Source organism: Sphaerodactylus townsendi, linkage group LG01, assembly GCF_021028975.2.
Source record: "Sphaerodactylus townsendi isolate TG3544 linkage group LG01, MPM_Stown_v2.3, whole genome shotgun sequence".
Taxonomy (NCBI): Eukaryota; Metazoa; Chordata; class Lepidosauria; order Squamata; family Sphaerodactylidae; genus Sphaerodactylus; species Sphaerodactylus townsendi.
Window position 1 is genome coordinate 153,416,306 of NC_059425.1, and position 288,358 is coordinate 153,704,663.

General features: G+C 42.0%; 1 protein-coding gene across 2 annotated transcripts; it reads right to left on the minus strand.

The window, feature by feature from the left end:
• Positions 1-23,416: 23,416 nt before the first annotated feature.
• On the minus strand, positions 23,417-188,345 carry DLGAP2 (DLG associated protein 2). 2 transcript variants are annotated; one of them, XM_048497706.1, is made up of 13 exons: positions 188,292-188,345; positions 175,968-176,033; positions 120,143-121,212; positions 102,177-102,388; positions 91,789-91,902; positions 88,518-88,665; positions 81,569-81,788; positions 62,246-62,595; positions 50,866-50,951; positions 49,852-50,267; positions 38,817-38,908; positions 30,685-30,837; positions 23,417-26,152 (listed from the first exon to the last, which is right to left on the minus strand). In XM_048497706.1, the coding sequence occupies exons 1-13, from the start codon at positions 188,302-188,304 to the stop codon at positions 25,934-25,936; spliced, it is 3,159 nt and encodes a 1,052-aa protein (XP_048353663.1). In that variant the 5' UTR covers positions 188,305-188,345; the 3' UTR covers positions 23,417-25,933. The 2 variants fall into 2 exon arrangements, with proteins under 2 accessions (XP_048353663.1, XP_048353672.1); XM_048497715.1 differs by lacking the exon at positions 91,789-91,902.
• Between the last annotated feature and the right edge of the window lie 100,013 nt (positions 188,346-288,358).

Genomic DNA, 288,358 nt, shown 5'->3' on the forward strand with positions numbered 1-288,358 from the left:
AAGTGTCTTAGAACCCACATCTAAAGTGGAACAAATGTTTGAAAAAATCATGGCTATCCAAGAAGCCACCCAAGAAAGACTAGGAAAGATAGAGGAAGAACTTACTTCAGTCAAAAAACTGGAAGAAGTCATTATGCAAATGAGATCAGACATAAAAGACACTAAAGAACAATTAGCTGGAGTGGAAGACAAGATAGCCAGGCAAGGGAGAAGACTGAGTGACCTGGAATATAAAATGTTACTTATAGAAATGAGACAAAAGGAGCGCATTATTAGACTAAAAGTTCTGAAAGAAACTGAAAAAGAAAATTTAAAAGGGATAATTATCCCAGCTTTGGCTGAGCTCATCTCAATGGAAGAAAAAGACCTGAACTTAGAAATAGATCAACTGTTTAGGATCAACACACGTGTGGCTAAGCAAAGAAAATATCCTAAGGATATTATAATAATCTTTACAAAAAAATCCATAAAAGATGAAATTCTTTATAGACAAGCCAAGCAAAAAATACAGATCGATGGTCAGCAAATATTGCTCCTGAAAGAACTGCCACAGACTATCCTAAAAATACGTCAAGACTATCGCCCACTGACAGACACCTTAAAGAGAAAGGGGATTCGCTACAAATGGAATATGATCGAGTGCATTACCTTTACCTGGAAGGGAGAAGACCTGGACATCGACACAGTATTAAAAATGGATGACTTCATGAAGAGGGCACTATTTCAGAACTTTATAAGCTGTTTAAATTGTATTGTTAGATCCATATGTTAAACCTAAACCTTCTTCACTTCATAATCAGGTTGTATTACCCATATATCCCATACCCTTTTTCTATTCCAAATCTATTTCCCAACCTACCTATATCTTAGGAACTCTATGTGTGCATGTTGCTGTATTGAACCAAGTGATTGTAAACCCCTTACCCCTACAATAAAGATTGTCAAATTTGCATTATATCCACTGTGGATTTTCTTCTGAGAGCTGATCTTTGTATACACTGGTATTAAAGATTCCTTGCCCAGCCTTTTGCAACATTAATAAGTAGTCTGCTCTAAGCTAATTTTCCCCACATTATTGAGAGACTGTGTCTCCACCTTGGGTAACAGCGCAGCGGCAGCATTCACGCCTGGGTGCTGCAGAGCTGCGTGGCATGCCAGCATTAATGCTGCTCTCACTGGTGTAGGTGCCGCTTGTACCATCTGGACTGGCAACAATGCCAGCAGTGAGGTCACTCTGGTTCTGTGGCTCTTTCAGCCTCCACCATGGGTTGAACTATAAACCAGCCTGGTGTAGTGGCTAAGAGCAGTGGACTCTAATCTGGAGAACCACATTTGATTCCCTACTCCTCCACATGAGTGGGGGAATCTAATCTGGTGAACTGGGTTTATATCTCTACTCTTCCACACGAAGCCTGCTGGGTGAGCTTGAGCTAGTCACAGTTGTCTCAGAACTCTCTCAGTGTCAGAAGGTGTCTGTTGTGGGGAGGGGAAGACAATTGTAAGCCACTTTGAGACTCCATAAAGGTAGAGAAAAGGTGGGCTATAAAAACCAGCTCTTCCTCCTCCTTAGCATTTACTAATGAAATTGTGTTTTCACAATCTGAATACTACTAATTTCTTTTGTCATGCAGAAGTTGGGCTGGGTGCACTGTATGAGTCAGCCATGAACATTTGTAGAAAATGCAAAGTATGTCTAAAGAGGTATTATAGTACACAAAGGCCTGTATGGCCTTGGACCCTCATATCTGCAGGGCAGCTTCTCCTCCTGAGTGCCATCATGTCAGCTCTGCTCACCTATTCTGGGCCTCCTGCAGATGCTGCCCTGCCAACAGGCAAGATCAACAACTGCACATACATGCTCTTTCTCAGATGTAGCCCCCACTTTGTGGAATGGCCTGGCTGAATGTAGAGTGGCCAGCCTCCACACAGCCCCCAGACTGGTCTCCCAGACTTACTACTGATCTCCTAATTACAGAGATCAGTTCTCCAGGACAAAATGGCTGCTTTGGAGAGTGGACTCTATAGCTGCTTATATATCCCACTGAGATCCAGCTGCTCCCCAATCTCTACCTTTCCCAGGCTCTGTCCCCCAAATGTCCAGGAATTTTCCAACTTGAACCTTAGCCTGAAGAGATCAGAAACGCCTGTCATTCTGAAAACTATGTAAAACAGAGTTGTTCAAGGATAATTCTTACATAATGGTAATGTGGGTTCTGTGGGGCAGAACTTGGAAGGAGTTGCAACAACTAAATTTAAAACAAAATGGTTTACTTTTCTTAACAAATAACACTTATTCAAATCCAAAACCTTTATTAGGCATAAAACCGGTGTCAAGAATTTCAAATACAATAAGAAGATCATTATTGCGCAACTTGCAGTACACAGAGTAAAAATATAGCAACAGCTTCAGAGATTTCAACATTAGAGTTATTTAGAAGCTTAGCCATTTTTATTTTATCAGAAAGGAGCATAAATCCTGTTGGTAATACAGTTCTCAAATCAGTTCTGATGTTGTTGTATTTTGAACAATGAAGCAGAATATGAGAAAGAATAACACTTATTAAACATTAACATTTAACATTAACACTTCACCGTCCTGTTGAGTTGCATTTCAAGTCCTTCTATTTACAGTCTTGTAATGCCAAGTCCAATTCTTCCTGCTGGTGGTTGGCTTATGAAGACTTTGGAGGCCCGGTGAACTGGATTCAAGATGATGAAGGTCCCCAAAAGAACTCCCATCAACTATATACGCAGAGACCCTTAAACAAGGTGTTAAGGGCTTATAAAAATCAATCAAGGTTCCAGCCTGGTAGCCTTGCTTCCTCCACCTCATGAATTCTGCAGCCTTCAGCTTCTTTTCAGACTCCACCCCTTTCTGAATCATCCCATTTTGAGAATAGGGGTTACAGTAACAGGGCTATTCTATAACAGAATGGTTCATGAAGGTACTTTATAAAGGAAAAGGGACTGTGAATATAAGGGATCGTATATAAGACATGCCCTGACCTGGATAACCCAGACTTGCCAGATGTCTTCGGATCTGGGAAGCTAAGCAGGATCACCACAGTCAGTATTTGTATGGAAAACTGCCAAGAAAGTCCAGGATCAATATGCAGAGGTAGGCAATGGCAAACTATCTCTGAACATAGCTTGTCTTTGCCTTATAGGGTAAAATTGACTGAAACTTGATAGCAAAAAAGGGTCATATCAGTTTTGTTGCACATATTACCCTGCTGTCATTTAACTGTTTTCTACTGAGGTAATATCAACATTCTGTACACCTACTATGCCATGTTCATTCAGATTAAGGACTTACTGGAGGTTATTAATTCTGAAGGTTGCGGTAAGACTGAAGTCACTTGGCAGGACATAACACACAAACGCTTCCCCCATCTTTCTTAGATGGGTCCTTTTCCCTTCTCTTTTTCTTCCATTTTTTCTTCCTCTCTTCTCTTTTTCTTCCATTTCCAAATTTCTCTCTTCCCATTCCCCATGAACGTTTGGGGCCTGCAGGCTCTCATACTTTGGTTGACCCCAGAGGTGGGATCCAGCAGGTTCTCACCAGTTCCCGAGAGTGGGTTACTAATTATTTGTGTGTGCCGAGAGGGGTCTGCTTTTCCATTAGAAATTCCATTTTTCCATAATTGGGTCTGCTTTTCCATTAGAAATTCCATTAGGTCCAAAAATCATAAAGTCCTGTTGTTTCCTATGTGGCTGGTTAGCAAAGGTAGAAAACGGGATAATTCTCCCTGTTGGGCTGTTTTAAAAAACATGTTTTAGAAATATGGTAAAGTTCCTTGTTTAAGGAAAGTATCCTTCTTTTGATTTCTAGAAACAAAATTAAGTATTTGAAAGTATTAAGTATTTGACAGGCAGTCAATTAGAGGAGAAGTAGTTGTTTCTGTTGGCAGTAGACGATAGGACTTGCTATAATGAGTTTAAATTATGGACAGAAAGATACCAGCTGGAAATTAGGAACTTTTTTTTTACAGTAAGAGTTTTTTACAGTAAATACAGAGAAATTATTAAATGCCCTCAGCCTGAGATGCCCCATTACCCCATCGCGGTTCTGCCCTGCCCCGCCTCCATTGGCTTGGTAACCACTGTTTGAATCCCACCACCACGGGAACCTGTTACTAAAATTTTTGGATCCCACCACTGGTTGACCCCCACTTATTGGTTGTTGTCCCTCCCGTATTTTGTCCCCACTTAATTTTCAGACCATTCTCACCTACAAAAGATAGTCGACCTGTTATAAAGTGGCTACATAACATCAATCAGGATGTTAGAATATCAATTTGGGATTATGTTTTTAAATGTATGTGGTGTTATTATATGTATTGATGTTGGAAACCACTTCAAGCTCAGCTTTGCCAGGAAAGATGCAGAGTTGAAATCAAATAAATGATAAATACACAAATAATCCTGGTTTTAGTACATTGATTATTAGATGTCACCTCATATTGAAAGTCTCTTTATATGGACTATAAAGAGATGTCTCTTTATATGGACTAATACTGACTTATTGACTATGTAATCCACTATGAGTCTGAGAAGTACAGACTATAGAGTAATTTAAAAAATTTATATGCCAGACTTGTGAACTAATTAGGATATGGTTCAGTCTGTTCCAGTATATATAACACATTCCAACCTGTGCAGATGAAGGCCTTTTAATCTGTATTCCCATCCTCCCAAGTTTCTATGATTTTCAAATTCTTGAACTGCCTAATGTAAATAGATGCTGTTTGTGTAAATATGATTGTAATGGGTATCAATACTTTATCATTTTTTTTTACTTTTCAGTGGGCGATTCCTGACTTGCAAAACAAAACAGCATCATTGTTACTTAGTGAGAAATTTTGAAACATGTTAATCCTGATTCAGGCAATCTTTTTAGGATTGCTCATTTATTGAAAGGGTTACTCATCATTTTTCTGTCATACTTGTCTGGCAGCTGCAGCGCTTCCACCCATCCTTATTTCAGACTTCAGTTACAACATGATGTGTTGTAGCATGATGAGAAAATTTGCTCATTGCCTCATCTGTGTGTGTCCTCGAGCACTGAGAAGAACCGGATCTAAATCAGAAACAGCTTAGTCTGTTGGGAATTCTTTCTGTGAGAATCCCAATGAAATAAGTGTTCATTATGCAACTACCTGAAATGCAGTTTTGCCAGGGGTAGCAACCGTCGAGATATTTCAAGAGTCACTCCTTTGAAAAATGTGCACTCGTAGTAAGGTTGCTATTCTCTGGGTGGTAGCTGGAGAACTTCCAGAATTACAGTTGGGCTGATTCCCCACTGCAGAGTCAACCTAGGTTTGACACAGTTCCTTGAACTGGTACTGCCCTAGTCTCCAGGTTACAGAGGTCAATTTCTATGGAGAAAATGGCTGTTTTGAAAGGTGGACTCTATGGCATTATATTCCAGTGAGGTCCCTCCTTTCCTCAAACCCACCCTCTCCAGGCTCCACTCCTAAAATCTCCTGGATTTTCCCAACCCAGGGCTGGCAACCCTAAGTCATGATATGTAGGCTGGATGTCAGCAACATTTTCATTAATGAGAACTCCTTCTGCATAATGAAAACTATCTAGAATATCTAGAATATCTCCCAGCACATTACCAAGTTATGTTCTTTCATAGAAAAAGAATATGGGCTAAGAAGAATGAAGCTATTGTCGAATAAAGAAAAATTCCCATATATTACTATTTTTTTAGAAAGCCTAGAGCAGATAATTTCACAATCTTTTCATGGGACTTCGAAGGGAAGAACAAGCTAGTGTGAGCCCCTAATCCGGGAGTCTTTTACAGAGGGACAGGCATGTGTAGCTTATCCATTGCTGCTTGAATTGCCAACACAGTACAGTGGCAATTGGATTCCATATGGCAGATTTCCCGAAAGGTTTACTGCCCAATCCCCTGGCAGTGGCCATTCCTCCCCAAAACACAAGAGCTTTTTCAGATTTTTTTAAAATTGGAAATTAAAAATCGTTATATCAATGATATCATTATAACAATATCATTATTAATCAATAACATCATTACAATAGGTATAACAAATTCTCTGAATCCCCAGCTTTCTTTTTTTTAAAGTAAGCCTCTATCCTCGTCTGTAGTAGAGAGATGTCTTCCCCTTACATCTCTGTAATGAAAGGGCTAGAGACGTAGTTCAAAAAAAAGAAAGAAAGATGGGAACTCAGATAATCTGATAAAACATAATATTATATCAATGTAAAGATATGTGGTTGCTGATTTTTTTAAAGTGCCTCCTGTTGACAGGGGGAGAAAATGGCCACGGTGGGGAAAATGGCTGCCAAGTGAGTGGGACCAGGAAAAACCCAAACTTTCCTGCCCATGCACAGCAGCCATCCAGGCTTTAATGGAGCAGCAGTGGCGTAGGAAGTTAAAAGCTCGTGTATCTAATCTGGAGGAACCGGGTTTGATTACCAGCTCTGCCGCCTGAGCTGTGGAGGCTTATCTGGGAAATTCAGATTAGGCTGAGCATTCCCACACACGCCAGCTGGGTGACCTTGGGCTAGTCACAGCTTCTCGGAGCTCTCTCAACCCCACCCACCTCACAGGGTGTTTGTTGTGAGGGGGGAAGGGTAAGGAGATTGTCAGCCCCTTTCAGTCTCCTGCAGGAGAGAAAGGGGGGGATATAAATCCAAACTCCTCCTCCTCCTCCTCCTCCTCCTCCTCCTCCTCCTCCTCTTCTTCTTCTTCTTCTTCTTCTTCTTCTTCTTCTTCTTCTTCTTCTTCTTCTTCTTCTTCTTCTTCTTCTTCTTCTTCTTCTTCTGTGATATTTCCCAAAACGTTAGAGCAAGGCAGGTTTGGAAAATAGTGCGCCAAAGCCAGGGAAACCCTGGTAGGTTCAAAAATATACCACAATGTTGTTTGGTAGCCCTCCCGCCCACCCCCCGCAACAGGCTTCCTAACAACAAATAACCTGTGTGGAAATGGCTGAAGAATCTATTGTGTTTAAAGCACACACACAAACTAGATATTTTATTTTATTAAAATATTAATATCCCTCATTTTCTCTTAGTTCAAGGTACGTGTCATGCACATTTGTTCACACTCCTTTGAAGACACTAGTGTAGGAGCTCTGATTGGGCCGTAGGTCCAAGACATATATAGGCAGGTGTCTAAAGATGCATGTGCATGACACCAGTACATTACAAGAAATAGCAGGGAACCGTTTTTCCTGCTGCAGCTGATATGTGTGGACTCCCCCTAATTTTCCTGACTATGGAACAGAGACTCAGTCCATGTGACCTACCAAAATATCAATACTGTATAACATCCCTCTACAGTTAATTACAAATACTGATAAATAAACAAGCAGAAGTCTTCTTGCAGTGAGTCACTGGAGATGCTGCATCTTAATGGGAATCCTGCTCGTCAACATTTCCTTCGGATGACCATGCATTAGGAACCATATTTGCAGCTGTACTATGTAGTGACCTGAATGTGAAGACACACTAAGGCTCATGTGATCTCAGACTGAGCACCCACAGCCACACAGTCGCTAGTTTGAACCTACAGGAGGCCATCATAAACAACATATCATACAAGCGTTTATTTCATTTCTTTCAAGAAGTAATTTATGCATGCCATTAGAGTGAATCTTTATGAGTACACATTGATGAAGGCTTTAATTTATTGGAAGGTCTGTGTACAACCGATCCAATATCTAAAAAATAAAATGAGGTTGGTGCATGAACACTGTGATTAACATGGGAGAGGGGGAAACCAGTATTGCTTCCCGGCAGACTGGATGGGCACCAACTAGAATTTCTGTTGGAGAAAAACAAAGAAAGGAAAGGATACTCTTCAATTACATGTCCGAAGCTCCGCCCCCCCCCCCCCCCCCGTTTGTGGTTTTTTGATATTTTAAAGTGTTGGTTTTTGGCTTGCAGGGTGCACAATGTTTACGCTAGCAGCACCAAACTTTCAGAGTATCTTTAGGATACTCTCCTAATGATACCACCCAGGTTTGGTGAGGTTTGGCTCAGGGGTACAAAGTTATGGACTCCCAAAGGGGGTGCCCCATCCCACATTGTTTCAAAAGGGAGCTAATAGTAGATGGGGGCTATACAATTGAGGGGCCATAACTTTGGACCCCCTGACCCAAACTTCACCACACCTGTGTGTTATCATCAGGAGAGTCTCTTACTGATACCACCCAGGATTTGTGAAGTTTGGTGCAGGAGGTCCAAAGTTATGGACTCCCCAAAGGGGTGCCCCATCCCACATTGTTTCCAATGGGAGCAAATAGATGGGGGCTAAACATTTGAGGGGCCATAACTTTGGACCCCCTGAACCAAACTTCACCAAACCTGGGTGGTAACATTAGGAGAGTCTCCTAAAGATACCCTGAAAGTTTGGTGCTGCTAGCTCAACAATTGCACCCTTGACAGCAGGCACCCCCCAAGTTTCCCCAGATTCTCCTTTTAAATCCACCCCCTTTGGCAGAAGGGACTGCCGACTGCCAGCTGGGAGCCCAGCTGGTGGGGGGGAGGGCAGGGCAGGGGAGTCTGCTGTCCCTGGCCTCAGAGAGTTGCTTTTATAAGTACTGAGGCTGGGGCGGGGCAGGTGGGGGCATGGCCCCACCCCTGAACCCACCACATTAAAAATCGATACCTACGTCTTTGCCTCAGAGTTCCCCAGCTCTTTAGGAAACTTACTAACTTGTCTCCTCCCCACCCATTCCGGATCCTGCCCTTATAAACGTGTTTCTCCATCCCTCCTTTCACCACAGCCTGTTACGGCTCTGTGCAGGCCTGCCCGTTTTGCCTGTGCCCCCTCCCCCACTTTGCCAGGGGTGGTGGGAATTGGGCGCTGTGGTACTGGCTCCCAGGCAGCCCTGGCCTGCTCCTGGCTCCCAATCATGGCCCTTCTCCAGATTGGCTTCTGCTTGGGTGAGGCTGATATCCTCGCCTTCCTGAGCGGCTCTCCCTCAGGTGTTGGCCGTAGCTGATGGGGGCCTTGCTTTGATGCTTCCCTGGTCTTCAAAGTGTCTGCTGCTCCTCCCCACAGCCTGACACTGGCCTGTTTGCCTCTGCCTCCCTGCATCATGCCTGCTCACCACTGCTGCTGCTCTAGCCCCATCAAAATATAAACAGTCACACAGAGAATGAGTGGCACAGTCATGAGTAATATGAGAAATACAGGTTGTAGGAATGCATTTAAAAATCACTGCAAGTATAAACCTAGTTCACTTTCTCCACTACGTGGTAGGTTTTTAGTTGCAGGCAGGATTACAAAAAAAAACCCACAGAAAACTATTTACTCAAAAATACACAGGAAACTATTGCTCAAAATAAGGCTTTTCAGATGCTCAAAGTACAGACCTCACCTTCACTATTCCTGAACGTTAGGGAAGGAAGAAGGCATATCAACTGGGCCAAGAACTTCTTGTTATCAGGAAGGCTGTCTTAGGTTTCCTCACATTCACTGTTAAAACTTCCTCTGCTTTTCTCCCTTGAAGCTGCAAGGGAAAATTAGGTACTAGAAAGAAGAATGAAAAGAGCAAGAAATCCTGCTGGTTGACTAACTCATCCATTCAAACAAGTCAATTGTTTGGATCCTACTAGCTTTTCCACTTAATTCTCCTCCTTACTCCAGTCCCTGCCAAGGAGATCCTCTCCTCCCATTTTCATCTGTGGAAAAACTTGGGCATAAAATTTACTATTGCTCAACCAAGGCAGTTGAAATGTTTGTCCCATTTTAATCAGACCTGAAAAAAAGATTGACTGAAACTTCAGTTATAGCAATGGTCTGCAGAATAACTCCGTCACTGGTGGTACTGCTAACAACATCATTATTTCAAAAGTGTCTTGCAATAGCTGTTCAAGGTATGTGTGCAAGGTTGGCTCAAGACTGTTAGTTTGCAGTATCAGAGTGTACATGATCTGCCCTTCAGGGGAAAACACATTCCTAACTTCTTCCATCTTTTCAGCAGCCCCTAAACCAAGTAAAACAGTAGTTTTCTTTTGGAGAGGATTCGTATGTGATTAGATATTGTACTATCATAATTTTTCAACTGGGGTTTCCAGGGTGGACCGGAAATACGAGATTATGCGCAATGCCCAGTGACATGTGAATTCAGTGTAGGGTGTGGACCTCTCCAGCTGACTGCCTGTTGAAAGAATGTCACAGCAGTCCAAAAAGGGCCTGCCGTGGCCAACATAGTATTTCCTGTCTGAAAAATGATGTAACTTGGCTATTTTGCAGTAGAGTTTCATGATTTTTGTCAGTATTATATTCCTGATCTGTGCTAAATAAGACTTACGTGAATTGTGCAACAGTTGAGTTTCAGCATCTTTCTTGCCAGTGACCATCTTTTTTTAAATTGTGGCCTCACGTTTCTCCTGAGCATGCCCACAATGCCATCTTGGTTCTGATGACCAGTGCCAACTGAGCAGAGGCGTAGCTCCGAGGGACGGGGGCAGGCGTGATGCACTGGGCATGCCCCAGTGGGGGTGTGGCGGGGGCGTTCCGAGGTGTGGCAGGGTCAGAGGACACACCAATGCACCAGGCGCTTTCCCCCTTGCTACGCCTCTGCAACTGAGTATATTTTTTACAAGTTACTCTCCCTGTGTGGAATATCATTTACAGCTAGAAATTATGGATCACATGGCCGCCATAATATTCCTCTGATTTTTTTTACTAATCTCAGCTAAGTCACCCCTTTAACATCCTCCCTTTTTTTTTGGTAGGAACGTCAAAAATGAATTCTCTTTTTTAGAAGTTGTGAAGCAGCATGACCTCTGAAAAAGGCATCTGGGACACACCAACCACAAAAAAAGAAACACTAAAAGGGCAATTTCCTTCTGCAAAAACGGCTTGCAGAATTACATACCTGCAATCTACCCGTACAGTTTTTTAAACAGGTGTAACTTTATAATCAGATTTTCTGATTCGTGAAATATTGTACCCCTCTTGATGTGGACTATCTATGTCGAATTTCAAATTGATGGTACAAGTTATCTTGCTTTTATGAGAAATAAAATGTTTAAGCATAATCATAGAAAAAAGCTAATCTAATTTAGCCTAGTTTTTATGTAAGTGCTCTCTCAGCCTTGTAAATGTACTACTGGGAATTATTTTATTTCCCCCCTTTTTGATAGATCAGCATTCAGCCCCCACCCTGAGCACATTTTCTTCAAGCCACTTTTTGAAATTTCTAAAAGAACAGAAGAAGAGGAGAGGTTGCTTTAGAAATAAAGAAAGAAGGCAGGCTAAGAGCATTTATCTGGCCCAACCCTTTATGTTCTTTTTTATGGGGTACACCTCGATCCTAGATACATTATGAAGTTGACAAGCTTTAGATGCAGCTTTTAGATACAGTATGAAGTCAAAAGCACACCACCTGATATTCCCACAGAAGTATTCTCCAAATACATATTCAAGTTCTGTCATGTAGAACAATGAGGCAATTTCCATATATTTGTAACACATTAATAATACTGTGTACTGCCGTGGAAGAGAGTCACTTAAACTAAAGTCATAAAGGGAAAAACCTGACAAACGTGTTCAGGATCCTGTTTTTATGTGCAATAGGTTTGCTTCAAGGATAGTTGCCTCTTTTCTGCCTCTTCTAACGTAACAACCTCTACGCCATGCAGAAATATGGTAAGGTTGTCTCAATGTGGTATAGTGGTTAAGATGGTGGACTCTACTCTGGAGAACCGGGTTTGATTCCCCACTCCTACACATGAAGCCTGCTGGGTGACCTTGGGGTAGTCACAGTTCTCTGAGAACTCTCTCAACCCCGCTTACCTCACAAGGTGTCTGTTGTGGGGGGAGAGAGAGGAAATGAGTTTGTAAGCTGCCTTGGGACTCCTTACAGTTGAGAAAAGGGGTATAAATCTAAACCTCTTTTTCTCTTCTTCATCCAAGTTACATCTGAGTTGGTGTTTTGTACACAATCACAATACTTATCAGAGTACTCCTAAGCTTCAAGAATAACTTTGATTATGTATGTTTGATAAATATTTAACTTTCTAAAATGTTTCATAAAAATTATGACTGATCATGTTTTTCTCCCCCTTCTTCATGCATATAAATCAGGGGTCTCTACTGTGATTGAGTCTACAAGCACTTTTTGAATTCTGAATATAGTGAGAGAGAACCACCACTTGTTTTCACATGCTAAGTTAACCTTATGGGCCAATCCAGATCTAAAAATTGGGAAGGCATCACAGCAACTCTTTCACAAGGATTGAGTAAAGTGTCTAATTGTTGTTGTAACTCACTGGATGCGTCCCTTAAACATATACTTTGGGCATATTCAGTAATTCAGTTTTTTCTGGAAAGAAGTTACTACTCATATAATTTGCATAAGAATGTTCATTCTAATTTTCTGAGGGTGCCCATGTACTTTTAAATTATTTGCCTGGAAGCTAACAGATGATCAATAAAAATGGACCCTCCAAGCCCTTACTACAGCTGAAAGAGTTATCTGACAGTGCTAGAAAGATAAAAACCCACCACTGGAAAATCAATGGATTGGGGACCTTAGAACTCTGGCATACAGATGGCAATTGTTCGTGGGCCTTTTTAGTTATTTGGAAACCATTTATAGAAACTTACTTTTATTATGTTTTTGTCTTCATGTATATTCTTAAATTTCTTTCTTTGTTTTTCCTGTTTTTTTAAGGAATTAAAAAGAGGGGGTGTTATTTTTTAACTGTTTTTATTTTTAAGGGGAGGCCAGATGCAAGCAGATGCTGTACCACAGAACCATTCCTTGACATTTCTGTGTGAAGCTGACTACCCCTGCCTCTCCCAAGAGCAAGAAATATAATCAAACAAGTGGGGACCCACAAGAAACTTGCAGGAGGAGCTATCCCATCCCCCCCCCCCCGCTTTGCTTCCTTCCCTCTCCCCATTCTCTCAGTCTCTCATGCTTTCTTCCTCCTGCTACCTGCCTGTCACTTTCTGCCCCCACCCCATCACTCTCTCTTTCTGCTCCCCATCACCCCACCACCTGCTTCCTCCCCACCCCCTCCACAGCAGCAGTGGCCATCCTAGAATCACAATAGATCTTCCAATGACAGAGATTAGGTCCCCTTAAAGTTGCTAGCTCCAGGTTGGAAAATACCTGGAGAGTTGGGAGTGGAAGAAGAGTTTGAATTTATACCCTGCCTTTCTCTCCTGTAAGGAGTCTCAAAGCAACTTACAAACTTACAAACTCTTCCTCTTCTCACCCCAAAACAGACATCTTGTGAGGTAGGTGGGGCCGAGAGAGTTCCGAAGAACTGTGACTAGCCCAAGGTAATCCAGCAAGCTTCATGTGTAGGAGCAGGGAAACAAATCTAGTTCACCAGATAAGAGTTTGCCACATATGTAGGAGTAAGGAATCAAACCCTGTCCTCCACATCAGACCACTGCCCTTAACTACTACACCATGTTGACTCTCAGGAAATTGTTTCTTAAAGCTGCAGTCTCTCCTTTTATCATTTTTTGGGGTTTAATACTCCCCCCCCCCCCTGGGGTATTTAAAAAAAAGATAAGAACATAAGAACATAAGAACAAGCCAGCTGGATCAGACCAGAGTCCATCTAGTCCAGCTCTCTGCTACTCGCAGTGGCCCACCAGTAGCCCACCTTCTGCTACTCGCAGTGGCCTTTGGGAGTTCACATGTAGGATGTGAAAGCAATGGCCTTCTGCGGCTGTTGCTCCCGAGCACCTGGACTGTTAAGGCATGTGCAATCTCAGATCAAAGAGGATCAAGATTGTTAGCCATAAATCGACTTCTCCTCCATAAATCTGTCCAAGCCCCTTTTAAAGCTATCCAGATATCACATTTTTCTGCAAACCTGGAGCCTGTCTTGCCCATTCACAGCTCTAGTCACTGGATTTAAGTATCCAAAATTTGACTGCCTTAGCTACTACAATATAAGATAGACATAGGCATAAACTTTTGAGAAATAATTGTAAACTGCCTTGAGCAAATTGTCTGGAAATAAATTTGTAAGTGTGAATATAAATATAAAATTTCAAATTAAATACTTAGAGCTGATGGCTGTTATTGTTTGATGTACGTCTCTATTCGTCATGATCCAACTATGGTTTCTAAGTTACAAATCTTGTGATACATTCCACTAATTCCACTAATTGAGCAGCTGCCAGTGGTAGGCCATTAGTTATTGTGCTGTTGTGCTATGGCATGGGGTGATTAGTAAACTGAGAGATCTGTGCATTGTAATGATCTGACCCAACCCAATTGAGACCCAGTGTGAAACTGATTGTCATACTGAACATATGCAAAGTGGCCAACAAACCAAAAAGACGTTATCACTGCTTTCCTCAGCAGAATTGATATTACACATCTAAGCAGAGTATAAATCTACTTTAGGATGACACTGTGAATCTCAGAGCTCCAAAGGTGCCCAAAACAGTGTGTGAGTTGGCAGGGCACAGCAAGACAAGCTGATCTGAGACCAAGCTTGCAAGACAAGCAAGGCTGCCAAAGAAGTTATGTTCACCTGGCAAATGTTTTCAGTGCAAAGTTCTCAGCATACCTGTTTAGTACTGCACTGCAGTTCTCACCTGCCTATCAAAAGTATTAATTTCTGCAGCAAACGATTCACCTCTGTACTGAAAAATACTCTGGTTTCTCTTCAGAACATATACATTTTTCGTACTGAAAAATCTACTGACTACCTATTTCCAGGAATAATTAAAAATGAAGGTTCTTACCTTTAAGACCCTAAATTGCACTGGGATACCTGAAGGACTGTCTTCTTCTGTACTGCCCACCTCATCAGTTAAGATCTGCCTCTCAGCTCTCCTATTTGTGCCCCACCTTCATGGATGAGGTATGTGGCAACTAAAAACAGGGCATTTTCTGTGGTGGAGCCTTATCTTTGGAATGTCCTCCACCTCAAGACTCGCCAGAAATCCCTCTAGGTGCCAAGACCCGGGATTTAAACTACAGTGTTTTATCTTTTGGGGCTTTTATATGGTCTGTTCCAAGCCTGGGGACTGATTTATAAATATTGTTTTAGACTGCCCTGGCATATTTTTATGGATTGGTTTTGTTTGTTTTTACTCTTTTGGTGAGCTGCTTTAAGCAGGTTCTAGAGACATGGTCGTGATGGTGGTGGAAATTCCTGACCGTGACCCCATATCTGTGGCTTGGTAATTTTGCATGCGTAATGGACGAGGGCTCGGTTCGACTCAGCCACCGGGTGTGTACACAATTGCTTGTGTAAATTTTTTGTGTGTGATGTATAAGTCAGGGCACTAACATATTGAAAGAAGACCAAATTCAAGTCCACACTGCAGCATACATAGGGATGTGATCCGAAGTACTTTGTGTATTGCTTTTGAGTCTTTCCAGCCATCTTGTGTAGTCGAAAAATTCAAACTATTAGTAAAAACACGAATATAAGCACTCGTTTTGGCACACTGGCATCTGTTTGTGGTACTTTTGTTTATTCTGAAGCTGTGTGCCTCTTTGCTGCTGAGAGATTAGGCAACTGTCGATATTCTTATGGTTTGCCCTGTGTTTCACCAATTTGAAGTATAAAAGAGATCACTTTCTGTTACTGATTATCAATTGCTGAAGTCATCTAATTTTTTAAAAATGAGAAATGGGGATTTCATTTGAATAATTCTTTGCTATTTTGGGTTCTTTCATCAGCAGGTTGAAAACAATCTTAACTGCTGCTGTTTCAGGGGCTCCCTCTGCTGGCCATCACAAGCCACAGCTGCTCGAGCAGTTGTATGAATGTGATTGATTCTGACGAGGGCTTGATAAGTTCTCCGCCTTTTAAAACTCTCCTCACAAACCTAGCAAGGTTATCCATGCAGCAAAGGTATAACTGGCAAATGAAATGGGCAGGATATTCATGCATATTAATTAAGCCTATTAGCTCAATACGGTATTATGCATTAAATGATCGTTTTGCTTGGAGCTTACACATCCTGAAAAGAAAACCTACTTTTGGATTCCACAACCTTATCCACTCCTCTGGCTTTGTGGGAAGAAAAACAGCACATATGTCAATGGTGTAGGGGGAAGTGCTGCATACTGGCACCTCATACTCAAGACCACACTACATGTTACATTTTGCAGTGAGTTGGGTCCCGGTTCCCCAGACCTAATTCACTTCCTGTGAAGTGATTTAGCACGCAGTTGCAGAAACCAGCATGATAAAGGTCCCCAGCGGCTCAACTTGGTTTGGGTCTGCAAAGGATTCATATTTCTTTACTGAAAAATAGGCTCTGTAAGCACAATTTCCTCAGCAGGTACCTAAAGCAAATTTGCTGTGCCACCTTACACTCTGCTCAACGTATTACTGCAATGGTACCACACTTAGAGGAACTAAGCTGATTCTACTAAATGTCAGATTTTTGGATACACCCTTTTGCTAGGGAAGCAACCTAGACTCAGTCCCAATAATCTTTAATACGTGAGATTTCACATCTGGTTTATAAATTGTGTGAGAAACTACTGACTGTATATTTTCAATGGGTCATGGCTATATGAATAAACAGTAAGGCCGCTTTTCTCAAAAAATTTAATTGCAGAATTATTTACAGAAGATGATCATAAACAATACAGGAACCAATGGAGAGAGGCAACTTCATGAAAGAGCCAATGGGGGGGGGGGGAGGATGGTGATGCACATTTGTTGTTCTTACAATTAGCTGAAGGCAAATAGAAGATCATGAAAAAGTAACTCAGGAATAAAACAATTGGCAAGTATGTTCCAAACAAACAACTTTTTTTTGGTAAATAAGATATTACTGAAAAGCAGAAATTATTGTAGCAATGAAACGTTATATTATACATTCAAATTCAGGAATCCTGCATGCTACTAAACAGAACTTATCAAAAGAACCGTAAAAGCATGAGAAAGAGAATTACATAAAATAGCTTTAACTCCAGTGAAGTGTAGATTTATACAGATGGCAAATATTTGGCACTCAGTTCATCCTCATTGTTGATATGATTTCTTATGTATATATATATAATATATATATAATATTTATATATATAATCTTTAACAATAAACTAAAGAGCTAGTTTCCTGTTTCTAACATTCCTTGAAATTCTGTAGGAGGCATTTAATTTAGTCTGTAGGCCACACTTGAAGATTTTGGCACATTATGCACTAAATGAACCTATGAATTTCCTTCTGCACAGAAGAAGCTGTACATAGTGGCTTTTTCTGTTTTTTTTTTTTTTGTGTTTACAGGAAATAACATTTCTAAAGCAGCATTAATTTGCACTGTTTTAAAGGGACTTAAAAAATTCCAACCCCACCCCCCACCCCCCCCCCCCCCCCAATCAATGCATGGAGGAAATAATACATACATGCTGAGCCCTTTAAAATTGAAATGGAGACCAATATTAAAACCGAGGTAAATCAATGTGTAAGTATGAATGCAGATTTCACAGGAAGTGATGATGGAGAGTCAAGGTGAAAGTGGACAGAGTACCAACAAAAGTATTATGGAAGGTTAGTAAAACATTCATCACCGAGCACAGAGTACCTGATGGGACTTCAAACATAACAGGGTGCTGCATTTTCATGACTGGGAATAGATGCTTATGAAAATAGAATCTGCGCATATAGAGTGACCTCTGCTTTAAATAAAAAAAACCCTTCTCTGTTATGACTATTGCCTGCTTGAAAGGAGAGAGAGACTTAGCTGCTTCAGGCGATGTGCGCTGGCAGGCTTTCATTCTCTGTTGCATATCTAATGTGAGAGCCTTGAATGCAATGAAACCTACTTAGATTGAAGGTGGGGTAACTGGAATTCGAATTAAGGCAGAACATGTGTTGATACCTGAACCAAAAGTGGCAATCAGGGATTTGCTATAGCTGCCATTTAAAAAGGAATAAGTCTCCTTATTTTGCTAAGAATTGGTCATTATTAAATTGTTCAGTAGGGATGGAAGGCGGCATGGTGTAGCCCAGGGGTCTGCAACCTGCGTCTCTCCAGATGTTCATGGACTACAATTCCCATTAGCCCATAAACATCTGGAGAGCCGCAGGTTGCAGACCCCTGGTGTAGCCCGACCTCATCAGATCCTGGAAGCTAAGCAGGGTCAGTACTTGGAAAGGAGGCCTCCAAGGAAGATTCCGCAGAGGAAGGCATGACCAACTACCGCCTCTGCTTCTCACTTCCCTTCAAAGCCCCTTGCTGGTAGGTTGCGACTTTATGGCACATTACACGGACAAACTGTTCACTTGTTAAGTTTGAGTGGGTAGAAACAATCAGCAAGACACTTATCTTTCCCGTTTGTATGATCCTGCAAACTTAATTTGTCAGACCTCTGTGTTCTACATAGAGCCCAATGTCAATCAGTTTTTCTATAAAAGAGTTGATCTGCATCCCTTCAAAGCTGGGGGAATGTCAGCAACATGATCAGCTTTGATGTGATGGGCATACAGCTTGCTGAGAGTCTTTTAACGCAAGTCTCCAGCAGAGGTCTACAAATGGAAACATTGCTGATCCTTCAGGTAAAATCAACCCATCTTTTTCATCACATAGACCTTTCCAAGAACAAGTAGCAGATTTCTAGTGATGAGCTGCAGAGGTCATAAAGAAATGGCTGCCAAAATGGGGAAAAAAGGTCTTCGGGGATGGGGCGGTATAAAAATCCAATAAAATAAATAAATAAATAAATAGATAGATAGATAGATAGATAGATAGATAGATAGATAGATAGATAGATAGATAGATAGATAGATAGATAGATAGATAGATAGATAGATAGATAGATAGATAGATAGATAGATAGATAGATAGATAGATAGATAGATAGATAGATAGATAGATAGATAGATAGATATGTACAAAAGGGACAAAGAATATAGATAGAAAGAGGGGATGAGGAGAGAATGAAAGAAACTCACAGGAGTCTCCCTTTAGCTTTTTTCCAGTTGGTCTATCCCAGTGGTTCTCAACCTTCCTAATGCCGCGACCCTTTAATATAGTTCCTCATGTTGTGGTGACCCCCAACCCTAACATTTATCCATTTTACAGATGGAGAACACTGATGCAGAGAGTCTTAGGCGACCCCTGTGAAAGGGTCGTTCGACCCCCAAAGGGGTCCCGACCCCCAGGTTGAGAACCACTGGTCTATCCACATGCACGTGAATGGTGCAACCACTATTTCTGAGGTAAATAGTCCCCACTGGTTGCAAATGATGGTGCCATAAGACGTATGGGGCAGAAGAAGTATGGATAGGCACTGAGCTAGCTGTCTATTTCCTCCTACCCTTCAGACCAGCACAATATTCAAGCATTGGGTTGGGACTGCTGAATGCTGGTATGTATGGTCCATTCTCATTCCTTTCATAGTTAGGTACAAGTGCAGAAACCAAATGTTATGTGTAATTGGGATGAGCGAGAAAAGGGGGACGAGAACATAAAAGGCACAGGCACTTTGAACACAGTCCAGCAGAAGTTATGAACACTTGCACCCCACCCCACTGAACGCAATACAATTAAAGTGCACAGTTCAATGTGTAATTGCTTCCAATTCTTTGAACGCACAAGGCTGCTATATCCTAGATGAGACTGTCAGTCTCCATAGCCCAACTCTGTCTATTCTGCCTGGCACTGATTCTCTTTTTCAGACTGGAATGGACAAGATTGGGTCCACCTGCATAAAAGCCTGTGATCAATTTTGTAAAATGGCCGCATGTCATTGTTAATAGTATTTGCCGTTTTATGGAATCACACCCAATGAGATTTAAAGGTTAAAATAGGGACAGACATCTCAAGTTAAAAGCTCTTGTTTTTAAAGTTTAATTTTGCACTGTTTAATAAAATATAGGGTTGAATCCAGTGACTTGCTTCTTAGATGAAGTGCCTTGCTAATAAAAGGAAACACTTCTTCATGCAACGTGTGATTGGTGTTTGGAATATGCTGTCACAGGAGGTGGTGATGGCCACTAACCTGGATAGCTTTAAAAAGGGCTTGGACAGATTTATGGAGAAGTTGATCTATGGCTACCAATCTTGATCCTCCTTGATCTCAGATTGAAAATGCCTTAGCAGACCAGGTGCTCAGGAGCAACAGCAGCAGCAGAAGGCCATTACTTTCACATCCTGCATGTGAGCTCCCAAAGGCACCTGGTAGGCCACTGCGAGTAGCAGAGTGCTGGACTAGATGGACTCTGGTCTGATCCAGAAGGCTAGTTCTTATGTTCTTATGTTCTTGCGCTGGAGGAAGGAACCTTGCTCTGCTAGACTCCTTCCACCATCCATCAGAGCAAGATGACTTGCATAGCAGAAGCCAGTCATTAGATCAGATCCTACATTGTTTAATATACTAAAGTTACAATTAATAATTCAGTGCATTTTTCCCTTGTTTTTCATTTTTTTAAAGTCCCGTAATGCACATATCTGACTCTGAGATTCAGGGACTTTAGAAAAAGCAAACTTCTGGGATGCAAAAGCCAAGGAAACAAGTTATAAATCCACTTCAAAAGTTGTGTGCTAAAATGATACTTTTTTTTTTTGGTCATCAAGTCCCAGTTGACTTAGGGTGACCTTGAATAGTTTTCTAGGATGTGATTTACCATTGCCTGCCTTTGTGTTACAACCCTGGTATTCCTTGGAGGTCTCCCATCCAAATACTAACGAGGGTCAGGAATGAGGGTGGCCCAAGGTCACCCAGCAAGCTTCCGTGGCACAAGTGGGGATTGGAACCTGGGTTTCCCAGATCCTGGTCCAACACTTTAACCACTACACCACACTGCCTTTCAATACAAAACATATGCATAGGTATTTTTAAAAGTTTTCAGCAGACAAAGAATGAGCTAATTTTGAAGGGACTTCTGTTATTTTGTGGCTTCTGTTTTTATGTTGCTACTTTTCCCTCCCCGGATCTGGGAAATGGGCTCTGTTCTGAATCTTTGGGTTGTTTCAAATTCCTTGAAAAGGATTGGAAGATTGTCCAAGCGAAACCCATGGAATAAAGATGGAATACCTGCTTAACACTACTTCCTGTTCTCTTCTGCTAAAGACAGGTTATTTTGGAATAGGGTTGGTTTCTTTTTCTTTGTAGGTATAGAATGATGTCTAGAACAGGGAAGTTCTTAAATATACATAAGCCTCTGGATTACAGGCTATCGTGAGCACCTTTAAAAGTACACATTTAGCAGCATGACTTTTTGAATAACAACAATAGCTGTTACTGTCTAAAACTCTTTTGCATGAATACTACAACTTGCCTCCATATTCTTGAGAGCTTGTGGATTTAAATTCAACACACAATAAGAAATTACTGGGTTTTTTTTTAATGAACACGTTTTCTCTCTCTCAGTATCTTTTGTCAGCAGGTGAAGACATTTTTGTTTAATCTAGCATACTCCCAATAATGGTTACTGGGCCCTCCTTCTGGTGTTGTTTATGTTTTTAATTATTTTACAGTTTTAAACGTATTTTTAACTGCTCAGCTGTTTTAATGGTTTTTATGTTTGCTGCCTTGTGAATTCTGACTAGCTGGAAAGGCAGCATAAAAGTGTTTTAAATAAATAAAATTAAACCAAAATGCTGTTTTTGGTCTTACTCTCAGTGATATTTCTCATTGTTAAATGACAGGCCATTCAGATCAATCCAATAGCAACACACAAAACATATCCAAACAGTGGAATGGAAATGGAAGCAAACAATCACAGAGATCACTGGAAAACACATCTAGGTTCCTTTCTGTCTTTAACCGGAGACAGACAATACAGTCCAGCCTTGGGCATTTTGACTTACAACAGTCCTATAGTTTTCAATGAGATTTATAGTGCTACCTTAAGCCAGGTTAAATCTTTCAAAGCCCATTGACATCAATGGAGTTAGAAGGGTGCAATTCTGACAAGGATTAAATTGTTACTCACAGGTAAGCAAACACAGAATTAGGGCCCTCATTCAGTGTAACATCTTTAAGAATTTTGCTTTTACAAACAACAAAAGTTTTTGCTAGATGGCAGATGACATCTGCCACTTTATGGATTCTAATCTCCAACCTGGTAACTACATCAAGATGTAAGGTTACCTGAACACAGTAGCCCTTGCCACTATGGTGGTATAAAATTGAATTTTATACCTTTTATTTATATTTTAAATTATTTTGTTTGGACCACATCTGTTAATAACTCTGTAGAGTTTATTCACGACTGGGGCTGACTCACTTGCAACATGAGTATTAAAAACATTACTTTCATTTCCCCCCAACAAATTAATGTACAATACATGAGAAGCATGGCTTATTAACTGCCATTATTGTTTAAATCTTCCCTGTACAAAAAAAATATATGAACATATTGCACTTAAAAACTTGATTTGTGAACAGGAAACATTTTATCAGAGTTTGCAGAAGGCATCTGGTTTACATTTTAAATAGTTTTCTTTGGAACAGAGGTGGAACAAACAGGGGGATGTACTGAGGCAAAGGCTCATATTCAGTGTCTTCCCATCACGACAGGGACAATACATGCAAATTAGCGTTCGGCTTGATCCCATTGGCCTAGTCTATTCTTCATACTTTGTGCCTTACTCATTAGTAAGAGTTGATATTGATTTTAAAAATGGAAAGTGAAGTAAAAATGACAAAAGCAAAGGTTTTGTATGAACAGGAAAATAGCTTTTCTTTAAGGAAATTCCCTTTGGAATGGCAGTCAGGGTTGCCAGCTCTGAGTTAGGAAATGGGGGGGGGGGGTTTCCGATCCTGAGGATGTTGGGGCTTGGGCAGGACTTTAGTGGGTTGTAATGCCACAGAATCCACCTTATAAAATGGCCATTTTCTCCAAGTGAACTGATCTCTGTCAATGTGTTGTTGGAGGCCTTCACAGCCGAACTCAACTGGTTGTGGTGGGCTTTCCGGGCTGTGTGGCTCTGATCTGGTAGATCTTGTTCCTAGTGTTTCTCCTGCATCTGTGGCTGGTGTCTTCAGAGAAGTCTCTGTGATGCACCTCTGAAGATGGCAGGCACAGATGCAGGTGAAACGTTAGGAGCAAGATCTACCAGATCACAGCCACCCAGCCCAGAAAGCCCACAACAACCAGTTGATCTCCGTCACCTGGAGATCAGTTGTAATCCCAGGAGAAATCTAGCCCCTACCTGGAGGTTGGCAACCCTACGCCTGGTGCAGAACAAGTCCTCACTGACATGTTGCAACAGCAGTTTTACAGCCTGCTGTTCAGACTTCATTCATGTGGTGCAGAAGAACCATTTGCATTGAGCAAAAGAATTTCACATTCCAAAGGGGTCTGCAACCTGTGGCTCTCCAGATGTTCATGGACTACAATTCCAATTAGCACCTGCTAGCATAGCCAATTGGGGCTGGTGGGATTTGTAGTCCATGAACATCTGGAGAGCCACAGGTAGCAGACCCCTGTTCCAAAGTATCCAATCTTTATACAGTTTTATACACTAGACCAGAGGTTACATTTGGAGTCTTGATAAAAGTTTGCTTTCTTCTTCTTTTTTTGCATGGAATATGATGAATGAATCAAATGCAGCACATTGCCTTATGACCATCAGTTCCTGCTCTGCACAAATGAGCAAAGCAAATGTGATTTGGCCTTACCTATTGATTAAATGAGATAAAAACAGATCAGCTGCATTAGGTATGGTGGGAAAGGGAAGAGAGGGAAAGGGAGATCTGTTTCAAATCTGCTGTCTCTAGGAAATGCATATTCTATTCTTTTACTTTCATGTAGTTACTTCTATGTAGCAGCTCCGCTTGAAAAAAAAATCTAATCTTTAAAGATACCTGCAAAAATACTTGCATTTAAAACAGAACAGTAAGCAGCATTAATCTTATACACTACCCGGTAGTCGGCTCTTTCCGAGAACTTCTATTAACACACTGGAGAAGGGGAATATCCTAATCATTACAGAAGAACATTTTAGGATTATTATTATTATTTTGCATTTTTAATGTTATACATTCCTCTTGGTTTTTTGCTTCCAAATGCAGTTTAAGGCTATTTGGTAAAATTTACACAAGATATTAGGCTCAATTTACAGGGTCCCCTCCTTTCGCAAACATTCAACTCTAAAGATTCATATCTTGAAGCTAAACATGCTTATATCAGCTTTGCCCTAAAACAGAATGCATGCTTAACAAAATACATTGGAGGAAAGGGGGGGTGGGGGGTGGGAGGGGAAGCAGAGAACCCCCATGTTGAATCTGCCTAACTTCCTATAACGTCTAGCATTTTGCAGTTGCGTGGTGGAAGGAAGGGCTTGCAAAGTACATATTTAAAGTGCTCATTAAAGTGAGGAACCAAAGTGCTGTAGTATCACTTAAGAAGCTGTTCAGCCTATGGCTAAATACAGATTGTTCAACTAAAACTGATAACAGAAACTTGTCTCAAGAATGCAGTTCAGTTTTTATATTGTGGTTCAATCTGAACCCTTGTGTGTGTGTGTGTGTGTGTGTGTGTGTGTGTGTGTGTGTGTGTGTGTGTGTGTGCTTGTCTTCTGAAGATTTCAGAGAATTATGATCAGAACCTTGGAAAGATAAATAAGCTGAATAACACTATTAAGAGTGTGGTTCATGCCCAAGCATAATATTCCTAACTTTTCCTTGGTATTAAACTAAGACGGGGGGAGGGGGGGGGCACTTTCCCACAGTTAGAAATCACACATCTCTTGAAATCATGTCCCTATAAATCTGGTACAACTGTCAAAAGACTTTCTCTTATCTTTAACTAATACTGCATAGGAAAGGAAATGTGAACAAAATTACAAATGTAAACCACAGTTCACCTTTTGTTACCTTAAGATTACCATTTAAACTGAGATATACTTACCACTCACATTCATATTTCTTAAACTGGTTACAACATCACAACTGGTATTTTAAACAAGCAAAGGTTTTTTGTTAGTGTTTTTTTGTTTTGTTTACTTTTAAAGGATACCCTGGAAACTCAATTGATTCTAGCATTTTGAGACTTTCAAATATTACATGTAGCACAGCTTTTGAAATTAAAAAAAAAATTCCATGTTTGTAAACAAAATAACTACAGCATAAAAGAATTGTTGAAAATGTAACAAGTGTTCCAAAGGAGTAATAGAACTTTTCATATCTTGCTACAGAAGATCTAAATTCTTAAGGCTTTCCTTTTCTTTTCTTTTTTATTAATCAAGTCCTCTTGCATTATTTTCCCCATCAGATTTCTGGATGCTTGAAATGATGCATATTTCTCACTCGGCTAGATGTTCCCATCACAACCAGATATTTCTATGCTTTTGTTGTTGTTAGTTCCTGATGAACTTTGGAGTTTCATGGCTGGATATCCCTGTTCATCTCCAAAAACTCAACTTGATGTGAGATGATAGGCCTCGTGTTATTTTGCAGTAACGAAGATGAGCAAAACAGCAGAGCACATGGGCAAAAACTTTAGCTGGGTACAAAGCAAGGAAACTGGAGGTCGGGTGGGGTGGGGGAGAGATGGGTTCTTTCTTTCTTGCACGACATTTGTAGCACCTTCTACTTGGATTAGCTAATGCCTCTGGTGAATGGTGAGATGCACCCATTTGAAAGTTTTTTTAAATATTCTTAACCCTAGTTATCACATCATTTATAAAAATATAAATAACAAAAAAGTAAGCTGGGTTCCATCTCAAGAGGTGTTTCTCGTTGTCCTCTGAGAACATATTGGATAAGTAAGGTCTCAAGAAGCCTTATCCACTGGAGCTGATTGTTTAGTCTGGTAATAAATACAAAAAATGGGAAAAGAACTGTAGTTCTTGCAACAGGCTCAGCAAATTCTGAGGAACTCAAAAGCATTCCACTGTGCAGGTAGCACAAGGGTCACAACACCAAGGGCCCATTCGGTGGGAAGGGAAGAGAATGTGACCAAGTCTTACCAGGAGGAGACAAACTGTACAAGCATTTTGCTTTGCTTTGTCCTTTGAAAAAAAAGAAGAAACTATGCAGCATTCTGGTCTTTAAAGCCTCGTTTGAGCCTCTGGGATATAAATCTCAATGCTGTCTGCGCGCTCGGTAGCTGAATTCTGCCGAAACGAGGCTGCTCTTTTGGCGGCCATTAGCCGTCTTCGGGCTTCTTGACGTTGTCTGTCAGGCAGATCTAGAGACCTCTCTCTTGCAATAGGGAATTTTCCTTTTGGGGGCTTCTTTGGTACAGGAGGAGGAACTTTTCTTTCTTCCTACAAAGAACGTTTTTTTAAAAGAAAGAAGAATTAAAATACAGGCCTCCCACCATTTGCCAGAGTTCTTCCAAATGAAGCATCACCAAGCCAAATCAGAAAAGGCAGAGCAGCAAAAGAATAGATTAAAAACCAAGTCTTCAAATACAATATACCTGTGAAAATTAAATACCCTTTACTAAATGATATTTGTTATCAAACTTATCAAACTTCCTAAGTTAATAATTATTCAGCTGAACAACCTTACAATCAGGCTCGGCAGGTACAGCAGCAGGAATAAATTTCACAAGCTCCACTTGAACCCCATAAGAAATTACTATGGTCGATTATGCACAAGGATCTGCTGCATGATGGGGGCAAACGTCGGTCACAACAAGATTTCTTATATGAAGGAGAGTTGGATTTATATCTCCTCTTTCTCTCCTATAGGAGACTCAAAGGGGCTTACAAACTCCTTACCCTTCCCCCCTCACTACAAACACCTTGTGAGTTTGGTGGGGCTGAGAGAGCTCAGAAGATCTGTGACTAGCCCAAGGTCACCCAGCTGGCATGTGTTGGAGTGTACAGGCTAATCTGCATTTCCCAGATAAGCCTCCACAGCTCAGACGGCAGAGCGGGGAATCAAACCCGGTTCCTCCAGATTAGAGTACACCTGCTCCAAGGACGTAGGTAAGGGGGGGTTTCTCGGGTTCAACCCCCCCATTCATGTCTGAAGCTCCGCCCGCCTCGTTTGTGGGTTTTTTTGATATTTTAAAGTGTTTTTTGTTTTTGGTCTGCAGGGGGTGCAATTTTTAGGCTAGCAGCACTAAAATTTCAGGGATGTTTTGAGAGGCTCTCCTGATGATGCCACCCAGGTTTTGTGAAATTTGGTTTAGGGGGTCCAAAGTGATGGACTCCCAAAGGGGGTGCCACATCCCCATTGTTTCCAATGGGAGCTAGTAGAAGATGGGGGCTACACATTTGAGGGCTCATAACTTTGGACCCCCTGAATCACACTTCACCAACCATGGCTGGTACTATCAGGAGAGTCTCTTACTAATACCACCCAGGTTTTGTGAAATTTGGTCCAGGGGGTCCAAAGTTATGGACTCCCAAGGAGGTGCCCCATTTCCCATTGTTTCCAATGGGAGCTATAAAAGATGGGGGCTACACATTTGAGGGGCCATAACTTTGGACCCCCTGAACCAAACTTCACTAAACCTGGGTGGTATCATTAGGAGAGTCTCCTAAAGATACCCTGAAAGTTTGGTGCTGCTAGCTTAACAATTCTACCCCTGACAGCAGGCACCCCCCAAGTTTCCCCAGATTCTCCTTTTAAATCCACCCCCTTCAGCATGGATTTAAAGGGAGAATGTGAGGTTCCCAATTAAAACAACATTGAAGGTGATGCTGTTCCAGGGTGGGGGATAATCCACCTCAAAACAGCATCAATGTTGTTTTAACTGGGGACTCCAGATTCTCCCTTTAAGGTGGATTTAAAAGGAGAATTTGGGCTCTCTAGTTTAAACACCATTGAAAGTGATGCTGTTTGGGGGTGCATTCCAACATCACAGCGGCCGCCCATGGTGGGGGGGCGCAAAACTCAGATTTTGCACTGGGCTCCATTTTCCCTTGCCTCTGTCCAGAAGGGAAGGCAGAAGGGGCTGCTGGCTGGAAACCCAGCTGGAGGGGGTTGGGGGAGGGTGGGGCAGGGGAGTCTGCTGTCCCTGGCCTCGGAAAGCTGCTTTTATAAGCACTGAGACTGGGGCGGGGCTTGGGGAGGTGTGGCCACGCCCCCAGGGGCAGGTGGGAGCATGGCCCTGCCTCCAAACCCCCCCATAACAAATCTATACCTATGTCCCTGACCTGCTCTTAACCACTACGCCACTGCTACTCTTATGGACGTTATTTCCTCAAGCCCTGCTATCTAGAAAGATTTTCTAGTCTCCCTGCAGCAAGCGTGACCACTTGTAGCATGAATTTAATTTTACTTTGCTGCCAGAACAGGGAGATTTTCCAGTGAGCACAGCTTTGCCCTGGATTTCTTCCTTCCACCCAAGGTCAGCCTGCCTAGTTCCACCCTTCCCACTCCTCACACTACTGTCCATGCCTTCCCCCTTGCCCCATTACATGTTGCTGGCTTCTTCCTGCTTCTCTAATGCTCATTTTGATATATCAATGTATTGACACAACAGAGTTGGCTTTTGAAAGGAGCATCACAAGCAGGGACTGTTTCTGGCTCCAGCCCACCTCCCCCCACTCTGTTTCTGCCCTCCTGATGATCGGGAGGGCTTTTAAAAACTTTTTTTCAGACAAGCCTCTTTTTAAAAACAAGCCCCTCTATTGCGGTAGTAGCGAGAGACAGGCTGAGAGAGAGGGAGGGGGGGAGGGAAAGGGGGGATATCAGCTTTATAGTATTGGGACTACTGAGTGTTATGAGATCTGTGCCTTTAAGAGGGGCAGAGTTTAGAGACCCATGAAACAGTTGCCTGTTGAGACTTGCTGCAGGGTGGGCTGGCCTGTCTCCTGATGTATGAACAGGGAAATGCAAGGTGATCACACTTCAGCCCCACTGCATAGCTAACAGGTCTGAGGTAAGTGCTCCATGAGTAAAGGGCCTATATTTAGAAAGAAAGGGCATGATCCAGCCCAAATTAAGCGTATTTTATGTTCCATTAATTTGAATGAGGGAGATATATGTTTAACTCTCCCACTGAAATCAACAGGACATAACAGTGCCTGGAGGGGACCCTCGCTCTCTTCTCTCACCGAACTCTCCGTGTATAAGTGGCCAGAAATTGCCTGAAAGAGAGGTTTTTAATTAGAACAGTTCTGCAGTGCTTGGTCTCCGCTGAATATGAGATTGCAGCTGGCCACACATCTTTGTTCTATGTACTCAAGCCATCCATTATGTACTACAATTTTTTTTCTTTTGGTATGCAGAAGTAAGGCCCAGCAAATCAATTGACTATATCACAAGGGGAGATGTTTGTGGTACACGTCACTGTATTTAACGTTGTGTCTGTTATTTTTACATTGCCTCTCCAAAGAAAGTTGTGGTATTAGTGAGTTTCAAATCAGACCCCTGTCTCCTCCATCCAGGGCTCAAAAGCAAGGTTTGATTTGAATCTGGCTTTTAGTTTATATTGGGAAGTTATGTAAATTTATTAAAAAAAACCAATCTCACCTGTTGTCATTATAGTGGTTAATACGGGGCTCCCCCAACTTTTCTGAGCTTGTGGGCACCATTGGAATTCTGAGGCAAGGTGGGAGGCACCAGTACAACATGGCTGCCGTGGGAGGCAGAACCAAACACATAAACACGCATACACATACAAAAGGAAGAGAGGGTGGGGAATATAAACACTCACATGAACACAGAAGAAGCTCAAGGGGGAATAACATGCATACAGGAAAAGATGTCCGATGTGGAAAAGGAAGTATGAAATGCACATAGAGGGAAAAAGCCCTGTCTGCCTGTTACATTGAACACGTGTACATTCTACATGTATATGGACATAGATGTTTGGAAGAAAGGGTCAACGTGTGTTCACTTTGTGAATGAAGCTGGAGACCAGTACCCGGATCAATGCGGGGTCTGTATCGCATATTCGTCTGTGCTTGCAGAGAATGCCACATGAGAATTATTCAATGTATGTGCAAAGAACAGTCAATTGTACATTCCTTCGCTGTAATTTCTAAGCAGGGATACAGACCAAGGGAGAAATGGGTGTTCTACTGCTCTGGTGCCCCCTTATCCCCCCCACTGCCTCACAGCTGAAGTGGGTTCTGGATCTTATTCCAGTGAGTGATGAGGAGGATCTGAGTAAAACACGCTTTCACTTGTATGAAGGCAGCCAATCATGGGTTCTTCCTTTAAAATGGCCCCTGCTTACTTTCTTGAATCAGATGGTGAATACTCGGGGAAGGGCCAGGGGACAGGATGGCATCTACACATTCCTGTCCTAAAGCAAGGAGTACAACCTTGTCCATTAATAGTCCATTAATAGGAACACCACTGGATTTCTGTGGAAATTGGAAGTGCAAACTGATATTCAACACAGAAGTGCAAGAGATGCCATTCAAGCGCGTGAACGCTAATTCTGGAGGAAAAATATGGTTCTGCTCACCATAAATTTTTAGTCACAGTGTGAATATGTATGTGTGTTTCTATTTTTTGTTTTTGATGTGTGCACACTCTGGCTTTTGCGCCTCCCCCCACGGCGCCCCCCCCCACTTGCTTTTAGGAAAGGAGCAGGCTGGAGAAGAAGGTTGGAAGCCTGCCTGCGTTGCCTGGGCCTGGTGGGAACTACATTTCCCAGGAGCCCCAGGAAAATGTAGTTCCCACCAGGTCCAGGCAACGCAGGCAGGTTTCCGACCTGCTCCATTCCTAAAAGTAAGTGGGGTAGTTCTCAAGTCTCTGCCTACCCACAAGTTTCTTGCAGGTCTCTACTTGTGTGAACCTAATCCCTCCCTGTGCAGACATTCGCGTGCAACTTTTATTTTCAGGATTTTGGTTTGGTTCGGTGATGTCAAGATTGCAATATTCTTACCTTTCTTTCAGGTGACTCTATTATTTTCCATTCATTCAGTTTCAGCTGGTGCAGTTCATCAAACTTCATACTGACATCTTCAATAGACAGCTGTAACAAGTCCCAGAATCCTGCTAGATCCTGCGAAGTTGGCCGTGGCATGGCACTGGGATCCTGGTAAACATTAAACAAAGTAGGTATAAATAATAAGAACATCAATTATTAACATTAAGTATATCATAAAACTGTTAACGTACATGTCACTTAGAGTTCATAGTTACAAGTAGGTCAGGCTACCATACTTGCCTCTTTAAAAAATATAGAGAGGGTAAGGGTGTGCACCATTTTCTTTGTATTTTTCAGGTTTTGGATTTAAAGACCTGGAAATTTTCAAAAAAGCTGAAAAATGCCAAACCTCCATACTTTTTCAAAATATGTTTCAAGTTTTTTGAGGCCAAACCCCCCCAAAAATTCTGACCTGCAGAGCTGAATGCAGGGATTGGCGGAGTCGACCCCTGCATTCAGGTCTGCTGTCAACCCTGCCTGTGAAGGAAAGCTGAGTGCAGAGATTGGTTGAACACACCCTGGCATCCATCTCTGCATCCCCCTACCGCCCCAAATTTGTTAATGTCCGGTGGGGCTGAAGCAGCCTGAAAAGTACCAGAAAAAGTAGGCATTTTTAAAGGATCTGCTTCTCAGCTCTCTTAAATGGTTGCCATTTTGGGGCCAAAACTAACGTGAAAAACTGCTTTTGGGGGTTTATTTTTGTTTTGGCTTTCACAAAAAACACAGCCCTAATAGAGAGCAATGACCATTTCACATCACAAAGTCCACTCTTATATACAGAGACATCAGCAGACAAAGTCCCCTTCAAAGAGCCTAATCACCCCTCAGTCAGAGTTACTGGTGTTGGAGGCTCCAACACTATTTCACACACTGTCACCATTTATTCATATATAGAGAGCGAGCGAGAGCGAGACAGAGATCTTATCTGTGTGTGTATGAGTGAAATTGACAAGGCAAGTTGCTTTTATATTGGAAATTGACAAAACACTGCTGCAGTAACAATCATGTGTTCTACAGCTCTAATTTGTCTGAAAAATGTGGTTCTTTGTGTATGGGGGGTACAATGTTTCTGTTCCTTCAGGTAATGGCACCTGCTCCAGTAATTTTTTCATCTTCCATTTTTGTTGACACCTAACCTTTATCCATGCTCTGTGTAGTTGCCCAGCCTCCCCTTTGGCCGTTTTCTCCTTCCCCTCCTCTTTCATTTTTAAAAGGACTTTTAATGTTTTTTTCCCTCTGTCATATTGAACTAGTGATGTAATATTGAAGTAGAGATACAAACTTGCGTAGTTGATTGGATCATATCTGTCAATTTCTATAGAACTACCAATACAACATGAGGGCAGAGAGTGACTTTTAAGCTGCGGGAATTTGAAAAGAGTACTAGGCGCATTTAATTGCGGTCTGCTGCAGTAACATTACTGCAGATCAAACATGGTCAGGCCGGGAGGAAGAACTCCAGCGAATTATGCAAGAGCCCCCGGTTTATTTTCATTTTCCACATGAGTGTTTACGTTTACATCATTTAGTTTGCGTATGTTTTTGCGTATGTTTTTGTAGGTCCTCTTTTTTCTGACATCCTGATTGGCTGCAGCTGGGGGGGGGGGGGGGGAGTAGGTGGCGAAGCCAGAAAAATAAACTTGCGTTATTTGCATGGGAGTGGATTGGCATGGACTCTTTCAACATAACCACCAATATTTTCGTTTTTTGAAGGCCGTGGGATGAGGCAAATCTCGTGGACCAAGCCTGAGTGGGACCCAGAAGCCATGCGGAAGTCATGGCCAAACCGGGATGGTTCACTTCCTTATCCCATGATATATTGGTTGTGGGGAAAACACCTTTGTAAAACACTTCTAATGGCCACAAATCAACAAATCTTTATTGCTCTCAATAGAACCCAGCCACAACAATCTTATCCACTCCGGGCCAAAACAACAACAACAAAAAAACAAACCTCTGATCATCCACAGATAATTCCTTAACCACCGTTTGGGAATTGATATCTTAAGTGTTTCTAGTAAAAAAGCAAGTAGGGTTTGCAGAAAACGTTCAAACACTGCTCAAGAAATCATGGAAGAATCGAGAACGTAGGAGTGCTAATGTGTTACAGTGGTTAAGAGTATTAATTTAAGATCAGGGAGTCTCGCCAATCGTGAGTCACCGTTGAGTGAGATCACCCCACTCACCATTCAGTTTACCAGGCAACCGTGAGCCAGTCACTCTCTCTTCAGGAATTAAAAAAAAAACTGGAACAAATAGACTTGCTCCCAATTAAATTCACTTAATTAGTTTTGTACCATAGATAAATTTTGTACCATATGCTCGTCATGCCCAACCTCCAACTGATGTAAATTAGTGCAGCCCTATGTACTGCAGTGGAGACGTACCGTAATTACTGCAAAACTTATTGGAAGCCTAGCTACTAAAGGAGCAATCCAGTGGGTAGGATTGAAGAAAACACATATGCACTCTTGTATTTTTGAAGTCCTCCAGACAACCTAGATTTTTCCCCAAGTTTATGCATTAAAATAATCTGTGTGTTAACTGCTGCTGGTGGTAGTCACTGAGGCTTTCCATTCTATCATTATTCAAAGAGGTTATGTCTTGCCTACATGCTCCACTCAGAAATAATACTACGTAATTTCCAGTGTTGCTCTTTTGTTGCTTTATATGCTCTGAGCCACAAGAGGGCTACCTTGTACCGTTGAAATGTGCATATATCAGTGATATGTACTATAATCATTCAACTGTACTTATAGTACTTTCAACAGCCACCCCACACATAGAAATGCTTCATACATACAAATTTGATTTTGCTCAGAAGTATGTGACCAAGTTTAGCCATGAGGAGACAAACTCAGTACAACTGCAGACCAACTTCACAATTGTACTGACAAACACCAGTACAATTTCAGACCAACTTCACAACAGCCTTAGTATTGAAATGAATTCATCTTTTATAAATCTTATCACATAAGAATATGGCTAAAAACTGTTGTAAAGTGGATTGAGATAATGAATGTTCCCACTGAGATCACAGCAAGGTGATTAAAAGAATGAGTTTGACTTCAAAGTCTCTCCCTGTGTGTGTGTCTCTCTCTTGGAATATTGAACAGTTTGACTTTCTGAAATGTGGTGGTCTAGGGGCAACCATTTCAAACATTCTGGTCCCAGTGCACCAGAAACACAGTGATTTTTTTAAAAAAATCCATCTATGATGGATACTTAAAATGTGATAATTGTAACTGTGTAGATCCATAAGTTTTGTAACCTCCACGCTTCTTGATTTTCATTCTTGCTTTCTGAATTATTGCCAAGGTGGCAATACGGTTATGACTTCATGTGTTGCTACAAATGATCACCCCTTGAGTGCTCCTATAGCTGGCAGCATTCTGGGCCACTACCTCAGAGCTTTACTATTGATTTGTTTCTACTCCTAGAAGAGTTATAAGCCAATAACATAATTATGTTGGCTATATACAATAATTTATAAGATTATTAGGTTGGCTATAAAAGGTATAGGGTTCATTTTTCTGAACTCTCTAACATGCGAACTAGCATTCTGACTATTAGCAACTTTCTTTTTGATCACTTTTTCTTACACTATTTCTGTTTTAATACAAAATGAATTCCACTCAGCTGCATTCTCTTGTATCCACTATAGCACGCTTGTTCTCATACTGAATGGTCAGATGGGAGGAATCCATCCTGTAGGCATAAATACGGTGTCCAACTTTTAATTGTAACATTATTTACAAATTAAATACCTGGATATACTTTAATTACTGTAAGTTCTTTGGCAGTTATCAAGTGCTTAAAGTACATTCTGGTCACTGAGAATATTATGACAACATTTAGTAGGTAGCTATCAAAAGGGTACGTCTTCTGTTGATGGGAGCAGTGGTGTTGTCATAGGGCAGGGGTCTGCAACCTGCAGCTTTCCAGATGTTCATAGACTACAAATCCCATCAGCCCCAATTGGCCATGCTGGCAGGGGCTGTTGGGATTTGTAGTCTATGACAGTGGTGGCGAACCTTTGGCACTCCAGATGTTATGGACTACAATTCCCATCAGCCCTTGCCAGCATGGCCAATTGACCATGCTGGCAGGGGCTGATGGGACATGTAGTCCATAAGATCTGGAGTGCCAAAGGTTTGCCACCATGGGTCTATGAACATCTTGAGAACCATAGGTTGCAGACCGCTGTCATAGGGCAACTGTTACCAAGTTGCCCAATATTTATTTAGAAGAAGCAGTGTGGGCTCCCACCACAATTTGGACCAGTTCCTCGATGATGGAATAGCAGTGGGTTAATCTTCCCTTTATCCATGCTCTATTTGGTGTGTAGAAATTGGGAAAAGCTATGGCTCAGTAGTAGAGTATTTGCTTGGCATGAAGGAGATCTCAGATTCAGTCCCCAGCATTTCCAGTTAAAAGAACCAGCTATCCACTGATGTCGGACCCAAGGCCCTAGACAGCCAATGCCAATCAGAACAGGCAATATTGACTTTGATGGACCAAGAGTCATACTCAGCATCAGGCAGCTTCATATGTTACATGCATGTGACAAACGTCCACAATCAGTCACCATTTGGGCTAACTGCAGTATGGGAGGGAGATTTCTTTCTGGAAAAAGGTATGACGTTAAAACTTTCCCTGTCCCAGTGCAGCATTTCATGCAGATGTGCGGAAGTTCGCTCTATGGACCACTGACACAATTCTTAGTTGGAGTAGAATTTGGCCGCAGCCCGTTTATTAACAACAACTTAAGGAAGCTGGGGGAGCATAAGGGGCACATCCTGGCCACCAGGCAGCAAACGCTAAACCTGGCCTGCAGGCAGCAACTGCTGAACCCGGGCCCTTCGGGTAGCCATCACTGAACCCAGTACCGTCCCCCAAAGGGGGACAGAAAGTTACTAGGTGCCACTTGAGCATGTTCCCATTTAGTGACACCCCTTCCTGCCGGAGGTAGCGAGCTCAAAACAGAGCTTCCGCGGTCTGTGCCATCAAGCCCTCCACTACCTCCAGACCTCTTACTGAGGCTGCCAACCGTGGGAAGGTCCGGCATGCAAGCACTGCCTTCCCAATACGGATGTGCCCCTATGCCCCAAACCGCCACTGAGTATGGGAGGGAGATTTCTTTCTGGAAAAAGGTTTGACACTAAACTTCCCCTGTCCCAGTGCTGCATCCTCAATCCAAACCCACTTTTCCGGCAGTAGCTTCAAAAAAATAGAGATGACGGGAGATCTCTCTGCTGCTCTCTTGAATCTTATCTGCTTCAGTTGTAATAAGGTAGTTAAACTCTACTGTTTGTACTTTGACATTAAAAATGAGGTTCCTGTACTTCCTAACTGCTGCCTGAGCATGTGTGCATGCACCCACACATAAATGGATTTTTAAAAATACATTGCGGAGCATCTGGTGAATTTTTCCAGTACGTGGCCTGACTCGTTTGTCCTGATGTCATCACTCTGCTGGTGGCCTGAAGGAATCAGTCAGAAGAAATCAGCTCATTGGAGCCCCCCACTCCAAGTCCATCTCAGTGTGGACATACCCTTAGCACTCTCACCAGCACTGACATAAACAATTGTAGCAGGCAAGTGAGAACAGAGTAACTTGACTGCCTGCAGCATTAACTGAACCAGTTACCCCCGATGTAAATGGCAGAGTAAATGCAGCCCCGGGCACTCTGACTTGCATTTCAAGCATGTTTTTAAAAGCCATAGTTTGCTTTAACCTTATTGGATAATAAGACTCAAATAGGGATGCAGAGAATAAATGCCTTGTCATGCCAGTAAAGGTTAAACTGTAAATATTACCAAATGATTGCTTTTAAATAAGACAGATCTGTAGGCCATATCTTCTGATACCAACTCAAAATTTTATTTTGTTCTCTCATTCCAGCAGGAAATGTTGTCTTTCACTGGTGCTGCAATCTGACAGAAGGTTATCCCATGGCCGATTTAATGCTGCAGCAGTTAAAGAGAAGGTGGAAGGAGGTACCTCAAAGAAAGAGATATCCGCCACTGTAGGGATTTTGTGCCACAATCATTTTTTTAATCGTATGAACCACACTGACCCCAACTCCTGCCAAGAGGGAATGTCAGCATTCAGTGCAGCAGTCATGCAGTTTTACTAGAATTTGCAGAACAATCAACATGCTGGGGCAGGGGAGAGGAACAGGGGAGAGGGGAACAGAAATCACTGAGTAGGATCCAGAGAGCCAAACAACTAGTTCCATGTCAAGCAATACTTTGACTTGTTTCAGACAATGTGCTGCTGCCAAACCAAACAAGAAGGGAAATGCTGAGGGGACTTTTAATCGCTGATTGTGATAGGGTCTACTGTACAAATACATTTCAGTGGACATGTCCAACACTTTAACAGTTGTAATAAGAAGGCATCCTTGTCTAACCCTGTCTAACCCTGTTGAAGGTCTTTATGGGGTCAATAAGATATCATACTCTAAGAACTCTCTGCATATGAAGGGCTTATACAAGAAACAAGTGTCTTCTATTGACAGTGGAGAATTCTAACATTCCATAGTTTTATTCTGGAAATAGAGTCAAATGCCGCCTTCAAGTCAATGAAGGCAGCAAAGAGTGAGAAAGGGGCCCTTTGAAAGATATTTTTCTATCTAATGTGATCTAATGCTGATTTGCTTTCCCTAAAGCCAGCCTGCTCCATTGCAATTATGTCCCCCAGGGATCAGCCAATTCCAGGTTTTCCAGTAAGTGCCTAGCATACCATTTGCTGATAATACTTAGCAAGTTGATAGGCCTATACAGTCTATAATGCATGGATTTATATTCAATATGTACAACTTTCAAATCCCTCAGAAACAACTACTTAGTTATTTGAATTGTACCTAAAATGCCCACCTGAGCCTTTCTAGACTATAAACTGTACGAAACAGCATATAGAAGGGGCTGTTGGAAGGAGTGTGGTATAAGAGAAGAAAATTTTGAGAGCCCTGACTTAAGGACCTATGGAGATAGGAAAGTCATACGATTTGATGTCTGGACTGTGAGGGAAACAGCATCTTTACCTGGAGGTTTATGGTAGCTCTTACGGAAGTCATGAAAAGACTTCCTGTAGTCCTACATAACCGTATTGCCACATACTGCGTGTCTATGTCCCATGACATATGATTTCTTAACTGTATTAAATAAACATATCTTGAGCTATATCTTGAATCATCCTAATATATTTCAAGTTTTCATGTGCTATTTAAAAACAAAATTCTGTAGATTTTTCTCTTACATTAGATAGAATAATACGTAAATGTATCATGTGTTTCACTCTACGCATTGCAACTCATGTTTCCTGTACTCTACCATGTATCAGTGGTGTCTCATAGCAAGCCTGAGGCCAGCCATAAACCCAGTAAGTCAGCACACTCTAGCCACTATACCACACTGCCTTCTCTGACAACCCAAATTGTGGAAGGGTAGATGGTATAGGAGATTATACAGTTATTACTTATTTATTATATAGTTAATAATGTTGTTGTAGTCACCAAGTACAGTGGAATCTCGGTTTTCATTGGTAATCCGTCCGAAAAGAATCGATGAGAATCGAAACCGATGAAAACCGAGGCAAACTTTTCCATAGGAATCAATGTAAATCCAATTAATCCGTTCTAGGCACTCCAAAGAACATACCAAAAACACATTTTTGATGAATAAACATAGCTTTTAATGCTGGAAATAGTAAAAAACAGTAACATTAGGACCAGCTTCAGAGCCAATTGACCAATGTTGCACCAGAAAGCTGTCCAAAGAGGTCTGTTTCTGATGCCTCTTTAAGATTTGTCTGAAATGGGGCAAGACATTGTCGTTAAACAAGTTGCAGACACGGCCTGCAACAGCTTTGTCCGGTTGATTTTTCTCCACAAACCCCTGCACCTTACTGCAAATTGATGAAAACCGAGGCAAATCAATGAAAACCGAGGCAAATTTTTCACTGAAAAAATCGATGAAAACCGAAACCGATGAAAACCGAGGTGCCACTGAATTATATTGCTTTCACCAGATAACTAACTTTTGAGAAAGAGCAGAAAATAATTCAAATCCTATGGACTTACCAGATTCTGCTGACATAGCCAATAGAACTGCTGGAACTTCTGAGACATAAGCAGCTGAGCGCTTCCTACAGCACTCCGGATCTTACCTAGAACTAAACAGGCAAAGTGATTGCCATCAGTTTGTGTTTGAAGAAAAACAATGTACAGATACATTCATGAAATAAACATTTTCCCACGTGCAAGGAGAGCACTTACCATTGCGCGATTTAACGTTATGCCCTCTGCCCTACTAAAGAGTAGGTTCAGTAACCTAGAAAAATCTGCAAGGCTATGCAGCTGCAAATCCAATGTGGTTGAAACCCTGGCCCACCAACTCTTACATTGCACCAGATTTGATAAAATCAGATCTAAATATACCAACTTATATTCTCTCTTCCAATCTGGGCTGCCTGATCTGATTAGGTTATCTCTATTGCTGAATAACTTGGACCCTGGTCTTTGTGAAGAGGTCGCCAAATTCATTATGGAGATAGTTGAGAGTTCCCAGTAGCACGTATCTGTTATGGTCCTTGTGGGGCCTTTTGCTTTTATTATCTCTGTATTTGCTTCTGATTATGCCAATAAAGGCTTATGTATGTATGTATGTATGTATGTATGTATGTATGTATGTATGTATGTATGTATGTATGTATGTATGTATGTATGTATGTAAATAAAAAATTTAAGCTGGAAAATCTTTTTATTCTGTGTACTGGTAGCTATTCAGTAGGTTCTGAAAGTTTGGTCAAGAAACTCAGGAATTAGGTCAGCCTTTCAAACCCTACTGCACATGTCCAAAGTAAAATAGACAAAACTTAATTTTAAAAAGAGAAAAAAGAAATCTGAATTTCTTACAGAAGCAAAGACTGACCAGCACATTAGAGACTTTTGAAGTGTAGTTTTATATTTCAGAAGAAAAAAAAAAACCTCAGACTTCAGAGCAATTTAAGCAAGTCTGCTTGGAAGCATGTCCCATTGGGGATGTCTCCAGGAAATTTTAGGACTGCAGCTTTGGTCACTGTACAGAATTGTACTTGATCACTGTACTGCAGTCTTGGTCACTACAGCCTCCCCACAGTACGGCTTTTGAACATGCAGATCCTATGATACACAACGTAGCCTTTTATGGATGGTTAAAGTGGACCCTCTCCTTCTTAAATAGAAACTTTTGGTAAGACCTAGCCCAAATACCTAACATTTCTGTATCTTCCAACACTGGTCTACAACAAAGAGCTGTTGAAGAAACTAGACTGCAGTAATTTGTGGAGCTGCAATTTCAGATATATTTTATTTATATTGTTCATAAGTAGCCCCACTCTTCTTATGTTCCACCACATATTTATCGGAGGAACTCCAATGCCTATTTTTGACTATCTGAAAAACTCAACCGAAACCTTAGAATAAAAATAGCATTTACAAAATGTGCACATCCCGATTCTCTGCCCAGTTCTTCCTCCATTATAGGAAGACTTCATTTGGAGCAGGCTAGTCAGTGAGAATTCATCTTTCCGCCCAAATACCACTTCATGGCGTGAAGCCATTGCAAAATGATTGCAAAGGATATATTTATGTGGGAATATTTGCATGCCTCCGTTCTGTTCTGCTTTTTCCTCTGAAACTGACCTCACAAAAGAAAATAACTACCGTAAGGCTCTTTACTGCAACAGGATTATGTACTGCATACTACAATTTTCAGAACATTTTAAAGAGTTCAGTTGCTTGAAAAAATTATGTCACAGGTGGCCAGAATCTGGTACTTAGATTGATTGATAGTCATATTTCACAATGCTGTGAATTCAAGCTTACATGTATAACCCAAATGTGTATACCCAATTTTTTCTGGCTACCTGCGGTGAGTAAGAATCACTTCTGGACAAAGAAGCTTTTGTAGACAGGCACAGTTAGGGTCTTTTTTTTTAGCATGTCTGTTTGCCTTGTTGACTAAAACAGATATACACTGCAAATGGTTATAAAAACTTCGAGGAACTAGAAATTTTGCAGCACAATATCACCAGTCACTTTAGCTTCAGTTATATTTTGCTAAGTAAAACACAGTGCAACCTTAAGCAGAGTTTCAGTTACTTTAATGGACTTAGAATGGTGTAACTCTGCTTAGGACTTCTCTCTCAATTGAGTCTTCAATTGAATTTCTTGTGTTAATTTGGATTACAAGGGCCCCCTTTTCCCCAGGTCTACACTAATAATCTTGAGGTAATGTTCCGCATACACTAATATTCCCCATTCTTTAGCAAGGTGATTGAACAGGTAGTGGCTGGACAGTTCCAAGCCTGCCTGCATTGGGCAAATTGTTTAGATCCCTTCCAAACTGGTTTCTGGCCTGCTTATGGAACTGAAACAGCCTTGGATGCCCTGGTGGATGACTTGTGGTGGGAGATGGACAAGGGGAGTATGTCTCTGTTGTTTCTCCTGGACCTTTCAGATGTTTTTGATACCATCCATCATGGTGTTCTTCTGGACCACCTATCTGAACTGGGATTGGGAAGCACCATTCTACAGTGGTTATGGTCTTGCCTGGAGGGTAGGTTTCAGAAGATGGTGCTGGGGGACTGCTGTTCAGGCCCTTGGCCTTCTGGAAACCACAGGGATTCTCTGATCTGTTGCAGGGTGGGGGAGTGCCAATGAGATGGAAACGTGTGTAATGGAGCAGCAGTGGCGTAGGAGGTTAAGAGCTCGTGTATCTAATCTGGAGGAACCGGGTTTGATTCCCAGCTCTGCCGCCTGAGGGAATTCTGGGGAATTCAGATTAGCCTGTACACTCCCACACACGCCAGCTGGGTGACCTTGGGCTAGTCACAGCTTCTTGGAGCTCTCTCAGCCCCACCCACCTCACAGAGTGTTTGTTGTGAGGGGGGAAGGGCAAGGAGATTGTAAGCCCCTTTGAGTCTCCTACAGGAGAGAAAGGGGGGATATAAATCCAAACTCTTCTTCTTCTTCAAATCCAAAGTGAACATTTGCTCAAAGCAAAGAAGCCCACATATGCATAAATGCCAGTGCAAACTATCACTAGGATTGCCTGCATGCTCTTTACATTAGGGACTAAGGAAAGATAATGGCTACTGGTTCCCCTCGATTGTTAAATGTAGTGCTGATAACTCCTAAACTGTTCTGAAGACTTCAGCATTGATGCTGAGGATACCTCAACAGGACTGCCCCAAAATTATGTACCTCTTTGACTATCTTGGATCTCTCTCAAACTGTGACTAACCCAAAATATGACAAGAGGTTAGATCCTGGACAATCTTTTGCACCAAGCCTTCTCCCCCATCCAGCTGAACTTTTGCTGTTTCCAAAACCAACCCCCAAACTGCTCTGTTTGATGAATGGGGAGATGCTCTGAATGGGGGGCATGTAGTCTTGCTTGGAGGGTGTGGAGTCAAAGGGGAAGTGCGTGGACTAGCGGGGAAGAGGCAGCATCATGACTCTCTTCACCCTGGAGGCTTAAAGATGGGCAAAGGAGGGGGCTGCCATGGGATATACAGCTCAATCTGCCCCCTCGACTCTCATTGTATGGCTTTTTCATTTGCACTGCTGCTGGAGTCCTGAGGTTTCATCATGCCAGGGAACTTCAAAGGGCTGGAGAAGGGCTTGATGTAGAAGTGCTCAAAGATATCATAACTGATCTTGAAGGTGACAGATCATGCTATTGAGCTCATAGTATGAGCTATGAAGCAGTGGTGATGGTAGCAAAAAAACCTTACTGCTCTGCTATTATAGAGTCAGGTAGTTCATGACCATCCAAATTGTTCAAGACAGATCACTACCTGCTGAGGTCTAAATCTGAACCTTTATTGTCCAAGGCACAGACCATTAACTGTGATGGTTTTGCTGACTTTTTTGCTGACAAAATATAGAGAACAGGCACTGATTCGGATGTCAGCTATAACACCTAGACCTCCATCTGAGTGTAGACTATGCTTCCTCATTGCTTTTGATGAACTTATTTGCAGCCTTTCACTCAGTAGATCATATCATCTTATTGAAGGGCTTGGAGGGAGCAGTGGGTATCCGAGATGCTTTTCAAACTGCTTGGTTGTTGTGGTTAACTGGCTAAGAGTAAACAAAACGAAACTACACCCTGACAAGTCAGAAGGTAATGTTGGAAGGTGGAAATCTTGAAGGACATTGTGCTCCTCACTTTTAATGAAGTTCAGCTGAGCCTTGCTGATTCAGTTAAGAGTCTTGGAGATCAAAAAGCAGGTGATCAAACTTTCCTACTAAGCATTAAAGTGACAATCTTGGACGTTTACTAGTAGCATAATTTTCTTTTATCATCATTCTGTACTATTATTGATATTTGTACTGTGATTTTATTGTATGGCTCAAAACCTCCAGCTGAAAGAGTTTATTGTTAATAAAAGAAAGGAAAGGGATGGGCCTTAAACTGGTTCAAATTATTCTTTGTATTTTGGACAGGGGGTTGCTATTGGAAACCAGTTGTCATCAATGTGAGACCTATCTTTTGGGGTTCCATGGGGCACAATATGATCCCCTATGCTTTTCAAACTCTACTGTCAAATCATTATCAGCTTTGGGGTTGTTGTCATCAGTATACTGATAATACCCAGGTAGGGTTGCCAAGTGCCAGACATTGGCTGGAGATCACCTGCTATGACAACTGATCTCCACAAGACAGAGATTAATGTCCACTTTGAAAAAATGGCTGCTTTGGAAGGAGGAGTCCATGTCTATGGCATTATACCCTATTGAAGTCCCTCCCTCTTCAAACTCCACTCTCTTCAGTCTCCACCCCCAAAGTCTACACAAAACAGAATTACTTAAGAGGATCTTTCTGCACAAGCAATTTCTTCACTCTTTTTATATGCTTCAGTTCCTTCTGGTGGTTCCATGGTTTACTGAATTTTGTTTACTGACTTACTACATGTAATCCACCTTCAGTCCCTGTGAGAAAGGCAGACTATAAATAATATAAACAAATATTTAAATTACATTAAAATATTAAAAGATTTCAGTTCATGACATTTAGCTGGATGATGCATTTATATTAACAGTATGGACAAGGTATTTATGAGATGAAATGGAAATGGGAAAAAATGCAGGGATCACACTTTAATTATTTTATTCTTCTGCAATATACATTTCTGTATGATCTATTTCCAAGACAGTACAGGCTGTTAATCTAAAGGAGCTACTTGGGGGAAAGAATCTGGTAAGAACTCCTTAACTTCATAGGATTTCTGGATTATGTGAAAAAGAAATCAGACCTTTACTTTTGCCAGTGACCCACGACACATTTAATTGACTTTGACATTAGCTAAGAAGTGCAATACAGTCCATTCACAAGCACTTAGAGTTTATTCTCAAACCAAGTGAGCTGCCAAATTGGGGTCTTTACATCTGTTACACTCTATTGCCCTCAACAAGACCAAACCCTCCTGTGAGTTTTGAAAAATAAATTCTAATGATTTTGTAAATGTTAATCTAAGCAAAAGTTAATTATAAAGAAGAGCCACTGCAATCAATGGGACTTAAGTTAGTAACAACCAGGTCCCACGACACTGTTTTCAAAGGGGTGTTTTCACAACCACCATTGGATTGTGCCCACATCATGCTTATGTGTTTCTCATGAAACTGCAGCCTACAGGATAAAAAGTGTGGTTGATAGATTAGCTCACTAGATCATAAATGCCTTCTGAATTTAGAGTGCTTCATTTGATAACTGGCACAAGAAAAAGGCTGCTTTATATCTGGGGGATTGCACAAGCACACCCAATTAGCTTTGCTTAATTTCAGTGGTTTTCAAGGTGTAGAATTGCAACATAAACACTATTTTTTAAAAACTGAAAATATTGCTGCCAGAAGATATTAACAGTTGATGCAGTCTAAGGAAATGTTGGGGAATTAAGAGGGAAGAAGTAGAATTGGGAGCTGACAATGAAGATAGCAAAGATTTCTTAAGAATTAACAGGTAAAGTTACATAGTTAAATGAATTATTTGTATCCTGTTACTGCCCCCAGCCTGAGGCAATGTGATCCTTGAGTAGAAGATGCCTCCTGTTGGCATCCAATGGGTGCTGTCCATTTTCAAATACCCTAAGGATATGGTTGCCAGAGATTCCCATGCCATGTCTAGTGAATTATCTGGCCCATCACTGTCTGTCACACTGAGATGCTCACAAATCTTAGGAACAGCCTCACAGAATGAGGAAAATCTACAACATGGCCTACTGTGAATTGTACCATGAATATAGAGGAGCCTTGTAGACAAAGGCCATCAGGATGACTCACAGGAGAGAACTGGCCATGCTTCCTTCTCACTTTCTCAGAATGGCATGGCTGACCACCATGGTTGGCTGGAACAACAACAGTAGCTCTTTCACATTTCAGCCTAAAAAAGTCAGGAGCTGAAACTGGTTGTGATGTAGCTTGAACTCTGACACTTGGCTTCCCTTGTAACTGATGGCCTTTAGTGTCTTTTTCTGTTCTCACTTGGAGAGACTTGTAACCTGTGTTAGTGACAAGGTTTTGACTGAATTCAGTAAAATGGAATGGGACTCCAAACAATGGGCTTGACTGTATAAGGATTTCAGATCTGTATATATTAGATCTGGATGCACAGATAGAACACCTAGTGGTACAACTGGAAACAATGAGGTATGTTTGATTTAAAACGATGGGGAGATTTCACAGTACTGCATTTTTCATATTTTAGAAATAAATTAAAGAGAGCGGGAGGAATGAAAATCCACTTGAAACCATGCCCATTAAGAACCAGCGATCTGTCACACACCTTGCGGGACCAATTGTGATAGGGATGCCAGCCTTCAGGTGGGACCTGGAGATCCCCTGGAATTACAGGTCATCTCCAGACTACAGAGATCATATTTTATTTAACTAAGTGTAACATTTATGGTAATCCGAACACCAGCCCAGGCCAGAAGCAACTCACCAGCCACGCATTGCAGTCTTCAAGGAGATCAGCAAGCTCCTTATTTTTGTAATCTCAAGCATGCAGCAACAACACCAGAGCCTTGACTAAGTCTCTACTGGGCCAATTCTGGATCAGTCAGTGCACGCTCATTTTTATCCAAGAGAAGAAACACATCGTGATTCTGACAAAATGGTAAGCATATATGCTGCAAGGAAAGGGCAACCAGCCATATAAGGAGTATCTGATTTAACATTATTTAAATAATATAGTGATGCAATTGATTTGCTTAAAAATTCAGACACAGGTAGAAGTGAGGGGAGAAAGAATTAGGCCCTATGTTCATCTCTTGCAGTTAGTCACAAAAGTCTGTGGAAATTTTAATTTGAGTGAGTTCTTTGATGGTTCCAGTAACTAAGCCTTTACATGAATGACAACTGTTTCATAAAATTCATCTCACACTTTATCTACTAGCACAAAGATTGCCCAATAAAGTAGAATGAGGCACTGCAAATGCATCATTTTTTCTCATAGAATAACATATTCAGGTTACATTAATATACGAAGAAAGGCAAGCATATATGGAGATTTCCATAACATTTACTCAAAACAATATTTCATTGCTGAAAGTAGTGGCGCATGAATAGTTACCTTGTGCCACGATAACTTGTTCTCTTCAGGTAATTTCCATATACATATAAGCCTTTCTGTAGTTTTCAATAAAATGAAGACATGGTATAAATGTCTTAATAAATATATATTATGTCAGTAGATAAAGATATATTTCAGGCTGTGACAAATTCCAGAGGAGTAGTGGTATATGTTTGTGCACCTTAAACACAAACAGATTTATTATGGCTCAAGGCATAATCTTTCTTTGGCTATGTCTCTCCACCACCCTGAATGTGTGCTTATCAAACTGTAAGTGCACAAAAATCCACAGACGATATGTTCTCAAAATCTAGGGGTTTTATCTGAAAGATTTAACAAGCTTAAAAAGAACCGTACATTGCGCCAGTATCATTTCTACCCAGATTAATGGGCTTTTTTGAGCTGATTTATATTGAGGGGAATAATTTCCTATACTAAAAGAGAAATGGGACTCATGTTATTATGTTATGGACGGTTGTTTCTATAATGGTGTTTGTACTAAAATTGTGAACTTGGTAGACACATAAATTAAATGATGGGAAGAAGAAGAAGAAGAAGAAGAAGAAGAAGAAGAAGAAGAAGAAGAAGAGAAGAAGAAGAAGAAGAAGAAGAAGAAGAAGAAGAGAAGAAGAAGAAGAAGAAGAAGAAGAATTAGAGGAGGAGGAGGAGGAGGAGGAGGAGGAGGAGTTTGGATTTATATCCCCCCTTTCTCTCCTGTAGGAGACTCAAAGGGGCTTACAATCTCCTTTCCCTTCCCCGCTCACAACAAACACCCTGTGAGGTAGGTGGCGCTGAGAAAGCTCAGAAGAACTGTGACTAGTCCAAAGTCACCCAGCTGGTGTGTGTGGGAGTGCACAGGCTAATCTGAATTCTCCAGATAAGCCTCCACAGCTCAAGCGGCAGAGCTGGGAATCAAACCCGGTTCCTCCAGATTAGAATGCACCTGCTCTTAACCACTACGCCACTGCTGCTCCTGAGCAGATGGAAGGAAGGGCAGTATAGTATAGCCCAGTCTCATCCGTTCTCGGAAGTTAGGCAGGGTCAGTACTTGGGAAGGCGACCTTCAAGGAAGACTCTGCAGAGGAAGTCAATGGCAACCACCTCTGCTTCTCCCTTGCACTGAAAGCCCCCTGCTGAGGTCACCATGGTCTTTTCCACATGCCCAGTTTATCATAAATTTGCCCAATGGTCAAACCTTGGAAACTTTTTTGTGAAATCATTCCACACATCTCCATTCCCTTATCATTTTTGCCCTTGACTCTTCAGTTGCATTTATTACACACACTGCTGAAAACGTATTATTGCAAATGGTGGTGGGATGTCATCCACGATGCAGAAGAACAGCCCCCCCCTTCCGCCATTTACTCCTCCCCCTTGTCCTCTGTTTTCAAAAGCATTTTTTAAATTTCTCTGTTGCATTAGTGATGCAATGTAAGAGCCAAACACAAGCCAGGTTGATTGTATGAGCTTTGTCAATTTCATCTAAAATGAGTGATGTCACATTAAGGCAAAGATACAATGTGCAAGGGGAGGGAAGGGAGGGGAGGGGTAGCATGCAAGGGAAGGAGAGGGATTGAGGGGTGGCATGCAGGGGAGGGGAGGGAAGGGGAGGGTACCCGGCATCTGGACATGGCCCACCCACCCTAGCAGAGGGAGGGGGAGGGGAGTAAGGGGAGGGCTGGCATGCATGGGAAGAGAAGGGAGTAAGGGGTGGTATGCAAGGCAGGGGAGGGAAGGGGAGGGAGTGAGGGGAGGGAGTGAGGGGTGGCATACAAGAGAGGGGAGGGGAGGGGAGGGTACCCAGCATCTGGACATTGCCCACCCACCCTAGCAGAGGGAGGGGGAGGGGAGGAAGGGGAGGGCTGGCATGCATGGGAAGAGAAGGGAGTGAGGGGTGGTATGCAAGGCAGGGGAGGGAAGGGGAGGGGAGGGAGTGAGGGGAGGAAGGGATGGAGGGAGGGGTGGCATGCAAGGGAGGGGAGGGAGGAGGCCTGGCATCTGAACATGGCCCACCCACCCTAGCGGAGGAAGGGGGAGGGAGTGGCATGCAATGGAAGGTGTGTGAGGGAGGGGAGGGATTGAGGGGTGGCATGCAAGGGAGGGAGGGAGTGGCATGTAAGGGAGTGGAGGGAGTGGCATTGAAGGGCCAGTGAAATTGACAAGAGAAGTTGCTTTTTGCAGAAGGAAATTGACAAGGGACTGCTGCAGAAGTGTCATTGTTACTGCGCAGTCTGTTATTGATTTCCTTCAGCAAAAGCAACTTCCATTGTAAATTTCACTTGCTCCTAACTACAGACAAATTGCATCTTCCCCTTAACATGACATCACTCAATCATAATGAAATTGACAAAGCTGATACAGTTGACCTGCTTTTGTCTGTGCCCTTATGTTACATCACTAATGCAATACAGAAAAAAATGTATTTTGAAAATTGATGACAAAGGGGAGGAAAACACGGCTAAAGGAGAGGTTGGGTGACTACATGAGAACATCAATAAGGGTCAGGTGTTTAGTGGAGCAGATAAATGAAGACCATTTCAATATGAGTCCATGCTCAAGAGAAACTGGCTTCAGAATAGATAAAAAACCACTGGGGTAAAGGTGCTTGGGAGAACAGAGGAAAAATGAAGGGAAAACATTTCTGGAACCAAATGGAGGAAAAATGTGCATAATTAAAAGACAAAATGTAGCATTTAGTGGCAATATATGTTGTAAATAACTCATGTGGAAAAGGCCCGTAAGTCAGCTGTGACTTATCATACACACACACACACACACACACACACACACACACACACACACACACACACACACACACACACACACACACAGAGAGAGAGAGAGAGAGAGAGAGAGAGAGAGAGAGAGAGAGAGAGAGAGAGAGTTGCATGTATATTTATGTATGTATATTGCTGTCAAGTCACAGCTAACTTATGGCAACCCCTTGAGTTTTCCATGCAAGAGCTATTCAGGGATTGTCTGCCATTGCCTGCCTCTGCATTATTATTTGGAGGTATTCCTTGGAGATCACCCATCCAAATACTTGTCAGGGTCAAGACTGAGTGTGTGGCTGTTGCAAAGTCACCCAGCAAGTTTCCATGGCAGAGTAGGCATTTAAACCTGAGTTTCTCGTATCCTAGTCTGAAACCTTAATCCAGAAGTGTCCAACTCTGGCCCTCCAGATGTTCATGGACTATGATTCCTATCAGCCTCTGCCAGCATAGCATGATCCACTGTCTCAAACAAGAATTTAAACTTTATCGGCAAGAAAATGTGCTTCATGAATTGTCAATTAGAATTCAAAGTCATTGAAGTCAATCAGATTAGAAAGGTATGTTTAGGATTGCACTATTAGTTCTCTGAATCTAATCTTGATGGATATTTTACCAGGCTATCATGGTAACTTAAATATTTCATGTAAAAACCAATGGAAATCACATAAATATGATAAAATAAAATTAAAAATGGAAGGTATGAGATGCATAGATGGGCTCTTACTTTCTTCAGAAAGATCATTTTCTTCCGCTTCTCTCTCCATCTCTTTACACCATCCTTCCATTCTCTTTGTCTCAGTATGTAATAACTTCATAAACCAAGACCCATCCCTCCGACAAGGAGACATCCGTCCTGTTTCAACTGTTTCAATGGCTGGTTCCAACCAGGGTTCTGGTGGTGGAAGATTAGAAGTATCTACTTGGGTCCTATAATCTTCTCTGTAACTAAATAACCCCTGTGTCCGTACAGTTCTTACTGCACCATATTGAGTAGGGGTGCTAGGTTCTGAATGCCGCTGGAAAGAGCCACCAAACTGAAGTCCCTTGTCCTCCATTGTTATGTGTCCTGGGAAGCCTTCAAGTTCTAGGTCAGCCTGAACAGCTGCTGTTACACTATTTGAACGCTTAAACCGTCCGTGTCTGGAACAGAATGAAAACAAACTCATACATTGTCCAAATACAATAAATGTGGTCCCAATCAGGATCCCCCCCTTATTATTCAGCAATATTATCCAAAATGACTGATCTTATTTGATTAAGAAGGTAATTGAAACAGTTTGCACAGAATACATTGTTACTAGCATTCATGATAAAGATTAGAATGAATTAAAATAATATAAAACACAGTTGGAAGCAAATATTGATTTGTTCCACTTTAGAAAACAAAACATGTAGAAATAATTTCAGATCCTTTTGCAGCACATCTTTCTATTAAACCGAATAAAATCAAATAAATGAAATGTAGACCCAAAGGTCTAAAATCTTTCTATTAAACCGAATATTTCTATTAAGCCGAATAAAATCAAATAAATGAAATGAAGACCCAAAGGTCTAAAGTAAGGGGGCGGGATGTATTCACCATTATTATCAATATTTTTGTTGTTAAATTAAAATACTATCATGCATAAAACACATGGTAAAGCATTCAAATGCATTTGCCATTGTGTATATGTATACACACAACATACTTCTTCTCTTTTACACATTTCCTTTTACACTTTGTGTCTGTTGGGCATACCGTTTTTCATCTTCAACTTGCACTCCAACAGAATGATATTCCCGAAGACCTCTGCTCTCAGTATCTGAATCCGTTGCTGTTTCCACCTAGTTCAACACAAAAGATAAATCTGCAGAAGTGAATATCGAAAATCTGAGATTATTACTATCTCAATGACTTTCTTATGTTCTTATGACTTAAACTAATGTCAGTATAACTAATTCTCAATATGGCTAAATCTATGGATGTTTAAATCTGGAAACTGGTGCCATGGGACACATAAGACAGATTTTTCTATAATTTCCTCCCCAAAGCCCCAGGTTTGTAGAAAAATCTGAAATACTAAAAACCAAACAAAAACCACAGAGGAGAGGTTAAAACCCCCAAATAATAGAAGGAGCACATGTACATTTAAGAAATGAACGTACTCTGAAGTGGCCACTGTAGAGGTTACTAGCCAACCACGACAGTATTGCCAAGTTTTGGTTGCTGTCAGTAAAAGGCAGGGCCCTTTGAAGGACTGTTTTCGCCTTTGAGGGAAAACTTGTTCTAGCAAGGCCTGACAGCAATCACTCAGAGACTTGAAACCATGCAGTGTGCATAACTCACCCAGGACTGGTTGCCTGTTAAAAATTCAATAGCAGCTACCCCATGAAATCCAATGTGGTGTAGTGGACAGAAGTTCAGACTAGGATGGAGAGACTCAGTGGGTAACTTTAGACTTGGTTCTGCATTCTCAGCCTAATTTACCTCACAGGGTATGTTGTGAAGATACAGTGGAGGAGAAGAGAATGATATAAGGTGAGTGATTTGAATTGTTTGACAAAATGTTTCTTAGGCTATGATGGCCACTGTGGAGTAAGGTGGGGTATAAATAATATTAATAAATAATGACATAATAATAATAAATGTATGCGAAAATGGGAGCAGATAAAAGGGCAGAAGAGAACAGGGAACAGTTTAAAAAGCTAGAGGAAATAGTCTGGGTAAAGAGATACAAGGAAGTGAGATGCCCAATACAAGTTCTTGCAGGTTCCCCATTGTACAACAGGGCCTTGACCAATGGCTGGCACTTTGGAACTCAACCTGAACCAACAATCAGAAACACACAACTGGGCCATAATTTTCCAACGAGAGGTTGGCAGGGGGTGGGGAGGGTGGGGGAAGACAGGAGATAGATAAAGGTTGATTGGCTGTTGGGTGGGAAGGAAAGAAAGGAACAGGAAAAGGGAAGAGGCGTTCAGGGGAGGAAAAGAGAAAGGGAGAGGGAAAAGGAGAAGTCCTCGGTAAGTCCTTGCAGGTCCTCTACTTTTTATATTTCAAACATCCTGAATATAAAAACACATCACACAGTTCTGCTGTTTTTCAGTGCACGTAACTTCCAAATAGATGGCATCACAGCCCAAGAAACATTTTGCCAAACAATTCAAATCACTCAACATCTGATGAAAGCAGTGAGGTGATTCATTTTACAAAACAGAAAATAAACCCCTTTGTTAAACTTTATAGTGTTCAATGCAAAAAAATCAAGGTTTGTATCATTGTTATGTTATATAACTTGACAAACCATATAAGGCAAAATAACATTATTCATTAAATGCACTAACGAAAAATGCTAATAATATCATTAAATATTACAATTGAACTTTATGGACAATTTAGACATGAACCTGTTTATATAATAGTGTGATTGCAGTAGTGTGGTGCAGTGGTTAAGAGTGGTGGACTCTAATCTGGAGAACCAGGTTTGATTCTCCACTCTTCCACACGAGATGTGAACTCTTATCTGGTAAACTAGATTTGTTTCCTCACTTCTACACATGAAGCCTGCTGGGTGACCTTGGGCTAGTCACAGTTTGTTCAGAACTTTCTCAGCCCGCACCTACATCACACGGGGTCTGTTGTGGGGAGAGGAAGGGAAAGTGTTTGTAAGCCTTATGGCCAAGAAAAACAGGGTATACATCCTAACTCTTCTTCCTTTTTTTGGAACGTGGCAGAGAATAATGTTAGGATCAGGGGATCTAAGCTGCCATGGCATCCTAAGTCATGAAGTGGGATGTGAGATGTGCCAGAATCCAGAGATTCCTGAGTGGAGTCATGAGTTCTCTGAGGGTTGCAGCAATTCTATCCCCTGCAAGGATGGGGAAGATTGCTTGTGGCGTGGTGGTTAAGAGCAGGTGCATTCTAATCTGGAGGAACCAGGTTTGATTCCCTGCTCTGCCGCCTGAGCTGTGGAGGCTTATCTGGGGAATTCAGATTAGGCTGTGCACTCCCACACACGCCAGCTGGGTGACCTTGGGCAAGTCACAGTTCTTCTGAGCTCTCTCAGCCCCACCTACCTCACATGGTGTTTGTTATGAGGGGGGAAGGGTAAGGAGTTTATAAGCCCCTTTGAGTATCCTACAGGAGAGAAAGAGGGGATATAAATCCAAACTCTTCTTCTTGTTGTTAGATTTGTGATAAGGGCAGATCAGAACCAGGAGGCACACCAACAGAAAAACCTGGAAGTTGCCTAAAGGTGAAGTTGGGATTTGTGCATATCAATTTTGCATAATCAACATTTTCCAAAAATATCATTATTTTATAATTTTATTCAGCCATTTCGGAGATGTTGAAACGGAAAAGTAGTATGCATTAAAATTTTTACTAATTGTGCACGCTAATGAAGATGGATGTAGTTGGCATGTGAGGATACAGAAAAGCCTCCATTGGCTTTTGACCAAAAGAAAAAGGTCTGGATGGTGGTTAGCTCAAGACATCGTTGCCACTGGTAATCTCTAAGAAGAAGATGATCAAAACTGAACTTTTAATTTGTATTTTAATAGTTTTGAATATCATTACATCCTTTGTGCCAGAAAACCAACCCAAGGATTTCTACCATTCCAACTTATCATTCTGTGCAGCTTGCCAGTGCTGACACTGACTAAATACCCCAATGATTGCTTCCACATTTTAATACCTTTCATTTGCTTGCCATGCCTAGAAGTAGAAACTGGTGCCAAATGAGGATTTTCTATGCAGTTTGGCAAAGTAAATATTTTAGTGCAAAGTGCACAAAAATAAATCTGGAAAATGAAGAGGGAAAACAAATCTCCAGGGTGTTAAAAACGGGGGGGGGGGGGATAAGAATTTTTAATTTCCAAGTAAGCGAAGGGTACCCCATAAGATCACATGTCTGCAAAAAGAGGAAATAAATGCGAATAGCTATTTTGCATGGTTACATTCTCTATATCATACAGCCAGGTACAACTAGAAACTCGGGCTTAAATCTCCACTTCACCACAGAAGCTCACTGAATGATCTTGGGACAACCACTATTCTCCTTGCTAACTTTTTGCTGATACCACCCAGCAGCTTTCTCTGTCACTTCCTTCAGCTGGGGCCTTTTATCTCCCTGACCTGGTTTCTCCCAGTTCCTTCTCCAATTTAAGAACTTTCTCCCAAGGAGTATTTTACCCTGTGAGAGCTAGTACTGGTTATCCCTCCTGTTTGCTCCTTTGTTGCTCCTATACAAGGCCACTGAGTGAGGGCAACTAGGATTACCACTCCTGCCAGGGGCAGAAATCCCATTCAGTGGGGTCTTATTAGGTGTAAAATGAGGCCTAAGCCTCGCTGGTGTGATGTCACCACTGATAAGAGAGGTGCTCAGGTATTTGGGACAAACATTATAGTAAAAACAGTTTCTACCATAACGTTTGGCTCAAATATCACAGTATCTCCCTTGTCATCAAAAACATGATGACATGACTTCTGGAAATAACATCATTTTAAGAACATAAGAACATAAGAAGGAGCCTGCTGGATCAGACCAGAGTCGATCTAGTGCAGCACTCTGCTGCTCGTAGTGGCCCACCAGGTGCCTTTGGGAGCTCACATGCAGGATGTGAAAGCAATGGCCTTCTGCTGCTGCTGCTGCTGCTGCTCTGGAGTACCGGGTCTGCTAAGGCATTTGCAATCTCAGATCAAGGAGGATCAAGATTGGTGGCCATAGATCGACTTCTCCTCCATAAATCTGTCCAAGCCCCTTTTAAAGCTATCCAGGTTAGTGGACATCACCTCCTCCTGTGGCAGCACATTCCAAACACCAATCACGCGTTGCGTGAAAAAATGTTTCCTTTTATTAGTCCTAATTCTTTCCCCCAGCATTTTCAATGTATGCCCCCTGGTTCTAGTATTGTGAGAAAGAGAGAAAAAAAATCTCTTTGTAAACGTTTTCTACCCCATGCATAATTGTATAGACTTCAATCATATCCCAATGATTTTGCCAATGATGTTGATGCCTAGGCCTCATTTTACACCTGGTAAGACCTGGCAACCCTAAGGGGAACTGGGAGAAAAACATTCCCAGGATCCAAAGTCAGCTTGAAGGCCCTGAGCTGGGGCTGTTTGGTAGTCAAAGCAGTGCAGTTTAGCTTCCCTGGAATGCCTCTGCTGTACCCTTTGAGCATCTCTCTCTCTCTCTCTCTCTCTCTCTCTCTCACACACACACACACACACACACACACACACACACACACACACTGGAGGTTGACTCATCCAGAGGCCTGTGCATGGCCAGAGAGCCTCAGCCTTGCAAAAAGCCCACTTCTCGCTGCCACCTGTTCCCTGCCACATTTCTCAGCTGCTTAGAAATACAGATAGGATACATGCCAGAAAATGTCCGAAGTATTTTGTAAGATTTGAAAACAGTTTTTTTTTCAGTTTCCCCTTCTTTGCAACATTATTATGGGCTAGAGCATAGGTGTCAAACTCGTGGCCCTCCAGATGATGCATGATGCTGGCAGGGGGTGATGGGACTTGTAGTCCATAACATCTGGAGGGCCACGAGTTTGACACCTGTGGGCTAGAGCATAGGGCATTACTATTTCTCTGAATATGTGATCTCTGTAACTGGCTGATGTGGAGTTGGCAGCTGATTTCCACCTGCAGAGTCACACACGTTAAATGAACACCGTAAGAGTTACAGAAGCTTAAGCTGCTTCTTTCATATCACTACTGTTCATTTACACACCACGTTAAATTGGAGCATGAATTTAAGAAATTCAGTAATTAACTATCCTGCTATGCATGGAAGTGCATACCGGTGCGGTTCAGCGTCACCCCACCGTTATTTAATGCGAAAGCCAGGAATGTACTTAATCTTATAAATATGTAAATAAAACTGTTAAATTCAGATGTGCTAAGTGCAGCTGTAATTGGCAAAATCATCCTTGAAGGTTTAGAAAACAGTTGAGTTAACACACAAAAAGCCAGGCTACTTCAATTCATGGCCGTTATGGCAAGAAATGTGGTAAAATGGGTCTCTTCTACAAATGGTACAAACACACATTGTTGAAACTGACCATAGAAAACCCCTGGATGCACAACTAAGAAGCTTCCTCTCCCCTTAGCCTTTCAGAGCCTCAGACCAAATTTGCCAAGGGACCTGCAGCACAGTTGTATATGCCATATTGACCTCAAAGGGGGTGGGGTGGGGGTTGGATATGATTTTCTACCCCTCTTTATAGAATAATCCTACCTAATTTGTTTACTTTAGGGATTCCCAAAGGGGGCAGAAGGGGGGTTGGAAGCATCAAGGGTGGGCAGTAGGGGGGTGACAGAGAATTTTGGGGCAGGAGGGGTGACACAGGGATTTCTGGGCCAGCTAGTAGTTGAAAGGTTCTAGGGGTACAATACTGGTGCTTTCCCAGGAGAGAAAGGAGTTTCTCCTCCCTTGGTGCCGACATCGCTGATTGCCTCTTTAGAGGCAGTGCCGCATCGTCTTCCCCAACTACCTCTCTACCCCTCCCCCCACTTTGGATTGGGCTGCCTAACAAATAGTTGATTTTCTCAGAGATTACCATGGTGTCTCCATCTCCAAAGACAAGAATGTTGTACCCTTCTGAATACAAAAGGAATGTTTACAGAGGCAGAATTCTAGATGCATTTTGATTCTGCAGGTTCTTTTGATATTGGAGTTTACTTTCAAGGGGAAAGGCGTGCCAAGGAATGGTCCATGGTGTGGGTTGTGCCAACAGACAGCTAGCATTCCTGTGATTTTTGCTATCACGCCAGTGGTGCATCTTTGGGATCACAAGCTGAACAATGCTACAATGAGATTTTGGAGTGATAACATCTCAGTCATGCATGTAATTTCGTCTCAGGCTTAAAGCATTACTTCAGTTTATGGGTATCGTTTTAGTTTCTGTTCTGCAGTGCCTTAAGCACAATATTTTGTTTCTCACATTATATAAATAATGTAATTGCTGATTCAATATTTTGTTTCTAGAAAGAGTGCTTCAGACTGCTAGCATGTTTAGCAAGTGGAAGGCCAGAGAACGCCTCAGGCACTGTGGAGACTTGGCATTACTGGTTCTAGAGCCAGCTGCATACATTTTAGAGAGTTCCAGAAATGGAGGTCTAACAGATGATTGGCAGATGATGGCACCATACAGATGAAACATCATTTGTAATTTATATGAGGCTTAGGGGAACAGGTTTAGCACCCAGAACTTTGGGAGATTATCTAGCAATAATTGAATATAAACCAAGGACTGAGACTTTCATGGCCGGATTCAACTGGTTCTGGTGGGTTTTCCGGGCTGTGTGGCCATGGTCTGGTGGATCTTGTTCCTAACATTTTGTCTGCATCTGTGGCTAAAATTCTGGACAAGTCAGAGGGTTACTTTGTCAGACTGCACAGGGAGGCCAATGAAATTCACAAACACCAAGACAATTTCAACAGGAAAGAAGAGACTTTGAAAATTAGCAAAGCTTGGCTGCCAGTACTTAAAAACACCAAACGCAAACCCCAAGGGCATGCTAAATTCATGAACAATGGACTCCACCCAAACACAGGATTTGTATTCACCAATACTACTGCTGCTGCAGGGCATGAAAATGTGAATCGCTCCCTGGACTGATAAACCCCACCCACAATACAATACTATCAACCACATCTTTGCATAACAAGTTCCACTCAAACACTTAATGATTGGTTCCCCACCCTGGGACATGGACAATATATACCCCAAACATTTCCTTCTCTCTGGACACAGCGTGTAACAGACTTCCCTCTGTGATACACCTCTGAAGATGCCAGCCACATATGCAGGCGAAACGTTAGGAATAAGATCCACCAGACCATGGCTACACAGCCTGGAAAACCCACCAGAACCAAGGACTGAGAGTTTAATTGCAGTAACTAGGGCCTTTGAGATTAGCTAGAAGTTAGACAACTCCCTGGATTAGACAACAAACCACTTGATAGTTTTCAAGGATTTTATTGACAGACTTCAAGGAACAAAGGAAAGACAATTCTGGCAAAAAGGTGCCAATCAGTTGATAATATAGTTGGTACATCCCAACCCCCTCATGAGAACAGAAACACATAGAAAGGTTTGGACAAGAGGCCATCCCAAGGCCAAACCAGAGATAGCCAAGTACCTGCCAAAGCGAAAGCAACTTTCCACAAAGTGCCCTCTTTGGAAAAGCAGGCTTGACATTCCTGCCTCCCTTAAGGTCCTCCCCCCGGGTGGCCTGGGTATGCTTTATGGACCGCTTTGATTAAGCAGGGCCCCCGAATATGGCTGGCATCTACCCACTCATCTTGAGCTGAAGGAAAGTTTGTCCAGGACACCAAATATTGCAAGCATTTGCAATAGATGAGAAAGTCCAGTACGTCACAGCTGTGGTCTGGCAGAGGAAGGGAAGACATTCATATCCTGAGCCACACACAGAATGAAACCTGTCGCTAGCCAGTCCAAAGGAAATGGATAAGGAAATTGATATTCATTTGGGCTGGGTAGCACAAGTGAATATTAAGGCTGACTCAATTGGAAGGGCATGTTGCTGGTCCCCCTTGCCAATTTGGCTGATGTACAGGCAATGAAGGAGCCTCGTGGCATAGTGGTTAAGTGCTTGCACTGCCACTCACACGGTCAGGAGTTCGAGTCCCCTGGGGGTCAGATATCCTGGCAGCTGGCTCATGGTTAACTCAGCCATCCATCCATTCCTTGGTCGGTAAATGAGTACCTAGCACATAGCTAGGGGGTAAAGAATAGCTGGGGAAAGCAATGGCAAACTACCGCACAAAAATGGCTTGCCTATGAAATCACTGCTTGCAGTGGTACCCCAAGGTCGGACACAACTGAAGGGGAAACTTTACCTTTACTTTACAGGCAATGAGAAGAAAAGCAGAAAACCACCTGAGCTGAGATCTGAACTTAGATAGGACTGATGTGCATTCATTGAGCAGCAACTTGAAGTCTAACTGCACTGCAATTTGAGAAGTGGTTTATAAAATAAATTTTCTTATTGCAGGCCAGTTTATTATTCCCCTAATGTTTATTCCCATGGTGTTTAATTCAAGGATGCTTCTAGCCTTTTGGGACTAGTTTTTTCAACTGAATTCTTTGCTAAATAAAAGGCAAGGAAGTCATTATGCTATTGGAAATGTACAATTCAGACTTTTTAGAGTGCATATCTTTGCCAAACAATGCTTGTCATTTTCTGTACTTAAAAGCATGCAATAAAGACTGAACATCCAATACCTTGTTGCTATAGAGATTCAACTGTATTGGTGTAAACTGCTGAACAAACGTTACGAGATTTCGCAAGCACACGAACCAGAACAGTGAATATAAAGACAAGATACAGCCCTTAGATGATAGAAGTCTGTATAAACTGGGCTGGAACAGAGATGGGGAGGGTATGCTGGTCTAGTATCAGCTTTCAACCAGGTCTCTATAGGAAACACTTGTGAGTAGCCACCACTATCTTTCTGGTTTGAGCAGGAAATTAATCTAGCATCTCAATCAGCCACTTCTCTGAGTTTTTCGTTATCATCTGTCAACCCCCCCCCTTCTTGTCTTGTAACCCCACCCCATACTTCATTGCAGTATAGTACTGCAGTGTGAATCATTAAAGGTCCAATTTTTTAATTACTGCCTCAGCATCCAGGAGTGGGAAAAAGCTGACCTGAACATTTTGTGCTGATGCTAAGCTACATTCTAGACACTTCTATACACTGGCTGTAGTGGAGTCATTTGACAGAGGTGGATAGGCAGATTTCTGTTCAAACCTAGTTGCATTTTATGGGCTCTGGACATGATGAGAAATTTTATGTTGTCAACTCCTGGAAAGTGCTTTTAGAAGATCTCTTTTAAAATTAGACAAATGTTCTTGGGAAGCTTTTCATGGTAGCTCCTGAAACATGCAATTATTATTGTCAGTGGAATGGCTTTTAAGTTTACAAGGGACAGTAATTCCACTTAAGGAGGGCAGTTTTTAACAGACCATCTTTCATTCAGTCTAAGATGGGGTTGAAAGAGTTGTACTACTCTGTTTCCCCAAAAATAAGACAGTGTCTTATATTAATTTTTGCTCCCAAAGATGTGCTATGTCTTATTTTCAGGGGATGTCTTATTTTTCCGCTCCACAGCTGCATGCTCTGGTTGACGGGCATGCTTCCAAACAAAAAGTTTGCTATGTCTTACTTTTGGGGGATGCTTTATATTTAGCACTTCAGCAAAACCTCTATTACGTCTTATTTTCAGGGGATGTCTTATTTTCGGGGAAACGGTATTTGGTGAACTTCTGCTGCAGAGCTACTGCAGAATAAGGTCAAAAATGCAAATGTGTCTTCCTGACAAATGAACTGAACCTAATGACATTAATCAAATATTTAGGAATCATTTTTACATTCTTCTTCCTTCTGAGAACTTTGACTCTTTATATCAGTCACCCAGATAACCTTTAATTAATTGTCCGTTATTTCCTTGCACTTTTTTGTGATCATTGATGCAGTATCCTGACAGCTACTTGAAATGAATGGTTTTTAATGGTAAAACTTGATTCAAGTGAACATGCATAGTGGTGGTAGTTCACATATTTGGATATCAGTATAGCAGTAGTAACTAAGTAAGGGAAAGTAAATCTCCCACAATTTTATAAAAAAAAGTTTAATTACTTTATTTTTATATTTATTGTATGGCTTTTTCTGCTTTTTGTAGTTTGTTTTAATTTTCTATATCTTATTCTAGGTGTATACTCTCCTTTGTGCTTTATATTCTTGATGTTCTATAAATGAAAAAATTAACAAAACATTTATTACAAAAAGAAAAAAAAACTTTGTATAGTGAATTAGCTTTGTGAATTAATCACTTGAATAAGCCAGGGTAAACCAGAAATGTTGTTCTATATAGTATAATACACCATAAGAACAAATTGCATATTGCATATTGGCAATAAGAACTGCTGAGCCAGGGTGTGTAGTAGTAAAAATGTACAGTAGTTTACAGTGCTGAAAGAGAACTGAAGAGACCTAGTTCTTGAGACCTTTCTCCAAAACATTTTCTTCAGGGGATGAGGCTGAGCTCAAATTTCCACCCAACCATGAAGTTCAGAGGATAGTCTTGGGCCAGTAACTCTCAACTTGCAGGGCTGTTAGGAGGATAAAATGCAGGAAGAGAGAACCGTGCACACCACTATACATTTGTTAGAAGAAGGGCAGGATAAAATAAATAATAAAATAAGATCAAAGGCCCTTAAGCCCCAGCCCATAAGGCTAAATACTCAAGTCCTATCATAAAGAATATGTTTGCAATACTTTGGGGTGAATGAAGGAAAAAGAATCAGAATAAGCTATGACCTTTCTTTCAAGGTCAAAATCAGGAATATTTACTATAGCAGTTGGATTGCTTGCAAAGGATCTCTATGCTACATTCCCCCTCTCCCCAAAATGATCAGTGTTAACAGATGTGAGATTTCTGCAAGTTTATGTTGAATTTTTCATGTTCATTATTTATAAAGATTACTTAGTAACAACCTGCATTTTAGTAACAACCTGCATCTTACACCTTATGCAAGGTAAACCAAATTTGCCCTTTATATTGCAGTCCAAATCTAAACTGAGCCACTTTGATGTCCACTGATCTCAGTGGGCTTAGAAGGATATCTCACACTCTTTCCTAAAACTTCCTGGCCTTGCTACCCATCTAATGAGACAGTAGCAATGCACTGTGAGACCTCAACCCACAATCTCAGAACCACCGAACTATAACGAATAATCTTACTGTCAAAGACTCTGATGTGAAGTACTGTGAATTCACAGCAAAATAAAGAGGGGAACACACTGTCTGCTGCGGGCCACGCAGTACAATTTTCATATCGACCTTTAAAAGAAACCTGCCCAAAGATATTTTAAAGATATATTCATTCATTTTATCTCCTAGCACTGCACATTGGCTGAACAGCCTTCTGTCTGGCTATGGTGCCATGATGTGAATTCAAATTAATGCTAAGCAGCCAGGGGTTGTTTGTCAGGTTATAAAGAGCCACTGAAGCCGAATGACTCATTTAGGGCTATTTACAGAACTGAAGGAAATAACTCATCACAGAACAGATGTTAATAACAGACTACCTGAATCCCTATTGAGGAACGCCGACTCTTCAGGAACTCTTCAGCTTTTGACACTAGGATGGCCTTGTCGCTGGTTCGTATTGAGGTACTGTGACTCTCAGACACATGGCGCTGGGCAGCTGCAGTTTCCATGGCGAGGTTCATGGCCTTGTTACTATCCAAACTGTCTGTAGAGTTGTACATCCCTCGTCCATCTTGAGGCCATGGGGAAATCCTCTGAGTCCGGCTATCGTGATAGGCATCCTGCGTTGATTCTGTGCTGCTCTGTGCTGTAACTGAGATTAGTGGCTTAGAGGAAGTACGAGGGGGTACAGGTGGTGGTGTTTTTTTGTAACTCGTATACGTTACAGCTATGAAGGGAATTAAGAAAGAAAAGAGAAAACATGATTAATAAAAAGTCTCATTGTGATTCATGGAAGGTGAATAGTAAAAGCCAGATTATGCTACCAGAAGCTGGAAGGAGTTACAAAATAAACTCATCTATAAGCCTCACAATCAGCATAAATTCTTTGTCATGTGGAGAATGGTAGTCATAGCAACAGGGTGCTTTTATTTCAAACAGAAAACAGTGGTTGTGAATGTTTTTTGTGCTCCAGTGAGAAGTCCTAGCCACACTGAAGAAAAAATCCCACAGGAGTTGACAAAGAATTTACATAAATAAGTTTAAGCATAGAGAGGGAGGGCCAGAAATCTGGACTTTATACCCAGATAATTATTGGGCCTTTCCCACTTTTCCCTCAGCTGCCGTCGCTGCGCGCAATTCCCAGCGTGCGGCATCCCTGGCACGCGCCCAGGTGTCCCCTTTGCAAGAGCGCCAGGGATGCCTCGCGCTGAGGGGGCGCGACAGCAGCAGCGTCGGGGCGGCTGCGCTGTCGCCGCCCCTCTCGTGGGGAGTGCCGGGGGACCCCGCGCTACTCTCCTCAAGTAGCGCGGGGCTTAAGGTAAGTGAGGAAAGGCCCATTGACTAGTGCTCCCTGGTGGAAACAGAAGCACAGTCCTCTTCTCTTCAGGTCAAAGCTGATATGGATTCTGTAATTGTAGGAAACATGACCAAACCAATTTCAGATAGTTGTAAAAGTACTCTAGTATAAAACTAGCCTTCTAAGGCCTGGGCCAAAAGGCAACAGGACTCTTCTAAACTACAGCTAAACAAGAAAGTAAAGTGTGTCTGGGAATGAAAACATTGTTAAGGAAATCCTGTCAATGTTATCTGTGCAACTGATGAAAGATGCACTGATGAAAGATGCACTGTGCTACTTTAAAATTTGCTGTTTTAAATTAGTTTGCCTCCTAATGACAAGGGAACAAATCGCTCTGGCCTCTTCCGCACATGCAGAATAATGCACTTTTAAACCACTGTCACAATTGTTTGCAAGTGGATTTTGCTATTTGGCACAGTAAAAACTGGCTGCAAAGTGGACTGAAAGTGGATTGAAAGTGCATTATCCTGCATGTGTGGAAGGGGCCTCTCTCTCACGTGCTTTGTGTAAAACAAACCTAGAGGCAACACACTGGAAAGGCTTACTGAGGTTCAAACTGCAACTTTAGCATCTTAAAGGCTGCTTTGACTCAAGGACTATAGGCATTTATTTACAAGTTTTTCCCCCCCAAACTGCCTCTCAGGGGCACACTTTATGCTGCAGCTGCATGTAGTGAAGTTCCCCTGCCTTTTCTCTTTTGCAAACTAGGCCAGGGCGGGGATATTTTGGAGTGAAGGATGAAGGAGGAAAGGGATTCTCAGCCTTTCTTTTCCCTCCCCATTTCTCTCTCAATATCTCCCCACTCCTGTTTTTTTAGGCCAGGGTGGGAGATCTATGTTATGGAGTAAAACACAAATGAGGGGGAAATGAGCTGCTGGAGAAATGTTCAAAATTCCTTTCCTCTGTTGTACAACAAACCGCTAGGTACAAACTTTGCACAAGAGAAGGGGCTGTGGGGATGCCATTAAACAGAGCTGCAGCACAGCGTATAGTTTGCTTAGTGAAGTTTAGTAAATAAATATCAATGGTCATTCATGAACGGCAGCCACTTTGCTCCTCAGTGATCCCCATTCATGTAACAATAGTCTCTTGCAGGACGTTAAAGCAATCAACAAAGCAAAAAAAACCTCAACCTTCTTGCACCAAAGTGTATATGAAAAAAAACAGAAAAAACAAGAGGTGCCAATTTTGCGGAAGGCTTTCCGGCTGGAATCAACTGGCTGTTGTGGGTTTTCCGGGCTGTGTGGCTGTGGTCCGGTCATTTTTGCTCCTAACATTTTACCCACAATTATGGCTGGCATATTCAGAGGCATGTCACAAGGAGATGGAGAGAAACAAATTTCACCATGACATGCCTCTGAAGATGCCAGTCATGGATGCAGGCAAAATGTTTGGAGCAAAAACCATGGCCACACAGCCAGATCATGGCCACTCAACCCAGAAAACTCACAACAGTGAGGTGCCAATTTTATTTTATGGCTGGCATCCTGTGTTTTTATAGCAGCATAAATAGAAGCAGAACTCCAACACTAGCACTTTCTTTAGCCTCCTCACTTCTACATCCAGATACCATGATAGAAAACTGGCAGCCTCAGAAATAAAGAGTTTCAAGCTTTGGCTGATGAATTGCTAGCTCAGAACAACAACCCATCTATTATGTTGGAATGCCAACAGTGTGATAAATTCAAAAAGGGCATTCCAGAATACAGGAGCCACTGTAGAACACAATGACTGAAATGGCCTTTATCTTGACATATTAAACAAGCCTTGATCTGAGGGACAAAGAGGCACTGCACTGGGAGATGCCATCTGGCAGGACTGGAAATATACAGGCAGCCAGTGCAAGACCTTTACAACCAGTGTAACAGGCACATTCCAGCTTCCGGTAACAATTCAACTGCACCATTCCTCACCCGCTGAAATTTCTGGGACATCTTAAAGGATGGTCCTCAAGTAGAGGAATGTTACAATACACATGCCCCTAGTTTATTTTGGGACAGATCAGTGCAAATTAGCTGAGTCCATTTAGGGGCCTGTTGCTATGCCAGATGATCCAATGTGCTTTTGGTCACTACTTTAATTTGTTTTTTTCATCAGGAGGGCAGAATCCAACATCACTTGGAGTCAAAGACAATTTCTCCCAATCAAAAATATGAAGCACTGTACCCAGTGGTGGGATTCAGCAGGTTCACACCACTTCGGCAGAACCGGTTGTTAAAATGCTGCCTGTAAACAACCAGTTAAATTTTTGGAATCCCACCACCGGAACCGGTTGTTAAATTATTGGAATCCCACCACTGACTGTACCCACTGGGACATCAGCCTAACCAACCAGTACCATTTCCTTCTTGCCTGGACTGAGGGCCATTTTATTACTTGGTAGATTCCTCAGACTTTTTATAAAGATGTAAATTTCTCCCCACTATGTAAGCAGGACATTAATCAGTCAGTTGACTGAACTCCAAACAGAATTCTGCCCTTGTGTATTTCAGTTTTCAATAAATTACAAAGAGTCCCTTTAATTCCCAGGGGATTCTACCTACTACATGCTCTGTAGTCTATTGTTCCCAACTGTTCCAGATCAAGGTAGGCCAACCCTATCCTGGTGCATACAGAACAGCTGGCTATTACTGCTTTCATAGCTGCTGGTGCTGCAGCTGCAACTGTCTGCCATATCATTATTTGGGGTTTATTGCATGTTATATGATCTGAATTTAGATCTGTAAGTCACCTAGAGCCATCAGTAAAGGCAGGGTATAAATATTTAAACATATAAATATAAACAAAAATTTCTTGGACTTCCATGGCAACAAGCTCTATGGAAACAAGCCTCCCCCAAAACACATTTTCCAAACAAATTAGAGTGGCAGTAATGCACAATTGTTCCTGTGGCAGTCCCTTGTCAATTTCACCAGCCCCTAACTGTGGACACAGTGTATCTTCCCCTTAACGTTACATTGCTTATTTTGGGTAAAATTGACAAAGTCAATAAAATTGCGTTCTTTATGCTCGTGACTAAACATTAATATCACAAGTTCTACGTGAAATTAATCTGATCAATCACCCCCGCTTCTTATCTCTGTCTCAATGTTACATCGCTAGTTTTATATGACAAAGAATTTTTTTAAAAAAATTCCTGTTGAAAACAGAGAATGAGTGCGAGAAGAAAATGGCTGAAGGGAAGATTGGACAACTACATAAGGGCAGGGATAAGGGCCAGGTGTTTGCAGGGAGCAGAGGCCATTTCATCATGACTGCATGCTCAGCAGAAGCTGGCTCAGAAACGGATGGAAAAGAAGACCACAGGAAAAGTGCTCAGGAAAAAAAATGGTGGAAAATTGAAGGGAAAATGCTTCCAGAACCAAACAGAAGAAAAAATGTGCAGAATTCCAAGAAAAAAAGCATAGCATTTGGTGACAAGATTTGTTGTAAACAACTCGTGCAGACAAGGCCTAATTCTTTTACAGTGCAATCTAAAGCTACACATGTCTAAGTTCACTTAAGATTGTGAGTTTAGAACGGTATAACTCTACCTGGATTAGTAAAGCTTAGATAGTAAGGATTAGCAATGATAATTCTCCCTGTTAGAAAGAACTGAAGTAATTCTCTGAGTTCTAACTGGTAGCAAAACAATACAATGTGGATCAGTTTTTGGTGTGTCAGTCCCATAAGTCATTTTTTTCTTAGATAAGAGTGGCAATTTGTGGAGTTTACTGTGCTTATATTTAGACACTTAGGGAAGGCTCTGGCCTCTGTGGCCTGCTGTTGGGCTAAGGTTGCCGGGTCTCCCCTGGCTATTGGGACCACAGGGAGTAGGGTTGCCAGATCCAGGTTGGGAAACTCCTGTAGATCTGGGGATGGAGTCAGGGGAGGACAGCCAGAGGTGGGATCCAACCAGTTCTCACCACTTCTCTAGAAGTGGTTACTAATTTTTTCTGTGTGCTGGGAAGGGGTTACTAAAGCAACCTCCCTGCCCAATAGGGACTGGAGGTGCGTGTGTGCGGAGGCGCCACTGTTTGAATCCCACCACCATCAGAACCTGTTATTAAAATGTTTGGATCCCACCACTGAGGATAGGTATGATGCCACAGAGTCCACCCTCCAAAGCATCCATTTTCTTTCAGGGAACTGATCTCTGTAGTCTGGAGTTGAGCTGTAACTCCAGGAGTCCCCAGTTCCCACCTGGAATCCCTTTGTTGGATCTCCAGAGGACCTGGATGGCCTGGATGATATAGGATGCTGGACTAGATGAGCAACTGGTCTGATTCAACAAAAGATTGTTATTGTGCTGGAGTACACAAGATCACTCTTGAGCTTGAATTCATATAACGTTCACCAAAATTTGTCCCCTGTGTTCAGTTGGAGGGCTGGATCAAGCCAGCTTTCCCATTCAATCTCAACCAGTTCCCCTCTTTATCACACGGACTCAGCCCAAACAGACCCTACAATCACTGGCATAATCTTGTTGATGGGTAAAAGAAACCCTCTCTTCCCTTTTCTGCCATTTGAAAAGCTGCATGCTTCCAACCCAATAAGCTGATTGAACTGGGTCTAAAAGAACTCTGTACAACCCATTGCTATGCATGGGTTGCTCTTCAAACTGGAAATTATAATTGTAGCAAAAGCTCTGTGGTGACAGTTTAGATTTGGCATCATGTTTTGCCCAAGAGGAGGTCACATTAGAGCAATACAGCATGCTAATTCCTCCACAAATTCCCTGTTATTTGAAGGCAGTAATTACCCTTCTTTTCATGAATCAGTGCAAACACTAACCTTAGTGGAAAGCATAGCTGTCAGAGATAAAAATCCACTTGGATGTCACTGACTACCTATTGCTGGAAAAGCACAGGAGCACATTACACTTCTGGTTGATATCGAAGGCTCTGTCTTGCCTTGTTTTCAAAACAGAGTTGCCTTCAACACTGCACAGGACATGTGTCCTTTACGAAAGCATCAGGAGGATTTGTGTTTTAGCTGGAGAAAATCCTCCCTCCACTTGAGATTACATTTCAACACTCCGTTTTCAACAGAATGTCTCTTTTCTTGGTGAGTGTGAATAAGAGGTGAGACGAGGCCCTTAGAGAGGTTAATACGTTGCTGGATGAGTGGCTTTTTTGAGGACAGAGATGCAACATTTCCTGGATTGCACACATGCACACCAGAGACATGGGAAAGAGAGAAAATGGTTCATGTCTGAGCCTTATTTGAATGTTTGATGCTATTATTTGATTATCAAATTCATAATTTATTGTGTTCATAGAAAGGAACGGAAACAAATATTCCAGTGTTTTTCCAAAAGAATTGAGGCAAAAAGGATGTACTTCACTGAGTTATAAATGTTTCATGTTCAACAAGAATATGGACTCTCTCTGCTTTGATTTATGGCTGTGCTGCAGAAAGCAAATTCATTTTTTGAGTTACAACTTCCAGCTGTATTTCATTTTCTAATTAAATAATGGCCCTTTTCAAGAATCTTCTATGACATCTTGCCTCATTTTAGTAGCTTGCCCTCATGCTCTACTGAGACAGCATAGTAGTGATCTTCCTTTAAAGCATGAAAGAAAGCATCAGAAACACCCAATTTAAAAAAAAAAGGTCAGGAAGGTATATAAAGAGGTGTCTTTGGCAAGCATTTTATATCATAACCAAACAACCTGAGTAGGGCAGATGACATCAGTCCATTGAGTGGTGTCTTAATGACCAATTCTGCCCTGGCTGTGAGGTAAATTAGGCCGAAAATGTATAATTGGCTCAATATCACCCACTGAGTTTGCAGGGCAGAATGGGGATTTGAGGTCCTCCTATGTCTGAAATTTTGACTGCTACATAATACTGCCTTTTGTGGATGGTTGCTGTTGAACATGCAAATTGTATGCAATTGAATTGCCTGGTGGTGGTTGCTGGGCCTGGCTCCAATGAATCCACCCTCAAAGGCCAAAACAGTCTTGAAAAATCCTCTGCCCCATTTTTATGGAGAGAAACCAACACTATCATGTTTGCCTACCAAGAGCCAATCAGGACATCCATTTTTTTAAAGCTACCGATGCTCTTTTTATAATTTGGGTTTTTTAAACCCTCCAATATATTTCTTTGAAGATTTTTCTGCCAACCTTGGGTGTTTTTCACATTTGTAGAAAGAACTGTCTCATTCTTTCTTGGGTCTGAATTTAAGTATCCTGAGTTCTGGCTGATCTGGTTATTAGAACGTACATGTAGGGACCCATGAGACATGTAGGAGGGATCCCCTCCCCTCCCCAGTCACCAAGCCTGGAGCAGCTCCCAGGCACTGCTACAGTCAGGCTCGGAGAGACTGCTGAACTCAGCTGCAAACTGCAGGCCCACATACGCTCCCGGACTCCGCTGCTGCAGCCAGGCCTGAAACAGCCTCGTGGACAACCCTGTTGCTGGCTCTGTAGAACAAAGATAAGTTCATTTTCTCTATTTCATTTGTACAGGGGGGGTGTGGGGGTGTGTTAAAGCCCCAAAGGTTTTTTTTAAAGTTTTCAGTTCTTTCTGCAAACCTGGGGACTCCTCCAAATTTACAGAGCTATTGTTTTCTGTCAGTGTGGCCCCAGTCCACGGATTTAGATATCCACGGACTGGTTCACGTTTGACTATTAAAATATAAGATGTTGTTCTATAATGCTGATCAGATTTGATTGCTGACATGTTATTGGTGCAATCTGGGGGTGGGCACAGAGAGACAACTAGATGCCACTGTGATATATCAGTGTAACACAGCAATGCTGCTGCACCATTCTGGATGCCAGGGCAGCCATGCTGTGGTCCCTTGCTAGTGCAACCCCTAGCAAGGGACCACAGCATGTGTGAGGGGTGGGCTGTGAGGGGTGAGGTGGTAGGTCCGGGGACATTGCAGAAATTAGTTGGCTCCTTAACCTTCCTTAGCCTGGGAATTCCCCTGGAACCAGTGAGAAGTTACACCAGCAAAAATCATGCTTTAGCTCTAAGGTATCCATGGAGGCCACTGAAGGTAACCCACCAACAGCTATGCCTTCAGGGTTCACCAACAGCCATGCCCCCAGGGTGCAGATGAGCATAACACCCAGAACACACTGACCCTGGGTAAACTCCCCCCACCCCATGGCCAGTGATAACACCCAACAGGCAATATAACTCCAGCTGGTATACAGGCAAGCCAGATACCAAGTTGCATGGTACCCAGATGCTACCACTGGGGTAGGGCTGCACATTCAGAGCTGCTGCCAGTGAACTTCCCCAACTCTCCATGTCAGAGATCTGGCACCATTGGAGGAATCCCATGTCTCTGGGTCAGCAAGGCCTGGAAGAGCTCATAGCAGCTCTGGGGCACTTGGAGGGACTGGCGACTGTTACTGGGCACACAGATATGCTGCAGGCACTTCAAGGGGTGGCTTGTAGATGTCTTGGCGACAGTCTGCAGCCTAACAGCAGCACTGCTCCAGTGATTCCCCTCCTGCTCCACCACTGTCAGTGGAGGGGGTCACCCGGGGCAACCTCGAGGGCCAACCTTAGAACTGTGACCATGGTCCTGGGAGACATCCCTAGCGGTGACCACCTTGCAGCTTTGGCTGATCCCATGTTCTCTTTGTTCTCTGTGTGCCACTCCCCTGGGTGTCAGTCCCATTGCTTGGGATGGGATGTACCTGTGAGTGGGCCCAGTTGGGGTTCCTTTGGGAGCACAGGGTGGTGGAGCCCCTTTCCTTCTTTTTTGTGCTGGTTCCCTCCCCTGATGCCCACATTGATGGAAAAAAACCCCTCAAGATTTCTCTGTATCTTAATTATTTTCTTCCCCCTGATGGTGATTGAGACTGTGAGTCCTTTGAGGACAGGACTATATCTTATTTGACTGAAGTCTCTTAAAGAACCAGTAAAATTCTACTTAAGTAACAAAACTTATTCTAGAATAAATTATTCATACCATACAAATTTATATATTTTATAATTTATTTTTTATTATAGATGTACTGGCATCAGTCCTGTAACATACACAGAGATTGTATTTTCCTAATTTTCCCCTGAGGTTAGGATTATACAAATTGAATGCTAAAGTCATCATAATCCGATCTCTTTCGCTCTTACCCTTGAAATGGTTCGTTGAATATCACAGGATTATTATTGCTGTTTCTGGAGCTGTTGTCCACTGCCCATTCCCTTACCGTTGATTTTGTTGTTGTCAGCATGGCAAAGTGGTTAAGAGCAGTGGACTCTAATCTGGAGAACCGGGTTTGATCCCCCACTCCTACACATGAAGCCTGCTGGGTGATATTGGGTTAATTACAGTTCTTTCCGAGCTCTTTCAGCCATATCTACCTCACAAGGTGTCTGTTGTGGGGAGATGAAGGGAAGGCGTTTGTAAGCTACTTTGAAACTCCTTATAGCAGATAAAAGTGGGCTATAAATCCAAATTCCTGCTCTACATCTTCCTCTATCACCACCAATAACAACACCACCTCTTTCTCCTCCTTCTTAGGTTACTAAAATCAAGTATGTCTGCTGAAGTGAGAGGATTATTCCAAATTACAAAGATCCTTAGAGGCACCGTATGTGATCAGTCTAGTTTAGGATTTTCACTCATAAAATCTTGTGGTCAAGTTGCACAAGATGCTGGAGTGCCATTTGGTTGCAGTGCTGTAACTAGGGACAAACTGTACCAAGAAGGATCTGATACTGGATGACCTTTGGTATCCTTTTCACCTCTACAATTGCATGTGTTATTCGGCTCAAAAAATAATATAGAGGGCCTTCAAATGAATAAGGGGGAAGGGGGTGTCCAACCCATTTTTATCAACGGAGAGCCAGTGAACATGGCAGAGTGGGGAGTTGAATCTGGTTGCCCACATCCTGGTCTGACACTTTAACCACCATATCACACCAGCTTTCTTTTTTTCCTAAATGTCTCCCATCCCCTCCAGGCTGCTCTAAGTCATATAGGAAAAAAGACAGAATGGAATCTGGGTTTTACCTTTTGGAGTTTATTTATTTTATTGGATTTAATTCCCCACTTTTCCCCAGCCTAATGACCAGAGAATTTATAGTTCCGTGGTGGCGAACCTTTGGCACTCCAGATGTTATGGACTACAATTCCCATCAGCCCCTGCCACCAGGTATAGTTTACAGGGAATTTCTGATCAGGCCAATGGTATGCAGGGAAAATTATGGCCCTGCTTCCTACACTGTGACTCCAGTACAATCACTGAATTCCTATATCATGTCGTCTGGCCCTGAGTCATCCATATTATCCTGCCAATTGGAAAAAAGAATTGAATCACTAGCCAGAAGCAGCTGAATTGAAGACTGAATGGCAGAATGGTTGATTATATCTACCCACAGATAAACTGGTTTGATTTTATAAACTCTTCGCAAGACAGACAATCCAACAGCTGAAGGCTGTGAGATAAGCCAGCATTTATGTGACCCAGGACCAACAGTACATTAGAAAGGGCATGTCCTCATAATATATACATCTTTGATGGTTCCTGCAAATGAAAATTCCTTAATCAGAAAAAGCAACTGAAGACCAAACTAAACGTGCAAAATCACGACCAGGGCATAGGGAGCTGTTTAGACTCCATGTGCTACAGCAATAAGGTTACAACACCACAGAAGTCAATGCAACAGACTCCATGTGGAGCAGCAAAATTGGGGAAATAATTCTCTACAGCATGGCTTTCGTATAGGAAAACAAGAGGCAGAAGTTGTACCTCCACCACAGTACTACTCAGAAGCAGTTTGAGCTCTCCTTGTTTTAGAAGCCATTCTGGTAGCTGCTGTTGGGAAACCTGAACCAACATTTTTTTTTTAAAAAAAGAATATTTAGTTTGGCCCTGAGATAATCTCTGCATGAGACAGGTAAATAGGCTATACTGAGGGATGGACCCAAAGAAAACAAAAGTCTCTCAGAATTACATAAAAGTTTTAGATTGGGCAGCCCATATTTTTTTCTTTTTCCCCCCTAGTATCTGTTTAATGGCCCAGGGTAACTTGATCTTGGCTACTAAGTTAGCCCTGGTTAGTATTGGAATGGAAAACCACCAAGGAAGCTGAGCAGGGTCAGCTCTGATTAGTATTATATATACATAAGCCTTTATTGGCATAGTCAGAAAAAAGTTACATGAATTGGGAACAATTGCATGGATACATGATAGATAAAAAGCCCCACGGGGAGCACAACAAATACGTTCTACTGGGAACTCTCAACTATCTCCGCAATGAAATTGGCGATCTCTTCACAAAGACAGGGATCCGAATTGTTTAACTGGGCAGCCCATATAAAGCCCTTGGTGGTGGGATGAGGTGCTGCTATGGCACTCCCCCACTGCCTCCAAGAGGGCTTTCTGATGGTGTAGGCAGCAGGAAAAAACAAGACAAAAAATCCACCCACAGCCAGAAAACCTTCTATAGGGCTTACACCACCCAAAGAGTGGCATAAATCCAAGGATCAGGGCAGCAAACTCCTGGCTTTAAATGCTAGATGGGAGTCAACTAATGTCGGCTCCACCCAAGGAATGCTCTGATCTGTTCCCACAATGCTGATGTCCAATTGGGACACCAGTGCAGCCCTGCAGTGGCGCAGACTTCCACGTTTGGTAGCGGTAGGGCTGAGGGGCAGGCGACCACCAGCGAGTCTGCCTCCTCCACCAGGGTAAGTGCCCTGGGGAGGGCAAACAGGCCAGTGCAAGGCTGTGCAGCTCTCTCAAGCCCCTTTGCCCCCTCCCCCTCCCGGATGGGGCTTTTAGTCATATTTACTGTGGGCACATGGTGAAGTTATCAAAATTATTGTAAATGAGGATCCTTTTAGAGTGCAGAACCACATTTTAGAAAGAAAATCTGAAACAAGCAAATACATAAACCATTGTGTCCTAGCTGGAGAAACTCAGGCTAGTGAAACTATGAAGACTATAGTATAGTTAATTAATCTTGCTTTACAATTTTTTTAAAATAAACAAAACAAAGCACCAAGGTCACGCACTTGAATGCTTTTACAGCAGTCATAGAGATGTAGGCAAAGCCAAAGAACAGCTGAGGAGATGCATACAAAAGGTTCTATTTTAGATCTGTTAATTAACAACAAATTATAGTGTAGGAAACAGCATTCTGAAGACAGCTAAGTATTGATAGCAGATTCATTGTGTTTTTTCCTCACTCTCTAGATAATCCCTATTTCTGTGTGATAGGAAACAGAATATACTGATCTGTGTACTAAATGCTGGCTTACTTTCAGAATCTATAAAGATTGCTCCACATATGCTCTTTATACTTTCTGCAAAGGATGAAGGGTCAAATCATTCCTTGGAGCTTTGGCAATAGTAATTAAGCAGAGTCGCAGTGGGAATCGCAGTGGTGAACAGCCTTATATATATATTCATTTGATTAGTTTTAGTAGATATGCTTAAAAGCAGGCATACAGTGACCACATTTAACATCAACAATTTTAACAGCAGTCACTAAATTATTGTAGAGGGAGGAGTATTTAAGTGGGAATTTATTAAAGAGTTTGTAGAAGAAAAATAATGGAATGAATTTGATCCTCTCCTGATTTACAAAATTATCCTCCACAAACTGTGATGTGTAATACTCCTCAGGTATTGTCAGAACACTTGCCCATTAATGGATGTCTGTATTCAACATGTGTGGACATTTAATTTCAATATGTTGCAGTTCATATTTGACAGCATTTGACTGTTGACATATAATGTTATTTTTTGATGACAGAGTTTGAGAAATAATATATAACAGCAAAGATTGTTTGGCAGTTGTTAGCTCAGTTAATATCCTATTTGAACACTTCCAAACAATAAAAAAATGTCTGGAAGACTTTGACAGCATATATACTAAAAACTGGAATGATATAAAGAAGATTAGCATGAATGACTACAATATTCAAACACTTAGGTATTCAAATATGTAAAGACAGCAGAGAAATTTTAAAAAACCATAACTAGGGGCCTTATAGTCCTTTCTGCACAAACCTTTTTAAGTTTTGAGGTAGGAAAGAAAGCATTTTTTCCATGGAGTTCCACATTGTTTTTACCCCCATTTATTTGCAACCTCAAAACATTTTCAAAGAATCCCTTTTTAGAATGATTCCTCTGGCTGAAACGTTTTGAAAACCTCTTCATCTGCTTATGCGATCTATTTACTGCGTTTCCTATGCTTCTCTGCTTCCCTGAATTTCCTCCTTAGTGCCATTTTCTGAGCTCACTTGATTCCCCCTTGCCTGTTTATTTCAATCATTTCTGTGTTTTTTAAATTTTGGGGGGCCAATCTTCAATGCTTTAAGCATATGAGGAATTGAGAATTGCAGCAAGAAGCTTTGAGACATTGAAGCATCAATTCAACACAGAACTAAAAAGGGGGGGGGGATCATGTGATGGCATCCTGGAATAATTTCAAGGCGGTGAGTACAAAAATACACTGTAGTGCAGGGTGGGGGATTGAAAACAGTTTCCAAATGTTTTCAGTGATTTGGTGCAGAAAGGGCCTATGAAGATATGTGAAAGGTATGCAACTTCCCCCCACTCCCAATCCTTTTTGTATTTTAATTTAGACTACAGCAAATATTTACCAACAGCGCTTTTGCCAAAAAGGCAACTGTAAAATGATGATATTTTGTACTCCCATCATAAACTCTCGTTGAGACCTTGATCTTTTTCACACTTACATATCTAGGCACATTAGATTCAATTCAGATGGATCTGAGTTGCAAAAAAACAAAAAAATGTTAAAAAAAACTAAAGCAATTTCAGCTTCTTCCACCAGTTAGGAAAAATTGAGACTGTTAAAATTATTTCTTGACCACAGAAGTACAGACTCCTATGAAATCTAGAAACCCTACTCAGTTTGCCCGAAAGAGAAGGTATACTCTGTTCCACTATAGCATACCGAAGTTATTCTACAATTTAAGCTGGATGAATATTTTACATTTTCATGGTGACTGAGAATAGTTATTTTTACTATGGTATGGATGCAGGGAATTTTTCATATCTCAGCCTAGATCCCCTGCTAATCTACATTATGACCTGAGGGCAAGCAATGCCAGGATCAGTACATAAATTTGCAAATGATAAAGATTGTTAATTTGTTGAACCAATGTTAAACATGCTTTTAAAATCATAATAGCCCTTAAAGCACCTTAAAAATCTAGCTTGCCCAATATAAAGTGTCAATGATAAATAAGAGCTAGAGGCCCCTTCTGAATATGCAGAATGATGCACTTTCAATCCACTTCTGTTTGCCAGTGGATTTTGCTATTCCACACAGTGAAATCCAGCTGCAAAGTGCATTGAAAGTGGATTGAAAGTGCATTATTCTGCCTGTGTGGAAGGGGCCGACATTAACCAAAAAGCTGAAATGTAGAACAGCACAATTGCAAATAAAAAGCAATTGTAGTCAGTGAATATGACTGCTGGGAAAAATCATCTGAAAGATAATGATGGCACCAAATGAATTGGTCTACTGCATTCCAGTACCAGGAATTTCACAGAAATGGATTAAAAGTTCTTCATACGGTAGCATTATCAGGCACACTTTTAGATGCTGTTTTTCTGCATCCTAATGCAGTATTTTTGTGAAAAATGGTGAGCAAGTTCTCAGGCAAATTCAAAGCACTAGTTGGTTTAGTTGGGAATCAGTACTATAGCAAATTAATAATTAATCTGGCTCCTCATAAAAGAACACCTCAAACCTAATTAGAATGGGTACTAATTACTTAGCAACCATCACTGCTCCATGCATCCAGTGACCTTGGAGGAATGTTTGAGGGCATTATGCTTCCTGCAGCATCAGATTTTTTCCCAGTATGTGACCATGTTGAGCCAACTGGATTATAGTGTCATGTGTATTAGCCTTTGATGGCTAGAAGTGTCCACCAGCTAAGGCTGCTTGGCTTTTAAACTGGCTTCCTGCAGTTCATCTGTATAGTTATACGATTCTGACTCCCAAATGTCCTGACCTCCTAACAGCTGGCTTTATGGGGTCAGTGAAATGACTGATGGAAACAAATTTGAATAAATCCGTGGAGTGTGACCCTCTGCCATTTCCAGAAAGCTGTCTCACTCTTGCTCACTTCATCAAGCTCAACAGCAAAAGTTCCCAGCTCCAACCCTGCTCCCCCCTGGCATAACCTTTAGCTCCAGATAGAACAGTGGAAGATGTTTGTTTTCAAGACAGCTTTTCAGGTCCTACCCCACTAATACAGCTGAAATCGAGTGCAAAGCTCTTGTTATCAGCTTCCCAGGATCAACATTTAAGAGGCCAGAAGCTGAGCTTTTTCATTTTGGGCCTTTCCCTGGGGAGTCATTCCCTCTTTGGCAATTTTCAGGATGTGCTACAAAACTCTTTTATTTCCATTTAGTTCTGAAAAGTGTGCTCGAGATTTAATACTGGCTTCAGTTTGTTTTCATTCTGAGCTGGCGTGTACATTTTATTTTTGATTTAGCTGCAATCCTGATGACAGTTGACTAGTAATTACGAACCATTTAGATTATTAATGTTTATTACAGGAAAAATTATTAGAAAGGAGGAGGGATCTAAAACTAATTCCAAAAGAGGCTGTATCAGTTCCAATGAAATTTGCATATAAATTCAGAAATTATTAATTGGAGACATTTTCTAGTACATTTATTACTGGCAACGTGTAGAACAGATTCACACATATGGGCAAAAGTTATTTCAAAGCATAAGCATCCAACTGCTTGCCTGGCAGCCCATTCCAGATGGCCTGTGGGAGGGAATGGGGCCCGCACCAACGCATTAGCCCACCCTGCTGACATAAGGGGCACCTATCCTAGTGGACAGGCACCACAGAGAGGTGTCGCCTTGATACACTACTTAGATATTAACTACATATTAAGGTATAATATGGTACATCCTTCCTTGATGAACACTATCTACAAATGGAGGTTACATCCTTGAGTGCTGTTCTACATCCAAGGTTGATTCCACGTGGCAAATATTTCTTTTCACTGCCACTTTAAATCCAAGGGCACGTAGACTGGCAACAGAGCGTCCTCATAGGAATTTTCTGCACACATTTTTCTGTCAGCCTCTCTCATCTGTCATTTGCTGGTTTTTTTTGTTTTGTTTTTTTGCTGTTGCATCGCTGGAAGACTTTTTGTGGACTTTTTTTAGTATCAGTAATTGCTGCAGCATTAAAGCAACTTTTTTTGTTACAAGTCCTCAAAAGCCTACCACTGATAAGCCAGGGAAAATGGCAGCCCCAAAAGGGTGACAGTAGGAAAATGGCTGGGTACTTTTGAAAATGCACCTTCCCATCCAGATGGCATGATAACGTGCTTGGGTTGCATTCTTTTCCAAAAGACTGCAAGAAACTGTGAGAAACATCATACTGAGCATTAGGAAAGGATAATTAAAACACAATTAGAATATGATATGTGGGTGCTCTTAAAATAAACTGCTTGAGTTTGGAAGCAATGAAACAGAAAAACCTCTCTGTGGAAGCAGTCAACATTTCTTTTGTATAGAAAATTAGCATGCCAGGGGGGAGACTATCATAGACCAGGATACGGAACGGTTTTATGGAGAAGCAACGAAGTGTATGACCTCCTCCTGACTGCTATCAAGGGAGGGTGGCACCATGGGATATTTTGAAGATACAGCTCTGAACAGTCACCAACCAATGGGGAATTTTCAGCAAATGGAGGAAATTAACTCAAATACTCCTGCCCCACATTATTTTAGTCCAAATGGGGTGGATGCTTAACAAAGACGCTTGTAAACCTCTTTACAATCTTACAGTCTCCTATTTAACCCCAGGTAAAATTATCTGGAAATGATAATGCCTGTCCCATAAGCTTTTTGAGGCTAAAACACTGATCTTAGTTTGCTTGGCAAAATAGAACTCAACACTGCTGTAAGAAATAGATCAGGATATGGCAGGAGCATACAATGAAATTAGGTGAACATCCAAAAGGTCATGAGAGTAGGTGAAAATAATTCTGAACCAATAACTCTCTTGTACATCATAGCTAGCTGGGAGATCCGGCTGTATCCTACACTTGCTTTAGGCATACCCAACCACAAAAGATCTACATTTTTGGGTCTTGTATGTACAATATTTTGTTGGGAAGCACAGGGAAATTCCTGTTAGGAATTTGTACACCAAATATGATCATGGTTCATTATTTGTGCAGGCATAGCCTATGAGTTGCAACGAAAAGTCACTTTGCAACTTTTTTGGGGGCGGATGAAGGTCTCCGCTGCCTGCTTTCTGTGTATACAAACATGGGATTGGATAGTGTTTGTACATTAGGCTGGATGAACATATGTTGGGAGTGCTTTGATTGTGTGTTCCTCATTGCAGGAGGTTGGACTTGATGGCCTTTGTGGTCTCTTCCAACTCTATGATTCTATGATTATGTTTCGATTAAGAGCTAAAAACAAGGTACATTTGTTTATGGGTTGCCTCTGGGTTCACTGTTTGCTCAGATTTACGCATCACCTTCAAGAATGTATTTGGAACTGCAAGTGTTTAGACTATTACAGAAGCAGCTCCATAGTTATGCAAATAACTGCCCCCATGGTTCTTTAGGCTCAGGGGAAAAGCTGCAATGGGGGAGCAGGGGACCCCCTCCTCAACCCACAGCTTATCACCAGTAAAATCAGCTTCTAATAGCCTTATTCTTGTGTCTTCCTTAAGTGTTTTAGAAAAATTATAGGACAATCCTAAACAGAACTCTATCTTTCTAAATCCATTGAAGTTAATGGGTTTAGGATTGCTCTGCTAGGATAGTTGTAATTAATATGTGTAAATTGTATGATTGAGATATGAGTGTGCATATGGACTACAACCTCAATATCAATTTCAGACAGAAAAAAATTACTTTTCTAAGAAATCTCTTTATGTCTTGGTATATTAGCAAAAAATCATTAATCTGAACCATTATTAATCTCTCTGAATAGTCAAAGCAATCCATTTTAACAGAAGTATGACCTTTCTGCCTTTTACGTAAAAGAGCCTATACATATCAAATTATTTCTAACATGTTGCACTACATTTAATTTGGGTTGCTTTAAATTAATAAGTAAATGATCATTTGAAGTGTGAAAATAATGTGAAACGAAACTGCTGTCTGCTGAATTCAAATGCAGAAATATTAGTTACTGTATCACAGCTAATAACTTGTTTTGAAAATTGAAAGTTTCACTTAATACACTGTTATCATATAATCATTACCATCTTTGCAGATCTGATATCTATATTCCTATTTGAATATTTTACACATTCTACATTCTCATGGCAGCAAGAGCTGATTTGTGCAGTGGTATGGATAATTTAACTAGTTACAATGCCCGCAGGCATATCCAGATTTTCAGCGTTTTGAATTTCGCAGTGTCTGGCATGCATCAATATACTTAGCTTAACAAATGAAAGAGGTGTACTAGAGTGAGAAATTATCTGATAAACCTCAGAGATAAGGAAGACACCTTTCTTTAGTATAAGTTATTCATTTTTTAAAAAATGAAGGCACTACACAGATCGAAAGGAATGCCAGTCAAGGTATACTATATGTCTCATGCTTCATAAAAGCATCAGCATAAAGAAATAAAAGGAAATTGTTGGTAATTATTGGAGGGTGACCAAAGTGAGTTTTCACTTTATTGCCTGTCCTGCAACCAGTTAAGAATTCTAGAGGACAGTATGCTACGTCATTCTTTTACATTTCAAATATTGGTGGAAAGATTACTGTATTTTCTGCTTCCATGACACAATGTGAGTTTGAAGTGCAATAATGCACACCATAATGAATGGAACAGATACTGCACATAGGGGCCCTGTACTGAAGGAGCAACAGCCAACTACAGATCAGGTGTCCCATGTTTTAGATCAGAAACTATATTGCTTGTACACACAGTATACACAACAATTTTCCATGCGATGGGTTCCAAACAACTTTTTCACTGGTGAAAAGCATTGAAAAAGCTATGGTGGAGATTATGTGACCTTCATGGACAATAGTCATGTCTAACAGGGGTTGTAGTAAAGAGAGGAATTGGAAAAGGCTGAGTGAAAAAGCTGGTAGGATCCAACCTATAGCGGCTGCTGCATAACTCAGCCTGAGACAGCACCAATTCTGAGGGGGCAGTAGTCTGATTCAGTGTCAGTCAGAAAGTAAGAAAGCAATTTAGAGCTAAAACATGACTAAAGATATAATTGAAACGATAGAAAACATAAAAATTAAAAGCAAAAAAGAGTTATTCAGGACAGCACCTTTCTGTATAAGAAATCATAATGGCTACGCAGGTGTATACATTCTTCAGTTCTCATGCTGTCTTATCAGCAACTTTTCATATGTAAAACTGCTAACTGTATATATGATCTTACCTGTTGTTGACCTGATTGTTGAGGTGATATTGGAAGATGCCATTGCAGGGACACATTCGTCATCTTGGGAGTAACCTGCCTGAATGGCACGCAAGTAACTGTGGCTTCTGGTTCGGAAACATCCTGGAAGGTCGAGGGCATCCATTGCCTGAGCTTCAACTTCGCTAAATACTGATTCACAAACAGATTCAAATTGCCCATTGACCTCTGCTTCACTCATCTAGATAAACAACAACATGGCACTGGGTATTTTTATCTTTATTTTGCTGGCTTTGTCTGAAATGCACTTTGGTTCAATACTTCAAAAATAGGTACCAAGAATACACCCGACACAGTATTCCTCTCTCCCCCACCCCACCCCCACCAAAAAAAAAAGCAAAACTTTTGGGCATTTCTGCATTTAGCGAAACACGTCAACATACTTTATCTATGTACATTTGCTTTGCTATTAGATGAATGCTAAGTACACCTGACCCCAGCTAATCTTGATTTTAGTTTGATATTCAGTTTGAGTTCGGTTTTAGCTTGATTATACTTAATAAGTCACAAACATGGCACCCCTTAAACATTAATTTACAAAATTAAACTAACTGATGAGCTGAAGCTACTTCTAATTCTGATCTATTTCATTGGTTCCCCCCCTTATATTTTTCTTTTTTTAATGAATTCCAGGAAGCATCTCCAAGTCCAAACAAGGATATGATTAAAATATTACAGTTCAGCTTGAGCGCTAATAGATTAAAAACAACAACCACAACCAGTTTTTGGAAATGCGGCAAAGCAAATTAAGTCAATGTCTTTTCCAGCTATGCTTCCTTTTGCATTAATTCATCAATTGCTGCTTGCTGAATGATCCAGGATTAATGGAGGACAAGAACTCAAGGGACTGCATCTAAGTGCAGGACTGGCTTTCTGCCTTCTTTCACCAAAGTCAAAGGCAGTCACTCTATTGTTTTTTTTCCTCTGTACTATGTATTCAAAAGCGCTCACCCTTGAGAATTTTGCTTGTGTTGCACTGTAGCAGAAGGAGAGTGTCACAACACTAGAAGTCAGGTTCAAAGAGGGGGCTGTAAGAAGAAAGAGACTGAGTGTTGTAGCCCCACAGCAGTGCACTAGAAGATATGGACTGGCCTTCAAAAAAAGTTTGGGCTTTTTTCCACCCATGCATGTTTTACAATTAAATTTGAAGGCTTCTCATCTGCCTGTGATAGTATTTTATGGATGCTCAAGGCCTGCTGGGGGCGAGAGCGGATTCACCACCAAATCAGAAGGGGCAACACAACAGAGGAGTTGCTTCTGCCAGTTATTGTCTCTCACCCTGTCCAGCTCCTACAGGCTGCTGAGACTTTTGACAGTCTCTTGGAGACAGTGTGCGTGCTGCTGTTGCTCAGAACTGCAGGGAGCACATGTATTCCCCCCCCCCCCATGGTGTGGCACAGACACCGTTTCTGCATGGCCAGCTGAGCAGGGGTACATCAGCATAGTTCATGCCAATGCACCCCCAAGGGCCGTTTATATGAATGGCCTGCTGGCTGTGGGCTGCGCCACTCCCGAACACCTCCTACCTCCTGCCGCCTTCGATCGCTTTGTGGAGGCCAGAAGACACACCCCCATTGCCAGAGCGACACCTCTGGGGTTGGAGGCCAGAAGGCATGTCCCCTGGTCTCCACAAAGTGACAGCAGGAAGTAGGAGGTGTCCGGGAGCGGTGTGGGAAACATGCCGGCTTCCTCTCGGTGCCGTTCGCTCAGCAATGGATGGAAGCTGGTATTTTCCAAAAACCTCACTCAGAGCAAGGTTCAAAAACACCATTTCTGGGGTGAGGGGAGAGCGCTGCTGCATCGATTTGGCAGCAGAGCCTGTACGAAGGCTCCCCCGCAAATCGGTGATTTTAGCCCTTGCAGAAACGGCAGTAGTGTTGGAGTTGGTAAGCAGCACTGAGAGTGGGGTGTTTGAGAGTTGGGGTTGGTAAGCAGCACTGTTTGGGGTGGCAAAATGTGTTGAGCCAGCCCTGCTGGGAACTGATTGTGTGGAAAACTGGATGAAGTTAACCAGCAGTATGCTGATAATAGTTTGGACATGGATTTCTTTCTCCACAGGAAACATTTTTGATTTGGAAAGTGTTTTGGGCTCAAAAGAAAGACCATCAGCTGAGGCAGATTTATAAAAACAAATTAAACAACCATTAAACTGTCCTCTGCATTATATGCTGATTAGCCTCACTGGACATTGTAGAAAGAATTTAAACCAGACAATTGTTTTTGTAGAATCATAGTGTTGGGAGGGGCCATTCAGACTATATAGTCAACCCCCTGCTCAATGCACGATCAGCCTAAAGTATTCCTGACAAGTGTTTGTCCAGTTGCTGCTTAAAGACTGGCGGTGAGGCGGAGCTCACCACCTCCCAAGGCAGCAAATTCCACTGAATTACTTCTACTTTAAATATTTTTCCTTATGTCTAGTTGGTATCTTTCTGTCTGTAATTTGCACCCATTATTGTGAGTCCTACCCTCTCCTCCCAACAGGAGGCTCCTTGCCTTCCTCCAAGTGACAACCTGCGAAAAATTTAAAGAGAACAATTATGTTCCCCATCAACCTCACCTTTCCTAAACTGAACTTTTGCAAGTCTCTCAGGCTTTCCTCGTAGGGCTTAGGTCTTTCCTAAGCAACCTATTTGTCATGTCACATCTCAAAAATTATTCTTAGTCAAGAAATTAAATAAGATGCACGATACTTTCAAGACCCTAACGTAAGAATTTGACGACTTCGGACATTTTAGTTCTGTGTTTACTTTGAATTACCAATCAAAAGAAGATTAATCAAACTAATAATTAACTGGAAAAGGGGGAAAAAACCCTCAAAAGCTAATGAAGTACCTGTATAAGTGACTGATAATAACACATGCTGTCATTTATTTTAGGAGACTGAAAGAACTGCAAGTAGTATAAGTAACAAATACTGACACCTTGGTGTGCCAACTCATCGCTCAGGGGGAAGTGCTTATGCCTTTTATAGCTAAGTCACATAGCAAGCTTCCTTGGTTCACCTTATGGTGTCAATTTGAGGGCAAGATATATCAGAAATCACACAGCCGTTAAAAGCACAGGACTTGCATGCGTCTGAGGGCTCTCGGCCTTATAAATTACATATAATAATAATTTAGAACTAGTTTCTTTTGTACTTGCAAAGATTACCCCTAACACTCACCCATGCAGATAAAGGTAATGTGTGAACTGGGTGATCTCAGATACAATCCACAACAATTCTTATGATTCTTGATTACATTTTATTAGAACTGTGTATATATAAGGGTCTCTGACCGGCAGTGGCGTAGCGCCAAGGGAACGGGGGTGCACAACGCACTGGGTGTGCGCCCCTGTGGGGGCATGGTGAGGGCATTCTGTGGGCATGGTGGGGGTGTTCCAGGGAATGGCGTGGCAGAGGCGCAGGGTGCACACGTGCCCCGGGTGCACTTTCTCCTCGCTCCGCCCCTGCTGACCAGTAGCTCATGAGCTCCTGGTACCTGTTGCATCTGGCAGAGGTGATTGTGTACCCCCTAGAGGGCTCAGGAAAAACTGCACAAAGATCTGCTCTGGCCTGTGATTTCATAGGATCTGCGCTTCTTAGCTGATTGCCTCATTTCTGACACTCTTCCTCACTTTGGTCTGTTTCTAGGACAGACCAAATTTGCTAACTCTCTGGGGGAGGTGAGATGTTTTCCATTACTCAGAAATAACAGTTTTAAAGAAAAGGTTGGTGACCTCTGCTGTAGATTGCATTTGTGATTGTCTGGTTTTATCTGGCTCCCCTGTGTTCGGCTTCCAAATCAGTGCATGGCCAAGGGTGGTCCATGTGACCTTTCAAAGGAAGACTCTTTTGGTTGGACTAAGTCTTTAAACTTTGTTCAGTGGAGTGGTAGGCTACAGATCATTGTGTGATCTGTGCCAGCATAAAGGGTGTAATGCTATTGCTAGCATATATCAAATAACTTAATTATAATTCATTATAATTCCAGTGACAAAACTCTAACTACACTGAAAGTCTTCTTGTGCCATTACCCATAAACATATTTCCATAATTCAATCTATTTTGAAAACAATTATTTCTGACCTTCCTAATTACTATATCATCTTTAATCAAATTAAACCAACTAATGTACTCTGGAAAGACAAACATTCTTCTGCTGAACAGTTTTTTACTAACAATATTAAGAAAGAAAGATGAGACAATTAAATTACAAATATGATGAAGGTCTTGTTTACAATTTCTAAATCCCATTTATTGGCAGGGAGCATAACAGTTTGGAAAAAAAAGTATGTGCAACCATTCCTCTGGCCATTCAGTGTAAGTATATCTTAATGCAACTGGATATCTGAAGATGATAGCTGATCCCTAGCTGATGTACATCTTTTTATTGTGCATCTTGCTTCAGCTTGGCCATTTCCATGCTGGTTACCTGGCCCAGGTTCAATGGAGGTGTAAAGCAGCCCCCCACCCCACCCCACAGGTTCCTCACTGCGTTGTGTTACATTTGTGCATCTCCCACTGCTTTTCTCTAATCTTTCTCAACCTGCTTTGCCGAGATGTTTTGGGAAAAGCAAAGATAGCTGCCAGATGGGTGAGATTTTTCAGCCCACATGGCAGGCATTTTTTTCTGAAACTTGGCCTGAGGTGGACATTTCCTCCTGCACTCCCCACACTCCCTGGAGGCTTTTTTTAGAAAAAATGATCAATTTAATATTATTATATTGTTATTTTGATATACCATGATATCATGAAGTGTAACAGATTCTGTGAATTCTCAGCTTTCTTTTTTTAAAGGAAGTGTCTGTTCCCTTCCATTGTTGAGGGATAAGGGGAAAGACATATCTCTGCAATGGAGAAGGCTAGAGACTTTCTTTTCTTTTTTAAAAAAAAGAAAGCTGGGAGTTCACAGACCCTGCTACAAATATTGGTATTATGATATGATATGAAAATTGACATTTTTTTTTAAAAAAAAAACTCCCCAGTAGCCCAGGGAAGACAAGATAGATGCTGCTAAGGGATTGTGACAGGGAAACATGCTATGAGGAAGTCCAGTTGCCTCTGTGCTGTGTTAGCAGCTGCACTAATGTTGGCAAAACAATTGAAACAATGTGAAAACTGACCCTTGCGATATTCTTTAACTTATATGAATGGAGGGGAATATCTACAGTAAGAACCAGAATTAGTCTGGAGATTCTCCTGTTCTATATGGGATTTTCTCTGCAGACTAGGATAGGCATTACTAGAAATTCACAGCTCTCGCAGAAGATCAGAGGCCTATGTCTTTTCCTCTCTCCCCATTAAATTTTCACCACTTTTAATGGAATGGGGGCTTTAAAATTCACCTTACTTTCCACCGTGTGAGTGGTGACGAGGCCAGCAACACACTGGGGGCGGAGACGAGGCCAGGGAACGAGTACACTCTCCCTGGCCTTGTCCTTGCCCTCAGTGTGTAGCCAGCCTCAGTGCCGCTTCGACAAAGGAACGTATGTTAATTTTTTTCAGGGGAATGGGGGTTGGGGGTGTTTGGCTGGGTGCAGGTGGGATGCAGTGCCTGGAGCAAGTGCCATTTTGTAAAGGTAAGCCATTGCACATGGGGCTGCATAGAAGTCATGCTGCTGAAAAACAGCATTGTTCACCATAACTGTTTGTTCATCTAGTGCAGGGGTAGGGAACCTGTGGCTCTCCAGATGTTCAGGAACTACAATTCCCATCAGCCTCTGTCAGCATGGCCAATTGGCCATGCTGGTAGGGGCTGATGGGAATTGTAGTTCCTGAACATCTGGAGAGCCGCAGGTTCCCTACCCCTGATCTAGTGTCTCTCTGTGTAGGCACATGGCCCTCACACCTTCCCCACTGTGGGCTATCATCTAGTACAGTGGTGGCGAACCTATGGCACTCCAGATGTTCATGGACTACAATTCCCACCAGCCCCTGCCAGCATGGCCAATTGGCCATGCTGACAGGGGCTGATGGGAATTGTAGTCCATGAACATCTGGAGTGCCATAGGTTCACCACCATGGATCTAGTACAACTGGTGTCTCCCTGTGGCAGTGAAGGGAGATATGGAGGGAGAGTGCGCCACTCTCCTGTACACATGACTCTGGGCAGGAAGATCAGCCCATGTGCATGACTGGGGGGAGGGAAACACTGATTTAATGGCTAAACACTCTTTTAAGCTAACTAGTATGTTTCGTGGTGGTCCTGCACAGAAAGCCACTAGATGAACGAACAGTTACTGTAAGCAATGCTGTTTTTCTGATCAGTGAGGAAATGAAGAAGGTCACACATGGAAAGAAGCTTACTGCACAATGTATCACTCAATATCACTAGAATTGTTATATCTTCCCATTATCATCAATTTGTTGTTGGATAGAAGTAGAGCATAGATGTCAAACTCGCAGCCCTCAAGATGTTATGGACTACAGTTCCCATCATCCCCTGCCAGCATGATCATAGGTGTCAAACACGCGGCCCTCCAGATGTTATGGACTACAGTTCCCATCATCCCCTGCCAGCATGATGCTGGCAGGGGATGATGGGAACTGTAGTCCATAACATCTGGAGGGCCGTGAGTTTGACACCTGTTAAGTAGAGGGATGATGAAAGATTGGTTTCTTCTAACTTGGAATCTCTGATAGAGTAGTGGTACAATATCAATGAACTTAAACAGGAGGAAGATCCCATTATATAGGAAAGTTTACTAAATGTTAAAAAAGGTACTGTTCCAGTGGTATTGCTTAACTACGTTTCTCGCACTCTAGGTACATGGCCTGAAACAGCTTAACCTTTTAATACTCTATTCACTGAAACTCAAACCTTTTGAAGTTTTCAGTTCTCTGTTAAACCTGTTAGAATCCTGGGATATTTGATAAACTATAGGGATTTTTATAAAATAAAAAAGGTAAAACAAAAAAAATTCTAACCTGGCTGATGCAGCTGGCCTGACTGAGCGTGCTCACTGCTCTCATATAGCTCTGATTCCTTGATCGGAACTTGGGGGAATTGTAGTTTGCTGACGGATCCAAGTTGTGACCACCAGGCACGTCACTTGCAGCTTGCAGATAGCTCTGACTAGTAAGGAAAGGAAGAGAGAGAAAATGTATGAAAAAGCTATGCTTCAAATAACAAGGAAATGAAACTATCCAGTATAATACCAGTGGCTCCTCAGTTTTCCATAGTGGATGATCTGCTATAGGACAACAGTTGTACCAAATATAAAGCATATTGAACTTAAAGATTATGGGTTTTTGTCAATTACCCAAGTGAGAGATAGACTCTGATTCAGCTTAGTTAGTCCATGCTTTACACATTTCTTTTAGCTGCAACAGCACCAATCACATGTACATATAGAGTAAGTGGGTAAATTCAGTTCTTCTGGGCATTGCTAACTTTGATCATTTGGCTGAAGGTGAATTTGTGGCAAATCACAGGTACAGATCAATAAGTTAAAGAAGCTAGGAGCTGTGCTGGGAACCACCAGCAAATCTTATCAGCCTGCTTCCCTAGCATATCAATCTATTTTGGACCAGCGCTGCATAGCTTAGTAACTAGTTGCAATATATTCTCTAATTCATGTTAAAACCATGGTAAAATAAAGATACCAACATGTGTTTCTTTCTTAAAGTTATTCAAAACCCACATTGTGATACCTTTGCCTGATAACTCAATAGAATCAAGCTTAACTAGTGATGCATAAATCTACACATTTTAGATTATTGTTTCCCCCCCTCCCCACGACCCTTGCTTATTCCTTTCCTGAGCTTTTTATCTTAAAATCTGAATTTTGAATGCTCTTCTAGGTTAACATTACTTTGTTTTATAGTGGTTTTATTCATTTTACTCATTGGAATATCTTTTTTAACTTCATTAAAAACAAACTTGTTTATGTGAATAAAGTTTCCATATTCCAGAGGTGAGTGAACTGACATTATCCTCCCTGGTTTTGGTTTCTTTGTCTGTGGCGAACCAGAAAAAGGAATGTGCAGGTTTAAATTAATCCTATCTTATCATATATTAGTTTCTAGTAGGTATTATTTCAAACTGAGCCTCCTAATTCATTGAGAATAAATGCTTTCATGTCATTTTCTCTTTTTCAAGAAATTAACTCACCACAATTCAATTGTGACCTGATTCAGTTAATGAATGTGACTTAACTTTGCTTTGATCAGGACAACTTTAAAAAAATCTTTTTCTGCGGATCCTGAGGTATGCCCTCTCACCCTTCAGCTGCAAAACTATCTGGGTCTATCTTCAAAAAAGCAGTATCAATTGAGAAAACACCTATCCTATTGTTGGTGGGACAAATAACCCATATTGGATACATTGTTTTCAGTGTCAGAGTTTCCGCACTGAATTTGCATGTTTCCTTGTAGAAGGTTGTGCATTAAGTCTGGAGAATCATTTCGCTGATATGAATACTATTACTACAGTACATTTCATCTCAGGATTTAAGCACAGAGATTTTGGGTGTACCACTTTAAGAACTATAGGAAGTGGCCGATACTGCATCTAAGGAGAATGTTGACAATAGTACATCAGACTATTCCTAATTACAGCCGTTTGGGACTGTTGGATTCATATTTATGTTTGTTATTATAATTTGTATAGTAGATGCTTCATAGATGTTATATAGGACTTGTATTTGTCTAAATTGTATTAGCAGAAGATTTTAGAATTTATTCTAAAGTTTCCTTTTCTTTAAGTTTCCTTTTTCACGGGGGTTGGTGGTTACAGGTGTTTATTCATATAGATATTTACATTGCTCACTTTATTAAATACACGTATAATAACATTTGTGGCAGCTCATAGTGCAGCAAATTATTTCCTTTCGTATCCTGAATGTTGCACTAGGTTTTTTTTGGTTAATGGACCCCTAAGGGAACATACCCAGCAGATATCTTATGTCACAAAAGAACAAAATTAAAATGACAAAGGAAGGTTCTTTTTAAAAAAGTGAGAAGACATAGGAGGATGGAAAATAGGAGATGGGAAATTCGGACAGAATGGAATTGCAATAGAAATGTGCTAGATGAAAAATTATGAAAAAAACACACTGCTGAGTGAACTTTGACAGGCAATCAAACAAGTATGATTCCTTTCTTCTAGCAAGAACATTGAGACTTCAATTGTACACATTCTTCTTCAGTTACATTTGCCTTTGGTGCCGTCACTTTTCTACTGCTCTTGTACCCCCTCCACACACACCCTGCCCTTAATGAAGTTAGAACATATACTCCTTGGAACGGAAACCTGTTTTATGCCTACTCTGAAGAGTGACATACATCATGACAGAATTATATGAAGAGTAACAAAAAAATTTCCCTTAGGAAACAGGTATCCACATAGTTACTTTATCAAGTAATGAGAAGGCGAGATAATTTTGTTTATGGGTCATTAGAAGAACGGAACGTAATTATGGATGAAAGCACAAATGTTACTACACTGATAGATCTGACTAGAAACAGAAATTAGTTTTAATACTTCACCCTTAGACAATCTAACTTTATAACATTTAACTATATAACAAATGCAAATAAATACGCTATATAATGCCTCTGTTGAAGCAAGCAGATTAGCTCTTCTGCTTTCATGCCATGGCACTAAATAACTCGTATTTTGTTTCTCTTTATCATACTAAAATTCTTCACAGGAATTTTATTGAATCACTGCGTGAGATTGACAGTTTTGTTGATATATAGGGGAGAGATAAACACGCTTCCTTTCCTCCCATTTACATTGTTACAGTTTCGAACAAACTTGGGATTGATTGGTTCTGAATAATAGTAATAATAGTAAGCCTGAGTAGAACACTGAACAAATGACTAACTTTTCTTTTGTTCAGCCTAGAAGTTGTTGCTGATTTTTGTCTTATTTTAAATTCATAACATGCCAGAATGATATCAAATGTCTTTAATTAAGTCCTTGACCTCTTCAATTCAATTCACTCAGAAGAGCCTACGATACTGTAAAAGTATGAGGAGTCTCAAGTTAAACACAGATGCAGACAACATTTAAGACCACATTTCAAATAAATCACTGCAGTTTTATTCGCATGGGATGTGGCAGTAACCACAAAAGTTATTATAGCAATCAACTTTCTTCTGCTTAAAAAGGGGATACAAGAGATCAGCTGCAGGATGAGTGGGTGACCTTGGGCTAGTCACAGTTCTTCGGAACGCTCTCAGCCCCACCTACCTCACAAGGTGTCTGTTGTGGGGAGAGGAAGGGAAAGGAGCTTGTAAGCCACCTTGAGTCTCCTTACATTCTGGCATGTTATGAATTTCCAAACTCTTCGTCCTAAAAATCGTCCTAAAAAAAAAAAAGCCCAGGAAAAATGACATGTACACAGAACCACTAGGCAAAACAAATTTTATTCATCTACTTTTTACAGTGAAATAGATGAATCTGCTGCAGCACACAAAATGGTGGGTGCAAGTGTTAAAAACAAAAGTAAGAGGTCTTGGTGCGAGAAATAAAGCATTTCCTGCCTGCTTGTGTTTGCTGAATCATTTTCAACCTGGGTTGCCAGTAGTGGGGGTGGGGAGATTGCCAGTTTAGCCATTTTTGAAAAACCCCGGTTGAAAGGAATATAACAGGCTGAATTCGTTTTGGGGAAGAGAGCTGTGTGAAGTTCTTTCCCAAAACGCTTTCTATAACATCTGAAAACATTATATTTGTGCTGAGGGGAATCCACCACAGTGTCCCAGAGAAATAAATCAGAAAAACACAAATGGTGAATGCCTCTGAAAATGCTGCTTCACTGACTTAATTGTTAACCTCCTATATTTAAACACACTACATATAGTGGTACACTGAAGATGAGTCAGAGTCCCCTTCCGCACACGCAAAATAATGCCTTTTCAAACCACTTTCACAACTATTTGCAAGTGGATTTTGCTATTCCACACAGCTTCAAAGAGCACTGAAAGCAGTTTGAAAGTGCATTATTCTGCATGTGCGGAATGAGCCAGATTGTTCTCAGTTTTAACACTACAAAGCTATTTGCCTTTGCTGAAATCAACAAAAGGGGCATATAGTAAATTCAACACAAGAAGTAAACATGCTCCTGAACTTTTGGTGCCATTTGTAGCTTCATCCAAATGTAGTTGAATTAAATATCACTATGCAATGCTGAAAGACTTCAAAGCTGATTATGCACAGCACAAACAAGATAGCCTGGGGACATCTTTAAAATCGAGTACCAGATCATGTTCAAAGTGTTGGTTTTAACCTTCAAGTGGTCTTAGACCTGCATACCTGTGGACTGCGTCTCCCCATATTGACCCGTTAGGTCCCTCTGTTCTTTGGTGGAAAACCTGTTGGAGGTCCCTGGCCTGAAAGATATCCAGTGGCTTCCATGAGGGCCAGGGCTTTTACAGCCCTGGGCCCTACCTGGTGGAATAAGCTCCCTAGGGAGATCAGGGCCCTGCAGAATTCACAAGTTTTCTGCAGAGCTTGTAAGACGGAGCTGTTCCGCCAGGCATTTCCGTCTGGCCAGCCGGGGTGGATTACTGCATCTGATTTGAATATTGCCATCTTTGGCCTCCTGTGGGTACAGAGGGGGGAGGGTTTTTGCCATCTGTTGCTGCTACTGTTGATTGAGTTTATTGTATTATGGTTGATGGTTGTTTTTACTGTTTTTATTGTTTGCTGCCCTGAGCCCTGCGGGGGGAGGGCAGGATACCAGTTGAATGAATCAATGAAATAAAAAGGTGCCTCCTAGTTTTTTGTTCAAACAGCACAGCCAAAAGACACATCAGAGGAGAAACAGGAATCCGCTGCTGGTCCTCGACATTTTGTGGTGCTGAAAGGATTCTTTGTCATGCCTGCAGATTTCTGCTCAAGGTTCTCCTGGGACATCTGCTCTGCAAGCTCCGATCCTGGGTGTCTTTTCAGCCTGAAAAGTACATGGTTGCACTCTGCTCATCCTGCTGATCCAGGCAACTGATTAACATTTTGTTTTGCTTCTTTATGGCTTTTGGACCATAATGAAGATTGACGCACTGAACTGGTTTCCAGACTACGTAGATCAGTTTCCCTGGAGAAAATGGCTCCTTGGGAGGATAGCTTTATACGTCGTTGAGGTCCCTCACCTCCCCAGGCCCCACCCCCTCTCTTGCTTCACCCCAAAATCAATTGATATTGTGACTGATTTCCACAAATTATGATGTCTAGTCAATTGCTTTCTAATAGTTTGAATTATTTAATATGCATGTATCACAAAAACAGATGTTGTGTGTCTATGCCTCTAAAAACCAACACTTCTGAGCGGCTTGCAATCTGAACCCATCTCTTTTCATGCACAAGACTGGGATGCGTATCGAGGAATTCCAACTCAGAAAATAGTTGTGTAAATTTTATCATCGATCCCTATATTCTAGAACACAGTCTGGAAGTTCCACATGCACAATACTGTTCAAAATACAGATACATTTAAACAATAAATAACCACGAGAGCACTATTTCTTTCTAGTATTTCTGGTAAACATCACTTACAAGTCCTAGCATAAGTGTATGAATGCACTGATTGGTCAACATGCCGTAACTCATGTAACAATGATGACCTCAAGAGGATATTCTGAGACAGTTTTAGAAAGAGAGAGGTTTTTAAGCAGCTTGGGAGATTTGATAATCATAATGGTCAAATCCTTGACTTGCACCTTGTCTTGCACCCAGAGGACTGGACAGCAGGCATATATACTGAAAACTGGTCTACTGGTGCTCAGACCAACTAGCTATAACAAAGGGCTTTTCACCACTTCAAAAGTGAAAGTGGAGGGGACCCCTGCTCCGTGTTCAGCGTGCGGTTTCAAAAAGGTGTACTTGTGACCAGGATCCGAAATGATGCGCACTGAGGGGTGGGAGGAGTGGCAGAATCAGGGTGCGTTGTCATTGCTGGTGTAGTGGGGAGTGCTGCAGGACCCCGGGATATTTGCCGTGAGAAGCGCACATCTAATGGTGGTTGGGGAATCGACCAAAGAGAACTACTGCATTCTCCATGAGCAGAAGCTTCCAAACCATCACCAACAATTGCATATATGGTATAGTGCCACAGGATAGACTCAAGATTATGATAACATGAATGATGATTGCTAGGCTTGAGTCCAAGGGCAAGGGCCATAATCTGTTCTCCAGAATCAACTGATATTTCTAGTCATCACCACAATCCAGCTTTCCAGGTCTGGGGTCAGATTCTGAAATATTTCAAGGCTGAACCTACATGACCAGGTGTTGCTGGAATGCAACTGAACTCTACGGTCAACATAGGTCTCTGCCATTATTCCTGCCCACAACACACTTATTATGGCCATCATTATGTCAGTTTTGACTACCTCACATTTCAGATACGTGTAGTGCTTCATCACTAAACACTGACCTTCCTCAGGCTATACTGTGGGAAAAATTATTAAAAACTTCTATTGCTACCGGTGCCTTTGATTAATTTATAAGCTGTATCAAAATAACACAGCACAGGTGAGATGAAGAAATAGTGAACAGAGGTGGTAGTTAAGGTTGTCTTCTGGTTCCCTTTCTTTTTTAATTTATATTTAAATGACGTTGACAGCCACCGGCCTCATTTGTCCCGGACACTTGTTTCAAATTTATTCTATGCAGATGATGTCATGTTGATTTCACGGTCTTGTGGGGATTTAAGACATCTACATAAGAGTGTGTTTTATTGTCCTTAAGAGTCCTTAGATACGAATTATCAAAAGGCTAAGGTTATAGTATTTTGTAAAGGTGTTCCATCTCACCATTTTTTTGGGAATATGGATGGCACTCAATTAATTAAGCAAATTAACGAGTTTCACCATCTGGGTGTTCTCTTCTCCTATAATATGCCTTGGACAGTCCATATGACTGCTCCCATGAAGCAAGCATCTGTACACTCAGCAGCCCTCCTGAGATTCTTTTAGATCTCAGAATGCAATTATGTACCTGCTGCCATCCAGTATTTCAGGGATTTATTATTATTGGGTGTATATTTGGCTATTGCCAGAGTTAATGATAAGTAAGATTCCTGTTTAATTTATTTTTTACATTTAATGTCCAACTTGCCAGCATGTACTTCTATTTCAGCAATTCATTTCAAAGTTGAAGAGTTATGCTTGCACTCGAAAGCCTGGTCTACTACATTTATTTTTAGACTGAAAATTCTTCATTCTCCAGGTGTGCTATTTGCATTTACCCATTCGAGATGGCTTTCAGAGTTCATGGCAAAAATTAGTTGAAGGTAGATTGCAGAGTCTGAGATTGTCTTTTGAGGTTTTAAAGTAAATGAAATATCCCTCTGTACATAAACTGGTCAGATCTTGAGTACTGCATCTTGACAAATGGAGCACTGGCTGTAGAGCGTGCAAGGTATGCCCCTTGTACTATCTGGACCTTCCTATTCCAAGGATGATAAGATTACCCAAATTGGTGGTCTTCTTTCTATTAGCTAGTTTTTGGAATTAGAGATAGAAGGCTGCTTAGCAAGAGGCAGTCAACAGCAGGATTCCCCACCAGTGTATACCGGGATCCTTCTTTAAGAGATTAGACTATAAATAAAGAAAAGGGTTTTTAAAAAAGAGATCTTAGTATTGCAAACATACAAAACCTAAGAAAATAAAAAGTGGAGTGAGGGTTACAGAGAAGGAATTGGTTCAGAGTGATATGTTACCTGTCCAGAAGACTAAGGAGCAGAGAGCAATGCGTGACCAGTGCATAGTGATTCAGACTGAAGAATGATGTCAGGTGTATGGACAGAACCAACACACAGAACGAACACACATGTGGGTGTAGTTATACAGTGAAATGTATCCTGATGAAATGATGATGAGCATGCCTTATGAGAACAATGTGTTGATGAGATTTGTCAGAGTGTGATACATATTCCTAGAGACTTAGGAACGGTCGTCTCCAGTTTTAACAAAAAGACACATTAAACAGCTAGGTCTGAATCCAGTTCCTTAGGAAATGGTTTCAAAATGAGGCAAAATATTTAAGTTTTTCTCTATTGAGAGATGAGTACTACAAAGAATATGTTAATGATAGCTCTATTGAAGAAGTATTTTCAGAGGAGAAAATGACACCAGTCGTAATAAGATTAGTAGTTTCTGGCAGGGGCCCACTGTTCTACAGCTTGCATTTCCTGAAGGGTGTGAAGAGGAATGATGAGGGTAGTGTTTGAGTCAGCCCTCCTTAGATGCCAACTTTCTTCTGCCTGGACTCCATTCTGTCCCTGCTGGAGCCATGTTGAACCAAACCTTCTCTATACATACATAAAGAGGGGTGTTAACATTCTCATAACTGCACTTTTAGATCATGGTAGTTGTCTGACCACTAACAATGCCTGCTTATTATAAATTTTTAACTTTCCCAAAATGCAGAATACTTGTCTCCAAGTGTATGAGCCTGTAATGTCGTTCTGGCCTTTCAATAGCTTTGCATGCCAGATAACAAGCGGCCTGCTGACTTTTCCAGCAAGCTTTTTCCCAGGCTTCCAAAGAAAATAATCTCCTCTGTAGGAGTTTCCTCCTCCAGACAGAATAAAGCAAAACAAGAAAGCTCCCGGCTGCAAGATGATGAGAAAGTCCAATAGCCTTTTTATTCAGGAACCAGAGGAAGTATCTTCAGGTAATCAAGAGAGGATGGGTAATAATTCTTAAGAAGCCAAACCTCTGAGTATATTTTAGAAAAGATCCCGAGCCTCGTTGTCCTCCTCATTTATCTGACCTCCCTTAGCCTGCAGATGGTGCTTGTTATATCAGCAATTGCCATTAATCAACCCTTGGGTGTTTTCATTCTAAGAAATAACCTTTTTTCCTACAGGCAACGCCTCAACTGGTAGTGCTCGAGGCTACCATGCAACTCTTACATACACCAAGCCAAATTAATTGTGTAACCAGTCGGAGAGATAGCACATAGATTTTCAGGGATCCTTTTTTCTGATTGAAAATCAGGGAACTTTGATAATATCTGACATTTTAAAAATGATTGTATGAGATATGATCTAGCCAGAGATAAATGGACCACAGTGTACAACCAGAAGTGGATATCTGCTCTAAAGAAAGAGATAATTGCAAAGCTATTGGCTGATACTGATCAAACCTAACCCTTGCCATCTCAAAAATTTTATCCATGGTTTTTAATGACACCTTTTTACTTGTATATTTTCAATTTTGTGTTGCTGTATGTTTGGTTATTATTTCTGAATGACTCATTTTATTGAATTTGTTGGTCCTCAAACATAAAGAACAGAAATAAAGGAGTAAAGCAACACTTGCGAACCCGATCTGTGAAGAAAAATAAACCCCCTGGTGCATGCTGAGCTGTAAGATCACATTAGTATAGTAAACATAACTTTCATAAGATCAATAGGATTGAAAAGTACCTGAACACATTCTAGACAACTCCACTGTACAGAGGCCAGACCCTCCACATATAGTTCGCCTGACATATTAGAGACCATGTTATTCAAATTAGAGTGGATTGCAAGGAGAAATCAAGACCAATCAAGGCACTCCAAGTGGAATTTCCTTTATCTCTTGTAAGTGTCCGTAACCCAGACCAATTTATAGTCAGTCCAAAATTTGGCAAATCATATCTTTTTGAGGTCAGGATTTCTGGCAAATAAAATTAAATTATTTGCAGCTATGGAAATGGCTTCTATTTTCTCTAACAAATTATTTGTTGGGTGGTTGGCGATCAATAAAAAAAAAAAGACTGCATTAGAAAAATACAAGGGTTTGCCTCTTTTGCTTCTCTGACACTCCTGTCAATAATTGAACTGGGTTTTTCTTCCCCTTCACAGAATGTCAAAATGCCTCACTTCATGATGAAGAATCCTAGCGTTGCCAAAGCAAAGAGCTCGAGAAAGATTCTATTAGGATAAATAAATTGGGTAGGTAATTTTGAAAATTAATTTAAACAGAATCATTTTTGTTTTCGGTTGAGTGACATGTTAGGCAATCAACACAATCTAGAATTTTCTTTGTATAATATTGTAACATACAGATTGTCATTAATACAATTACATCTGTTTGTTCAATATTTCTTTGTGAAAGCCTTTTAAAAATTATTTCTGCATACAGAGACTGCTTTCTAAATCCCCAGTGCAGCTGCTTTTACAAGGGCTATTCTTACAGTTTCCAAATCCCCAGTCAGCTGTTTTTACCAGGACTGTTTTTAAATTTTCCAAGACAAATTTGTCCAGGATATAATGATCTTGTAATAATCTCTTCTTGAACCATGTGACTGACCAGTTCACCATCCAGATGATCCAAGAATCTGTTTAGGGCACCAAATCAGCAGAGGGTGCAACTACCCTGTTTCTCCGAAAATAAGACATCCCCCGAGAATAAGGTGTAGTAGAGGTTTTGCTGAAGTGCTAAATATAAAACACCCCCCGAAAGTAACATGTAGCAAATTTTTTGTTTGGAAGCATGCCCGTTGAACAGAACACCACAGCATGCAGCTGTGGAGCGGAAAAATAATACATCCCCTGAAAATTAGACATAGCGCATCTTTGGGAGCAAAAATTAATATAAAACACTCTCTTATTTTTGGAAAAACACAGTAGGAGGAGATAGCAGGCATGCCTTAGACCTGACATTGCCTCTTAGACACGTGAGATACCCCTTACTTCCTTGTACCACTGTCATATAGTTCAAAGTGGGCCATAGAGCACTGCTCTGGAGCTTTTAGGGGTAAAATGGGTATGGATGTTAGGGGTAGAAAAAAATTATCAGTATTTTTTGAATTTGGGTTTATTAGACCCAGAAATTTTGAAAAACTGAAAAAAGTTAATACACCCTATCAGCTTTCTGGGAGATTTTCTAAAAAAGTGGGTTACTAAACTTGAAGCCAGTGGCGTATTTGCCTACGGACATGGGGTACCCTATGTCCCTGGGCACCCCCATTTCAGGTTCGTTTGTGTATATTTTTTATATTTTTCAGCCTGAAGGGGGCGCAGATTTTAAACTAGCAGCACCAACATTTCAGGGATTTTTCAGGAGACTCTCCTGATGATATCATCCAAGTTAGGTGAGGTTTGGTTCAGGGGGTCCAAAGTTATGGACTCCCAAAAGGGGTGCCCCCATTGTTTCCAATGGGAGCTAATAGGAGATGGGGGCTACACCATGAAAGTTTGGTGCTGCTAACTTAAACAAATTTCCCCAGATTCTCCTTTTAAATCCACCCCCTTCAGCATGGACTTAAAGGGAGGATGTGAGGTCCACAGTTTAAACATTGAAAGTGATGCTGTTTCAGGGTGGGGAAGAATCCACCCCAGATTCTCCCTTTAAGGTGGATTTAAAAGAAGAATCTGGACTCGCTAGTTTAAACACCATTTAAAGTTTGGAGGTGGATTCCACTGGAGGTGTTTTGTGAGAAATGATGCTGCCAATTGTTTGGTAAATGTTTTGCTGGGAGTGATTTGTGAGAGATTTACATGCTTAATACCCACTTGCACTGGCTTGGAGCTGTTTCTCAGGCTAACAACCTACCTCATAGAGTTGGTGTGAGGACAAAATTAGGAAAGAGAGTTGGTGGAGAGAGAGTCATGTATGTTTTGCTGGGGGTGGGAGGTCTTTTGTGAGCAGGTGCAAAAAATCATTGTTTGGTCGTGGTGGGGGAGCATGGCTGCCCATAACACGGGGCGGGGGGGGGGACTCAGGTTTTGTCCCTGGGCTCCAGTTTGCCTAGATATGCCTCCGCTTGAAGCCCAAAATATGCCGGACTTCCCATGGTTCTGGGAGGCAGTAGGCAGTGCAGAGCTGACCCCACATTGCTTGTTGCCTCCAAGATTCACATGGAGTTTGGAGGCAGATACAGAGTTGAACACCAAGCTTGGGCAGGCCAAGCACACTGTTGAATTGCAGACGCCACCTCCAATTTCCACATGAAGATTGGAGACGGCACCTGCAGTTCAATGGACCTGGACCTGGCCAGGCCGAGCCCAGTGTTGAACTGCAGGTGCCATCACCAATCTCCACGTGGACTCGGGAGATGGCACCCACAGTTCAATGTGGGACCCAGCCACGTGAGCATTGAACTGAAGATGCTGCCTCTGATCTCCATGTGGAGATCTGAGAAAGTGCCTGTAGTTCAACACTGGGCCTGGCTGGGCTGCAGGTAAGGGAGGGGAAAAAACTTTTGGTATTTTCAGAGTAGTGGTTATTCCAGCTTTACCCAAATACTAATGGACATTCTATACTTGTGTCTCTGCCGGCAAATGCAACACCTCTGCTGCTGTAGAGCTCCTGTGCAACCTGCATTGTGGCAGGCAGGAATGATACAGGTGCCATTGGGTCCCAAACATGGTGAGTCCCCCCTGCCACTGTCTTCTGTGTTGGGGGAACATAAAGGCAACTTACAGCCAAGCTGCACAATTCCCTCAGTGAGGCACGTACGCTAGTAGCTCGAGGTCGGGGAATACCTGAGGACAGGACAACTGTAGGAAAGGATTAACTGGGTCCCCCATTATTTCTACTTACCAAAAGGAAATGAATGGAAGATTTTACAAAAAAAATGCTGTGGAGATATGGTCACCAGTCTTCCAAGTGAAATTACCACTGTGTAAAGTCTTATCTACTTATGCTCCATAAGGTAGACCTAACATTTTCGGCAAATTCTTACTCAACTGACACCAATTAGAAAGAAGAAAATGTAGTTGCAACCTTGTAATGAAGCAGAACATGTATACAGTCTTATTACTGGCCTTCAGCAGGAGAAGGAAGCTCTCTTTTCCACAAGTGGCAGGCAAGAAACAGGCAAATAAGGCTTAAGGGCATTGTGATGTTCCATGCCCCTTGGAAAAAGAAAACTACTGCTGCCATGCATTCTCTGAGCAAATTAACTTGCTATCCTACTCTCACTATTCCATAAAAGCCAGCTGTAAGGTCTAAAAGTATGTTCATGTGGCGCTGGTGGTAGAGGATAAATTATGAAAAGAAAACATTTGCTAATTTTAAAATCTGTTGCAGAAATGAAAGTATTCTGAGCAAACCTTTCTTTTCCCATAAAGTTTATGTGTAATTTGTTTTCCTAGATTACTTTTGAACAAGTCAAAAATATTTGTGGTCCTCGGCCCTAAAAATACTTGGCCATGGCCAATTCAGATTGCTACAAATAACTGAACAGTGAGAGTTGCAAAAGAATGACAGATTGGAAAGAATGAGATCAGTCTGAACAGGACTTTTTTCCTTTTTTCTACATAGATGGATAAATTAAAAATGCCACAGACAATAACAAAAGTACTCATTTTGTAAAATATTGTCAATAAATAGAAAACAGTATGTGTTTATAGCCATATATTTCTCAGTACAGAATGACTTTGAATTGTTCGTCTTTAAATATCCTACAGTTTTTTAGCATATCATTTTCTACCGCTTTTACTGAAATATTACACATTTATTCAGATTTTTCAATTGGAAAAAGCTTTTTAGTAGTTGATAATTATTTCACACGCGTGATACAAAAATTGAACTAAACTTTCCCCTAGAGCCAGTTTTGATATAATATGAAGAAATATGAGATAAATGTACACGTCAGTGAAGTTCATACTGACCAAACACAGGAGAATATTTTGAAGAACTTACTTTTGGTGATCTCCGAGAACTCTTTGTCCAATGGATTTTAGCAATGACTCTGGAAGGACCGCTACCTTTGGTGATGTTTTGGGGCTAGTGTCGGAATCTCCACTTTCCTCATCTCCCATGGCTTTAATATAACTTCCGCTTCTCATCCTTCTGCAGGGAATCTCCTCATCTTTACCGCCAGCGGGGTACCCTCCCCATTCATCTTGAGGCACCTGGTACAGCATAGTAGAAGCACAAAATAGGAATACATTTTACAAGCTGGGGGCCTGTGAGGAAGTGAAGTGAAAGGGGAATGATTTAAAGTTATTCATTCCATACCCAAATCTCCCTGCTCATAATTCTATAACTTGCCAAGGAGATTCAGCAGGTCAATTTTTTCCCCATCACCTTAATTTTTTTAACCAGCTCAACTTCCATCAACATTATATGTCTCCTGGTGCTCCTTGTGCTCAGACTTCATCAGCAAACTGGGGATTTCTCCTTCGAGTTAATCTACACAATCTTATTTTTCTCTAGATACACGTGGAACCTCCTGAGCATGTGAAAACTTCTACCTTCTACATGGGTGCTCTGATTTTGTTTCTTTCCAGAGAGACATATGCCCCTCCGTTTACGATTAGATTCAATGATAATAGTAAGATATCTCTTCAAGTATAAACATGCATCATGAATAATATTGAGCATTCATTGTTGCACAAGGAGACAACTTAGCCTGACTGTGTAGACATAAAGCTCTTGAATTCGACTCAAGGTGACTAAAGAGGGCCATTTATCTTGTGGGAACATATCCTGTAGATTATATAATGACATGAAGTAGATATCTGCAGTATAGCCCGTGGCATACAATGCGCTACATGCTGACAATGTTGGTTAGGGGGTGGGGTGGGGGGACAGGTTTTTTGAATTAGCACCCAAAGTTTACAGTCCTGTTGCAGAAGCTGCATCCTCTTCTAGAGTCCCCCCACTTACTCCTGGCATACCAACTCCAACTGAGGGAAGAAATTACAGAGCAGGACTGATTAATGGAAGTGGAGGTGACACGAAGAAAACAGCAATGATTCTACTAGCCAACTGGTTTCCACTGCTCTTCATTTATTTACCAGCTGGTAAATAACCTCAAATGACCTCAATGCCAGGAAAGCTTCAACTGTCCAAATCCATACATGAAGCCTGTATTAAAGGGGCACAACATTTTTCTCCAGGAAGTTGTCAACCTACCTAACCAGAGGATATTTCCAGTAGGAAAATGAAGGGGGGGGGGGGATACCATTTTGAAATACTAAGCTGTTTGTACACATAACATCTCTCTTTCTGCTCATCATTTTCTCAGAACTTGTTCTCTTTTTGCTTTCTTTCCTCTCTCCATCAGGAACAAACATGTCACCAGAGACCAGGGCCAGTAGTTTGCAGAAGGTTAGGCAGGCTAGGGAAGATTGCAAGAAAACAGCCCCCATGTGACCCAGGTAAGTAGCATCTGAGGTGCCTGCACCCCAAGTTCGGCCAGTGCATTTAGATAAGACAAACAAACATCAAGATCCAGGACAAACATTAAGACCCAGGAGCCTGGCATTTAGGCATAAGCATAACACAATCTATAACTTCATTCCATAACGCGGTTTGCTCATGAAATCATAGTAGGCATGAGGTTATTGATTAGTGGCCAAGCATAAGTATACATAAATCAAATATAGCACCATGAAACAAACTCTCACTTTGTCTTATTGGGTTTTTTTTTGTCATATGTGCATGAGGAACCTGTGACATTGTTGGGGGGAGAAGCAAAGTATCAAGGAGGACATTTTAGTACCTTCTATCAGGGACGTAGGTCAGGGACGTAGATCAGGGACGTATTTTTAATGGGGGGTTGGGGGCATGGCTACGACCCCACCCATCCTGGGGGCATGGCCCCGCCTCTCCAAGCCCCGCCCCGGCCTCAGTAGTTATAAAAGCAGCTCTCCGAGGCCAGGGACGGCAAACTCCACTGCCCCGCCCCCCACCAGCTGGGCTCCCAGCTGGCAGTCCCCTCTGCCCTCTCCTCCGGGCAGAAGTGTAGCTAGGAAAAATGGAGCCTAGTGCAAAATCTGAGTTTTGCGTGCCCCCATTCATGGGCGGCTGCTGTGATGGTGGAATCCAGCCCCAAACAGCATCACTTTCAATGGTGTTTAAACTAGGGAGTCCAGATTCTCCTTTTAAATCCACCTTAAAGAAAGAATCTGGGGTCCCCAATTAAAACAACATTGAAAGTGATGCTGTTTTGGGGTGAATTATCCCCCACCCTTAAACAGCATCACTTTCAATGTTTAAACTGGGGACCTCAGATTCTCCCTTTAAATCCATGCTGGAGGGGGTGGATTTAAAAGGAGACTGCGGAAATTGGGGGGTGTCTGCTGTCAGGGGTGCAATTATTAAGCTAACAGCACCAAGCTTTCAGGGTCTATTTAGGAGACTCTCTTGATGATACCATCCAGGTTTGGAGAAGTTTGGTTCATGGGGGCCAAAGTTATGGACCCTCAAATGTGTACCCCAATCTCCTATTAGCTTCCATTGGAAACAATGGGGGATGAGGTCACCCCCTTTGGGAGTCCATAGCTTTGGACCCCCTAGACCAATCTTCACAAAACCTGGGTGGTATCAGTAGGAGACCCTCCTGATGATACCACCCACGTTTGGTAAAGTTTGGTTCATGGAGACAAAAGTTATGGACCCTCAAATGTGTAGCCCCCATCTCCTATTAGCTTCCATTGGAAACAATAGGGGATGGGGGCACCACCTTTTGGGAGACCATAACTTTGGACCCTCTGAACCAAACCTCACCAAACCTGGGTGGTATCGTCAGGAGAGTCTCCCAACAAATCCCTGAAATTTTGGTGCTGCTAGCTTAAAACTGCGCCCCCTGCAGGCAAAAATAAAAAATACAAAAAATACAAAAAAACACAAACGGGGGTGGAGCTTCGTACATGTAATGGGGGGGTTGAACCTGAGAACCCCCCCTTACCTATGTCCTTATGTTCTATCCTTCCTCCCTACCATGTACTGCCTTGCCTGTGGAGATCCTAAGGAGATCTCCTTGCACTGAAGCAATTTTCTGCATGTGAATTCACTTGCTAGATCAAGAAAGATTTGCAAGAATGACTTAGATATTTATCTCATTAATCATGTTGATGTTCTGTATATAAATTGCATTGTTTTCACTGGAATATACAATTATATGTATCTTCAGGCACATACTGATTTTCCTGCAGGAATCGGTCTATTCGTTCATAGACAGGAACCCATTCCTGGTGCTTTTCTAGGTTCATTTAGCATCCAAACAGAAGTCACTCACTTACTTCAAAAACTGTGCACGTTGTCATTAGAAGTCGCATCATCTTATAAAACATACCTTGTAAAAATAGGGAGCTTAATACTTATACATGCCATTTTAGAAATACTGTGTGGTTGGTAAAATCACAACCAGCGGTGGGATTCAGAAGGTTTGCACCACTTCGTCAGAACTGGGTGTTAAAATGGTGCTTGTAAACAACCAGTTCTTAAATTATTTGAATCTCACCACTGATCACAACTAATCCATTTTCATTACCTTTGGAATCAGTGGATGTCAGCACAGTTTCCGAATTAATAACCAAATGAAAATTAGTGTGATAACTAGTAGTAATAACTCTGTCTAATTACAAGGTTATCAACTCATAGGATTTTCTCATAATTTCAGAAACCAGTTTACAAATGCTTGCTTTTGGCTTATTTATCCTAATTTTTTAAATATATTTGGCTCCTAATTGTACAATGCTCTTAATCAAGTCTCTTGCTTTCAACTTCTCTTGTGTCCTGGTCTGTTCTGATGCAAAAATATATACATACATTTTTAAAAAGGAAATGAATTTCATATCCACAGAGTTATGATAATATAGATAAAACTCAGTAGTATGACTTAGAGATTACAGTTTTGGGCTAGGTCTGAAGAGACTAGAGACTGATTTCAACAACACAGAAGTGTTACTGGCAGGGATGGGCAAAAAAATTCAATATTTTTGGAGTTCAGGTTTAAAAGATCTGGAAATTTCCAACAAGATGAAAATTGTTTTTTTCTAAAAATGTTCAGATTAGTAAACTTTTGAGCTATTAAACTTTCCCTAAGACACTGAAAGAGGCTGTTATAAGTCCACTTTTAAAGAAACTATGGTTGGATCCGGCTGATCCCTTCAGTTACTTCCCATTGTCCAATCTCTCATTTCTGGGAAAGGTAGTTGAAAGAGTGGGAGATTCCTCGAACCTAGGGACAGATTAATAATATTCCCTAAGGGAGCCTGCACTGTACATCCACTAGCCTTCACCAGCCAAGATAGGTATGGAACCAAGAAGCACGCAGTATTTATTTATTTATTTCTTGAATTTGTAGACCACCCCATCCCCAGGGGGCTCTGGGCGGTGCACAACAATATTCATTACAATCAGTAAAGTTATTAAACCAATAAAATCTATTAAAATCTATTAAAAGTAGTCCTCACAGTCTTCAGGAAACTGTCAACATTCTCCTGGTTGAGTCAGCTGAATTGGTCCAGTATAAGACTCAGAGGAGCCTCTAGTTCACTCACTGCATTTATGGAACCCAGGCCATGAAGAGATTTAAAAGGTCATACCCAGCAAATTGAACTGGACAGAAACAAACTGGCAGCCAATGTAGCTACTTTAGGATAGGCATGTTCCAGTTAGCTAACCCCTGACAATAAACAGGGTGCCACAGTGTGAACCAGCTGCAGTTTCTGGACTGAAATCAAGGGCAGTTCAACATAGAGCTCAGTAACTGAGCTGTTACTGATAGGTTCTCTTGGCTACTCTTAACCTGATCTGAAAAAGCCAAGTTATAGTGATTGGCCACATATGCAAATTGAAAACTAAGAAAACAGGGCTGCACTAACCTATACCTGTTGTTCATCAAGTGGTCTTCTGTGCATGCACACATGGAAACCATACTTGTGTAGGTCAGGCACGTAGAATTGTTATAAAAGTTTCCTAGCTCTTCTTAGTAGATTAGGAACATTCCCCTCCCCTCCCCCCCACGTGAGCCAGAGTTTTCCTTTGCAAACTGGCACATGATGGAGGCGGGGAGAACGCTCCCTTCCTCTGTCCTCCTTTTGCTGCCATGGAGAATGACCCATACAGCAGAAGGATCCCACAGTGGGGAAAGGAGGGAGGGATTTGTGCCTGTGCAGAAGACTACTCTATGAACCACAGTTACATGTAGAGTGTGGCCCAGTTTTCATCTTTGTGGCTTCTATGCAGTCTCACAGGGGAAAACAGCAACCCCAATTACTGAAGAAACACTCTCAGCCCCACCTACCTCACAAGGTGTCTGTTGTAGGAAGAGGAAGGGAAGGAATTTGTAAGCTGCTTTGTGACTCCTTACAGGAGAGAAAGATGCGGTACAAATCCAAACTCTTTTATTCCTTCCAAGGTATAATTGTATATTCTATTTGCTTGTATATTTAATATTTTTGTATTGTATTTTTATTGCTTTTTAATTATTGAAAGCCCCTCTCAGTCCCCCTGGAGAAAAAAAAATTCTAACAAGTAATAACAAGTCAGGGATTGCCAACTTTTTCTTTAATGAAAATGGTATCTGAGTAATGAAAAATATTCTGAGCAAGAATCTTTGCTCGGGGGCAGAGATAGGCAGGAATGGGATCACATGACTCCAGTTCTAGGTGCATGCTGCTGCTCCTGGAAGTGATTTCACTGCATCATGTGATGGTCTGTGGTTTTCCCAAAACTTCATGGTAAAAATTATAAAAATTGGCAACATTTCTAAAATTTCACATTGTGCAGAGGTGAACGGCCTATAGAGACATTCTCATTCATGTCCCCAGAAGCATGCCTTTTGGTCCCGTGGGGGGTGCATGCACCAAACGGCATGCACCCCAGCTGCACGCCAGCAAGCCCCAACCCCTGCCTCCCTGCAGGCCTCCCTGGGCTACTCACTGCTGCTGAGCCCCACCCCTCGGCCTCCATGCAGGCCTCCCCAGCCCTTGCAGGCCTGTATGGAGGCTGGGGAAGCAGGGCTCGGCGGCAGGCAGTCCTGTCCCAAGGACCCACCCCCGGCCTTTGTGCAGGTCCTCCCCAGACCATTTCCCCCTCATAAGCCTCTGACACTGTTACAGTATCATGTCTGGGTTCCCAGCTGGAAATGACATCACAATACCACTCCCCTTACCATTTCCCTATGCTACTCCACTGAGCACAGCTAGGGAAGTACTGGCAGAGGTTCGTCTAGATGTGTAGGTCATCTGGCAACTCTAACTAAGAAGAGCACCAGTATGACACTATCAGCTAATTAGTACAGAGAAAAATCCTATTGAACAGAAACTTAAAAAACAAAATTAAAGGAGATCTTTTAATGACTTTTTAATGGCTCGTCTAAGGCCCTTTCCACATGGACCAATAAACATGGGTGCAGGAAGGTAAGAAACTGTTTTAGGGGGGACTTCGCACAGATCCCACTCCGAAAATGAGTCTGTCCCATGTTATTTCCCCCAAACCAGGTTTTTGAGAATCGTGCTATTCGCGAGTCTTTTCACAAATCCAGGGTTGCAGCCATTTGCAAGCAAACAGCCGGGCTTTATTTGCCTCCGTTTTCCATTTTTTTAATTTCACGGCTTACATCTGCATAGGTGCAGATGTTTGTACTGTGAGGCATCAGCATGGCTGTGGGGGTTTATTTGTGCATGCCTGCATAGCTACACATTGGTGCGAAGTAAATAAAAAAAGAGATGTGTCTCCGTGCAAAGGCACAACAGCAACCTAGATTGTTTTCGTGGGCTCCAATCACTGCCTGCATGGATGCTTGTGAATGCAAAAACAGGAAAATGGGTTTCTTTATCCTGACTGCAACCCATTATACATTTGCTGTGCGGAAGAGGCCTAAGTGGTATAGAAACTACTCTGCAGCAGCTGGTGAACTACAGGTTTCTCACATGCTACCTGTTGGAGGCGCCTGCTGTAAATGTATTCATTTGGCACTATGAACAAAAAGGGAATATTTGCATTGGATATATATTCAGCATTTCACTTCATCTCATTTACATTGCCACAGCTTAATCGCTATCTTTTATATCTGTAAACTGTTACTTAAAAATTTAGCATCTCTGATATGCCAATTCTTCTCAAAATACCCAAGGGCTATTATATTACACAAGGAAGGATTTCTTCCTCTGTCATTCATTCATCCAAAACACTTGCAAAAATCTGTACACATGTGATGGAAAACATCGAAATGCCTTTATGGCTTGTGAGAATAGTTATTGGTGCCTGAAATTCCCATCTGCAGGGTTTGCATCTGCTAATTGGGAATAATTACCCTAATTACCTACTTGCTTTTAGCAACGATTGCCGATATCTATAGTTTCTCAAAACCTTCCTGTTCCAAAACCTTCTTCCTGTTCCTTGCAATTGCAGTTTTTAATATACAAAGGAAAGGAACTCGTGTGGCATTATACTGTTAAAGGTACAGGAGCAGTATCATGACAGAAGAAATGGCTTGTAACAGAACAGGGGAAAACTTGCTCCAAAATTACTTGCAAGCATCAGAGTAATCTTTTGTTCCAATCATCAGTTGCACTCCATAGTGATTAAGTTGCAATTTCTATGTGCAATTCACCATTCATACTGGATGGCTCTTTGTACTTGGAGGATGTTTTGTACTGGGCTAGATGTGCTGAAGAAGTAACTTTGTTGTGGGAGCTTTCAGTCATTTTCCCCAATCCACAAAGGATAATAGAGAGATAACGCTGGCCTATTTTTCCAAGCAGTTGTAAAGGTTGCTAATATAGGAGGCACTGTGAACACGTTAGGAAATTACAAAGCAAACATTAAAAACAGTAAGTTGGTTCCTATTAGGGAGCAAGAGATGGGCCAGCCATTTCCTCCATTCATACTTTGTGTGTGTGTGTGTGTGTGTGTGTGTGTGTGTGTGTGTGTGTGTGGTAAAGTCACAGATGACTTATGATAACCCTGTGGAGTTTTCAAGGCAAGAGCATTTAGAGGTGGTTTACCGTTGCCTGCTACTGTGTTATGATTCTGCTATTCCTGGGAGGTTGCCCATCCAAATACTAGCTTCTGAAGAGATTAGGCTAACCTGGAGCTATCCCGATCAGGCCATTCCTATTTAGCACAGTGTATTTTTATTTAAAAGGCTCATTCTGCAATCCTGAGCGGGTGGGTGAAAGGCCTCAGAATGTGGCGTCACCCCTGAGACAGCGTAGATGTCATTCAATGACATGTAAGTGACATCCATACTGATGCAGGGACACTTATGTCGGTGCCAGGGAGCCGCGCAGCTGCCCAACACCCGGGCCCCAGTACTGCCATGGTACCGGCATTCCTCTGGTGCAGGAGCCCAAACTGGTGCTCAAAGGCATAGCTCCAAGGGGGCGGGGGGGCAACACACTGGGCGCGTCCCTGTGGGGGCGTGGCAAGGGTGTTCCGGGGTGGGATGGGGCGTTCCGGGGCAGGGTGGAGGACACACCAGTGCACCAGGCGCTTTCCCCCTTGCTACGCCTCTGCTGGTGCTGATGGGAATGTCCCTGTGGGTGGAGCTGAGTTTAATCGTCTTCCTGTAGTCTGTCAGCCTGGAAACACAATCTTCTGCTGGTGTGGACTTACACCAACAAAAAGGTTGGCCCAGCTCATTGAGCTGCATAGGTCCTTTCAGCACAGTCAGTGAGGGTTTTTCCCCCTCTCTTTTTCTGCTTGCTGTGCCTTTGCAAACCTCTTTGAAGGCAGTGGGACTGGGCCATGCTTGGTCACCCGTCGATCTCAGGAATGGGAAGTTAGAGGAAGATTTTAGGGGACTGCTGAGGGGTAGGAGGAAAGTGAAGAAAGATCTGCCTTCAAGGGCAGAATGTTTATAGGATCCAAAGGTATTTATATATTAATGGGGATATTAGTAATATTAAAGAAAAAGCATACTGAATTTCTTCTTTCATTTGGAGAAATCTGCTGTCAGTATGATTACTTTTATGCCAACAATATCAGTGTGGCAAGAGATAACACAGAGTTCAGTAGAAGGTAGTAGGAAAATGGTCTATTATACTTTTCTCTCTCTTCTCTCTCTGCCAGCTCAGGGCAGCATACATAGTTTTCTGTTCTTCCAGGTTGTTCTCAAAACAACCCTGTGAGCCAGATTAGACAGACAGTGAATGGCCCATGGTCATTTTGTGAGTTTAGTAGCTGAGTAGGATTTTGAATCTAGGTATTTACATCCTAGTTTGAGCACCAACCTCATATTGGTCCCAGTTAGGGTAGCCAGGGTGCCTGCTTTAGCTTTTAAGGTAGTTTTGTCTTTTATGGTTTTTATCATGGAGTTTTTGGAAATCCTAGAGCATTTTTCAATGTGCTGACAGCACTTCTGATTCTGTAGCTGGTGGTGGTGCTGTAGCTTTATGGGATAATGTGCTGGTAAAGTCTCCCTCCACCCCCACCCCCACCAATCTCCTGAGGGCTGCCAACCCTAGTTCCAATTTTAGGAGGTTGAGTCATTTGTCAGGCTGAGTCACCCACCATAGTATGTATGCGTTCAACTTAAGGGATATCAGCCTCGTAAGTGGGACCTGGGGATCCCCTGGAATTACAGCTCATATCCAAACTACAGAGAGGTGAAATGTATGGAATTGTACCCCATTGGGATGTCTGTCCTCCCAAACTCCATCCTCAAATCTCCATGAATTTCTCAATCTGGATCTGGCAACCCTTCCTCCCCATGCCCCTCTACTGGCCAGGAGAGACCTGGCAAACATAGTTCAACTATATTTTAATACCCTATATACTCAAATATAAGTTGACTTTTTCAGCACATTTTTTTGTGCTGAAAAAGCCCTCCTCAACTTATACTCGAGTCAAGGCTGTCAAAGCCTTGCAGAAGCCTCACTCTAGCTGCCATGGCAGGGGGAATGAGAAGCAGGGTGCAGAGGTCCCCTACGCACCTCCACCTGAGACCCTGTGGGGCCTCGGATGGAGGTGGGGAGGGAAAGTGGGCCAGGCTGCACCCTGCGCTGGGCTCAGAACCAGCCTGGATCCAAGCCAGGCGCAGGAACCAGCCTGCCGGGCCTTGGATGGAAGTGGGCAGGGGAAGCTGGCTGCTGCATTTCCCACTCTAGACTTATACTCGAGTCAATAAGTTTTCCCAGTTTTGGGGGGCAAAATTAGGTGCCTTGACTTATATTCGGGTCACCTTATACTCAAGTATATATGGTAATCACTTTATGTACAGCCAGATGACTTACAAGAAAACCCAATATATTGTCACTATATTTATATTTATTTATTTATTTATATTTCGAACTTGTAGGCCGCCTCTTCCCTCAATATAGTGGTAATAACTGTAGGAGACACAGTTTATGGCTGTACACAAATATATTTGTATAAGTAGAGGCCTTCCAAACTTGGTGGTGGTGGGGGAGATATCTCATTGAACTTTCCCCGCTATTTTCTCATTCCCTTAACCTGAAAGTCTCCACATCATCACCATTCCCTGCTTCTTTCTTCCCAATGACCAGCTGACCTACCTTTATCTGTCCCCCTGACTTAAGCTCCCCTCATAGCAGCGTCTACTATGGTTCTATGGACAGAGTGCAACATACAAGGATTTGTGGGAAGCACCTAACTTTATGATTGTATCCATTATATATTGTGCGCCGCCCAGAGCCCTTCGGGGATGGGGCGGGATAGAAATTTGAAGCATAAATAAATAAATAAATAAATAAATAAAATAAACTTAACTGTACCCACTTCCCACACTATTTCTCTCTCATTGACAGATCCCATATCCTCAAATTTCCTTATTTTCTTCTCTCATTCCCACCCACCCACCAGCCTACTTTTTAACTACCTCCCAACTTCCACTATATTTATTACTTATTTACTTTATACTGCATCTTTCTCCCCAACAGAGGTTCAAAATGGCTTACATTGAGTTTTCTGCAAACCTAAGAAATTCTGTAGGAAGATCAGCTTTGTCTGTCCCTGGCTCTAGTCTCGGAATTTAATTATTCACAGATTTGAGAATTAGATATATTGGTTATATTATACTATTTTCAATTATTTGCTTGTTAATGTATTTCCAGCTGGCCTCCTCACAACCTTTGGTTTAAAAAACCTGAATATTCGATGGTTCTAGCATGTCGGCACTCTCATTACTGCTGACTACTCTTCTTCCCTTTCTCTATCACTATTGCATAAAGTCACAGAGTGGTGGTTTTGGTGGAACCAGCCTGAACACCTCCTCCCCACAAACACCCACTTCACTTCTTCTGGTGCTACAGTGTGGCTCTGTAGGGAAGGGGGGGACCCATCAAAGGGCTAAAAAGGAGAGCAATTAAGCAGAGGTTGGTTCAGTGAGCAGCAGTGGTGTAGTGGTTAAGAGCAGGTGCACTCTAATCTGGAGGAACCGAGTTTGATTTCCCGCTCTGCCACTTGAGCTGTGGAGGCTTATCTGGGGAATTCAGATTAGCCTGTACACTCCAACACATGCCAGCTGGGTGACCTTGGACTAGTGACAGTTCTTCTGAGCTCTCTCAGCCCCACTTACCTCACAGGGTGTTTGTTGTATGTGTGTGGGAGGGGACGGGAATGGAGATTGTCAGCTTATTTGAGTCTCCTTACAGGAGAAAAAGGGAGGATATAAATCCAACTCTTCTTCTTCCCCCCACCCCCCTAATGGCAAGCGAGGAAGTGGCCACATAGACACTCTCCTGCAACCACTACTCACAGTCTGCTTTGAACCAGACTGAAATAGTTTTATTGTTAATCTTATTTAAAAGGAAAAGCTCTAAGAATGTTTTAAGTGTGCTTTGGCCAGGAAGACATGTAGACATTTCCCTTTAATGTGGAGGCTTCCTGATTTCCATGGGAGAAAGGACACATGGCCCAAAGGAAAACACCAACAGCCAGAATACCAACAGCTGCTATTGGGAGACCTTTCCCCCTCTTTTCCATTTTTCCCTTGCTTTGTTTATTCCAAATTTTTTTGAAATAAGTTGGACTAATGCAGAATAGGAAAAATAATAAACAAGTTCCTTATTGTTACTGTCTTTAAGAAGATTCAGCATTTTAACAGCCATTTTGTAATCCTGAATTTGGCACAAAACCTTGGACAGTAACATCATTTGGCACATTTGGACAGTAACATCATTTTTGGCTTTTCAACAGTGGGCTTTTGCACGTACACTGCATGTGGTATGGCTGTGTGCTTCACAGTAGGTTTTCCCCCAGTTTTCCATTTAAAAGGGAAGTCTCATGCTGCAAAGTACCTCCAGGTACACTGCCATTTTGTCTGCCTGCTGCTTCCTTTCCTTTCCTTTCTGTGAAATTTCCCTCTGAGGAGGTTGCCTGCCACCTTTTTCTTTGGGTGGGGCGGGATGCTGTCTTGGGGCTATTGATAATTCAATAGACCATGTCAATTTCACTGGCTTATTGAACTATTGGTAGACCAGCAGACTGAAAATAAAAAGAGCAACATGGCCAGAAGAGCTTTTGGGTGGGTTCAGGAAGGCATTCCAAATCCAAATCCAAAAACCTTTATTAGGCATAAAACCAGTGCCAAGAATTTCAAATACAATAGAAAGATCATTATTGCTCAACTTGCAGTACACCGAGCAAAAACATAGCAACAGCTTCAGATATTTCCACACTAGAGCTATTTAGAAGCTTAGCCATTTTTGTTTTATCAGAGAGGAGCATAAATCCTGTTGGTAACACAGTTCTCAAATTGGTTCTGATGTTGTTGTACTTTGAACAATGGAGCAGAATATGAGAAAGTGTTACAGTTGTATCAGGACAGAATTGACAGCGACGCTCATCTTGTGGAATACCAGAGAATCGACCTTGAAGATGTGCTGACGGAAAAGAGTTACACCTTGCTCTGGTCATGACCCATCTGCTATTGTAATTAATAAGTTGTTGCAGATATATAGCAGGGCTAGTTTTCTGAGGGATAATCCCAAAGACTATTGGAGAGCAAGAGCTTTGTGCTTTGCTCAGGAGAAATTGGTACTCTTGATCAAATAATCTAGACTTTAAGCGATGGTAAATCTCCGGAGCGGTGAGCATTTGTAGGGTCTCCCAAGAGAAGCCCAAGGAAAAGATCTTTTTTTTTCAATATGTAGCCACCATTTCGAAAGCTGAAGCTCTCTCATTTCTAACTGGGACAAACTGTTAGGGTCAGTGCAAAAACAAAGACGCAGCCAAAACTTAAAAGTTACAACCCATGCCCTTGTTTCTAATAAATGTTGCCCTGATTCCAAACAAAGAACACCATAGGGGACACAATCGAATGCGGGGTGCCAAAGATCTTATAAAGGAAATTGGATTGGATGCTTTCCAATTTCTGGTGCCATGCTTGGATCCAGATGGGGATACCATACAAAAGGTGCTGGGCCACCTTAGCGTTAAACACCTTCAACGCTGCTGGTATGAATCTACCACCATTGATGTTAAAAAACTTCAGTACTGCAGCGGATAAATTTTTGCAGGCTTTAAGGGTGTTATCTCTGTGTGTGGTCCAGGTTGACTTATGATGGAATATTATCCCAAGGTATTTGAACAATTTCACTTGCTCGATGTCAGCACCTTGGAGAGACCATCTTGAAGGTCTAAAAACATTGGAAAAGACCACAATTTTAGACTTGATTGGGTTAATGACCAACCTGTTGTTTGAACAGTATTCACCACACTTAGTCAGCATGTTTCTGAGACCAGATCTTGTTCTTGATAATAAAACTGCATCATCGGCATAAAGGAGAATAGACAGAGGCACACCGTTCAGATAGGGGCAATGAAAGTTGAAACTATTCAATGTGGGGGCAAGATCATGTAAAAAAAAGATTAAATAGCATGGGTGCTAATACACACCCTTGTTTTACCCCCTGAGAAACTGGTATTTTGGGTGTTAAGGAACCTGATGGTGTACACCTTATCTGGCAGGTGGGATTCCTGTAAAGAGATCTAATTAATAGGAGAAGCCTAGGATCAATAGCGAGCTTCTGCAGTTTAAGCCATAGCAGCGATCTGTCAATAGAGTCAAAAGCCCCCTTAAAGTCAATAAAGGCTGCAAAAAGATTGGATTTTCCTCTACAGAGGTATTTGGATACAAGTGCTTCCAACGCCATACAGTGGTCCAGGGTGGTCTTTCCTTTCGTAAAGCCAATCTGCTCTATTCCGATTGGTCTATTAGTTGAAATCCAATTCAAAAGATGGTTAAGTAAATATTTGGCATACAATTTACCTGAAACAGACAGCAGGCTGATTGGTCTGTAGTTTGAGGGGAGATTACGATCACCCTTTTTAAACAATGGAATGATGGTTGCGTTAGTCCACATTGTGGGCACTGAGCCAGAGTCATTCACAGTAGTGAATAAGGCGGCTAACAGAGGGGACCACCAATCGGGAAAAGATTTGTAAATTTCTGCCGGGACCCCATCTGGACCCGGAGCTTTATTAGTTTTAAGATTACCAATTAGTGTTGTGATTTCCTCCTCTGTTACCGGAGGCCACCTAAGAATATCATTAGACAAAGGGGGCTCAACCCTAAGAGTATCAGAGTTCCCATTATTGAAAAGATTACAAAAATAGCTATGCCATATTGGGGGGTCAATAGTAGAGATGATAGTAGTAGAGGAACTCATTCCCCTAGCAACAAGGCGCCAAAAGCCTCTAGTATCGTTTGAGCGGGCGGGAAGGCATGAGAAAACAACATGGCCACCTCCTTCAGTTTCTCTGCAAAGGCTGGGGGAAAGTCACACTTTACCCACTTTTGGAAACCATGGGGATTCTTTGATTGGCAGCACGGTGAATATGGGAGCAGGGAAACCAAGTGTACAACCAAGAATCTGACCAAAAGGGAAAGTATGCTAACTGTGGAGCAGACCACAAATGCATAAATGGCCAGTGAGAGGAAAAATAGTTTGTTTAATTTTATTTGTATGAACTAGTATTTTTGGGAAACAAATATTTATGCAATTAAACCTAAAACCTATATGCTAAATTCTTTGGATTATCTGCTTCTACCACTTTCTCAAATCCATTTCTAACCCTTTCTAGGAAGCAAGGTGATGAATGATGCTATTATCTCAGAGTGTTCAGATCTGTTTCTCTATCGTTTACTTACCAACCACAGCAATGTACTATGCCTTATCATTTATTCAACAGCTACTTATTCCCTCTATAAACTAGACAAACATTGTTGGCAAATATCATTGCAGACCAAATGACTAAACTGCAGATAGGTTAATGTAAAGTTTGAACACAGTGATAAGGAATGATGATGTGTTTTTTTTTGCTGTGAGAACAAACAGCCCAGTCATCTGCTTACTCAGAAGGAAGCCCCACTGAGGTCAATGGGACTTACTGCCAATTAAGTGTGTACAGAATTGCTGCCTAAGTTTTTTTTCTTTCCCAATTAAAAATATGACATTGGGGGAAATAATCTCTAGGCAATGATAATAATATAGTAAAATGTACTGGCAACTAAAGAGCTGTGCTAGGGCTGTGCATAGCTGTGCTATGTGCAACTAAATCCCAATGCTGTTTTGTAATGAAAACTTGGGCGGGGGTGGGGAGACATTTGAAGAGACGAGAGATCAGAGTGGTGAGCCAGCAAGGTGATACTGACATTTGGAGCCCTGAAGGAAAAAACTGGCCAGCGGACACCTGGAAGTAGAGGAACAGTCAATGAGGAAAGATTAATCACTTCTCACGTCTTTACTTCTCTGTTCTAAATTTCTCTTTGTTAATGATGATTTTCGCTCTAAAAATGGTGTCAGGGATTTTTTTTTTGCCAATTCTTTTATTTTATGTGAATGTAGCAGCTTATCCAACTGAAATCAGTGGAATTACAGCTGAGTCCCTTTCACCAGGATTAATATACCCATGCAGCTTTAGACCATGCTATGCTAGTTTTCCATTTACAGAGCTGACTTAAATTAAATTCATCCTGTGGCTGGGCTGGGGAGTTGTAGGATCGGAGAGACAGTTACCAACTCTTGACAGGGTGCAGTTGGGATCAGCACTGATAGATAGATAGATAGATAGATAGATAGATAGATAGATAGATAGATAGATAGATAGATAGATAGATAGATAGATAGATAGATAGATAGATAGATAGATAGATAGATAGATAGATAGATAGATAGGAGCAGCAGTGGCGTAGGAGGTTAAGAGCTCATGTATCTAATCTGGAGGAACCGGGTTTGATTCCCAGCTCTGCCGCCTGAGCTGTGGAGGCTTCTCTGGGGAATTCAGATTAGCCTGTACACTCCCACACACGCCAGCTGGGTGACCTTGGGCTAGTCACAGCTTCTCGGAGCTCTCTCAGCCCCACCTACCTCACAGGGTGTTTGTTGTGAGGGGGGAAGGGCAAGGAGATTGTGAGCCCCTTTGAGTCTCCTGCAGGAGAGAAAGGGGGGATATAAATCCAAACTCTTCTTCTCTTCTTTTTCTTAAGAGTTCAGGGGTGATATTGGATACCTCTTTATAAGCACAAGGTGGCTTTTTAAAATCTATGCCAGATCTGGAAATTGACCCTTTTCCTGTCTCACTCTGACCTTGGTATTGTGATCCATGCAACTAGACTACTATAACTTGCTCCATGCAAGGCTACTTAGGCTACCCTTGAGACTGCTCCAGAAACTTCAGCTGCTTCAGAATGTAGTGGCATGGGTCCTTACTGGAACTCCAGGGAGGAAGCCCATTCAACCATGTGGAGTACCAAATCTTATTCCCTCTCAGTTGCTCCCTCTCAGCCTAACCTACTTCACAGTCAGTTTGGGTCCCCAATGAGGAATAAAAGTGGAATATAAATATCTAAATAAATAAACATGTTCATTATGGACATCTTCTGTTTATAAGAAGTAGGTCTTAACTTTTGCTAGCTCAGATCCAAATTGTTCAGTTATTACTCTTTCTGTAACATAGGAAGTCTTTCTGTACTTAGCATCCATGATCTGAAGCAGGGGTCTGCGTTGTGTGTTGGATTTATAGAGACTGCCTGGGATGATCTAGCCCAGGGGTAGGGAACCTGCGGCTCTCCAGATGTTCAGGAACTACAATTCCCATCAGCCTCTGTCAGCATGGCCAATTGGTAGGGGCTGGTAGGGGCTGATGGGAATTGTAGTTCCTGAACATCTGGAGAGCCGCAGGTTCCCTACCCCTGATCTAGCCCTACAGCAAAATTGAACCATGATTCTGAAGGTTGTATGAAATGCTACAAGAGCATAACCACAAAGGTGGCCATCAAATGAAATAGTGATGATGGACGTAGTTGCACTATTAGATTACATCAGAAATCAGATGTGGGGAATTTGTAAGAGCGTAACAGCAAATGATCAAGCAGGTCTCCATTCACGGAACCCAACTAAAATTAAAAATCCAACAGATTCCTTTAAACAAGAAAACTAGCAGCAGTACGAATAAAATGGAACTTAGTTCTGAGTAGACCTGCTTAGGATTGTTCCCCATGGGGCTTATCCGTGCTAGGCAATAAATACATTCTAGGTACCAAAATAAAATAGTAATGAACAGATTTCTCTGACGTCATACTACTATTGTAAGACACTGATTAAATGGCTTGTACCCTACCACTTAAATAAGCAAAATGTTGAAGGCTTACTCCAGTCTAAAAGGTCTTCCAAATACAACCTAGCTTTTGAGATCTGATGATATCAGGCTTGCTTGGATCATCCAGGTCAGGGCATTAGAGACTGAAAGGTAAATCTGCATCACAGAGCTCATAATGGCACTACAGAGTACTACTGTTAATTTTTTTTTAAGCTACTTCCATTTTCTCTATTTTTATGTTTTACTCCCAGGTGCAGATAAAAATAAAATATGTAAAACATACGCACAGAAAACCCTCTGGCAAAATTTCATAATAACACGTTCCTTTTCCATTAGTAATATTAACTACATTTCGCTCTTACCTGAAGGTAATGGCATGGCCTCAGGGAAGGTTTGATTTCCTGATGAACTAGAGGTTTATCTAGGTTAAGGGATGACTTGCGATAAGCTTCTTTAGCCTGGCTTACGGTAAGTGTAGACCAAGAACTCCTTTTCATGTATTTCCCATCAGGGGCCATTGCAAGCCCTTCACAAGCAGAACATTTGACATCATTGTTACTTTTTGAAGTCTTTAGTGAGAGATCCCCAAAGTGTCCCTGAAGAGCCTCGGGGTAACAATGAGAGATATGGTCCACATGATGCCTGTTTACAACACTAGGTGTTCGGTAAGTGCTATCGCTATCCAAATTATCATCAGAACTCCACCAACTGCTCATTCCAGTTTTATGCTTACTCTCAGGTTTCCTGTCTTTACTTTTACTTCTTTTGCCATGTTTAGAATGATGTCCATGATGGTGGTCATCTCCTCGGCCATCTCCTTTTGTCCCATTCACATTGCTCTTGGAAGATCCTTCCAAAGAATGAGATTTTGTGAAAAGTTTTTGTACTGAATGAACAAGATGGCGTATTCTCCCTGGACTTTCGCTACGCTGTTCAGCAGCTGTTGAGGTCCTCTGGTACTGTAAAGTATGAAAGCCATCCCTGTGGAGAGGAAGTTGCTTTTCAAACTGATCCAGCAGATTTGCAGGGATCCGGTTGACCTTAGTGTTAGGATGAGACATGGTGCAATCGTCTCTAGTATCGTAATGTGAGGTGTAGTGCATTCTGGGAAAAGTGCTACTGGACATATGATCACCCATAACCATGGGCATCATCATGCATTCTGAATGGATGGAGCTTCGCGGTGAGCAGCGATGGTGGTCCATCGGGCAGCTCTCGGTTGGGCTGAGAAGGTATGACTGCCTTGAATCTTGGCCATGATGAATATGATCAAGAGTGTGTTCACATTCTTCAGTGGATGCTAAGCCACAGGTATGAGCAGAACATAACTGTGGTTGATTGCAACTGCCAGATAATCCTTTCATGTTCCTTGAAGCAGGAGAGTATCTTTCCTCATTGAAGGGCGGAGTGGGAGACCATGAGTACGGCTGGTCTGTGAATGAAGCAGATACAGAAATGAGCTAGAGGAAACTAACAACAGGGCTAAAAAGTAAAGCACAGAGCAAGAGCACATTCATACTTTATTTCTGACAATAGTACAGATTAAATTATTTGTTATCTGTCTTTTCAGATGGAGAACATGTGATGAGATTCTCTTTTATTTTGCACTTTGATCAATAGAATTATCCAAATGCTGAGCTAACTATTTAATTGACAGAGTGGTTTTTACACACTATCATTATGTACCATAGGAATGATCCCAGTAATTCACTACTATTTCTCCATAAACACAGACATCCATAAATGGTGTCTGCTTGAGTTAGCATGCTTAATTATCAATTCAATTTGACAGGGTTAGATCTCACCAGAATTAAACACTTCTTCGGGTGACAATCTTGAGAACAGCTACTGGGAAGTAAATCCCGTTGGACAAAGGCTTACTGTGCAAATATATTTAGGATATGGGTGTTAAAATATCATTGTGTTGAGCAGGTATTTGAATCTTTCACAGAAATTAATTAGGCTTAATGGAGGTTTGTTTGGGGTAGACTGTATTCAGTTGTTAACAGAGCTAAATTGATCATTTTGGCACACTGTGATTCTGGGCTCTTCTTCTGTGAAGCATCCATAAGAAGTTTTTAAAACTTGCTTTTTATGTGCCAGGAGTTTATCCATATACATATTTCACTGTGCTCAAAGGCTGCAGCTTCTATTTATTTTCTACATTTAAACCATACCTCTCTTTTACCATGGAAGTCAAGACAACCTATCCAAGCTTCCCAGATGATTTCCCATCCATGCACTGACCAGACCAACAGTTTCATTGTTGTAAGTCAGGCTTATAACCACACTTCGGAACCAGCTCATACATGGACTGCTTCTAACACCACATGTCCTAATGCAACATGATTGATTCAACTCCAGTGCATGAAATTCTTTAAGCACTTTTCCTTCTCACTTGCTAATGAAGACATGTACTACTGAAACTTGCAGATTTGTCAAAATCTATCTAACATCTTCCCTCCCAGGGTAAGGTTATGCCTAATAAACATACACATATACAAATGGCTTCTAATTAAAGTCATCTTCTATAGAAAGCTACACTATGAAAGCTACAAATGAATTCTTTTTGCTCACTGTTACACAAGATCTTGCAGCTGGGAAATTGTGCAAAGAGCTCAAAGGAAATAGGGAATGTTCAGTTTGATTTAAGTATTCAAAGTCCTCCTCAAATTTCAGCTTATTAAACTTTTGAAAAAGAAATGAACATCTGAGCTATAAAAGCAGCCCTTCACAGGAGAAGCCAAACATTTCCATAATTATATTTTAAGTGTCCTCCTTTCAGAGTCTTTTTAATGTATATCCTCCAGAAAGCATCACTACGGAAAGTTATTACAAACAAGTAGTAGATTTCAGGAGAAACTTGAAACTAGAGAATACAGCCCTTTTTCAGTGGATTTACTTTCAGTTGCTCAGTTGATGGGAAATTTTAATTTAACAAGTTGTGTTAGCTCTTAGGCTACAATGGAAACGGCAGCCTTCAAAAACCCAAGTTGCCTATCAGGCAGTGGTTCAAAAGCAGAATGATCAAAAGGGTCTTTGTCGCAAGATCTACAGTCCCATCCTAAAGAGCCTTACACTTCTAAGTCCACTGAAGTCAGTGGGTTTAGAGGAGTGTAAGTCTCTTTGGGGACTGTACTGACAGTTTCACAAGAATTAAGTGAAAACAAACATTGCATAGAGGGAGACTTGAGCAGGAAGTCTACTATCCTTCCTTTCTGCCCTAAATTGCAACCATGAAAGAGAGTATTAAAGTGCTGTACACAGTAATATTTTGTTCCATTGAGAGCCGGTGAAGGGGAACTCTCACATGCTCTTCCCATATCCCTCAATGGGAGAAGAGAAAGGGAGAGGGGGGGGGGTTGGGTGGGTGGAGACAGTGGTCTTACGTCTAATTTTCTCCTCGTGCCTTTCCCACAGGTACCTGCTGCAGTGTACATGGTGTCACTGGAACAGAACACCTTTGGACAGAGAGCAGCAGTGAGTTTCTGTGTATCCTCATGGAAAGTGATACAAAGTCGTACAGCATTACCATTGCTGCCTTTTAGTCTATTACACAATAATAATGGGAGTAATAGGCCTCTTTGCTGCACACTCAGTAGGATAAGGCAAGTGGTGAGACTTCATATTCTAAATGGAGCTTGTTACTAGAACACCCACTGAATGAACACCTGCCTGGATGTGACAGCCCCATTCACTCAGTTGGAGGCAGCCCAGAACCAGCTGTACCAAGAAAGGGCCCTGGCCTCCAGGTTCAGTGAATCCCAGTGTTACCCAAAATGCTAGGGTCTGCTCATTTGAGGGTGGGGGAATTAGGGGGCACAGACTGTGCTTTAATGAGATGTCAGGTAAGCTAGATATCTTTATCACCAAAGTTTATGGAGATGAGTTTCTGCCAGAAATCCGCAGGAGAATGGATTAAAAGTTTAACAATTTTTATCAAAAGAGCAAAATTATAAATATACACACAAACAAATCAAAGCAGCAGGAGAATTCAAACACTCCTAGAATATAGACAGTGTTGAGAGGAACAGTTTGGAAAAGTGAGGAATTTAGGGGGAATAAAGGCAATAATTACCTGATCTAGAAGAGGATTGGTCTGATGAGCAGTGTTCAGCAACCTGTACTGAGCTCTGGTAGAAGAAAAGGTAATGCTTTGGGACCAGTATTAGCCAGACAGAGAGATGTCCAGGGAAATACTGAATAAAACAGTATGACTAGACCAAAGAAGGTCCAGGAAATACTGAACACTAAGTGCTGGTCAAGAGGTTAGTTATAGGGAGAAATGGGCCCTCAAGTTATGCTAAGTTACCATAATCTCCCAGGACAAAGGATGTTTTTGCCTTCTGGAGGGAAGACAGCAGATGGAAACTTAAGTGTTGGACACTTAAGTTAAGTGGTGGATAGTTAAACTTAATGGTTTGGTCATTGGCTTAATGTTCTAAGCCTGGAGATAGTTTTTTAGGGTGAAGTTGATTTAATTACAATTTCAGGACAATGCCAATGTAAATGAAGGTGGTCTTCTGAGTTTTTAGTTAGAAACTAGAACATGAGTTTAGTATTTTGGCAGGAACTCTTGATGAAATCCTTGTTAGCACATTCTTTGTCTCAGGGGCATGAGAGTCACGGCTGAAGTTGGGAACTGGATTTGTAGCCTGAAAAGCCATTGTCTTTTCCTATTTAGGAACAGGTGAGGCAAGTTATTTTGCATGGCTGATGTTGGCAAGAGCTAGTCCAGGCAGATTTTTCTGTCATGGATGACACTGAATCAATGAAGAGGATGGCATTCCATCATGGCACTGCATTCCTAGGCCACCTTACAAGGTTGGCGGGATGGGTATGGGCACAACTTCAAAAACAGAGCCTCTCCCACCCACCATGGGTCTGTCTGGTAACACCAGGGCAGGGAAACCATAGGGGAAGCATAGTAGGAGCTCCATGGAGCAGTCCCAAAGAAGATGACAAGGTACAGGGGAGAGTACTTGATGGGACTGAAAATGGAAGAGGCAATCCCACTCTTACCAAGCCCAAGCAGGCTAAAGGCAAGCTTCTTTAGAAGAGACCAGTGAGGGGAGGTAGGGCAGGAAGAAGCCCCATTGGCCCTGGATCCTGCCCGTATCTGAAGGCTAGCCCCATGACTCAAGGGAGAGGGAGAAATTGGGGATATCCCTTTCCCTGGCAACCCTTCAAAATGGGAGTCCAGGAAGGGAGGATTTTACCACTCCCCAGACTGCAAAGGAAGATGTGAGCAAGCCAGAAATAGAAAGAACTGGGTAGAAACAAACCGATTCCTCTTGGCCTGTCTGAAGCCTCCTAAGACCTTGCCAGGGAACCATAGAATATAATCTGCTCCTGTACAAGCAGAATTGAGCCAGAATCGTGTAATAGTTTAAGAGCAGCAAACTCTAATCCGGAGAACTAGATTTCCTCATTCCTTCATATGAAGTCTGCTGGGTGACCTTGAGCTAGTCACTGTTCTCTCAGAACTCTCTTGGCCCCACCTACCTCACAAAGTGTCTGTTGTGGGGAGAGGAAGGCAATTGTAAGCTGCTATGAAACTCCTTGAAGGTAGAGAAAAGTGGGTTATAAACACCAACTCTTCTTTTTTTCTCCCCACTGGCCCATTTCTAGCTCCTATGCCCTCTGATACTTCCAGCTGTTTGAGTGTAGCCTTTATGTACTAGCCATAGGCAGTGTGTGTGCACGGTGGGTGGTGGTTAGGAGTGGGATGCTGGAGGAGCAATATTCCTGCCATTATTTTTGGTAATCCTGAGCAATCCACCTTTCCTATAGGGGCCTTTTATAACTGATAAAGGTATATCATCCATATAATTACTTTATGGTTGAGAAGCTTGGTGATTAGATGCTACATTTTTCAGCAACTGGAGTAGCTCCCTTTCCCTGCAGTTCCCCTGCATCGGCAGGAAATGCCGTTTCAAAGATCAGAGGGAGCTTTTTTTGTGCTTGGAACTGTAGCGTGGAAGGAAAGAAGGGGTCCTGCCACCCCCCATGTATTTTTCAGAAGCTGGAATGGTCTCATAGGGAGTTATTTGCTTTAGTCAGAAAAAAATCCTAGAGTTGTTTGGGTAATAATAGTAATAATGTTTGTTATTACCTACTCTGAATTTATTTACAAGAATCATCTATTTCAATCTCTTTTTGTTTATTCAGAACTTCGGGGGGGGGGGCGTTCCTATTCAGATTTCTCAAAATATTTTATGCATGACAGAAGAAGAAAATGACAAAGAAGAGGAAGAGGGAAGAAGATCTACCTTTGGAACTGGTAGTTCTCCAATCTGAAAAAAATACCTGCCCCAATAATGGGTTAACTAGAACTCCTCTCTGACCTTTGAGGAGTTTGTAATATATATATATTCTGTACCTGTTGTGTATATATATATATATATATTCTGTACCTGTTGTGCCCAGCCTTGTCTCTGTATGGGAACCTGGAAATGGGGAGAGCAAGCTGACTGCGGAAGAAGGAAAGATATAATGTTGCTCCTCCACAGACTAACCAGCCTTCTCTCTCCCTCCTGTAGGGATGAGCTGCTGACCCAGCAGCGCCGTAAGTAGAGCGCTGGCACACCGGCGCTCCTACGGTCTTCTGGTCGCACCGCTCCCCCACTCCTCACCCCCCGATGAGTCACGGGTCATGAACCACCTGGCTCACAACCACCGGGCGTCCCAGACAAAGGGACAATGGTCTTGCCCCCAGGTGAGGATTAGGCCCAGACGCTGATGCTCCTCTCCGCACGTAGCAGCCAGGTGAGATCATGCATCACATGATGATCTCTCAGTCTCCCGCTCTCCCGCTCTCCCGGATTTCCCCCCGTTCCGCCCTTCTACACGCCCCCGCTAGAATCATAATAAAAGGTGCCAGGAACCAGCACGCGGCAGAGTCGCTAGGAACACGGACACCCGCGCTCCCGCTGCTGGCACTCTCCACCAGATGAAACCTCTGCATCTCGCCTCTTCCTTAGCGACGACCCTGCGGGGATGACTACAAGCTGGTGCCGAAACCCGGGAATCCTCGAACCTCCACCCTGCTTACCGTCGCCTGGGAAAGGGCCGCGATACCGAAGTCCGCTGGATCGGCGCATCCAGGGACCACCGTTTCGGTATCGCCTGTCCTCTGGATCGGCGCATCCAGAGACACGCGTCCTAGGACACTCTCTCGTCCGACGGAACACCGGTGAGTATGGGAGCTTGCAAAAGCAGGGCTTATGACAAGCCGCGTTAGCGAACTAAAAGCGTTAGCGAAACGCGGCAGAGGCTCCATAAAAAGAGGGCTGATGCCCAAAGTGGGTGAGTAGATTGGAGCTCAATTTCCATGGTACCCAGAAAGGGGACATTGAATCTTAAGGATTGGGAGAACATCGGGCGCACTCTTCACACAGAGCCTCGCGCGCCGATGTCACTGCTACTGCCGTGGAGGCAATGTTATGTCGCCATCAGCCTGCAGGTCTCTGGCTCCCTTGCTGTAGATGCGCCCTCCTTTCGACCCTTCAGCTTCAGTTTCACCCCGAATTTTCTCTATCCTCTAAATTGGACACCTGTCCTCCTTCTGCCCATAGCCCCGCCTCCTTCAAATTCTCCCCGGCTGCCGCCCCTCCTGCTCCACCTTCATTTTCTGAAGCCACAGCACCTCCGTCAGCACCACATAATGGCACGGGTTTCAAAACCCTCGCAGAACGTATTAGCCACGACCTGCGAAAAAAGGAAACCCTGACGGAAGACAATGCCGATATCCTTGCCCTATGCCCCGTCCACTACACAGATAACGAGGGGGAGGATGGCATCATTCGGCGAGTTGTCGAGTACCGACCCCTAGGTTACAACATTCTCACTGAGCTCCGCAAGGCAATGCGGGACGTAGGAATCACCAGCCCCTATGTGAGAGGCATGTTGGAAGCAGTCGCCAGGAACCACCTAATGGTTCCGGAGGACTGGAAAACCACCTTTCGCATGCTTTTAAACCCCGCACAGTATGTGATCTGGGACAGCGAGTACCGTCAGCAGTGCATAAACAGGGGAGCAGCCTCTGGCGGCGCCTACACCGCCCTTTACAGCTTTACGGCTCGCGAGGCATTCTCCAACCCCAATGAGCAGATTGTTCTGCCAGAGGCCACCCTTGCGGTCGCCTCTGACTGTGCCTACAAGGCGTTCGTAAAGATCCCCAGTGCCGGGCAGCCAACCCAAAGCTTCTCTACCATCCGACAAAGGCCCCAAGAGCCCTATGCTGACTTTGTGAACAGGCTCCAGGAGGCCCTCAGGAGACAGGTTGACAATGAGGAAGCCCAGGGCGAACTCCTTAAGCGCCTTGCCAAGGAGAACGCCTCTGCTGAGTACCGCAAAGCATTCACAGGTCTAGGTAGGAACCCCGAACTGGCCGACATGCTTAAGGCTTGCCAGGAGATCGGGTCTTTCGCCCATCAGGCCAGCCTTCTAGCTGCCGCCCTCTCCGCTGCCCTGAGACAGCCCCGAGACGAGTGTCTCAATTGCGGCAAACCAGGACATTTCCGGAGGGGTTGTGGGCTGCCCGGCGGGGGGGCCTACAACCCTGACGGAGGAGGGTTTTTCCCCAGAGGGCGAAGACCCCCAGGAAAGTCTAAGGCCGGGTGCTCCCAATACCCGCTGGGGAGGCCCGCGCCCGGGCATCTCCCCAGCCCGGAACCAAGATCCGCACCTCAAACCCTTCCCCCGAAGCTCCCCCATGAGATCGCTTGGCTGCTCCAGCTCAGTGTAGTGATCCCATCCCCACGGAGACCATTGGGCTGGTCTTGCCAAAAGCTTCTGCCGCTGAACAGGGGATTGTTCATCATCCCAGGGGTCATCGACTCCACGCACCAGAGCCATCCACACCCAGGTGTGGACAAACATCCCGCAGGAACTGCCAAGTTCATCCGATCATCCTGCCTCTATGCTTTCACTCGAGTCTGATCTAAGTTCAGCTAATCTAAATCTCGTTGCTTGCTCCCCCCCTACGTCTATACTTCCTGCTCTGCTAGCCCCTTCTACTTCCAAAGTCACCATGCCTCCGCCAGTGCCCCAGAGTGGCGCGCATTTCAAAATCTCTACAGAGTCCACAGTCACTGAATTGCAACAGAAGAAATGCTGACGGAAGAGCGTAACATTCTGGCGCTATGCCCAGTCCATCCCACTAACCAAGAGGACTGCCGTTTTGAACCCTCCTCAGAATGCCCCATAGCCAACCTACAGGACAATGAAGCATGGAAAGGGGAAGATGCTGCACAATGGCCTTAAGCCCAAAAATCCTTCATGAAGAAGAAGCCCCTTGGCCCTCTCCAGCTGTAAGGTTCAAATCAGATCTCATAGCCTCTGAGCCTGTGCAAAGCCCTAAGCTCAAAGCTCCCAGTGGCAGCAAAATCGTCAGTACCTCAGGGAAAGCAGGATCACAGCCTGCAAAGGAATCGCCCTGCAAGATCCAGAAAGCAAGACCTCAAATCAGAGATGCAATCCTCCTCATTACTTTATATGTGCTCTGTATGCCCATATATGTTCTGTATGTCTTGCCCCCTTCTCAGAGACCCCTAAAGTTTTCCCCTCATAAGAGGGATTTTTCCATTGCTTCTAAGCTATGCTCTTGTACCTCAATTAAAGTTTTTCTCCTTTTGATTATGTGTGCCAGTGCCCTGAAAGGTTTCACCCATTACAGCATCAGCCTTGAGCGAGACACAGCTTCGTGCATGTTCCCTAGGATGCCTGTGGAGCCTGCTTCGAGCAGCCTCCATCTTAGTTAAACCCTCAAATTCTTCTTTAAAGCTTTTCCTTGAGAACCCTTTTTCTTTGGCTGTCTGAGCCTACATTACCACATTGGCGTAGCACAAGTTTATATATGGAGCCAGAATTATTTCCGTGCTCCCACATTTTCCGCTGGGAACACCTGGCTAGTCACAATGCCTGGGGGCTCTCTCAGCCACACCTACCTTACACAGCCTCCGCTGTGAAGGTAGGAAGCCCAGTCCAAACCGCCCAAGGTCTCGCTTACAGGAGGGGAAGGTAAAGTTCCAAAACCTTCCCTTCTTTCTTCTGCGTGCCCTTTGTATTGTCTCCTGAATTCACTCCCTAAATTCAGCCCAGGGAGCTGTTCCCACTCCCTCCTTCCTTCCTACGATTATTCAACCAGACAAGGCGGGAGGGCCAATTGGCTGACTGGCCCTCCCCAAGATAATTCGATTACAAATTCAGCACCATTCCAGCCTCTCGGCGTTAACCACCAAGGTCACGGTAAGTACATTTTCCCTGCAAAGAAAGACCCCCTCCCCCTTTGTGTGTGAAATTTACCCCTAATCGCCTAATTGCTTTGTCTCCCGGATGCATCCATCACCCAAAAGCGCATCCAAGCCCTCTTTTGTGTTGCAAATTAAGCATGCACACCCACAATTCCCTCAGGGTCCGCTAGCCCCCTCCTCCCTCGAGGCTCGGACCCTCGCTTTGACGCACCCTGATGACGCTCTGAAGCCAGCTTCCATCAGGATCGCCTACCCTCTGCCCTTCCTGTCAAACAATTTAAAGAAAGAGGAGTAGGTACCCCAGTAGATTGCATTAAAAGCAACCTTCACGCAGGCTGCAAAATAAGCCTTCTTATATTAAACTCTAACTCAAACAAAAACTCGATCTTGACCTCCCGCCATCCGCTCTAGAACCAAGCCTGGCGGGACCCGCCCTCCCATAACCTGGGGAAGGGGGTGTGTTTCAGTCCTTCTTCCTACAGGTCCCCTGTGGATTCCGACTCGCCATGACCGGCCAGCCCATGGAATGGCGCCAGGAGGAAACCAACCCCATCCCGGAGATGGAACAGATCTCTCTGGAGGATCCCGCCCCGCGGCCCCAACGGAGATGCCGACGCCGACGCCCGGACGGTCCAAAGACCCGGATGACCTGTGGGGATGTCAAGGCAACCACCAGCCAAGCTCGAGAGCTGCTGCGCCAGCAAGGCTATCCCGAGACACCCAAGGGTCTCTGTGCTGCCATCTTTGCGATCCTCACCGCCAACTCGGCAGTCACCATTCTCTGCCTGCTCTGCTGCCTCCTGCCGGTGGCAGCCGGCCACCCCCTGATGAGCTTTGACCAAACCAACATCTGGGAGCAATTCGCTGCCGCCGCCAACGTTTCGTCCTTCTGCCTGGGCCAGCTATGACTCAGAGGTTGACGCTGTGTGTTGCTGCTCCTCATCTACAGCCGCCATTCTCTCTCCCTCTCTGCCGCCCCCTGGCTGGAGTTTGAAGTTGCAGCCAGGACTTCATCCTCGATGGTTCCGGTTCCGGTGATGAGCGTAAGCCCGTATGCTCTTTTACTCCTACATGCTTTTATCTTTTAATGTCTTTTAATGTCTAAATATTTTTTTACCTCGGATTTTACTAAGCACAGTTGATACAGAGGATTTTTAATTGTGAGAAGGGCTTTGTAGAAGCTGTTTTGACTGAGTGTTGTTGCCGGTGCCTGATACACTATCAGTCTAGCTAACAAGCCAAGGATAAGGAAGGCAATTATATCGTAAATGAAAGAAATACAACTCGAAACATTTTTAGCCCTCGCATTTACTGCAATGGGTGGCTGTAAAAGAAGGAGAACGGATGATGACGATAATAATAAGAAAAGAAAGGAAAGAAAGAAGGAAAGAAACGATGTTGTTTGTTCATCAGCTGATAAACAGACAAAAATATCTGACTATTTTACAGCAGGGTGGAAACCCAAGGATACTATAAAGTATGACGTCCCAATTACAAATCGCTTTGCAGTATTGGACGATAGTTATGGGAACAATACTACTCTAGAGGAAATACCAGAGAGGCTGCAAACAAAGGTTAGGCATTATGTGCCTGATTTAACTAATGACTCTGATAAACAGCTCTTAAACCAATATGCAGAACTCACAGCTGACTCAATCTCCTTAATTTTTGAGTCTGTAAGAAATATGCAGTACATGCTAGACCAGCTTTCAATAAAGTTGGACTCAGTACACAAGGAGTTACACAAGGAGCTGCAGCATTTAGAACCGTTTAAGAACATTATTCCCTTATTTGGCAAGCATCTACCCCCAACCCTTGATGGGTTAGGCCAGCCCAAATATGCCACATCTGTGGATTGTTTATCTGCACAGAACCTTATCCTTCAAAAGAATAAAATCTGTCTGATAGCCCATCCTTACAGAGGACCATTGCCAGCATGGACGAACAGAAGAGAGATTATAAGACACTTAGCCTGTATTCTCAACCTGAAACCAAACTGGGTGGATTTAGATTCGTTTGAGTTGCTCTCTACGGATGGAAACTATTGGAAAATACTTCTCACTTTTAACACACAAAAAATCCCCTTGCAATTATTGAAGAGGAAGAAAAAGTTGAAACTTTTAAACATATTTTTAACAAGGGCATTTAACAACTCAATAGTATTCCCTTTGATTAATCCAGTGCTCCCAGATAAGAATAAGGATAAGCCTATGATACGACTGGATAAGAAGAAGTGGTCAGCAACAACAACAAGCTCAGATCATCTGGAAAACTCAATTGAGTCAGACTTACTTCGTTCCTTTAGGAACCTCCCAAGAACAGAACAGGATGCAATAACCAGTCGGTTAGGTGAACTTAAGGATAAACTACAGGACTTTATGATAGAAGACAGCCATATGGAGACTGAAGCCATCAACAAGCCTCCAACATCTTCAACATCTCCAACAGTGGGCAAACTTGGCAGAGGTGCAGGAATCTCAAAACAAGCCTAAATGGAGAGACTTTGGAAAATCCAACTGAATATGAAGTAGATTTGAAACCCCCCAATGTACTACAGATAAATCTTCATCCAATTTCAGGGAAAAAGTCATGTAGGCACAGGAACTTAAAGAACTGACCTCTCCAACTTATATTCCCCACTCTAACTTTCCTGATTTATTTCAACAAGCTCCAGATGTTAATGCTTAGACTCAGCTTGTGAGAAGTTCCATCCCTATGGTAACACCAAAGGCCCAGACAATATTAAGAAATGGATGTATCCTAGATGATGTAACTGGAGATTTCATTAGTAGAACAACTAAATTGACAATCAACCTTGGTTTGCATCATGGAATATTACGGGATGGGCCACTAAAGCCAATCGGATGTCAATTTTATTAATTTCTTAAATCAATTTGATATCTAGCACACAAGAGACATGGATGGTTGACAATTTTGATATCCCTAATTTTTGTTCTGTAGTATTGGAGGCAACTCCAAGTATAGAGAGAATTGGGTCATCAAGGGGACTGGGAATATTCATCTCAACCAACTTAAAATCTGCATGTTAAAAGAATTTATAGCTGCCATGGGCTTTGGTTGATGTTATTATACTCAAGTCAGTTTGTTTTCTATGTGTTGATATTTATCTTCCTCCATCTCAAACCAAGGACCAGGTTAAGTCAAAGTGGGACAAGGTAGAGAGGAAATGTTATGCCATCTATCACTGAACTACCCTACAGCTCATCTAATTATTGGTGGAGACTTTAATGCAAAAAATGGGACAGAATGATGAACAGTTGTTAGCTAGATTTGGGGTATGCTTGGAGGACAATGACACACCATATATTTATAATCAGAGAAACAATCTTGATATAGCAATTATGCGAGGAATGTGTTTGTACCCAAACAGCAATTAAATTTAATTTAGTTATTCTGAATGGGGAGTCAGCCAGGAGATTACCCAGGGCAATACACTTTCTGGTCTAATTTTCAAGCATCAACTATTGATTACCTGTTGGGTTCTCAGGAAATCATAAATAGAACCAGACATTTTACAGTAGTTCCACGGGTAGAAAGTGACCACTTTCCCCTTGTGCTGGATTTGACAATTTAGGCGTTTGAGGTCTCTTAGAGCCTCACACTTGGGACTCTCAGTAGAGTCAAAACAGATTGAGAATAAAATGGAATACTAATATTGAACAACAGTTCATTAGCTGGTTCAACTCAGACATGGGTAGGTTGGACAAAAGCTGAACTTTTAAAACAAGGTTAATAAAGGTCAATACTAAAGGGTGCGAGGAACTTGTACAAACCCTCAAAACCCTCCTTTCAAAGAACAACAGAGGTATCTCTCATTCAGGAACATTCCATAAACAGTGGTTTGACCATGATTGTGTATTAGCAGGAAAATCTTATAAGAATTATTCCACAGCTTTCCAAGCTGGTGTGATCCCACAATCTCAAGTACTTGAAGGGAAAAGATCATACAAATCCCTAATAAAACATAAGAAAAGTTGGACAGTCATGCCAAATGGCAAGCCTTAATTAGGTGACAAAACCAATGATTCCAGAACTTTGGAGACTAATAGCACAGAATAACACTTTTTACAACTTCACCATGGCAAACACAATCCCAGCAGAAGTCTGGGAGAGTTACTTCTCTGACCTCTATAAACATCAGCAGGCTCTAGCATTGGCATCACTCTGTCTTGTCTGATATCCCACTATGGCCTCCAGTGACCACGGATGAAATTAAAATCATGATCTTGCAATTGCAAGATGGCAAGGCCCCGGGAAACCACTTTATACCACCAGAATTACTGAAAACTAATGTAGAGATGGTGGGCCCCAGTTTTGGCTGAGCTTTTTACTCCATATCAATAGCTTTTACTTCTGTATTCCATCTGATTGGAGTGCTGCAATTATAGTCCCTATTTTTTAAAGGCTTATCCTCAAATCCAGCTCATTACCGACCAATTAGCTTACTTAGTGTTGCAAACAGAGCTATATACTCAAATATCTGTGTATAAAACTACTTGAATGGCTGAATAGAGAAAAACTATTGGAGGATAGACAGGCTGGCTTTTCGTAAAGGCCGTTCAACTATGGATCACTGCCTGATACTAAACTACCTGGTGGTAGAAATATGTGCTTGTCAAAAAAAAGGATCACTATACTTGGCTACCGTTGATCTTAAAAGCTGCATTTGACAATGTAACTTCTAGAGTAATTAGGCTTCTTTGGTCAAAGTTAGCAGAAACTAATATCGATAAGCGCCTTCTCCACTTTAATTGTCAAGTTACATGAGGAATGCGACCATACAGGTAAGGTTCTCACACAAAGGTCATCTAACGGCTTCATCTCTACTCAGAAAGGTGTAAGCAAGAGTGCTTTTAGCACCCCATTTGTTTAACTTTTATGTTAACACACATTAATAACAGGGTTTCATAAGAAAGATACCCATGCACCTATCCTTACAGCTGATAAGAGTATAGCCATTCTCATGTATGCCGATGATGCTGTTGTATTATCATTGACAAGAGTGGGGCTAAAAGAAGCTGAAGATATTTAACTCAGATATGCACAGAGGAACAGCTAAAGTATCAACTACACAAAGACCAAGATGAGTGCATTTTAATGCCAAATTTAAGAAACTGAAATGGCAGTTGTTAGGTCATCAGATTGAACAAATAAAGTGTTTCAAATACCTAGGTGTGGTTTTCCAGTACAACGGAAAACCCTCAGCCCATATACAAACAGCCATACACACAGCACAAAGGAGCTCACAGGCAATCCTAAGATATTTTCGATCACAAGAGTTGGATTTATTCCAGCGGCAATTAGAATTATTTGAAGCTAAATCCCTGGCACAACTCACCTATGGAGCCCCATTGGCAATAATTTCGATTTCACTCTATTAGAGAGAGTCCTATCCACATTCCTCAGAGCTCTTTTAACACTCCTAAGTGTACAGCTAATGTAGTTTTAAGACAAGAAGCAGGGTTGGTTAAAGTTGAGACAACCTCTTGGAGGCCTATTATCAAATACTGGCTTAAAGTCCTCTCCCATCCCATGGGTTTGTGCCTTTGCTTCTGGCAGCAACACCATATCCAAGCTGGCTAGAAAAAATAACACTTAAACTTACACAGTGTGGTTTGGATCCTGTACAATTATTGGAACTGGATCATTGCAGAGCAACAGCCTTGGTCTATCAACGGCTCAATGATATTGGAAATGCAAACAGATTTCTCCTTGTTACCCGGTTATATAAACCATTTAAAATCTTGGACAGGTATCTCGCTGCCCTTACCTGTCCAATATAACATCTACGAATGCCGCTGGAGCCTTTTCAAGGGCCCGTTTTGACGCTTTTCCATCAGCCAATCTAATGGGCAGATTTCAAAAAATCCCACGACATAGGAGACTATGTGTTTGTAACTCAGGGGAAGTGGACTCTGTATTACATATTTTATTGCATTGTGAACTCCATAAAGGGGAAAGGGAGGCGTTAATTCATCCATTGTTTATCCAGTACAGAAATTTAACTAGAGTTAATTCCGACTCAGTTCTTGTGAGAATTTTGCTGGAAGACCGAGTTTCTCTTATATCTCAGCAGGTAGCTAAATTTTGTATGCTGGCATATAGTAAGAGAAGAACCATGTTGGGACCAAGAGCCAGACCACATGAGGGTGACCGTAAGAATGCTACAAGCTGATGATATTTTTTGTGTGGATTTCTGTTTCGTGGATTTCAGTGCAAATTCGATTGTTCTTTTGTTTGTTGTTCCTCCTTTTTCTTGTTCTTCTCTGCTCTTTTTTGCTGGCCTAATGGCCGTAATAAAACAAAACTGAAACAAACTGAAGTTGCAGCCAGGAACATTCCTGATAGGTTAACCTTTGGAACTCTCCGCTGTTTCCAGCCACCTGATTGTTATCGGAACATGCCTTCTCTCGCAGCCTTGCTCGTGAGAGTCACTGAACTTGCAATGCTAAAGACTATCAGTAGCTCTCTCTCTACGTTCTTGAGAAATCCATGGACTCTACCACCATCGCTCTAAAGGCTCTGGTGGCCAAACAGCAAGAGCCATGCATTGGACAATTATGCAGCCATGGGCTGCCCCCCTTTTTCCTTTCATCACCTAGCCTTTGTATTGTTTAGCTATGTTTATTGTTTCCATCTACATGATGCCCTTTGGAGCCGACCTCCAAAGGAATTATTGAGTACTGTAACCCAGCTGATCATGGAAGTTATTGCATGCTTTAATTTTAGAAGTTATGTTATTTGTTGTTGTTGCATCCGTCTGCCGGAACTCTCTGCTGCCGCCTCACCATCGTCCTGCCTCAGGCTCCAACCCGGGAGCCCGGACGCCGTCGACGCCGCTCCACTCTGCCCCTCGACCCCTCTTGCCGGAGCGACGCGGTTGCCCTCTCCGAAGCGGAGTTCGTCTCCCTCGCGACTTCCCTAGTGGGAGTCCCTGGACTCGCTTCTTACAACGCTAAGACCATTGGCCGGCTGGCCTGTGCCCTTGCGAAGTCCATCAACTCCACCTCCATTGCTCCGGATGCTCTGGCCTCCGAGCAGCAGGAACTTCGTCAAGCGACTTTAGATAATCGTGCCGCTATTGATTATTTGTTGTTATTGCATCACCAAGGTTGTGAGAATGTACATGATATGTGTTGTTTTAATCTTTCTGATAATTCCCATTTGATTCATATGAAAGTGCGTGAACTGCAAGATGTTGTATCTAATCTAAAGTATGACGTTTTGCCCCACTGGTGGTCAGCCCTCTGGAGCTGGCTACCGGGGGGATGGTTAAGTGCTGTTGTACAGCTCTGCATTGGCTTGATTGTGTGCCTCATCGTTGGATCTTGTTTCATTCAATGTATATCTAATATTGCCTGTAACATGTGTAAGAAACCCCTTGACTTTCCCTTACATCGCAACCAAGTTCTAATGTTGCACAAGCAGCTCGGCCAGCTTGGCCAAACGGCGGAGGAGGTGAGCGTCCCCTTAAATCGCCCCCTAACGATTCGGCCTCCCTTCTAAATGTAAAAAAGGAGGAGATGTAGGGATGAGCTGCTGACCCAGCAGCGCCGTAAGTAGAGCGCTGGCACACCGGCGCTCCTACGGTCTTCTGGTTGCACCGCTCCCCCACTCCTCACCCCCCGATGAGTCACGGGTCATGAACCACCTGGCTCACAACCACCGGGCGTCCCAGACAAAAAGACAATGGTCTTGCCCCCAGGTGAGGATTAGGCCCAGACGCTGATGCTCCTCTCCGCACGTAGCAGCCAGGTGAGATCATGCATCACATGATGATCTCTCAGTCTCCCGCTCTCCCGCTCTCCCGGATTTCCCCCCGTTCCGCCCTTCTACACGCCCCCGCTAGAATCATAATAAAAGGTGCCAGGAACCAGCACGCGGCAGAGTCGCTAGGAACACGGACACCCGCGCTCCCGCTGCTGGCACTCTCCACCAGATGAAACCTCTGCGTCTCGCCTCTTCCTTAGCGACGACCCTGCGGGGATGACTACACCTCCCTCCCCTTCAGGGCAGGCTTTAGATTATGAGCAAGATCAGATCAATGAGCTATTAGTCCAGTAGTTTGTTTCCTGTAGTACCACACTATTTTGCTGAGGAATATACATCAGAAGCATGCTATCAGGACCAGACACTGATAAATCTATCTTCTGTGAACCTGTCTAATCCCTTTTAAAGCCATCTAAACTAGATTTTATGGATTCTCCAGTCTTGCCTTTGCTATAACAAAAGTACACCAGAACCTCACACTGCCCAACAACTAATCTGGGCAGGAAAAATGTCATCCCTTTATAATTTGACCCCGAAGCAAGCCTACAGTGCATGTACAAAGAGAAGCCTCAGTCCCAGTTGTACGGAGAACAGGAACTTGGCAATTGATGAAATATAACAAATGTCCTGCAAGATACGTTGTATTCAGCTTTTGCATCTGTAAAAAAGCTCTTATACTGACAACTGAAAATGCATATAAAGATAAATGGAGGAAAATACTGGGTAAAATGTAAAAGTACTCTTTTCAAGATTATGTATTATGTGATGCCAATGACTGTTAGCATACACTCTATACAGTTATCGGTATCTATAAGAGCCAATTTAACAACAAAATGATCTTCATTTTCATTTTGACATGATGAAAGTAGAGCATCAATGCAAATTAAAATTCCAGAATGACAACTTCCATAGATATCTTACTCAAGGATAAACAAGGTCATTTTATCCACCAAAATGTATTTCAGTTAAAACGGAAAACTTAGGGAACACAGTGTGCTACAATGGTGGATTCCATACAGCATAAATGTAACATCTTTAGGATGTTATAAAAAGCTTTTTTTTGGGGGGGGGGGGACTTCACACAGCTCTCTTCCCCCAAAAACTTCAGCCCATTTTATTCTTCTCAACCCACGTTTTTCAAAAATAGCTAAGCTAGCAATCGTTTCCCCCCAACCCTGGTTGAGGATGTTTCCTGTCTGCCGAATGAACACAAGCAGGCAGGAAAAGCTTTATTTCTTCTCTTCCTCATCAAATCTCTTCCTTTTGTTTCTGCAGCTTGCATCCACCATTTTGTGTGCTGCATCAGTTTCTTCGTGAAGATTCCCCCTGGAGGTTTTCTCTTGCAGCTCACCCACACATGATTTTGCTGTAAGAAGTAGATGAATAAAGTTTGTTTTGCCAAGTGACCCCACACATGTGTTGTTTCCCCCCTTTTTTTGTTTTGAGGGAGAGGTCTGCGAATGACACGATTGGAGAAGCTGCAATATGTGCATATTTATGTCACCGTAGCTTCGCAGACGTCCCCCACAATAAAAGGAGCAATGACACATGCACAGGATCACTAGGCAAAATGAACCTTAGTCATTTACTTTTCACAGTGAAATCACGAATGGATAAGTTGCAAGTTCTGAGGGGAATCCTCACAGATAATCTGTTGCAGCACACAAAATGGCGAGCACAACTGTGAAACAACTTGTGAAATAGTTTCTTGCAGCAGGCAGGAAAAAAGATCCGTTTTGGCTGGTAATGCTTGTGTCTCCTGTGCTGTGGGAACACAAAATGCCGAAATGGATCTTTTTATAACTTTGTTATATTTATGCTGTGTGGAATCCATCAATGTGTAACTGTGTATAAGCTTCTTAGTGGGTAGTAAGAGTTAATGGGGAGTCTTTCCTTCCCCATAGAGTGTGAAGGTCAAGATATATGGAACCAAGGGGCATCTTGGAGAGAAGGGTCAGAAAAGAAAACCAATTCCAGGACAGGAAATGTTCACCTCTATCCCAATGTTACCTCTATCCCATTCACATTTCAAATTCACAGACCTCCTTTGAGCTCCTAAAATACATGTACTCCTTCTTTCTCTCTCTTTTGTTTGTTTGTATGATTATGTGGGAGAAACCTGGATAATGTCTATAATTTTGTTGTGAAGTCATTCTACATATTAAACTACCCACAGGCTCTTAAATTGAAATTCAGCTATGTTTGCTGACAATTAATTTCATGAAAACAAGCTTTGGGTCAGATTGTGGAACAGCAGATGAATGGGAGTGGGAGATATTTCTGGAAAGGTAACCCCTATCCTTATTGCTCCAGTATCAAGTTAGTCAGCATTTCTCTTCCCATCATGCTCTACAAAAGGGAAGGCTAAAATAGATCCATTATTTCAAGCCACCAATTTTTTAGCTGACTATTCTGGCCTAAGAGATAATTCACAAGTTTTATGTAGATGCTCACTTTCTGTTTCTCACATGAGTGGTCAAAATTCCATCTCTTCCATGCATTAAATCTTCCTCGTTGCTTTCTTGTTTCCTTCTCACTGCCCAGCCACATTTATCCTGCACTGACTATTCTTACTAATCTTTCAAATATCAATTTAAAACTCTGAGCAGCTGATAAGGTTCATTGTTTTATCTTTGGTTGGCCACCATTGGAGAATATCTGCCATAGAGCTATACTGGGAAAGTGTGCTGGTTTTAAAATGAGATTTAAAACCTGGATGTATGATTTAAAAATTAGAAGATGCATCTCAACAAACATACAGGTGCCACTGATATGTTGACTGCTGTCAGGAGCTGGCACCCGTTCCCAACTCAACTCTGCCCCAGCTGCCCAAGCTGAGGACAGCCGGAGCGCAGACTCATATCAGAAAAGACAGGAGAGAACCCAGGAAAATTGCTCTCAGTCCAGAAACTTGCAATCATAATAATAACAATAGATTTAATATGCTCCACAACCAGGATGTGATCACATAAGTACAATAAAATACAGCATTAAAAAAAGTTCTATACAACGGTTTTAAAATACTACTGAAATATTACAATATAACTACGAAGACACTTCCTGGGTCTGGCTATCCCATGCTTTCCTTATCTTGGAGGCCAAATGACCAAATCTTGCCACCTTAAAGATTCCCCATTGATTTTTATCTGGTAACGTGGTAGAAAGGTGATACCTTCTATCTCTCCCTTGGAGACCTCCCATTATAGGAGCAGTCAAGTCTTCTCTGATACATTTATACATTTTACAATAAAAAACAACATGTTTAAGAGTCCAAGGAATTGCAGTAGATTTTAAGAACTACAACGAGAAATCCTTGGGGGGAGGGGGGATATGTTATTTTTTTCTATCGCTACAAATAGCATCTTTGTGCATCCAAACAGTCTGTTAGAATCTCATGTTAGTATATGTGAATTTGAACAGTCTATTGCAGTAGCTAGGCATATGGAGGAAGCAAGACACTGCTTGCTGCTTGTGAAATTAAAGACATTCGTCTGCACAGCTCATGGCAGTCAAGGCTATGGTACATTGAACTACAGAAGAAATGTTACCTTTTCAAAGAGGAGGCCCCAAAACTCCATTTTTATATGAAAAATTGGATTCCACAGAATACAACAAAATCTGTGAAAGTAATAATAATACTTAATGCTTAGTGCTTTGGATAGTGGATTACAATTTCAACACGCTAAATGTAAACATTTTCATCAAACTATATTTCAACACTGTGAAGGAACCAGACAAGCAAACCAGAAGTGGGAACTTGGTTTTGATAGCAACATGACCAAAAAACTTTGAATGGTATCTTTAACAAAAGCAGTAAAAGCTTTATTATCTAGTACTCATGAGGCAAGAAGGTTGCCAGCTAATCAAATGTGCAAATGATTCAAGTTTGTTGCTCTGACCTGTTCCCTACTGAGAGGAATCTGTCTCTCTCTCTCACACACACACCTTGGGAAATGCCATAATGACAGTTCCTCACCTGGCAGGGTTCTTACCCCTCAATCAGGAACCGTCTTGTGCAGCAGACAGAGAGTGGCCAAGCTGCTTGAGGCAAACTGAAGGAAAATGGCATCAACTGGCACCACTGGCTATCAGAAGCAGGATGTTGGGAAAAGCAGGAGTGGGGAGCACATGCACCTAAATGTGCAGGGGTACACTGGTTAAGAGAGAGAAGCTTGAACTCTAGGAGATGCTGCTTTACAGAGTATTCTTAATAATCAATTGCTGGGTAAAAAAAATGTTTTAGTGTAATTTGCTTTATCTATTACTATCGTGTTGAAAGTGTCCAGTGATGTTAACTTATCTGAAGAAAAAGTCAGTTGTCCTAATAACAGCATAACTGAAAAAAAGAATGCAACATATGATGTATGAGAAACAAAATATGCTTGATGTATTGTCGAAGGCTTTCACGGCTGGAATCACTTGGGTGCTGTGTGGTTTCCGGGCTGTATGGCCGTGTTCTAGCAGCATTCTCTCCTGACGTTTCTCCTCTCTCCTAAGATCCTCTGAAGATGCCAGCCACAGATGCAGGCGAAACGTCAGGAGAGAATGCTGCTAAAACATGGCCATACAGCCCGGAAACCACACAGCACCCAAAATATGCTTGTTTCAGGATATATTTTCACAGTGGGGGAGGAGGATTGTGATATAATGGTTTAGTTTTCACATTAGGACCCCTGTATTATCTAGATAGAATATATAGCTTTGCAAAGTGCATATTCTTATTGACTTTGCTGTGGTTAAAACAACTAGGGATAAAATAATTTCATAGCAGTCACTTCCTTTATAGACATGTAGGTTTGCTTTATTCTGCATTCTACTCCATCCAACCTGAACTTCCATTTATATTAAGAGAATTACCAAAATTAATTCCAGAAGTGAAGGATGACAGAACCACAGCACGTGTAATGAGTCACATCTTTCAATTCCTGCAGTTCATTTGCATCTTTTCCTGCTCTATATTATCAGCACACATGTACTGAGTGATTAAAAATCCCCACCAAAACACAGGCCGTTTCCGCACGGCCACGCTTGGGGGTGGGGGGTGTCGGCGTATACAACGCTGACACACACTCCCCGGGACCGTTCGCACGAACAGTCCCGGTAAAGGCAGGGAAGACGGCGCAGTGCTGCACCGTCGCCTGATCGACATACCTTCCCTGCGACCTTCCGGAGCGTCGCCCAGGCCAGGGGACACGTCCCCCTGCCCTGCGCGACCGCTCTGGAGTCACAGGGCAGGGGGGCGTGTCCCCAGGCCCGGGCAATGCACCAGAAGGTTGCAGGGAAGGTACATCGATCGGGAAAGGGGGGGATGGCACAGCAGCGGCTGGAAGCCGCTGTTTTCCAAAAACCTCGCTCGGGAAGCAAGGTGGGAAAATGGCAGCTTCGCGCCGCTGGGGGGGAGTGAGGGCGGCGCGGCTGCGATGCCGCTGCGCCCCCCCATGCGAACAGCTCCCTAGGGATGGCATTTTTGCCGTCCGTATGGCGCTGTAAATGGCCTGTGTGGAAAGGGCCAGAGTTTCAATAAGTTGGTATGTATTTTGAATCTGATAGGTATTTCACCAATGTGCAATGTATTCATTGGGGAACTTGATGTGGTCACACATACAATCATAATAGATTTGCTGTTTGCATCTTTTTAACAGTGCACATATTTGCATTAATAATGTAGGAGGATAATATGAATGAAGGGAAAGAATGGAAAACTGAATTTACATGGACACAATCTGGAATTTTAAAAAAGGGAAGTTCCTACTACATCACTTCCACTTTGGAGACAAGACCAGGTAATCTGGAACTCCCCAAATTTGAGAGAAATTCAGCTGAGGTGATCTTCACTAGGATCCCTAACACTCCACAGACATATCAATTCTATGAATCTTTTCCTGTAGTTTGATTCCATGCCCAAGAGGAACCTGGAATAGAATACCCACTGATACCAAGTTCAACTAAATTGAGCAATTTAGTACATTTCACCATGAATCTCAGCAAAAAGAAAAAGAAAAAAGAACAGATCAATTGCAGAAAATGAAGGACAGCACTTCAACACGACCCTACTCTTCATGTGTTTTCCAAGGAAAATTTCAACTGCCTCACTTGAAACATCCAATTATGGTAATAATAGAATGTATTTAAACTAAGGGTTAGACTCAAATGTACTACAATGTACACTTTATTGAAGGAAATATGTTTAGGGAGAACATCAGACAATGCAGATAACATACAAAGCAACGATCCAAACACTGACATGGAGAAATTAAGATCTGAATAAAATGAGAGCACTATGAGGTGGTACACTTCTCACACTGTGACTGCAACTCCTGAACATACTCCCTCCCTCTTTCTCACTCTACTTGTTGATTTCTCTTCTCTTGAGTACCACAACTTGAACTATGTTTGAATTCTTGGAGGGCACTGGATTTCTACATGGGCTTTTAGCACAGAGTGTTAACATTTGAGGACTCAATATTATTTTGACTTCTTCGGCCCAGAAATTTTATTTATATTTTCCGTCTTCCCTGATCCTCATTTTTCCTTCCAAGCTTGCAGAGGTACCTGTAAAGGTTTGCTTCTGGCTATAAGTCACAGTTACTGGTCAAATTCAGCACACTGCTTAAATCATATGTGGAAATGAAGCCACCAGTGTATTTAGCATAGGAGAGAGAGGTAGTAGAAGAAGCATTTTCTTCCTTATACCAAGCTACTTAACAGGGCAATCCTATGTGCTGAAATCAATGGGCTTAGACTGGAGTAATTCTTTTTAAGATTGCACTGTTAGTGTGAATCTGGGCTCAAACTGGGAATGGCAGGCACATTCACACTGAGGGGTATTTAGGGACCTTCTCAGATGATGTTAAACAAATCTACAGATTTATTTAACCTTCACTGAGAGATCACAAGAAATATTTTTTTTTCCGAAAGTGGTTGCTACACAGATGCCATATTATTATTGGAAGGAGTCACTGATGTCATAGTTCTGTTGATTCTATTTTAATTAATTAATAATTGTTTTTTTTACCTCTGCTGCTCTAAAACCTGTAACAGCCACAACTGTGTCAGCAATGTTTTCCTTCACATTTTGGACATATGAAGTCATTGTACTGTAAAAAAGATAGACCAGTTGGTATTGAAATAAATCATACTTGAGATCTCTTTTTTTTGTATTTGTGTTCCTTTTGTTACCTTCTATTGTTATTTTCTATTTTCCCCTCATTCATTGTTTATATGGTGTTAATTCTATTATTTATTTTGTTTAAATCAGAGAATCACAGAGTTGGGATGGGCCATCTTGTGCCATCCCCTGCTCAATGCAGGATCAAGATGACTCAAGATGGTCTAAAACATCCCTGACAAGGATTTGTCCAGTTGCTGCTTCAAGACTGCCGGTGAGGGGGAATTCACTATCTCCCCAGACAGCTGATTGCACCACTGCACAACTCTTGTTGTAAAAACAAAATCCCTATTACCCAGCTAATACCTTTCTGCCCATAATTTATACCCATTATTGAGAGTCCCATCCTCTGCTGCCAACAGGAACATCTACCTGCACTCCTCAAAGTCACAAACCTTCAAATACTTAAAGAGAGCAATCATGTTCCCCCCCCCCCCATTTATCACTTCTGCAGACAAAACATTCCCAAGTCCCTTGAAGTAGCAGGCCAGTCACTGTACAGTAACGCAACCAAGCGCTTCTGCATTTGGTCAGCAAATTCACAACACAGATAAGCAAAACAGAGCTTTAGGAGAGAAAATCATAAAAGTTTAAAAACAAAGGAGCACAGTTCAGCAATTACAGGACACATAGTCCGTTTCCGCACGGCCCTTTTATGGTGCCCTGGGGACGGCAAAAACGCCCCTCCCCCAGGGCGGCGTCAGGCCGCCCTAGAAAACAACCCTTTAAAGGGTTGTTTTTGCCCCAACAGCGTGTTCCCGGCGGCACGGTGCGAACAGCACCGCCGGGAACACGCTGTTTCCCTTCCCTTTCCCACTCACCTTGTCCCCGTCGTCGGCCTGCTGGCCTCCGAAACCCCTCCCTCACTGTCCACCGACCCCTGGAGGTCGGACGGCAGCGTGGGCGGGGCTTCGGAGGCCAGCAGGCCGACGATGGGGACAAGGTGAATGGGACAGGGAAGGGGGCAGAGGCAGCTCCATGCGGAGCCGCCTGTCGTCCGCCGGCGTCTCCTGTGGCCGCTCGCACGCTTGCATGCGAACGGCCTCCGCCCCCACGCCGGCAGAATTCTTGCCGGCGTGGGGGCGCCTGGGGGGGCCGTGTGGAAACGGCCATAGAAAATAAGAGAGCTAGCTTGCTAGCTATTAAGGAGGAGGAGGGGTAGTAGTAGCAGCAGTAGTTTGGATTTATAGTCCACCTTTCTTTCCTGTAAGAAGGCTCAAGATGGCTTACAAACTCTTTTCCCTTCCTCTCCTCACAAACTCCCTTGTGAGGTAGGTGGGGCTGAGAGGGTTCTGAAGAATCGTGACTAGCCCAAGGTCCCCAGCAGAAATGAAAGAGTACAGAAACACATCTCGTTCACCAGATAAGCCTCTGCCCCTCAGGTGGTGGAGTCGGAATCAAACTCCAGATTAGAATCCATCTGCTCTTACCCCTACACCACACTGAAGTCTTATCACAGCATGATTGGTTCTTGAGGCCTAAAGTTTCCAGAACTTAGTATAAGTTTATTTCTGGCAACAAGGAGGGGGAAGGGGAAGCAATAATGAACTAGATAATTCTTTGCAATAGTTATTCTTATGGAAAAGCTGTCCATAACCTGCTGATCCCTCACAACTAACCACAGGGCTGCCCTCATGGAATTAGGAATTAATGAACAGCTCCCTCCCAAAAGAGATTCTCAGCTGCAGTGCATGATCTAATTAAGCTTGAATGGGAACTTGACCTTGAGATAAACAGCAATTGGGTGGTGGTGGAGTGTGCTCTGCACCTGCAATGGCAACAAACTAGCTAAAGCTGGAAAATTCCTTCAAGATGGATAGTCTCTTCACATGCCCCCTTCTGAAAGCTAGAATTTATGGCCATTGTCAAAATTATAGCTTCCAAAAATACACTGATACCATTGCATCTAATTACTGGCCAACTGAACAAAATATTCAAGCAGTTGTATACAGTAGCAGAAATTGGAAAATAAAAGTTAAGAAGCAATGCAATAATACCACTGAAACAAGCTTTCAGAATTAATTTGTAACTGCAGCTCCTAGCATCAGCAACTGGATTCTCCCTCACTTTAATATGGGAAATCTGAACTGAAAATCTTACAGCATTAAGGCCCATCTCAGAATTCTGGTGTTATTACCCTTCATTTTATTCAAGAAGTCTAGAGGATTATGGCCAGTCGGTAGACAATTTTTGGGTCCTGCTGAGGTAGGAATGCAGTTTATTAATGGCAAAAGGATGGATGGAAGGAAATAATCTGTTTCCTTCAGCAATAAGTTCTTGCTTAGAAAGTCAATAGTTCCGCTGCTAAATTAAGTACCTCAGCCATTATACTCTTCCTCTATGGGAAAGGCCGAGGATACATCCCTGCAGCGTTGAGAGCATTTAATGCCAAAGTGAGTTAACAAATCCTTTATGGAATCCCCATCTGGATAGGGGAATGGAGCAGAGAGGTTGAAAGGGTCCAGTCGTACTTTCTGTATAAAATCCTTGCCTTGCCCCATTCCATTCCCTATGCGGCCCTGTGCTTAGAAACAGGCCATCATCGGCTGGAAACTCTGGTCTGGTGCCGTACATTCAAGTTTTGGGCCAGGATTTGTTTTAACCGAGATGAACTGGACTATACATCCCAGGGACGCTCCATCCTCCACACAACCCAGTGGTGGGTTAAAATCGAAGCCCAACTTAATGAGTTGGGCATTTCCTTGGAGGACCTGCTAATGTTAACAGAGCAGGAGGTCTATGGGATTATCAAGAAGAGACTTTTTGATAGAGAGTTTCAACAGATGCTAGAGGAAGCTAATAAAACCTGTTCTCCGATCTCTCTGGGAATACCTGTGGATAGATTAATTGTAGCCCAGTACCTTTATCTCCTGGTTGAGACCCGATGGCGTAGAGCAATCACCTTAGCTAGGTGTAATGCCCTGCCTTCTTCCTTCAGCCTTGGACGCCACCTTGGAATCCCACATAAAGAAAGGAAATGCCCATGTGGCATGGGTTCTGTGGAAACAGTATCTCATATGCTGTTGAATTGTCCTTTTTATGAGATAGGTAGGAAGAAGCACATAATCCCCTTCCTGCATGGAAGTGAAGGCATTACAGATAAACGGTTATATATCTTTTAAACAGCCACAACTGTGAGCTGTTGGAAGCGGTGGCTAAATTTTTAAATGGTGTTATTTTAACTCGTCAGAAGTTGTAAAAGCTGTTATTATATTGCAAAGTTAATCTTAAACTATTTATATGCCACTAAAGGTATTCGAAATTGAAATCGAAAGTCAATAGGATGTTGAAAGACCGTTTATTCAGACATCTTAGAAAGCTCACGTACACGACGTGACAGGAATGAAGTCTCCCGCCAGAACCACAGGTTATAAGCTTCTCCGTCCCATCCCCCTCCCGGTTTCCCCAGTCCCATTCTCATGGGAACGGCATTCTCATCTCTTTCTGTGAGATAAGGCCTCTACCAGAGTAATAGCTGCCGCTTCTGGCCCATCGCCCGAGTCCTGGAACTCAGTCAAGGCCAAGCGGCTGTGCTGAGAATCAACACCATTGAAACCTTTACAATAATGTTCATAAAACATTTCTAAAACGTTTTCAATTCCCCCCTTTTGTTTGCACTCACCTCCTTGAAACAATTCCTGGTTTCCATTATGTGATTTTTCCCTTTTTTAAATGTTGTGTTGAATTGATACTTTGGTGCATCACAGACTCGTGCTGCGTTCTGTGGTCCTTGTATACACTTGATGCTTCAAAGACTGTCCCCTCCCCAAAAGAAAAGAACGGACAGTTAAATGGGGTGCTGCGTGGTTTCCGGGCTGTATGGCCGTGTTCTAGCAGCATTCTCTCCTGACGTTTCTCCTGCATCTGTGGCTGGCATCTTCAGAGGATCTGATAGTAGGAATACTATCCTGATAGTAGGAATACTTTTCTACTATCAGATCCTCTGAAGGTGCCAGCCACAGATGCAGGAGAAACGTCAGAAGAGAATGCTGCTAGAACACAGCCATACAGCCCGGAAACCACACAGCACCCCAGTGATTCCCGCCGTGAAAGCCTTCGACAAAACAGACAGTTAAATGCTGCAAATAAACAGCCAAGGGGGAACTGAGTGAGCTCAGCAAACGGTGCCAAGGAGGAAGTTCAGGGAAGCAGAGAAGCACAGGAAATAGATCGCACAGCAACTGAAGACGTTTTCAAAACGCTCCAGCCAGAGAATCGCTTTAACAGGGGATTCATTTAAAATGTTTCAAGGTTGGGAATAATGTGAAACTCCACGGAAGAAATGTTTTATTTCTTGTCTCAAAACATTTTAAATGAAAAGCCCTATGAGTAAGCAATTTAAAAAAAAAAAACCAGTATGTTAATTGTAAAAGACATCCTGTCACACATCCTGCCTGAAATGTAAAAGGGTTCTCTTGCTGGCATTTCGCGGTTGACTCCAACTCCTGTAGCAGCCATTTTGTGGTTGTGCCTGCCACCCAGTGTCAGAATTCCAGAGATGCCCAAAAGCTCAAAAGAGTTGAGGACCCCTGTCCTCGCTCTTTTTTGGATCTTAGTGCCTGACCTTCAGCAAATGACAGACAGACAGACAGACCGACAGACTAACAGACAGAGATAATGACTCCTTAAAACCAGGGTGAGGGAAATAGAAGGGTCTTAAATAAATAATACAATAATTAGAAATGAAAAACCCCTCATTGTGCCTTTCCCCCCACAGATTAGCTGTGTTGCAGAGATCTGGGATTAATGAATTTTCCACACCACATAGCAGGGTTTTTTGAAAATTTAAGCACGCAGTCCAGAAAGCACTTTCCATTCTCTCCTGGATATCAGCCTGTTCCTTTGCACTGAAGAAGAAAATCAACTCCCAACTTTTGAAATGTTGCATTAAAGGAGAGAATTGGCTGCAAAACTTACCCTTTGTGTTCTGTGATCCTAATTTGTTCCTAAGGGTCTGAACAATTGTGCTTACTTTCGAGTAACTTGAGCCTTACATTTTTTTCCCCTTTCCCATGTCACCACTTCCTTTCATCTCATCACATTTCTCTTCTCTGGAGTTGCAAGTTCCTAGACTTGCTGAATTTTTAACTTCCTCATCCAGCTGGCTTTGTGTCTGCTCTGTTTATCTGCTGGACGAATGACCTGGTATTTTGAGGTGTGCGCAATGCATAAAGAATGGCTTGCAGTCTGTAGGACTGAACAGCTGAATACTTTACTCAGTCAGTATTGTGAGCAGAGACTCAGTGACGAAGGGAGGGGGAACTGTGCCCGGGACATGAACTGCCCACATGCTCCCTCTCACCCCACCCCGACACACCCCCAACACGCCCCCCACATGACTGCGATGGCGGCACCTGGGTCGAGACGCCCCATATGTCCCCATTGCATCTATGCCTCTACAGCATAGGTGTCAAACTCGTGGCCCTCCAGATGTTATAGACTACAGTTCCCATCATCCCCTGCCAGCATGATGCTGGCGGGGATGATTGGAATTGTAGTCCATAACATCTGGAGGGCTGAGAGTTTGACAACTGTGGGTTAGATAGTCAGCAACATCCTACAAACAGTATTTAGGCAGCATATCTCCCCAATCAGCCATTAACAGATCCAAAGGACCTCTGACATTTCAGCCAAAGATAAACTCATTGGGAGAATGGCCCAAACTCTCTTGAGGGACACCTCGAAATACAACCATGAGATGAGGTAAAGTTACATCCCAATCTTCAGGGTATTGTATGACGACTATGTTGTACACTGCCCAGAGCCCCCTGGGGATAGGGCGGTATACTAAAATTGAACAAATAAAATAAATAAATAAATAAAATCTATGGCATAGGCGTTCAACATTTTCCCCAGAATCTGGATTATTCTCTCTGTAAGCACACTATCTAACTGATGATGAGTTAGGATTGGCAGATGTTGGATTTTTGCAAGTTCACATAGCTTGGCCTAAGCCATTAGATTAGAAATGAAGTGACTCTTTCTGTCCATAACTAGGACCTTCAGCCACCCAAAGAGACTTGAAAATTCGACAACAGCTTTAGCCTTGACCTGAGCAGTAATGCTGCGCAAAGCACACCACACCAGGAAGTGCTGGAATATTACACTAATAACAAAATGTATTGTTTTCTTGCTCTGAAAGTTGGAAAAGGACCAAAAATGTTGGTTCCAAGAGCAAGTTTTACAAAAGTCTTGCACAGCCTTAGTGATGCTGGGCCAATAAAAACTCCTTTGAACTTTGGCTAAGGTATGCCCAAATTACTAGAGAGAGTTATGTCATGTGCAGAATCTAAAATCTGCTTTCTGTACTTCTGGGAAACTGTTATGCACGCACTCATCACTGTGATATTGATGCTACACAATTTTTACAACTATATATATTTTTCATTTATATAAATATTTATATCATTTTTGCTTCCCTTTTTGTTTAGAGGCCTTTCTCCCGCCACCACACTTTTAAGATCACCATCAGGAAGCTACCCAGTTCCAAATAGAAGAGGCCATGGGAGCATTTCACATGGACAAACTGGGTAGCAGTGTAAGTGGATTAACTATCATGGAAATTATGAACCAAATTAGCTTCTGATAAAGATGAAATAAATGAAAACTTTAAAAAATGTCACTTTATTTTCAATAGTTTCTGACCCGCTCCGCCCCGCTCCGCCTTGCCCCCCCGGCAATTTTCTGTCCCCACGTGACACCAATGGTGTGCGCCCAGGGCCTGCCCCCCCACCCCACTGCAGCTTCACCACTGATGCCAGCTCAACATAAGAAAGCCAGGGTTTCTTTTCCAGACAGCACATGAAATCCTTAGCAGCATTAACAATGCTGCTAAACAGTGAAATGGTAAACAGTCACATATACTTGATTTATTTTCTTTAGTACTTAAAGAATTGACATTAGTATATGTCCAATCTCATCTGGTGGTGACAATGCCACAAATAAAGCTTGCCATGACAGAAGGCTATAAAACAATATGTCCCCTTTCAAACATCCTTTGAAATCTATTTTAGCTGTCAGTTGCCAATGGATTTTTTTTTTGGTATAATTTCAGATACAACCATTTTGGCTCCCAGCTGCCCTTTGAAACAAAGCCATTTCTGCCCCATTTACAAAGTGAACTTTTTAAAAACTCCTCTCTTCCATGTTTAGGTGTTCTTTGCACTTATGAATCACTGTAGTGTCTGGTTTGAAACACCTACAGCACTTCTGAAGTGCTACTTCCCCTCCGTCTTTTCTTCACAGTGCATTCCATTTCACTTTTTTTTAATGTTCTAGCTACAGGACTAGACCAATATAGCAACTCAATTCTATATTGCCAGCATTCAGTTGACAGCTGCAAGCATTAAATTGCTACATTGGTCTAGTGCTATAATGCAAACATTAGATTTTTTTAAAAAAATTTTAAGGAATGGGGGGGGGGAAAGCAGTAGTTTGAAATGGGCAGAGAGTTTCAGAAATGGCTCATAAACAGATTTAAATATGCTATCTGAAACGTCTGTCTCCCTGCCATTTTACAAGGAATCCAGCCAGCAAGATAACACCAGTTTACAACTACAATGGGCCTTTCCCCACTTACCTTAAGCCCCGCGCTACTATGCTCAAGTAGCCCGGGGTCCCCAGGCACTCCCCACGACAGGGGCTGCGACAGCGCAGCTGCCCTGACGCTGCCGCTGTCGCATCCCCTCAGCGTGCGGCATCCCTGGCGCTGGAGAAAACGGCGCCTGTTGATGACCCTGCGCAGAGCACGGGGTCGTGGGGACGCCTGGACGCGTGCCAGGGATGCCACGAGCTGAGAGCAGCGTGCAGTGACGGCGGCAGAGGGAAAAGTGGGGAAAAGCCCAATGTGAAAGGGGATTATAGGAGAAAGCTTATTCACACCACAGTCAGATATGTGACAGCCTCATAAAGATCACTTCCAAAGCCTATATTTGGTGGCTCTTAGTGTGGAGGGAGCTGTTTTCAAATCGAGGGTCCAAAGACCTGAGTGCTGCAGAACTCATCTTTCCTGCCTCCCCAGTACAGCTGCCATAATCAATACCAGGCTGGTGATGTGATAAAATGCCACTTCCTCCAGACTGACAATCACAACTCTGGATAGTAAATTTATGAATCTTCCCAGGTCAGACAAAGTTTTTACCTCCTGTTTAACCTCCAGTTTGCCTAGCTAGCAGAATGCCAAGTCATAAATGATTATCAAAATAACTTTTTCTGAACCTGAACATAACCAAGAAGTCTCAGGGAACTTCCATCAAGTAGGATGAGATGGGTCTGATAAAATGCAAAAGAAGAACTCTGTCCTTTGTATGACAGATTTTGTTTGACAGAATTTGGGTGATTATTGTTTACTGGGCTGGGTGGCATGGGGTGGGGTGGGGAGAGGGGCGGGAGGCAAGAGAATCTGGAACTGATATGGAAAGTCAACATCAGTGAATGATATCAGGACTAGACTAGACAATATGTTTATTTGAAGATGTATGAGATATTTATAGGACACCCATTTTAAAATTCTAACACAAGGGCTAAAACTATCCCTGATGAAATATCAAAGGAGCACTGTTTTATACACATAACTATACATTAATTTTTTTGTGATTTTTTAAAAATTAAAAGGTATTTGGAGCAAGACAGCACATTTAGCTCAGGGGATAACTATGTGCCCTATGCCCACTGACACTTTTTTTTCATTCAAACAAATGAACCTACACAAGAATAAAGACCAAAAGCCTGTGGCCATTTAAGCTTCTATTGAAAAGTTATGATAAGAATAAAAACAGAAATGGACCTGCAGCAGTCCAACCAACTTGTTGTACAAGCCAGGGAAATGTCACTTTGAATTGCTGAGCCCACAAGATTTAAGATTTGGGAAGAATATAAGAGAAAAAAAAATATTAAATTCACTCCAGGCTGTTTAGTGCCACTTGAAGCCACCAAAATGAGAATGGAAAAAACAACATAATATAGTGAGATATAAAGAATTAATAAAAGTGAGAAACGGGGAATTCACCTTAAAAGAAAGACAAGAAATAAAAATAGACGGTCAAGAATGTCAATGGTTCCAATTTCAACAACTGAAGGAGAAATTTAAACTGGATAGGAGTAGAGGATTTGAATTAAATCAATCAATATTAGAATTTTTTAAAAAGAATCTCAGAAGGGTGTAATTAAAAAATTATATAAGCATACACTTCAAACTGAATTAATTGACGAACAAGTGAAACATTGTATGGTAAAATGGGCATATGATTTAAAAAAAGAAAACAATTTGGAAACATGGGAGAAAACGTGGGTTAAGAGGATAAAATTCACAAAAGCAGTTAATCTACAAGAAAATTACCATAAGATGTTTCATAGGTGGTACTTCAGCCACCCAAAGGGCTGGTTCTGAGCCACCCAAAGGGCTGGTTCTGAGCTCCCAAAGGCACCTGGTGGGCCACTGCGAGTAGCAGAGAGCTGGACTAGATGGACTTTGGTCTGATCCAGCTGGCTTGTTCTTATGTTCTTATGTTCTTATGTTCTTACTTATATCCCAGTAAATTAGCTAAAATCTATAAAAACTGTTCAGACAAATGCTGGAAATGCCAGAAACAAAAAGCAACTTTTATACATCTTTGGTGGGAATGTGAAATCTCTCAAAATTATTGGGTGGACATTTATAAAACGATAAAAAAAATTATGGAAATAGATTTTGTATTTACACCAGAAATGTTTCTTTTGAATATATTTGAAATTAATTTAAGAAAAAAATCTGAAACATTACTATTGTACATGATAGTGGCGGCAAGGATTCAATATGCTAAAAACTGGAAAAAGACTTCAACTCCTACTGTAGAGGACTGGCTAATACAACTTTCAGAATATGCGGCCTACGACAAATTATCGAACATCTTAAAAAATAAGACAACAGAGAACTTTCTGGAAATATGGAAACCTTTAATAACATTTTTGCAATTAAAAGAAGAATATAAGAATATACTGTCATATTTGCAGTGTTAATAATAATGAAATAAGAATAGAAGAAACTTAATTAGTAAGAAATAAGACATTGTTAATAATTGAAATTAAAATTCAAGAAAAAAGGAAAAAGAAAATTACAAAATAATTGCCAAGTGGAAGTCCCACAATCTGACTCTAATTTGCTTATTCTCTCTTTCTTTTCCTCTTCTCTTCTTCTCTTTCTTTCTTCTTCTTTTCTTCTCATATTTTCTCTTTCTGAACTTTATATTATAATACTCAGTTATTGGTCTACAGTTTTGGATTTGTTACAGACAGGCTTGACTCTTAAACCTCTACTTTATGGTTTAGAGATCTATGTATGATATTTATAATATTATGTAAAATCTAGGTAACAATGTTATTTTATGTATAATGACTTGTAAATATATGTAGAACATATCTGGAAATAAAACTTTAAAAAAGTTTTCCTATTTACAGCTTACGTGTGGAACAACACACACATAGGCCCCTTCCACACATGCAGAATGATGCACTTTCAATCCTCTTTGTTTGAAAGTGGATTTTGCTATTCCACACAGTAAAATCCAGCTGTAAAGTGGATTGAAAGTGCATTATTCTGCATGTGCGGAAGGGGTCATAATTCTATAATGACTCTGAACAGCAATGCTTCATTTCTAAATACATCCATTTTTGGGAAAGAAAACAGTGTGAAAGAGTCAGGCCCCTTCCGCACACGCGGAACAATGCATATTCAAACCACTTTCACAACTGTTTGCAAGTGGATTTTGCTATTCCGCACAGCTTCAAAGAGCATTGAAAGCAGTTTGAAAGTGCATTATTCTGCATGTGCGGAAGGAGCCCCAGAGAGGGAGATCCCTCTCTCCCCATTTAAAACATGACATACACAAGGTCCTCTATTGTATATAATTTGTCTGTGGGGTTTTGGTGGGTTTTGGTTTTTTTTTAGATTGCCAGCAACGCCATCCTAAACAGGGCTGAAGCCGGTGGGCTCAGAAAGGTATAACTGCTTAGTATTGCACTGGCTGCTGGGCATGTAAGAACTTTTCTTGCCAATAAAACAAAGGTCTTTTCTCTTTCCTGCCTGGAACTGGGCATGAATCATGATTCTTTAGGAACAAACCCAGCTACGTCTGTCTCTAAATGGGTGGAAATCAAACAAAAGTTAAAGCTGAAACATGGTAATTAATGAAGAACAGAATAAAAACTGCAACAGAAGAAAAGGAACATGTGTGATAGGTGTAATAAAAACTAAAACGAATCAAAATTGTATACTTTTTGTGCCACTCCTTGTGAACACTATTTCTTTCCCTGTTCTTCTTGTGGTTGGCTAGGAGGCAGAACATGCACTTAAGCCTTCCACATTCTTCATATTACTTAGGAACAGCTGCTGGATATTTCTCCATTTGTTGCACCGAGTTGCAATGCTCAGAACCAATAGAGCAATATATCCATTTTCTGCAAGACTGACTCCTTTCTCTTTCAGAAATCTTAAAACAAGCCTCCTTTTGTTCTTTTCTTTTGGTCCCACCTCAATAGGACAGCAAATAATCTTTATATGATCTTAGATATTCTGCACTAGGATATGTTTTAAATTGCCTTTTCGATTTCAATAATTGCTACAAAGGGCTGGTTCACATGCTGGAAAATCTTTTCAGACAGCAACAGAAAAGGTAAGATCTGACCTACCATATTCATGGTTAAAGATCTCACTTCTTAGTGACCACTCATAGAGGGAATGTCGTTCTTTTATTTGTGGTCATGCATCAGTGCCATGAAGTAGTAGGTGCAAATTTATGTCCACTGCAGCTGCCATAACTTCTTTCATGTGGCTGCTCTACCTGAAATATCTTTCTGGTCATCAATGGGCCCAACTAAATTGTAAATAATGATAACATAGCATTTTCATGCTCTTAATTCAAGGGATGTATTCTCTCATTAAACAATTTCAAGATTCAATATCACACCAGCAAATTTCACAAAGTTACTTCAGATATAATTTTTAAAAATCATCTTCACATGTAGAAATAACAAAGTCAAAAAAGGCTAAAATTATATTGAATCAGCAAACCTTTAATTAACTTGTAAATATTAAAAACTGTGCATACAATTAATCAAGTTGCATATATACATATCATCCACTAGTACAAAAAAACCCTTTTTTGGTAAAACTACAATTATACACATGGCGTTTTCACACTTTTTCAAGGATCTTTTCTTATATTTAATTAGGATAATCAGAGAACATATATTAATGCATTTGGTTTCCTGTATGTGGCTACCATTGGTTTCCTGTATGTGGCTACCTTTATGCAGATCAGGCTTATAGAGTAATTTGGACCACTCACAATTACCATCTGGAAAGTTATCTCTGATGGACCTAATTAAGTATAACAACAAATTTACTATTCTATGTAAAAGTGTTTACATGTGGATGTTCAATGCTTTCTTCAGGTATGTTGTAATTTTAACAAATACACTGTATAATGTGTACTGTAGAAATTTAGACCACCAAAGAATGTCTCACAGACAAAAACACATGTATTTGATATTATTAATAGCTGTACCTGGTCATAGGAAATATGCTTGTAAATATGTAATTTTTGCACTAGGGGAAAATACCCATACACATAACTATACAAGTAAAGTTGATGGGTTTTTAGGCATAGTTTTTAATACTTACAAGTTAATTAAAAATTCTTAGATTTAATATAATTGTGGCTATTTTGAAAATGAGTTTAAAATGTCTATATACAAGGCTCTTCTTTACCCACCCAACCTCTTTGGTTACCTGAGTTTTTTTGAGTTGAAATCCCCACTCTTTTGTGCTCATTTTCACTGAGCTTGATTCTTCCTTTAAAGAGCACCCCCTAGCCCTTCAGATTGAAAAAACAACAACAACAACATTTCAGTCCAGCCAGGTCAGGAGAACTGAAACTGTATATATTTGTGTGATAAAATTCTGCTTCATAACTATGCTTATTGCAGTTTACCCAGAGACTCTTCAGGATATCATACTGAAACTTTCAGTATGTTTTTAAAATAATAATAATAATAATAATAATAATAATAATAATAATAATAATAATAATAATAATAATAATAATAATGATAATGATAATGATAATGATAATGATAATGATAATGATAATAATAATAATTTGGGTGCTGTGTGGTTTCCGGGCTGTATGGCCGTGTTCTAGCAGCATTCTCTCCTGACGTTTCACCTGCATCTGTGGCTGGCATCTTCAGAGGATCATTTAATATAATTGTGGTTATTTTGAAAGGTCCCGAAGGTACGAGGGTCCCAGGCCGCGTAACACCTTTGGTCCCGAAGGTACGAGGGTCCCAGGCCGCGTAACACCTTGAAGATGATTGTTCTTTTTATTTTAAGAATCCTCTGAAGATGCCAGCCACAGATGCCAGCCAGCCACAGATGCAGGTGAAACGTCAGGAGAGAATGCTGCTAGAACACGGCCATACAGCCCAGAAACCACACAGCACCCAAGTGATTCCGGCCGTGAAAGCCTTCGACAATACAATAATAATAATAATAATAATAATAATAATAATAATAATAATAAGAATAAGAATAAGAAGAAGAAGAAGAAGAAGAAGAAGAAGAAGAAGAAGAAGAAGAAGAAGAAATAATAAACTTGCAACATGCGAAGGTGTGAATATGCCAAATGACATAGAAATAAAGAGCTTACCAGTGAATGAAAGCTACAAATACTTGGGGATACTGCAAGCAGAGAACATCAAGCATGCAGAAGTCAAAGGCGCAATTAGGAAGGAATATCTTAGAAGGGTAAGAAAAATTTTGAAATCAAAGTTAAATGGAGGAAATACAATAAAGGCAATTAATACTTGGGCGGTGCCTGTAGTGCAGCTACACTGCTGGCATAATTAACTGGACACAAGCCGAATTGGACATCCTGGACAGAAAAACAAGGAAAATTATGACCATCAATCGAGCACTGCATCCAAGAAGTGATGTAGACAGACTCTACCTAGCAAGGTCAGAAGGAGGAAAAGGACTGCTCCACATCAAGCAATCAGTAGAGGAAGAGAAAAGAGGCCTGAAAGAATACATCCAAGAAAGTCAAGAGCCAGCATTGAAAGAAGTCCACAAGGCTGAGATGCTGAAAGCCAAAGAATCAAAAGAGTATAGAGTCCAACAGTTTAAAACACGAAAGGAGCAGTGGCTAAACAAGCCACTCCATGGGCAGTACTTTAAGAACATTGAAGGGAAGGTTGACAGCAAGAAAACATGGGAGTGGCTCAGAAGGGGAATTCTAAAGAAGGAAACTGAAGGCCTGATTTTTGCTGCCCAGGAGCAAGCATTACGGACAAATGCAATAAAGACACGAATCGAAAAGTCTTACAATGACCCAAAGTGCCGTCTCTGCAAAGAGGGTGATGAAACTGTGTAGCTCATCATCTGCTGTTGTAAGAAAATAGCCCAAACTGACTATCTTGAACGTTACAATAGGCTAGCAGCAATGGTGCACTGGAACCTTTGCAAAAAGTACGGCCTGCCCTGTAGCAAGACCTGGTACGAGCACAAGCCAGAGAAGACCACAGAAAATGAAGAAGCAAAAATACTCTGGGACTTTAGAATACAAACAGACAGACACCTGGCACACAACACCCCAGACATAACAGTGATAGAGAAAAAACATGTTTGGATCATAGATGTTGCTGTGCCAGTTGACAGCAGGGTAGAGGACAAAGAGCTGGAAAAGATCACAAAATACAAGGACCTACAAATTGAAGTTGAACGATTGTGGCAGAAAAGAACAACAGTAATCCCACTAGTAGTCGGTGCTCTAGGAGGAATCCCAAGAAATCTTGAAAAACGTCTGGAAAGCCTAAACTTGGACAGAACATCAGTCCACATGCTGCAGAAAGCAGCACTTCTAGGAACTGCACACATTCTACGCAAATACCTCTAATATCCTAGGTCCTTGGGAAGGACTCGATATTCAGAGATGAATTCCAGACACTTGTGCTGTGTTGTTATGTGTATAATAATAATAATAATAATAATAATAAACAACTTTTATACCGCTCACCCCCAAAAGGGCTCTGAGCGGTGTACAACATAAACTACATAACAAAACTTAACAAAGGAGCACTCTCATAATTTAAATTTAAACACAATATAAATATACAATATAAATATAGGCTCTACACATTAAAATAATTAAGGCCATTTAAAGCACAGCATACAAAATATGAAGTCCAGACGATCTAAAAAGCCCCTCTTGAGAGGGAGACGGAAAGGCCCATAGATGAATAAGGGCCGCAGAAGGAGAGAAAGGGGGTGCCATCAGCGGCCAGCTTCTCCAAAAGCCCGGTGGAACAGCTCAGTCTTACAGGCCCTGCGGAACTCGCCAAGATGCCCCAGGGCCCGAACAGTTGGAGGGAGAGCGTTCCACCAGGCAGGGGCCAGGGCCGAGCACAGAGGCTGAACTGGGACATGTGGGGTCAGATGGTCCCGAAGGTACGAGGGTCCCAGGCCGCGTAACACCTTGAAGATGATTGTTCTTTTTATTTTAAGAAATACATAAAATAGTAATGGTATTTCCCATATGAAGCTACAAATTAATGATGTTTACAGAAATAGACAGGGAAGAAAATAGAGCCTGCAAAAGTAGCCCCCTGGCTTGTTTTGACCCAGCTCCCAAAGGGTCAATAGGGCCAGGACTCTTTCCTTAACTGGCTTGGAGTAAGGGTCATTGAGCTGGGGTGGCTGTTGGCTGCTGCACACAGGTCAAGGTTTTGTTCTGTTTGGCTTTACCTCAGTGATTACCCCCAACCAATGTTTTAATTGCTATTTATATGTTTTGTATGTATTTTAACTCATTTTGTGTGTGTGTGGGGGGGGGTTGATTTGAATGGTTTCAAAGCACCCACTGAAAGTTAGCCCCAACCTAAGCAGATTTGCTTGATAAAACAGTTGCTGCATGTATCAAACCAAATGCTTGAGAGCCAATCTGATGCAGTCGTTAAGAATTTTGGATTAAAACATGCAGATCTGAATCCCCACTTTGCCATGGAAACTTGCTGGGCAACCTATTGCCAATCATACACTGCCATCCTAACCTTTGTCAGAGGGTTGTGGCAAGGATAAAATGGTCCCCATTGGGGGGGAAAGCAGGGTATAAAGAAAAGTGTGAAAATAAATAAATAAGGATGAATGATATAAAAGAAATATATTGTTACGTTTATGTTATAAGATATGCAGAGAGCTTCTGTAAATTATGAGGAGAGAGCAGGGGCGTAATGAGGCAGCCCTGGGCAAACTGTAGCCCTGGGCAAAACCTGAGTTGGATGCCCCCCCCCCCCCAATGAGCGGCCACTCCACCATGACAAAAAAAATTTTTGCACCAGGACATTGGTGCCTACAGGGGGTGAAGTTTTTAGACATATCAGCACCAAAATTTCAGCATATCATCAGGAGACTGTCCTTATGCTACTCCCCAAGTTTGGTGAGGTTTGGTTCGAGGAGTCCAAAGTTATGGACTCCCAAAGGGGGTGCCCCCATCCCCCATTGTTTCCAATGGGAGCTAATAGGAGACGGGGGCTACAGTTTTGAGGATCCATAACTTTGGCCCCCCGAACCAAACTGCACCAAACTTGGGAGGTGCCATCATCTCCAGATGATTCCCTGAAATTTTGGTGCCAATACATCCAAAAATGCACCCCCTGCAGGAACATCCTAGAAATTTGCCCAAGAATCTTTGTTCTGCATTGAGTTTTCTGCATTGCTGTCAATGGGGGTTGCAGGCGGGGGGGGGGGACATTTCTGAAGGCACAGTCTCAAAACTTTCAGGGTCTCATCAGGAGACTGTCCTAATGATACCCCCCGAGTTTGGTGCAGTTTGGTTCATGGGGGCCAAAGTTATGGACCCTCAAAACTGTAGCCCCCATCTCCTATTAGCTCCCATTGGAAACAATGGGGGATAGGGGCACCCCCTTTGGAAGTCCATAACTTTGGACTCCCTGAACCAAACCTCACCAAACTTGGGGGGTAGCATAAGGACAGTCTCCTGATGATAATTTGGTGCCGCTAGCCTAAAAGCTGCGCCCCCTGCAGGCCACAAATGGAAAACCATGAAAATACCCAAAAACGAACCCAGCATTTTGATGCCCCCCACAAGGTGATGCCCTGGGCAGCTGCCCACCTTGCCCAATGGGCATTACGCCAGTGGGAGAGGGATATATGGAACCTCATTGGTAAGTCTATGTAGAGCTCCAGCTGAAAGATATGATCTGAAACAGTTTGTGTTCCAGGATCCTGTGTACATTTAGAGTTTTCTTTCCTGCTTATCTTCCACTACAGCAGCCCACACATAATTCTTCAAAAGCTGCTTTCAATAAAGCATTATGAAGGGAAGATGCTTAAAAGAGAAAGGAGAAAACTCATGACAAATGAAAATCCCTGAAGATATGAAAATGGTTGTGTTGGCTCATGGCCTAAGTTCTGGAGCCAAGAACTTAAGCAAGAAGTATGTGAAGATTTTTTAAATCAGCAGTCTTTAGATTCAATTGATAGAACTAAAGATTCCTCAAACAACAAGAAGCAGTCAAGATCAGTTAGCTCTGCATATACTAGCTCAGCTCTGTATTTGCTAATTCCAATTTAAAATGGGAGTATATCTTTAGTGTTAAGAGAAATGTAAAGAGTTTTTAATATACTCTCCAACATCCTCCAATGTGATATATGCTCCTATTTAGAGAGCACAGAGGCATCATATTGGGAGATTCAGTCATTCTCCCAACAAACACAAGAACACAGAATCAAAAGAACAACATTCCAAATAGAAATTTAACTTCTGATAACTAGACCTTCAACTTTTGGAAAATTGGATACAGTGATATTTTATCTGAATGCTAAGTGCCATGGAAGATGGTTTCTCTTTTTAAAGAAATTTAAATTATGATAAAATATCTGAGTAACTGATATGTCAACTAATATGGAAAACAAGAGAACAGCCCACAGACTCAATCTACGTTTTAAACAAAGATGTCAAAGTTTGCAGCAATTATCATATCATTGCATTAAGTTCTCACACAAGTAAAGTGATGTTCAAAATCTTACACCGAAGACTGTGACCATATATGAAATGAGAAATGATAGATATTCAAGCTGGATTCAGAAAAGGAAAAAGCACTAGAAGTCATTTTGCAAATTTACGCTGATTACTGGAGAATATGAGAGAATTACACAAAAAAATGAGTGCATGTTCCATAGATTACACAGCAATTTCCAACCAGGGTTCCGTGGTACCCTGAGGTTCCGTGAGCATGTCCCAGGGTTACCATGGCAATGCTACTGGCCCCCCTCACTTTTGCAGTGTCTCCCGCCGGCACCAGCAAGGATATGGAGCTGGCCCAGGGGGCAGGACCTGCCACAGGGTCAGCAGCCACTTCCCACTCACCCCCACCCCCGTGCTTCCCTTCAACCTGGGAGGGGAAGGTGGGGGGTGGCAAGCAGGGGAACTGGGAGGGGAAGGTGGGGGGGGAGGATGGCAGGGGTACCGTGAGATATGAAGAGTGAGGTCAAGGGTACCGTACGTCGAAAAGGTTGGAAAACACTGGATTACAGCAAAGCTTTTGACTGTGTGGTTCATGAATAGCTATGGTTGGCTTTTAAAGAAGTGGTTGTGCCTCAACATCTGTTTATTTTGGTATGCAGCCTGTACACTGGACAAGAGGCTACTGTTTTGACAGAATATGGAGAAAACGAGTGGTTTCCAATTGGCAAAGGTATCAGACAAGGAAGTATTTTATCTCCCATCTCTTCAATATGCATGCAGAACATATCACAAGGAAAGCTAGATTAGATTTAGATTAAAGTGGAGAGAAAATTGGTTGAAGGAACGTTAACAATTCAAGATATGCCAACAACACTACATTACGGGCAGAAAATAGGGAAGACTTGAAATGACTAGTGATGAAGGTCAAAACAGAAAGTGCCAAAGTGGGGTTACAACTGAACATAGCCAACTTTTGGATGATCAATTCCACCTTCATGGACATTATGGAAATCTTGAGTGGACATCTGCAGCGTCAAGATATCTCCATGCACCATGTAGTACTAGTGGAGAAGCAAATGGGCATTGCCTTGTGGTATCTGGCTAACCCAAACATTTACTGTGAGGTCAAAGAACAATTTGGGGTTGGACACGAAACAGTGGCTGAAATGGTCATCAAGGTTTGCCTTGCAATTGAGACAGAACTCTTCAGCAAGACCATCTGTCTTGGTGAAGATGTGGCAGAGGTGAGTGGATTCTCTGTTGTGTTTATTTTGACCCTGTTGTCTAAGAGATTCTAATGATTCGAATGTCAGATTAGTATCTGAGACATCTGGGTTCCAATTCCTACTAGTAATTCTTTCCCAGTCCACCCTACCTCATAGGGGTTTGTTAGGATAAACTTGAAACTTGGGACTGGAGAGCCATATATGCTACCATGAGTTCCTAGAAGACAGGATGGGATAAAAGTATTCAAGCATCCTTCTATGGAGATATGTGTACAGAAGCAGTTTTAAGCACAATAGCAGATGTCTACTGTCTGCAACCCCCAAATCAGCCTTTCAGCCTTAAGTATATAGAGCACGGTTCCCCAGCTTGGTACCTGTGGGTACCTGCATGCAACATTTAGGACTAAACATGTGCCACAAGAACCAGCAAAGTAGAAGTGGGAAATTAACCAAAACGAATGGGCTTGAATTTGCCCATAGTAAAGCCACAAAGACAAAGCAGGTGTTCAATTACTGTGCTTAAGTGTTCTGAGATGGGTGTGTGTGTGTGTTTGTGCAAACCAAACAGAAAACTTATATGGTCTGTTCACAAAGGCTATTCTGGAACCTCTGGGGAAACACTGGATGATTTATAAGAACATAGCTTTTCCACCTTGCATGACATTCATTTTGGAATAGAAGGAATAGCCCTGTCATTATTTACCTTTTTCAACAGTTCCTGTTAGTAGAGGCTTGACTGTTTAGTTTAAGAAAAGATGCACAGACCACTCCAATATAGATATCTAGGTCTCAGATTCCAAACTGGTAAAGGAAATTAATTTTTGCAGCCCAGCTATCATGGGTGTAGTTCTCACCAGTCCAATGGATTTAAAGATGAGTGTTGGGGGTTGTTTCTACATGGGTTATTCAAGGCTGTTTGGTTTTCCTGCTTCCCTACAGCATCAAGGTGGGGTTTCTGGGGTTTCCCCATCTTTTCTCCTGTCTTTCCTGAACTGAACTTGCTGCAACGTTTTGTGAAAGACTTCAGCAAAAGCCAGATGGGTGCTGTGTGGATGTGGAAGTTTGGATTATTTTGGTCTTGTCCACACAGCACCTATTTCTGTGGCCCTATTGGTGGGCATTTCCTCCCAATGGAAGACTTGTGTTTTTTTTAAATTGGCAATTGAATATCATTATATCAATACACCATTACTACAATCTAATCTGTGCATCAGATTCTCTGAATTACCTTTTTCATGTTTGTTTTTTTAAAAAACCTTCTAGCCTCTTTATTTGAAGAAACATATGTCCTTCTCCTTCAATTTCAGCAATGAAGGAGGCTAGACATCCTTTATAAGACAAATGAAAGTTGAGTCATAAGCTTGTGACATATCTTCTCTCTGGCCAGCTCCAGTCATGTTGAACTTTGATCTGTGATACAAGAACAGTATGCTCCGTGGGATAGAAAAGTATGCTTGAGGAACGATGCTGAAATTTAACACAATGGTATTTCTGTTCATCGAATCTTACTTTTCTCATAATCCACAGGTGATGGCTGATTTTGGACAATTGGAATTTCCACACTGTGTTGGTGCAGTGGATGACTACCACATCCCAATCAGGTATTTGGGGGGAGGTGAGCGTGATATTCATCCTGAAATACTTGTGTGTTGAAATCAGACGGATAGTGTGGTTGGCATGGCGATAAGTTGGCTCTATGCCTGTTTGGCACTTTGGTCTGGCAGGTGGGTGGATTGCATGCTCCTAGATGTCCTGTTGGCACAGTTAGCACTGCTTTTGAGGAGGGGAGACCTGATCTGTTTCACAGAACATGACCACTTAGCTCTCTGTCACCATGGAAGCTGGGAGACCTAAATGGAGATTTTTGATATGTGCAAGAATGGGACACGTAGCATCAGGTTTTTAAAAAATGTGAATAACATGTATTTCACAGGTGTCAAACTCGCGGCCCTCCAGATGTTATGGACTACAGTTCTCATCATCCCCTGCCAGCATGATGCTGGCAGCAGTGGGGCGTGATGCTGGCAGGGGATGATGGGAACTGTAGTCCATAACATCTGGAGGGCACGAGTTTGACACCTATGCATGCCCTCTTTATCTGTGTTCAGGAATTAATGAGCAACCTTTCAGCCTGATATGCATGCAAATAACTCTAATGGATGCAGTACTGAATTTTCTGCATTGTCATATATTCACCTTCATATTCCTATCTTCTCTTGTCCCATCCTTTTGCAAGGAAAGTAAGAGGGCAGGAGCCCCATCAACAGCAGGAGGGACAGGAGGAGGAGTGTGCTCCAGTCTCTGAACACATGTCTGCATTGTGGGATTATGAAGAGGCCCTTGAAAGCATCCCACTGCCTTGACTGCAATGTTCTTGAGCAGTCAAAATTATTCAGCAAGTTTATAAACAATTCCCAGCAGAATTCTAAGAGCAGATGAACTTTGCAGTGTCTCATTTAGAGAAGGTAGAGAAGGGTCAACTATATCATGCTTCAATGAAGGCCAGAAATAACAGACTGAATGTCGTCATGGCATGTACATCTTCCACTGCTTCACATTTGGAATGAATTTTCTTCACAGATCCTGCAGAGGAAGGAGAGGTCAGGGTGAATACTCCAAAAGGGGCTACGCTGGAAGAAGAGCGTCAGTCAGGTAAGGCAGTTCACTGCTCATACGTTTTGTGGAGATTCTCAGTCATGTGAGGACATTAATGTTTTCTTTGCACGCCAGGATCTGTCTTGTGGCATGGGACGTTCTCCCCTGTTTCCCCCCAACTATGTCTTCACCCACAAAATACATCACAGTTTTGTCTAAGATGTCAGAATGAACACAGATGTCCTAGATGTCAGAATGAACACAGTTTCTCTGTATATTACTGTTCTTCTTCAATCTTTCAGGACCCTCAGCTGTCCCACACAGTTAAGCCCCAGACAACCAGAGGAGGAGGACGAACAATCAGGGACCTCATTTATGAGCAATGATCAGCCGACGGTGCCACTAAACTTTCAAAGGAAAGGCCTTGGGATCTGTAAGTTATAAATTTGCAGGAAGTTCAAGTAGCTGCTGGAAACATAGCAATTCTGATATCTAATGTCTGAAGCAATGTTATTTTCTGTCTGACAGTAACCAACATGAACAAGCACCCGAGAAGGGTAAAGAGGAGGCAGAGAGATCGGAGGTGCCCTGAGGAAAAGTTAAACGAGATGCAGTAGCACACGGAGCAAAAGTTCCACGAAATACAGCAGCACCTTGAAAGGCTTGAGAATCAATAATAGTTTTGTTCCAGTTCGTTATATTTTAAAAGTCTGGTTTGTAAGTAGTTTAAATAATTCTGCTCCATAAATAGTTAACATGTTCCTTTAATATGTAACAATTCAGTTTAAACTAGTTAAATGAATACAATAAATTATATTTTCAAAGCGCTGTACCCCTTTTTGGTTCCAAGGTAAACTATTTACACCCATTCACCACATCAAGCTGGAAATATTAACCAAAAAACCCATTTTTAAACCATAAACAATGAGTACAGTAGTAGTTGGAAACACAAAAAATTAGAACACAACAGCTTCAGGGTGCTGAAACGAGCCAGATGGGTTATGGGGCAGGGGGGAGGGCAGGATTGGTTCCTGACTTCTCACATGTCCAGTCGCTTCATTTCTTTTGTAACATGTTTTTCCCTGACTGTACTTAGGGCGATGTTTCCACTGCTAGGAGGGGTTGTCCAGGTTAAGGCCTCTTTTCTGTTTTTTTCTGTCACTTTTGTTTCTCTGGCTGGGGCGGCTGGCATGTTCTGAGGGAAATGGGAGGTGGAGGGTTCAGCAGGAACATGGACAAGGAGAGGTTTGTGGAGAGGGAACATGACTGGGTTGTTGTTGCGTTGTGGGTGTGGACCAAGGGACATTGGATGTAGGGGCTTCACATATGACATCTGAATGAAATGTCTGTCAAGGGGGAACCTGTGTATTTCCTGGCTGGTGGGATTGGCAGGAATACATAGGAAGTGTCTATGTAGGAAGGACATAGGAAGGACATAGGAAGGATGTAGGACATAGGATGTAGTGGATGGTCCAGAAGGTCCAGGGTTAGGGGCAGGGTACTGTTGTTGTGGGGTCTGCTTTGACAGATTCTGGACCATAAATCCTGTTAATGTCTTCATGGCCTCCACAGTTTTTGACATTAGGTTATGGCTCCTTTCCATGGCCTGCTTAAATGTCTCGCGGTGGAGTTTGCCTTCCTCTCAAACTTCCTTCCTGTGCAGTCAGACTTCTTCTCTGGCTTGATTTTGCTTCATGTTTGGAGATTCTCATCCACCGAGGTCTCTTCATGCCTTTTTCTGTTCTTCAAAAAATATTTGTTCTTGGAGATGATCAGATCTCTCCACCTCTTCCACAGCCTGCCTCAATAGTTGCCGGGCGACACAGGTGAGCAAGAAGACCAGCTTTCTCTGATAACGAGCCACAACCAGTCTGCGCACAGGGGACAGTTCCACAAGATTTAGGATATCTAGTTGCCCTGTATTTGGTGTAGAATAATTGTATAAGAGATAAGAGTGCTGGGATAAAGAGACAACTTGTCTTTGAAAGCTGTGGATGTAGCAAACCTTGATTTCACCCATGATACTGCTGAATAAACACTTCTGAAATGTAGCCTAGATGATACTACTGTTAGTAGGGTTTGAAATAGTTTTAGGATTCAGTAAAAGACAGAAAAAGAGACATTACAGGGATCTTCAATAATCAATATACTGAAGAAAAACTTCCACCTAAATAAATACAGGTCTCTATCCTGTACCTGATGATATCCCCTTTGTTTGCTAATATAGGTTGGGGAAAGAAATGCAGAGCAAGTTACTCAAATTTGCAATTGGCACCAAAATCGCAGAGTTTGTGAAATCCCTCCTTTTCAAATGCAAGGTCCAGTAATGCTTTCATGTGGAGGCCACAGTGGCAAGGTTGAATCCCTCTTGCTGGTGAACCTAAAGTTGCACATGGATATAACTGTACCTTGGAGGTGCTACTCACCAGCCCCTTCTTCTTGCCTGGATGTTGTGTCACCCCCTTCCTGTTCTCCTTAGTTTTCCCCTTTGACATCTGATAGGCCTCCTGACCAGGCAAGCATATGAAATCACCACACATGAATAAAAAGAATAACAGATAAACACATCACCAAAATAATGGGGCTGGGATTTGTGGGGAAGGGATCAATGCATATGTTGAGCAGCATCAGATCCTTGGTAAAATGAGGGTTCATGGATATCTTGACTAGTCTTGGCTAGCCTGAGTTTGAGGAGAGGGAAGGTCCCCAGGAAGGAGCAATAACATACAGGGGAACTGATCTCTGTGGGGTGAAGATCAGTTGTGATCCAAAAAAATCTCCAGCCTCCCAGCTGGAGGTTGGCAGCCCTGGTAATGTGTTATATAAATGTGTCACAGCTGATTGGAGGTTTTAGTAGTAAATGTGACATCACAAGAGAATATAGCATACCTTCCTGTGCCCCTTCATCAGCCCAACCCTCAGTGTGGGGGAATCATCATCATCAGGCTCAGCAGCCACTTATGAGTTGAAGGACCTGCTTCTGGGAAAATAAAAAGAACAACATTCCCTGTGTGTTGTGAAGCCTCATCATGCAACATTGAAATGAAATGGAGAGATGATCCTCCTTACCTAAATCTGAAAGGCTGTGGGGGTGAATGTCCTCCTTGTTCATGGTGAAGAGATTGTAGGAGAAGAGCTCCTCAGATCCAGTGGCGCATACAGAGGGATGTAGACCAATCTCCACTCTGAGATTTAGGCTTCTTGCCCTCCTTGGCATAGTGAAGCTTGCATGTCCCCCGAGGAGCCATTGCAGCTCATGGAAGAAGGAGCACTCAGCTGGGTCATTCCCTGGTCTGGAGTTGTGTGACACAGCCCTCTTGTACTCATACTGGAGAGCCTTGGTTTTCCTGTGCCATTCCTGTGCTGTTCTTTGGTGACCTCTCACTGCCAATGCCTGGCCACCTTTTTATAAGCTTGCATATTGCACAGGGCTCTTCACCAATGCTCTCTGAATGGGCTGTTGCCCTCACATATCAATGAGATCTCTGGTCTTCATCTCCCTCCAGGTCTCCCCTCAACCCTGAGGATTCCAGCCACTATCATTACCCATTTCTCTCTCTCCCTCTTTCTTAGTCACTCAGAACACTCACACCTTACATCTTCCAAAAGCAATCACCACAAATTGGCTGACCGTCCCAGGCACAGTTTCCCAGCCATGCTATTGTTCCTGCCCTCAGATGAGAGAAGCATTCCTACTGGTGATGACTTTCAAAAGCAGACCTGATTGGCCCAAGCATTTTCCTTCACTCCTTTTCTCCACTACAGTTCAGTGCTTTCATAATGCAAAAAATTCCCCACAGCTTACCACAACTGAAATTAATGGTATAATCAATAAAAACACAATGTAAATAACCATGAGAATCAGCCCCATCCAGTCAAAAATGCACAGTCATGGCTACCCCTTTATGTAGCTTTAAATTTTGAACAGACAAATTTTTTTAAAAAGGGGAAATGGTGCTTTAATATAATGGGCAAGCAATTATGAACGTGTAACTGTATACCGGTGAGGGCAATGGTAGATAGCCTAGATGCCAGGAGAGAAAATGTGCTTCTGAAATTTCCGAAAGTGCTTAGAGAACTTCACAAGATGGAGTATGGGCAGAGAATGCACCTAAAATGGCAGACAGGAGAAGAATCGAAACTAGAAAGGGGTAGACAGGGTGTGTGTGCAAAATTGGGTGGGAGAAATCAGTCGTCTCCTGGGTTACATTCTGCAAAGCCAAGCAGGAGATGTCTTCAAGAAGACTTGTGGGAAAAAAGTTAGCGACTTTTAAATAAGATACCCTGAGCACAAATAAAACATTCTGAGGACGTTTGGGGGAAAAACCTGTGTGAACTTCCTCCTCAAAATGCTTCTTTTAATGCTGTTTTATTCATCCTGTGCAGAAAGGACCAATGGGTTCTACATCCAATAAAGCATCAACTCTCCATAGAAGCTACAATGATTAAACTGAGGCTGTCATATTTAGGTCACATTATCGTAATACAAGAATCGCTGGAAAAGGACATAATGTTAGGAAAAGTTGAAGGCAAGCTGGAAAAGTGGAACATGAGATGGATTGACTCTATAAAGGAAGTCAGATCCTCCATTTTCAAGAACTAAGCAAGGCTGTTAATGATAGGATATTTTGGAGGTAATCAATTGTTAGGGTCGCTGTAAGTCAGAAATGACCTGACTGGATTTAAAAAACCCCAGTGTGCGCACACACACTTGTGTAATGATAAAAGTACTTCATGCCTTCTTTCTTAGTGCTCTATTATAAGGGCTGATAATTGCTTAATATATTGTTATTAATGTCAGTTATAAATATTAATTAATTAATTAATTAATTAATTAAATACACACATAGGCTCATTCTGCACATGGAGAATAATGCACTTTCAAACTGCTTTCAGTGCTCTTTGAAGCTGTGCGGAATGGCAAAATCCACTTGCAAACAGTTGTGAAAGTGGTTTGAAAACGCATTATTTTGCGTGTGCGGAAGGGGCCATAGTTACACATAGATTCCCATTGTTTCCCTATTTGCTCTCTTCTTGATTTTTTCCATCTTCTAGCTAATTTATCAACTGTTGTTCAATAAGGTCCAGTTTACAGTTGCACTGTATGGATAACCAACCGCATTTATTTATTGTACCAACCATGTAGCAGGACAGATAACCCTAACAGCTTTGCCATAAGCACAGGATATCATCTTATTTTCTAACATAAGCATCACTATCTGTGAGTTGAACGGGAGAAGCTCAATCACTGAGCAGATAACTGTTCAGCTTAACTTCTCTAGAGGCTCAATGTCAGCAGAGCTGACAAGCTTCAGACAGGATCCTATGTCCTGTCAATACATGCAGTTTGCAGAGGTGGATCTTTCCCATCTTCCTGTTTTCTACCTCCCCCGCAAAGCAAGGGAAAGACTGTAATTCGGTCCAACCCTTTCCCTTCCTCACTGCATTATACTATGTCATGTTGTGTATTAGCATCCTCCAAGTTCCAAGGAATTACTGGAGGAAGGAGAGAGTGATTATTATACCATCACTGACTAAAAACCTATTCTGTGATTATATTCAAATGGCTGCTGCAGTTAGCCTGTAAACCTATCAAGTCGTGAGTCCATGAGTGAATTTGCTACTAAATTATCACCTGTTATTCATGGAAATGAAAATGCTCCCTCTACTTATTAAGCTCCTGACTGGATAATTGCTACCATTTAGAAGCAAGCATGGTTTACATTTAACACTTCACAACTGTGTGATGAACTAAAACGGATCCTGAAATTCCAAAGCTTCCACCCAATATTGCCAATTTTGTGTGTGTTTTAAGGTGTGCCTACTATGTCAAGAGTACTGATTGATAAAACACCCCCCCCCCCAAAAAAAAAGCAGACCACACAAGACTGGGGAGTGAAGCCTCACTGCCCAGAGTAACAAGCCACCCCCAGCCCCTCTAACTGACCCTCAGCTAAGAAATCAAGGGACCAAGTCTCCAACCCTACATGGTGTTAGTCAAGAGATGAACCCTGCAAGGCAGGTCACTTGCAAGGCGTATTCCAAAAACAATTACATTGGTAGCTGTAGCCAAAATAGACCAAGGTACTCGTTATTTCAAGCCCCCAAACCCAAATAATGCCACTGAATAGGAAATGTGAAGGCTAAAATATAAGAGCAGCAGAAAACTCGGGAAGACAATAATAAAATTAAATAGCTAATGTAGGATACTTGCCTTTAGTCCTCTGATCTAGGTCTGGTCAGATCTGAGGGGAAATCAGTCCAGGTAGAGTTTCAAAGTCCAAAATCCAAAAGTCGTATTCTGGCCCTGCAAGGCCCAACCTAGTCAAAATGATGACCCAACACAACACTGTTCCAGAGGGCCCACTAATTACAGGCACACGCTTCAGTTCACCAAGGGCTGAAGCAGGAAGAAAGAGATGACAAAGCCCTGTTCTGCTTGTAGAACTCTGCCTGTAGGTCTTAAGATCCATGCTAATATTACAGTTAGTTGTAAAAGAGCATGGGGAAACATCTGGTACAGAATCTACAACCACATTAAGAATCCTTGGGCTGCAAGCCAAAAAAGAGGGCGAAGCGGCATTGAATGCAGTGTGATCCTTATGCCAGTGTCAGTGACACTAGCACCATGCCAAGGCATATGGACTCTGGCTTAGGGGCACTTAGGCAGGTGCAGGGATGCTGCACAGCTCTACAACGCTGGTACCCTGACGTTCACCCCCACACTGTTGTTTCTGCATAGCAAGGAGCTGTGCCAGAGTTTCCAGGGGTGGAGCTGAGTAAGGAAAGGAGTTTCATACTGGGAAAGCCTCTTCAGTGGCAAAGACTTACACCACCCAAAAGTGTGGGGTGAGTCATATGTGTCTATGGGCTTTTCTGGGAGAGAAAAAGATCTCCCACAATGCCTGTTCAACTTATTGCCTCTTTAGGGGCCACTCCACTTCATTCTCTGGCTGCCACTCTACCCCCCCCCCCCACCTCTCTGGACTGGACTGCCTATCTTGTTTATTTCAGTGATGGTTAAGCACACTTCACCTTGTACTAGACTGCCATCTAACCTTATAACAAACTGCTATAAGGACTAATTATAAGAAACTTTGATGTCTGACCTACTAACTTCTCTTACTTGCTTACTGAGAAAAGAATGGAGAACATTCTTGAAATAAAATCATTTCTCACTTAGCTTGATCTATAACCCAGCCAAAATTAAGCAGTTTTTATCAAAAAAATTTCAGTGAAAAAAATGAACACACAAGAACACTTAAATAGAAACCAAATTTAGATAAAAGACAGTCTTATAGTGCAATCCTAAACTTTGACTTCAATGGACATAGAAGCGTGTAACTCTGTTTAGGATGTACTGTTAGGCTTGCGGCCAAAATCTGGCTAGCCATATCAAATCAATATGTGACTGCTCTCCTCTCCAGTTCCTGACCAATCCTACATTTTCTTGCAGTTTTTCTATCATTCAGGCCCATGCCTCTGTTTTAGCCTTGTTTTCCCTGGTTTCCCCCCAATGCTGCTTTGTTAGATTCTTTTCCCAGATCAGAGCAGGTCAGCCAATAGCAAGAATCAGAAGAGTTCATCTAATGACAACCAGTTACCCTTAGGGTCTGAACAAATCAGTCAGAGACCCTTCTGCCCCTGTTGGTGACAGACAACCAGCCAACTGGAAGAATCATTGCCAGAGGTATTCATTGCCCTGGCAGTGATCTCCACCCAAGAATATTTTTGCCCAGTGTACATAAGGTATGAGAAAGTAAAGCAAGATTTAATGCTGGTATGGTGTGCTGTGGAGGAAAGACCAATTTTTTTTTATCTATTATCTCTGCCACACACTCAAAAAGTATTACAACGTTTTCTTGAAGAAGGGCTTGTGCCTGCAATGAAAATGATTGTGTCCTAAGATCCTGTAGACATTTTGCCATGGTTCTTTCTTTTACCCCACTTTAAAGTGAAAGCAACTAACTCACAGAAATGCTACGTTACATCACACACATGCATGTAACTGACAAACGGTGACTATCTTTATAATACTGCAGAGGATACTTAGGGCTGCCAATGCTTCATTAGGAAATTCCTAGGGATTTGGAGGTGGAACCCGGGGAGGGTGACATTCAGAAAGCAGAGCAACCTCAGCAGTGCATAATGCCAAAGGACTTCACCCTTCGGAGCAACCAGTTTCTCCAGGAGAACTAACCTCTGTAACCTGGAGATCAGCTCTAATTCTGGGAGATCTCAAGGGCCCATTCTAGACTAGCAACCCTATGGACACGACACACATTTAATCTGTCTATTATGCTCCAAATTATCAACACTGATTCAGTAGAGTTGCATCACTTCGTAGCATAAGGACCACTTTACCAACGACAAATGGCTGTGAAAGAAGCTGTAAGCACCATGCATAAACACACACATATAAACCCTGACGGTAGGATTCCATGTTATGCACATGTACTAAAATGGGCACTGGGGAATAAATCTGAGTAGCAAAGTCATGATATATGGAAGAACTTGATTTATTAAAAAGTTCTTGATTTTTGATTGAATTCTAAAGTTGTACGGTTATATAATACTAGTAGTGACCAGTGGTGGGATTTAAAAAATTTAACAATTGGTTCTAGTGGTGGGATTCAAATAATTTAACAACTGATTGTTTACCAGAACCATTTTAACAACCGGTTCTTCCGAAGGGGTGCAAACCTGCTGAATCTCACCACTAGTAGCGACCCTCTTAACAAATTGTACAGTCTGTCCATGCAGAACTGCTTCATTTATTTGGGTGAAAAGCCATGACTAGAGTATACACAGCCCTCCCAGTCCATTCTATATGCATATGAATGCATTCACATAGAACTAATTGTTTTTGGGTCTGGTATGAATGAAGAGAAAAGCATAGAAGAGTTTTCGCGCCGTGGTGTGTGTGTGTGTGTGTGTGTGTGTGTGTGTGTGTGTGTGTGTGTGTGTGTGTGTGTGAGCATGGCGCTGTTGCTGCAGCAAAGGCAGTTGTGCGAATAGCGCCCTAGGGACAATGTGTTTACTGTTTCTAGGGTGCTGGTTTTGGGCCGTGCAGAAATGGCCTAATAGTTATTTGGAATCAGGCTTTTTAATGTTAGAAAAAACAATTGTACCTAGCTCCTCCTCTGGCGTCCCTGGAAAACTGATCCCCGATTTGAGGAGGTCTCCGCCTTCTTCCTCTGAAAAGAAAGGAACAAAGTACACAACACAAATATTAATAGGATCCTGGATAAATTCTGACAACAAAACTCAATATTTCTTACAAGGACTGTATGTGCCAGGCAAATCATTTTAATATATCTGAATATTTTGCACCTGTTGACTCTTCTACTCCAGCACCCTCCAACACCCTTCAGATGCTTTCCTAAAACTCTTTTTCTAGCATTTATTTTGCCAGTTTCCATTCACTGAATTAGAAAATTTGTATATTATTATTATTATTATTATTATTATTATTATTATTATTATTATTATTATTATTATTATTATTATTTCGATTTAGTAGACCACCCTACCCCCAAAGGGGGTATTACAATTCTTTTTAATAGCATTACAATTCTTTTTGCTTGGTAGTTCTATAGATTGAGTTAGATTTTTTTCATTTATTCTGAAAAAAAAGGAAACAGTCCCAAAATCAGTTATAGCCAATTAACCAATTCCTGCCCCAACTCCAAGCAGCTAACTCTATTATAGGACCCAATAAAATTAGAAATTCTACAACTTTCACTTTTTCCAGTGTAATATAAGCTATCTCTTGTTAATAATATGTTTTGTCTGTTCATATAAGACAGGTCAGTATCAACACAAAAGAAAGAATGGATAAAAAATTTGCCAAACACATCAAAATTAAGAAATCAGTGGGAAATCATTTCAATTTCAAAGCACACTTTGACTTCCTCCTGACACTATTGCAACATAAAAGACTCCATCATTCTCTAGGACTAGAATTAGCAAAATTGATTCCATGAAATTCAGGCTCAGTCAAGCTTGGAATTGTTTTCCAGCAACTAAGATAATAAGCTATCTAACAGACCTTTGTCAAACCGAGTTTCCAAGTACTAGGCAAAATCACCTAATTGGATTTCTATTTTCTCAGTATACCATTAAACTTAATCTCCAGGTTTGCTAATCTGGAGGCTAGTATTGGTAAACCACCTCTGAATGTCCCTTGACTAGAAAACTGTACCAGGGTTGTCATAAGACAGATGTGACTTGGCACCCCCCCCAAAAAAAGTTTTCCTGTACTTTCTACAGGGGACACATACATTCTGAACAGTGTATGCTGACCCCAACACCTCACTAAAATATCTCACTAAAATCCAACAGTCCATTTCTTTCCCTCTTTCTAGGAATTTGGAGTCTGCTTCTAATCAATTTTGTTTTGATCAAAAGGACTGAAGAGAAAAGGAGCAGAAAGGGAAGTTGTGCAAATATTTTAGAATCTCCCTGTGCAGACACCACTCTCTGGAGTGTAACAAAAAACTTCAAGGGTTGAAGTCACAAAGAGCAATCAAATAGAAACCCCTTTTTTAAAAAAAAGAAAGAAAGAGGAATAAATGGCTCTATCTTAAAAAGTCAGTTTTTGAAAAGAAATTACCATTGCTATAACAATGCTAGCAGGGGGATATGCTAGTTGGTTTTTCTCCTAGTTCATCTTAGATTCCTAAAGTCTGCTTCTTCTCTTCAAAGAGTGTTAATTATTCAGAGCATTCTTTGTTCAAAACATGAAACTTCATGGAAAGAAATAATCAAAGCTCTTGCAATTCACAGAACTGAGAGGACACCTATAGCAAGATTACCTGCTTTTTGAAATCGCTCTGTAAGATACCCAAACTCAATCAATCCGCTTTTTCATAAGAAGATGTTACAGTAAAATAAAGCTTTGATCCTATTGAATCTTCTCAGGACTGAGAGGACACCTATAGCAAGATTACCTGCTTTTTGAAATCGCTCTGTAAGATACCCAAACTCAATCAATCCGCTTTTTCATAAGAAGATGTTACAGTAAAATAAAGCTTTGATCCTATTGAATCTTCTCAGGACTACAGTGAGGAAGTGTATCTAAACTGTATCTCAGTTCCTGAAGCACCTTTCTGTGTCATCTCAGTTTCTGAAACCCCCTTTCTGTGTCATGAGAGTTTAAAAACTGTATTTCTCCCATGTCCAGAGTTCAGCTAATGAATTGATCCTCAGCTTAAATTCCGACTTACTTATCTGTGAGAGCTAACTCTAATATTCATTTCTTCAGTAGGATTCAATCCGTTATCAGTCCCACGTACTTCAGGTGCTCAAGATTCTATACTGACCCTCCATTTACATTGCCTAATTTCTTTTACAGACCCCTGCCTTTTCAGTGGGACTTCGATTTCGATTTCGTATACCTTTAATGGCATATAAATAATTTTACATTTACATTGCAAGATAATAACAGTCTTTACAACTTCTGACAAGTTAAAATAACACCATTAAAAAAATTTAGCCACTGCTTCCAACAGCTTTTAGTTGTGGCTGTTTAAAAGATATATAACCTTCTGTTTATCTGTAATGCCTTCACTTCCATGCAGGAAGGGGATTATGTGCTTCTTCCTACCTATCTCATAAAAAGGACAATCCAACAGCATATGAGATACTGTTTCCACAGAACCCATGCCACATGGGCAATTCCTTTCTTTATGTGGAATTCCAAGGTGGCGACCAAGGCTAAAGGAGGAAGGCAGGGCATTACACCTAGCTAAGGTGATTGCTCTACGCCACCGGGCCTCAACCAGGAGATAAAGGTACTGGGCTACAATTAATCTATCCACAGGTATTCCCAGAGAGATCGGGGAACAGGTTTTATTAGCTTCCTCTAGCATCTGTTGAAACTCTCTATCAAAAAGTCTCTTCTTGATAGCAGTGGGACTTGTATAAGAGAACTTCCTAAAGATTTATTCCAATGTACGTATTTTTCATCGATAATGAATATGCCATAGCGTGTTTATTTAAATTACAACTTTTGCTTCTGGTTTAGTGGAAGTTTACCAATTTTAAACAAACCAAATTTCCCCTTCTGGTTCTGATATACCCTGAAGGTCAGCTAACATGATTTAGATCATAACAATTGGAAACGTATTGCAGACTTTGTGGAAGGCAGTACTGGCACCTTTCACAATTTTTTTTTGGAAAAAAGAACAGTTGCTGTTCCTGTTTGAAACAGTTAAATATACTTTGCATATAATATGCAGCCTACTAGAAATCCAGTCACTCCACTTGCAGATTAGATATAATGAATCTTTTAAAACGTGACAGGCACATGTATTGAAATTAAATTCTATTTGGAGAAGTAATGGACAACTCTAATTAAACACAAACATAAATCAGGCAGTTGCCATGGAGATGGCTCATTGTCTACATTTTAAAACTGAGCATTGGAGCCTCTCATTTGGCTTCATAAACTGAAGTCTTTTAAAAGAAATTGAAATGGTAGCCAACTAAAATGTATGACAAGGAATTTAAATAGAAAGGTAACTTTGTTCTCAAAAACGGAGATAAGAAAGGAGTTCACTATTTCACAGGCCAGGAGAAGACACTATTTTCCAGACTCAATAAAATGAGGAGGCCTACCTCAAAGGATTAAGACAGTGGCCTACCTCACACATGTTAAGAGCAGTGGACTCTAATCTAGAGAACCAGGTTAGATTCCCCACTACTGTCTTAGCCAGGTTTCAGAACACAAACTAACCAAGTTTGAGGGACGGCCTCCCCGGTCGAATCCTCACTACCGTCTTAGCCAGGTTTCAGAACACAAACTAACCAGGTTTGAGGTCGTTTGTGTTCTGAAACCTGGCTAAGACGGTAGTGGGGATTCCACCGGGGAGGTCGTCCCTCAAACCTGGTTAGTTTGTGTTCTGAAACCTGGCTAAGACGGTAGTGGGGATTCGACCCAGGTTAGATTCCCCACTCCGCCATATGTGTGGCAGACTTATCAGGTGAACTGGATTTGTTTCCTCACTCCTACACATGAAGGCTGCTGGTTGACCTTGGGCTAGTCACAGTTGTTTCAGAACTCTCTCGGGCCCACCTATCTCACAAGATGTCTGTTATGGGGAGAGGAAGGGAAGGTGTTTGTAAGCCACTTTAAGACTCCTTCCAGAAGAAAAAAGCAGGGTATAAATCCAAACTCTTCTTCTTCTTGTGGGAGGGACAATAATAAAAAACAAATGGGAACAAACCATGAAAAAGGCTATTTTAATGTGAACAAGTATATACCTTAAAACAGATGCTTCTTTTGCATGATGTTTCATGCACAAAAGTGCTTCTCCACTCATTTTTATGCTGGGGCACTGTACCTAATCCCAAAATGCACACTGAGGTAGCCCCAAGTTTGTCACAAGCACTTTGTATGGAGTGAAATATGAGACTGACTTTTTTCCTTTTGCCCTTTAAAACCACCTGCTACGGGAGCCAACCTGTGAATAGATTCATTTTGTAAATTTTATAGTTAGCTAAAATGATGGGTTGCTTTCCCAGCTTTTTGCACCAGATCCCTTTGGCTGAAAGTTGACTAGCGCACAATTCAGAGTATTTTACTCCTGCATCTGACATGCGTGTTTTCTGCTTGGTCAGTGTATCTTTTCTCCTTGCCATAAGTCATTTTCATTACTGACAAAATAAAATGAAAAGTTGTCTATTTAATTTTATGAGCCGAACACTCTCCTTCATGTTTTACAGTGCTGACACAACCATAGCTGAGCACTGGCTCCACAATCAATCCAGAGTGCTTTTCTCATGTATATTAAAAATGTACTTCCATTCACTTATATTCTGGGACTTGCCAGGTGTCGGCAGGTAGATGGATGTGTGCCATTACTGCTCTGGCAATAATGGTAAGGCTTTTGAAAGCATCAGCTCCTCACAATAAACATTTAGAAATATTCTTTCCAAATAAGAAATATGTAATAATTTCAAAAAGAAAAACAGAAAAGTGTGGGGATAATTTATGTAGACCTTTTTCTGCTTTAAGGAATACAAGGTCTTCCTGCATAGATGTCTGGCACAAAGAATCCCTTTTCAGACATTAACTCAAGGTGTACCAGGAGCCCGTATGATGTACATGTGACCATACCCTATAGGCCCAGTCACTATGTTGTGTGAGTAGGGGTAACACATGTATTGTGTTTCACTACACACAAGCAGACCAATGGATTTCTCATGTCAATATAATGAAATTGTTATTGCAAACAAATATGTGTGCTGCCCCCTCCGCACAGCTGAGCATACTAGAAACATCATAAGAACAGCCTTGTTAAATCAGACCAGTTGCTCATCTTGTAAAACATCCTGAGATTCACAGTGATCAACCAGCTGGTCTAAAGGGCTAACAAATGGGCACAGAGGCAAAGATCTTCCCCTTATGCTGCTTCCTAAAAGCCTTTCGGAGGTTTTAATATGAAGGTTCCCTTTAATACCCAGCTTAGTTGCAATTGCTGGCCTCATCTTTCATCACAGGCAGAACACACTTCCAGTAAGCAAAGGCGTAATGTCTGAAAAGGTGTCAGGCCTGTGCCTGGCAGTTGGGGATGGAGGTATTTGCAAAGGGAACTGTGTAGCTTTCTTCTCTGCAGGTATTCGGTTATCCCACTCTCTTTTGCCTGCGGCCTTGGGAGCCCAGAAGAGCCGTTCTTATCTTATGTGAAATGTTCCCAGCCCTGTAGTGCTTTGTAGTGGGAATAGAGTGAACCGTTTGGTGACAAGGGGGCGGGGAGCTCTGGGGGATATAGGTAGTAGTTTGCATGGAATCCCCAGAATCGTCTTTGCGGATGTTTACCTTTCGCTTCGAAATAAAGACTTTAGAGCAAATCTACAGTTTCTATTATTTTCGCACCCGGGGTCTCACAAAGGGCACTTAATGATCATTAGTTCATTAAGGCAAGATCCAAAACCTGGTTTCAGGCTCTCACTCAAGTCCCCAACAATTATTAGAGTATTAGAAAGAGTGGCATGGTGAAAGAAAATCCATGGGTAGCTTTGGTAAATGTGATGACAGAATTAAGACATCACAAAAAACCACAATGAAACTGATTGGGTACAAAAAAACTGTTCGTTGCTGTGCCTATGTGACCCTTGCAGCCAGCTGTCACTTCCCTACCAACACCTGGATCTCAAGTAAAACCCTTTTTCTCAAGCCAGGATACTAACATTCGGTTGAATTAAAGTTTAGAATCTTGGCTTGCATAGAGTAAACAAACTCCAGTTCAAAGAGACACCTGCATGTGTGATGGTTTGGTCATTGCTTTTCAGATTCCCTGCCAAGCCTTTGGACAACAGGTAAGTGTAGGAATGATCTCACCAGCCCTGGAAAGAAGTATCTAGTCAGCCTGGCCTATGTGCAGGTGCAAGGTTGGATGGACAAAACACAGAATGCACAGTTCACTGGGCCTGACCTAGAAGATCACACAGTCACCTTCAGAGACAGTAGAAAAAGGTTGCTGGTGGCCATGAGCTTAAACCACCGCTCTTTGTCAGTTGAAAAAAGACAACTTGGATGTCTAATGATGGAGATGGATGAATAAAATCTGGTGAGGCCCTTGAAGGATCTCTGTATTACTTCCAGGTACAGTCCTGTAGCTGAAATGCCAGTCAGATGTCCCCTCAGAGAAGTGCGTTCCAGCTCTGGAGAATGTAAATGGAGTTGGCATTCAATAACTGAAGTGACAGGGGAGGGAGTTTTATGTCTACAGAGAGATGGAAAATAGAACTATTTCTACTTTCTGACATACGAGGAGGTACAAGGCTTTTGGGCATTCAGAAATACCTTCATCAGAGCCATTAGGCCCATGTTGTATTGACCATTCTGGTGATAAGTAGAATGGTTTGACATATGAAAAATTGCTGGTGCATCTGATCTGGAAGGCATCACCTATAAAAACGATGTCCCACTCCATAATTGCAGTGTTTTCTGTTATCTGATGAAGCAATTTGGTTTAGAAATCAAATAAATAAACAAACAAACCCAGTTTAATGCTGTTGTGGGTTTTCCAGGCTGTGAGGCCGTGGCCAGGAAGTTTTTGTTCATTACGTTTTGCCCACATCTATGGCTGGCATCTCCAGAGGCATATCATGGTAAGATGTGTTTCTCTCTAGCAGGGGTGTAGCTAGGGTAAATGGAGCCCGGGGCAAAATCTGAGTTTTGCGCCCCCCCCCCCCCCATTTGGGCAGCATCCCTCCCCCACCACGACCAAACAACATTTTTGCACCAGTTCATCTCAAAGTCACCATTGCATTATAGAACATGGCCCAACACACAAATCTGAACACACCCAGGGCATATCCCTAGTTTTAGCGAACAACACATTGAAAGTGATGCTATTTTTTGAAGGCGGGGAATCCACCCTGAAACAGCATCACTTTTAATGTTGTTTAAACTACAGAGCCCAGATTCTCACCTTTAAATCCACCTTAAGGGGATACTCTGGGCTCGCTACTTTAAACAACATTAAAAGTGATGCTTTTTCGGGGTAGATTCCCCACCCCAAACAGCATCATTTTTTCAATATTGGTTATTGTCGAGTTTTCTGGGCTGTGTGTGCCGTGGTCTGGTGTATCTTGTCTCTTAATGTTTCTACCTGCATCTGTGGCTGAGTATTTTCAGAGGTGTATCACAGAGAGAAGTCTATTATACACTGTGTCCAGCCTTCTCTTATAACAGACTTCTCTCTGTGATACACTTCTGAAGATGCCAGCCACAGTTGCAGGCGAAATGTTCCAGGGGAACAAGATCTATCAGACCACAGCCTGTAAAACTCACAACTACCAGGTTGAATCTGGTTTTTGAAAGCCTTCAGCAATACTTTTTCCCAATGTTTTTTTTAATCTAGAGAGCCCAGATTCTTCCTTTAAATCCACCTCCAAAGGAGGTTGGATTTAAAGTAGAGAACCTGGGGAAAGGATTTGAGGGTGCCTGTCAGGGGAGGCAATGTTTAAGCTAACAGTACCAGAAACTTTTAGGCTATCTTCAGAAGACTCTCCTGATTGTAAACCACCCAGGTTTTAGTGAGAAGTTTGGTTCCAGGAAGCCCCAAAGTTATGGACCCACCTCAAAGGGTAGCCCCATCTACCATTAGCCTCCCATTGGAAACAATGGAGGATGGAGCACTCCTTTTGGGGGGTCCCATAACTTTGGACCCCCTGAACCAAACTGCACCGACTGGGTGGTATCAGCAGGAGACTATCCTTATGATACCACACCCTAGGGTTTAGTGAAAGTTTGATTCAGGGGATCCAAAGTTAAGTGGACCACCTCAAAATGGTAGCCCCTCAAGTTACTATTAGCTCCCATTGGAAATAATGGAGTATGGGGTCACCCATTTTGGGGGGTCCATAGCTTTGGACCCCCTGAACCAAACTGCACCAAACTTGGCTGGTATCATCAGGAGAGTCACCTGACAATAGTCCTGGAAAGTTTGAGGTTAACAGCTGCTAGCCTAAAAACTGCGCCCCCTGCAGGCCACAAAATGGGAAAAACCCTGAAAAATAGAAAAAGCCACTAACGAACCTGCAATTTTTGCGCCCACCACAAGGTGGCGCCCGGGGCACTTGTCCCCGGATGTCCCCATGGTAGCTACGCCTCTGCTCTCTAGGGCATAGAAACATATCCTCTGAAGATGCCAGACATAGATGTGGGCACAAGGTTACAAGCAAAAACTGCAGACCACAGCCACACAGCTTGGAAAGCCCACAACAGTCAGTTGATTCTGGCCATGAAAGCCTTTGACAATACATCTGCCCAGTTTATTTTGACAACAGATGCCTCCAGGTGAGGATGTGGAAGGAGTACATCTGAAAGGATAATGGTTCTGATAGCTGTCTTTTGTAAATATAATGAATGGGCATGAATTCTTATGCTGAGCTCTTCTCCCAAGCAAAACAGGTTTTTATTACCCTCCACAGATGGGCATAATCTACTCTCACACTATTGACACCTATTGAAAACAGTCTATCCAATCACATACAGTGGGGGGAAATTCCTCTAAAACATTCACCGTGGTGAAAAGGGTCAAGGATGAGTGAAAGAGGAAAATACTGAGGAAAGATTTGAAGACAAAAAAGAAAAGATGTAACCACCTGAGGTTCACAGTTCTTTGAGGACAACGTTCTCATCAATACTGCTGCTGTAGGAGCCACAAGGAAATTAAGTGGCAAGACGTAACTCCTTTCCCTTGGGCATGTACAACAAGCTCAAAAAGGAGGAAAGTTTCATACATAAAAGCCTAAATCTAGAAAATTCTGAATAGAGGATCCATTCTGAATCTTCCCTTCCACCATCATTGGGATGCAGAGACATCAAAGAAAACAATATCCACTATTCTGTGCTCCTTGGAAGCAGGGCAAAATGAAAAAAAAAGGTACAATCTTCAATATCATTCCTCTTTTAAATATAATTGAAGTTACCATCAATATTATTTATTAAGTCCAGAAAATAATCTGTATAACCTGTGAAATTAGGTATTTGCAAGAACTTCTGTCAGGTGAGCAAGGTGTTTAAAGATGGGTAATGGTTACTCAACACTGTTACAAAACAGCATTACACTATATGATGAAATAAAAAATCTGCATACATTAAGCACTTGAGCAATTATCAGAACATACACGTATGCAATTATAAGAACATTCACATCGGTTCAGCAAAATACTCTTCAAATAGGAAAAGTCAATAGTATATTACAGATAATGTAAGAAGGTTTGGTACAAAATATGATGCATGTGCCTTCAGAAATGTTCTTAGAACATTATTGCCATTACTGTGACACTGTACGGTGCTGCATTGTCAAGGGGGAAATCAAGTAGACTTGAGTCCCGTCTCCGTTCCCCCCTGCTCTTGTTTACCATCAAATCTTCAATGAAAGGATCAAATGGTTTTAAAATGTGGTCTCATCTTCTCTCCATGACAGGACAAGAGATATGTTCAATTAATGAGTCATTTCTGCTCTATCAGGACAATGGCAGTGATTAGCTTTAATCTCCAACTTCCACTTCCGCTCGGAACGCAGCTGTACACCAAAGGCTCCACTCAGCTTTTACTCTAATGACTGAAAATAGGATTCATTCAGCAATAAAACCTTCATAGATTCATGCTAGGTTCTAAATAACAGGATGAAAGGGGCAGACATAGTCACTGGATACGTGAATTAGCTGGTCACAAAAAGTACTAAGGACAAATAATAAATAAATAAATAGATCCAAATGGTATTGACTACCGTATGCTATGAAAGAACACCTCTGCATCACACTGAAAAACAGTCAGGATTAAGGAAAGTGAATATATTCAAGAAATAAATGTACACTGCAGTTCTAGGTTCATAGTCAAGGCTCTAGGGCCTCTGTCTGGTTAAAAGAACTTCATGGCTGCAGTAGACTATGAAATCATTTTCCTGAAGAAGTCAACCATGAGTATAAACTAAAATAAACTAAATTCCCAGCAGAGGTGCACAATAGAAAAATATATATATAAAGATCCAATTGTGATTCAGAAAATCCATCAGTGCAGCTTCTGTTCAAATAGTATAAAAACGTCCAAGTGAAATATTAGGCCCTTCATTTTAAAGCAAAACTTTGAAATGAAAGCCAGACAGGGTGCACCCATATAGTAAAAACAAACTCTTGCCCTTGATGATCAGATTTAAATTAATGATCTTCTTGACTGCACAACTCAGAGCTCTGCTCTGCCATTTTGATTGCATAACCTCCATGTTAACGCATCCTGACATACGAAACACATGTTTTGGATCCACACAGAGATCTAATGGCTATCTTCAGACTTCTCCTAAGTTACAAATGTGAACATTAGGGTGGTTAGTTGGGCTTTGAGAAAATGTGAAACAGAGCCAAAAAGATAGTAACTAACGCTTTCAATCCAAAGGCTGAAAATAGCATATTAAATATGTCATTTTCAAGCAGAAGATAATTGGGCAGGGTGAGAGTTTCCTTAAACAATAAAGTAGCTTACATATAGTTTTATGTTTATAATACAAACAAAATTTAGAAACTGGGTACTTTAGCAAGCCAAGCAAAGGGATTTAAAGTGAAATCTTGGGCACAGTTACCCCCATCCAGTAGCACAATGAGGGGGTGCGAGAGGACTGGTGCCCCGGGGTGCCATTTGGCCAGGTCATATGGGTGATGCTCCATTGTCACTGCGCCCCTGCTCCCAAACACCATGTAGAGTTCAGAAGCAGGGGGCACAGCTGAACGCTGAACAGGCCAATGCTAGCTTACCTTGCCCTGAACTATACCTGCCCCTAAGCTCCACTTGACTGGAGGTGACTTGGTGGGTAGAACTAACAGTATAAAGCTGGAGCCGACAGTTCAACTGCTCAGTCCAGTCCTAGGCTCAGTGTGGCTTGGTCAAGGCCAGCATCAAATAGGCCTGCCCTACTCTGAACACCAGGTGGAATTTGGGGCGGGCCAGCTCAACATTCTACTGCACCCCTGCTCCAAAACTCTACCTGGAGTTTGAGTGGGGGTGCAGTTGTGAGAGGGGCAGCTGGCAATGCAACCCGCACATGACCTGCCCAAGTGGCGCCCAAAGTAGGACAAGCTGTTGTGCTTGCCCCAGACACCATTTTAGGCAGTTATGCCGCTGCCCCCATCTAAACACATTTATCTTCTCTTACAATCATGTGCAAGTTACTCCAATCTGGAGACTGGAGTAAAGCTACGTAGGACTGTATCATAAACTGGCTTTACCACAACACAGGCTACACACAGTCAAAACTCCCTTCACTCTACAAAAAATATGTCTAACCAAGTATTCTACCAAGTATTGGTAGACTATTGTACCAAGTATTGTACTGGTGTCACAGAAGGCCCCCAAAATGGCCACTTAGGAAGTTGGACTCTATGGCATTATACTCCACTAAAGTTCCCCCCACTTCTCCAAACCTCACCCAAAATCTTCAGGTATTTCCCAGACCCAGCATTTGGCAACCCTATGCGGAATCCAGAAGATACCATTAAATAGCTGGTGCTGTTCTGGGGGTTTTGTTCTATTTTAATACTTAATAAAAATATATTTAAATCGAAAACCAGTTTTGTTTTTTATTTATTTAAAGGAATGTACATCTTATGCATTGTGTGGGGATATTGTTTTTTCAAATTAATCTTGTCATTCATTAACACAGTAAGCCGAATTTAACTAAACGGTGAAATGTTGACCTGCAGCAGTATTTCTTCAAATGTCAAGTGCTGACTGGTCTCCATGGGCCCCTGAACAACTGCCATAAAATAGGGAAAAGAAATAAAGAAAATCCCCAAAACTTTCACAGATTTGTTTGTACATATTTTTTATTTGATAATATTTCACAAGGTTACCAACAACATGGATATGTTCAGTTTCATGTAATAAAGAAGACACAGGAGCATCATTAGCACATCAACAGGTTCCCTAACAATGTAGTCACCTTCAGCAACCATTTATGTTGCAGGGAAGCAGAATCCTTGCAGTTCATTCCACTTGGCACGGTGAACTCAAGATATTATTCACAGCCTGGAAAAGCAACAAGAAGATAAACATTCTGCCACTAATGATGCTGCTTCTTCCCACTATGTTTACAAGCTCTAAGCTGTGGCACAGCTGATGCTAAACTGTTGCTAAGAAAAAAAAATTAGACAATGTGGAATTAAGTTGCTTGCACAGAGGCCTGGGCCCACTAGAATGCTTTATGGAATGGTGATTTAATGGGGATTTTATTTAACATCTCATATGGTGGTTGGAGTACATACAAACAAGTCATCCACAATGTCTTTTTTCCTGCAGCCAACACATAATTTTTTCTCATTTGCTTTAAAGCTTGCTTTACATTGCAGTCTTACTTATATATTCGAAACACACAGCACTATAATTAAGTGGAGCTTGCAGACTTTCTTTGACTGAGTTTTCCCTCCTCCTTTTGTACCAAGGCAGGAACTCTCTATGTTTTCAACTTATTCTATACAGAGCTTTTTTTTTAAAAAAAGTCTCACTTTTCAAGGGGAAATATTTTTAGACATCCCTCAACTGTCTGCTCATTTTTGTGAAGAAACAGGTCTCTTAATGCTGTTTCTTGTTTTATTCAGACAATAGTTCAGGCTGAGGACTAGTCACGATGGAAATTTCTTTTACAGAAACTCGGGAAGTTGTTAGCAACTGCAAACACAAAAAGGGAGATGGGAACCCAGATTCAGTTCACACCACTGAGTAAAATCTGCTCCAAGGACGCTAGGGCTGGATGGAACTGATCATTCCATCTTGTTGATGTCTGAGGTCATAGATGGGAAAAGGGATTTGCTAGGTGGGCCTAGCACAACTGCAGAGTTTACAGTTTTATTGGCACATTAGTTTGACCATTAGACAGTCATTGGTTGTGGTGGGCTTTCCAGGCTGTGTGGCCATGGTCAGGTGGATCTTGTTCCTAACGTTTTGCCTGCATCTGTGGCTGGCATCTTCAGAGGTGTATCACAAAGGGAAGTCTGTTACACACTGTGTCCAGTGAAAAGAGAATGTTCTCACCTCTTTGATACACTTCTGAAGATGCCAGCCACAGATGCAGGTGAAACGTAAGGAATAAGATCCACCAGACCACGGCCACACAGCCCGGAAAACCCACAACAACCAGTTGAATCCAGCCGTGAAAGCCTTCGACAACAATTTCATTGTTCAAGTGACATCATAGACCCTATAGCTGATTGGCTAACCAGGATCAGGACAATGTAGATCTGTGAGCATACAGCTTAGATCAAACATTCTAGTTTTTCCCTTTGCTCCCTACTGGTTCTGAGCTTTGGCCCAAGTGCATTGCCCTGTGCCTTATCTTAGTGGGGATCTTGCTGACCAAAAACCTTATCTTAGACTTTGGACTTTGATTCCTGAAAGAATTCAGCCTTTGGGTAGCATTTTGATGTTTGAACCAATGCTTATAACTGTGTTGTTACTAACAACACAGTTATAAGCATTGGTTCAAACATCAAAAACACAGTTATAAGCATTGGTTTGCACATCAAAAAGTTACTTGTTAGTAACTGAAAATTGGCTTTATTATATTATCCTATGTTTACTGCTCTTTTATATTTATTCTTGCACAATTTTAATAAATAACCTTAATTATACTTTGTGGTTTGAATTTAGGAGGCTTCAATCTGAATTCAGTACTTTGTCCTTTATTGGTTACAGCTATCAAACTAATTGTTTTCTGAAACTCACTTTGTAAGTGTTCTACCTTGCATGGGTGATTTCCTTGATCTTAGTTCTAGGCGGATCAGAGGCTTGTCCCTTGATCTCTCACTGACTGGGTACTGAAAGGGACTGATGGCAGGCTACCAATTGGAGTGTGAGGAGTCACACTTCAGCTTTTTGTAATTTGTTTAGTTTAATAGCTCCATCCTGTGGATGTCTTGGATTAGACCAGTGATTCCCAACCAGGGTTCCATGGCACCCTGGGGTGCCATGAGCATGTCTCAGGGGTACCATGGCAATGCTATTTGCCCCCCTCACTTTTGTGGTGTCTTCTGCCGGTGCCAGCAAGGACATGGAGCTGGCCCAGGGGGCAGGACCTGCCGCAAGGTCAGCAGTCACTTCCTGCCCCACAGTGCTTCCCTTCACCCTGGGGGTGGCAAGCAGGGGCACTGGGAGGGGAAGGTGGGGGTGGGGTGGCAGGCAGGGACACTGGGAGGGGAAGGTGGGGGATGGCAGGGGTACTGTGAGATATGAAAAGTGAGGTCAAAGGTACTGTGACATCGAAAATGTTGGGAAACACTGGATTAGACTTTCACATCAATTTTACATGGAACTTTACATTAGGGGGGAGGAGGAAGGGACAGAATTAAAAACCCTAGTCCTGTTTGTGCTTGATGAATCGTGTCCTGTTTGCTGTGTACGTCAAACTGAGATATTAACAGTAAACTTAAACCTCTTCATAATCAGTCTGTTGAAAAAGTGTAAACTCCTACTTCAGCCTGACTTGAAACTTCATAATTTAATTATTTACGTGCCAGGACTGGTAGGTGTCTCTTGTGAAATGATCTCTTAATTCAGAATTCATGAATGCCTGAAACATAATGGAAGTCCTTTATATCAGAAGGTTTCTGTTTAACAGGTCTCCACTGGAACATCAGCATTCCTCAATATAAGCAAATTCTGCATATCAGATTTTCATTTGGCAAACTGGAAACTGAGATCCCAGAACTGAGGGAAGTGCTAGCCACTCATCATCCTTCAAATGCTATTAGCCATCTTTTCAGTTTAGCCATCTTTTTGTTTAGTTTTCAACTGAAAGTTATGTATAATGAGGACAATTAGGTGTGGGAGCTTAGGACAGGCAATTGGACAAGATAATCCTTTAAGCCTTTTCTGTGTCAGCTCACTGCAATGAAACAAACCTAAATCAAGAAAAATACAGGCTCTATTATATACCTGGCAACTGTGCAAAAGTACATACATGGTCTGCCTGCTCAGTCAATTCTAGGCAGCCGCTTGAGCAATCATTTATATATAGAAAGAGGCCTCCCAGCATTTTAGTTCTTTGTCTACCAGCACCCTAGGTGACGGGAAGAAGTGGGAAGGGGTAGTATGTAGCAGTATATATTTATTATATTTATATGTCACCCTTTCCCTTCTGGGCTCAGGGTGGCTTCCAACATTTCCATATTGAGGCTCCATATAAGAACTTTGGAATAATTTTCATATTGAAAACTTGCAATCCCTTGCAAACTTGCATATATCTGCTTACCTTGGAGAAGGAAAAAAACATTCAGTCGCTGCTATCGAGTTTGATTTTGTTTGTTACAAGTTTGAGATAGGATTGCCAGTAAAAATGAGAGTAAAAAAATCACACCCAGGTATGGAAATTTGGGGACTTGTTCTAATTGAATACCATCAATTCTCCAAGATGTAGAGATAGTTTCCTTAGCTTTAAGGAACTTCATAACCTTTGATTTTGAATAATTGATCACCTAAAGTTTCTCAGATTTACAGCATTTTGAGAAATGGTTTAACAGTCTTCTCAGATCAACCTGAGTACAGGACATAAAAATGTCCTACTCCACATAAAGGAGTAGGGTTAATGCCTTTGAAGATAAGTACAGAGGATGAAATTCTGCTGAGGATAGAGCAACTGCAAGATCAAATACAGATTAAAAAGTAAGGAGGCCAAAAGACAGCCTTGCTTCACTCCTCTATCAAAACGAAAGCACTCTGTAAATTCTCCCTTTTCCCCACAGTGTACTTCAGTCACACAAGAGGAATAAAGGTTTTTTTTATTAGCCAAAGTAGTCTTTTATCAATTGAGGTGCACTTCAATTTTCCCCACAGTCTACTCCCAGATATAATGTCAAAAGCTCTTTTAAGGTCTATAAATGCAACATACAATTTACCTCTATGTAGGGAAGTATATTTTTCTGCTAAAATTAAACAATGACCTTGAGGAGTGAAGCCGTTCCTAAATCCAATTTGTTCACATTCTGATATATTATTAGAGGTTATCCATTCCTTTAATTTGAGGTATAAGTATGAAGTGAATAGCTTAGCCACTGATGAGAGAAAGCTGATGGGATGGTAGTTTGCTGGATCTGCTTTGGAACCTTTCTTAAAAACTGGGACAATGATGGAGTGTTTCCAAATTGAGGGAATCTCCCCCAAGAAGTTAATCTCAGAGACAACTGGGGCTAAAACTGTAGCCCATCACTGAGTCCAGGCCTGGAGACCTCCCTGAAAGTAGAGTTTAATTATGAATATAACTTGCAGCTTGGTGATAGCAGGCCAGAAGGGGAGAGCAACAGTAGTCAATTCACATGTGTGATATTTCTGAGAGAAAATCTTTTCTTAAAAAAATAGCATCCATTCAGGCATCAGAATAAAAAAAATGGAGAAAAAGATCTGTTCTTCAAATTTTTAGAGGTCAATGACCAGAAAAGGCTGGAATGTTTGTTATGTATTGCAGAAATCAAAATACACTATGCATTTCTTCTTTTTTCTTGTTTAATGTGTTTCTTAATTGACCCTCGAGGTTCAACAATTTCCTAAGGACTCCCAATGTATTGTTCCATTTAAATTCACAATGTTCATGGTGAATCACTTTCTTTAAGGATTTGTACTCACCATCAAATCAACTATTGAATCTATAAGCTTCTTGAGTCACTGAGTATGATTTAATATACAGAGGTTTGAAAATATTAAACAAGTAATACAAAAGAATGACCATCTTGTTATTTAGGTTAGTCAAGAGGAGTTTTCCTTCTCTTTCCTGAAACTCTTGAGAATCAACCATTTTAATTACTGCCTCCTCAATACCAGGAGAGCATCAGATACAGTTTGATTATCAGTTAATCGAGACAGTTGCTTGGAGGGTAAGGAAGATTGGGAGATGGTCCCCTCTTATATATTCTTCCAGCTTAATAGTTGCAACTAAATTGAGTTGATCTGATGCTATGATAAATGAATCAATCAAATTGGTCCTGCATGAACAAAAATCACGTTTTCCATTAATTCTTTTTGTCTTTTCAGAAAAAACAGCCTTCTTTGCATAGAGAGGTCAAACAATTTAAGACCTGTAGCATTAACTGTCTTATCTTTTGAGAATCTGTTATACAAGCAGGGAGAGAGAGTTTCTTCTGGTTCCCCACTGAACTACTTTTTAATCAAATGCTCACCATCTTGACCAATTCTGGGCAGGACTGGAAAGTTAGGAAACAGGTGAGTCAAATTAATATAGGTTTCCAAGAATAGTCAATAGTTGTTGATGTTGAGTTGGAGAGATGTAAATTGATGTTACTATAAAAGCCAAATCAATTAGTTGCATCATGACAGCCAAGATCAGATCAGATGAAACCATTACTTCTAATTTGAGGATATTCAGGGCAGATGATATGAGACAAGCTAGCCCACCTTTCGGGTTTCCCCCTTTCTCCAGCTTTTGAGACTCCCTGGAGAAAGTGATTGTGATAAACCTAAGGAAACTGACATATAAAAACTCCTTTCCATATAATGCTACTTCAAAGCTAGGAGCATGCAGAGGCAAGAAAAAAACCTGACTGTGAAGAGTTAATTTCTCCACAACCGTTGTGAGTATATGATATGCTGGCAGAGGATGGAGTTTAGAATTCAGTCAGAACAGCTGATAGGATTATTGGTTAGAACTCTTAGAATCAAAGGACTCTGATGTTTTTATTATCTGTGTATAGATCTGTGGTATTGGCAGGCAAAGAGTATTTGGGAAAAAGAATGCTACTCTATTGTAGGATAAACATTAAAGAAAGAATTCCTAGTCCAGATTCTTTTTTTAAAAAGAGCTAGTTTGATTACTGAACTGTGTGTGTGGAACAGAGAGAGCTGGCTCAGTGAGAGTGCTAGTGTCAGAAGAGGACCACTCTAAACAAGAGGGGAATTTGAATTTTGTGTGGGAGAAGAACTCCCATCCCTAGTTCTGAGGCAGATTTACTTCAAAAGCTGTGAAGTGATCCCACAGTTTGGGAAAGTCTGAAGGGAAAAGGGAGTTGGGTAAATGATCATTCCTTCTAGATTTTGGGTACCAGAATTTACACATGATCGTCTGAGTGAAAGTCTGAGTCAAAGGGGAATAACACTTAGAAAATCTATTTTATTTTAAAGAAATTAAAAATCTGTTACAAACTGGAATCAAATGCCATCTGAGCTGTACTAGTAAGAACATCTTAATGGCCTTTTCCACACTATTAAAAACAAACACATCCTGCTGCCAAATGTTACACTTGTTTTTTGTTGTCATTGTTGGTACCCAAATGTTTTTTCCCCTGCTTGGTTCTGGACACATTTTCACTTTACTTCTCCTCCATTGTTTTTATGAACACTTTTGCTGAAATGTTTTTTCCAAAACGTTTGAGTCAGCTTTTCTTGAGTGTGCCATGATATTGATTCATTGCTTATTTCTCTGCTCCACCAAACCCCCATCCCCATCCATGCCCTTGTGTAGTCCCCCTCCACAGCCATTTTCACTTTTCCATGGTTGAGAATTTCCCCCCATCCCATCCCTCTAGCCAGGTTCTGGGTTGCCTCCTGTAACGTAAAAGGGCACCACCCTGACTGGGGAACACAGACACAGACAGAAAGAAACACTGGAACAGATTTTAAATGAACAAAACTGAGAATGTTTATTTATGGCTTGAAAGAGGGTTCTCAGGTGATTTGAGAGGTTTCAAAAGCTTGTCGGTTACAGAATAAGTTTGTCTTAAGCTTAGCGGTTGCAGAAGGAAAAACTTATTTCTTGAGATGTTACCTCACAGACACTAGATGGTCTCTGTTCCACACACCCCTTTCTCGTTCATATACCCCAAGTCTAAGTCTGGTAGGACTGGCACACACTAGCCACCTACCCTATCAGTCCCCTACTCAGGCCTAAAATGCCCCCTTTCGGACTGGACTTCTGGTGACTGGGTTTAGAACAGGGGACGGACAGACTATGTCTGGACAGGCTAGCTGCCAGGCACCTGAGCGGCGGTTCACACTCCACCAAGACTCAGGGCCTTCCACACACTCCCTCAAGCTTCCTCAGCTTGAGTCAGAATCCTTCTCTGTCAGAGCTGACAGACTGCCCAACTCTGCTCTGCTCTCTGACAGACTCCGATCAGCGCTGACCTCCACTCTCCGTGCTGTAAGCCCACTGGCTCACCCTAGCTGTTGCCAAACGTTACTGGACCTTTTTCAACCAATCAGGTTGGTTCTCTACTTGTGGAGCCTTTTTCTCTTTTTCTGGCTGTTGCTAAGGCCTTCTCCCTTTGGCCTGCTGTACGCCAGCCCTTCAGGGTGGGGCAAGTTCGTTACACCTCCTCACATGGAAACAAGAGAAATGTGAGGAGACTCCTCCGCGAGGCCACTGCACAGAGAAGAGTCCTGAGGTGAGCATTCTCTTCATAATCAGCCACATGCCTTCAAAAAAGGGAGGAAAGGTCTGGGAAACTACATATCAGTTCACTTTGACTGTAATACTCAGCAAGATACTACAGTAGATTATCAGTTTGTAAGCATACTGAAAACAATGCAGCTATTAGTAGAACCAAAATAGATTAGTCAAGAATAAATCCTGGCTGACTAATTTGATTGGCTTTTTAAAAATTGGGTTACTCTATTTTAATTAACAAATGGGTTAAACATGGGTAGTACCTTCAGGTGGAATCACAGGTGGTTGGAGAACTGTACTCAAAGAGGCTTATCTATGGTGCTGATCAATCTGCTGAGAGACTCTTGAGCGGAGTGTGCAAAATATGGCCTTGCACATTTCAGTATTTTTATTCATGATCTGAATGAGAGAGTAGTGGATATAGTGCTCAAACAGGCAGATGATACAAAACCAGAAAGGATAACTAATTTCTTAGAAGACAGAGCCAGGGAGGGCAAGGGGAGGCTATAAAACCAATAAATAAATGAATACATAAATAAATATTGCTATTAAGTTGGAGAATAGGACTGTAGCTAATAAACCAAAATTTAACAGAGATAAATGCAAAGTTTTGTATTTAAATAAAAAAATAATCAAATGCACCATTAAAGAACAAATGATGCCTGGCTTTACATTAGTATAGGCAAAAAGAGCTGCATTTGATCAGACTGCACACGAGTTAGCAGTGTGATACAGCTAAGAAAAAAAAGAACACATTTAAGATTGTATTAATAGAAGCATAGTATCCAAGCCATGAGAAGTAATAGTTCTACTCTACACACCACTAGTCAGATTTTATATGGAATGCTACCACCCATTCTAGGTACTACACTTTTAAGAAATACACAGACAGATTGGAATGAATTCAAAGGAGGACAACAAAGACAGTTGAGGGGATCAGGACAAGGCTCATGAGGAAGGAATTGTGTGTTTTGACTGAAAGTGTAGCAATATCTATCATTCTGCCCTCCGTATACCTAAAGAACTGTCACACAGAAGAGGGCAAAAGCTCATTCTTTGCTGATTCAGAGAATGAGATTAAAAGGTGCCCTTTACAAGAGCGCCAGGGATGCCGTGCGCTGAGGGGGCGCGACAGCGGCAGTGTCGGGGCAGCTGCGCTGTCACCGCCCCTGCCGTGGGGAGTACCTCGGGACCCAGCGCTACTTGAGGAGAGTAGCGCAGGGCTTAAAGTAAGTGGGGAAAGACCCATTGGCTCTTTTTAACAAACAGATGTATACATATATATAGGGCAGGCAGGATGTACATGTGTTTACTGTGACATGTGAACAGAGCTTATATATTTACAGGGAGGCCCAGATTCTGTGTAGCTTAAAGAAGGAATTGAGGAACCTGTACCTTTCAAAACTGATCCGGGTGGGCTTCAGCGTTGCATTCAGGAATTGTTTGTCAGAGTACAAAACTGTAACATAAAGTGCACTGATGCTGGGACTGAAGATGAATGCCAGAAAACTCCCGAAGCCTGCCTTTATAAATCACCTTGCAAAAGCAGCAGTATGCATACTGTCGGGGCAGCTATACTGAATCAGTCAGTTTAAATGGCAGCTCTGGAAGGAGTGTTGTGCTTCAGCACTTTCAGAGGGGGAAAGGTAAAACTAGTTGAAGTGGAAAACAGAAAATATTTTATAAATGCCATCCTACCTTCACCACCCTCAATTTATCCCGGCCTGCTTATAGCTATTTTTTTTTCTTCTGGAGTGAAGCCTTTCAGGCACCTTGGAAATAGAACAAGCATCAAGTGATGCAATGGTTGCCATGGAGAAGCTGCGAAGTTTACTTTATTTTGAGTTGAATGGCAGAAAGCGGTGCAAAACACAGCAGCTGCATAACTTGCTAAGAAATAAGTAACTGCCAATCAGCGTCGACAATTGGTAACTTTTTCTTTTAGACCAGGGTGAGAAATTGCATCTCACTGTAGCTTTCTCCCCTTCCAATTCTCCCTTTTCCAGTTCATTTGAGAATAACTCGCCGCCTTGAGCATAGTTTAAAGATTTGCCTACATTAATCTATCCCATATTATACATAAGATCATCCCAATACTTGCTCCATGAAGAGAAGAACTCATGCACTGCTTATGAAATCTGTCATTAGATTTCCAATTCATAGAATATTACTCTGAGCCCCCCAGGAACGATTCTACTTTATATATATTGTGATTAGCTATTAGCAGTGTTGTGGATGTTGATATTTACCAATGTCTTATGCTTTTGACATGTCTGATGAAAATATCAAAACATTCTGATATTTCTGAATAATTATAGTGACTATATAATGAATTATAGTGAACTAGTGATTTCTATATACAGAAACAAGAGAGACCCAACTCACCAGTCTGCCATGAAAGCTCATTAAGTGATGTTGGGCAAGTCACATACTTTCAGACGAGCCAACCTCCCAAGGTTGTTGTGAGAATAAAAAGGAATAGAGGAGAATGATGTAGGCTGCTTTGATCCTCTGTGGAGAAAGATGGGGGTATAAATGAGGTAAATAAATAATAAATGTAACTGAAGATGGGAGGCAGATAAAAGGTAGGTTGATGAACAGCCGAAGAAAGACTGTATATATAATTTGTTCTGAATGCTCAGAGATTATAAAGTGTACTGAATTTTGGAACCTTAACTGCAGAATATGTCTGACAGAGCATGAAGAAATGACTTCTTTGTACTGAATTATGGCTGCATGTGTTATTAGAAATATATTATTTCTTTAGTCAGTGATCTGACAAAGAGAAAGTATGCTTTACCCACAATGAGCTTTTTAATATGCAGATTTCTTATCTCATAAATTAGGGAGCAAAGGGTTCATTTTCTTTAGCAGGAAAGCTTATATACTACAGCTGCATATTACTTAGATGTTCATTTTATCAATCACAGTTTTGATTGTGACTATATTTCCAAGCCATACACAAAACCCTTCCAAGTAGGCGGGCAGAGACAAATGATTCTGGGAATCAGGAGTACAATTCAAAACTATTTTCATATATTATTGTTATTTGGGGGAGGGCAAATTATTTGTCTCACAAGTAGCTCTGCATAACAGATTCCCTCAATTGCTATTTAATCAATTTGAAAAGAATTTCAAATACTATGGGTTGGATTGTACTCATTGAATGCAAAAGTTCTGGCAGAAGTGGATTCTCTCCCATCTCCCAGCAGTCTTGTGATCCCCAAAAAGTTGGTGCTGGTGACTATGTCAAGTTCTATGACTGAGGTCAATGAAAGACTCTGGTTTCTTGATCAGAAGTCTTTATTGATAACAACAACACGTTTGCAAATGTCCCTGACTTTATCCTCATGTAACAACCATAAATCCCCACTCTCCTTTCCCATGGAATGTGAGAGAGATACAGCAGAAAGAAAGAGCTGTTGGGAGGTGAACATTCCTAAGGCCAGAACAGCGATAGACCAGCACCTGCCGCCACCTCCTCAGAGTTGGCACCAGGATCATTCTTTGTTATCTATAGTTGCCAGCATCAAAGGAAATGAAAGGAAACTAAAAGTCCATCAACATAGCAGCAGGGAGCCCCCTCTTATGAGGAAGCGTGAATGTCCTCACCTGAGAGCAACCCTTTGATGGAAGGAGAAAGCACATCCTGACACCCCACCATGTGACACAGGAGGTTGTAGGATGGAGGGAAATGAAATGAAACTGTCATCTCCAGTTTCTCCTGTAGAGGGCCTTCTCAATTGACTACTTCTGGTGGTGGAAGAGGAAGAAGGAAATGCACCCAATTTCCCCTGCCTGATGTACTTCTCCTTAAAAATGTGGCACTGAATCTACATGTGCCCAATATCACTTTGGGTGAGTAACAGAGCTCTGTTGGTGGAATGGAAAGCAAGAATGATTATCTTGTTGATTGCATTAAAAAAACAATTGGAGAAATTGCAATATCCCTTTTGACAGGTACTGTTGGCTGATACTGTGTTCTGAAAACCCACCACCACAACTGTTCTTCAGTCTCCTAAGTAAGGTGAAAAGTGTGTAAAGGTCAGTTTGAATAACCATTTTTGGCCCACAGACGACTATGCACTGGCTTCAGACACACTTGGGAAGCAAAAATAATATAGTTATTACAGTGGGACCAGATCTATGAGTCTGAATTAGCTAAAACAGAATAATGTACCAGTAGTGGCTTTATCATTCTGTAGGAAGCAACTTCATCTTGGGTTATAGTGCTTGGCCCTGGCATGCTATTGCAGGACTATGCCATTCGATATTAGGGTCTGCCCCCCCCCACACACACACACACATTATGGCTCTAGGAAGATGTAGAGCTAATTTATCCTCCAGTTCCTCTTCCTGTGTTCCTTCAGCTGTTTCCATCTATTAACAGTTTTATAAAATTATTTAATGATTCATCTGTTGATAGTGACACTTTCCAGCATAGTAGTACCAAACAGGACCACTCCAGACAAAATTCTTCAGTATAAATCACTAAATGCATGGGAATAAAGTAGTTTATCCATTCTAGTTACTGCTCCTGTGACTCTTAATGGAAACTTTGCCTGTAACACCCCCCCCCCCACCCCCAAGATGTTTTGCAGAATAAATCCTAAACTCCATAAACCAAGAATGGATAAACTGTAGCCATGAGAAGTATAGTACAAGCCATATATTACCCAGAGGTGTATCAACAGAAAATAGTGTTCAGGGCAAGCTCTGAAATTGCGCTCCCCCCCAAAATATGACACCTATCTTTTAAATAACTACCATAATATCACATCAAAAATACAAGTCAAGTCCCTTACCTTTTTATAACTGCACCTTCTTTACACCTTACACCTGCACCTTACAAATTAAATGCATAATAGTAACATCTACCTAGACAATGTACTAGATGAACATCAGCCCACATTTCTTGGCCAAGCTGAATTAGTCATAAAATCACTAAAATCACTTGGAGAAGGAGAATGATAGATCTGTTACACATTCCGTACGGCATAAGGTTTTTCACAAAGCTGTATTACTGTACATTTTAAATTGTTAATCAGCCAAATAGAAAATTGCCTCGTAACAGTTTAAGAATTTTAAAGTTAGCCAATCACCCTGCCTGAATGAATGAATGAATGAATGAAATCAAAAGGAATTGAATGAAACTTTGCATTGGCAAGAGGGAATTTTAAGTAGCAATCAAGAGATTATGGAATCTTTTTTTTTTACTGTAATAAGGATGAAAATGGGGAAGGGGAGAGTAAAGTTCCCTTGTTAAAAAAGGAGCAGCTTTAAAAAATTTATGCTGTGACTTTCTGCTGCCTTCTGTCTTACATATTTTAGTTTGTTTCTCAAATACATTTTTATCCTCATCTTCTGGTATACATAATTCCCCTTCCCATTTTATTCTCACAACAACCCTGTACAATAGGCTATCCTGAAAAATGGGGACTGGATCACAATTATCTGGAGGGTTTAATGGCTGAGCCATTATTTTAATTCTGGTCTCTTGCACACCATTTCTCCCCATTACCACCGACTCCACCAAAAAGGCAACTTCATTGAGATTTTGCTAACATATACATGCATTTTTTTCTGAATGGGACCATTCGTTCAAAGACAAGACAATCAGTCAGCTACACTGTTTAGCCAGCCTTTATTAAACCATTAAAAAAAAACCTAATCCCAAACTGCTCAAGGAACATGCAATAGGGCAAGAAGATCATGCAAGAGGCCTGCCATCAAAAACCAGAGGCCTGAAGAAGGGCGGGAAAGGCCCAGCTGGATCACCCGGAACCAGTGTGGGGGCAGCAGGGAAAGATCTGTGATCCAAAGCCCAGCTAATTCCTGCTGTGGGCACACTGATGGGATTTCCAAGAGGAAGGAGGGGGGCACAGCCTGAGTCCTCTTTGCAAAGCACCTCAGCTAGGCACAGAGGGTGCAGAAGTTAAGGACTCTGGGTAGGAATCCCCCCTGTGCACCCAGACTTCCTCTCCCCTCCTACTGGCCCCCGTGGTTTCTTCATCAAATTTCTTTGAATGGGAGATGCTGGTGGGAAATACAAGCCTCACTCAAGAGGAGGCAGGAAGGAATTCACCCCACCTACCACAGAGCCCAGGAGGCAGGTGGGCACACATAGCAACAGAGGTCAGCTTGCCTGTGTATTTGAACCTGAACTTGTCCTGCTCTGCTTTTTGCCAGATTGCAAAAGATCACGTGCATTGAGGGGCAGGGGGTTGAAATGCACCAGCTGCCCCTGTCTCAAGGGCTTCACAGCCAAATACTTTTTAAAATAATGCCCACCCTGTCTCTGAGCCAGGTTAGCAGCCGTTGCAGGCAACCCGCACTCCCTTGCAATCCCTTCTTTCCTGACAAAATCATTTGCTGGGTTGCCCCCACCCCACATTGCCCCCCCAACGAGGAAAGACGCCCCTAGCCAAATACTTGCCGGCCTTCTTCCATAGTCCTTCTCTGCCTCCATGTTTGAAGAGTTTCATCTCTCAACTATCAACAGTTCCTCGCAAGTGGCTGCAAGGTGTGCCTTTGTGCTAGGCAGATGGGCCTTGCCTCCATCTCCCTATGGCTGCTGAGACATCTTCCCTCCCCGCCTTTCTCTTTCTCTGCATGGTGAGGGAGGAGGCAGGCAGCGCCTGCAAGTGCTGCTGTCACAGTTGCTGCTGATCTAGATTAGTCAGGGTGGGGGCTCTGCAACTTGCCCATCCACCCCCGGCCTGCCTGCCTACTCTCTTGTCTGCTTGTTCACCTGCCCAACTTGAGGACCATGCTCTGGCTCACTTCCTGGCCTCCTTGGGGTGAGAGAGGCAGCTAGCCAAATGTGCCCTCCAAGTGTATGTGAGTGGCGCCTGGGGCTCCTGCCCCCCTTCCAAATTATGCACCTGATATTATCAAAATGCCACAATGAAATAGAATTTTAAAAATAATTCATATTAATCTGGTAGAGGACGGAATATTTATTATTTTTATCCTTATATTTAACTGTATTATTTTAAACAACGCACACTGTGAACATTATAATTTCACAAAAACCTGGCTGCCTGACCTCAGGATGTTAAGAAAGTCACTGCTGTTCTAAACTGATGAAGAAAGGAATAATAGCCTCACAGAGCCCTAAAACCCAACTTTCAAATCTTTCCCATCCTTCTTAGACAGAATTAACCGTGATGCATGAGCCTGATGTGAATTTCTGGATGTGCCTCTGGCTGTTCTTTTAGAAACTAGGAAATATTTGGTCTGCAGCTGGTAATCAATTTTGAACAAAAGTTGTCAAGGACCATGAGTAAATTTCATGCTCAAACCCTGACTTGACCTCTTAAAGGGCACAGTAGGTCTTTCAAAATATAACCTCCATAAGAACTTCTGATCAGATCACAGGCTTACATGTGGTAAAACATAATACTACCTTTTCTTTCATATTCCATCTAAACATCACATCAAGTGACAATAATAGTCCATTTGAAATCATTGTGACAGAATGTGTGCAAAATGTGTGCAAAATGAATTCTGTGTGCAAAATGAATTCTCACAAACCCAGCAAAATTCATGCTCGGCTCTCTTGGCTATTCTAGGCCTCAATTCTTCTGAGAGGACAGTCATATCAAGCCATATATTCTAAAATGTTAAACTGGAATTTCTGCTTTTTATGATAATTTTTTTATTGCATTATCATAAAATCAAACACAATAATCATAATGAAGATTCATACCTCTTCATCCATACACTGGAATTTCTAGAAGTTGAACACATATGCATAATCCTCAAAAGGAATACATTTGAGTGGGAAATGGCTTGGGTTTTTAGCTTTGTTAATTATATATAGAAATATAACACATTCAGTTATGCTTATGCAAAAGCCTTTTTTATTAATGTTTCCCATATTACCTTTTTAATTTTGCTGATTTCTTTTAATAGTTGTGAGGTTTTTAAAGTCTCAGTAACAAGGTTTCTGAGGCAGGGATAGTCTTTTGACACCATGCTTTCTCAGTACAAAGCACAATGTTTCACTGTTTTATTATGGGTCACAGGAGGCCAAAAACAGCACCTTCAGTACAACCATTGCCACGGAAACCCCTTTTCCATTAACAGAATTGATTGTGGAACGTAAACGTTTACTACAAACTGACAGTTTAAAAGTAGAGCTGTGGGTTTTTGATGGCCCAGGCTCAGTAAAAGTTACAGATGTACAACAGACAAGAAGCAGTTGTAACACAGCTAACACCACCAACATAGCCATTGACAGTAGATAAGATTCAGTAAATAATCCCTTTTTTTTGAGACCTAGAACATTAAATTTGGCTGATTTGTCTTGACCGCACCACAAAAATCATGGATTATCGCTATGATGCAACAACAGCACAGTATCCAAGGATTTGTGGATGCAGCCTTTATGCATCCATGTGACTCACTTTTATATTATGGTAACGAGGAAATTTTCAAGGCCAAAGAAGCCAGAGGAGAAACCATGACATAAAATATACTAATGTCTACACACGTGTGGGTAAAAATAAAATATTCCCAGGCTCTGCATATTTATTTATGAATACTCCATGGCCTTTCGCTGCAAGCAGCGGTATACCTTTACAGTTTCCCCCTGAAATTTAGCTTGGAGCCATTTGGTGACTGCTATGATTATTCTAGGGATAAAATTTCCTTTTCTATGGTGGCCTCACCTTATGAAATAGGCTTTCTGAAGGGGGTAGGGCCTTGCCATCTTCAGGCACTTTAAGGCCTTTTTGTCCGCATGTAGCACGTATCAGGGCTTTTAATGGGATAAAATGCAGGATTTCTTTTGGGGGGATGGGATAATAGGGTTCTATAGTATCTTATATGTTTTTAAGCTTGGGATTGCAAGCTATCTTTAGCCACAAGGCAGAGGTATGGCATAAATTCATAAGTATTGTGTAAGTGGCATAATGGGTCTATTCCTCATATAAAGACATCCGAAAACTCTGAATAGAATTGCCAGAATATAACTCAGAGATCCTGACTGTGTCTTTAACAGCTCTTTAGCAGCGAAACAGAAGCTGTTGCTAATTGTGTTTCCTGGTCTTGTCACTCACCAGGCACCTGTGAGCAAAACCAAAGGTGGAGTGAAGAGCTGATAACAGGACCAGAAAAGGGCATAAAAAAAGAATGTGACTGAATTCTCTTTGGCAGCTGGAGGACTAGCAGGTTCGCAGGTTGCCGTCTGGCAAGCCTATATTTGAAGCCCCTGCGCTGTGATTTTTCCCTGCCCAGAATACTTTGCCTATCCAGTTCTTTCCAGGAAACAGTCATTTGTTCAGGCTCCCCAGAAGACTCTCTCTTCCTCAAGCCACATGTTACCTCCCCCACCCCCCTCCTGCTTCATTCCCATTTATATGCTGTCTCCCTTTTTCAGCAGTCAGCACTCAACGGAGGAGCCGCTGGCTCAGCCATCTAATGCTGCATTCCTCCTTGGCCAGAATTCTCTTTTTAATCATCAACAGCTGTGAGGCAGCTCTTTGCTACAGGCACGGTGGAGCTGCTGCTGCTGCTGCTTAAAGAGACATCCCCAGAGTTTTCCCTTGCAAAGGTTAAAGTACAGTTCCATGACACAGTTGAACACGCTAAATATGTAATGTTCAACATGAAATTTCCCCTCATTATAGGGCTGCCAACGTGCCTGGAGAAAAAAAAAAGTCTTGTTCCTTTAATTTAGAATATGACACAATACGTGCAATTAGACATATATGCATAAAAAAAGGATTGTCACGTAAGAGTTACACCCTTCCAAATATTCTGTTTTAAGTAAATTGAAACTGTAAACATTATTATTAATTAGAGGTGTGCATTTGGTGAAGCTGAACTGAAAAAAAAAAGTAACAATATTTTAGGGCTGGGGGGTTTGCTGGAAAAAATGATTTTTTTAAACAGCATCTGGTAATCTCAATCCCTTAAAAAAAACAGGGGAAAGGCTTTTCTCCCAGGATCATTTTGGGATCACTGGCTATAGCAGTATAAAGGGAAAAAACCCTTTAAAACAAAGACAAAATGCTTCAGCATATGCACATCAAACTCTGTAGCTTCTGATTGGTTCAATCCCTCCTCCCTTGTACTCCATTATACCCTACTGAGACGCCTTCTGTGGTTTTGGGGGCTGTTTTTAAAAGAAGAGACACCATATTTTCAGCGTAGCTGCTGGTGACTTTCCTTAAAAGAAATCTCTCCCCCCCCCCCAAATTTGGTAATGATTTGGTCAGGGGATCCAATGTTATGGGCCCCTAAAGAGGGTGCCCTCTTTTGGATGCACAGTTTAACATAGTGAGAGGGTTTGTGCTGGGAGCAATACTGAAAGGGGTCTAGTCTCTGTCGAGAGGCTAAAATCCTAGCAGAGTCACTCAAGGTGGAATGGTCATAGTTGAGACACCAAGCATGAGTTCTCCCCCTTCAGGGATCAACAGACACATTAGCAGAAAAGAACAGACAGTTCTACTGATGATGGGGACAGAGGAATCCTTAAAGAGTAGCTACTAGGCTGCAACAGTAGTGAAAGGTGACACTGGCAGAGGATCTTTTGTAGACAACAGCTGTGCCACTAAAACTAAACCTGATTAGTACTGCGCAGAAGGCAGCAATGGTAGACCACTTCTGACCAACCCTTACCTCAAAAAGCCTATGATGGAACAATCCAAAATGAAAAAGAAGATATAGTGCTGGAAGATTGTACACCAGGTTCAGATGGCACTCAATACGTACTGGAGAAGGGTGGAAGACTAGGATGAGTAGCACTTTTGGATCATGTACTTCAACTGAGAGTTTCTGTTGGGAAGGGTTGTTTGTTAATCTCCTGGAAGATTCCATGAGGTAACCCCTATGTTTGGTTGTGAAGGGTCACCAGGCAATGGCCAGCCTTTTTCCGTAAGATGGCTACTGTAATCTACGTTCCTTTCCCCCTCCCCATTCCTTGTTGCCAGAGAGAAACTCATTCTAAGCCCTAGCTTCAGGCCTCAAGAACAAGCCATTTTCCAGGCTAAATTAAGGTAGAAGAAAGCAGATTTTCAGCTGCCTTAACTTGCTATTTCAGCAATAATGCTAGGTCCAGTATAACATCTAGGCTCTGAACTGTGAGGATCAGCAGAACCTAATCAAAAGTGGCGATTTCAGCTTTTCCAACCAGCCCCATCTTTGTCTTGTCAAGATTCACTTTCAGCTTGTTTGTCCTCATGACAGCCACTGGCTCAGAATCTCCACAGCAGGCAATTTGGATAAAGAAATACAGAGCTAAGTGTCATCATCATACTAATTTTTTTCCTGGCTGCTTCTGGATCCCAGCAATCACCCCTGTGCTGCAGCTGGGGCAAGATGCATGGTGCCTGGTGTTTTGGCTGTGCTTTTCAGCTGAGTGAGTACGATGACGCCAAGGCCGAGGTGGGCATCTCACTCTCAGACGCTCAGCTGTATTACAACTGTTGTCCAAATCAAAACAAATTTGAGAGAGTTTATCAGCAAAACACGGAATTGTCACAACTAATCACCAGCTCCTGAGAACTGAAAGACTGAGACATGGGAGTCAGCAAGTGCCGAAATACTTCATATAGTTGAGCTGGGTGTCAGCTAGTTAATTCAATGTTAGCCATACTGTTTGTAGCCTCATAGATATTTCAGTGAACTCTATTGCATGTTCTGTCAGGTTCACGTTGACTTTTCCACTTGAACCCCTCTGGATATCCCCAGACCTTTTCAGGGCACCCACCTCCATGGTAAACCCGTCTGGTTCTGCTTTGAGGATAGGAAAGGTAATGGAGGCAACCATACCAATAGCATAAGAGACACCTGGCAAAGAGGGCAAAGAGGGCAAAGACATCTGGCCATCACACAGCTCAGAAGTGGGCACAACAGCAGAGCTATGCTGGCATCTGAGTAGATGTCAGCACAGGTGGTAGACTGGGGAGGGGGGGGGAGCATGTAGTTGGGTTCCACCAACGTTCCAGCCCAAGAATGCTGTCCTTCAAGCCTGTAGACACATGCCACACTTTTGGCCAGCATAAGCCTGTTTTGGCTATGGGGAGATTCTGGGGACAGGAGGGTTTTCCATGCTGCCCGAAGCCCCTTTTATACCACAGTGACAGCCGGAAGCCCGTTATACTACAGCGGTAGTCCGACATCTTTAGCTATACCCAGAAATGTGCCATTGGAGAGACTGCTAAAGCACAAATGTACCTTTTGAAAGCCAACCCATTTTCTTAAGCTATTGTTCTCCTCAATTAAACCTTATTTAACTTGCTTTCCCTGAAGTGGGTAAAGGAACTTTATTGATTTTCATTACTGACAGACTAAACATGTTCCTGGTTTTTTTTAGTTAACAGCAAGGTTAGATTTAAAGAGAAATTCATTGCTCCTCCTCAGGCAGCAAAGTTCTCTGTTATAAAGATATCACGCGTGCTCTTGCTAGAGTGCCACTCCGAAGGATTAAGCACAGGGATTATTTTGTATCTCCGCAGAGTACTGAGAGAGAGTCATTCATTTCTGCTTCTATAAAGGGGTGACTAAAGCTTGGAATTGCTTTGCATATATATGTTGTCTATTTTACTCACATTCATTAGACTATAACTATTAAACTATATTTACAAACATTTATTTTCTTATTGTAATTCATTTAATTTGTATCATGTAGACAAAAATAGACTTGTTCATACTGTATATTGTGAGTTTAGGCCCCCTCCACTCAAGCCTCCCCAAGCCTCACAGGGCGTTTGTTGTGAGGGGGGAAGGGCAAGGAGATTGTAAGCCCCTTTGAGTCTCCTGCAGGAGAGAAAGGGGGGATATAAATCCAAACTCTTCTTCTTCTTCTCTTCTTAGGCAGGCCATGATGAAAAGCCAGCACTTCTAATTAAGCTGAACTCCTACGGACAGGAACAGCTAGTTCTTACAAGTGTCATCTTCATTTTAGAACCTTTCTTGAATGCCAGGGATTTTGCTTGGAAAATGTACACGTGGGCCAATTACCCACCGGTGCTCTGGAGTGTGGTGGGACCGGCCACAAGAGCTCTCACTTTTTCCTGAGGAAAAGCACACATGGGGCCAGAGGAGGATTTGGCCCGATAGGATTTGTCCCTTTGCGGCGCACCGAGAGAGGAGGCGCATTGGGGCAAAAAATCTTGTCCTGACATGCTTCCTCTGGCCCCAGGTGTGCTTCTGGCTTTTCACAGGAAAAACGAGAGCACTTGTGGCGTGACTTTTTGCACCAGGGCAAGGACAGGGAACACCCTGCAGTGGGTAATTGGCAGTGAACACATAAGTCTGCTGAATACTGACTCAGAGGACTGGTCAGCATTGCTCAGTCTGATTGCTAGTGGGTCCCAAGTGGTGTTTCACATGATCTGATCCCCTTTGACCTGGAAGTGCTGGGGACTGAACCTGGAACCTTCAGCCCTGGATTTCTACGGCCATTTCTGCACGGCCAAATAACAGCACCCTAGGGACAAAAAAACCACTGTCCTTAGGGTGCTGTTCGCACAGGAGGGCCGTTTTGGCCGCCCCCCAGTTACGTGAAGGCGCCGCTTTCAAACCTCGCTCAATGAGCAAGGTTTTTGAAAAGCAGTGTCTTCCTGCTGGCGCGGTGCAAACAGCACCGGTGGGAAGACGCCACTTTTCCCGTCCCGTCCACTCACCTTCCCATCCAGCGCTGCTCTGGAGGGCTGGAGGGACACATCCACACTGCCTTCTGACCCCTGGAGGTTGGAGTGCAGCGTGGGCGTGTCCCTCCAGCCCTCCAGAGCAGCGCTGGACGGAAAGGTGAGGGGGCCAAACTAGAGCCGCCTCTCTGGCTGGGGAGAAAGTTGGGGCTGCTTGCACGATAGCATGCGAACGGTCCCCAAGCCTCCACCAGCATAATTTCCGCCACACGGTGGCGTTAACGCAGCTCCACCAGCATAACTTATGCTGGTGGAGCTGTGTTTCCGCCACCGTGTGGAAACAGCATTTGTTTTGTTTTTTAAAAATGTGAATTCTGGTTCTAACTTTACCCAATACATTTCACACCAGGAAGATCAAATAATCACTTAATTATTACAGTGTTTACAAATGACAAAACCAACCCCCTACCTAACACGAAGTGCACACAACTCAGATCCACCACAATGAAGACAGAAGTCCCATGCCATTAACCAAAGCCAGCAGCTTCAGAACTTAGCCAAGACCTCTCTGAAAAGATGTGGCCTTGCACAACAATAATAAAGATATTTATCACATTTCCTCTGGCAGAGGATCCAAAAGTAACAGAAGGCCCTATACAATGCAACCAGACAACAGAAGGCCCTATACAATGCAACCGACAACAGGGCAGTTTCACAGGGGCCAGGGATGACATTGCTGCAGTGTAACCATGTTATCTCCAAAGGGGTTTTGGGTGGCACAGTGAAAAAAACAGGAGAAATCCCAAGTAACCCAAAGAAACCCATGGAGCTGAATGGGCTATGACACATTTTTTCATGTCATAAGTTGGCTGCTGGCATCAGGTGCATTCCCAGGCTGAAAGCCCTTTGGAAGCTTACTAAAGTCAGTCCCATCCCAAGATAATCCTGGACCGCACACAGTCTCTTGAGCCACAGGAGCATCAGAACAGGGGCATTTTTCATGTTCAGGCTCTGTGGAGCTACCCAGTGCCCAGCCACTGATATGAATGGACCCCCCCACACACACACACACATATTTGCCTTGTGCACTGACATATGGGAAATTCATGTTGGCACCCTCTTGCATCCCCTGTACACCAGTTCTTTCTCCCCCACACCCACCCACCAGCAGTCCATAGACAGAGATGTAATCTGCCTCTCAAAAATTAGATACTTTTAAAACAAGGTGCTGGCTGGGCAAACAGATATATACGGGTTAGTGAGAAAGAGCTGCTGCGAGTTAGTGCGATCGCCATTGCCGCCTGGAAAAGGGTAAGGCAAAGAAACCCTACTGCATCTGCCCTTAGAAGGGCAGAAGGCTGGCGATGACCATGACCGTTATGGGCAGGATGTCGTGACACCAGCACAGCGTCTTGCTGACATCAAGAGGGGATGGCTGGGAGCCTTTATAAGGCTTGGCCCAGCCCTGGGCCCCTCCCTTTCGAGCATGGTGGCAATGAGCTTCCCACCCACCTCTTCCCTTTGGTCAACATTAATGCACATGTTCGCTGTCATAGTCAGGCCAGCGGGTTTTGCATGGGAACTGACCTGATGGTGAGGGGATCTGGGGAGCTACCCTCTTTGGTGTTACCTCATTAAGAGGCTTGGGGTGGAGCAAGCCACAAGTCAGGTTGCCCTGCTACTGAGGCTTGTGCCGCTTTCCAGTAAAATGGATCTCCAGCAAGCAGAGGCGTAGCTGGGCCAAACTGCGCCAGTGCGCAGTCTATATTTTCTGCCCCTCATGCCCCCCTGCGGTTCCCCCCACCACAGCACCCCCTCTTCCCACACTTACCTTAGTTCCTTTCATTTTCCTAGTACTTTTTCAGGCTGAAAAAAAGGCCTATTCACAGTTCAGGCTTAAAAACAGCCTGATGGGAACTATACTTCCTCAGGCTGTTTTTAACCTGTACTGTGAACAGACCTTTTTTTCAGCCTAAAAAGGTTCTAGGAAAAGGAAAGGAACTAAGAGGAGTGTGGGAAGGGGGTGGGGTTAGGATTAGGGACTCAGGGGGAGGGGCCTGGGGCGATTTTCCACCCCAGGCATGCGCCCGGTGCACGGTGCACCCCCCGCCCCCTTGTGGCTCTGCCACTACCAGCAAGAGGCTTTCCGCCCAGCTGAGTTCCATGGCTGCTGCACAAGGTTAGCAGATGAGTTGCAGGAAGATTTCACTGGGGGACAGCACTCAGGCTGCCCAGTGTTCAGATCATATCCCATGCTGCGCCTCACGCTTCTTTTCATCCTTTGTCAATAAAACAATTTGGCAATGGCCAAAATTTTACCTCACAGACAAGAGTGTTGTGTCGTTATTGTGGTTTGGGGACTCTGAGCTGTATCGGTCCTGCACTAAGGTGGCAAAGCAATCCTAAGATAGTCACTCCAGTCCAAGTCCACAGAAATCACAGCAGAATCATTCTACATAATTCTGCAGAGCAACACATGGCATTCTGGGCAGCATTTAGTAATGGGGTGCAGAAATACCAAGTGGAAGGCTACGTTTCTTCCTTTTGCAAAGTTCATTTTTGTCATCCGGGTCATTCCCAAACATGCCTGTGTCCTGCTGGTTGTACATATGGCAGCATTGTTTAATTAGCATTTCACAGACTTTCTTTCTCGGAACACATGTCCAAATTCTGAAATACATAGATTCCGAATGCAAAAATAACTTAACATCTGAACAGGCAGTTTCTATGGCAACTGAAATAAAAGTGAACAGTCTAATGTGAGTTTTTTTCCTTTAGCCTGATGTCTTCGAGATTATTAAGAATACTTCTTAATGCCTCAGGGATAGTTATTCTTCTAAAGTGCATCTTTAGTGTGGATGTCTCCATTCTACAAAGAGATCCTAAAAACAAGATCTAAGACCAGTCTAGCTTTCAATGTTCCTTCCTGCTTCAAACACTCCACTATCGTCCCAGTGCCGAAGAAGCCTTCCATCAAGGAACTGAACGACTACAGACCAGTTGCTCTAACATCTGTAGTTATGAAAACTTTTGAAAGGCTAGTGATGTACCATTTGAAAACCATCACGGATCCACTGTTGGACCCCTTGCAATTTGCATACCGAGCAAATAGATCGACAGATGATGCTGTTAATATGGCTTTGCACTATATCCTACAGCATCTTGAATCCTACAGCATCCTATATCCTACAGCATCTTGAACTATATCCTACAGCATCTTGAATCGCCAAAGACCTATGCAAGGGTCCTCTTTGTTGACTTTAGTTCAGCATTCAGTACTATCAGACCAGACATTCTTCTAACCAAACTAAATCAGCTAGCAGTACCTGAGCATATTTGTACGTGGATCACAAGCTTCCTAACAGATAGGAAACAGCAGGTGAAGCTAGGAAAAATTACATCAGACACCTGTAAAATGAGCACAGGGGCCCCCCAAGGCTGTGTACTTTCACCACTTCTCTTCTCTCTGTATACCAATGACTGCATCTCAAATGATCCATCTGTTAAAATACTGAAATTTGCAGATGATACAACAGTGATTGGTCTCATTCGAGACAACGATGAAACCGCATACAGACGGGAGGTTGAACAACTAGCCTCGTGGTGCCACTGGAACAATCTAGAACTGAACACACTTAAAACCGTGAAATGGTGGTAGAATTCAGTAGAGACCCTCCCATCCTACCTCCTCTCACACTACTAGACCACACAGGATCAATAGTAGAGACCTTTACATTTCTCGGCTCCATCATATCTCATTACTTAAAATGCTCATCTAATATCAAAATTGTCAGCAGAAAAGCACAACAACGAATGTTCTTTCTCGCCAACTCAGGAAGCTCAAACTGCCCAAGGAGCTGCTGATACAGTTCTACAGAGGAATCATTGAGTCTGTCATCTGCACCTCTATAACTGTGTGGTTTGGTTCTGCAACCCAACAAGATCGACACAGACTTCAGAGAATAATCAGAACTGCAGAAAAAACAATTGCTGCTAACCTGCCTTCCATTGAGGACCTGTATACTGCACGGGTCAAAAAGGGCTGTGAAAATATTTACTGACCCCTCGCATCCTGGACATAAACTGTTTCAACTCTTACCCTCTAAACGTCGCTACAGAGCACTGCACACCAAGACAACTAGACATAAGAACGAAGTTTTTTTTCCCGAATGCCATCACTCTGTTAAACAAATGTAATTCCCTCGGATAATGTCCAAAACTATTTATTATATATATTTACATTATATATAATTACTGCAACTACTTTTCATCATTCCTATTACCCATCTCCTCCCAATTATGACTGTATGACTATAGCCTGTGCTGACATTTCATTTTATTTTATGATTTTACATTTTATGTTTTTATTACTATTGATTGTTTCCTGATTGCTTACTAGACCTATATGACAATCATTAAGTGCTGTACCTTATGATTCTTGACAAATGTATTTTCTTTTATGTACACTGAGAGCATATGCACCGGAGACAAATTCCTTGTGTGTCCAATCACACTTGGCCAATAAAGATTCTATTCTATTCTATTCTATTCTATTCAAGGCAACTTAAATCTTTTCCACAGGCATTTTTTTCCACTTACACCTTTTTCCAGTGGTCAAACCTGAAGTCTTGGAAACATTTTCTGTGAAACCATTCTGCATACCTCCTCTCCCACCCCCATAGTTTTGGGGATTTCGACCCACCCTTGCCTCTTTAGATGCATTTACTCCACGTGCTATTGCTGAAAACATATTATTTCAGATGGTGGTGGGATGTCATCCTTGATGTAAAAGAACAACCCTTTCTTTTTTTTCTCTTTTGCACAGGCACTCTACTGTTTCTGTGTACTTACAGTGTGAAATGACAGTTCAAAAATGTCTCAGCCTCCATTTCTGCTACTAAGAACTACAACCCAACATGGAAGCAAAAACAGATCCTCGAACAGGCACAATAGCCTGAAGGAACAGAAACACGTAGCCCCCTTCCTCCACAAAGATCCACGTTTTCTGGCTGAATTTGATCTGCAGTAACATATGATCATTGCAACGGTCATAACTACCAATGTAACATTAGGGCACAGAGCAATTTTGAAGCTGGGAGTGTTTGAAAAGTACTAGGAGTAATGGCTGCATGTAATCATGGACTGATCACATACAGCCATTACTCCTAGTACTCGTTTCAAACACTCCCAGCTTCAAAATTGCTCTGTGCTCTAATGTTACATTGGTAGTTAGATATGATATTGACAAAATTGATTCAATCCACCCTGCTAGTTTGTATCTCTGCCTCAATGTTACGTCAGTAGTTCGATATGGCAAAGAGAGAAAAAAATCAAAATTCATTTTGAAAAAAGGGGAAGAGAAAATGGCTGAAGAGGAGGTTGGGCAACTTACATGGAGCTTAGATAAAGTCCAGGTGTTTGCACAAAATGGAAGCCAAAACAAACTGCTGGAGCAGGCACCATTACCTGAATGAATAAACATGTAGCCCTCCCCTCCCACACCACAACCACATTTTTCAGCGACATTAGAGCAGCAGTCACACATGATCATTACTATGGCAGTCGCTTGCCAATTTCCTCCTGCAGGAGCAACTTCCCTTGTCAATTTCAATTGCTCCTAATTGTGAACTTGGTGTTCACCTTAACTTTACATCACTTATTAAAAGCTGGTACAATCAACCTGGCTTGTGTCTGTGCCCTAATGTTATACTGCTAATACAGTATGACAAAGAGGGAAAAGATTGAATTCCTTTCACATATGGAGAATGAGGAGGAGGAAGAGAAAATGGTTGACGGGGAGGTTGGGCATGTGGTGTTGAGAAGGGCCAGGTGTTTGGTGGGGAATAGAAATAAAGACCATTTCAACATGATCACACACTCAAGAGAAACTGGCTTGAACACAGATTTTTAAAAATCACAGTAACAGTGCTCAGTAAACAATAGGAAAAAAATGAACAGAAAACATTTCCAGAACCACTTGGAGAAAAGAAGTGCAGAATTAAAAAGAAAAAAAAACCCTACAGCATTTGGCAGCAAGATATGTTGTAAACAACTCCTGCAGGAAAGGCCCTAGTTTCTAATAAGTATGCTTAGGATTGCCACTCTGGTTACATAAGAATAAATGAATGATAGGTGATTCACATTCTTTTATGCCAATTATGACAAAATTTAGAGCCTCCGTTTATATTTTTGGAACATAGGAAAGCAGGAACACTTGATGCCATTTTAATACTAAAATTTTTGCCACCACCCACCCATGAACCCACTAAAAAAGGTCAGGCTTTTTGTATCTCTGGACTGAATTCCCAGAATTTGAGTGCCCCACATAAGAACAAACTAGAACTGAATGTACAACACTGAGGGTATCAAGTGAATAATGTTACATGAAAATATCTGGCCTTTTTATCAGAAGCATAACATTTTCCCTGCCGAAAGCAACAACGTTGCAATTTCAGTATTAAAAGAACTTTGTGAAACTGGTTGTTGTGGGTTTTCCAGGCGCTGTGGCTGCAGTCTGGTCCCCCAATGCAAAACATTTGGAGGCTGGAGGATTTGGAGGGTGATTTGCATTCCTTTTCTGCAATGCTCACTTCAGTCTTAAAACACTATATTAGAAGCTGCTATTCAAAGCAGTTACCCAACTGTAGAAACAAATGTTTTCTTGCTTATTCTTTGCCTCTGAAATCATATTTTTGGGAACCTGCAAGCTAATCCCAGAGATGTATTTATTAATATTGCACTACAATCTCCTGCAACAATCACCTGAACTCCTTGAAATTTTGCTTTGAGGGTGGGGAGGAGATCAAGAGAACCTTAAAAACAGCATGAATTCGGGGTCCCCTCTTCCTCAAACAGAAATGCTGTTCTATTAGATTAAATATGTGGATGTGTGTTGATGCTGATAGATCTCCTTTCCATATAGCACCCAGGTTGCAGTCAACAAGAGCCAGTGTGATGTAGTGTATAGAGAAGCAGACTAGGATCCCAGGCAATCTAGGTATTAATCCCCATTCTGCTATGGAATCTCGCTGGTGACATCGAGCTTGTCAGAAACCTGGGGTACCTCACAGGACTGTTGTGGAAAAATGGAGGAAGGGAGAACATTCTAGAAGCCTCACTGAATCTGAACTTAGGTAAAAAGCGGGATATAGATAAATAAATGCATAAATAAATGCAAACACATGCAACTTTTACTCAGAAGCAAACTGCACAGTGGTCAAGAGAACTTATTTATGAATTGCACAAGGTTTCAGCTTTTCCCACATGGAATACATGTCAAGAACCCCCATTCTGAATGCTAAATATATTTCTTAGCAGATTTATAATATCAAAAAAATGTCTCTGAAGCAAGTTACATAACAGTAAAACAAGGAAAATAATTATATGATGTACATTTGTACTGTGAAAGAAATCTGTGGATTGCCCACCATCATTAGTCCCCGGTGACTATCCAGACATCAAAGGCCTTTGTAAATATGAAGGTTTTCATAGCCCTCATAAAAAGTAGTAAGATCCAACAAGTCCTAGCAGGCGACTGATTCCGTTGCCAACACGACATGACAATAAATCCTTACTCAGAATGGCCATCAAACTCATGTTACCGGTAAATAAAATCACCAGAAATATATATCAGTATGCACAGGAACATCCAGGAATATGTGAATTTAGAATACTGAACACATTTCACCAATGCTAAATGTGTATTTATTGTGACATTGCTTCCACGTTAGTATCTTAAGACATGCTACACAAAGTCAACCAGTCTTACAGTTGTTTAACATGAACAATTTTTTGTGTATGTGAAACAAATGCCGCCTTGTCATTAGTTCATAAGTCTTCCCTTTTGGTAGTGCTAGTGTCATGAGGATACTACCTCTTGTCAGCACCTGAAGTGCAATGAGAAAATGAAAAACTCCCCCTCCCCCCACCAGCTGCATCTAAATAATTCATTCTTTGCTGTTGGGATTGCTGTGTGAAGTTTGGCAGTGCAAGTGCCATGGTGAATAATGAGAGAGAGACCGCTCCCACGCTCTTGTGCCATTTTTAAAACAATGGTGATCCTTTCCATAATGTATTTGGAGGTACTCTTCTGCTATACAGCCATATTGACCTACTTGCCTTTAAAGTGGTAATTTACAAATAGCTTGTGACCCACCCCACAGAATGCAGCCCACTAGTCAGGCATGCCAACCAACCAGAGGCTTGATAAATGTCCTGGGTTTTGCTGCCTGACAAAAACTACAAAGAGAAAATATGGCTTATCAGACATCTGGCAGGCCACAATCTAAGGCTGTGTTATGCTGGGCTTGGTCATAAAGCTGGGCCAGAATGCTGTTGGGTTAAAATTTAAATTAATATTGGTCCTTTGAAGTTCATAATGGTGGATTGCTATGTTTTTTTGAAGGCGGAGATATCCAAGTTAAAATCTGAAGGTTTTTTTTTGAAAATTGGGAACATAAATTACCCATTCAGTATTCTTTGACTGGCACCCATCTAACTGTGCTTGAAGGAGGATCTCTCTCTCTCTCTCTCTCTCTCTGTGTGTGTGTGTGAGTGTGTGTGTGTGTGTGTGTGTGTGTGTGTGTGTGTGTGTGTGTGTGTGTGTGTGTGTGTGTGTGTGTGTGTGTGTGTGTGTGTGTCCATCTATCTATATCTCCAAACTTGAAGATAAACGTCATGGTCTGGGGCTCACTGGATCAGTGGCCCTGGACACGGAGAGGGAGCCAGTCCAACCTGGAGCGCAGTGAGAGTGATCAGAAGCGTCAGGGCAGGAAGAACCCTACTGAGATGGCAGTGCCCATTGCCAGGCAACATCCTCAACTGTTCTAGGCTGCCTCACTGTAGGCAGTGGAAAAACAACTGAGACTGGGAAATGCTCTGAGGATCTGTGAGACCTCCAAGAGATGGACAGAGCCTGTAATGCCTGACTGGAGATATTTAAATCCTAACCAGGCTAGGCCAAGGAGGGTGTCCTTACTGGTCTCGGGATACGCAAAGAACACAGCAGGAAGGTGACAAGGAAAACCATCAGGGTAAAGATAAACCAGAGACTGAGGCTCAGGGCACGGGGGAGCCAGATGTGGGTGTGTCCAGTGGGCCCAGGAGAGAGATGGCCAGGCACTGTCATGTAAAGTGTTCTCTCTGTTCTTATTCACATATTGCAGCCTTCTTACACAGATATATAGTCAACTTACTTTTAATATACACATTTTTATTTAGAATTGCTACTTTACATTTGCATTTGCATTTTAAACTTTTATCCACTTACGATTATCTTCCAGTAAAGAACAGTCTCTGATTCAGAAGCTTCATGACAGATTAATTAATTTTTTTAAATATGCCACATATACATTTCCACCAGAGATCTTAAATGAAACATTTGTGAACTAGGTTCCCATAGAAACAGGAAACAAATTTTAGCTAACATTGTTGGTTTCCATACTGGGAGCTACATCGTCATCCTCCTTTGCATGCACAGAACTGAATTCTTTCCCATTGAAAACTCATGTTATGACAGATGTGACACCAGAAAAATCTTATGATGATTTACTGAAATGTTCCTCTCTCAAATATCAGTGGTGGATTCAGCACAGAGCAAATATAATGGGTGTAGGGCACAATACAGACTGTTGGGGGGGGGGGGGGGCAGCACAAGTCCTATCCCCAAAACGAGTTTGTCCCATTTTCTTGCCCTCAACCCAGATTTTCAAAAATCACTAAACCAGAGATTCTTTTGCAAAATCCCAGGTTGGAGTCAAATAATAGAGGTTTCAATCCAAAGATTACCAGGAAAAGTCATGATGTTCAATCCCATCAAAATAATTAGTCTAGTCCACAATACTACTGAACAATGATGAACCCCTCACCATCATAGCTGACTGGAAATCTGATATATAACCAACTTGCAGAGTTCTAGAAATCACCCACTTTGTTATTCACATGTATCCTAGAAGGGGATTCCTTCCCTTTGATTGTTCACATATATATACCAAGTGTTATATCCTTTGGGCAGCAGAAGGACCATAAATATACAGACATATGTTATTTAGCATATAAACATTCCTAAAAAGAATGCCTGCCACTACTCCGAATCTAGAACTCCCCACCTGGACTGCTTATCATAAGAACATGGTGAAAACTGCCCTTAGATTTAGGATAAGCTGCTGGGAAATCAGTTTTCCATGTTAGATTTTTAGCTGAAAACTCAGCTACTCTGGAAGAAAATGTAGATTCATAGCTGTATCATGTACACAATGGACCCAAGAAGCAACAACAATCTCCTTGAAAATTCTACCAGATATCAAGGAGGGAGTAATAAGGAATAAAATAAGGGCAACGCTTCCTTAATCTGGGAAAGAAGTTGAAACAGAGAAAGGAACTGCTATGTGCAAAATATTGGCTAGATACTATCCAACGTATATCTCTGGTAAAAAACAACTATACATTTTGAGTTGCCTTGAATTCTTTTTTTGGAAGAAAGGCACCCTATAAGTGCTAGAAACGAATACCCATTGCTATTTGAAGTTTAGAGACCCATCTGGATTCAAGGTTTCAAGGGGCAGAAGAAGTGGATGTGTTTTATCATTCTGTTAACATATAGTCTTTGCTCAACAGCTGGAAATAGACATTTACCTGATTAGTATTTTCCCCCTGTTGCAATTAGGAATGTTTATATGCTAAATAATATATGTCTGTATATTTATGGTCCTTCTGCAGCCAAAAGGATATAACACTTGGTATATATATGAACAATCAAAGGGAAGGAATCCCCTTCTAGGATACATGTGAATAACAAAACAGGGGTGATTTCTAGGACTCTCCTTTGTGCTTACATAACGGGAAGTAAGAAGCAAGGGACAAGCCTAAAGCATCATACTGGGAGAAAAAACAGGGCCTTAAAGGCTGATTATGCACATCTATGCCTTATGCCAGGAGTGAATGTCCACTGAAGTGAGATTTCTTGTACTGACATATTTCCCTGTGCCCTGCTTTCACTTTCCATTCTCCCCACAGCAAGCGAGACAACTTGTAGTGCAACTTAAATGTGCTTTGTAGCCAGAGCAGGGCAGATTTGCCAGAGAGCACAGCTTTGCCCAGCACATTTTTCCTCCACCCATGGCCAGCCTACCTAGCTTCACCCCTCCCACTCTCTCATGCTGTCCTTCCACGCTTCCCCCCTCAGCCCCCTCCCTGCTTTTGACTCCTTCCTTTTAACAATATTAAACGCCAGGGTTTCTCTGGTACATTGGGGAAGGGATGATCGGGAATCTGGAGAGCTTGGGAAAAGGCGGTTCAAGCTGTCCCTTTGTGGTTGGCACACCGCCATTACTCCCTCCTCCCTTCTCACCATAGAAGAGAATCAATGACCTGGTGCTGAACAAACAGTGATCCCTTGTTCAAACTTTTTACATCACTATATCAATATAAATGCAGTGCACCAATGGAAAAATTATGCTTCTTTTTGTGAAGGGGAGGGGACTTTCTGGTGCTTTTTTTCCGTTGGTGACATGTCAAAATGGTGGATTCCCTCACCCTCTTAAGCCTACCAGCTTGCCCCGCTGCAAAGAAACTGTGGGGGAAAAGGGGCAGTGGGTAATAATAACCAACATGCCCTGAAACAAAAGACTCCACAGAGAATTCTGTTTGGGACCATAGCAAGCTTGCCAAGCTTAATGGACCAAAGAGATGATTAAGAGTACAATACTAAGCAGAGTTCTGATGTCAGTGGGCTTAAACAGGTTTAACTCTGCTTAGAAGAGCTCTGCTCAATAATGGAAAGACTTGGGCTGGAATTGTAAGGACACTTTCCTGGGTCTAATAGCATGGGATTTATTTCCTCTTAGAATTCTTTTCCTAGCAATGGCAGTACAAAAAACAAAATTGGAACGTATTTTTTTGGAGTGAGGGAAAGCGTTGAGATGAAGAATCTTTGGAAGGCTGGGACCTTGGCCAGCCTGGCTCTTCCCCTCATCCAGTTAAAAGACTGATCCAAGCCAAAAAGAACCAAGCTGATTTCAATGCCACACAGGAAGACAATTCCTTGTCCCTGGAGAGATGAGGCTGTGCAACTGATTTGCCCTGAAGTTAAGCAAGGGAAATGTGAAGCTATGGAGGCATCTTGTCTTACAAAATATAGCATCTAACAATTATGATTAGAAAATGTGGAAGGTGGTGATGGGGGGCAATAGGGGGAGATACTATCTTCCTGATCTTTACAGCCAGCTAATTACCCTTTCTTGACAGTTTTAAGTACTTCAAATATGTTACATTTGAAATGTAAGTTTAGCTTTGGTTCTGACCCCCCCCCCCAAAAAAAGCCCTTGAATGGCCAAGCCTGCTGCAAGCAACAGTAACCAAGTTAATGTATAAATCTCTGTGTAAAATTACAAAAAGAAATGTTATGTACCAGTACAAAGAAAATTAAGGATAGTCTGTTGATTACCAGTCCAGCCCAAGCTAGCCATTCTATTTTTCAAAGAATAAGAATTTTCCCTTTAAAAATACTTTCAGGACTGTGCAGCTGTGAGCAACCCACTCCAAACCTCCACAGCTCACTAGCCAGCAACTGCAGCCTATCAGATGCTTGAATTCCTCTTTTGTCTCCCTAATTTTGCAGTCTTCGGCTGTCATCAAAACTAGAGGTGCTTAAATCCCTCTGTGCTCAAATTGCAATTGGCAAAATAATTAGGCTCTTCCTCTACAAACAACTTGAAAAATTATTGCCCCTTTTTAAAGAGTTTTACATTGATTCAAAGTTTGGTATATGAGGGTTTCCCCAGTGCTGACCAGGAACTGTAGTATAGGGAAGGCAATAACAGCATACCATCCAACAGGGAAGCACTCCCTTTCCCCTCCTTCTGTGACATGAATGCATCATGGCACTCCAGCTCTTGATTGCTGGTGAAAATGTTTTCTGTATTGTCGAAGGCTTTCATGGCCGGAATCACTGGGGTATTGTGTGGTTTCCAGGCTGTATGGCCGTGTTCTAGTAGCATTTTCTCCTAATGCTTCACCTGCATCTGCAGCTGGCATCTTCAGAGGATCCTCTGAAGATGCCAGTCACAGATGCAGGTAAAACGTCAGCCCAAAAACCACACAACACCCCAAAATGTTTTCTGTTTGTAAACATGGAGTTGCCAGGCATGGTAATGGAACAGGACGCTAGAGTAGCAAAACAGGAAATTGGCCTACAGAATCATGAACACTGCCTACCCCAAAAATGGATGTCTGCTCCACTAAGGAGGCATCAATGCTCTTCCACTTCCTACTCCCTGTGTGGACATGGAGCCTGATGGCAGTGAAAGGAGAGTAAAAAAAAGGAATTGTGCCGGTCAGTTCTTGTGGTAATTTGGAGATCACCTCTCAAGAATGGGTAACACTGCATTAAGTGTGTGTCTTTCCCTTGGCCCACACCCAACAGCATCTGCAAAACAGATTCTTTCTAGACTGAAATGCGGGAAATATTCTCCAGGCTTTGCCCTGAAGACAGAATAAAAAGTGAAAGCAATGCAGTTTTAAGCCTGTTCCAGTAGAGGCTATCATTCTTTGCGGTCTGAATGCCAAACATCCAAACACAAAAAGTAGAGCACCTGCTTAAAAAATATCTAAACAATAGTTATGAATGAAATAAAAAAATTGAGGGTCTGCATATGTTAACATAAATCATTAACACAAACTGTAATCCTGCACTAACACCTCTAATCAAAGTTGAGAGGTTTCCTGAGCTCCAGCATTAATTTTGTTGGGTAATAAACTGTGCAAGCCTATCTAGGACATTCAAATCAGTTGTGCAAATCCACTTGTGTCCCACACACTAATCCACTGAAACAGTGGTCTTTCCTGAGCTGGAACTGATCTTTACTTCTCGGATGATAGCTGGGACCCATGGAGATGAAAACGTAGTACAAGAAGTCACATGGCATGGTCAGATGACAGAAAATAGAAGCCAGAGTAGTGAGGAAGAATGATGGATGGAGAAGGTGGGAAGCCAGGCTAAGCTGAGGCAAGAGAAAGAAGGCAAGTAGTAATTTACATATTTTAAATTTACTATATTTGACTAGCTGTTCAGAAGCAGTTTGTAAATCTGTGTCGCTTCATACTCCAAGTCTTTTTCTTCAACAAATGGCAATGAAATCGAGGGTTTTGCTAAAGAGGTAGTGGAAACAGAGGTAGTGGAATCATGAATCAATGAATCTGGCCACCACCAGTGACACAAGAACAAAAAAAGCAAAACAATACGAAATCACAGTCCCAAGTGAAAATCTGTAAATAAGTGACTCATTCTGTATGTTATATAATGTTATATTATACAGCACTAAGCTCTATAATTTGTTGTTTGATTGGGGGTTTTTTTGCCTGTAGAACATGTGCAACAGTTGCTCTTCAACTGACGATATTAAGAACATAAGAACATAAGAACTAACCTGCTGGATCAGACCAGAGTCCATCTAGTCCAGCATTCTGCTACTCGCAGTGGTCCACCAGGTGCCTTTGGGAGCTCACATGCAGGATGTGAAAGCAATGGCCTTCTGCTGCTGCTGCTGCTCCCGAGCACCTGGTCTGCTAAGGCATTTGCAATCTGAGATCAAGGAGGATCAAGATTGGTAGCCATAGATTGACTTCTCCTCCATAAATCTGTCCAAGCCCTTTTTAAAGCTATCCAGGTTAGTGGCCATCACCACCTCCTGTGGCAGCATATTCCAAACACCAATCACACGTTGCGTGAAGAAGTGTTTCCTTTTATTAGTCCTAATTCTTCCCCCCAGCATTTTCAATGAATGCCCCCTGGTTCTAGTATTGTGAGAAAGAGAGAAAAATTTCTCTCTGTCAACATTTTCTACCCCATGCATAATTTTATAACTTCAATCATATCCCCCCTCAGACGTCTCCTCTCCAAACTAAAGAGTCTCAAACGCTGCAGCCTCTCCTCATAAGGAAGGTGCTCCAATCCTTCAATCATCCTTGTTGCCCTTCTCTGCACTTTTTCTATCTCTTCGATATCCTTTTTGAGATGTGGCGACCAGAACTGAACACAGTACTCCAAGTGCGGTCGCACCACTGCTTTATATAAGGGCATGACAATCCTTGCAGTTTTATTATCAACTCCTTTCCTAATTATCCCCAGCATAGAGTTTGCCTTTTTCACAGCTGCCATGCATTGAGTTGACATTCCCATGGAACTATCAACTAAGACGCCCAAATCCCTTTCCTGGTCTGTGACTGATAGCACTGACCCCTGTAGCGTGTATGTGAAGTTTGGATTTTTTGCCCCTATGTGCATCACTTTACATTTAGCTACATTGAACTGCATTTGCCATTTCTTAGCCCACTCACCTAATTTATCAAGGTCCACTTGGAGCTCTTCGCAATCCTTTGTGGTTCTTACCACCCTACATAATTTGGTATCATCTGCAAACTTGGCCACCACACTACCCACCCCTACTTCCAGGTCATTTATAAATAAGTTAAAGAGCACTGGTCCCAAAACGGATCCTTGGGGGACACCACTCCCTACATCTCTCCATTGTGAGAACTTCGCATTTATACCCACCCTTTGTTTCCTGTTCCTCAACCAGTTTTTAATCCATAGGAGGACTTCCCCTCTTATTCCTTCATTGCTGAGTTTTCTCAACAGTCTCTGGTGAGGAACTTTGTCAAAAGCCTTTTGGAAATCCAAGTAGACAATGTCCACTGGTTCCCCCTTATCCACATGTCTGTTTACACCCTCAAAGAACTCTAGTAAGTTTGTAAGACAGGACTTGCCTCTACAAAAGCCATGCTGACTCTTCCTCAGCAGGTCTTGCTTTTCTACATGTTTAATAATTTTATCTTTAATGATAGATTCTACTAATTTACCAGGAACAGATGTCAAACTGACTGGCCTGTAATTTCCCGGGTCCCCCCTAGACCCTTTCTTAAAGATTGGTGTGACATTGGCCATCTTCCAGTCTTCAGGGATGGAGCCTGATTTCAGGGATAAGTTGCATATTAATGTGAGAACATCAGCAATTTCATGCTTGAGCTCTTTAAGAACTCTTGGATGAATGCAATCTGGGCCAGGGGATTTGGTAGCATTTAGTTTATCAATGGCTGCCAGAACTTCTTCCTTGTCTACCACTAACTTCGCTAGTTCCTCGGATTCACCTCCTAAGAAGCTTGGTTCAGGTGCAGGAATTTTCCTCACCTCCTCTTGGGTGAAGACAGATGCAAAGAATTCATTCAGCTTCTCTGCAATCTCCCTGTCATCTTTTAGCACACCTTTTGTTCCTTCATCATCTAACGGTGAGCGATTATTGAATAAACTGTTGTGGGGCTGCTGGAGCATTGCCACATTGCTGCAGCATCATTTCTGCAGTGACAACTGTGTGAAGTCTTCGCCTATAACACTGTTTTTACAGTCCTTCTACCATTTTTTTTGGCCCGTGTGGAAATGGCCCCTGAAACTGGATCTTCACAGTCAAGTCTTCCTTCCTTCTGGGGTGCTGTGTGGTTTCCGGGCTGTATGGCCGTGTTCTAGCAGCACTCTCTCCTGACATTTCGCCTGCATCTGTGGCTGGCATCTTCAGAGGATCTGATAGAGGATGCCAGCCACAGATGCAGGCAAAACGTCAGGAGAGAATGCTGCTAGAACACGGCCATACAGCCCAGAAACCACACAGCACCCCAATGATTCTGGCCATGAAAGCCTTCGACAATACATCTTCCTTTTTTCCTTCCTTTTTTCCTCCCTCCCTCCCTCCCTCGCAAGTATTGTCAATTTATTTTCATCACTCCAGAAGAGAACTGATTGTAACCAGGACTTTCTCAACTGTCCAAAGCCTTGGTAAATTTCATTCCATGAAGTATGCAGTTTCTCTGTTTGGTGGATTTCATTGTCCATGAAGTTTACAGCTGTTGAAAGCCTTGGTCAATTCCATTTCAGTGAAGTTCGTAATTGCCTGCACGGCTCTGCAAACTAATGCAGTCAGTCGTGGCCCTAGTGCATTGAAAATGAGATTGACTAAGCCTTTTAGCAATTTAGAAAGATCTGATCAATTTCATTTGCAATACAGTGGGACAGGAGTCCCGGATGTTGTGCTTGTGGATGCCATTGTGCCCACCAACACCATGTCAACATAGTGTACAGGTTAAGAGCAGTAGACTCTAATCTGGAAAACTGAGTTTGGTTCCCTGCTCTTCCACATGAAGCTTGCTGTGTGACCTTGGGGTAGTCACAGTTCTCTATGAATTCTCTTAGTCCCACCTACCTCCTGTTCGGGGGAAGGGAAGGTTATTGTAAGCCACTTTGAGGCTCCTGAAAGTAAACAAAAGCAAGATGTAAAAACCTCGTCTTTTTCTTTCCTGATGCCTACCAATGTTTTTGGAAAGTGGGTGTGGTCAGGTAGGGTTTTTGCCCAAAAGGCCTTCTGATTGGCCACTGGAAATCTATTTGTACAGATTTTTCAAAAGAGTATGTTCATTAGAAAGGCAGCCTGTTAAACAGCGATTCTGCCTGAAATAGTGATGAGTTATTATTAGCATTATGTGTAACCTCACTCCCTGACATTTTTGGTTGGCTTCACCACCTGCAGCCATTATGTGCTTGTGCCTGCCACTCTGGGTCAGAATTACAAAGATGCCCCCAAGTTTAGGAAGCTTGACGAAATCTGCGGTAAGAGAATATCTAATGTACTAATTTGAACATAACATGCAGTATTATGTTCAAATCTCGTAGAAAGCACTTTATTAATCAGCTGGGGATAAATAGACATCCGTACCACAGCTGCTTCATCAACATAAAATGGCTACTGCTAATGAAGACTTTTTGCCATTTTACTTTGTCTTATGTTAGGTTGTGGAATATAATGGCAGAGATGATCACCAGAACACGATCATCAGCTGCAGCTACATTCTCACGTCTTTTCAGTACTCTCAACCAGCTGTATTTTGTCCTTCCTCTGCACTGGTTTTAAGCAATACTGACTGTGCTGGGGACAACTGGAAGATGAGCCAGTGATAGTATTTTATTGTGCTAACTGAAAAAGGAATAGCAAAAGCCAGCTGTCAAAAATTATACTGAGAGCTTTTTATCTGTCAAGTTAATTCCATGGCAGTTTAAACAAATGGAACACATTCTCAGTTTAAATAAGCCTTGGTATAATAAAAGTGAAATAATGGCATATGGCCTTAAATCTTCATAACAAGCAGTATAACAATTATGGGTTGTGCAATATCAGTATCTTTATCATTCTGTTTTAGTAATTTCTCCTCGTTTTACAGTTTGGGATATGTATCACAAACCAGCATTCCAAATGTTCCATAAAGTGAAAAGTGTCTAGAATTGTGCAATCTTTCAGGAACAAAAGAAAAGCTCACCAATTAATTCCACCCCAGAAACACAAGGGGCTGGTGATTTCCTAAGATTAGTTCTAGGTGTCAGGTTTAGTGACCATCCATATCATGTTTAAAACTTTCTCTGACAGCTGGGATTTTCGAACATTGTTGATTAATGCAAGAACTATGGGGGAGGGAAATGACACTGTTCTTAAAATCAGAACCAAAGGCCATGCTGTGCTGTGAAATATGAAAAGCAATGACAAACTGGAACTCCTGAAAAAAAAAGATATGTTATGCTCTGCTTCTGAGAAAGGTTACCTGCTTCAAAGTCAACTAAAGACAATGAATTTAGGAAAGGTGTAACTTTGCTTAGGACTACACTGCAAATGTTTTACCATATTTACAGATGTAGGGCATTTTTCATTCTGTCAAATTCAGACAAGTAATTATTTTTGATGTGGCACTGCATTGTGTCACAAGATAAACTGAGTGTCGTGGAACCAATGTTTAAAACTGCAAGTCATGGTTCCAGAGGATGAATACCATAATCAGATCTCTAACTGAAACCAACAGAACTGGAAAGGGCTTTCCTTATATTTTGATTATGCTAATTGCCTGAGTCATTTCATTCACACTCTGCCTGAAAGAATAGCTTCATAGCTTGCAGATACTGTGAACCTGAATTCTCAAGTGAAAACTGAAGCCACGAGCTAGTCCCAGCAGTTAAGGCTGATATTCTGTGGGAATCAGAGATCACAAGATTGTGTAAATTCAGTCATATCTTGATGGAAGTACTGTGATGTCATATGTGGGCAGAACAGTACCCCAGTACTTCCACTGTTTCTGGGTGTCAGGCCTGCACCATGCTCGACCTGGCAACTCACATGTCCACACAGATGGCTCTGCCATTATCATCGCCCAAGGCTAAAGAGGCCTCCCCCTGTTTGTATGTAACTAGCCAACAGAGCTCAAACGTTCATTCTCATCTGCCTTCCTATGAAGGAGTGAACTGTCTGTCCCAAACAATGCCTCTGTTCCCACCGTCCTTTCTAATGCTGATATTATGGGAATGCGAGGGTGGGGGGATTATGGGTTGAACCTCTCTGTAATTTACAGGTATATATCGAGGCTAGAGAGCCAAACTTTAGTTTCGGCTATGTGAGCCTTGGGCTGACACAGTTCCAATAAAGCTCTTGAACCTTTCCCAAGTCTTGTTTGATGACTGGAGTAACAGACCCATACACTGGGCTTATTTCAAAGTAAGGATGTGTGTGTATGTGTGTGTAGAGAGAGAAACATTTACCTGAAAAAGGGGCTGATTTCATTTATAATTTCTTGATTACAGAGAAACATAATGAATCTCTGCTGCAGGAGGCACTTTCGTCTTCAGCAGTCAAAGTGGCTGTCCAACCTTTATGGAATTCATTACTGCTTGAGCCTTGCCAGATTTAAAACCTTGGCCTGTTTTTATATCATTTTATACTTTTACAGAGTCTGTGTAGACTTTTTTTCTCTTTAAGGAGGCTTTTAACCTCTAAAAATGATTGAATTTAGTTTGGGTTTATCAACCTCCATGAAGCTGAGATAATGCTTCTGATTTATAGTGCAATCCTAAGCAGAATTCTATGTATAACTTCTATGTATAACTTTGCTTAGGACTGCAATGTCAGAGTATATTGATATGGGTGTATATACTATGTCAATATGCATATGCATATGTATATATTTTATACATATATTTTATGTTTTGCTTTGCTTTGAGAACTCATCTGAGTTGCAAGAATTTTAAATCCTGAATATATTTGGGAACAAGTACAATTAGAAAGTTTTGGAACAATGTCAAAAAACCAAATATGGCAAGAAAAACAAATGGACATGTTGATGATTTGGACTGAATTCACAGATTGGTAAATAGAAGTTGGAATTATGGAAGAAAATTGGAAAAGAAGAGTTGAAAGAATGAACCTGCTGCTGCACATTTGAAGAAAAGAAGAAGAAATCTGGGGGTGGGGGGGGGAGAGAGGGGTAATATGATATTAAGGATGTAATATAATGTTGCAAAGTGTATGTAAAAAATGATCCAAAATATCAATAAAAATTATATATATAAAAAGGAGAATTTTAAATCCTCATATAATTAAATATATCTGCATGCTTAGATGCATAAACATTTACCAAGTGAATAAGATGTGCAGAAGATGATAATGTGATGTGTAGCAGGCAGATCCGCAAAGCTCTGTACAACCCACAGTGTGGAAATCCCACTCCTTTGTACAAATGCTTCCCTGAACCCCACTACAGGTTGTGAAGGAGTATCCAGAGGGTGGATTTTACGCTATCCTCTCACTCCAATGAGATAACAGTTTGAAACATGAAACCTTTCTCCAGATTGACAACCCCATCTGCGGGGGATGATAGTGAAAGGGGTTTGGAGGAGCAGTGCAGTATTTTGCAGGCACATTTGCCCTCCCCGGGGCACTTAACCTGGTGGAAGAAACAGACATGCTGGCAGCCACCCACCCTTCAGCTTTGCCATGGCAAAACCCAAACATCTGAGCCATGGTACAGCTGTGCTGGCACCAGAGTGGGGGCGGGGTGGACTGGGGTGTTTTTGGTGATGGAGCTGGCATTAGTTGGCTCTCACCTGAGGTTTAGAGCCAGAAACGTGGCAAGAGAGTATAACTGGTCCCCCTTTCTCACTTTGAATCCCTGTTGAGAAGAAAGACCAGGTACAAATGAAGTAAATAAACAAATATCTCAAAAGAACCACGAGACACAGGTTAGAAAAAGCTACAGGACAGTGTTTTGTTTACTATGCCATGGGAAAAATGTGATTGCACGGTGTTTTGTTCACACTTAGAAGATAAAAAATACAAGGCTCCTACTAGACCATCAAAGTCAGTTGGCATCCCCACTATAGACAATGGGCCTTCAAGTCACTCCCTGTCATCCCCCCTCCTCCCGCTGCAACTGACAGCTTCTCTGAGGAAGCCACCACTGCAGCTAACAGTTTGCCTGAGAAAGGGTTAATGGAGCCTTGCAGAAAGGCTCCAGCTGAACTGGTAGAGCCTGAACTCACACAGTCTTCAGGCTCAGAACTAATCAGCAGGACTGAAGAAGATGCTAGCAGCTCTGGGTCTCCAAATGCAACCCTCCGTTGCAGATGAAGATTGGCCTTAAAGAAGAGACACCGCTCAGCAAGGCTACAGGCTAGGGTGGCACTACCCAGAGTCTTTGCAGGAGCAGTCCCAGGCAAGTAGCTCTGAGGAATAAAAGGCCTTTGGGCAGGAACTGCAATTGTGGTTGCAAAGTAGATTCTACCTGAGCTTCTCTGCACACCACTGCAGTCTCCAGAACTGACTGACAACAGACTGGCTTCTGGCCTTGTTTCTTGGATTCTCCTGGTTGCTGTATTTATTCCTGGCATTTGACTACTGGCCTGATTGACTTCTCTTTAGACTCTCCCACAAAGTTGGTAACCTCGCACTTCATTCTTTGCTGAACTGTCAGCAGCCCAGCCCCAGCTCTGCGCCTCCTCAGTACTGCATGTTGCTGTGGCAGCACACCAGCCCTGCCCAGCCTGCACACGCCCATTGTACCCAATGGACAATCCTGCCCTTCATTTTTGTACATTTTACAGCAAATATACTAAACTCTCCCAAGCACACAGGAGCAAATGTGTGCAGACAGAAGACTGATAGAGGAAAGCAGGGGAGGGATGCAGGGAAGGGTCAAGGGGAGCTGGAAAGGAGGTGATCCCTCCCCCCTTTAGTTGATTCCTCTGGACTTCCTCCTTCACTAGCAGGAAGCCACCACTGTAAGCAGACCTTCATTGGTCAGAGAGTGCCCATCTAAACCTATCCATGATGCCAGATGTGAAAGAGTATCGTTTCTAATGCCTGTCGGAAATCTGACGGTGAAAATATGACAACCTGAAAACATAAATATTAAATGTTTTGCAAGTGTGTGTTCCATCACATTATAACATCAGCTCCCAGTAAACATTCTTCACATTCCTAAAATTCATCATAAGAGGTTTTCTTTAACATTGTTAATGAAGGCAACAGCATAACACAAAACATTTAGATGCCAATGCAACAGGATACAAAAAACTGAGAGCAGTCCTCTGCTTTGTTTTCTCTTTCCTTGGCTGCATTCATATGAAAGATTTTCTTTGCCTTGGCCCTCAAACTGCATCTTTCGATACACTTCTGTCCTCAACACCTTCTTCCTCAAACTGGCTTTAGCACAATCTTTCCCAAGAGAACACAGTCAAAGTGTGTTGGCAAGACCTCTGGATGGGGAGGTGTGCCAGCGTCAGCACAATTTACTTACTGTCAGTCCCTTGTAGCTGACTTTTTCCTTGCCGCACAAAGTCCATGGGAAGTGCATTTTTGTGCATTTACAGTACAAGACAGGAAGGGTCTCTTTGGCTGAAACCAGTCATTGCAATAGGATTTGGAAGAATGACAATGTAGAAAGTGTGTGTGTAGTCAACGTACATCGGACTTATGGAGACCCCGTAGGGTTTTCAAGGCAAAAGGTTTGCAATTGACTTCTTCTGCATACCAACCCCGGCATTCTTTGTTGGTCTCACATCCAGTTACTAGCCAGGGCGAACCCTGCTTAGCTTCAGAGCCCCAACGAGATCAGGCTAGCCTAGGCCATCCATTAATTACAATTCAAATTCATTACAATACAATTCATTACAATTCAAACGAATGTACCAGATGGAATTTGTTTCCATGCCTTACACCTACTACACCCTGTTCCACATAAAGACCTAAGTAAAATCGTAACTTTATCCACCATTTCCTCCCCCCTTCACCCATGTGTTCCATGCCCACCACTCACTGGAGCCTGATCTGGATTAGATGATGAGTGAGGGGCATGGAGCATGTGGAGAGTGGCGCAAGAGGAAATGGTGGATGAAGTTACAATTTTACTTAGGTCTTTATGTGGAACAGGGTATAATTAATGACAATATTCTGCCCTTAGCCAAACCAATTAACTGCTTCTACAAGCCTCAGTTTAAAGTACCTTCTTGAAGGGATGCTCTTAGCTATAAAATCCAACCTCATGGAGTTATTGTATGACATGAAATTAGCGTACAAAACCTGAACAGATTTTCTTTCAGGCAAATCTTCATTTACATGCTGGGATTCCATGTCACTGTTCACTTTTCTGGCTGTTTGAAAGCTCTCCTGTTTCATCTTTCTCATTGATGAACTGCCCCATTCTTTGCTCCCTCACACTTTGAATACTCTCATTTGCAACTACAGCTTCAAGTATTATACATTTCCCAGAAAAGACACCTACAGCAGTTGCTGGGCTTCCAACAGTTGGAGCTGCCAGCTGACATAATCCTGTGGTGTCTCCTTTCCCTTCAGCTTCCCTTGAGATGTCAGAAGCCAGCTCTTCTGGGAGGTTCCCAGGTATCTGGCCCACTTCTCTGCCTGCTGTGTAGGACAGTTCTGTGCCTCAGAGGGAAGGAGAAAGGTCCTGCCAGACACACAGACTGGCAAGATAGTGTTTCCAATGGGATGGTATACGGTTTCTGTGGATTCCTCTGGATATGGTGTAGGGCTCAAAATGAATCTTGTGCATCTGACACATTTGATTAAATGGCTGCCCTAATTCCCTATGTGTGCCAGATAACAACCCTCTTAATCTATAGGTCTTGAAAAATACAAATACATACATATGTATCTTCTGGTAAACAGTAGTCACACGAATATTCATATTCAGATCTGTAGGCTATAATTCCAGATGAAATTTGACTTTTTTAGCTGCTGTACAGGCTATTAGTATCCATTTAGTTAACAATTGTTTGATGCTGCATTGTAAGTTTTATCCAGTGAAAACTATGTGTACACATCAGGACAGTAAACTCATGATCACACTATAACACACACACACAAAACATAATTTCCAGTCTAACCACAACTTTACCTGACAATGCATGCCCTGTTAGAGAATCCAAACCTGAAATTAAAACAGTAAAAAAAATTAAATAATAAAATAATAATTGGAATCCAGTCAAAACTTCCATAAATAGTAATTCGGATATGAAATGGGCAAGTACTGGAAACTGCAATGTTCTGGATGAATGTACCTCTAGATAGCTAGAGGTTCAAAAGAGACTGAAAATCTTACTTTACTTGAATTAGTTTTTACAATTTATTACCAAAACTTCTATAGCACTTAAAATGCTCTTCACTTTTGTGCCTCATTCATTCTCACAACAACCCTCTGAGGTTGGTTACAGTTATTTTCATGTTAGTGATGCAGAACTGAGGCCAAAAGTTGTTTTTACCTGGGGAATTCAGCATACTAGCCTTAGTTTACACTGGCTAGTTTACACTGGCTGTGTGGCTAACACACAGGTGTTTATTTATTTACTGTAATTCCCTCTGGCAGAAGAAGGACATATATACCATGTCCCTTGGGTGAGATGGGAGACTATAAGGCTAAAACATAAAGCCTAGTCATTATTTGGGTCTGTATACAATTAGCTCCATTGTACTTGACTTCCTTAATCTACCCCCTGGGATGAAGGGGTCCATCTCTGTCCTCTGCCTACAGCAATGAGCTATGTATTCACCCTCATATCTTGCTCATTCTCCACCAGCTACCACCTCCACTCCTTCAGGACATACATCCCTTCATTTTCCTTCTCCTCCTGCCTCAACTTGGGCTAGCTGCAGTTGGTCATGGCATTTGTGGAACTAACCAATCTGTCTTAAAGCATCTTGGAAACTGGTTGCTGGCTCAACTGAAGTCTGACAATCATAAACAAAAAACTATACCCAGGCTACATACAATGCTAAAAGTGTAAAATTTAATACAATAAGAAAAGTGCAAACATCTTGGAACAGACCAGCCAGAATGTCTAAGACAATTACATTGTCCACAGATATGTAAAGAATCCAAAAGTGGGTCGAGCTTGCCACTATTGCCCGCTTCATGGTAAACGTATTCCACTTCCTTGGCAATAGATTTTAATCTTGCCTGTATATTCAGAAGTCACTGTCATAGGATATGCTGTGCGTTATGAAGAATTCATAGATCTGACAATGCCCATTAGGCCAAGACATACTATGCTTGAAAGCTAAATTGTCACTGGGGCTCAGGGTGGGTGCCAATATGTCAAAGATACATTTCAAAACAGAAACAGTTAAAGTAGATTAAACTCCATAAAATAATGCAAATAATAAAGGTGGTACCCTAAGCTCCCAGCAGACTCCCGAGACTAACAGACCTTCCACAAAGTAAGTGAGGAGGGGGACCGAAGGGAGCACGTAGAAGAGGGAGGTTCTGCCCGGTGACCAGTGGATGTAGTAGAGCAGCCAGAAGTCCTCAACCGTGTGCCTGGCAGAACATCTCCATCTTGCAGGCCCTGGAAACCTGGGCCAGATCCTGCAGGATATTGGTCGCCTCAGACAGCACATTCCACCAAACAGTGGCTGTGGCTGAAAAGGTTCTGGCCCTGATCAAAGACAATAAGACTGCCCTCAGGCCATAGATTTCCAATAGATTTTGAGAACTAGAATGAAGCATCCTTGGGAGGATATGGTGGGACATTTATATCTCACCTTTCATCCCAAGATACCTAAAATATATATATCTATAAGACCTATCTCATATAAAATCAATCCATTCAAACACACACACACACACACACACACACACACACACACACACACACACACACACACACACACACACACACACACACACACACACACACACACACAAACATCACAGAGAAGCCCCTGCAAAAATGTCCCTTAAAACAAAAAAGCCAACAATGATGGGATTCTATTGTTGTACCTAAAAAGCAACAGAGCTGCTGCAGGAAATGCTGAATGTACCACTGTCATGGATGAGAATCTGCAAATTTTGATTGCTGCAGTGAGCAGTTGGTGGGCAGGCTCATATATTGGGAGAGAGAGATGGACCTTCACATATGGGGAGGACTTTAAAGGAAAGAATTAGCACCCTGAAATGAGTCAAACAGAAATCCAGTGGAGATTTTTAAAACTTTAACCTAGAAGTTACAGAAGCACTGATCAGCACAGGGAAGGTTGATAACCTATGGGGCTCTTTCACACATGCAGAATAATGCACCTTCAATCCACTTTCACAATTGTTTGCAAGTGGATTTTGCTATCCCGCACAGCTGCAAAGGGCATCGAAAGTGGATTGAAAGTGAATTATTCTGCATGTGCGGAAGGGGCCATGAATACAGTGTAGATGGGGGAAAACATCTGGCCACCTTTTCAACTTGTTTTTCCAGCAACAAGGCAAACCCTTCCTCTTAACATAACCTGTCAACAACAACTTCACACTGTCAAGCAAATGTTTATCAGCCCTCTCCAGGACCTCTGACTTCCCTACCAGCATCAATTCTGTTTTGTCTGGATTTAGCTCTGGCTTGCTCATCTACTTGACTTCATCTATTTGACCTCAGCATCCAGGCACTGGTATTGGACAGAGGCTGCAGTTTCTGGAGGCTTGTTAAAGAAATAGTCAGAGCTGGGTGTTATCAGCATTTGATGACACCCAACTGCAGAGCTCTGGTGATCTTACTCAGCATAAATATTAAGGAGAACAAGCGATTAAAACAAAAGAACTCCCCACTCACAATCTTGCAAAGAAGCTGCTAGAGCACTCATGAGTCCATGCACATGTTCCCATCCTTTTGTCTGTACATATAACAAAATGTGACTTTTCCCAAGCCTCTAAAGCAACTATGTCAAATGTGGGATTAAACAAATAGGGTCAATAATAGCGGCTGATTTTCCAAAAATGGTCTCTGCGCTACAGTATATTGTGTTGTTTAGCCCATACTGGACTGTCTAAATTTATGTACAATTTGTATACAATTGAGCCTGATTTATGTACAATTGAGCCTTATTCAAAACCATGTTCTCAGGTCTTCCCTTTGTCTATTTTTTGTGCCGCACTCATTTCCTTCCCATCCATGACACTCCAAGGGAGGGGCCATAGCTTAGTTGTAGAGCATCTGCTTGGTACACAAGTGAGTTTCAGCCTCTGGCTTCTCCAGTAGGTGTTGTGAAGGACCATTTTCTAAAAGCCCCGGAGAACCCCCTTTCTGTCTGAGTAAACAGTACTGACCTTGACAGACCAATGGTCTTACTCCAGCAGCTTCATCTGTCCAGACATTAGAGATCTGCTGCAGTATAGAAAATATAGTCATTGTACTTCTCGTGCTAGGCAGGCTTCTGGCATCTTATCCAAAGCAGGGTATCTGGATGCCTTGCCTGTCTAATCTTATGATGGTCTAGCCACCATGTTCTGCATTCATTGTAAGGGAAGCCCAAAACATAGGATAGATGGATATAACCTTTACATGCCAAATAACTGCAGATTACCTCATGATATTTGTGATTCTATTGTGTCCTCAGAAAAATGAGTCAGAAAAACACTACTTTTTATACCTGGCGAAAACATACTTTTGCTGTTTTACATATGTGATAAAAAGCTGAGGTGCCCTTGATGTTTCTTAATGAATCGCAACAGCCATCTTGACAGTGAGTGAAACAGAAGGTCTTTTAATTAAATAATCAGAAATAAAAAGTTGTACCTTCCACTGGTAAAAGTTAATTCAATATGCTGAAATCATAAATATTTACTGATGCACATACTGGAAAACATCTACTACAAAGCAAAACAAACGTATTCCTCAAATCCATGATGACAAAAAATGAATGATTGTGCCATTAACCAGGCATTAACAATATGCTTGGGGCAGAAACATAAAAACACCCCTCTCCCTTAGAAAGTTTTCCATTGGAAAACAATATTTAAGTATATTGTCGAAGGCTTTCACGGCCGGAATCACTTGGGTGCTGTGTGGTTTCCGGGCTGTATGGCCGTGTTCTAGCAGCATTCTCTCCTGACGTTTCGCCTGCATCTGTGGCTGGCATCTTCAGAGGATCTGATGTTGGGAAAGCAAGTGGAGTATATATCTGTTGGAGTGTCCAGGGTGGGTGGGGGAAACCTTGCCTGTGAGTAACAAAGGCGGCAACCAGGTCAATAGTTGAGGGCATCTGAATAGAAGTATGAGTAACAATGAAGACTAATCATCTAAAAAATCATCTAAAAGAATCATCTAAAAGAATCATCTAAAAATGGCAGTTTTCCTTCATTTTCTTTCTCCATAGTAAATTGGATGTTTGGGTGGATCTTGTTGATATGGTCCAGGAACTTGTTTAGTTCTTCTTAGTTCAACAAGATCCACCCAAACATCCAATTTACTATGGAGAAAGAAAATGAAGGAAAACTGCCATTTTTAGATGTTTTAGTCATCCGCAAACCAAACCAGCAATTGGGACACACGGTATACAGAAAACCTACTCACACAGACAGATATCTACACAAAAACTCCAATCACCATCCAGGGCAAAAAAGGAGCACCATAAAAACTTTGGTACATCGCGCAAACAGAATCTGTGAACCTCACCTCCTGCAAGATGAATTGAATCACCTAAACAGGGCTCTACAGGCTAATGGTTACTCTAATACAGAAATCAGAAGGGCTGCAAGACCAAGAACAAGCCACATGAACAAAGATAAAGAGCCATCTAGAGGGAAGGTGTTCTTACCATACATCAAGGGAACCACTGATCGCATAGGAAAACTGATGAAGAAGCACAACCTACAAACCATCTACAGACCCACTAAGAAAATTCAACCGATGCTACGTTCAGCAAAGGATAAGAGGGATCCTTTAGCTACTGCAGGAGTCTATCGCATACCATGCAGCTGTGGACAAGTCTACATAGGAACCACCAAACGCAGTGCACAGACACGTATCAAAGAACACGAAATGCACTGCAGACTTTTTCAGTCAGAAAAATCAGCAATAGCAGAACACATGATAAACCAACCTGGACATAGAATATTATTTGAAAAAACAGAAATTCTGGACCACTCTGAAAGCCACTACGTCAGACTACACAGAGAAGCAATTGAAATCCATAAGCACATGGACAATTTTAACAGGAAGGAAGAAACTATGAAAATGAACAGAACTTGGCTGCCAGTGTTGAAAAATACTAGGGTCAAGACTGTGTCAAACCAGCTCCACACAAACACAGGATGACCATAGACAAAAGAAACAAAGGCCAAGATACTTCTATTCAGATGCTCCCACCAGTGACCTTGCTATCTACAGGGTTACTCCCAGGCTATAGTCTTCATTGTTACTCATACTTCTATTCAGATGCCCTCAACTATTGACCTGGTTGCCGCCTTTGTTACTCACAGGCAAGGTTTCCCCCACCCACCCTGGACGCTCCAACAGATATATACTCCACTTGCTTTCCCAACATCAGATCCTCTGAAGATGCCAGCCACAGATGCAGGCGAAACGTCAGGAGAGAATGCTGCTAGAACACGGCCATACAGCCCGGAAACCACACAGCACCCAAATATTTAAGTAGCCTTATACTAGATACTAGGAGCCGTGTGGCATAGTGGTTAAATGCTTGCACTGCCACTCACACGGTCAGGAATTCAAGCCCCTTGTGGGTCAGATATCCTGGCAGCTGGTTCATAGTCAACTCAGCCATTCATCCATTTCTTGGTCGGTAAATGAGTACCTAGCTCATAGCTAGGGAGTAAAGAATAGCCGGGGAAAGCAATGGCAAACTACCCCACAAAAGAGGCTTGCCTATAAAATCACTGCTCGCAGTGGTACCCCAGGGTTGAACACGACTGAAGGGGAAACTTTACCTTTTATTCTAGATACTGGTACTGAAAATTTGGCTTCATGATTGTAATACTGAGGATCATTCTAGCTTTCCTCTGTGAACATTATCGTTCATCCCAAACTGATTACTGGGGAAGTTTAGGAGAAGTTTGGAGGCAGGCTACGGCTCAGTAATAAACAAACACATTGCATGCTGGGTTGGACTTTGCCCAGTTCAAATAAATGATGAAGCAGAAGGGAATTTGCTCTGCATTTGAAATTAGTAGTTTAAATTTTTTATTAAGACCTATTATAACAGCCGTTAGGTATCTATGAGCAGCAGCCAGGAACTAATCACTAATTTCTTTGGGGTCACAATATAGCATGGCTTTGTCCTGGAGTAAAATCATCTTTCATTCAAAAGTATGTTAACTGACTGAAATAAGTAACCAAGACTGTCAAACCTGGGAGAACAGACTCTTCTTTACTTCTTAGGCTACAATATGCTTATTCTTATATCAGTGCAGGGGCTGTTGGAGTCATAAAATCCAATTTGACTCCCTTCTGCTAATTTTGACCCCATGACCTTCTCCAATTAAGTCTTCATTCAAACAGAGAAAGACTTCCCACCATGAAGAATAGCTTTTCTGGTGGATAAAGGTTTCCTCTGAAGACCCTTTCTTTGATAAAGGAAGTGTTTCTCCGATAGAAAAAAATCTTGGTGGGAGGAAGTGACAGGATCCAACAATGGAAGGGAGTCATAAGATCCAACCTTGACAATTACATCCTGTTTGACTTTCAGTTCAGCAACTGTGTTTAACAAGGCTGAAAGTTTGCTTTGAGTTATTCTGGGAATGTGATTTTTCAGTCATGAAGCCTCATACATTATGGCACTCAGTGCTATGTAGAGTACTTAGCTACAGATACACCCATGAGACTTAAGTAGGAGATAAACGGAATAAATTATTTGAAGGACAATGATCAGGCGGATGCAGGTGGCATGACATTGAAACGAAAGACTGGACCAATTTCTGGTGGTGAATGCAAAATGAATGCTTGTCAAAGATATCATGCAAATATTGTCGTGAAAATCTAAAAGAATAGCTTGCCATAAGTATTTTTTTTAATGGAGGGAATCCTACCTTTCCGTTGAGCAAAAGTCAAGCCTTTCTCCATCTCAGAAAATCTTCCTGCAATGGAAGAGTCACTTAAATTGGGAATCAGCTTCTTAGGCTGTAGAAATTTCCTTTAACCCAACGTTGGATACCCATGAATCAAATATAAGGCATTTTTAAGCACTGTGGATCAGTGGTGTAGCGCCAACGTGCTGATGGTGGGGTGCGTGTGCGTGTGCGATGTCCTGGACAGAGCTGTGGTGGAGGCGTGGCCCAGCTGAAAAGGGGGCATTCCAGGGGGCGGTTCTGTGGCAGGGGCGCAGAGCACGCGTGTGCCCCGGGCGCAGTATTTCCTCGCTCCACCCCTGCTATGGATTTTACAATACTATATCAGATGAACGATTCCAACATGCTGGCTGTGATGGAATCGAAGTCCCACATGTGGTACATCTCTTACTGACTCCCTTGCAGCCTAGAAATGCTACATTATCAGACATCAAGGCCACAATGCAATATTAATTTTTCTCCCAAATCATTAATGACTGCAGAACATTACAAGTTCTATCTGGGAAGCAGAGATTTGGCGATACAATTTGTGACACTAAGAAAAATGTCAGAGCACTGTTGTTTTAGGCAAGTGTTAAATGCTACCTTGAGAGGCCAGGCTGATAGTTCCCACAATTATTAGAGGTGAGGAAAAGGTTACTCACTGTCTCAACACTAACTATCACAAGGGATTTCAGGGTGCAGCATGCTATGAAAGCTGGATAGAGGGATTGCAAGGAATTTAGAATGAATCAGGAAGTACATCTCTATGAACAAGGCAAGCTTTAGGAATGCTCAGATTGCATATGCCAAGAAAGATTGGTGATTACAGCAACTACTTTGCAGACAAAAGAGAAGGAACATTGTAATAGTCTGCTTACTGACCCCAAGGAAGGACCCAAAAGTAGTGCCTGGGGCTCAAGATCCCCCCATCCCCCCTAGAAGGGGGGGGGGCAATGCTTTTCGATTTGCAGTGCTTCTCAATGGGCATTAGACCTGTCCTCCACATTCTCTTATGCATGTCTGTGAATCTTTGAAGATAGATCCTCCAATTTTTAAAAACTATATATTACCAGAATCAGCAGAACCAGCTGAATACAACTACATAATTTTTGGCTGAAAAGGAGGCCAGGATTAGAGCCTGCAGAGCAAATGTCCTGGGGCAACCTTCAGCAAATGGAGGCAGGGAGAGTCTCTTCACCAGCTCACAAAATGTAGGTCACGAGCAGAGGGTGAAACTGACCAGAGAGCAAAACAGTCAGCCTCTTTTTCACATGGACGCCTTTGGTATCTAAAAAGCACACCTCTTTTTAAGACATCTTATTTTGAATATGCAGAGTGAAAAGAGGCAGTTGCCTCTTTTTAAGATATCCCACATACGTCTTTTTTGTGCTGTGCAGAATGAACCATTTATTCAGCAATGGGGGAGAAGGGCAAGCATGTGAGAGAGGGAGTAACTATCATATTCTTAAGGTTTTTTTGTGTGTTGCTTGTTACCTGCTCTGTGTCAGCTCTGTCCCAAACTGTCTGTATAGAGCAATTGGTTGGAAGTGAGTCATTGCTGCTATGGCTAGCCTTTTATATAATTGGATAGTTTGTGTGGTAGAAGTCAGTATGCATGATAATTAGAGTTCACACTAGAATCAGGAAGGTCCAAGTTTGAATTTTAGTCTAGTTGGGTGACCTTGGTAACCTAACCTAACACAACGTAATTGTTGTGAAGATAATATGGAGGAGTGAAGAATTATGTAAACTGCTTGGGTCCCCCTGGGAAGAAAGGTGGGGTATAAATGAAGTAAATAAATATATATCTTTACTGAGCTGCTCCACATTGCTTTTGAGATGGCTTGGCTATATCTTTATAGCAACAGGACAGAATTCAGAACTCAGATGCAACAGTCTTATCAACGTAAGAGGTCATTACCAGTTAGTTCAGCTTGGGGCCTTGGGTTACAGATTGGTAGTATAGAAACTGGTGTCTGCACAGATTTCTGAATTTACAGGAGGGCCTCTTTCCTTTACTCATGATGTCTTAGGATGCAAATATAAGATATGCCCAGCACCTGTGATCAGACTCACAAACAGAACTACACTGGGGGCATTCACCGTACAAAGCCCTCATTCTCTTGGTGCTGCAAGGCGATGCTGATACAAGGGAGAAGCTCACGGGTTGCATCTCATTCCACTTTCACCAGTGGAAATGGAAGAAGGAGTCTTTTCACTCCTTTTCTAGGGCGTGTAGAGCCAATGCTTCTTCATTCAAGCAAATGAGATATTTTTCATGTGCGTTTCCCCAACATATGTCTATCTGTGAGTCCAGTCATGCCCCATGGCCCAGCCTTTATTGGGCATAACATTTGGGTGTATGTTCAAAATGTGATATTATTAAAATCACTTGCCATAGGGAGATGTCACATATGCAGTTTCCCATACAGTTAGGAGTCTATCTGGTTTATTGGCTGCAGCCCCACAATCAGTGTAATGTAAGAATAAGCAATTAAGAAGCGCCTTAGTAAAAGTGAGAATTGATATAAATAATGATTTATTAATGGTAGGAATAATAGAATATAAAAGGGTAAATAGAACTCTGGGACCAATGTATAAAATTATGATCAGAGCTGCACATGCAGTGATAGCATTGGACTGGAAAGATAATAAAAAATGGACAATCTTGAAAATGGTTGGAATATGTATGGGAACAAATACAGTTAGAAATTTTTGAGAAGATGGCAAAAAATGTGCTATGGCAAGAGAAATTAAAAGACATTATGAAGATATGGACAATGTTTGAGACCTGGATGAGAGAAGCCGGATTTAATGAAGAAATTTGGGAGAAGAGAACACAGAGAATGAACCTTCTGCTGCTTGCTTGAACAACAGGGAAAAAGAAGAGGGGGTGGGAGGGGGAAAAAGGGGGAAAATGTATAGTTTGAATAAATATATTGTATGTAACGGTTATATAAACATTCTATACAATAATTTTTTTTAAAAAAAAGAAATTAGGAAGAGCCTTGTTGGGTCAGACCAGTGGTCCATTTAGTCAGACTAGGGAATATTGTGCAAGATGGACCATAATTACGATTTTGTGGCTTAGGACTCACTGTACCTGGGTTTATGCTTTATGTGCAAGCAAGTGCTGAATGTAAAAGAGCCAGTGAGCTTGTTTAAATCTGGCCCCAGCTATCTGGAACCGTACTGGCATAAGGCCATGTTCCTCACACCCTTTTTATAACTGGCATCATGCTTAAGCTGAAACAACTATAAATGAAGTCAATATCTCTGCAGAGAAAAAACTGATTTCAAAACAACATAAACATACAAATGCTGAACAGCCAAAGCACCCACAGTTTAATGTGTACTAATAAGGGTGATGTCAAGATAAAGTCACACCGCATGTTATACTACAGGTACTCAGTGCAAAATGTGTTTGCCTCCTTACAACCAAGTGATCTAAGGTTAGATGAAAATATGGTAATTGGTTGCTTCTGCTGCACCTCTCCCTAGCGGCCTGCTTAGTTAAGTTCAGAGCCACACAGCCCACACAGCTTATTGGACCCACAAATCACACACCCCTCCTTATTGCTTTCATACACAAAAAGAGAGCCTAGATACCACACATGAGGAGGGCAATGGAAAGTTTTTCTTTAAATAAAGATAAATTCAGCCTGCTGCAGTTCCCAGCTAGACTTTAATATATGCAATTACCACAGTTAACAACAAAATGAAATCTCTGCTGTGCCTATACATTAAGTGCTTGCTTTGGGGATCCCAGCAGCCTCCTCTGGGAGCTGAAGGCCAGGAGAAGAGCAGCATTCTTCGTTATTAACAGAAAACTCTGCATTCATTGGACTGATTTTCAGTTAAGTAAACTTGATCAGACGGAATATAAATCCCCTCGTTTTGCTGGACTAGCGCAGGATGCCGTTTCAGTACTATTCACTCTGTTCTTTAGGGCACAGTTTTATGAAACACTAATCTGGGCTTCCCATCTTTGCACCTACATGAAGATCATGATTGCTATTAGCTGCAGTTGTAACATTTCATACAGCAAAAGGGGATAGCTAGTACAGCGTCTGAAAAACGTTTCCTGTTTCAGAATGCTGGCCTCTTTAGAAGGGTAATATCCCTGGTGTGCTCAAAACACAGCACAAAGCTGTGTGAGCTGTCCATAGATGACATTCTATATTGTGTTCTGGAGGACAAAGGCAGTGTAATTTCTACATCATTTCTGTCACTGGATGATACAATTATTTTGCCATCTGTTTGTGATGTGTCTATACTGCGTCTATGAGTAAATCCATGGTGTGTTCTTGCCACTTAGTTATTTTTAAATAAATATACATGGATGACATTGGAATACTTACTGTTCAAATCTGAATACACTGATATGACTTAACACATCCTCCCTTAATTTGGAATGCAATACAGTATATTCACTTGAGTGGAAGCTTTTACAACAGAATTTACTGAAGATGAGTAATACATCTGACTCCCCAGTAAAAATCTTACATGCTTAGTACCACTGAACCACCACCAGTTATAAATTACACACAGAGGGAAATATGGGAAAGTTGGCATCACACGTGGGATTTTTATTGGGTTGTAGAATGGTATCCTGAACCTTTGTAGTGGTTTAACAGCCCAATCCTGGGGGGGGGTGGTGGTGGTGGTTTACCTGCAGTGCCCACCACACAAGGGGCACATGTGTTTGTGGAGTGGCCAAATCAGAGGTGAGATTCAGGGGGTTCTGTAGGTTCTGTAGAACCTGTTGTTAAAATTTCCTTTTTCACTTTTTTAATACTTAAAATATTTTATTAAGTATTAATATTTTTAATACTTACAATAAAAAAGTGATATGAAAAAATATTTTTAAAAATACTTTTTAACAGTCATATTTGAATCCCACCGCCATCAGAACCTGTTGTTAAAATGTTTGAATCCCCCCACTGGGCCAAATACATGAGTGCCCAGGAAATGAATGGCTCCATGATGCCTGACACTAGAAGCAGCTGCTGTGCTCCAGCTGCGCAGGTGCAGGATGCTGTCTAAGTGTGGCTAGGGCCATTCCAGAGGTGGAGCCAGCATTAGTCAACTTCAACCCGGTCTTTGCCAACTGGACTGCCAGTGCCCAGGGCTTGGACTCACCCTACCCTTTTGGGTGGCATAAGTCCACAGAGCCCAAAGGCAGGTGGCAGGGAGGCTTTTTTCAGTTTTTACCTCCCCACATCACCAAGGAGTCCTCTTGGAGGTGGCGGGGCAGTGCTGCAGCGGACCCGCATCCCACTGTTGGGGGGCAGGGGTCTGGATTGCGCTGTAAGTTCTTAAGTAACAAGAATCATTAAAAGATGATCCCCCTTTCAAAGCAACTGACCTCCCTCCCCTCCCCCCCATATCTAGAGAGAGATTTTCATGCTAGAGAGGGAAGCCCTTTATAATGGCTAATATCACATGTTGAACGTTTGGGTCTGTTTCTGGCATCAGTGCCACACAGCTTTCTAGGGGACTGTAATAGAGTGTCAAACGTTGATTTGTTGAGGATAGTTGGCAATCACAGGACTCGCTCAGCACACTTCAGCTCATTTGACAGCAGGCAAGGGCTGATGGGAGCAGATAGGATATGTATGTGCATTTTCTTTCTCTGGAAATGAAGCACTGAAATATTTCAATATCACTGTAAAATCCTAAGCAAAGTTATACCTTTCTAAAGCCACTGACTTCAAAGGTTTATTAGAGTCAGCATATTTAATGTGGTAAGCAATTTTCTGGCTCTCAGATATGCCTACGGAGTTGTTTACCAGAACGGAGATGACATAGCTTGAATAATTCCAACTTTGCCCCTTAATAAGTCTTGAGAGCCTACACTTGTGGGAAGAGTTCACTGTAGAAAGCATGAGGTCAGGTGGGGACAACAAGGTAGGCAGTCAAGTTGCCGGAAAAGGACATAGATGTTCAACCTTTGAATTGACACACTATGAGTCACCGTTGTGATGCTTTGGCATATTCTAAGATGCATGAATGGATGCATCATTCATACAGTACTTGCATTCCTTAAAACCCTTGAATGGATTATAGAACAGCAATTCTCAAATTCTGTTGCACTGAAGGCCATTTCCCTTGTTTTTATAAGCCTTACTCAAGTGACAACAAGTTGAATGCTTCCCAACATTAACAGCTGCATTTGTCCTCTGCAGTCACGTTCTAACAAATATATACACACAGGAAAAACAGCGCACGTAGCCAGGGATTTCTTATACTGCTTGCGCTGCTGAAAAGGCTGTTTTCGGCCGAGAGGTTGCTCCTTCAGCATTTTCTTCTATTATTTTCAACATGTTTTTGGGAACTACCTGAAAGGGCACAGGGGACCACTGAGGGCCTCCAGACCACACGTTATGAATCACTGTTGCAGAAGAAAGCAAGAGGGTGTGAAAATAATGACACTTTTTTGGTATTCCATAAAAGTGAGAAAGATGCCAAAGAGGCAACCCTGCAAAGTCCAACTATACTTTTAGGAAGATGGCACATATTTATTCTCCCCCCCCTCCCCCCCCCCCCCCCCGCTTTGAATCCACCATTAAGCAAAATAACCTCACGTCCGCCACACGGAAACACAAGTTCTGTGTGTTTGTGCTAGTTTGCTGCAGTTGCAGAAGTGCCTGTGCATTATTCATTAAAAGAACGTTCCTGAAGAAGCAGCAACAGCAATTCTTGCTGTCAAGGCAATTCCCACACCAAGTTCTAATCAGAGGTAGGGCTGCTCCTATTCATCACAGATCCGCTCTTGCTTCCCAAAGCCACTTGCTTCCCAAAGACACATAGCAATTTTAAGGACTCTTACTGAATTAACCCTTTACTTGTCCTTTTTTTATTGCAGCACTTTCATGTTGAATGTGGATATATTTCCTTTTAAAAGTTCCGCTAGCAAAAGTCTCACTGAAAAACCAAGAGATATCACTATAGTATGATGTGGACAGGAGACCCTCCAGGAACAGGATTTCAGGTAGCATTTTAGACTGCAGCAGGAGTGTTTGTCTACGGCTGCCTCCTAAATTCACAACTGGGGTGAGATTTGAACCTGTGACTTCCGAGATCACAGTTCATTCTCTGAGCCATAATGCCATAGTATCATGGCATCTAGTGCTCTGTATGACTTCAAGAATGGTTTGAGTCATATCAAGTTTCAGAAATCGTTTTGAAATAACAACATTCATTCAGCAGTTGATATTGCTAAATTGGTGGAAATTCTCTTGTCAAGGCTAGCCTAGTTTTATGCTATTTTCATGCACATAATTCACTTCTTTTTAAAATTTTCTTTGGAAGTACAGGAAGTGCAGGGTTGCCAGTCAGGGACAACTGGCACGGACCATCTTCTTGACAGTGCATTGAGGCATGATGTCACTTCCAGCAAAAACAAACAAAAAACCATGGAAGTGAATCATCATGCTGGGGTGGCGTTCACCCAAAACTCTATGATTGAACAATAGAGTTCTGGGTGAATCCTAGAATGTCACCCTAGAACAATGGCATTATTTCAAGTGTTTCACCAAAAGTGAAGCCACACATTGCAATTCTATTGAGGATCCCCTTCATTTTTCTCCACTGGCTTGTCAAGCTGCAGTATGGCTCCACTGCAGATGCACTAAGAAACCCACTGATACCAGGGGTCTGCAATCTGCGGCTCTCCAGATGTTCATGGACTACAAATCCCAACAGCCCCTGCCAGTATAGCTAATTGGCCATGCTGGCGGGGGCTGATGGGAATTGTAGTCCATGAACATCTGGAGAGGCGCAGGTTGCAGACCCCTGCACTGATAAAATTATTTGAGGAACTCCACGCTGGTTTCAACTCGTTCAGCAATTATTGCTGCCTTTATTATCTTTTCTGCACATAAACAATGACAAGAGAAGTCAAACCACTTCTGCCTGTGCCAATATGCTGTGTAGACACCTAAAGATTTGGTTGATGCTGCTCAACACCAAGGGAACCCCCCACAGACACTCCACCATACATATTGAACAAACAGGATTTGCAAAATGACCTCAGTTTAGGAATATATGGTATTGCAGAGCATGAATCAGGTGACTTTATGCTTGGCTGAGTCATTTGTACCATGTCTGAATTAGATATTTCTGGAGTTTAGGCTGCTGCTCTAACAAACTATGATTTGTGCTTGCTGGAAAATCTGGGCTTCGAACACTGGGAACAAACCAAGGTTTGAAATCCTGCTTTGCAGGGCAAGCACAAGCTACAGTTTTCTGTTTCGAATGTAATGGCACATTCCAGTTTGCAAAAAAAAATATTAAAACCCTGGAAACAACAATTTACACGTTGTTTTTGAAGAGGATGCATTAGGGCTCATGGGACTGAGTGTGACTGTCCTCAAGGCCCATTCATGTAGCATCAAATGATAGTTTGGTATTTCATCGGATCAAGCCTTCCAGTTCCTTTCAGTTCTCTGTGATGACTAATATTAACAGTTACACGTTTAGTCTCAAAGTGACACCTTTCTGAGCAGAATAGTACTGTAAGAATACTAATTCTAGAGTATTTATTGAATGTTACGTGCTATCATGTTCTTTTGAATCAAAGGGTTATGTTTTCTAGTCACATCAAAGTAATTATTTAATCCACATGCCCTTGGATAACAGGAAGAAAAACTCATCAAATTAAGGAAACCTTTGACATTTTCCCGTGTTCCAATTTTCTTGTGAAACTATCAGGCTTTTGGAAATTTCACCTGCAATTGGAGCACATGGTAACAAAGGAAAAGAGTTGGCATCGTTGCTTAGAAATATATTTTGGTCAATGCTAACCATTAAAGGAATTACAACTACTGGATATACTATACGCTTCCAAAAACTATTTTGCTATTACAAGTCAAACACAGGCTAAAAGGCTATTCCCAGTATTGATTTTAAACCACTGCAATGCTACAAGTCATTTCTACAGCTAGCTAAGAATGGTTTTAACCCATATCTAAGAGGCCATTTACAGAGGAGTGAATACGGGCAGTCTACTCCCCATTCCACATTTCAGATCACATTTTTCAGGAAGCAGTTTATTGGTTTATAAATTAAACATCTGGGCAATTAAAGTCTTTGGAAGGGTTTATGAAATTCACAAAGGGAGATCTACAAGGAAGTAATTCTGGGGAAGGATCTACCACCATTATATCATCCTCCTCCTGGCAACCATCATCTGCTCTTTCCTGCCTTTTCTCCTGGCCAGGGAAGGAAGGAGAAAGCAGCAGCCTCCCCCTCCCCACTGATACTACTGCGTTGTTGTCTGTGTTGCTGCTTGTGTCCCTTGGTTCTTCCCTTCCTTTCCTGACCACTGTTATTCCTCATCTCCCCCACACTGCTTGTACACCCTCCCTTACTGCTGCCTGGCCTCTTATCCTACACCCAGGCCACCCCTGCCTCAACACCACTGGAAGTCCCCTTCACCCTGGCTTGCCCACCCTATCAATGTTTATTGGTAAGCAACCCAAATATGGTGTCCAAAATCTCACAAAGGTACATTGCAAGGTCTTTCCCCTCCTTTTACATTGCCAGGAAATACTGCTCAGTAAAAACATTACAGATTTTTCTGAATCCCTGGCCTGTTGAAACATGCCCCCATCTGTACTTAGCCCCATTACATGGGGATTTTGATCTGCACCTGAGAGACAGGCTCAAAATTAGATATAACAAATGGGGATGTACAATGCTCATGGGGGGATCCTTTCCCTGTCCTAATTATCCCTATCTTGGATGCCCCCATTGCGGCCACCATGACTCTTGCTCCTCCATCCGCAACAACTCCAGTGGGCTGAGAACTGGTCCCAACTTTGGCCAGCTGCAAGTTCCCCCATTTGTGACACATTTCCCATACATTACCACCACCCTTGCTGGGTCCACAGCTCCTCTTGGACTCCAGTACCAGGTCTGCTATTATCTCCAGGGCTGCCAAAACTCCTCCCATTGCCAATAACTCTGGCAGCTTCAGCACAATTCCTGGCTTCTGCCTGCTGAAGTTTCTCTTTTCCATCACTGCTCCCCATCACAGCTTATAGCCTCTGCTGTCAGTCTGGGGCAATGCCCTCTCCCTAGCAATCACTGTAGCTGCTGCAGATGCCTGGCCCACTGCGCCCCCCCCCCCATCAGCACCGCTGCTCCTGTAACTGGACCCTGCATGGCTCACAGCTTCTGAGCCCAGCCTCTTCTTCCCACCAGCACCACTGCTGTTGGGTCTGGCATGATTTGCCATTGCCATTGAAAGGTCAGCTTTAGATCCTGACTGCCAAAATGGCCACCAAGGAGGAGGTACATAGTTACACAACATACGGACAACACATTTTATCTTGGGGGAATTTACTCTCCCCGTTGCGTATTATTTTTAAGATTTCACATTTTTCTGCAAATCTAGGAAGTCCTCAAAGTTTGCAGGAAAATCTGTTTAGCATTGCTGTGGTCCTGATCTGCGGATTTAGGTATCTTCAGATGGGGGCCACACATTGCTATGAGATATATGGATGATGTGTATACCTAGCTTCTCTCTCATGAAGTCTTAAGCTGTTGAAGATATGAAGAATTATTTAAAACAGAGAAAGCTGGCAAATAACAGTCAAATAAAGCCAACACACACACACACACACACACACACACACACACACACACACACACACACACACACACACACAGTTACCACATTGTAATCTAAGACATTTCATGATGACAGATGCATCTCTTGCTGCATATTCCAAACCTGGTCCTTTTTACTGCTACCATATCATCCCCCACTGTGTGACAGCTCTGAAATTCTTTCATTACTGCAGGCCTGCAGGCAAGAAGCATGTAACAGGAATAAGGCTAGGACTGGGTAAGGCTAGGATATGTCTCTGCATTATAAAATGCAAACATATATTTCATATCTCTGTGTTGCTAGAGTGCAACCTAATCTATGCATACCAGTGAAATGCATTTTACTGTGTTGTCAACTAACATTTTATAAAGTTAAGCTCCTCCTGAATATTGACACATCAGCTTATATGCCATTAAAGGTTTTGTATTTGTTGTATTTGTTATTGTTGACACATCAGCATGACTTTACAGTGTTAAGAGTTTGACCCAATTCATACCCTTGCTAGTTAATTGTCATTAGTTGTGTGCTGCTTATTCTTCTGAGTGCAATTTAAGAGTTCCTGGTTTTTCAGTTATTTTAACTCCAATTTCTGTGATGTACTAAGGCTGGGGGTAGGAGAAGTGCCCGGACATGTTGGTTTCTGCAAAACAGGACTCTAAACAAGATTAAACTTGCAGTTTAGAACCTCAATTCTTAGAGAAGAAACTTAAATTTGTCAAGGTACTCACACTCAAATTTCACAATGAATTGAGGAGCGGGGAAAGCAGGATGTGTTTTCACACTCCGTGCTTAAGGGAGGAGGGACAGAGCATGTAAGCATGGCAAGTGACTAAGTTCTTTCCTGTAATTAACAAACGGAGGCCTCTTTGTGACATCTGGATCCAGCCGTTAAGTGTGCTGAATTTTTTTTAAAAAAATAAAATAAATATTAGATAATCCTTCAACAATAAAAACAAGTCTTGTGCAGGGAACAAGACTCTCAGGAAAACATGGCAGCAGATATAGGTAAATTATTACAACAAATACAACAGAATGGAATTCTACAGGACAGCAAGAATCCTGAAAATGTATTACATTGAGCAATTTAGAACTGTCACCTCAAGCAGTCAGCTAATGGACCTTGCTTTATTTAAGCACGATTAATTAAATCTGTTCTGTTCCTGATCTAAGTCATTCCATCCTATTTTTAAAGTGTCTAATGATGGGGAGCCTACAGCTTTCTTCAATAATTTGTTCCACTGCCTAAGTGTTCTTGGAAACATTATCCTTTGTATTTTGCTTAAATCTTTTTGACTTGACTTCAAGCTAAAAACAAAGTATAGTTTTTAAAAAGTTTGCTTATAATTTTTGGAGATAAGATCATGAAGAAGAAGAAGAAGAAGAAGAAGAAGAAGAAGAAGAAGAAGAAGAAAAGGAGGAGGAGGAGTTTGGATTTATATCCCCTTTTCTCTCCTGTAGGAGACTCAAAGAGGCTTACAATCTCCTTGCCCTTCCCCCCTCACAACAAACACCCTGTGAGGTGGGTGGGACTGAGAGAGCTCAGAAAAGCTGTGACTAGCCCAAGGTCACCCAGCTGGCGTGTGTGGGATTGCACAGACCAATCTGAATTCCCCAGATAAGCCTCCACAGCTCAAGCGGCAGAGCGGGGAATCAAACCCGGTTCCTCCAGATTAGAATGCACCTGGTTAACTAGCTAAAGCTTTTGCTTAAAAACCTCCAAAAAAGGAGAGCCTACTACTTCTCAAGGAAGCCTGTTCCATTGAGGAACCACTCCACCTCTCAGGAAGTTCTGCCTAATGTTCAGCTGGAAATGCTTTTGAATTAATTTCAACTTGTTGGTTCTGCTTCAACCTACTGGGATAACAGAAAGCATCTCTGTTCCATCCACTATATGACAGCCCTTCAAATGCTTGAAGATGGCTATCAGATCCCCTCTCCATCATCTCCCCTCTAGGCTAAACATAACGAGCTCCTTCAAACTTTTGACATACGACTGGGTCAGTGGTGGGATCCAAAAATTTTAATAACAGGTTCCGATGGTGGTGGGATTCAAACAGTGGCTCCGCCGCACACACGCAGCTCCAGTCCCTATTGGGCAGGGAGGTTGCTTTAGTAACCCCTTCTCGGCACTCAGAAAAAATTAGTAACCACTTCTAGAGAAGTGGTGAGAACTGGTTGGATCCCACCTCTGGACTGGGTCTCCAGATCCTTCACCATCTTTGTTGACCTCCTCCGGACATGCTCAAAACGGAACACAATACTCCAAATGAGGTCTAACCACAGCAGACTAACGTTACACCATCATTGTGCATGATCTGGACATTATACTTCTGTTGAAGAAGAATGAGGCAGTAATTAAAGGGAAGAGCCTGAGCTGGTAGAATAGAAAGCACCTATTCAGACAGCAAGACAGTGAACAAGCAGAAAACTAGTAGCACAGGAAAGAAAATAATCTCACCTGCAGTTATACATCTTCCGGACATTTCTGTATATGCTTGCATTGCCAGCCTACCGTGTGCATGAGAAACATATATTAGTCAAGAAGCAAGTGCTACCTTGAAGGCTGAAGAGATGAAAATAACGCATCATTACCTCCTCCCAGGTCATCAGAGAGTAGACTAGGGCCAATAGCATCAAATGACAGAAGCAAGAAAGAGGTCAATAGTGCCACATGCATTCAGATAGGTTGCAGAGGAAGTATGTGTGAAAGGATTGCCAGATCTCTTACTACATACAAACCACCATGGAAAATAAGAAGGAATCCACTAGTATGGTTACCAGGTCATTAAAAGCAACCAGAATCATAATTCCATCCTGGCAAGAAAGCGTTAATCACATCTGCAGTACTGCTGCTCTTAGGCTTATCTACAGTGAGTACTAAAGAATGATACTCTTTACAAAGCCTTTGAGCGTTTGTTCAGGATGTAAAATAGTGTGGCAACCTGTACAAAGCAGCTATTCATTCTAAGTTAGAACATCAGAGATCCATAGCTTTTGCAAAGTTGTGCTGGCAAGCCACCTAAATACATAAAACTGCTTTGCACGGGTAGAAGTCCAGTTTTAATAAAGATGCTGTGTGTCTTTTGCTCTGCCAATATGTTTAAATGAAGCCCTATTTTGCATCTGTGAAGCAGGAAATAAGAAAGCAGAGCCTTACTGGCTACTACCAAGACCAAAACAAGGCTTTCTGGAAATCAGCAGTGCTTCTTATTTCCATATGCAGTGGCATAGTGGTTAAGAGCAGGTGCACTCTAATCTGGAGAACCGGGTTTGATTCCCTGCTCTGCCGCCTGAGCTGTGGAGGCTTATCTGGTGAATTCATATTAGCTTGTGCACTCCAACGCATGCCAGCTGGGTGACCTTGGGTTAGTCACAGTTCTTCAGAGCTCTCTCAGCCCCACCCACCTCACAGGGTGTTTGTTGGTGGGGGGAGGGAAAGGAGATTGTCAGCCACTTTGAGTATCCTTACAGGAGAGAAAGGAGGGATATAAATCCAAACTCTTTTTCATATGACTTCCTTCTCTGAAAACAGTGCATAACCCTTTTCAGGTACCCCATGAGTCTGTTTCTGAGACTCTGACTTTTCAATCCTATTGAAAGCCACAATTTACTCCAATGCAGTAGAGTTGGTAAGACAAACAGGCTGAATGGCTTGTGGCACAGTTCTGTCCATTTGTATCACAAATGACCTGATAAGATGGTATATGGGGCTAGTGACCACCAGGGCTGGAGCGACCACCAGGGCTGGAGCGAGGGGGAATTGCGCCTGGGGCACGTGTGCGCCCTGCGCCCCTGCCTGGAAACGCCTCTGCCATGCTCTCACCCCGATGCGCACCTGGTGCGGTGCACGACTCCCATCCCCTGGGTGCTATGCCACTGCTGACACATAGCCTGAAGGCTAGCTACACTGTCCTAAGCCTACCAAGAAGACCGGGGGGGGGGGGGGGTCGTTTCCAAAACATAAGTTTTAGCAAGAGAACAGACTTGTATAGGTAAACAGTATCTTCTGATAACATATTTCAAACAGTATGAAAAGGAAATTGCTCAGGATCTAAACAGATGCTGTCGAAATTGAACTTGATTACATGGGAAAGTGATGAATTATTTAAAAAGTAGCATACACACTGCTCGGGTTAATTATTTTTGTGACTGAAATAGCAAGTCAGATGAGATAAAAATATACACTGATCTGCATAATTTGGATTAAGCTATATAAAATGAATATTACTCAGTGATTTTTGTTGAAGGAAGGGCATCAAGGTTGTACAGGAAAAGAGGGAAAATATATTCTTATTATTTTGTCTGTGCATATTTTGGGCCAAAGCAATCAGCTGAACTTAACAATACTATAAATATACAATAAATATAACACTGAATACGTCTAACAACATGTACAGTGTGTGGGTTGGTATGTAAGGCTAAGGAGGGCAAAATTTTTAAAACTGGAAGCTGTTTTCACTGCAGTGAATCATACTTGTATTGGTCTATGGCTTTTTGATTCAGATTCCACAAGGTCATTCAGCTGATGCCAGATGAGTAATGGGTGCCCCCCCCACACAGATACAGACATTTAGTCTCTGTGTTCAACTGTGCTGTTACTCTTTGTTACTCCCAGGTAACTGGGCTGCATACTAATAGTGCAATCCTAAGGAGAATTACTCCAGCCTAAGCAAATCCATTTCAGTGGGCTTAGACAGGAATAACTCTGCACAGGATTGCATTGTTAAGTCCACTATTCATGACATCATCCCTATTTATTTAGCACTTCCTGTGTCCAAAGCATGTCACATATAAATCACAGTAATCAACAGCAGTGCAGAAACTCTGTAAGGTAGGATGGTATACTCCCCCTCCCATATAATGCCATAGAATTCGCCCTTCACAGAGTCCATTTTCTCAAGATGAACTGATCTCAGTCATCTGGAGACCAGCTGTAACAGCAGGAGATCTCCAGTCACCACCTGGAGGCTGGCAACCCGAATTATAAGGCTGAAGAAAGCAATTTATCTAAGACATCCTGGTGACCTTGGCCTGAGAAATGATTTTAACCAGTGACTTCCAAGTCCCTTCTCTTGTGTCCTGTGCTACAGCACTTCCAGATCAACAGCATAATTTTCAACTTTTGGAGCATTTGCGCCAGAATCCAGTGCCAATCAGGTGCTCAGAGCGACGGAAGCCAAGTTCAGCCTATAGAAGGCAGCAACTCGCTGCATGATTTTTCGTTCGTTTGTCTGTTCGATAGCAGGGCTCAAAGTCTGTGTGAAAAACCTCAGTTGCCTAACTCTACATAGGTTTAAACAAGTTTCTTTAAGCCAGAAAGGTAAATATATTAGCATTTAAAGTGAACCAGTCCCCTCCTATCCCCCGAACAATTTTGACAAATGTGTCAGTGTGGCTTCCAATGTGGGTGGTTCCCTTTATTTGACTAAAATAACTCTCCTATATATGAGCAAAATATAACTTATGACTCTTTTAAGTATTAATTTCCTGACAAGTTTTATCAGCTGTTATGTGATCATGGTCCCCCTGGTTACCTAGCAACCATAATTACTTTTTAAAGAGGAAGCTTTCATTTTGCTGTGGATTTAGAGGGTACAAACCACTACAAATGTATTCAGTTCTACAGACATGTGCATTGTAAATAAAAGTAAAAGGGTTTCAGGGTGTCTGCGTCCCACTGACATTAATTGTGAAGGTGTTATGTTGAAGGACTCTGAAATAAACAACTCCCTAACCTCCAATAATTCTCAGACTGTCATAGGAATGCTTGCTTTGTGCTATTATATACTACTGAATATGGGATCATGGCTACCACTATATTAATGCACTGTGAAGCAGCCTGCCCTATAGTATGTATTTATATTTAACAGTTCAAAGTGAATCTCACAGCTATGACATCAATAGTGGTAGCCTTTACACTACACAGAGTCTCGATGTTCAGCGTGCAAACAGGATAAAAGACAGGATGTGTCCTTCTAGAGACCTAGAGGAAGGGTCTGAAACCTGAAGAATCTACTGTACATCTGAGTGCACTAACAACATTCTATGTTTTAAAAAATTCCCAAATTGTTCCCTCAAAACAACTGAACAAGTGATTTTCCAAAGACAACGACCACAAAATAAGGCTTTTCCTTGGTTGGAATGTACATAACTCTGTCCTCTTTGGAGCAGACAGTCGGAGCATATGCATTCCTGTCCAGGTGCTGAGATCTGAGGGGGAGGCCTGCCTGGCTGTCCTGCCCCCTTCAGAGGTTATGGGGGTGGGGGTGGGCCACTGGTCCTTCTCTATAGTGGCCTCTACATTGTGGAATGCCCTTTCTCCAGAGGTTCACCAGGTGCCTATTCTCTTGGAGTTTTGGTGCCTAGTGAAGATTGTTCTCTACACCCAGGCATTTGGCTGACTTCCCCCACTGGGAGGGCTCCCCCAAGATGTCCAAACATCCATCCCTTTGTGTGGGTGGGTGGGAGATTTTAGATTGTGTTTGGATTTTTAGGATGGGTTTTTATTGTGGGTGATTTTTATTGTGTTTTTACGGTAGTGATTTTAATGTTGCATGGTTTTTATTGTAAACTGTCCTGAGACTGTGACAAAGGATGGGTAATAAATGTAAATAAATAGAACATAAATTAATTTCTCTGTCAGAACCTCTCCTTGAATACAATAACAGCATCACCAACAGTTTCTGAGTGACTAGGGCTTGAATCCCTATCCTTGTATGAAGATCGCTAGGTGAGCTTGCAGTCAAACTCTCTCAGCCTATTCTATCTCACAGGGTTGCTGTGAAGATAAAATGGAGGACAGTAAAGGAGTGTAAGCCATTTTGGGTCCCCAGTGGTAAAAATGAAGTAAGTAAATAAATAAATTTGGAAATGTAGGCAGCAGCAGTGTAAGGCATTTTGATAAGTCTGATTCAGTGGGGCTCTTTTTACGCTCCTACATACGGTGAGACAAAGCTTGTGGTGCTTCATATAAACACAATTTTCTCTTTTTACGTGACTTCGTTTAATTTACATTGGTAGTATATAGAATTTTCAGGAGGGTCTCCCCCTCCGATATCTAGATTCAAGAATGTGTTTTATTCATAGTTTTCTCCTCTTCCAGAATATTATACCCTATTATATTATATCCTAATGAACCTATTTCTCTGTTCCTTTGCTGGGTATTGGAACAGACAGCACAGATGGATCAAAACCTCCTTGTATTTTCCCAGATGTCAGGAAAAGTCACTGACCTGGATTGCCTTTTTACCTCTTGCTTTAGAATGAGAGAGATAAATTAACCTAAGACCACGAGCACTGACTTCTTTTTTTTTTTTGCACTTTTCCTTTACTATCTCTCTCTGAATGGCAACAGAGTCAATTGCAGGGATCTGGCATGCAGCCTACTCCATATCTATAGGAAACCATATCTATAGTAGAAACAAATACAGCACTGACATCCAGTCATCTGACTTCTTTCGGCATATTGCCTCTGTCAGTTCCATGATCTTCTGTCATTCTTCTGCTGGCAAGAATGTCCTGCCCACAGTGGTATTTATTAGAAAGAACCAGCTCCTTCTTCAGAACTAGAGAGTTCTTCTCCCTGTTCACGAGGAATTTTAGAGTGGCATGAAGGCATATGTTCTTGAAAAACAACTGGTTTGCATGTAAGTAAACGTGAAAGGTGCACATTTTCTACCACGAGCACTGACTTCTTATTGATTTTTAGATGACTATGGAGTCATCCAGTACCTGGATGGTCTCCTGTGTTTATCAGGACAGGATCTTCAATGACAACGGCCAGATCAAGAAGTCATCCCAGTAAGGATAAAGTGGATTCCCTGAAACTGCAGGTGAGCTACAAGGCCAACTAGTACCTTGTTGAAAATACAGGGAGCCATGGGCAGTCCAAATGGGAGTGTCCAGTACTGGTAGTGCCACTTCACCACACAGAAACAAAGAGACTTCCAGGAAGCTGTATGAACAGGGACACGTAGATAGGCGAGCCTCTTTCAAATAAAGGGAAATAAGAAAACTGTGTTGGTAAATCACTTGCAATATCGACCAGAAAGATTCAATTCTGAATCTCCTCTTTTGAACCCACAGGTTGATTATTTTGAGGAGCAGCATCACCCTCCATTCTCCCGACTTCTTTGGTCTTGTAAACAAAGGTGAGCAAACCCTATTCCCTTGCTTTTCTACAGACACCACCTCTACCACACTTATGTCCAGTAGAGGTTGTATAGCTTCCTGGAGAATGGTCAATTTCGGTGGACCTTTTGAAAGAGGAGATATTTGAAATAAGCATGGGGTGATACTCATACTCCTCCTGTACAATGCTGAACAACCATTTGTCTGTAACAGAGAAAAGAGCCACATGACCTCCTAGATGATAGCCAAGCAGAGGGAGGTTTATTGTTATCTCTGTCTTGCTTTCTTGGACGGTACTCCTTCTCTTCAGATCTGCTTCTGAAGGAATTCTGGAGGTGCTACATAACTTCTGGTCTCTAGAGCAGCAGGGATGAAAGTAACAAAATGAAGCCTGGTTCTTTCCCCAATTGTCCTCCCCTTAGGGGACAGGAAGGAGGCATTGACTTTTTTTTCCATTGGTTTCAATGAGTATCTTCTCCAGAGCTGCCTCACCAAACAGAAGCCGATCTCCAAACTCTTCAGTAGAAAAATTAGCCTTGGTTAAGAACCTTTGCTGCAGGGCTGCACTGGCAGATTTGCCTTCCCCAGGGCACTTACTCTAGAGGAGGCACAAATCCACTGGTCACAGCCCTCCACGATGGCTGGATGAAGCACAGAGGACCGACTCAGGACTCCTGCATTCTAGAGGTGTGGCCAGGGGTGCTGCTGACATTAGTTGGCTGCCACCCCACTTTGCCTCCCAGAATGCCCACACTTGGGGCTTGGACTTATACCACCTTTTCGGGTAGCATAAATCCATTAAGCCCAGTTGAGGGCTTTCTGGTGGCGGCTGAAGGGCTCCTTCTGATTTCTTGATTGCAGACTCCCTTTTGGATGATGAAGGAGCCAAGGAAGAGAAAATTTTGAACAATGGAAGTGTCAGCCTTAAAGTTGTGTAATTCTACAATATATAACTTTTAAAAAACTCAATGTATATTTAGATATATTTCTCAGTCAACTGACAGTTGTGTCCTAATTTTCATAAGCCTCTCGTCTCATATACATAAACTAAGGAGTAAATCCCAAGTATTGAAATCTCATATTTATTTAGAAATAGGCAAGTATATTTTTCAGTATATTTGCTAATATCTGAGGAGCCAACATGCCTTTGTTTGCTTCTAGTTATGAGTGAAGTCTAATGCCCCAACAACAATGTGGTTTGATTTAGAAGCACCACCTTTTAATTTACAGCAACTTTTGCACATTGTATTTCTATTAATATGAACACTGAAATCATAAACTTAATTGGGAAGCAAAGCCATGGTATTTAAATAGAGGTGTGATGTTTACTTGCCTTTGCTTTTGATTAATCAGACGAACCAATTAAAAACTTTTAGGTCAATTAAAAGATGCCCATTATTTATTTGGTAGCAGATTTTTAAAACGAGCTTCTGCAACAATGGAGCTCAGTCGCCCAGGCTGCTCAGGTCATGCCTCCAACTGTGATAAGTCAGAAGTGACTTGACATCACTTAACAGAAACACACAATACAATTTAAAACACAAAAACATATCAATTTAGGGAGTGTAGTCCCTACCCCCACCCCCACCCCATGGTTACAAGCCTATTCTCAACAAATCACAAGGCAGCAAAGAAAACAGAATGCATTAAAATTAAATAAAACCTGTTGGTAGTGTTTACGTTGCAAAATATTTCTTGGATTTTGTTACGTTGGTACTGGAAAACTATGAGAGCAATGCTAAGCAGGTCTACTCAGGATCAAGCCATTTAAGTCAGTGGGGCCTTTTTCTAGGAAAGTATTTGTAAGAGAACAGCTAAGTTGTATAATATGGATCTGTCCCATTTTGGTGGCCTCACTCTCCGATCCACCCTCCTTCCCCCTTCTGATGGTTAACAATTAGATAATTAATTGGATGGGGCTAATATTTTTAGGCAATTTAGTGATACGGTTGAACACTCATTTTTGCGCCATCTTTAATGTTCACTGTATTTTAAAGGGTTTTTTTAAAGCTGGGTTTATATGGAAACTGATTTTAAGATTGATGCTTTAAATAATGTGTGTAGCCCCCTGAGCTCAGCTTTGCCCAGGAAAGGCAGGGTATCAAATATAATAACATATAAATAAAATGAATGCATCTTTCTCATCTCTTTGAAATACAGAAGATTCTGAATTAAAGTAGGGGTTTTCTGCCAGAAAAATGAGAGGGAAGCTTTGTTGATTAAAACGTACATTGATATTTACAATAAACTATTGATAGCATTGATTATAAACAAACCTAAACTTAAATAACAGAGTAAAATGACTGTCCTTCAAATTATGCTTCATGAATATTTTGATCCATAATAGATTTTCTTTAAGTACTTCTCATTACTTTTTTATAATATTATTAAAAGGTATCTGTATTAATCTTCACTTTTATTTAAGTTGGGTCTATTGATTATAAACCAGATGTTAAATCAACTAAAAATCTTTAATCCACTGGGAGCCTTATTATTTTATAAGGTCATTTTTTCCCTGGGAGCTACTCTTACGATTTTTGAAGCTAGCATATTGCATTTTAAGTATCAGAGATTGGAAACTCTGACTCGATGGCGATAAATCATCTATTGCTACATGCCTAATGAATTACTTGGAAGAGTTCTTGCAAGCTAGCATTAAACAGAAAATGAGGCTTGAAGAAAGATTTTTTTTTTGTATGTGTAGGATATTTTGCTGCAATATTTCATCTTGTAATTTAAATTACTTCAGGCGGTTTATTTTTAATTTAAACATTTTCAAAATAGATGGAATGTAAAGCAGTGATCCATCAGATTATCCGCAGAATGGGTGGTGACGAGGAACGTGGTTTCAGAAACTGCCACTCTGGTCTTTTATTAGCAATTAGTTCCTTGTTGCAACATGGGCAAATGCAACTGATATTTCCGCTAACTGTTCACATACAGATAGACGAAGACAATAAAAAGATGACCTTCGATATATCAAAGGAAACTGCTGAAGGCTTCTGAAGCTAATGGGTCTATACAAGATCATCTAGAAAGAGTAAATAGGTTTATTAGCTTACTCAGCTGGAAAATGCTTGGCAGCTACTAGTCAGTTAGTTGCAAATTAAATTAACTGTTTCTTGGGGTAAGAACATGATCTTTTTGCTGCTATTCATATGCCTGACAACTCCTGCTACAAGAGCAATGAGCAAGGAAACAAACTGAAAATTGGAATGCCTAAGAAACACTGTAGTCAGTACTCTACAATGTCAGATGTGAATATTTAAAGACGGCATGTTTTAATTGACAGTACAGGGCCTGGATTCTTGATCACATGACAAAATACAGATCAAGGGGTGTTGCTGTATTTAAATCAAATCAATATTGTACATTGGATTTTCTACTTGCAGCCTGTTGTGGTTTGACCTTCAAGCTGCAGAGTCCAGTATTAGATATTTTAGCACCTGTAGCTTAGCTGCTCTTAAAAATGAGCAGTTTAACTGCAAACACAGAAGTGTTCATTGTTTCTTGATTACAAACACACGCTCATAGTTTATGTCCTTCTTTAGATTCATAATAGCATTTTTTATTTTGTTTTTTTTACACTTTGGGTTACTTTTCAATTAAATATATCACCAGAAAGCATAATCAATAAGCAGTCCCTCTTTGCACCTGCTATTTGAATCTATTGGAGGAAACGTTATATAATCACAGGTAAAAATAATTTACTTTCCTGATGAAGTTACGGAAGGATGAATTTTGAACATAGAGGGCAGGCTCAGCAACCTACTGATTTTCTTCCCTCAGTCAGTGACTGCAAGGACAGAGCAAGCACACTACGGCAACTTTCAGAGCACGTTGTTCAGAGATGACTTATGCAAAGAAACTGCAGCGCTTTTTAAAGATTTCTCTTGCTGTGCAGGAACAATTGTTCCATGAGCAGGTGCCATGTGGCACAGGTATCGTTTAAATGGCAAGGGGCTATGGCAGGGGTCTGCAACCCGTGGCTCTCCAGATGTTCATGGACTACAATTCCCATCAGCCCCTGCCAGCATGGCCAATTGTGAGAGCCACAGGTTGCCGAACCCTGGGCTATGGCGCACTGCTTGGAGTGCAGAAGCCTCCAGGCTCAATCCCTGGCGTCTCCAGCTGAAAGGATCAAATAGGAAGTGATATGAAAGAAGCCTGCCTGAGAACCTGGAAAGCTGCTGCCAGACTGAATAGACAATACTGGCCTTGATGCACCGAAGATCTACTTTAGAATAAGACAGATTCATATGTTCATGGCGGAACCCCATGGGCAGGGGCAGACTGCATGGAATGGTATGACTCTCTGATTCCTGAGCAGGCAGTGGTTCTCAACCTGTGGGTCGCGACCCCTTTGGGGGTCGAACGACCCTTTCACGGGGGTTGCCTAAGAGACTCTGCATCAGTATTGTCCATCTGTAAAATGGATAAATGTGAGGGTTGGGGGTCACCACAACATGAGGAACTGTATTAAAGGGTCATGGCATTAGGAAGGTTGAGAACCACTGCTATTTGAGGGTTATCAGATATCATGGCATGGGAAAATGGTTCCTGTGTGGTTGAAGCACTTTTGGCAGTGCAATCCTGTGTAGAATTATTCCAGTATAAATGACTGAAATTAGTGGTCTCAGAACTTTGTACATAGAGTTGAATTGTTAAAAAGGGAACCACCACCAACAGCTCTAAAGTCCAACAGAAGCTCTTTCTTCTCCCTGGACTTGGAGGGAACAACCTAGAACATGGTCTATATAGCATCAATTTCTAGGGGCCAGAAGAACAACAGAAGGTTTGGTTCTGTGGGTTAGCATCTTTACAATCAGCCCATCGCACTTTCAAAATCTTCTGAGGGTTGACCCTGGATGGTGTCGTCAACTTCTGGTGACAGAAGAGCCTGTCATTCAACCTACTGTACCTACATATTGAATTGTAACTGTTCTAAGTACGAGGGTAGTTATTTGTAGCTGAAAAAAATGAAGAACATAGTAGGTAGATTCAGATATAAATAAATGGTCCTCCTGCCACAGGCTAAAGGCATGAACTGCAGGAGATGGGACGAGAGAAGACAGCATGTTTACAAGGAAGACTGGACAGTGCATCAAGTTCCAATGGTAGTCTCTATCTTACCAGCCTTACAAGAAAAGACCAGCAGCATGGTTTCCCCTCAAAGAAAAGTGACATATTGATAGGGTCAGAGGACTGAGAAATGAACCTAGTTTCTACTAATGATTGGGATTATCTTGGCATTCAATCAGAGGCGTAGCTAGACCAGAGTGCGCCCGGTGCACACTCTGGCTTTTGCCCCCCCCCCCCCCCCGTGGCACCCCATCCCACTTACTTTTAGGAAAGGAGCAGGTCGGAGAAGAAGGCCGGAAGCCTGGCCTGGTGGGGCTCCTGGGAAATGTAGTTCCCACCAGGCCCAGGAAACCCAGGCAGCTTCTGGCCTGCTCCATTCCTAGAAGTAAGTGTGGTAATGTGCCGCGGGGGGGGGGGGACGCCGCAGTGGCGCCATGGGGGGTGCCATTGCAGGGGATTTTTCCTCCCCCACTTGACTAGAAATGGTGTGCCCCGTGCGTTGCGCACCCCCCTTTCCCCTGGTGGCTTCGCCACTGCATTCAATAGTTTTCTGTGGAGAATCTCTCAATTAATTACCTATGTAGAATGACTGCTGAGAAGAGAAAAGGAAACACATTCTAGAAATATGAAACTGCTTGGCAGTGAGACTTATTATTGGCTCAGCCAACACAGTATTAGCCATTCTGACTGGCAGCAGCTCTTCAGAGTCAAGGACCCAGTCCTGTTAGGGCAGGGATCTGCACGTCCTTGCTTGTATCTGAAAGGGCACTGCTCCAATTCTAACCAAGTCTTTGGTTTTGCCATTTCGGTTCAGTTAACTCAGCCTCTCTTGCACCAGTGGTTTGGACACCAGGCTCTCAGAGCAGGGGACAGAGTCGCTCAACTCCTACTTCCCCCTCTCTATGCATGCATGCTTGCATGAGCAGCTGGGCACGTGGGAGACATTTTGAACACAGTTGGCTTCCGTAAACAGGAAAACAATTTTTATTTACTGTAGTTTATCAATTAGAGCCCATTACACAGGGGGAAATGAATACCGTACACCAACGACTATAAGACTGTGGAAATTTAAGAAAACAAAAGGAAACACATTCATTATCTAACTTTAGGATTACCGTCATTACGTTAGCATCCCTTCCTTGGATGCACAACTGGAACAAAAATCTGAACAATATCAGTGAGTCACTCAGATCTTTTAACCCTTCCTGTCCTAGTTATCTGGAAGTCCCTGCACCAATCCTGAGTTTGGGAGCCTTCCCCCTCTTGCTATTGTAGTGCTCCATCCCCAGTCACCATGGAGTGCACGTCTCAGATGTTTCATTTCGCAGCTCATATTTTGGCAGCAGTCGTCCACCTTGTCCCTTCCTGGCTGCTTGGAAAAATAGTTATCTCTGTGCAGGAACTCATCTTCTGTTGCTGGCAATTTGAGCATTTGGGGACCTTAAATCTCCCAGTCAAGCCAATGGTAAAATCCACCTTGAATGGATATGTAGGGGTTTAACTTAGCATTGTTATGAGGAGGTTAATTTCTTTTTCTGAAGTTTTTAAAAATGTGGCCATTAATTCCTGTTATTCTCTTTTTTTTCTCGTTCAAAACAGATATTTCCCTTCCAGTTCACTTAGATTTCTCTTTGAATAAAAATCAGTGCATGATTTTATAACTTCAACCCTTGCAGTTGTCTTACGTTAAACATCACAGGATGGTACTCTAGCATGAGAACAGAAAAGTTGGGGAAGACACTGCCTGCCTCTCTCTTCAAATAGAATTGATTAGAGCCAGCAAGGCATGGTGATTAAGAGCAGTGGATTCTAATCTGGAGAACCAGGTTTGATTCCCCATTCCTCCACATGAGCAGCAAACTCTTAGCTAGTGAACTTGAATTGTTTCCCTGCTCCTACACTTGAAGCCTGATGAATGGTCTTGGCTAGTCACAGTTCTTTGGAACTCTCTCAGCCCCACCTACCTCACAAGATGCCTGTTGAGGGGAGAGGAAGAGAAAGGAGCTTGTAAGCCGCCTTGCATCTCCTGATAAATCCAAACTCCTCCTTCTTCTGGAAACAGACTCCAAATTCCCCCAAAGAAGGAAAGAAACAAATTGTTGGATTTTCAGGGATAGACTGGGTTAACAGGAATTCAGAGAATGTCTCTTAATATGTCTCTTGAATCCAGCAAAATACATGTTTCATTGCTGCATTATGGGCCATGATTGTTCTTTTCAAGTAGTTAACTGCATAGTCAGTTAAATATATGTGATTGTACACAGACATCAGCATAAGCATCAAAAGCCATTGTTCTATAAAATGCTCAGCACAGACGCACTTGTTCAGAAGTGCCTTCAAAGATATCCAACGGATGCTTTATTTACACTGCAGAGCAGGGAATAATAAATGTTACATTTATCTGCTTCTTGAGCCCCAGGGTTGTCTTTGAGTTGCATAATTAAAAACAATACTGAATATGCACACCAAAACCAAAAACCTTCCTAGCCTTTTAAAAAAGAGAGATGGGACTCTGCAACGTCAGATAAAAGGTAAAATTGGTACCTTTTAAGGGAGGTACTAACTTCCATGCAGCTGAACACAACTGGGGCAAGACATATTACACAAGTGTTTAATGGGACATTTAGGTAAAATTACAGGAAAAATAAGCAGTGCAGAAGTGCCTTCCTCGTATCCCAGGGTGTGATATCCTGACCCTATCTCAAGGCTGTTGCATTCTTCCGAAATGTCAGCTTCGTATTCAGTTCTACATTTCTCTAAGGCCCCTTCCACACATGCGGAATAATGCACTTTCAATGCACTTTCAATCCACTTTGCAGCTGGATTTTACTGTGCGGAATAGCAAAATCCCCTTGCAAACGACTGTGAAAGTGGATTGAAAGTGCATTATTCTGCCTGTGCGGAAGGGGCCTATATCTATAAGCTTAACTCCAAAGGACAGTTTCAAGGCACATGATCGATATGCTTCATTTATCCTTCCTTTCTCCTCAGTGGGGACCCAAAACGGCTTATATCATTCTCCTCTCAGCTTAACCACTTCATATAGTGCTGTGAGGATAAAATAGAGAGGAGTGTATGACTTGCTGTATCACCTAGCAACCATCCATGGTATGGTGAGGATTCAAACCTGAGTCTCCCAGGTCCTAGTTAGACAAATTAGCCACAGTGATGCAATTACATTGCTGAAGGAAAGCACACGTCTTGTGGCTAGGCAAATTTTCACCTTCATATGGAGGAGACCATCTTTGGAAACTCTGTGGAAGCTGCTGTGATCTTTTTATATTTGCAAGGCAGTCTTAACAAAATTGTACCATCTCCAAAACATTAATCCACACAATACTGGTATGTTTTCATAGCAGTTCTGAAAACATTTCAGAGCAAAATGGCATAATTTGAAAAAAATTAATCCATGCTTGCTTGAACACAATTATAATGCCTGTAATGCAATCTACATAATAACTGAAAAGAATCATCTTCCAAACCAGATCCTCAGACAGTCTAGTAACTAAAAATAAATTAGGTGAAATAACATTTTTTGCAATACCACTTGAGAGCTATCACAATTAGCTTTCATTGTTCATATCCTCTGATCTTATAAGACCTGCAGGAGCAGCAGTGGCATAGTGGTTAAGAGCAGGTGTAGCCTGATCTGGAGGAACCAGGTTTGATTCCCACTCTGCCACCTGAGCTGTGGAGATTTATCTGGGGAATACAGATTAGCCTGTACATTCCAACACACGCCAGCTGGGTGACCTTGGCTAGTCCAGGGGTCTGCAACCTGTGGCTCTCCAGATGTTCATGAACTACAATTGGCCATGCTGACAAGGGCTGATGGGAATTGTAGTTCATGAACATCTGGAGAGCCACAGGTTGCAGACCCCTGGGCTAGTCACAGTTCTTGGAGCTCTCCCAGCTACCTCACAGGGTGTTTATTGTGAGGGGGGAAGGGTTAGGAGTTTGTAAGCCCCTTTGAGTCTCCTATTGGAGAGAAAGGGGGGATATAAATCCAATTCTTCTTCTTCTTCTTCTTCTTCTTCTTCTTCTTCTTCTTCTTCTTCTTCTTCTTCTTCTTCTTCTTCTTCTTCTGCATTTAAACTCATGCCAATTTGCAGAAAAGGGTTAGGGGCTCTACAATGACATTTCTGTTAAGACTAGAACAAAAAGTTACTGAAACTGTAATTGAGTTCATTCTCTGAGATTCAAGAGCATCTTCAGCATGCCTCTTCTTTGAATATGCAAGCGGTCTGTTTGGCATCAATTACTCTTTAAGTGCAGGTGGCAATAGCAAAACAATACCAAATCACTTATGGGTTATGGTATCCTTCCCCTTTTTGAAGGAAAAATTTAAATTGGGGCATCTGATGTTAATAGGTCGCCTAAATAAACGGAGTTCAGACACTGCAAAACTATATTCTTTTGCAACTCAAGACTTTGCATCCATTCTGTCTAACCTACTTTCAGTCAGAGGCATAGCAAGGGGAAAAAAACCCTTGCATCGGTGCATCCTCTGTCCCCATCACATCCCGCCACGTCCCAGGAACGCCCTCACCACACCCCCACGGGGGGGGGGGCGCCCGGTGCGTCACGCCCCCTGCCCCACCCCTTTGGAGCTACACATCTGCTTTGAGTCCCACCAATTATGTACAGAAAATTTTCAACAGCAATTTTCAAGCGCTGTTAAGAAACACATGGTATTGCCTAATAGTTCCTGTGTTGAGATGTAGGAAAGTGTTCTTTGTAAGCTTTAGTGAACATACAGTTGAGTCTAAAAAAATGTTTTTTACTAACAAAGGCAACTTTTTGCATCTTTTTAATCGGTATATATAAGAGTAAACTTAGAAGATGGAGACAACTCACTTCCAGTCAATCACCATGCACAACTCACTTCCAGCCAATCATCACCACACACAGCTTACACAGGACCGGTAAAAACCAACGCAAACAAATCAGCAGAATGTGGCAGTTACTCTATGCACAACAGACTGCTTAGCTTCTGAGATCTAAAGAGACTGAGCTAGTTTGGACCCTCCAGATCAGAGCACCCCAGGTAACCCCAAGGTGTAACTTGGGGGGGGGGACATTTTGAGCTTTTTGGAGGTAAGAAAGTGCCCTTCCATAGTGCTTTTAAAGAATGCTCAGGCTAATAAGAGTAGGGGGTTTACTAGGTTACATTTAAACCCTAAAATCTCTTTTCAGTAAAATAAATTAAAAAGTTATTCACCAGAGTGATGCACAGGAAAAAGGGTGCTTCTGAACATACATAAAGGAGTTTTCTTGAAAGTCTCTCATTGCTGAAGAATCACAGCCAACTTCTCCACAGCTGTGACTTCAGAGCACTGAGTACAACTTCCATGAAGTCATTAACCGCAGAACCTTTTCATTCAGAAGCTAAGCATGGCAAGTGAAAGAAAGTGAGAGAGGGGGGACTTGGCTGCTGGGACTGCTTGGCTGTTCTTTACTCACCTGGGCTTCTACTCACTGCAATGAAGAAAGAGTCTGGCAGTCCCAGCAATCTCTTTCCCTTTTGCCACCCCCACCCTCTTTGGTAGTTTCTGCACTATCCAAATATCCCAGGTTGAGCAAGGGAAATATCCCGGTTTGGCCAAGAAGTTTGAATGGTTCCCGGTCCTGAAGTGGGTTTGTCTCACGACATTTCCCTCATCCCAGGATTTTTCAAAAATTGCCAATTTGGCGATTCTATTCAAAAATCCCACAGTGAATCCACTACAGTGCAAACACCACGGGAGCAGAACCAGTTTATTTTTCCCGCCCAGCCACCTGATCTCCCCATCCTGCCCCCTGATCTCCCCACCTGACATCATGTAAGTTTTCAACTCTGCTGAGCTGCCAAATGTTGCAGCCCACCCTTCCTGAAACATTCCCCCAAGCATGATTTTATCAATAGGGTAAAATTTCGCCTGGGTTCAGCAGGGGTTTTTTTGTATTTTTGAAGTGTTTTTTCAGTTTTTGGCCTGCAAGGAGCACAGATTTTAGGCTAGCAGAACCAAAATTTCAAGGATTTTTTGGAAGACTCTCCTGAAGATACTACCCAAGTTTGGTGAGGTTTTGTTTAAAAGGAGAATCTGGGCTCCCTAGTTTAAGCACCATTGAAGATGATGCTGTTTGGGGGTGGATTCCAGCATCACAGCATCTGCCCATTGGGGAGGGCACAAAACTCAGATTTTGCACTGGGCTCCATTTCCCCTAGCTACGCCTACGAGGGGAGGGCAGAAGGGACTGCCAGTTGCCAGCTGCCGGCTGGGAGCTCAGTTGGTGGGGGGCGGGTGGGGCAGGGGAGGGGAGTCTGCCATCCCTGGCCTCGGAGAGGGGCGGGGCTTGTGGAGGCGTGGGGCTGGTGGAGGCATGGCCATGACCTCCCCATAAAAATGTACACCTACGTCCCTGCTGCTGCTGCCCCAAAACAACAGCCAATCAGAATCCAGGACACTATGGATGTTTGTGCATGTGTGGATATGCTTGCGGTGTGAATACAATAGTCCCGGACTCGTGCAAAACAAACTGGAGTATTTCCTCCCGGTCTTCACTCGATTCCTTCACAGAAACAGGCAGCCATGCAAAGGGAGAAACAATGATAAAATAGACCGGGATTGCAAGATACCGATTGTTACCCGGTATAATTGTGCTGTGCAGAAATGGTCCAAAAGAATGTGGCCGGGATTCTATGAAGTAAAGGTGACAAATATTTCCTGTTTGCATGTTGCCCCAGCAGTTCCCTGAAATGCTGATGCTGGGGATCAGTAAAGCTTTGATGACAAAAGGCCATAAGGCATGGAAGAGGAATATTGTGAAGTGGAGGAATTGTGCAAAACTGCCCCTCTTAACTCTCACACAAATGGAAAATTTGTTCTGTTGCACTTCTTCTGCCAATAGAAGGAGGTAGAGGTGCCTCCACCTGTGGAAAAGTTGAAAGGATCCAACCATATTGTGGGAACGGATCAGAATGTGTATTAAATTGTTTAATCAAGGAAGATTAATCCAAATGAACCAGAGATTGCAATGAATCAAAATGGAGCTTCTGTGTAGGTGACCAGCAAAAGCTTGCATTTTAGCAACAGGTCAGAAGCCAGGTTTCTCAGTGAATATGCAGGCCAGCAAGATAACATCTTTAGTATCTTGGCACTGAGGGCCTACGTGACAGAAGACAAGATGCATTTTATATGACCTTGTTTTCTTGGTTAGGTTTTTGGGTTAGAACTAGCTAAACCAATGTGATTAGTTAAATTACAAAGTGGTTTTTCTATATAGTTAAATGAGCACAGAGAAAGGATAATGAGTGATTCATATTCACATGTATTTGTATTTCACTATAATTCTATTGTCTTAGAATCATTGTATAAGTGTTAGAATCATGTTTTAACATTTCAAACTGGGGAATGGCAAAAGTAAGTTTTATGATCCAAAGGAATGTCCTGCATACCTTGAGGACATAGCTCTCTCTGAGAGCCAAACTTGGCCAAACGGGTTTTTCTTGAAGACAGTGAGCTAGCTTTTATGGCAGTCCTTTGTATATGCGTAGAGGCCATAAGCTAACAGCATGTAGCGTTTGAATTACAGAAGGAATGTGACGTAGAAATATAGGCTGTCTTCATGTGACCAGTTCTGTCCAATGGAGTTTGAACACATATGAATCATAATACGTAGAGTAAGGGGATGGACTATGTGACGTCTTTATTTCTGCATCTATAAGAATTAAGACTCTTCCTCTACTGGCTGTGCCTCCTTCGAGAGCCACCCAGGAGAGGGCAATCTCCTGTAACATTCTAAACATTGTATTGGGGCGTGCCTCTCCTTAGGGAGAGGTCACCTTCTGTAACTTATCTGTATTCTGTAACGTTCTAAATTCTGTGTCTATCACTCGAGGGCACTGGGGAGAGTTCACCTTCTGTAACTTGCTATATTCTGCTAAGTAAACTGTCTGTTTGTTTTTCTAATATCAAATGTCTTGCTTTTATTTCTAACTTAGTTTTTCTTAAAACTAATCTTGCTGTGTAGGACCAGAGACGCGGATCTGGCCCCACAGTATTTTGCCATGGATGCTCCTCAACTACTTTCCAAAAGAGATCTAAAGGCTTGCTCCTAATGAAAAACAAAAACAGAACTGCTGTGCCCTATAAATTATTGTATAACAAAACTAGATTAAAAATGTGTGTGATCTCTGGCCCCTTCTGCAATTCACGTGTAAACTGTATTTGTAAAATCTACCGTACTTGCTTTTAAAAACACATTCCTCCTTACGTGTTTTTTCCTTCTCTTTCCTGCAATGAAACATAAGATTCAAGAGGCCACAGCAGTTGCCTTTTGTACACTCTTATAGATGTGTTTTATGGCTTAGAGATGTTATGTATGCAGACTGTCAGATCTAACCACCCACACAAAAAGCAGACCTTGCATGTGAATCATTCTTTGCAGCAGACAAAATTACCATACAGAATAGGGTTTTTTCCCCTCCCAGAAACATAACTATATGTTTGTTTTTAAAGAATGAGATAATAATACATTTCTATTTATATCTCTATTCTGCTACAGAACGCAAAACATGCTATTCCTTTTTTTAATAAAAGGCCTTTAAAAGTGATTTCCTAATGCAAAGCTGAAATATAAATACCGCTGACGTTTCAATAATATGCAAAGTGACCATGTTTTAAGTTGTAGAAATTTGCTACTGAGCTTATTCAGAAAGCAAAAACATCTGTATTCCTGTTTGATATGGTACAGAGAAGTAACCTGCTCACCCATAATACAGCATCCATTTTGCCTTAAGGTTACAGCTGCTGCCTCCTCTAAAGCAAGTGTTCCTTCAGCCTATTGCTTCTGAAGCTACAGAACCTGATTTATCATGCTGGCTGCTGAGCTTTGAAAAAAATTCACCCCAACATAAAGAGTAAGAGTGCAGAATAAATGCATGACCTGGAAAGTGACCTAGAGTGGTAGGAGCTCGAATTAGGACCTTTCCCAGATAGCTCAGATTGAATCCAGCACCCTATCAGCTTTCTACCAGCATGGCCAATTGGCCATGCTGACAGAGGCTGATGGGAATTGTAGTTCCTGAACATCTGGAGAGCCGCAGGTTCCCTACCCCTGTTCTAAACCTTTTGATTGTTACAGTGGGATTCAGCCGGTTCGCACTACTTCGGCAGAACTGGTTGGTAAAATGGTGCTTGTAAGCAACCAGTTGTTAAATTATTTGAATCCCACCACTAGAACGGGTTGTTAAATTATTTAAATCCCTTCACTGCATCCTATCAATCGCTCTGTCGAAGTAACTGGGTCCCACCATGACAGAAACAAAAAATCCACTTTTTCCAAGAAAAAATGTTTCTATGTTTACAAGTATTCTGTTCTTACTACAAGCATGTCAGTGATGCACAGTGGTCAGTTTCATACAAGGATCTGGGAGACCCAGATTCAAATTCCATCTCTGCCCTGGAAACTTGCTGGGTGACTATAGGCCAGTCACATGCTTTCATCCTAACAGGGTTGCTGGGTGTGTAAAATGGAGGAGGGGAAGAAACTCGATAAGCTACTTAGAGTCCTCCCTGGGGAGAAAGGTGGGATATAAATGACGTTTAAAAAGATAATGCCCAAAGGTCATAGTTGGATAATCATGACAGGTAGGGTCAGCAGGAGACAGCAGGTCACTTGGAGGTGCAGACTGAGGGAGAACAAATGCAATCAATTCCCAAGCTGAAACCCAGTGGTCAGTATGACCTTCCACCGATGACTCCCATCCAGGGTCGGAGCAAGGGGGAACTGCGCCTGGGGCACATGTGCACCTAGCGCTCTGCTATATCCCCGCCATGCCCCCCACTGGCACACGGTCGGTGCATCACTCACCCCAGCCCCCTTGGCGCTATGCTACTACTCTCATCTACAGGTTATCTCTATTGTCTTGCACACAGACTTCCCACAACAGGACACAGACTTTGCGAATGAGTGGTTTTATCCCATCCCAATACAAAGAATCTTCCAGATGACCATCATCTCTAGGCTGTTCAAGCATAAACCCACAGCAAATAAGTGTTCTATGGCTGCCCCCAAACAAAAGCCATATCAACTAGTTCAATCTTGTCTCTTCAGTTTTGTTCCCTATACTGGTCTCTACAATTGGTAGTTCAGTGAATCTGCTGAAGCCTACTTCCAGCTTCATACTTACTCAACAAGTATCAAAAATACATTGTTAAATGAGCAGAAAACAGCACTAAGGTCATAAAAGCCAATCAGGAAACAGAAGGAAGAAAATATTCTAACCTCTATCCAACAAAGGCATCCAGCAAAGAGCCCACAGGAAGCCAGAAGCACAAGATACACATTCAGTAGTATCTGGTCATTCATATGATGACTTCCATCTTCCCTAAGTGACCATTAACCCTCCATGGGACTTCAGGGATTGACTATCTAAATATGCTATCACCATGCATCCATCCTTAAACAGTAGCCACACAGCAATTTTTTTTCCAGAACTATAAGAGATAGGCTTTCCCCCCAAAAATCTCCAATCAGAATCCTGTGAACACTACCAGATTTTATGTAAAAGACTTATTTATACACACTTTAACTATAAGGATATATTTCATGTTGTCAATTAGAACAATAGCTAGAATGGTTCAAGAGCAGTTTGTGACTATTCTTTTAGTAGCAGTAAAATTCTTAAAAAACTTACACTATGGCTTGTATCAACAGCACAGACAACACTAACAATGTGTATTCTCTAGTAAATTTCAGCAGTGGAACCCTGAAGCTTCAGGTGATCAAAAGTAACACAGTCACTGCAGGCAGACAATGAACAATGGATGACAGGTTAGTTAAACGCCGTATTCCATAGCCAAAATCCAAAAAAGTCTGGAGGTTATCAGCAAAATATCTATGATCCAGTTACAGACTTCTTACAGAATCATAAGATGATTAACTAACTCTTCTAAAACCTGTTGGTTTATGTTAGAAGTCAGTGAGACTGTAAAACAAGCTTTAAAATAAACTAGTTCATTTGTTCTTCAGCTATCTGAGTTTTCTTTTGGACTCTAAATCTGAAGTTTCAATTAGAATGCCGTAGATTTGTACGAATGGTAGATTTGTACTTTGTATATATAGGTTTAAAAAAATGGTATAGCCAATAGTTTTGGAGCCATTTCATGTTAACTACTCAGTGTGATCAAAAGGGTTCTTTTCCCCTGCTCGTGTTACATTATATAATTTAGACCTGACAAAGACTAAAATCAGCACATTCCACTCTTTTGAATGCCATCAGAACTTCCATTTGAAAAGTTTGTTATTGTTGGTAAAGTGGCACACCCCATTCCTGGTGAGTGATTCAGATGATTCATGAGAATCTATTTAGTTGAGCTTCTTCAACCCAAACTAACAAGGGGGAAAGCAACCAATAAGCAAAACAGTATTGTGATTCAGCCATTAGTCAATTTGGTTTTTAGAAAACAGCCAAATGCTCTTAGAAATTTTTCAGCAAGTACTACTAGATTGCAATCAATATTAAATAAATGACCATCTGATTCAAGGTGCATGAACTGGACACCTCATAGTCTAGATCAGTGATGGCAAGTGCCCAAATTGCAACCCAAAACCCACTTATTTATTGCAAAGTGCAACACGGCAATTTAACCTGAATACTGAGGTTTGAGTTTAGAAAAAATGGTTGGCTCCAAGGTGTGTGTTACTCGGGAGTAAGCTTGGTGGTAGTCGGTAGCTTTGCTTTGAATCAACCATGCAACTCTTCCAACGGGTGAATCACGACACTAGGAGGATTTACTCAAAAGCAAGCCCTATTGCCGAGCTTACTCCCAGGTAAAGGATCACACTTTAGTTCTTCGCATGAAAATCAGTGGGGTTTAACGGTGCTTAACAGGGTTACCTACACTGCTTCCCCAAAATTAGGTCTTAGGTTTAATGCTAATAATCGAGTCCAGCAGCCCAGGTCAGCCTAGATGTGTGTGGGGGACTCTGTTTGCGCGTGCCCACAGAGAGGGCTCTGAGTCCCACCTCTGGCACCTGTGCCAAAGGTTCGCCACCACTAGATGTACTTATCACATTTGTATGCTGTTTTTCCCGCCAGCGGGACCAAAAGCAGCTCATAGAAAAAACACTGAATTATGACAATACATCCTAAACACAGTCTCTTTCCTTATAATGGAGCACTGAAGTACGTTACTTATAAATCATTTAAACAGATAATTTATTTTATATATTTATTTACTGTACTATAGTCCTCTTTTCTCATTGAGAACCAAAACAGATTACACAGTGTAAACTGATTACAGTGAATACAACGAGATGTCAAAATGAGGAAACTGATTGTTGTGGGTTTTCTGGGCGGAGTGGCCATGGTCTGATAGTTTTTGCTCCTAATGTTTCACTGCATCTATGGTTGGTATGGAGAGAAACACATCTTACTGTGACATGCTTCTGAAGATGCCAATCATAAATGTGGGCATATGTTACAAGCAAAAACTACCAGACCACAACCACACAGCCCAGAAAACCAACGACGGTCAGTTGATTACATCTATGAAGGCCTTTAACAATACAAAAATTAGGAAACACCAAATGAATATTAGGACTAGGAATACTAAAATCTGAATGAATGTACCATATTAGGCATTATACAGAGTGTGGCCATAACAAAGAAAAATGGTAGTACATCCGTAGAAAACAATGAAATGACAATATGTCCTATGCACAGTCCCTTTCCTCATATAAAGCATCTTCCTGAACTAACATAGCCCTATTATTTTGATAGAAAAACACACAGCCAAGGGTTTTTAACTCTGATCCTGCCTGGTTTAATACCTGAAGGGGAGAAGAACAAATTTAGTGCATAAATAATTCAGCTGCTGCTAGCTTGTGGCCAACAAGACCTTCCTCACTTTTCTCTTTGCCAAGAATGCCTGGCTGATGGTCGGAAACAACCAGGAAAGATAAAACAAGGATGGGGGACAATCATCTAACTATGCTTCTGTTTTTGATTCCATTGCTTGGTTTCAGCTGAAGTGTGAAAACAGCTGCTGAGGTGTACCTGACACTTAACTGCTAGCAATTAGAATCTTCTGAATGGGATGCTAATTAACCCTTGTTAAAACGAGTTGTGAACTCTTGTTTCTCTGGCAATTCTATGGAAGGATTCTTGTATCCACTTTACTGTAGGGTCCATCAAAAGGATGCCAAAAGGCATTCAGGTGGCCTAGGAAACGCTATATACCAAGTAAAGTGCTGAGAAAGGGGAACGTCTTGCCACATAATAATGGGTGTGAGAATTTATTTTATCAAGACAAAATAATCCACAAAATGAATGTCACATGGCCACTTGAAGGTCATGGTAATCAGCCATTACCAGGCCTGGAGATACAAATTACTGAAGCTTTAGCAACAGATTAAGGTCCAGAGAATTTGATATACAGTAGCTACTTATTCCATTCATTAGTGATCTGTGTTGAGAAATGACTTTGTGGAATTCTCAGAAATTCATTTCTGATTTTTATTCTCTCTGAAAATGTGACTCTATTGCCTGAAAGAACACGGAGAGTGAGCGTAATGAGACAATAATTACATCTCACACTATATTTCCAGAAGAAATTGGTGCTGTGATACAAATTACAATGCAATGAGGTCATTAAAATATTGTTTGAAACACAGCACACTAATATAGCTAGCATATTTCCTTTCTCATCATTAACATTCAATACATAAAAACTATTTGAACCTGAATAGACTTGCTACGTTTTGGGCTGTGTTAGATTTAGAGAGTCATTTAAAAAAAAAAACAACCAACCCACATATCTACCTACCAACGTTTTATCTTAATTTCACTCAAGTCTTATGAAGCCCCCGCGCGCGCACCCCCCCCCCATTTCTACTGGACTTCCATCCACCAAAATACAAGTTTCCATGCATTGGGCAGGACAGTCGATCTCTGTTGACAAAAGGGATCTCCATCAGCAAAGCAGGACTTCACTGCCTCCCTCCTTCTGCTTCAACCCAATATGCCCACTGTCAAGAGAGTATCCGTTTTACAGTCTGTAAAGTTCTATCTCATCTGAAAGTTTGGTTTCCAGGTGCAAGCTTGTGCTTGTGAAGGCTCTTACCTGTTTAAGGCCACAGTCCTTTCTGTGTCACCAAAGCTAATTGGATACATATGGAGTGTTTTGATCAGAGAGAGAGAGAGAGAGTTTCATTCTCTGTAAGGGAAGAGGGATTTGCTCCTAGATGGAATATAATTTCCCCCTTCCTCCCCACCATCAGCTGGGTGAACATCACCAGAAGGCAGGGACCCAAACTGAGGGATCTTCTACCTCAATGGGGGCCTGACAACCTTACAGTTGCAGTGTAACTTTAAACAAACTTCCACCTTTCTGTTGTATTCTTATAATATTTGATATGGGAAACAGAAGCTAATGCAATAAAAATCTATGCACTGCTGCCCCCATACTATAAAATTCCCGCAAAATCTCAGTTTCCTCTTCTCAATTTAAAGGTATTGGTGTCTCACCAGAACTTCTTGTAATGCCAGTAACACCAAATCTATACAGAATGTACACTGAAAATAGCTTTCTAATATAAATTCAGTGAGACCCATTTTCAACATTATTGGAAAGAATCTTTGAAAGCACTTTATTGTTATACGAGGCTAGTTTATTACTGTCAAGAGGCAATTTGTTAACAGAGAATATTATACACTACATTACTTGCAAGCTTTTGATCTGAAGGATTGAAAAATGGCCAACTATTATTGCATCAATTTTTTTATCACGTTTGTTCAGCCCATATCAACCATGGCCAACTAAATGTATTACTAATTAATGTGAAAATGTCATAGCATCAAGCTGTGGCAGAAAAAATTACTGGGGCCATTTCAGCATTAACTGTTTACCCCCAGAAATCAAAACAGAACTATATGAAAAGATACATTTCTCAGATTCGAATATAAAAACCTTTGTAGATCCTCTGAATTACCAGACCCTCATACTGGTATCAGAGCTTTGTTTTATACACTTGGTTTGCTAATGTGAGAAATCTTTTTAGAACTCTTCTCCACGAATTTCTCAGTCAATATCCATCAGCCATGCCAGCTAAATGGAAAATCCATGTTCAGAGGCAAAGTACTTCTGACTAGCATATGCTGGGAGAAAAAAAACAATGCAAAGGCCATCATTTTCATCTCTCAAGCTTCCAGAGACATTTGGATGGCTTCTCTTGGAAACACGACGCTGAACTAATGGATTATTGTTTGATCTAGCAAGGCAATTTTCCTGCTACATTTAATAATATTAGAGGAGCAATCACAAACAGGAATCTTGTAGCACCTTAAAGGCTAATAAGTATTTATTCAAGCAAAAACTTCCATTTGTTCAGGTGCATGTAGCATGTCTGCAGAGGTTAGCAGTTCTCCAACTTGTTTCTGAATTCTGCCATCTTTAATATCAGATTTTTGTCCATGCATTTGTTTGCACAAAGGCTGGTCCATTTGTCCTATGTAAAATATAGATCAGTACTGATGGCATATGATGGCATATTTCACTTTGGAAGATACGCAAAGTGCATAGTGAGATGGGTTCAACAATCTTCTGAGGAATTTTCCTTCAGATAAGCAGCCTTTCCCCAACTTGCTTCTCTGTGGAAGCGCTGTTTAAGTAGGAAAGAGCTGGTTAAGTAGGAAAGAGGCTCCTTAGGCTGAAAGAAGTCCTCACATTTTGCTCTCTGGAGTGAGAAGGATAGGATCCCTCCCATTTTTAGTGTTTTAATATTATTCTATCAGTGCATATTTTATATACTTTCCAATTCTGAACACATTTTTTCTTTGAACTGGTTCACTCTATCCATATCAATCTATTTTGCAAATGAAGAACCTGAAACTACAGGCACACTTGGAAGAAACTAATTATTTGGATCCATGTCAATCCAGATTCAGGTGGGGGCTCAGCACTGAAACTGTCTTGGTCACCCTGATAGATGACCTTGTCAGGGAGAAGGAAAGGGGTCGTGCATGTCTGTTGGATCTCCTTGTTTTAGGGATGCTTTTGTTAGGAGTCTAAGTGGCTTACAAACTCCTTCCCTTCCTCTCCCCACAGCAGACAACTTGGCAGGTAGGAAGGACTGAGAGAGTTCTGAGAAAACTGTAACTGGTCCAAGGCTTCATGTGGATGACTGGAGAACCAAACCCAGTTCACCACGATGACTCCAGTGAAGGGCATACGTGAGCAGAAATAAATTTGAATAATTTTCCCTTAAACCTTTTTTTTAAAAAAAATCACAACTATTAACATAACAATATAAACAGTAAAGAAGAAACACAGACATAAGTAAAATGATAATAATTGTATTAACACAGAAGTCTCTGGGAAATATACAGGCATTTTGTTAACTCTGCTTTTTCATTACAAAATCTACCAGCATCCTACCCAAGTAATATTTATTTGTCATTATAGATGAAAGTATTTCCTCAGTTTGGGAAGGATTTTCACATTTATTTATTTAAAATAGTTATAGTCTGCTTTTCTCCCAGAGAGGACCTAGTGAATTTTTACTTCAAGTAAAGTAATGCATTAGCTTTTTTAATGCCTTCATTTACACAGAGGTATCATCATCCATTCAAGTGATGTTTATTTCTGCCTAAGTAAAAGCTACAAAATCTAGGCTTTCCTTTTGTAACAGTGTTTATTTCCCAGCTGCAGAGCCCTGGTTAGTAGTACTGGGGTATGGGATAAGTAACTCATCCATCAGGAGAGAATAGGCAAATGAATGTAAGCAGAACAGATGTCTCAACAGATCAATAATTTCCCCTTGGCAGGTGCTAATAAACACCAAACCATAACAGCTGACAAAGGAAGAATTGTAAGATAGTAAGCACCTGTTAACATTATCTTGGCTTTATAGCTAAGGTGACACTTTAAGAGGATTGGGAATAAAATTTAGAACATCATCCTGCATTAAACTTTGATTTGTTGCCGAAATGTTTGATTAGACTTCGAAAACATACTGCTAAATTACAGCTTCAGAACCCACCATTCCCCGTGTCTCATTGTGACATTTTCCAGTCATTATATATATTACTAATACCCCCAGTCATATGCCAATGTCACATAGTATGAAAGAAAGAGTCCATTCAGATATACTGTAGAGCCACCTGGCTTACTTTTCCTGCAATTAGTCTGTGAGAAAGATTCGCTTACAAATGATCATTCAGTCTTAGTTTACCTCCACAAATTTGGGTTTCAGTGCCATTGTTTTCCAATGTTCTTCCCCACCAAGAGATAAGTGCTCTCCTGGTCTACACTGTGGCAGCTGGTTAAGAGCAAAGCCCTGCAGCTACTTGCTGGAAGGTCTGTAATGGCAGAGTAATCTTCCTCACCGATCTCTGGCTTCTCTCAGCTCAGCCTTCTCTGGCAGATTAAAAGCCAAGGATGATCAGAATGACAGCTGCTTGGAGGCACATAAAGATAAGAGAAGTCACATTCTTAGGCTGCTCTTGCCAGGAAACATATGTAGTGGGACCCAAACCAAGATTATGTGAGGATTTGACCAGGACTGTGCACTCACACATAACGCAGAAACTAGATAAGACTGTGGGCCATAAACCAACTTCAGATCCTGGTTTGAGGAACCCAAACTGACCATAGTTAGTGGAGTATTCCCCACTCCATGTCTTAATGAGAAAGTTACCAAAATTAGTTCAGTTAAACCACAGATTTGTACTGTATCTTCTCCACAGTTACTGAACTCCCTTTCTTGTTTTAGTATTTCAGCTAGTTGTTTTCACCTCAGCAACTGCCTGACATCTGGAAGGCCAAGCCCTGGATTCTGCTAACTGATCAATTATGGTCCTTTTGGGAATATAACATTCTAAGGCCTAGTTCTTGGAAATGAAACAATGGAGGACTGAATAGTTGTATGTACAAAAAAAAAATCCCACTTAGAAAATTAGTTTATCAGTGAAAAGGCTACTGAAACTTTTTTCCCTGCCACCTGGATCTCTACATGCAGCAATCTTTTTTGTTTGAAGAAAAAAACGTGATATCATATGTGCCCTCACCTGAACTCTGAAGTGGTAATTTCACACAGCTGACAAGCAGAAGGCCAACAAGCAGAGTAAAGAGGTGAAGGCCTTCATTGTTGTTCCCAGGCACTGCTATTCAGTGCTTTATTGATTTTCAGCGAGGAGATTCTATTCACTCATGGCTAACAGCCTTTACATTCCAGTGCCTGTTTTCTAAGTCACATAACAAAATCTGAAATATTGATTTAGCAATAAGCACATGCACAGTTGGTTTGGGTTGTATTTTGTAAGTTATAGATATACACTATGTGACTGGGGCTGCAGTGGGTATGGTTAGGTGTGGTGCTCGCAGAACCAATGCCCAGAATAGGCTGAGTAGCAATCATAGTTACATGCATATAGAAAAGAGGACCCACAGGCCATAGCTGCAAAACACACCTCCTTTAGTGAGAGCTCCAGCAAACTTCTTGAGGCAATTAATAGGACTCTTCAGTTCCTTCTCTCGGCTGTGCCTCCTCATCTGTCTTTGGCCACCTCCAACTCCACTGGACCACTGCCTTTAGGGTACAGACCTCCTCTGATTAGAGTCCAGCCCCTTCAACCCTCTGTATTATCCACACCTTCAGTCTTGGTCTTTGATCACAACTACAAACACTAACCATCCCTGACCTGCTGTCAATGTGCCTGGATGCACCTAGCTATCCAGTCAATCTTCCCCAGGTCAGCTTGCCTGATTGGGCCAACCCCTCATCTAGGATAGATTCCCCCACAACCTGGGGAGGTGGTCCATGATCCCCCCAGGATGTCACACACCATTAAATGAGAACAAAAAATGAATTTTAGAAGAACCCCCATGTTTGGCGAAGTTTGGTTGAGGTGGCAAAAGGGGTGTTCCATCTTCCATTGAAACAATTCAAAACTCCAATGGAAGATGAAGCATCCCTTTTGGAGGCCCGTAAAGTTGGACCGCCTTAACCAACTTTCATCAAACTTGGGGATTTTTCTAAGGAGAGTTGCATGCAGCTATGCTGCAAATTTGGTGCCTCTACCTTAAAAATAGTCCTTCTCCCTGAGCCTTAAAAATTTCCATAAACTTTAATGGAGCTAAAAAAATTCAGATTTCAAAAAAAAGCCGCACCCCCCCACCCCACACACATTTACCAGCGTTCATATTTGGCTTTTCTTTTTTGCTTTACTGAATTTTGGGGGGTCCAATAACCTAAATACCGAAAAAATGGTGAATGCCCCTATTAGAGAATCACTGACTGCTATGTAGGATTGTCAACTTTCAGGTAGTGGCTGAAGATCTCCTGGAATTACAACTGGTCTTCAGTCAATAGAGATCGGTCCCCCGGGAGAAAACTGCTGCTTTGGAAATTAGCCTCTATGGCATTATACCCTGCTGAAGTCTCTCCCTTACCCAGAGCCCACTCTATAGTTGAAGATACCAGCATCAATCTATTTTGTACATCTGACATATACCTGTTTGGATATCACCTAGGTCTGAATAAGTTAAAAATGCTTACATTTTTTACCATGTTACTATGGTAATATCACACAACTTGAGATGTGTAATGTCATCTCCAGGAAGCGCCTGTCCAATTATTTCTATCTCTTTTCCATCCTCAAATGTCCCAGTCCTGGTTCAAAACATGAAATATTTTGTATAACTGACCCAATGGTTCTTCGGTGCCATGGAATTTGTAATGAATTTGTTATGTGCTGGAAGGATAAATGTAGCAGCCAACTGGAACCGTGCTGCAAATTCTAAAAGCCTAGGGCAACGTTTCTAAAATTTGGCGAGTTGCAGAAATTACACATTTGCAAACTACATCCAAGCCATTTCTTGGCATTGATTCACAGATACGTTTCTAGAAAACTGGGCTCTGCTCTTTCATTACTGGAATAAAAAACAATCACAATGTTTATTCTCATGCTATAAGAAAGGTTTTCTTTCAATAGGAGGTCTTTAGGGGTAGGGGTGTGCGTGTGTGAGTTATACACACACAAAAACTCATGTCTTCTTCTTTCAATCCTAAACATTAAAAAAAACAGAGTGCTCCTAATTTTTATTAATTATTATAATTAACACAGTCTTAATAGCTCTGTGGAAAAGCATATGAGTCAAAGGCACACAGGGAAGCATCTAGGCTTAATTAATTAACATTTTCCAAATCATGTGTGATATGAAACCATGAAAAGCACAAATGACCCCATACCATTGCATTTTAAACAATACACATTCATCAACACTCTATCTATCATGATGCATAAACATCATTTGGTAATGTTTATATTAATGGCCTCATCCAAAAGGGGGGGGGGATCCACCCATGGAATCACTTGTGTCCATGCTGGTGGATTTGCCCTCCCTGAGGCACTTGCCCCAGTGGAGGGGCAAAACTGGTGGTGTGCAGCCTCCGTGGCCCTCCCTAGCGCTGGGAGGTGGCACTGGATGGTGTAGCGGGGGTAGCACAGAATTGAGGACAGGGGAGGAGTTGACATTACTCGGCACCCTGCTGATCATTTGCCACGTTATGCCAGTGGCCAGGTCTTGAGACTTAGCACATCCTATGGGGGGGCTTCTTAGTGACATGACGACTTTTATGCTTTTGAAGCCTTGTCAAGCCTCTTTGGGAGTGATGGGGCGGCGTGGCTGCCTGGCCTCTTGGAGAGGGCTGCCTGTATTTTAAGAGCACAATCCTAAGGGGAGACTGACTAATCCTTATGCCAGCACCCGTCTCCAACATCACTATGCTTCTCTTGGGTGCTGGTGCAGCTCTGCAATGGCTGCACACCGGTACAATTCAGGCGGAAGACTCTGCACCAGCATGGTAGTGGGTAGTTCAGGAAACATAGCTGGAGTTAGTTGGTTCTCTCTGAGCACTTTAACCTGAGGAACACCCCAAGAGAAGTGCAATGTTATGTCAAGGAAAATGGTGGCAGAGCCTATAGGCAGCCATGAAAGTGAAAAACAAAGATCCCCCACTACTGTGGCCATACCCACAGGACCCCAAGCAGCTTTGAATGTCAACGAAGGACAGGACCAATCACATCCCTCCTCTGCAGCAGTGCTCATCCCAACATCCCACCCCAACACCCAATCAGCTCCTACCCAACACCCAATCACAGTCCTTCCAGCTCTACAAAAACCCTGGCCAGGAAATTCAACAATTCAGTAGGCAGAGACTTGGTATAGGATACTGTCTGATTTGTAGAAGGTACCTCGGTGGTGGGGAAAGCACACACAGAGCACTTAACCCTACTAGGTGAGCACTTTGCATAAATATCCAACTGGGAGAGCAAACTGTGGCTGAACTCTCTCAGTTCTGAATCCTAACAGGTACGTCATCTCCTCAGCCAGAATCCAAAAGGGTAGCCATGCACTAGAAGTTAATCAGGGGACTGTTCCCCAAACCCCCTTCCATCTTTTTCTTCCCTCGTGGCCAGGAGCCACAAATTTATTAACCCATTCAGATCCTAGAATAAGAACTTTTTCCTCTTGCTTTTATGGGTTTCCTTTAAAAATAAAATTCCTGCTTGCAACTCCTTAACATAAGTATCAATTCTGGCTTTTTTTAATAGGAGCCACTAGGCCTTTCACATTTAAAGATGAGACTGATACATTAATGTTACAACTGTTCTTATTATTGGACATAGACCAATAATATTCTCCCCATTCTTACCAACTGAGAAAAGTTTAAGAAAGAAATAAAAAGTTCGGAAAACGAACATTAAGAAATAACTAATGAACAGCATCAAACCAAATTTTCAAGTGACAATATTAAATGTCCTTAGGCACAGCTATAATGTATCATAGGGGTTTGCAGTCACTAGCACTCACTGGTTCCCAGAGCAGAGAATTCATCCAGACAGCCCCCCCCCCCTTTACCCCTGTAGTAGAAGTGGTAGAGAAGATCGTTATCCACTGCTAGACCATGAGGAACTCTTCATATTCCTGAGACTGGGATGGGGGGAGGTATATATATATATTTCATCATAACTCTTATATATTGTTGTTATTAGTAACTAACAATTACACACACACACACACACACACACACACACACACACACACACACACACACACACACACACTAGTGGGGCCCAGCCACGCATTGCTGTGGCAATTGTCCTTCTCATCACAGTCCGCAACCCACACAGATGTCCATGCAGGTCCAATGACCCGTAGCATAGCCTTTGGGGGGGGGGCAAATCTCTCTTTCCCTTTTCAATTCACATTGTTATATGGTGGTGTCTTGCTTTTTCAGTATAAGGTAACCCTTTCCATTCCACAACGGAACTGTCCAGAGTGCGAATCCCGCTGTCCATGAGGCTGGTTGACACGGACAGTCCTGGCTTGGGTAAGTCAGAACTGGGGCAAGGAGGCTATCCCAGTCAGACAGCAGAGGCAGAGTTGGTGAGGGCGCTTCAGATCGAGGCTACCAGCTCCCTGGGTTCTTAAAGCGGGCCATGTGCAAAGAAGCTGAGCCAGTAGTAGCTTGGTTCGGGCCCCTACCCCAGTGGATTTTCTTAGAAGAAAAAAGAGCCAGGTTATAAGAGTATTCCCCAGCCTCAGCTTTTGCACTAAAAAAGAGAGCTGTGGTGAATATGGGGTGAGGAAATGGGTAGAAGCAGTGATTTTGGATGTGAGGGAGGGCAGAGTGAGGTGTGTGAGGATGAGGTGGATGCGTGTTGTGTGGTAGCAGTGGGTGAGGCACAGAGAGTGAAAGTTACCTGCATGTGTGTGTAGGGGGGAACCCGACGCCACAGCAATGGCAAGAGATATTGTGGCATGTGTTTTCAACTTCCACTTTCAGATTACTCTAATAGTATTACCTATTTACTGTTTTCAATGCTCATCTCTGGCCATCTGCACGAACATTTAAAGGGCATACCAACCCCTCAGGCCACAGACATGCTGCACGAACACAGCCAGCTTCATGGCCTGGTGTGCCAGGAAAAAGACGTTTTACCTGGCTCAGGTATGGACTTTCGGCGATTTGAAGGTCTGCTTACCTACCCGCAACAGGGAGGAACGTCATGTGAAAATTGGGGGGCAATCTGTCCAGCCGTTTCTGCGTTAGGGCATGAGTAACAAACTCACAATTAGCTATATATATAAACGCGAAATACCACTGACTGACTGACTGACTGACTGACTGACTGACTGACTGACTGACTGACTGACTGACTGACTGATCAACAGAACTCAAAAACCACCTAACCTACAAAGTAGAAATTTGGCACACCTGTTCATTATGTGGTTTAAGTGCTCACTAAGAAAGGATTTTTCAAAATATTCAGTTTTACTTGAGTTATTACACATTTACTGTTGAACTCTGGCCATCTGCATTACTGTTGAGCTCTGGTCATTTGCACGAACATTCTAAAGGTGACAGTTAAAAACCAATTGCCAAGCTAAAGGATGCAGTACAGGGAGTACAAATGATTTGTTTCACAGGAGATTTTAATGAAGGGAACTTTGATGCTCTACTTCCATGTGTTGAATCGACAAGTTCTGGTAAAGACCACCAAACAACAAGCACAACTTAGCCAATGGTGGCCCAACTGGATTCTACCACCTACCTCCTCAACACATATGAACCTGTTCCTTCTGTTGAAACAGCTAAAGGGAGGAGAGGGATTAAACGCAGAAAGCGTTTACAGTTTACAGATTTACGAATTCGATTATAAAAAGAGTAAGAAGCTGCTGCAAAATATGTGAAAAAAACCCCAGAAGGCTGTGATGAGATATGCTGAATGTCACCCCGAAGTTAATAGAGAGACTGTGATAAAGTATGCTGAATGTCACCCCGAAGTTCATAGAGAGACTGTGATGAGGTATGCTGAATGTCACCCTGAACTTAACAGACAGGTTGTGAAAAAGTACTCCTCCACCCACCCTCACGTTAACAACACTGCTACAGCCAAATACTATCAAAACAGATTACAAACCACACTATCACCTTGGACT

Excerpts from the sequence above, each read along its gene's own strand:
- DLGAP2 (XM_048497706.1), bottom strand. Across the intron at positions 102,389-120,142 it reads GGCCATGCCATTACCTTCAG|GTGCCTCAAGATGAATGGGG; the intron begins GTAAGAGCGAAA and ends ATGCTGTACCAG. Across the intron at positions 88,666-91,788 it reads CACAACAGACACCTTGTGAG|TCAGAGCTATCTGCAAGCTG; the intron begins GTAGGTGGGGCT and ends TTTCCTTACTAG.